The following is a 274383-nucleotide window of genomic DNA, read 5'->3' as shown; positions in this document are numbered from 1 at the left end:
CATGCTGGGATGCATATGACAGCTTTGCAATTTAAAATTGTGGGTCTTTTCCTCCTTCATCCCCACTGTCACCTCCTTGGGATCATAGAATCATAGATCATAGAATTGGGGAATGGTATGGTTTGGGAGGGACCTTAAAACCCATCTAATTCAACTCCCTTCCTCTGTCCCAGGCTGCTCCCAGCCCTGCCCAGCCTGGCCTTGGGCACTGCCAGGGATCCAGGGGCAGCCACAGCTGCTCTGGGCACCCTGTGCCAGGGCCTGCCCACCCTGCCAGGGAACAATTCCTGATTCCCAATCTCCCACCCAGCCCTGCCCTCTGGCAGTGGGAGCCATTCCCTGTGTCCTGTCCCTGCAGGCCTTGTCCCCAGTCCCTCTGCAGCTCTCCTGGAGCCCCTTCAGGCCCCAAAAGAGGCTCTGAGCTCTCCCTGGAGCCTTTTCTTCTCCCAGCCTGGCTGCAGAACAGAGGGACTCCAGCACTTGGAGCACATTTGTGGCCTCCTCTGGCCTGGCTCCAGCAGCTCCATGTCTTTCTTCTGCTGGGGTCTCAGAGCTGGAGGCAGCTCTGCAGCTGGGGTCGAATCAGAGCAGAGCAGAGGGGCAGCATCCCCCCCTTGCCCTGCTGCCCACACTGTGGGATGAGCTCCTTGGAGCAGAGATGACTTTGCTCTTTGGAAGGTGACTCACAATCACTGCTCTGCATCACTGCTGTAAACTCCTCTCTGTGGCAGTGTGGATCTAAGGACTGTCTGATCCTGCCAGCCCATATCCACAACAACAAAACAGGGACAATTGTAGCTGCTACGAGATTAGCATTGGAAGGCAGCAGTTCTGTCTCTGGCAGAAGCCATCCCCTCGCCTTGCAGCCCATCTATGGCACACGTGTTGTCTTGGTGAAGTTGGGGCTGCACAGGCAGCCACTGTGAGCTGGTCTCCAGCTGCACACCAGAGGCTGCTGTGAGTGGTGCAGCTCAGATCAATTCCAGGATGCCGAGGTCCTCATGAACACAGAGCTTCAGCACAGAGTCTGCTCCATTCCCCTGCCAAGGTCCATCCTGTCCAAGGAGGGCTGTGCTGGCTGAGCCAGGAGGGCTGATGGCAGTTCTGACAACTCTCCTTCATTTTCTGCTGCTCAAGGACAGAAATTCTGGGTGAAAAGCAGCAGCTGTTTGGTCAGTCCTGCCCCTGTGCGCAGACAGCAGTTGGTGCTGGGAAGGGACAGATCCTCTACTCGAATACCAAAGAGAAGAGCTTCTCCTCTGCCCAGCCGGCCCTGGGGCTCGGGGTGATGGACACACACCCCCAATGGACACCTGCTGCCAGCAGAGCCTGGACAGCAGCCAGTGCCTCGCCCAGGCACCAGCAGGGACAGCAGTGAATCACCTCCCTCCTGGTGACACTCACATGCCTGCTCCTAAAGCAGCTCTTTGTTCCTGGAGGTGTTTGATCCATGAGATTCCCATCACTGGAATGAATGCTCCCACAAGCAGAGTGTGCAGGCAGAAAGCCTGACAGGAGATATTTGCTCCCTTCTTTGTTTTGGGGCTGTTCTGTACTTTTATGAATTGGTAAACCTGAGTAATTGCAATGAGGTTGAGAAGCACAGAAAGGTAGTGGGGGTTGGTAAAGCTGTCCCAACCCTGGACTGGAGAGCTCAAGCTTATTCCCCGTGCACAGAGTTACCCCAGGCGAGGAGGTGCCAGAGCTGTGACAGGAGGGCCCCGGCTGCGATGGAGCCGCGCTGGGCTCTCCCTCCAGCAGCACTGGTGTCACTGGGACAGAGGGCAGCTGCAGCACCTCTGCTGGAAAACGGGGGACACCCGGGCATTCCCCCTTGCCCACCAGGCTCAGCACCGTGCCCATCCCTCCCTGTGCCCCAGGGGACAGCAGGACAGAACCCTCGGCTGCCCTCAGCACCCCTCGGGCCTGGCTCTTACCTCAGCGGTGCCCATGAGGGGCCGGGGACGGCGGGGCCAGGGAAGCTCACAGCTGAGCCTGGGCTGGGATCCCTGAGCTCCTGGGCAGTCTCTGTCCTACACAGAGCCGAGCACTACGTGCGAGAGCAGCTCCCCGGCAGAGCTGGGGCCGATTTCCTGATTTCTCTGCTGCCGAGGCTGTGATGCAGCGCCCGGGCGGTCCCTGCGCTGGCGCCGCCTGCGCCCTCAAACCTCCATCAGAAATGAGTCATTATTTGACAACACTGAGAGTAACTTCTGCCCTTTGAGGGTACAGTTACACACCCTCCCTAGCAGGGAACTGGAGCTCACCAGATCCTGTTCCCTGTGGCTCCGTGGGGGAATCAGTTTCCCCCTGCAAACAGGGACAGCTGCTGTCACCACTGCTGGCCTGGCCAGAGCAGTGACAATGGAGTGGCTGCCTCTGGTGGCAACAGCTCTCCAGGGGGACCGAGTCCCAGGAGAGGACGAGCTGGGACCAGGGATCCCCAGGCGTAATCTTGTCTCAACACCGACTCTGTGAGCCTCAGAGCAGGCTGATCCAGGCCACTCTTCGCTGTTCCTCTGGGGGTGACAATCCAGAGGCACCACGGGTTGGGACAGGCAATGATACAAAAAGCTTTAAATGAGTGCTGCTGTCAAACAGCAGCTTATCTGTATCCTGCAGCATCCACGCGAGTGGGGAGGGAAAACCACCTCTGCAGCTCATCATCCCAGCCACAAAACCAGACACCAGTTCTGCACTAATGTTCAGCATTTCCAGTATTCTGAGTAAAATGGTGAAAAAGAAGAAAATGCAGTTATAGGCAAACACCAGATTCATTTCAGGGGTCTTGGGATCTTTTTGGTTGTACTTAAAAAAAAATTTAATGAATGGTGTTTAAGCCTTCAGAAAACATGGGCAATTCGAGGGCAAAGGCAGTGTAGAAGAAAACTAATCCAAGCTAGCAGGTACTTTCAGATCCTGGTTATTTTTTCCATACACAAACAACTTCCCCAAGCCATTCAAGCCAGACTGTTCATAGGATTCTTGGGGGGTGTTTCCTCAGGAGCACTCCTTGCATTATTCCCTGTATTTGTAGGGATGGATCCTTAGAAACCTGGTCTGTTCAGGCTGGAGAATTACACATGAGTTCATCCTTACAGCTCTGTGCTGAACTCCCAGGATCTGCACCAGGCTCCCTGTGACAAACAGAAATGTTTTGTGGTTTTGGGTTTTGCCACATCCGGCCGTTGTTACAGACACGACCATGGCCGAAGAACTCGGCGCCACGCACAGGGAGCCACTCCCTCAGATGTACTAAATGGGCTTTTCCCATCCTGCTGCACAGCCAGCAGAGATTCCCACGTGCTTCTGCCTGAGCTGGTGTCCCCTTTCCATCGTGGTGCATGCCACCCAGCCAGAGCCTGAGCCTTTAACTCAGCAAATCCTTCTCCCATCTCTGGGGCAGCAGAGGCACCGCCCGGCTCGGTGGGTGCAGCTGAGCCCAGGTGCCTCCCAAAGCTACAGAGCCAAAACCTTGAGACTGTGCAGCCCTTCCCAACTCACTGAGTAAATGGGAATGGGATGGGAATATTTGTCTCACATTCTAGGCTGAGGCTTTGCCTACTCACCCGTTTTCCTCCTGACATCTTGCATTTGGGCCAGGGAGAGCGAGGCTCAACATCCTACAGAGCAAATTACCGAGCAGTGCCATTCCTGACAAAATCCAGGTTATCCAAAGGAGCAGAGTTTGGAGGTGGAGAGATGGGCAACAATATTCATCAGGAACAGCACACATTTTGTACAAAAAGACCCATCTCCCGTCAGCTCAGCAGGATCTGGGCATTAGCAATCCCAAATCCACAGGCTCTCTTTTGGCAACTCAACCCCTTTCAGTCCTCTTGGACAATACCATTGGATTCAACAGAAATGTACCTTCCAGCCTGAGGAGTCTGCCCTGCATTTCATTTTCTGGTTCCCTTCAAAAAGGGAACCAGAAAATGGAAATAAGTCATAAAAGCAGACATGTCTTTGACATCCAATCTCCAGCATTTAAAGGAACATCACTGAGTTCAAACATGCTTTATCACAGCAAAGATTTATATTTCCACCCAGAAATACAGAATCACAGAATTGCAGAATGATTGGTGTTGGAACAGACTGTGAATAACATCCCTTTCTAAACCCCTGTCCTGGCTATCCATGGGAGCTCCAAGCCCTGCCCAGCCTGGCCTTGGGCACTGCCAGGATCCAGGGGCAGCCACAGCTGCTCTGGGCACCCTGTGCCAGGGCCTGCCCACCCTGCCAGGGAACAATTCCTGATTCCCAATCTCCCACCCAGCCCTGCCCTGTGGCAGTGGGAGCCATTCCCTGTGTCCTGTCCCTGCAGGCCTTGTCCCCAGTCCCTCTGCAGCTCTCCTGGAGCCCCTTCAGGCCCCAAAAGGGGCTCTGAGGTGTCCCTGGAGCCTTCTCCTGTCCAGGTGAGCAGGCCCAGCTGTGCCAGGCTGGCTCCAGAGCAGGGGGCTCCAGCCCTTGGAGCACATTTGTGGCCTCCTCTGGCCTGGCTCCAGCAGCTCCACATCCTCCTGCTGTTGGGGGCACAGAGTGAAGGCAGCTCTGCAGGTAATTGTTGGTTCATTTGCAGAGAGGATCATTTGAAAGCCTCTTTCACCCTGAATAAGCTTCAGGTGGTGCCTTAAGCTCCCCCTTCTGTGAGGGGCTGTGTCCAGCCCTGGTTCAGGTACTTTTGTACACCTCATCTCCCTCTCTGCATCACCAGGAGCCACTCTGCTGCCTCCAGGAGCGATTCCCTCTGTCCCCAGCAGCCCCATGGAACAGGGCTGACACAAGAGGTATTTTCCCTTATCCTGTGCAGAGCAAATAACAGTGCCCAAATCTCTGCCCCAGCATGAAAGCAGAGCCTGGGCATGCTCAAGGGACAAGTGGAAGATGCTCAGGTGCAGCTGAACACGTGAGTTGGTGACACCCAGCCCCCATGTCAGGGCAGCTGTTTCATGGGGCACACCAGGCCCTGGCTGCAGTGTCTGTGCTGGGGGGCTTTGTGCAGCACACAGAGGCTTGTCCAACATTTGGTTGGTTTTTCAGCCAGCTGTGCCACTTGCCCTGAGTGGGGACTGCTCCATCAGTTAAAATTTTCAGTATCTGGCATCATAACTTGGCTCCCATTACTAGCAGCACTTGTGGCAGTATCCAATGGCCTTACTTCCTAATTTCTAATGAGGAAATATTTTTGCAGCAGATTAACCTTTTCATCCTCTTTTGATCTGACTTAGGTCAGGATAGAAAGTGCTCAGGATATTTTAACACTTTCTGATCTTTCTGGTTTACCACTAACAGGGGATGATAACTGGATGGCAGAGCAAAGACCACAATCAAGGCATGAGGTTATGGCAGCACTGAGTGCACAGGGGACAGCCCCAGCTCCAGCAGAGCTCAGGACATGCTGCTCTGGGATAGTTCACACAGTGCTCATGTAGTGATGGGACAACGGGGAAAGGCTTTAAACTGAACGAGGGTGGGTTTTGATGGGATATAGGAAGAAATATTTTTGGTTATAAGGGTGTTGAGGCTCTGGCACAGAGTGCCCAGAGCAGCTGGGGCTGCCCCTGGATCCCAAGGCCAGGTTGGATGGGGCTTGGAGCACCCTGGGACAGTGGAAGGTGTCCCTGTCCAGGGGGTGGAACTGGATGAGCTTTAAGGTCCCTTCCAGCCCAGCCATTCTGGGATTCTGATTCTACAAAGCAATGCATCTATGTAAACATCCATGAAAGCTTTGAAATACACCCCTCTCCAATACATTTTTGTATGGCCTATGACCTTTATCCCAGAATGTCTAAACAGAATCTTCTTTACACCCCCCAGAAATGTACTTAAAGAAAAAACAGCCTCATTTCACAATAAACAATGCAGAAACAACATTTTTCAGTAAGTTCTAAAATGCCATGCAAATACTCCACATAGCCTGAAGGAAGTGAAGAGTGATTTGAAACAGAACTTTAAATGAAGAATCACTGAATTCCACAATGGTTTGGGTTGAGAGGGACCCTTAAAGATGATTCAGTGCCACCCCCTGCCATGGCAGGGACACCTTCCACTATCCCAGGTCACTGCAAGCCCCTGTCCAGCCTGGCCTTGGGCACTGCCAGGGATCCAGGGGCAGCCACAGCTGCTCTGGGCACCCTGTGCCAGGGCCTGCCCACCCTGCCAGGGAACAATTCCTGATTCTCAATCTCCCATCCAGCCCTGCCCTGTGGCAGTGGGAGCCATTCCCTGTGTCCTGTCCCTGCAGGCCTTGTCCTCAGTCCCTCTGCAGCTCTCCTGGAGCCCCTTCAGGCCCCAAAAGGGGCTCTGAGGTGTCCCTGGAGCCTTCTCCTGTCCAGGTGAGCAGGCCCAGCTCCCCCAGCCTTTAACAAATACATGAAGCTGAAGCCTGTGGCAATTTTCTTGCTGCCTGCTGGTGTCACACCCAAGAACCCAAGTGTCCAGCTCTGGTTCTCTCCATTGCACTCCTTTTTCAGGCACCACTATGACAGCACCAAAGCTGTGTTACAGCTCGGCCAGCTTTGTTCCAAACCACTGAGAAGGAAATGTCTCCATGTCTGCACCTTGCTGTACAAACAGCTCCCAACCAGCTCCTGGAGCCCAGGATTCCTGCTCCAGAGGATGGGGGGAAAACCCCAAACCCACACAGCAAAACCTGGCAGCTTCAGGCACTTCAGGCCAGAGGGCAGAAATCTAAAGTGACAAAATGTTTGAAGGATACACATGATACCAGAGTGTGTGGGGGATTCATTTCTTCTTTTTTCTTTATTATATCTCTCTATATGTTTTGCTGTGGGAAGAGTTTCTTCTAGAGCAAAGAGTGGGAGGGAAGGAAACATAACAGAAGGAAAGGAACTGTTGCTACAGGCAACTCAACTCTTACACAACGCTGCAATTTCTGTGATGGTTATGGAATCACAGAATCATTAAGGTGGGAAAAGACCTCCAGGATCATCAGGCACAACCACCAGCCCAGCACCACCTCCATGTTTGCCACTAACCCATGTCTGTCCCCAGGTGCCCCAGCCACACTTCCAGGCGTGGTGACTCCAGCTCTGCCCAGGGCAGCCTGTGCCACTGCCTGACCACATTTCCATCAAGCTTTCCCCTAGATCCAACCCAGACCTCCCCTGCTGCCATTTGAGGCTCTTTCCTCTTGTCCTGTTGTTTGTTGTACAATTTTGGAGAATTATAGTACAACAAAAATACCTGCAATGGACTATTTAAAATGCAAGATATCAGACTAACCGAGGACTTATTACAGGTAAAAATTGCAATCATATCAGCATTATTTCATACATGCAATATGATTACTATGCAGCATTTCTTGTTTGTAATTTTTTCCACCACCTTCACCCTCTGCTCTTCTACCTCTCTTCTTTTTACTGTGTGCATCAAATGTATTCTTTTAAGATTTCAGGTGCCCTGATTATGGTTTTTTTCCCCTCAAAACCATCAGTTTTAAACCATGCCAGGAGAAGAAGGAGATAAAATGGTAACAACTCAACTGAAATGAAGGCAGTTATATGGAGGAAATACACAGAAATCTGCAGTTCTTCCCACACACCATAGAAGATGGAATTCTAAGTTATTTAGAAGTTCATCACCATCACTACACCATACACAGAAATTAAGCTTATATTGCAAAACCTCACCTAAAGCTACAGTAGCCAGTGCTGCTGAAAATATGAAACCAAGAATCTGGTGTCCAAGCTGAAGCCTTCTACATCAGCCTTCTGCCCTGAGTCACAGAGGTTTCAGGCAAGACTGGCCACTGCAATTTTAATTTAATCTCAAACTGGGTTCCCTTTCATCATATTTAACATGAGCAACTGCAGGGTTTTAATGTTTGCTTATTTGATATTGATCAAGAAAGCCAATGGTCTCATTGCACAGTCAAGAAAATTGCAACTGTTAATGAAAAATAAGTAATTACATGTAAATGACCTTTCCTGCTGCATCAAACCAAGAACAACTGAGCAAACAGGATGGGAGAGGGCTTGAGTCATGCACTGTACAATTTTATGTGCTACAATAAATTCTTTTGTTTTCCACATAGGCAATAAAGAATGGGACAGAGGAGTCAATGGCACACAGAATCACTGAGCACATGTAGCACTTCACTCACAGACAGGAGGACTCTCCTTTGGTGGGACATTCCAACCTCCCACTGTCAGTGTGGAGAAGCAAATGAACCAGGACTGTCCTGCAGGGACTGCCTGGAGCTCAGGGCAAGGTTCTGCCCCCTGAGGCTGCTGGGCACTGCCCAGGCTGCCCAGGGAATGGTGCCAAGGCTGCCAGAGCTGCAGGAGCTCCCAGGGGTGCTCAGGGTGGGGTTCTTGGGGTGGCTGTGCAGGGACAGGGCCTGGATCAACGATCCCTGAGGGTCCCTTCCAGCTCAGGATTTTCTATGGTTCTGTGCTCCTCTCACTTTGATGAATCCCTTCACTTGAATCTGAGAAACATCAACAGAATTTCTGGAGTTATTAATCATAGAAGTATAATAAGGTAGTCCACATCTCTCAGTAGTTTAAAAGTATTAATTGCAGTGAGAATCTTCAGTATCCCACTGTCAGGGACATTCAGCAAACTGCTATTAACTGCACTTCTCTACCTGTGCATCATTTCATTACAGAGTCACTGAATCCCAGAATGGTTTGGGTTGGGGGGGACCTTAAAACCCATCCCATGCCACCCCTGCCATGGCAGGGACACCTTCTACCATCCCAGGGTGCTCCCAGCCCTGCCCAGCCTGGCCTTGGGCACTGCCAGGGATCCAGGGCAGCCACAGCTGCTCTGGGCACCCTGTGCCAGGGCCTGCCACCCTCACAGAGAAGAATTTCTTCTTCTACAGGAAAGAGTTCCTGGCAGCTTACAGTCTCTAAAGCATCCAACTTACCTTCCTAACAGGGATCTTGCAGTCCAGATTCATCTGTCAATGCAAGAGATGAGAAAGGAAACCCATCACAAAAATGAATATATTGCAGTCAGGTTTTTAACAGCAAACATCAGCGGCAAAGAATTAAAAACATTAAAAACTATTTAAAAACTATTTAAATAATTCTGAAATCTTGCTTTACCTGAAGTAAGAAAATGTGAGAGGCTGATCAACTGAGCTTTAGATTCTCTGGAATGAGCCCACAGTTACAGCATCTGAGACTTCCCTTAAAAGCTTTTCTATAAATAACAACTGTGAGTGTTCCGAAAAGCAACATGAGCTTTGTAGAAGTCAAGTGGGAGTGCCTGGGGCTGGAAATACAGTTCTGAAAAATCCATAGAATCACAGAATCCCAGAATGGTTTGTGTTGGAAGGGATCTTAAAGCTCATCTTATTCCACACCTGTGGGCAGGAACACTTTCCACTGTCCCAGGTCACTCCAAGCTCTGTCCAGCCTGGCCTTGGGCACTGCCAGGGATCCAGGGGCAGCCCCAGCTGCTCTGGGCACCCTGTGCCAGGGCCTGCCCACCCTGCCAGGGAACAATTCCTGATTCCCAGTCTCCCATCCAGCCCTGCCCTGTGGCAGTGGGAGCCATTCCCTGTGTCCTGTCCCTGCAGGCCTTGTCCCCAGTCCCTCTGCAGCTCTCCTGGAGCCCCTTCAGGCCCTGACAGGGGCTCTGAGCTCTCCCTGAATCCTTCTTTTACATCCTTGTTTACAAAAAGTCCCATTGTCTCTGGAGAGAATTAAAGTGACACATTAGAAGTAAAAAATCAGACAAACATGTTTTCCCTTTAGCCAAACCTTGCTGCTTCTCTGGGCATTTGCCCATTCTTGGGACTCTGCCTTGGGGTTTGCAGCATTTTGAAATTAATTACTAGGCTGCTTTGTCACAGGTCATCAAACTACCAGGAATGTATCCACTTCTGTGGGAATTTAGTTTACATAAATAGCCAAACAATAAATTATATTTTCTCTTTTGTCACCAAAATGCACACAGCCCCAACAAATCAACTCTTCTACCTGACCTTCGTGGCAGAGCTTCCTTGGGATGAACGTCAGGAGAATGAAGAGCTGATTTCAGAGCTCTTTTCTGAAAATGTTACTGTTCTCAGACAACTGAGTGCATGCAGGATTTTACAGCTGCCAGTAATCTTCTTAACTGCAGTAATCATACAAGAAATTCTACCTCAAAGGCACACCAAGAGCTGAATCTATCACCTCTGTCACTGAGATGGAATTTTTGGGGGTCTCCATGGATATTTCTGCTCTTTCCTGGCATTTTCCCATCACTCACCTGCTGCAGTTTGATGGCAAGTGCAAGAGGAGAAGTTTTTTTCCCCACCTCCTGTCACATCTTTTATCTGAGTGTAGGATTCTGGCATTGCTGTCTGAATACTAAACACAAACCCATTGCAGCTGCACTCAGGGCTTACAGCGAAGTTGGATATTTTAACCTTCACCATCTCCAATCTGAGACACAAAGCACATCCCTCAGAATAACTAACAATGACAGTGACAGCAGGAATTTCTCACCAGGATGTATTTTCTCGAGGTGTACATATTATTCCTTAATAAAATGTTGCCACCCTATTGAGCAACAGTGACTTTAAAAACTCCCAGGCACCTTACACAGCAATTCAAGACAGGAAGGAAATGCAGCATCCATTGAATCTGCACAGGGCTCTAGAAAGAGCCAACTGAAAATCCCACAGAGAAATTTAACTGGAGCACAATTCTGTCACATACATTAACAGGGTTTGTCACCACGATGCAAATGTCTTAATTTTAAAGCTTATGGGATGCAGCAATCATTTAATATAGCATTCTTACAGCAGATTTTTTTTTTTTAGTCCACTGTGCACTCAGGTATGTTTTATTGAAGATTATCACCCCTTCCTGGTGCCAGTGAATCACCTGCCTGTGTTATCATGGGCATTTTCCAGGCATAAATAATACTTACATTTGGGTTTTTTTCTTTTATCTGCCCATGCTTGTAGTAAGAATGGGAAGAACAAAACCTGATCTCACCAGAAATGAAGACTTGATTTAGATTTTGAATCTTAATGTATGATTTCATAAGTAAAAGCAAAATAACATTTTCAAGAATTCACAAAATGCAAATAATCTAAATGTGTCATCATCTGTCCCAGCATTGATAACAGTATTTGCATGCAGGAAAAAAAAAAAAAAAAAGCCTGACTAATACAAAACCCTACATGAAAGCCCATAAATGTGTATTTGAAAAATCAGAGTAAGGTGATTATGCACAAAGGAAACCAGCATGGCATAAGTTCAACATCTTGATCAAGCATTGTTGAAAAATAATGTTGCAAAAAAGTTTAAAATCATGATGAATATATGTGAAATCAAAAGCCTCACACAGCACCTTGTCCCACAGGGAAAGTGTCAACCTCTCCTACTCAGTGATGTCAAACAGGATGTACACCCAGCAGGCCTCAAGGTACACTTTCAGACACAGTTGTAGTCTGCTTCAGTTTTGTCACCTTCTTTTCACAAGTTTGCTGCTTCTTTCCTCTATTTTTAGCAGTTTGTGAATGAAGAAAACTGGCTCAGTAGCTCAATTCTTAGCTGTTTAGGAAGACTTCCCTAATAGCATTTAGGTTAAAAATCCTGCATACTATTGGCAGTTCTTTGTTCCTATGAAATCTTCCCCAATTTGTTCTATTCCTTCTCATTAGCGCAATTATTAGAGCAGCTGGCAGTGGTGGATTAAATTTATGACTGACATTTACACCTCTAACCCAACACTGAAGCAATGCCTCTGCTAAAAGCTTTGCTTTGTGAAGCAAAAGCTTCTGCTTGAGCACCTGGCTGGCACTCAGGCTCCCCGGAGTGCAACAGGGGATGCTCAGAAGGCAAAGTGAGAACCTCTGCACAGATGGGCTGGAGAGGTGGCTCCGAGCCAATCTCATGAAGTTCACCAAGGCCAAGCACAACTCCTGCTCCTGGGTCAGGGCAACCCCGAGCACAACCCCAGGCTGGGCTGGGAACGGAGCAGGAGCAGCCCTGGGGGAAGGACTTGGGCTGTTGGTGGGTGAGGGCTCAGGCTGCCCCAGAAACCCCCCCTGTGCTGGGCTGAGCCCCAGCGTGGGCAGCAGGGCAGGGGGGGATTCTGCCCCTCTGCCCCTGGGCTCAGCTCAGACCCCACCTGCAGAGCTGCCCCAGCCCTGGGCAACAGCAGCAGGAGGACGTGGGGCTGCTGCAGCCAGGCCAGAGGAGCCACGGAGATGCTGCCAGGGCTGGAGCCCCTCTGCTCTGAGCCAGCCTGGCACAGCTGGGCCTGCTCACCTGGACAGGAGAAGGCTCCAGGGACACCTCAGAGCCCCTTTTGGGGCCTGAAGGGGCTCCAGGAGAGCTGCAGAGGGACTGGGGACAAGGCCTGCAGGGACAGGACACAGGGAATGGCTCCCACTGCCACAGGGCAGGGCTGGGTGGGAGATTGGGAATCAGGAATTGTGGAATCCATCCCTGGAATGGATTTCCCAGAGCAGCTGGGGCTGCCCCTGGATCCCTGGCAGTGCCCAAGGCCAGGCTGGGCAGGGCTGGGAGCAGCCTGGGACAGTGGGAGGTGTCCCTGCCCAGGGGTGTGGAATAAGATGAGCTTTAAGATCCCTTCCAACCCAAACCATTCCACGATTCCACATTTTTCCAGTGGTAAGAAATCTTTAAAAACAAAAGGCACTCTAGAATCTTCGTGCGCTGCAAATACAAATTTAATTGTAATTATTTCTTTGCTGATGGTTTTATCAACTGCAAAGGTGTAGTTAGGCCTGAGAGATTTAAAGCTTTTTATCATAAGTGGACATGAATGTGTTCATGATGCTACACATGAGATGCTTTCAGTTTTGCAGAATATTTCTGAATGGGTTATAGCTCACACCACTTTCTCCACCCTTAGCATCCCTTCCTCTGTGCAGTTCTTGGGAGCAGCTGCTGCTGCACTTCTGTTGATGCCACTTTTCCAGCCTCAGCAAAGAACAGTAACTGCTGAGTGACTTCAGATGCTCAGCTGGTCCCACAGCCCTGTCACAACCTCTCTAAGAGTGAGGAGTAAGTACTGGCACCCTGCTGTAAGTACTCGACTCCAGAAGTAGACATTGGGAAAAACTCCAGTAAAGACAACTCTGAAAGACCACACTGTGATCATGAGCATGACCTTCTTCTCAGGCCACATGAAAAATTTGACAATTCTTGTGCTCATTTTCAAATCCATAACTCAGAGAAGACATGAAGTACAATGTCCAAGATGAAGGAACACTTGGAGCAAAAGGTTTTTAGAGACATCACTTTGAACAGCCAAAACCAATTGTGAAATAATTTTCAAGAATATTTTAAGAAATAACACTTGAGGTTTGATTGTGGTCTGCTTTAGTTGTTGGGTTTTTCTGAAGTGTTAACTTTATTTCCCTTTAACTGTGACACCAGTCTAACTTTTGAGGAAAATGTGATAGAAAACCTCTGTGAAATGGTTTTGTTTCATAGCATAGATGACAACTTTAAGCTAGGAACTTTTGGCAAAGCTAAACAACACAGATCACGCCAGGTTGTCCCAAGAGCTTCTTTACTGCTGTGAACTGACTTAAAGCATATACTTCTATCACAGCTTTTATCAGAAATGTTTCCGAAAGAGCTTTTCCTTGATGTACACCCTTCTGAAGCATGAAGAGGCTCTGTGGGACTCGTGTCCCACCTCCCGAGGCTCCCGGATCCGCTCGCACCTGCTCCTGCAGCACCGAGCCCCACCACAGAGCCCACATTGACGTGCTTTGCATCCTGCAGGGCTCGTGTTTCCCCGGCTTCCTGCCTGCTCAACAACGCCTTGCTTGTTGCACTTTTGTCATTCTAAATGCCCCTGGTATGGCAGGGCAACAGATTCATTTCCCTTTCAATGAAAGTACTGTTTTTCTATTAAACATTGTGTCCTCTGAATATAAATTGAAAATTTTCTTAAATGCCACCCTTTGGATTCACATTAAAACCTGCAATGTATAAAAAGCTCACAAGCACAGGCGGTTGGATGAGTTTCTCCCTCACTGCCTCACACTGCTGGTGTCCCTAAAGCTGTGTTCTGTCACCCCATGTGCAAGAGCCAACCCACACACTGTGTCAGGGTACTGGGTTTTATCTCCATCCTGTAGAACAAGGTGCCAGGGCCCTCAATGCTGGCACACCTGGGAAACAAGCACAGGCTTGTATACTAAAAGGTAACACAGAAAAATGACACAGAAACAGGTGATTGTTCACTCACACTTTCATCATGTAATTCTTAATGTGCATCTGATGTCTTAATCCAGCTCATTACACCCTCATTCACACAGACAAATTTCCCTGAGGGGCTGTTTTTTAGCATTATAATAATCTAAGGTAACTTTGGGCTGTATTTTTATCCTATCAGCTACCACCAAGTTAATATTTAACCTTAGACTTGATTACAGTTTCTGCACGAATCTGTTTGAACAATTGTCAACAAAATAGGGATTTCTGGTGTTCTGTTCCTAGGGGCTCCATTGCCCTGCACTCTGTTCTCATGGTGTCAACTTGCTGTGAACTTTCTGTGAATTTTGTAAACTTCATCTGACATCACTACTGCAAGAATTCACCCAGAACTCGTTCATTTTATACAACCAGTGCAGTCTTGGCTGCCAGACTTGCACGTGGCATGCACTGAGGGGGTCCTTTCCTGCTCAGGATATCTCAGGAATCTGTGATTCCCCATGTGGAAACCTGCTGTGTCATCAGCTCTTTGCTGCCCTGCAGAGCACACCTGGGGCAGCTGGTTCAGATCCAGGTGACAACACTGCTGGCACATGTGCTTGGTTGGATGCACTGACCTTACTAAGTATGAAGACCTAAAGACCCTTCTGCCCCAGCCTGTTTGTCATTTAAGTCGTCAGTAAGGGACAGAGTGAGCACTGCAACAAGCTGAGAGCAAAGTTCAAAGAGGCCAAGCAGTTCCTGGTACATCACCCACTTGCTCTGAAGCATGTGCAGTTTTAGATGTGGTAACTCTGGGTTAAACACTTGTGAGGTGCTGTAGCTCTTTGCACACTGCCCTTTTGTCCCACCAGCTGTCACCGAGGTGGCAAACAGGGACAGCCACGCAGCTCAGGGGGAACTCCCCGCTCGAGGTTGGTGTCTCAGCTGGCTGAGCTCCACACACCCCTCCAAGGGGATGCTGGCCCCGGCTCCAGGCATCAGGGGACACATCAATAACCAACTGCCAGACTGAAGGCATCCCAAAAGATGTATTCCCATACTGTCATACAAATTAAGTTAGCAAAGACATGTTTAGCACACCAAGATACTTTGCTTCTTAAAACATAAGGAGGTTATTTAAGAAAATCGTAAGGATTCAGGTGAAAAAAGAGAAAAAACATCTAATTTTAAGTTCTAAACCAGCACATAATTATGCCACAAAACTACACTTATCATAGAAATATTTGCATTTTATCTGGAGAAGAAAGTTTTTCTCATTACTAAAAATAAATCTCAGAGGAAAAGAGAAATATGAGCTAGTTTTTAGCACTTCTTGTTTTCTCAACAGGAACAATACAGCAATTTAATTACAAATATACTGCTCACTATCTTTTTTCAAGTTTTTTTCAATAAATTCATGTTGAGGAAGGTATTTTTAGAGTCCCTCAAAGACTGTACCTGTTGAAACCTTCCTTTCCCTCCTCACCCCACATAAAAAAAAATCAGTGATGGAGTCAGATAAAATTCATCACACCTTAAAAAGGAGAAATGCTAATTCTGTTACAGTTTCATTTCTCAAATTCAGTGTTACAGAAATATCACCTGTTCTAGCATAATTTCAAGAAATTAAGGAAGAATACTTACAGTTCACAGTTCATCTCATCATATTCTCTCAATAAATAGAAATGGAATTATATTGCTTATGCACTCAAGGTACTTCAAATCCTGTTTGGAGACATGATTATCACAGAATCATAGAACCATTGGGATGGTTTGGGTTGGAAGGGACCATAAAATCCATCCAGTTCCCCATGGGCTGGGTCACCTTCCACTAGACCAGGTGGCTCCAAATCCATCCAGCAGATTTACTGCAGAACATGCATTAAACACAACATATTAATGAGAACTGAATTTCTGACAAGGAGGAGAGGTTTGGGCAAGAAGGTGGTAATTTCACACTGAATAAATGATTTTTCTCTTTACATAGAGAGAGGCTTCTCCAGAAAGAGCCTCTGGGCAGGAAGCGCAGCCCCTTCCGCGACTGAAGGAAATTCTTTGAAGTGTCTAAATTGAGAACCCACTACCTGTACTGCAAGAACTTTCAGATAAAACACAGACATACAGAAGTCATGGGTGCTGGATTCCAGCAGCAGTGGTCCTGCTTGCTATTCACTATTGCTCACAAATGTTTGTTGTTCATAACTAATTATCCTGTATATAGAATTCCAACAGAAAAACAGAAAAAAAAGAGGAATTAAGCCAACTGTAGTAAAAATAGTTGTTTTTATTTGATTGCCATGGCAGAGAGTAGACAATTCATAAATTCAATTTCTTATTCTGCCTCAAATAGAGCATAATTGTTTCTACAAAAACACCAGAGGCCATCTTTGTGGTGTTAGAAGGGAATGGGTGGGGAGCAGAAACAGGATAATTGTGCTCACTCCAGGGAAGCAGGGAAACAGGAAGAATTACTGACAACAACTCTGAGCAAGAAGGTAGTTTTAATTCATTCCTATAAAAGGTCCATTCCATTTCCAAATGATTTCCAGCTTGAATCAACCCAAAATTAGATTATGTTCCAAACTTCTAAAGCAAGATATACCACCTCATTAAAACTTACACAATCCAATGTTCTTGCCAGCATGACAGGTACCAATTCAAAAAAGGTAATTTTGCAGCTGGGGGGGAGGGGTGTGGAAGTAAGATTTGTTAATTTTGACTCTCTAGAAATAACGAGGTCAGGAACACTGGTAAAAATGAAACACATCATCTCAGCATTCAAAGGATGCAGGTGAGGTGCTGAAGTCTAGAAGAACTTCTGACATTTATTAGAGAGTCAAAGCTGATTCATTAACTCAGTATAAGTCATTAACTCTGGCAAAGCCTAGAGATATTGTATTACCGAAAAAAGCTCATCCCTGAAAAACGGAGGTCTGGGATCAATCCCACACACAGCAACTCCTTCAGTCACTTCAGTCAGGGACAGGGATTGTCCCACTCTGCTCTGCCCTGGGGCAGCCTCAGCTCCAGTGCTGGGGGCACTTTGGGCACCACGGGATCAGAAGGACCCAGAGCTGTTGGAGAGTGCCCAGAGGAGGGACACGGAGCTGGGGAAGGGCTGAGGAGCAGCTGAGGGCACTTGGCTGGTTCAGCTGCAGCCCAGGAGACTGAGGGGAGGCTCCTCGGGGGCTGCAGCTCCTCCCCAGGGCAGGCACAGGGGCAGGGGCTGAGCTCTGCTCTGGCACAGGGACAGGAGCCCAGCAAGGGCTGCAGCTGTGCCAGGCCTTGGCATGGAGCTCAGGGCAAGGTTCTGCCCCCCGAGGCTGCTGGGCACTGCCCAGGCTGCCCAGGGAATGGTGCCAAGGCTGCCAGAGCTGCAGGAGCTCCCAGGGGTGCTCAGGGTGGGGGTGTTGGGGTGGCTGGGCAGGGACAGGGCTGCACTGATCATCCCAGAGGGTCCCTCCCAGCTCAGGCAATGCTGTGGTTCTGTGGCTCAGGTACCCTGATCGCTCTCATGGAGCGAGAGGTTTCACACAGGCGGCAGTGCCAAGGCAAAGCAAACGCTGGCACCCTGAGTGAGTGTTGGCCACCAGCCTGAAAACATCAGTGTCACCACTGGCATCGGTGTATCCGCACAGCCCCGGGAGCCGCAGGGCCCTGAGCGGCCTGGCCGAGGCCGCTGCGTTCCGCGGCCTCCAGAGGGAGTCAAGGCCGGCCCGGGAGCCCGGGAACCGCAGCAGCGCCCACACGGAGGAGAAAATCATGCGGTGCTGATAAAGCGACTGTGTGAAGTCAGACACAGAAATACTGCTTGGCAATAGGCACATTGTTGGAGGTTAGGAATTTTCCTTTTTCTTTCTGTCAGGGAATTTTCTCCCATTTGTTGCCTGATGGTTAGTGGCGATACTTCAGAGACAAAAAATGTGCTGGGAGGAGGAGGAGGACGGGCAAGGGTGCAGTTTGCTGCCACCCCTCAGCTGGGGGGTTTCGCTCGGAAGGGCAGAGACACGGCGGGATTGTGGCTGGGCCTGAGGGGCTGGGCTCAGTTCCTGCCCGCTCTCGGGCTGTGGCTGTGGGGAGAATTCGCTGCCACCGCGGAGTTGTGTCCTGCCCGGCTTTCCCCTTGTGGGGGAGCGGCTGCTCTCAAGAGCAGCTGTTGAACGGGGACCTTTCCAGCACCACATTCTTCCTCGCTGGGAAGGGGATCCCGAGCCCGCCCCCTCAGGAGGGAACGTCTCTGGCCGCTCGCGGCAGCTGCTCGTGTGTGTCCTTGGCAGACACCTGTCCTTCAAACCAAGGCACGTTCAGGTCTGGCCAGCAGGATATCCTGTCCCCAATGGTGCTTGCGAGCAAATGCTGAGGGAAGAGGCAGCACAGAATCCTCCCTCGCAAGTCCCTCTGCTTCAACTGTCAGCCCCCAGAATAACCCAAGCCTGTCATAATTTGTCCTTTGGTAAAGCTCAGAACATCTCTGAGCCCTTGCTCAGCCTGCTTTTTTCCCGTTTAGCTTTCTGTAGGCGCAACATCCTCGAGCATCCCACAGATACAGTGCCTATTCCCAGATCCTCGCCCCCTCCATCTGCGTGGAAGCCATCTCCTCGCAGCCTCAAGCTCGTGCAGCACAGCAAAAGACAGCAAACAATCAGTTCCTATTCAGTGGTTTTGTGCCACTTCAGATCCAGTATTTGGTTTAAATCATCTCTCCAGGTTGAAGAGTTCCAGCCTGCTCAGCCATTCTTGCAATGGCAGCTCTGCTCTGCTTTTGATTACCAAAAATGTTTTTTGTTGTTGTTGCCAGCCCCAGGCCCTCCCCACTTCCTACATCTCTTCTCCAAGAATCACAGAATTGTTAAGGTTGGAAAAGACACCTGAGACCATTCAGTCCAACCATCTACCCAGCACCAGCACCATGCTAACCACTAACCTGTGTCCTCAGGTGCCATATCCAAAAGGTTTTTGACCATTTCCAGGGATGGAGACCCCACCTCTGCCCTGGACAGCCTGTGCCAGGGCCTGACAACACCTTCTGTGAAGCAATGTCTTAAAGACAAGAGGAACAGAACTGTGTGCCATCTGTTTCCTGAGCGCAGGTGAATCACTATAATTAAGTGAAATAGTAGCACAATGTTCTCTGTCCTCTATTTTTGTTCTTAATGTCTGACATTTTATAAGCTAATGCTCTGCAACATCATAAACTCCAATATTTTGATGGCCAGCATAGTTTCTCATCTTGTGGAAAAGCCAGGAGAGTTTTCCCCAGGCTTTACTTCTGTATATTAACTATTCAGTCATGTATCATGGCTTCCTGTAACTGCTCACATCTGCCCTACAGAACCGTGGATTATGTCACCTCCCTGCTCATCCATTTCTCAGATAATGAATATACTGACCCAGACCTCACTGTGAAGTTGAAAACACGCTGTGTGACACACGCCACACCATGTCACCAGCATTACTTCCTACAATCTGGCCGAAATAGCTCCTCACACAAGAGGGAGAATTCAACATAAAACCCACCAGATACAACTCAAATATCTTAATGTCCAACCAATTAATTCCAAATTTCACTGTGGTTCTAACAGACATTAATGCATAGAGGCAATTGTGTGCTGGATCCCAGCACCTCTTACAGCCAAGAAATTAAGATTCAATCAATATCATACTATTACAGAGCTGTAAGTGATACATGTATTCTGAGAACAAAATATGTGCAATTTTGTTTTCCTAGTGGTCCATGAAAACGATGGGAATTGAAGTCTTCAGTCCTAGAAGGGATTTCCCCCTGGATGAACCAAACAGTTTATTCCAAGAGGTAATCTGGTGGCCCCATGGTTCTCACCCTTCTCTACACTACAGGCACAGACAGCATTTCAAACACCTTTTCCTAGCTTAAAACCCTTACTGACAAACTTGAATTGGAGCAAGAATAACAAAAGGTGGCACATCAGGTCTACAGACTTGCTATTAGTGGCATTAAACATGGACCAGGGAAAGAATTGCTGCGGTGGGCAGAGAGGGAAGTGTTTATTATGGGGGCTGGATAATGGTCCCATTCTTCCCCGTCCTCTGCAGAACTACTCCTGTGACCATGGAGCATCCAACAAAGGTTATGAGCATCTTCTGTTACAGCACAAGTATCTCTGCCTTTGACTGGAGCTCCTTGACAGCTCACAGGACTCCTTCCTCCTCCAAACATCGCATCCTACGCTTGGCAGTAATTTAGTACTTGCCCTTAGAAGTAAATCCTTTGGCTTAAGACAAGTATCTAACCTGTATTTTCCTTTTATTTTATTTCTTGCTATAACTCCACTTTGTAATCTTCATGGCAAAAGATGAAGTAGGTCAATTAGTAGATACATCAAATTAGCCTGGGGAAAAGGAGGCTCAGGGAGGACCTTGTGGCTCTCCACAATCCCTGACAGGAGGGTGCAGCCAGGTGGGGTCAGGCTGTGCTGCCAGGGAACAAGGGACAGGAGGAGAGAAACAGCTTCAGCTTGTTCCAGGGGAGGTTCATGTTGGATATGGGGGGGAAATTCTGCCTGGAAACGGTTGTCAAGCCCTGACACAGGCTGCCCAATGCATTGGTGGAGTCACCATCCCTGGAAATGTCTGAAAAACACATGAATGTGGTACTTAGGGACACAGACTTGATGATCTTAAAAGTGTTTCTTAACCTAAACAATTCTGTGATTCTAGGAAATGCTAATGGCAGAGTGGGTTGGAGATGTTACAGCGCCATGTGTACTGATGGTCAGTCTAGGCAGTATTCTGCTCTCCCAAAGCTTCACAAACTGACATTGTTTTCTTCAAGATGTCAAATCTTGAAGAAAACATCTACTCTTTTATCAGAGCTCCCGACCTGTACCCAGAGCGGGCAAACCTCATGCTTTCAGAAAGAGAACAAAACATTGATGTATCCTTATAGACTAAAAGCTGCTGATGAATTTATTCATCCTTGATGCCAAAGCAGAGATATTCCTATGAAACTGATCAAAAACTTTCTATGAGCTCCATTGTCTGCTGAAGTGCTCTCAGTACATTGATTAAAAGAGCAAATCAAAGCAACTCCCTAGTTAAGCAAACTCCCAACCAGCCCACTAGTTCAAAGCCACAAGTCTGAACAAAAGGTCTGTTTTCTCCCTTGGAAAGCATTAGCAATGTATGTCTGTAATAAATCACATGAGATGTAAAGACAATGACTCACTTCATTATCTTCAAAGTATGAGAACAAAATATTCTGCTGAGACAAAAGTCCCTCAGAAATGCTGATACCCACTGCACTTTGCTCTCTGGTGGCAGCAAGGAACAATAAAACAATTCCAATAAACCTCCACAAAAACAGAACTGCAAAGATTACAGGAGTTTAGTCTGGATTTCTGTGTTGTACACACTCATCTTACAGCTCCAAAAAGGCTCCCTTTGAGGAACAGGCCTGCAAATTAAACCTAACATCTCTAAACTAAATATGTGCAGAGCTGAGGAGCAAACATGGCAGCAGTAAAAGTTCTGGTGGCCAGAGGGAAGGAACCCTGTGGGACATGGCAATCATTTCTGTGGATAATCACAAGGTTAGTTCAAGACATTCCAAAACTGACACCTCTACTACAAGCAATAAAACCCTGCAAAATCTTCATAATTTGACACTGTGCCATACCAGGAAATTTTTAATTTAATTCACCCAGAGCCCTTACTGCCCACAAGCCACATCCCTTCCTTCTTGAAGCTGCCTGAGTACTTACATTGGACAGGTCTGCTTTATCTGCTCTATCAGGCAGGTGACAGGAACCAATTTCTCCTAAAATCATCAAAAATCCTGACCCTAATCCAGGAAATAAATGTAGTTGATGAAAGCTCAGAAACACAACCATGATGTCCATGGGCAGGGACACTGTGCTGCTGGTGAGGCATTCCTGTCAGGAGTCCCAGGGAATTACTTGGAATAACCTAAACCAAAAGCTGAAATTTATTAATCCTGATGCACTATTATTTCCAGAGTTACACAAGGAGAAATATGCAGCAGTAAAATTCAAACTGCATTGAACTGTGGTGGAGCAAAGGAAGTTCCAAAACGGGGTTTTATTTTTACTATCCCATCACTGGAATGCCAGGATGAACTGTAAAGGCATGGAGAACATTGAAGTTAGTGACAACTAAGTCTTTTCAATTAAACATTTGTCACACAAATCATAGAGGGTCTTAATCTTTAGTGCCTTGACTGTGTAATTGGCATACAAGAAACACTGAGGGGCTGGAGCACGTCCAGACATGAGAATGGAGCTGGAGAAGGCTCTGGAGCCCCAGGATGGGCTGAGGGAGCTGGGGAGGCTCAGCCTGGAGCAAAGGAGGCTCAGGGGGGCCCTTGTGGCTCTGCACAGCTCCTGACAGGAGGGGACAGCCCAGGGGTCAGGATCTGCCCCAGGGACAAATGACAGGACAAGAGCAAACAGCCTCAAGCTGTGCCAGGGAAGGGTTAGGCTGGACATCAGGAAGAATTTCTTCCCTGGAAGAGTGGTGAAGGTTAGAGCAGGCTGCCAAGGGCAGTGGTGGAGACACCAACTCTGGAAGTGTTCAAAAAATGAGTTGCCATGGCCCTTAGGGATATGGTTTAGTGGGCATGGGGGGATTAGCTTCATGGTTCTGAAGGTATTTCACAGGGCTAATGATTCTGTGGTAAGCAAATACATCAATACTGGTTGCCAGCTAAAACTGCCCCAGGTTTTAATCCATGTTTCCTTCCTGAATGTTTGCTGTTAGGACAGGCTGGGGAAGAATTTCCTCTGCTGCCAGGCAGGACCACAGCCAGCCCAGTGACCTGGACTGGACAGGGCCAGAAGGGACAGCTCACCTGGGCCAGCAACAACAGATACTCACAGGGGAGTTTGGTAGAGCTCCCTCCACAGATGAATTAAACTGTACATGGCTGAGTGCTTAAAAAAACCTAAAAAAGCCAACAAATCAAAAAAGTTGTATTTAACAGACCCAGCTTCCAGGCAGGGAATGTAGCAGTGTACCAGTTTAGCATCACCCTGCAGCCAGGCAATTTGTAAAGACAGACTGACTAATGCAGGTCAATCCATGATATAACACTGAGGCCACAACTGATTAGACATGGAGCTGAGATAAAGTCACACAAATCAGACAGAAAATTCCAAGCAAATAAGTAAATAGCTCTTGAATTCCTGGCAATTAAGGATTTTAAATTGCAAAAATACTTCTTGCCCAGCATGACCAGCCCAACTCTGTAATCTTAGTATGCTACAAAATAACAAGTAAACGCTGGATTTTTGTAGGTATTATTTCAGTTATTGTCTCAGTTTGGAGACAAATTGAGGAGAAAAAGCTCTGAAATGAGTGTTTCCTCTAAAGAGAAGGGCGGCAGTAATCCTTTTTGCTAATGAGAAATGGAAACCAGTGGGTGAAAGTGAAAAAACCCCAAACTGTTTATTAACGAAGAAAAAACCCCAAGAGGTGTCCGCAAGGCACAGAAAGGGATTGTACAAACACCAGATGTGGGAGTTTCAAGCCTTAACCCCATCCCCCAGCAGGGCTGCCCCCTTTGCCTCAGGGAATGGGAGGAACAGGAGCCAACGCAGCCACTCGGGAGGGACAGACAGGAACCTTTCTGGCACTGCACTCTTCCTCACAACAAGAATCACTCGTGGTTTTTAGGGTCCTCTCTTGTGTTGGTTCAGCTTCTCCGAGATTGGTTTGGGGCAGCCCAGCTCCCTGGACGGGCCGAAAAAACCCCAAAATCGAAACAGTTCAAGGAAAACAAACAAACAAACAAAAGCTGCTGTTATAGATGGATAATGAGATTATTGGTTCTCACAATTAAAAGATAACTACTGTGTGAATATTAAGAAAAGCTTTAGTGATGTATAGTTATGTTATTGTAGTTTAGATGTCCTCTGTTCTCCCATAGTTCCCTTTCCCCCCTGTGTTGTGACCATCAGACAGCCTGGGATGTCTAGGGCAGGTAAAAAAGAAGGTGTGCACATGTGTCCTTGCATGGGGCAGCTGGGAATGGAAAAGCTTGGGGGTGCTTAGGGGGTGAGGCATGGCAACACCTGCCCTCCAATCCAGTTACAAAGCACTCTCCATTGATAAATGGCAAAGAAGAGCTGACTGACAGACTTTGGGAAGGGCCAGGGCTGGCTGATGCAACCCCAGGGGTATAAAAGACTGAGCATCCACCTTGAAGATGAACTGGCAATGTGGTGTGCACGAGGGGCAGTTCCCAGCTCTGCAGCTTTTTCCTTATGTAGTCCTTTGCTGTATTTTTGTCAAGGTTTAACAAACCTCTTTAACTTTTCAAAGTCTGCAGTTGTCTCTCACAGCTGCCAAGAGGATTCCTGGTACAACCTCCAGACTAGGGGAATGGGGAAAAACCCCCTCTTGTTTTGAGCTGGCACAAAAGGAATCCATCAAAAGGAACAATGAGGTGTCCTGGTCATGCTGCAGCCCAAGCACCCGGGCAGAGAGGTTTGAATGGACCTGTGCCCCTCCTGGCTCTGTTTCAGAGCTACAGCAGCCCTTTGGGGGCACAAAGCAGATGATTAGGGAATAAAGTATCACCATAAAATCATCCCATTGCAATTGCAAAAAAAAGCTGCTCCTTTGTCTATGTGGACAAACTGGCGTCAGCTCAGACCCCAGGAGTTCCCACAGCTATGCTGAAAGAAAATATAACCCTGCTGTTGCTACCTTGGAAATTTTATGGCAGAGGTGATTTAGAAAGTGAATAAATGATATTTTCATGTGTCCCTAAGTCATTAACTTAGAACCCTACTTCTGCATTCAGCACTCTAGTTTGCTGCTAGATTTAAATTAAAGCCATACCATGCAGATCAGCCGGGTCATGGCAGTGGGGAAGCTCATGTAGAAACCCAAAACTGAAGGAAGGAAAAGCATTAAGGTCCATTCGTTGTAATAGACAACAGAACAAGGTCCCTAAAATGATGCTGTTAAGTTGCATGAGGAAAACTGATTTAAGAACCTGCTCTAAAAGCCTTTATCACATCATATGCCCTCTCCTTACTGAGGAAGACAGAAAACTATCAGAGCATTCTTCCTCTTGCTGTACCTCCATCTCTCATGCATATTCTATTCTGAAGCCATGGTTCACATCAACATTCAAATAATAGAGCTTTTATTTTTAAAAAGTTAACATTTGCAAAGATTTTACAAATATTTTTTAGAGCCATTTGTTTCCATGCTTAGTTATTTAACTGCAAAGGTGAACTGATGGCAAAAGTTACTTCTTCCAGTTTCAGAAATTATTGACATTCGGTCCCTAGCAAAAAGTTACATTTAAAACAAATAATTTTAAAATTTGATACTAGTATTACTGTAATAATTGCAAGCATTAGTTTCCATTAAAGAGAAGAACCTTGAAGACAGAAACAAGAATCATCATGCCTTCTAGAGGGACTTCAAAACAGAAGAATTTGTACACCCAAAAATCCATAAACTCAAAAAGCACTGTGTTGTAAGTCTTTAAACACTGACAGCTTTTCATCCTTCCGAGATACAGGATTCTGTCATTTGAAAAGAAATCTTGGTCTACACTGTGGCCTTGGCTTCAGTTTATTATCAAATTTAGCTCTTCAAATAAACCAAACCTTGAAGCCCAGTTAACCTCTAATGAGCAGGGTAACACCTTAAAAAAAATAAAGCAATACAGAGGTGAAGATCTTGTCACATTTATAAAGAGAAATTATTTAGTCACATTGGCTTTTTTCCCCCACCTTTTACACAGCTCTGCTATTAAAAGCTGTTTTAGAGTTTTATCTAATAGCTAGGTAAGTAGCAATGATACAAACATCAAATGCATGACCTTAACCTATAAAGTAGGGAAATGTTATTCTTTATTGCTCTCAGGCAGATCCTGAGGCATTGTGGTGTCACAGGAAAGTCTGACTTTGTTCAGCAGCCCTGTGCTCACCTGGTTCAAACTCCATTGCACCTTTTCCCACAGCAATCCTGCAGGCAGCAGCAGCAACACACACATCCACTGCTGAGCCCTGACTGGAACCAGAGCTCACGTTGGGACACAGCAGACCAACAGTACAGGACAATTAATTATCACAGAATTGTCATATAGGACAGGTGACAGTTACCCACATCACAGCCAGCTCAGCAAGCTGCAGAGGAAGGATGGGAAGGGCCTGTCAGCTTCAGATGTGACACCATCTGAAGGCCATGCTGGAGGAGCCCGGGGCCATTTGGAATCAGTCTGGGCCACAGCTGAGTCCTCACACATGACCATGGTGGCTGATATGCCTCAGCTTCAACTGGGGATGAATTTTCCCCAGGAGCTCCAGTGCTTTGCAGCATCTCCAGGCTGTTCTTGTGAGGGATTTTTGAGAGATTGTGCTTGGTTTCTGTCATGGAATCTTAGAAAACTTTGCCAGAGGAGGTTTAGATGGGATATTAGGGAAAGGTTCTTCCCCCAGTGGGTAGTCAGGCACTGAACAGGCTCCCCAGGGAATGGCAACAGGCCCTAGGCTGCCAGAGCTCCAGGAGTATTTGGACAGCAATCCCCAGGTGGGGATTGTTGAGGTGTCCTGTGCAGGGCCAGGAGCTGATGATCCATTTGCTCCCTTCCTACTCAGGAGGTTCTATGAATCTACAATGCTATGAAATAATATATTCAAATGATATTTATTTTGTAAGCCATTTAAAGCAGATACATCAATTAAGGCTTAGCCAGCCTTTGAATACAAATTCATGATGTTAAACAGAGCTGGTGCTGCCCAACTGACTTGAGAACTCTGAATATTTTAGAACACTTATTCCAGATACAGAATCCCTCACACACTGAGGCAAGGGCTCAGCCTCCAGGAGTTCCCTTGGGCATCCCAACCCACAGGAAGAGTCTCAGCTGCAGACCTGCTGCTGCAAGGAGGGCTGACCCCACTGACAGCTGGCAGGGCTCCACCAGAGCCTGGTCAGGTCTGACTGATGCTCAGGGATGGTCATGCTCACCCTCCCTGCTGGGCTCTGACAGCCACTGTGGTGGGCTCCAGCCTGCACAGAGAGCTCAGTGCTCCATCCCTGAAGCCACGGCACAGCTCAGGCCAGTCCAGCTCCCTGCTGGGGGAGCACCTGCACAGGTGCTGAGGACATGGTCTCCTGACTGCTCTAACACCTAGCAAGCTCCTGACTGGATGGCTGGAATTTCTGAAGTTAACCCCTTTGAGGGCCACAGCTAATGTGGGTCGTGTGAGCAGACATCCTTAAGACACCCCAGCTATTCAGAAAAGTGTTCAGCATGTACAAACCATATTGCTGGAAGCAGGAGCAAAACATCCCAGCCATCAGCAGTAGCACTGACAGCCACAGCACAGCCACACACTGAGCAGCCCCACGTCCTCCTGCTGGGGCAGCTCTGCAGGTGGGGTCTGAGCTGAGCCCAGGGGCAGAGGGGCAGAATCCCCCCCTGCCCTGCTGCCCACGCTGGGGCTCAGCCCAGCACAGGGGGGGTTTCTGGGGCAGCCTGAGCCCTCACCCACCAACAGCCCAAATCCTTCCCCAGGGCTGCTCCTGATCCATTCTCTGGTTTTGTGCTTGGAATGCTTGACCTCAAGACTAATAAACCACTCTCCAATAACATTATTAAAGCACACATCAGGCTCTTCAAAACTCCCCACTGCTAGTTCATACTACCACACATAGTGCCATAGTGAGTGGTAGGTTTTGTCAAACATTCAAAAGTACAAAAAAACCAGGTGCTTTCCCTAAGCTGTTGGAGAAACAAAAAAAAGTAAATTAATCAGTGTGTTTACTATGCATTTTACTACTGCTTAATATCTTCCTGGAAAATTATCATAAATGTAATTAATATTGTCTGACAGTCTGACAAAGCGTTTTCACACCAACAGCTCACTGGACAGATACAACTCTGCTACAAATTCATTCACAACCAGAATAAAACCACACACAACCACAGCCTTCATAAATTGAGCTTGAAATAAAGATGACTCCTGGCAACCAGGAAAGCTTCTGGCTTGCTTCCTCACATTTTGTTGTTTTCCTGTTAAATCTTTTACCTACTGATAAATTTTAAAGGAGATTATTTCAGAATCTAGGCTAATAGATGGTGGCTGCTGCACAACAAACATCTGGGGGTGATATTTGCAGAGGTCATTAATACATAAAGGAAAAGAGAAACCAAAGAGTGAGGGAAAAATCAGCTTCAATAACAACTTATAATAACTGCACATTTAAATTGAATTAAAACTTTTCCACGTCTATCTGTAAATTATTGTGTGGCTCATTTAATTAGAGCAGCTCAGTGCAGAGAAGCCTGAACCAACACGTTCCTCAGCCATTGTGCTGCTGGTGGCAGTGCTGCTTCAGGGCTCACACAGCCATGCCTGGCGTTCTCTTCAGTCACCTCAGGAAATCCAGAAAGAGTTCCACAAGTCACTGGGAATGTAAATGGGGGTGATCTTTCTGCAGCACAACTAGAGACAAACCAGAGACAAATGATGCTCCAGGTGACATAATTCACCTCACAAGTGAAATGACAGCAGAGGCAGAACAAGAACAGCAGTCAGAGGTAACCTCAGGGAAGGTGACTCCTATGGGAGTGAAGCAGCAAGGGTGAGTCCATCCTTCTGCAAATGGCCAGAAGGGAATTCCAAAGAGGGCAAACTGCTCCAGACAGAGGGTATTATTCCTCCTCAGGGGAGGAAATGACACTTGGAACAAAGACAAAAGCATCATGGAACAGGACACCAGGAAGACCAAGGAGAGCACAAGGAAACACCACAGAAAGAAAAGAGTTATCTAGAAGGATGCTGTCAGTGGAGCAATACAGGAGCCCTCAAGTCTGGGTGATGGAGTCACAAACCAAAAGATGAAGAATCAGAAAGGGTCGATAAGCAAAGCCTGGGAACAGAGCTGGGGCATGTGTTGAGAAAGATGGGGTGAACCAGAGAATAATGGAGAACAGGGGCTGAAAGCCTGTGGAGAGGAAGACACAGGAGAGTGAAGGTGATCTCATAGAGGTGAGGAATCAGAGAACAACATGCGAAACCCTGGAGAACAGAAAGAAATCCAGACACAGAGGAGCTAAGGAGGGATGGCTGGAAGAGGCCAGGGCACCTTTCCAGGGGAATCACAGAATCAGGAAATGGTTTGGGCTGGAAGGGACCCTAGAGCCCATCCCATTCCACCCCTGCCATGGGCAGGGACACCTTTCACCATCCCAGGCTGCTCCCAGCCCTGCCCAGCCTGGCCTTGGGCACTGCCAGGGATCCAGGGCAGCCCCAGCTGCTCTGGGCACCTGTGCCAGGGCCTGCCCACCCTCACAGGGAACAATTCCTGCCCAATATCCCGTCCAGCCCTGCCCTCTGACAGTGGGAATCCATTCTCTCTTGTCCTGGCACACCAGGCACTTGTCCAAAAGACTTCTCCAGCTCTCCTGGAGTCCCTTTAGGCACTGGAAGGGACTCTGAGGTCCTTCCCCTTTTCCAGGCTGAATATCCCCAGCTGTCTCATGCTGAATAAAGGCGGGAGATGAGGGCAATGGCAGCTGCCCAGGACGCTCCAGCGCTCGCAGTACCCCTGTGCCCTGGAGTCAGCAGCCGGTGAGGGGCCAGACGAAAAGTGCCCAAAAAATTCCACGGCCGGACCACCCGATGCCGCCATTTCACTCCTGAGGGCTCGGGGGGGAAGCGCAGCGGGCGTGGGCGGGGCCATAACAGACCCCGCCCCCTCCGCCGTCCGCCATTTCAGAGCCGGGCCAGGGCAGCGGGCCGTGGCGTCCGGCGGCGGCCGAGCGGTACCGCTGGGAGTGACGGCGCTGTGCTCCGAGGCTAAGCAGCGCTCACAGCCGCCCGAGCCTGGGGCCTCAGTGGCTACGGAGCCGGCACTGCCCACTGCGAGCGTGTGCGGGGCGCGGCCGCTCACGGCTGTAGCCGAGAGAGTGCACTCGTGATAAGGCGGCTTCTGGAGCCTCCCTGCTGTTCTCTTTGTGGCATCTGCGCCTTTAGGCATCCATCCATCCATCATCTCGCCTTCTATAACCCAGACTGTGCAGCTGAGGGCACTTGGCTGGTTCAGCTGCAGCCCAGGAGACTGAGGGGAGGCTCCTCGGGGGCTGCAGCTCCTCCCCAGGGCAGGCACAGGGGCAGGGGCTGAGCTCTGCTCTGGCACAGGGACAGGAGCCCAGCAAGGGCTGCAGCTGTGCCAGGCCTTGGCATGGAGCTCAGGGCAAGGTTCTGCCCCCCGAGGCTGCTGGGCACTGCCCAGGCTGCCCAGGGAATGGTGCCAAGGCTGCCAGAGCTGCAGGAGCTCCCAGGGGTGCTCAGGGTGGGGGTGTTGGGGTGGCTGTGCAGGGACAGGGGCTGGATCAATGATCCCTGAGGGTCCCTTCCAATCCAGGACATTGTGATTTTATGATTCTGAGTTTATTCACAGCCAGGTACGACCATTTGTCTTTATGGTGCTGCTTCCACCCATCAATTCCCACTGCACATTTCCCTCCTGTGTCAGAACCACGTTCACCAAGAGCTTCCTGGGTCACCCTGTTTTCATTGAGCTTTTTTCATGTTTCAAGATATCCCAAGAAATGGCAGGACCAAAAATACCTGTGGCATTCATGTTGCACTATCTTGAGATGATTTCAGACATGACACTTGGCTTTACCTTGCTAAAGTTCCACATTATCATGAAACCTTCAGGCTGATGTTTTCATATTGAACTGAAACACTATAACAGACCATTAATATATATAGCAAAAAGCATAATAACAAAAAGAGATAATTCTTTTTAAAACTGACACACTGTTTCAAAGGACACCTTTTAATTGCCAGCACATGTTAAATAAGTATTTATGGTGATAGATGAAATTATGAGTTTGCAAATACCCTGTCAAAAGATAAAGGCATCAACACTTTTTGCAGTGTTGTGCTCATGGCCTCAATTTTTTAAGATTTGAGATCCACCTCATGTCCAAGAATGAGATTGTTAATTAAAACCTGGATGATACAAGGAAAACATCAAATTTACAGTAAAAGAAAGCTGCCACTGATGTGAATGACAATATTGTGATTTTGGGGCTGGCAGGATGAGCAAATAACAGATGCACAAACATCTTTAATGTTTTATGAGGCCTTGAAGGATATTTCCAAACCTGTCAGGCTTGGAATTTTCATGTGAGGATTCCCCATCTGGCACTAAGAGCTACTGTAGAGAGGAAAAGCAAATGGCAATGTTTTTAACATTGCTCTTAATCTAACATCCTCAGTAGGCTCTTGGTGGAGCTGAACATTGGGATCTCTGTCACGCTGTGCCCGTTGCCTGTGGCAGAGGCTGGGCTGTCCCTGGCTGTCACATGTGAAAGATTGGAACATGGCCCAATGGAACAGGGCCATTTCAAGGGGTTTCTGTGTAGTTAAACCAGAAAAGATCAGTGCAACCATGTTGGGAATTTACCAGACAAGGTCTTGATAGAAGCCACATCAGGATAGGCAGAGAAAGATAATTGTATTTTCATTGAGTAATGTGCCACGTATTCCAGTAGACAGAGTACTTCCACATGTGTGCACGGAAATACCAAAGAACACAAACTCCTGTCTTGCTGAAATTCCCATCCTTCAGGTGAGAGAGATCTCACTCTTCTAGACTCAAGAAAGGAGCTAGAGGAGGAGAAATTTGATTTTCTGATATGTCACTCAACTAAGTAAAACTCAAATGATGAGTTTTCTGTGAATGAAAAGGAACATCACGTATTGTAATGCAGAAGTATTCTGATTTTTCGTCCCCAAAGTTGAGCACCTTAACGCAGGATTTACAGACCTGAAGCTTACATGTCACACAGTAAGCATGCTTCGTACTGGAGTATTATTATTGCAGAGTACTGTTGGCAATGACAAAAGTACTTCTTTTTCTGTAGAATAGTGGAATTTTGCTCTCACAGATGTCTCCTGTGCAGGGAAAATAGTGCAGATACAAAGGGATGCCCTTGGTTACGAAAAGTGAAAACGGAAGAGGGAAAACTCTTGGGCAGCTGGTCCCTTCGGGGCGCTGCAGAATTTCTCAGAGCACAGCGAAGCACTGGCCACCAGTTTCTCTGACAGATCATCATTTGCATCTCATTTACACAGGAAGCATTTCATCTCCTAGCCGGCATTCCCGCGGGTTGTGCCCGTGGAGATTCCCCGTGCCCGGGCTCCGGCTGCCGCTGCCCCTCGGCCGAGGAGAGCCTCGGTTACCGGGAGCGCTGCCCGCGGCCGCCGGGCCCAGGGCTGCCGTGCTGCATCTTCCACGCGAGCCTGGCTCCCCGCACAGGGCACCACTCCCGTTTCTCCTGCTCCAAGAGCCCGGCCGGCCACAGGAGGCACGTTCCCCTCCGGGCTCCTCTCCACAGAGCCAGCCGGACGCGCGGCCGGGGCGCACCGGCCCTTTCCGAAGCTCCGGGCCGCCCCGGGAGATCACTCTGTTTGCGCGGCGGGGCCCCTCCACCCCGGGCGCTGCCCGCTCCGCGGTGCGGCGGCAGCCACGCTCCCCGGCCCCGCTCCCGGCCCCGCTCCCCGGCCTTGCTCTCGCTCCCCGCACCCGGCCCCGCTCCCCTCCCCCCGGCGCGCGGTAGGCTCCGCCCCCGGCCGGCACTTGACGGACGGGCGGAGGAGCCAATGGCGCGCGGGGCACGTGCGCGCAGCAGCCAATGGGTGTCGGCGGTCGGCAGGTTGGGCGGGGCCGGGGCGCTGGAGCGGCTCGTTGTGCGCTGCGGACCGATCGCCTCCCGCTGCCCGGGCCCGGCCGCCGCCGCCGCAGGTGAGGCCGCGCGCGGGGCCGCAGCGTTTCGCCTGAACGGCCCCGGCGGCACCCGCGGGGCCGGCGCGGAAAGGAACGGGCGACGAGGACCGGGCGGGCGGGCCGAGGCCTGGGCCTGGCAGGGTAGTCCGGCCTGTGGGGGGAGGGGCCGCAGGGCAGCGCGGGCCCGGGGCGGCGGGGTCGCGGCCTGCCGGGCCCGCGGGGGCCGGATGGGGCACGGGCAGGGAGCGGATCCTGAGGCCGCCGCGCTTGCGGCGGGAAGGCCGCGGGTCGCGGTGCCGCGATGCGTCTCAGGGCCTTTCTCCGTCCGGTTAATGGCCTCATCTTTCATGTTTATTTTTCCCGTGTCTGTGCGGACGCAGCTTTTAAATCTCCCACGTTGGTTAGGGCTGGCACGCCGTTGTTGATGGCGGTACCCGAGGGTCCGTGCCAGCGCGGCCAGCGCCGGTTGGCATCGGTGCTGCTGTGGCGAGTGCTCGGGGCCGCAGGAATCGGGGCTAAAGCTGCAGCCGCTGCTGTTTGTGCTCCTGGAGCAATTCCGTGCAGAGCGTTTGCTCGGCTTTAGCGGCTGGAGGAGGCAGGGCTGTCCTGGGGCGCTTTCTCTCAGTGGGACAGCCGTGGGGAGCCGTGCTCCTGCCGGGCTCTGCCCTGCTGCGAGTGCGGGAGCGTTTGTTGGGCACGGAGTTGTATCCGAGACTTGCTGGGAAAGGAAGCGCCGTTTGTTTCTTGAGGACTTGCGCCGGGATCCTGTGATCACTTCATGAGGCATCTGTGGAAAACAAAAGAGGAAAGAGTTGGGACGGGTAGGGATTAATTCCTTTTGTTAACGCCTGTTGTTGTTATATTTGATCACTTTTTGAGGTGTTTGTAGTTTTGTTCATTTTACTCCCTGATGGTGGGTGTTGACTGCTCGCCTTGCTCGGCTCTCATGTCTTTACGAGTTGTTGTTTCCCTGTACTCCTGTTTTTACCACTTTTTTTTCCTGGAGCCGTGTGAACCGTTCTGTGACTTGTTACATTACAACTAGGGTGATGCACATGTTCCATAGTCTTTATCAAACCTGTAGAGTTGATGGGATTTCTTAGATTCCTGTTGACTCCTGGGTTATGTCTGTGCGTGTGATGAATAATAAAATCAAGAGTCCTGAGCCTGTAAGTCTGTGCTGCATGAGATGTTCCTGTGAGTGTCCTGTTTTGTTCTGAAGCAGAGTAACTGGGTATATAATGATCCCGGTGCTCCTGTGGTTTCCATTATTCAAGGTGTTCAGCGGTCAGGAGTCACAGCTGTGGTTGCAGGAGGCTCTTTCCAGGCCTGACTGGAATATGAACAGGAACACCTTAAGCTGGTGTGATTGTTAAGTGTGTTGTGCAGTGAGTTTGTAGCCCTGCTGTGGGTGGTTCTGCGGGACCCGATGAACTCCTCAGGGATTGTCTTGTGTGGTACCAAGTTTGTGAAAACAGCCGCAGCAGTAAGCACAGGCTGAATGGAAATGTGAATGTTGTGTGTAGCAGCTTACTTATCTGTGTTTGGTGCTGACATGAACCTACTGGGAAATGTGCTCTGATTTTAAGCACTATTTTCTTGCTGTTTCTTGAATGTTCTATCACTTTTTTTTTCTTCTGGAAAAAGCCCTCCTTGTCTTCACCTGAGACATGCCATTTTACTTTCAGAGTCCATCTCTTTCAGCTGTTGTACCAGCCTACTTTCTCTCTTGAAGCTTTGGTCTCTGTCTTGTTTCTTGCTTATTTGTTGTGAGCTCTCTGAATTGATTCCCAGGGTTACTGCCTGTCACTGACCACATGTGGATAAGCTGCCTGTGAAGTTGGTAGCCTTTAGTCACCAAGTTTAGAAAGCTCAAACCTGCTACGTATTTAGACTTCAAGAAGAAGTTCAGAGAAGCTGTTCTTTCTGCATTCCAGGTATTTTGGAAGTGGCTTGGAAGGCATTTAGGGAGAATGACAGGAGAGGTGATAAATTTTGACTTGTGCTGAAAATGATCAGGGCACTTCTGTCTGATGAGCAGTTCTGTATTCAGGCACCTGCAAGCTTCAAACTGCTGGCCTAAATGATCCATTTGAGTATACAACCTCCTTATATGTAGGTGATGTATGCAAAAATAGATTCTAATTTATTTTTTTTTCTGAGGAGATAGGGTGGAAATAAGCTGTACTGAGAAGGCAGAGGTGTTTTTCATGTGTGTGGGTTTGCTGCCTTCAGGGTTTTTTTTGTTTGTTTTTAAAATTAGTAGCAGTAGTATAATACTACAAAGGTATAATTTTCCTATCCTGCTGCTTCCATAGCTTCCATGTAGGAACACAGCAGCAAACTACAGTGCCTCACCAGGCCCTCAGAGATGGATTTCCAGCTAGTTGTTTTGTGCTGCTGAACAAGTTAGATGCTGTCTTTTCCTCCTGCTATTACTTGTCTTCCTGCCCCATCAAGGTGAAAGTATCTGAAGATGGGTCAGTGTTATCCAAGGTTGGATCAATGTGTGGAGCTGCTGTTGTCAGAAAGTGTCTGGAATCTACAGTTCTTATGTCCACTTCTCATCTCCTGCCCTCTCCCTCAGAAAGGAATCATTCCCTCACAGCACAGTTGTCTCCAGATGTCTTTTGTGTGGGTGAAAAATTGCCAAAGGCAGTTTGTGGACAATCTGACACTGTCTAGAAAAAGGAAGATAATAAATGATTTCCTTTTTTTAGAGGTCTGTTTATCATAAATCTGTGGGTTTTTTGATACCAGTGCAGAAGATGAGATAGTCCAGGCTGTGCAGAGTTTTTCCCTGTCTCTTCCCTGTGTAGGAGTTTGCTGGTGGTAACTGGCAGCATCTTTGAGCCAGGGGCAGCAGCTGTGGAATCCCAGAATGGCTGGAGCTGGGAGGGACCTTAGAGACCATTTCATTGCACCCTGTGTCACAGGCAGGGACACCTCCCACTGTCCCAGATGCTCGCAGCCCTATCCAGCCTGGCCTTGGGCACTGCCAGGGATCCAGGGGCAGCCCCAGCTGCTCTGGGAAATCCATTCCAGGCATGGATTCCACAATTCCTGATTCCCAATCTCCCACCCAGCCCTGCCCTGTGGCAGTGGGAGCCATTCCCTGTGTCCTGTCCCTGCAGGCCTTGTCCCCAGTCCCTCTGCAGCTCTCCTGGAGCCCCTTCAGGCCCCAAAAGGGGCTCTGAGGTGTCCCTGGAGCCTTCTCCTGTCCAGGTGAGCAGGCCCAGCAGTGCCAGGCTGGCTCAGAGCAGAGGGGCTCCAGCCCTGGCAGCATCTCCGTGGCTCCTCTGGTCTCACTCCAGCAGCTCCATGTCTTTCCTGTGCTGGGAAGTGTGTTGTGATGTGAAACTCTGAGCAGAGCCCGGCATCCTCTCCCTGTCAGGGCTGGCTGTTGACCTGGGGAGATGGGAAATGTGCGTCGGGCAGCAGATGTTCGGTGTCTCAGCCACACGTTCCTGATTGCCCTCGTTGCTCCTGCTCAGGCTGAGGGGCCCCAGTCCCTGCTGGGTGTTGGACCAGCAGTGCATGGTGATTACAGCCAGCCTGTATCTGATTTCTGACAGCATCCCAATGATGATTAATTTTGTTCCTAGCAATTGAGTGCAGTTCATCAGACTGGTAAAGTAAGGTCATTGCTCTGAAGAATGCAGCTTATCTTTCAAATGCTTTTGTCTCTGAATGACAATATAAGCATTGACAAAAACACCTTGATAATGTTATTATATGAACATGAATAAAAACAACTAAAGGAGGTATTTAAAACCCTTCTAGACAAATTTGATTGCTAAAACTGCTTTGCTGAAATATTAAAATTATGACAGTTGAGATTTGTTAGACCAAAAATATGCTCAAAACTAAGTTTATGCCCAGTGTTTTTAAAACAACATTAAAAAAAAAAGCCTAAAATATGTTGTACTGAAATGAGTGATTCAGCATATGGAAATAGAATTTGTGGAAATGCAGCAGCAGATTTTAGTAATGGCTGCTTCTGGTGCTGAGCTATTTTTACTGGCAAAAGTGTTGGAATCTTAGGTGCAGTCAAGCTGAGGAGAACAAGGGTAGTGTCCTCGTTTCAGGTGTGCAAAGGGGAAAAGAATCAAAGAGATGAGATCTGTTACCTCTGGAAAACCCAAAGGATAGGCAAGTAGAAAGGGTTTGCTTTTTTCCCCTCATACACTGTATAAATGCTGTTCTTGAATTTAAGAGACAATCTGGATTTTGTGATTTCTCCTCCCCCCAGATGGCTTTTGATGTTTGGTCAAGATTTGAGGGGAATTTGAAGGAATAGTGCATGGATGTGTGGTGAATCAAATACAGCAGGGCTTGCACTGCACTGTCCTTGTCCTGTGGTCTGTGTGCTTGTGGGGTGCAATATGCAGAGCTGTTGGGGCCATGAAAAGAGCTTGTATAAAGAATAAAAGGTGTTTTCCTGTAGATTATGAGGAAAGGCTCTATGTAGAGAGGTCTGGATTAAGTAATGGAGAGAGATGTGTTCTGACTGTGGAGTGCTAGGAAGCTTTTTTTTCCTTGGGAGGCAGGTGGGCCTAGGGGAAGGTTTTCTGCTGGTGTGTCTCTTCAGGTGAAACCTATTCTGTTCCTTACACCAATTTCAGAGAAGACAGTATGTTGCTTTTTCTTCCCCCAGTTATGTTGTGATTAAACTCTTCCTTCTCTGGACTGCTTCACTTCTCAATCCTGGTATAAATCTGCCTGCAGAGCAAGTTTTTGCATGACAATACTGTGTTGGATAGTTCTTGAAAACTGTTTTCCTGAAGCAGTTTAAATTAATTCAGGCTCTTCAGGCCCTTTTACTGTGTGGCATTGGTTTTGACATGTGTTCCAGCCTGCACATCTCAGCACCTCTGCACCTGCATTGGTTTGGCACTTGCCTGGATGTAGTAGTGTTCTTTTTGTTCTGTTTCAGGTGTGGTCTCCAAGGAACAGCTCAGCAGCTTAAGACAAGATTGTTGCCTTGTAGTCAGCCCTGACTCTGGGGGGGAGGCATGTCAGCAAAAATCCGTGTGCTCCAGTAGCCTTGAGTTCTGCTGGAGAAGCAGAAGGGCTCCAGTAGCCGTGGGGTTCTGCTTCAAGCACCCCATTTAGATTCCTAAGTCCACAGGCAGAGCTCAAGAATGAGCCTATGGGACTGAAGTGCAAGTTGATGAAAGAGCTCATGGGCAGAGCTCTGCAGCATCACTGGTCTCAGGGCTCCTGTTCATTTACCACTGACACAACCAAATAGGAGATTTCACCAGTTCAGGGGCTCTGTCAGGCCCTGTCCACTGGAGCCCTTCCTGTACAGAGTGTCCTGGGTGATCCTGACTTGCACTTCATGGCAAAGAAAGATTGAGGTTTTGGGTGAGTAGCTGGGTCAGCAGCTCCAGGTTTGCATGGTGTAAGGACCATGCTGTGCTCACTGTGGCCCATTCCCAGTGCTCCAGTCAAGGTGCCATGAGCTCTGTGCCACAGAAGTCATTGATCCAGGAAGAATTTCCCATCTTAAATTCTGCACTAGCTGATCCATCATCCATCCCACCTGAAGAGCTGCCTCCATCTCTGGGGACCCCAGCAGAAGAAAGACATGGACCTGTTGAGCCAGCCTGGCACAGCTGGGCCTGCTCACCTGGACAGGAGAAGGCTCCAGGGACACCTCAGAGCCCCTTTTGGGGCCTGAAGGGGCTCCAGGAGAGCTGCAGAGGGACTGGGGACAAGGCCTGCAGGGACAGGACACAGGGAATGGCTCCCACTGCCACAGGGCAGGGCTGGGTGGGAGATTGGGAATCAGGAATTGTGGAATCCATGCCTGGAATGGATTTCCCAGAGCAGCTGGGGCTGCCCCTGGATCCCTGGCAGTGCCCAAGGCCAGGCTGGACAGGGCTGGGAGGGACCTGGGACAGTGGGAGGTGTCCCTGCCATGGCAGGGGGTGGAATGAACTGATCTCTAAGGTTCCTTCCAACCCAGCTATCCTGGGATTCTGTAAGCATCTGTTTAGGTGTCTGCATATGAATTTGTGACCTCAGTAGTGGTCTGGTGCCTTTTTAGTCCTGTGAACAAGATGAAGGTGGACAAAGCCGCTTGCCTGATGTTGAAGGCAGACAGTTCTTGCCAGTGTTCTCATTTCACATGATCTCCACAGTTCCATACAGATCTCCCTTCTTAGCAAACATCTTGCAGTGAAACAATTAATAGCAGTGATTGCTAGAATTCTGGATGGAGGTACAGTGTCATTGGGAAAAAACTTTTATTGGTCTGTTGCCAGAACCATTAAACCTGGTGTGCTGTTGTGAGAAGGTGATTGTCATGGTCAGTGCAACATTTCTGCAAATTATGCTCATGAGAGCTTTTCAATCCAGTCCTGGGAATGCTGGCCTGGCTGAGGATGCCTGAGCAGTCATTGGCACAGGTGGTGAAGTGTTATCTGTGTGGATTCAAGCACCTCCAGAATTAGTGGAAGATTCAGGTGCAGCACATGTGGTTCCCTTTATTGCTTTGTGCATTTTAATTTTGGGGCATCTTTCCCAAGGAAGAAGGTGGCTGCTGCCTTTCCAAACAAGCTTCTGTAGCATTTGGTTATTTTAAAAAATTGTCATTTTGGGAAGTGCAGTGCAGTGGAACCTAGTCTTAAAGTTTTAGTTTTTTGGGACGTAGAAATGAAGGCTTGTTTTGGAAAGGTTGAAAACTACCAGTCTCTTTTCAGTCAGCCTTCCCAAATGGAGCTGTTGGGCTTTCTTGCCATCATTGACCTGTGCACTGGGCATATAAATGCATTCAGTCTTTTGATTTATGGCATTGTGGATTGACAAACATCGGTTAATCAAGTTCTCACTTGCAAATAAGTGTATAGGCCTGGTTCTCAAATCTGGAATATTTACTGATAGAAGTGGATTGTTATCTCTTTGGTAGACAAAGATCAGGACATTCCCTCAGCGTATTTCAGTGAGAGCAGAATAAAAATTTGTTTTCCAGTGTAGCATTGCTTGTTTCATCCATCCTATCTTATAGCTCCTTTTCTTTTTGGAAATCTTTTCAGTATGCAGAGGTTACAATTCTTCAGGGGCTCTTTTTAACTTGGCTGGCATGAGAACTGTTCACCTGTTGAGGAATACACCTGGTGCAGGTTGGCAGCAGCAGTGTGAGCTGCAGCTTCTTCACCTCTGACAGACTTGGGGCCATGACCATTTTCCTGGGGAGCCCCTTCCAGAACCTTTGCCTAATATGCAACCTAAACCTCTCCTGACACATTCAGAAGACCCTGGACTAAACATCAGCATCAGGATGGGCACAGCCTGGAGGGGCTTTGTCTGGGGTCCCCCCCAGGGCACCAGCTCGAGCTGTTCTGTGTCCCTGCACCACAAAGGAACTGGGACTGTGCTGTGGGAAACCTGGGGCTGAGCTGGTGAGAGGAGCTGGGCTGACTGGGGGCCTGTGGGGTGTGCAGGGACTCACATGGGGCCTGTGGGGTCACTGCAGCCTCTGCTGCAAAGGGGCTGTGACCCCAGCAGTGCCAGTCTGCTGACAGTGGGACCCCAGAGTGGCATCAGACCGGTGGAGTGCTGCAGTTTCCTTAACACCTCACCAGCAGAAGTGGTGCCCACTGACTTCCAGGCTGGCTGGACAGTGTTAGTCCTGCAGCCAATTGTGGAAGTGCTCAGCAAGAGCTTTGGAAGAAAGAAGCATCTTCTCTCTCAGCACTCTGATCCTCCAGCTCTTCATTGTGCCTTTACTGCTCCTGCATGCTTGGTGTCCCATGGAAACCTTTGCCAGGCCTGTATGCAAGGGCTTCCTGTGTTTGCTTTCTAAAAGCCTGAAGAAAAGCAGGTGGAAGCTTCCTTCCCATCTTCTGATGGCTCTGAATCAGCACTGCCCCAGGCACTGCTTGAATATCCTGGGAGGTGCAGACTGTGAGCGTTGCAGAGGGTTAGAGGATGTGGGACAATGATGGAAAGTTAGCAGCCACTTGCCAAACTCTTGGCAATTCTGCTTTATGCCAGATATAAGTGTGGTAACTTGCCATCCTGGTGTGCTGGGAAGTTTTCTCTGCTTGATGGTTTTCTCTGCACTGTGGTGTCTCCTTTTCAGGCAGCAGATACACCTTGGAGAATTAAAAAAAACCCAAAACCCCAATCTTTTAAATATCTGTTCTTGAAATCAGTTGAATATAGCAATTTCTTAATCTCAGCAGCAGGAAGGATTTATATCATAAATAAATGGCAATAAAGGGCAAAGTTGGTTAAAATGAAGGAAGTGTTAACTTTTTCCTCTTACAGGTGGAAAAATCTCAACATTTCTTCCTTTGCTTGCTAAATATTCTAGTTGTGCCATATAACTTTCACTCATCAACATATTGGTGTGTTCTGCTTGTAGGGCTTGAGTTTTGCAAGCAAAGCTGCCTTCTATTCAAATAATTCTGAAAATGTGTGTTGCCTGGTGGTTATAACTTAGACATGGTGACCACAGATGGTTCAGCTGTTTGAGTGTTGTTTATCAGAACAGGAAACTTCTCTGAGATTGTGCTCACAAGTGCTGACACAGCCAGGAGGGAATGTGTGTTTAATGACAGAATTTGCAGTACAACTGAGATGACTTGGCAGCTTAAAAATTGTCTGCTGAGGGAGTCTCTTCCCCTGCTTCCAGCTTTGCAGTGCCTCCTCCTGCTCTCCTATCCTGTGGCATTAGCTGGTGCTTATCTTGCTGCAAGGAAAGCAGATTAAAACTGCTGACACAACAGAAAGGGCTTCCCTCCTGTGTGGTTTTCCATTGCTTTCACAGTACAGATCGGTTATCCCATGGGCAGAGGGTGCTGGAATTGACTCGTGTTGACACTTGAAACACAAAAGTGAGGGTAGGAGCTGATCTGTGGGTGAAGGGGAGCAGGAGCTGCCAGCTCTTAATGCTTCAACACATATTGAAAAGATAAAGATTCAGTTCAAATCCATACTGTGTTAAATCTCAAATTAGCATTAAGTCTTCTCATGGTTTATTCTATAATCATGTGCTCAGGTATTTGTTTAAAAATTTGACCTTCACTGTCAGACATGAGTTAACAGCAGCTGCTGGTGGGGGGCCTGGAAGTCCCTTCATGCAGGGAGCATTCCCTTTCTGGACTGAGGATTTCTGGTTGCTGTTTCTGACTTCTTCCATTATTCAGCTTCTGGCTGTCAGTCATGATGCAGTCTCTGGGAAGGCTTATCCTTTAGCAGATCCTAGATCCTGTTGCAGAAACAGGATTTCGATATCTTTATTTTGACTATTTCAAAGCAGTTGAAGTGCTTTAAAACTAGGATTTTGGCAAGCCACGAGCAGCTTGAGTCTGGTGTGAGTTCTAGTTGTAGGTCAACTAAAACATCAGGATTCACTTCCTGATGGTGAACTGAGGCAGAGGGTATCTTCCTGTGATGGGAATTCTGCATGTTTTCTCAAGGTTTCCCTTAAAAAGCTGCAAAAAGAGAAACTGTCAAATACTCAATATGCTCCCAAGTCAGTGTGCAGCACAGGCTCACCAGTTTCATACACACAGTAAAGCAGCTCCAAAGGCAGCATTAAACAGCAAAAGGCCTTGAGGTGCAGGATGGCCAACGTTTACAGGGGAAAACATTCAGAAAATTAATAGTCTCCAGCTGAAACACTGAACTGGATCAGATCTTGCTACTTCTTATCTTCCTGTCTGAAAAAGTTCTGGGCATAAGGTTGGGATTCAGATTGAGGTGGCAGTTTGGTTGTGGCTGATCAAGTACCTGGACATGGACATAAGGGACCTGATTTTTGCTTTGGCTGTTGGGAATACTTTGGTGTTTACAGGAATGTCTTCAAAATCTATCTTGATGCTTTTTATTAATGTAACAAAAATATAAATCCTAAAGAGCTCTTTAATGGTACTTAGTTCTGTAAAATGTCATGTTTGTGCTTTTGAAAGAATGAATTGTTCTGGAATTTTCAACAAATAGTGTTTTGTTTTCTGAGTTGAAAAAATGCATTGCTGAGGCAGTGGTTTGTTCTTAGTTGTTAAAATAAACATTCAAACTTATTTCAGGTGGAGGAAGTTTGGTTTATGGAAATGTGAAGATCTAAACCTCACTGAGGATTTTTTTTCGCTTTGCAGATTTATTGTAAAATGTCCAATGGTTATGAAGATCACATGGCTGAAGATTGCAGGGATGATATTGGTAGGACAAATTTAATTGTGAACTACCTTCCTCAGAACATGACACAGGATGAATTACGGAGTCTGTTCAGCAGCATCGGCGAAGTGGAATCTGCAAAACTTATTCGGGACAAAGTTGCAGGTATGATTTAGTGCTTCAGAAATTGTCACCTTGTGCTAGACTGTGTGAGCAAATACTTGATTGAATACAACTTAATCTAGAATTACTAAATACTTGTGTGTGTAATCAAACTATTGACATGTGTGCCTGGAGCTCCAGTAATGCCAGGATTGGGTACTGGGAGGATGCAATGCTCAAGGCTAAGTTAATTACTATTGTGTGTATGGCTAAGAATTCTAAGAAATACAGTTCCCATATTTGAACATTAATAGACAGGTCTAAAACTAGTTTAGATTTAGTCCCTGGCTGATTTATTCTTCTTGCAGTCTGAGTGTTTTTGACTCCACCAGAGCTCTGAATATAAAAACAAACCTTTTGTTCTGATTTTGATCAGTAAAATAGAGGTGTGCTGGAGTTCTGAAGTGGCTGTAGGTCTTACCACTGTTGCAGAATTTAACTTGTAAGTTCCTTAAATAGGATTAGTAGTAGTAGCTTTAAAATATGAGAGGAATGAATTGTTCTGAGAACGTTTCCTTGAAGCAAAACAAATGCTGACAGAGCAACTGCTTCTGTATCTGTGTAGTTGCAGGAGGTTTTAGCTGCTCTCTGACGAGGTTTTAATCCTTGCACTGTTAAAATATTTCATTTACAAGTTTTGGTTATTCTTGTTCAGAATTTGCAGAATCTTGGATTCAGTGAGAGCACTTGGTTGTTTCTGGGGGGGAAAAAAGGCAGCCAGCTGTTAACTGGCTGTGCCCTGGTGTTTGCTGGTAACTGGCTGTGCTCTGGTGTGTGATAGTAACTAGCTCTGTGCTGTGGTGTTTGATGGTAACTGGCTGTGCTCTGGTGTTTTCAGTTAACTGGCTGTGCCCTGGTGTTTGTTCCCAGCCTGCAGCTCAGAGCAGTTCCGTGCTGCACATGCTCAGTGTTGTGTTTCAGAATCCAGCGATACTGATCGTTATCTAATCCCTAACGGAGACTCCCCAGTCTGTGAAAGCTGCATGGGAGCTGCTGGAATGCATGAGAGCTCTTTGTGCGTCATCTTCAGTGCTTTATTTGCTTGAGAGTACCCATGAGAACTGAATAATTAAAAACTTCAGAATTTCCCTTCCGAGTAGCCTCTCTGATTTCCATGCCTCTGCCTTTCCTGATATCTTACAGATGAGGTATCTTGTGATGTCTCTGTCTGTGTCGCTACTTAAGGGATGTATATGTTCAGTCATGGTAAAACAGTTACATAAATACTGATTTCTTTGAATGTTTTGGTAGGTGAGTGTTTGTCCCAGATGTTGTCATGTGCTTTGCAGCACTCAGAAGTTGAGGCTTGCTCTGAAGGCTGGTTTTGCAAGGAATAAGATCCCTTGCTTAATGATAGCAGGTCGTAGCTGACCCACACCTTAGACTGTAAAATAAGCACAGAATCACCTGTGTGTGGGGGGGAAGATATTTTCAGTGGGAATCAGGAGACCTAATCAGTCTCTGAAGTTGAGACCCTGCTTCACAGGTACCTGGAGCATCAAACACTCCGGTGAAGTCTGGTTAGCTTTAACTTGGAACAGACAGTGCTGGGTAGTTTAAAGTCCAGAACATACACTTGTGTGCTCAAGGTTGTTCTTAACCTCAAGAATGAAAAGTAAAATTGCTGTTATTGTTGCAGAGAGCCCTTGAATGCCTGTGGATAGAACATTGGCTCTCCTCTAAAGTGGTTGCAGGTGCTGGATTCTGTGTGGCTTCTGTGGTCACGCCACTGAATTTTGTTGCTACCTAATTTTTCTCTTGCTTGCAACACTATTAGGAGCAGTTACCAGTCATCTCCATGCTTACTGAGAGTTCTGGAATATCAGTGCCAAAGAACTGGCTCCTTCTGAGCATTTTTTCTTCTTGCTTTTGTTTCTACCTCTTAATGTTCACATTATATTCTTTATTCTCAAACTCTCTGTTAAACACATGGATGTGCAGCAGTTCCTGAACAGAAAAACCCTGTGGCACAGTTCTGCTTTTCTTGTGCCTCCACTTGAATTTCTCTGACCCTGTGGCAGACAGCAGGAAACTGGAGCTGCAGAAAAACCTGTTCAGCTCCCTGACCTTGGTTTCTGGTCAGATAAGTCATAATATTGGCATGTGAGGGAGAGTGGGTTGAGTGGCCTGGGCAGGAGGGAGGGAACCTTTTGCTTTTGTTTGAGTTAGACTTTTCAGATCAGTTTAGTTCTTTTCAATGAAATCATAGCTTTTTGTGCCCCCATAAAGTTTTAATAATCAGCGTATTTTGTCTTTGAAGTTCCCTTTGTTTGTGTTTGCAGAGTTAAAATCAACGTTTAGTTGATAATGCCTGCTTTTTGTAAAACATTGAGTGATACACACATTTCTTCTCAATTTATTGTTTGTTAATGAAACGTGGGGCAAAAAATACTTCTGCTTGGAATGCAGTTTTCATGACTTATTGAACTGGCATAAGCTGTCTGGAGACTGATTACTGGGATTCAACAACTGATTTGAAAGCCAAAGTTTGGGTTTGTTTGAGCAAAATATTTTATGATGATCATTGCATATGTTGTTGCGTTTTGCTTCAAATGCAGCAGAGTATTGAACAATCTGTCTTCCATGTGTTATGTTGTGGTTATAAAATGTAGAGAAGCTCCTTGAAGCCTCCAGACTGCCTACCCTTTATCTCACTACTGATGAGCATTACAGGAGGTGAAAGTAGCAGCAAACCAGAGTGTCAGTTCACATTCCTTACCAGGAACTATTGGATTTGTGTACATATGGGTTATAACCATTGATAAAGGTGTGATGTGTGTCTGGTTTGTTGTTTGACACGTGACAGTTCTTTTTCTGCTTTTTTTTTCCTTGTTTTCAGTAGCTGTACAGAGAAACTTGTGCACAGTAGATGAGCATTAGAAGGCTGCAGGGCTCCTCCTGATCATACTGGAGGAATAGAGTGCTGGGCTGTGCATTCCCCAGCTGGTGTAGTGCACTCCTCACTCCTCAGCACTTCCAGCTATGGCTTTGCTTGACTGTGATGAGAGAATCAGTACTGGGGGTCAGCAGGCAAATACTGGATCATTGCTGTGCTGCTCACTGTACTTGTGTTTATGGAGAGTATGTTGGGACATCCAGGATTTTCATAAGAGAATTCCAGCATTCATTGGACACTGTTCTTTCTGTCAGATCTTAACTGAGCCCCAGCCATGCCCTGGGGCTTTGAACCCTAGGGAAATGTTAGAAGGCTGATTCTCACTTCCCAATATAGAATGGCACAGTGTCCAGGCTGCAGTGTAACTTTTCACTGGTGCATCTTCTGGCCTGTCATGATGATTGCTGAGGTCTGTGAGCAGCCATTGACCTGATCCATCAATTAAATCCTCTCTTCCTGGGGCTCAGGAGGCTGAGAGCAAGAAGCCTGGGTTGGTCCAGTAGCCCTGCAGCACTGACTGCAGACACAGCAGGGCCAGACTTGTACTCAGCACTGATTCCCTGTGCAGGGATGTGTGTATGATGTTAAATCTCCACTTCCTTGGAGCAGCTGCCTCGTGCTGGAGATGATCCAACAGAAGAAATCTGTCTTGTGCTGTATTTTGCATGGTCAGTGTTTCACTTTGCTGCAGCATCCAGGTTCTGGGGTCTGGGTTTCCAGCCATTGTGCTGGGCTGGACTCCTCTAACAGGTGAGTTTTTTAAAAACACTCCTCCTTCAGTACCTGTTAATGTAGGAATGCAGAACTCTGGGCCTCTCTGGGGCTGCTGAGTTTCTTGCAGCACAGATGCTTCTGCTCAATAGCTCTAAATTTTCCAGGAGAACCTGGTCATCTCTAGCCTGCTGTCCATGCAGCTGTGCACAGACTGTTAGTCCTTCTGGACCAAACTCTGAAGCTGACAGTCATGTGTGTTTTAGCTTCTCTGTCTTCCCCCTTACTCTGCTGAAGTTTTTATAACTTTCAAACCTGACTGTCCTAAAGCTCTGAAAAGGTAGAATTAAACTGCTTTTTTTTGTGGAATTATTAAAAACAAAAAGCTGCCAAACTCATGTGCTATGGCAGCGCATGGTAATATTAAAAATAATATTCCTTATTGGAATAATTGTGTGAGCTGTGGGATGCTTCCACCTGTGACATTGTATGTAACTGTCCTAAGAGTGCATCAAAACAACCACAAAGCTGTGTTGGGGAGTTTAAACTGGGTATGAGAAAGAGTTTCTTCCCCAGAGGGTGCTGGGCACTGCCCAGGCTCCCCAGGGAATGGTGCCAGGGCTGCCAGAGCTCCCAGGGGTGCTCAGGGTGGGGTTGTTGGGGTGGCTGTGCAGGGACAGGGGTTGGAAGGGCCCCACAAAGACCATCAATCCAACTGAGAATATTCTAGGGTTCTATTCTAGGATTCTGTGAAGCTTTTTCCCCATGTGTTTATGGTCTCAGACTTCTTTGGGGTCTATTTATTGCTCCTGACACCATATCCCCACTCAGAGTCCCTGGTGCCAGGTTGCTGTGCACACCTCATTCTGTGAGGGCTCCTTCTGACAGTGATTGATTTTGGGAAGGAGGCATCCACCTTCCTGAGGGTTCCTGTTCCTTGCCTCACCCCTTCTGCACTGCCTGAGCAGGGAGTGTTTTCCCTCTGGTACTCACGACTGCCTGCTCTGATCTTGCCACTGTTCTAATCTGTCTGTACCTGTCGGCTCCCCAGACATGGCCCCTCTGTGCAGAGGCTGCCAGGGAGGCTTGGCTTTGCTCTGCCCTCTCTGCATGTGCAGTGTCACTGTGGGTTCTGGTGGAGGTCACTCAGGGGATCAGCAGCTGGCGAGTGAAGGGATCTCTCCACTGCTGCTGGCAGGTGTGGAGCAGAAGGGACATTTTGGGGTGACTTGTTAAGGTTTTATGCAGGAATTTGGGGTCCATCTCAAACATTGCTGTAGTGATGGCTCACTCTCTGCAGGTGTGCCTGGGACATGTTTCTTACAGGACCAAAAGCAATCACTTTCACATAGTTGCAATTCCTCAGGAATGGACATAAAGCTTTACCCTTTCCCTGCCTTTTTCTTCTCATGTCTTCTCTCAGACATGAAGACTCGTTCTCAGAAATTACACAACTAAAAGAGATGAGTGTCCTTGTCTCTGTGAGCTTTTCAAGCAGAAAGGGGAGGAGGATTTTACTGCCCAGCTGTCAGGTGCTGCAGGGTGGTGAGTGGCTCAAGTTCATGTGACAGGGCAACTACTCATTACACCAGTGCTGTGAACTCAGTCTAGAAATGGAATTCTGAAGTGTTCTTGTTTGTGGAAAATACTTAAGTATTCTCTTTGACTGAAATAGTTTCCTTTTGCATGCAAAACACCCATGAAATTGTTTATGCAGGTTTGCTGTTAACTGTGGAATTGGAATGCATCATTACCTCTGGATTTTTTTTTTCTAGCTCTTTAATCACATTTGGTGGTATGTGATTTCTCTAAATGTGCATTCAAGAATGCCTTGTGGCAATGGTTAACTTAATGAGAAGTGCAAATGGTTTGCAGACAAATTGCCCAAATACTGGAAATGTGAACACCAGCTTTGCCAGCTCCACTTAATTCCTTTTGTCATAAAGGTGGCCACATAAACTGCCTCAGAGGTAGTAACTGAGTTCTCTCAAGGGTATAGGAATACAATTAACCTAAATCAGAGAATTCTGGAATATCCTGGATTGGAAGGGACCCTCAGGGATCATTGATCCCAGCCCTGTCCCTGCCCAGCCACCCCAACAGCCCCACCCTGAGCACCCTGGGAGTGCTGGTCTGGGTTGGGAGAGACCTTAGGGACCATCTTGTTCCACCTTGCACCAGCCCAGGCTGCTCAGAGCCCTGTCCAGCTCTGGCACCCTGGGCAGCAGCAGCCACTGAGAGTTCAGGTGACACCAGGGGTGACAGACACGACCCCACTGCCTGCACTGCCAGCACAGCCAGCTCCACACAGGCTCAGAGACCGGACAGCCCATGGAACCTGGAATGTCCTCAGTGGGAAGGGACCCTCAGGGATCATTGATCCAGCCCTGTCCCTGCACAGCCACCCCAACACCCCCACCCTGAGCACCCCTGGGAGCTCCTGCAGCTCTGGCAGCCTTGGCACCATTCCCTGGGCAGCCTGGGCAGTGCCCAGCAGCCTCGGGGGGCAGAACCTTGCCCTGAGCTCCATGCCAAGGCCTGGCACAGCTGCAGCCCTTGCTGGGCTCCTGTCCCTGTGCCAGAGCAGAGCTCAGCCCCTGCCCCTGTGCCTGCCCTGGGGAGGAGCTGCAGCCCCAGAGGAGCCTCCCCTCAGTCTCCTGGGCTGCAGCTGAACCAGCCAAGTGCCCTCAGCTGCTCCTCAGCCCCCTTTCCTCCAGACCCTTCCCCATCTTTCTAGCCCTAAAGCTTGCCTGGGTTCTTCTTTCAGAAGGATCAGAGCACAGGCAGTAGAAGCAACAGCTCTGGCCGCAGTTCTTGGGCTCTGGGTCTCAATATTTGGGGCATATCTTGGGTTTTCAGTGGATTTCTGATGCCCTTGTTATGACCCAGAGTGCTGGCTGCTGTCAGGATGGGATTGCTGCAGGACACCTGGACTTGCAGCTGGTTGCTCTGAGCTTTGTCCGGTGTGCTTGACCTAAAGGAGGTTGAAGTTTTTGTTCTGGTTGACCCCTGCTTGGGAACAGTCAAGCACTTGTTTAGGTGTTTCTGAAGCCAGGTCTGTGTACCAGTCTGGCCTAGAGCAGAGCTTCCAGAGCACTGTGAGCAGGGACTGGGCACTCTGCTGTGCTTAGCCCATGTGCACTCGGGACTGCTGGTGGTGTGCTGTGGTCTCCAGCAGTTGTGGCAGCACCTGTTCCTGGAACAGCAGAGGCCTTGGCAAAAGAAAAGCTGCCTTTGCTGGAAAGGATGGTGGAGCTGTGCAGGGAGTGCCTGGGGCCTCTCACTCAGGCTGGGCAGATGTGTTCTCAGTGAGGAGGAGCTGTGTCACCAGGTGAAGGGCCTTTGAAAACCAGTCCTTGAGTTTGGGGTTCATCAGCAGCTGGAGGGGAGCCTCTGGTGAAGCTCCAAAGGTTTGCCATGCAGGGTTCTGTTATGTTGGTCAGTGAGCTGGCTGATGGCTCTGTGTGCCCTGGGGTGTGCAGTGATGCCACCCTGGGGGCAGTGCCTGGGCACTGCTGGTGGTGCTCCCGCTCACAGGGACCCTCAGTGTTCCCTGGGAGCTTTGAGGCAGGGCTGGCACAGCAGGCAGGGACTCCCTGCAGGTTTGGAGTGTCCTTCCACTGTCTGGACTCACTGGGAGGGTTAAATACAACCCTCCTTACCATGCAAGTCACAAAGGCCAAGAGAACTGTACAGACCATTCCATGGCTCTGCTTCCTTTGCTCTTTTTTTTTTTTTTTCCCTTATGAAGCCATTCAAACGAGCTATGTAGCAACATCTTTGGTTGTGTTCTAATAATTTTCAACATGCTTTTAGTGGGAATTATTTTTCTACATCTTAAAATACTGTCATTTTCTTCCAATGGAGCAGCTGCAGTGTAAAAGTTGGGTTCAGCTCAGCCTGTGACTGGGGTGACAGCACTTGCTGAAGCTTTTGTACTGTAATGTTTGCAGCTGAAGAAGTGTTGTTATTTGAAAGTTGAAGTCTCTTCCTCAAGAGAAGGACGAAGTGAATTTTTGAGCCCACAGCATTTTGAACAGTCAGATTTTTTTGTTCCAACAACAGGTGAACAAATTTGGTGCTGTTTAAAGAAATGAGATCTTCCTCCAAAAAAACAAGCCTGTGGTATTTCTGTACAGTTTTGGGCCTGGTGTTTTCTGTTTTCTTTTCACTTCACAGAATCTTGGATGGTGGCAGTTCATCTGGAAAAGGAACCCTGAAGCAACTGAAATTAAATCTCAATAGAGAAATGTTCTGAAACTGAGAGAAAGGAAAAAATAAAAAAAGAACATATAGAAATGATAATTATGCAGAGGGGCTTTGTGAAATAAAATTAATTACTAGAAAGCCCCCACCCTTTTGTTTTCAGGATTTAAAGCTGTTATGGTTGAATTTTTGCAGTATTGTGGAGATGGTGAGATCCCTGTGAGCTCTCTGAACCAGGGTTGACAACAAACTTTTCTCAAGTTAGCTTTGTAGCTGTTGACTTTTTCCCAAAGAGGTATCTGAGTTGTTTGTATTCATCTTTGTTTCAAGGCAAATATCACTGATTTTACGCAAGAAGGAGAGGAAGCTTTATTTGTAATTTGTAATGTTTTTCTGAATTGTTTTGAAGGTCAGACTTTCCAAACCAGCTAAATGTGCTTTTGCCCTTAAACTTTTATAAATGAGACTCTTCATTGTTGAGCTGTGAACCGAAACAGGGATTGTGTGCTAAAGCCAGGGGAGGCAGTGGGGACACATTTTGGATTGGAAAGTCATTATCAATATAAGTAGATATTTCTTTGTTTCCTTGCTAGGAAGGAAACAGTTCCTCTCTGTTGCCATCAAGTGTCTGTTCAGTAAGATGTGCTGCTGTGAAGCCTTGAGCACAAGTGGGAATTGGCTTAGTGTGCAGTGTGGGTCTCAGTCACAGGAGCTGCCACAAAGCTGGGTTCAGGTCCTGTAGAAGGAGGATCCTGAGCTGCTGCACAGGCTAACAGAAAAGGGTGAAACATTGTGGAAATGCTGAAATACAAGCCTAAACGTTCAGCTCTGTACTCTGTGTAGGTGGAGCAGGTGCAGTGATTGCCCTGAGGTGCTGGAGTGACTGACCCAGCCCTGCAGGAGCACAGGGCTCCCCAGGGCTCCCCAGGTTAGGCACAGCCCTGGGCTGTTTGCCCCCAGCCTGACACACACAGGACTCTGGGGGGTTTCAGGGACTGAATTGTGGGAATTGGAAAAACAGAAACTTCCACAGACACTGAAAGATTTGATCTGCAGCCTTGGGAGAAGCTGGGATTGATGTAAAAACACAATACACAGACATTAAGCAGAAAAATAATAAACTTATGTTTCTGTAGTTATGCCTTAAGTAAATGAGAAACTGTACTGGGTAAGATAGTGAAGGGTTTATAATGTAGGGGTGTGGTTGTATAGAGTAAGCTAAAAGTTTAGAAGTTATAATAGAAGCATATGTGTATATGTGTGATAATAGCCCATTGGATAAAAGTATGCACAGTGCAGCAGAGGTAAGTAAAGGTGATAGCTTAGAAAAGCAAAATAAACCCTGTGGCAACTGTCTATTGGTTTAAAAAGTTATATATTGTCTTGTAACAAAGAACTTGTGACTACTTTGAGCTGTGGTCGACTGCCTGCTCCTCTAAAATCTCAGCCTCTAAGACTGATGTTTATCTGAGCAATAAATTGTTCTTAGCCTGACAATGGTCCCATCCCTTCATTAAAAGTAGCAAAAATGATACCAAATGATAGTTTTGGGCAGCATTTATGACTTAACTGGAGATGAGGCAGATGAAAGTGTTTCAGAATGATTAACTGTTGCTTCAACAAATTCTTTGGGTAAACAAAAAATATTTGCTTCCATTTGACGGAATATTTTTGTTAGGCAAAGTAAAAGTGAAATTTACTTTTAACTGCTTCAATACCTGCACTGAAGCTTCTGTACTCAGTTCTGTCTCCAGCAGTGTGTTTGTGTGTTTTTTGGAACCACTGTGTTCACCACAGCACAAATGGTTGTGTCAGAGACAGCAGCTGCTCAGTGATGGGGCAGGTGAGAGGACATCCCTGAACTGTGGGCGACTGGATAAGAGAAATTTTGGTTCAAACTATGGGTCTTAGGTACAGCTTCATATGTTTCCAGAGTAGCTGAGATGCATAATCTATACCATTAATGAAGGATTGAGTGCAAGGCTGGAGCCCCTCTGCTCTGAGCCAGCCTGGCACAGCTGGGCCTGCTCACCTGGACAGGAGAAGGCTCCAGGGACACCTCAGAGCCCCTTGTGGGGCCTGCAGGGGCTCCAGGAGAGCTGCAGAGGGACTGGGGACAAGGCCTGCAGGGACAGGACACAGGGAATGGCTCCCACTGCCACAGGGCAGGGCTGGATGGGAGATTGGGAATCAGGAATTGTGGAATCCATCCCTGGAATGGATTTCCCAGAGCAGCTGGGGCTGCCCCTGGATCCCTGGCAGTGCCCAAGGCCAGGCTGGACAGGGCTGGGAGTAACCTGCAATACTTCAAGGTGTCCCTGCCCATGGCAGGAGTTGGAATGAAATTGTCTCTAAGGTCCCTCCCAACCCAAACGACTCAATAATTCCATAATTTCCTGTATTTAAAAAAACATATTATGAGTTATATGCTTGAAGTTATTCTGCTTATTACTATCTAGTTTGTGATGATGGAATTTGATCAACATAGACATGGAATGGAAAATCATGCCCTTAATTGTTAGTTTTGAAAATTGGTCATTAAATACTTCAGATGTTTGCATACAAATGCAGAAATATGTTTTGACATAAATCCTTCATGAGGCTGCTTTCTTTTTGATTTAAGGACACCTTGCAGTATGAAAACAAAAGCTGCTGAGGATGTACCAAATAGCAGGTCCTTGGCTCCAGAGCCAGGTGTTCTGCCTCGTGGCTGCCCAGGATGATGCCCTGTCGCTGTGGGCACTGCTGGCTCATGCTCCATACCCTGACCCCAGCTCCTTTTCCCTAGAACAGTCTCCAGCCAGTGAGTGTCCAGTCTGTTGTGGCCAGGGTGTTTCTCCCCGTGGTCAGGGCTCTGCATCTGTCCTTGCTCATTCCATTTGGTGTTCTTGGCCTGTCCTCCTGTCAGCCTGACCCTGCAGTCTGGGACAGGTCCCTCCTGGCCTGGTGGCATCTCCAGTCTGGGTGAGTGCACGTTCCCATCACCTCCTCCACACTGTGCATCACGAGGGGAGCTGCAGGTCCCAGCAGAGACCCTGCAAACTCCGCCAGCTCCAGGCACACAATTGAGGGGGAGGGGGAGTGTTTTGTCTCTTTTGAAGATGGATGTGGTGCTTTCCTTCCTTCTTCCAATTTCCTGATCATTGAAAGGTGAAGCAGTTTTGGCAGGGACATGAGCCTGGTGCCTCATCACCATGAAATGGAGCCCATTTCATCCCCCCATGGATTTGACTGGGACCAGTTCACTCAACCAGTCAGTCCCTGGAGTGAAGAGCCTGTCAGACTCTGCAGGTGAGGTGAGGCACAGAAAGCATCAGATCACATATTAAATCTGCTGTCATACTTGCAGCCTTGTGCTGCTGGAACGGCAACAGAATATTTTCTTGTTACCCTTGATATAATTCTTTTGTTTCTTTCCATTCTTTCCAAGTCTGAACTGCATTTGAGCTCTGCCATTCCTCAGACACAGTGGGCAGTGTTTCCAAATTCCTCCTGTTGTAGCTGTTACTCCTTCTATCTCCTGTGCTCTCAGTTTCCCTTGGAGCTCTGCCATGGCTCCCTGCTCAGCCAGGCTGCTCTGCTCCCCCATCTGTGTGTGTTCCTGGCTGCTGGAAGCAGAGGATGCTGTGTGTGTGCTGGGGCTCACTCTGCAGTCAGGGTGCAGTCTCTGCCAGTCCTGCCTTGCTGCACTTCCCTGTCAGAGCCCTCATGGGGAAGTTTGTGCAGGATGGTTGTGGACTGATGTGATTGTGGAGCCCTGGTTGTACAACAGTGTAACTGTGCTAAAGATGCCCACGCAAGGCACATCTGAGCACTTTAAACTGTTCTAGTCCTCAAACAGCTGCTGCTTTGAATTCTGCTGATGCCTGGTATTTTTGTGGTGCTTCTCGATGCATTCACACCTATTTAAGCTCTCTGGGTATCACTCCTGGCAAGGTTTGTAAAGCCAAACAAAAAACTCAAACCCAGCTCACGTCCTCCAAAAACTGATTCCCAGTTCAGAAAACAAGTTCTAAACTAAGTTGCCATCATGCTGAGGTGCACTGACATAACAGGAGCCAGGTTTGATTTTTGGGGTTTCTGTGGAGGACAGGAGGGGAGGATCTGAGTTAGCTGCTCTCAGTGAAGTGTCCGGTGTGTATCAGACTCCTCAGTGAAGCTGGAGGTGTCAGCACTGGGCTGGGAATGAGGAAGGAGCTGGTGACTGAAGCTGTGTGTCTCAGGAGCTGGGAAAGGAAGCAGGGACATGGACAGAAACCCAAGTGATGCTTGGAAAGAAAAGCAGTGCCCTCTCTCCTGAAAGGGCCTTTTATCATGGAAACAAAACTTGATTCTTTCTGCTGAAGGAGTGTAGTATTTGCTTAAAACTAGGTTTGTAGTTACTTTGTTAATTATTTGTGCAGATAAGGACCTACTTGTTGCTCTTTTTTAGCTTTCTCTCTTGAGTGAATTTATATTTATGTATATGCAAACTTTTAAATTGTCCACTAAAATATTTTGAAAACTGTTACATCACCAATTTCTTTTGTGCTGCAGGTTTCTATAGCAGGCAGGGAACATCAGGAGAAAGCAAAACTTCCCTCCTTGCCTGGGGTAAACACTTGACAGCAGTCATAATATTGTGTAAATGCCAATTCCTTATATATTTCCTGTCATCCTCAGCACAGAGGTAGATTGTTCTGTTTTGGAGTAAAATGAGGAAGCAAAGAGCATTCCTGCACGGGCATCTGTGAGGTGGACATGTCCCCTGCAGTGACAGGGCTGCTGTGTGTTGGCCCAGCCTGTGCAGAGATGAACACCAGGCACTGAGAGGGAGGAGATGGCTGAGGCTGGTGCTATTGGGTGTTTTAGAGCAATGTAAGTTAACATATGTTCTCAGTCCTGAATGGATTGGGTTTTTCTAGCACTTAGGGACTGTAAGGGCATGTTATACTACTGTAGTTTAAAGGGGGTAAGTACAGATGAAAAGGGATGGTCTACATTCTAGATTATTGTAGAGAAATACAGGTAAGTGATAGTCTTACCTATTGTCAGGTAAAAGCTATAGACTGTAATATTGGGGTTCAGTACAAACTTACAGTCAAATGCCTGGAGGGAATGTGAGAATGAACCTCTGTGATCCTGCCACTTTCAGAGCCGCCTTCTTTTAGTCAGTGTTTGTTTGGGTAAACTGTTACATCCCTGCCCCCTCACTTCCCAGGATATTTAAATTGTTGGATAAGGAATAGTCACTGAAGAACCTGTATAAAACTGGAAGTGAAAAAGATGCAGAGTTTTGCTCTGACAGAAACAGAAAAGAAGGCCAGACAAAAATGCTACAGTTGCTGTGTTATGGCACTTTGGGGACAGACACTTGGAAGGATGTGTGTGAGGTCCGGGATAGGACTTGTACAGGAACAAGTGGACACAGAATATGTACACCTGAGTTTGTAAAAGGGAAGCCTTGGCAGGATGCTGTAGAATGTGCTTCCAGAGTGCCTGGCAGGCTGCTTTTAGTGTGGGCGTGTGCATGTGTGTGTTAGGGCACAGTTTCTGATTCCAGGACTGGGCCCAGGTCATGAGGTGCCTTTTTACTCCTGGGTGTCCGTGGGTGTTGCAACTCAGGTCTGGTTTATCCTGTGTATAAGTAACTTAAAATTCCTTGTCACTGATCTCAAACCGTGCATGACCACATAACTTGTGTGATGCTTTGGAAGGAAACAAAGGAGTGTGGGCAGCAGGGGAGAGGGGGGATTCTGTCTCTCTGTTCCACTCTGGTGAGACCCCACCTGCAGAGCTGTCTCCAGCCTTGGAGACACCAGCACAGGAAGGACATGGACCTGCTGGGAGTGAGACCAGAGGAGCCACGGAGATGCTGCAAGGGCTGGAGCCCCTCTGGAGCCAGCCTGGCACAGCTGGGCCTGCTCACCTGGACAGGAGAAGGCTCCAGGGACACCTCAGAGCCCCTTTTGGGGCCTGAAGGGGCTCCAGGAGAGCTGCAGAGGGACTGGGGACAAGGCCTGCAGGGACAGGACACAGGGAATGGCTCCCACTGCCACAGGGCAGGGCTGGGTGGGAGATTGGGAATCAGGAATTGTGGAATCCATCCCTGGAATGGATTTCCCAGAGCAGCTGTGGGTGCCCCTGGATCCCTGGCAGTGCCCAAGGCCAGGCTGGACAGGGCTGGGAGTGACCCGGGACAATGGGAGGTGTCCTTGCCTGGGGCAGAGAGTGGGATGAACTTGTCTCTGAGATGCTTTCAAGCCCAGACCATGCCATGATCTACAATTCTGTGCCTGCTGTGTTCTCTGGGAACTTGTTGCAAGGGAAGAACTCTCAGTGTACTGAAGACAACATAATAGATTCATGAGTGGAATCATTTTCTTCTTCACCTGTCAGGAAAACAGTCCCCCAGTCCTCCCCAGTGCAGCATCCATGCAGGCAGTGAGTCCTCCAGGGCTCACTCTGGGTCACACTTAGAGGGATTAGTCTTGTTTGGGGTATGTTTCCCTGGTCTTAAAGGGCCCATTTCCATAATTTTTATTAGGACCTGGTTCTCTTCAGTAATTTGCTGGAATATTCATGTTTATGTGACTTTTGAGACAGACTGAAAATATCCATAAAGCAGCTGTTGCTCTGAGCCTTCAGAGCAGGGCTGGACCTGTGAGAGATGTTGGATCCTTCTCATCATTGCAAAAGTCATTGCCAACTCTCCACCTAGTATCTTTTCCCTCTTAAGCTTACTTTTGTTTTCTTAGTCTGGAGAAATAAGGTGCACAACGTTTTTCTAATTGTTCAATTAGTCATTTTCTGGATCAGAGGTAAATAATCTCAGCAGGTAAGTGGGTGGGAACCAACTGTATTTGATGTCAGTGACTGACCACAATAAAACAAAAGGAATGTTATAAAGGAATCACAGCAATCATGCTGTGGGTACATGTTGGACACATTGATCAGAATTTTGCAGCTGTTGTCTGTAGGTCTCCAGAGGATGGAGTTAAATCCTGCTTGGCTGGCACAGAGCAGTTTGCCATTAGTTGTGTTCTGTGTCTGGTGTCACAGAGGCTGATTTGGAGCTGCTTTAACACCAGGTCTCTAAGGGAACAGGATGTTGTTTCTGTGTGAGGTTGAACACAGGGGATCTGGCTTCTCGAAGAGTTTTAGCAGAAGGCAGAAATTACCTGTGAGTGTTTATACAAAGGGTGTATTAGACAGCAGGCTCTGGCATTGTGTGGGTTCAGCTGAGTTACTGCTGGATTGGCTTTCACAGGGAAGCAGCCAAAGGCAGAGGCTGTGCCAGGAGCTGTGCAGCTCTGCAGCCAGTCTGTTGGCATGAGAACACTGAGGGTTATTTGGGCCTTCCTTCCATTCCCTTGTGGATTTTACACTTGCAATCTCGATGTCTCAGCAGACTGGGCATCCTTTTTTCTGTATCTGAAGTTAATCTACAGTTCTCTTGCAGCCTTTTTCTTCATTTCCTCTGACATTTGTGCCACGATATCATCACTGGACACCCATGTCTGTATTTGGTGTTCTGGAATGTCAGAAAAGCATAAGGAAACTTCCTTGTCAGCTAAGACCATTGCAGAGCCATGCAGTGTGATTAAAAAGGGCTATTTCACCTCAAAATCCTTTACCATAACAATTAGCTTTGTCTTCTAGTGTCCTTAAGCCTCACAATAGAACTTAATAACTTAAAAGCAGCATATTGTTAGAGGAAAATAACACATTTTCCTATGCATGCTTGCAATTTTCTTTAGAAAATCCCACAGATCTGACAGAGACAAGGAGAAGCTGGCTAAAAGAGGTGTGTCTTGGGTTGAATTGCAGCTTTTTTATTGTTCTAAGACAGTCTTGAAAGTATTTTAGTTATTTTTAGGCCTACACTGATAAGAACCTGTAATTCTTGGGAAATTGCAACCCAAAATTATCTTAGTATGTAATGTTATAATTGATAGTAGCAATTGTGGAGATTGGAGGTAAAAGCAAAACATGTAAGTATCCAAAGAAATATCCTTTTCTTTAAATATTTTAAGGATTTTTATTATTAATATAAAATTATTTCTTTAAGAGTAAATTTAATTAAGATAACAGTACATGGATTGTCTGCTTTAATGAGAATTTTTCACTCTTCACTGTGATGCTGTGTTTGGGAAACTGGCTGCTTGTTAGCTGTATTAATGAAGGATTGGAAACTTCTTGTCCCCGGGGTGGAGGTTGGAATAGCCAAAGAAATCACGAGGGTCTCATTTGACACCTGACAGTTCATCCATTGACATTTTCTCACTTTGTGCTCTCTATCCACAAGACTTTGTACTGATGGACTTGGTCAAGTCACTGCCTTTGTTCCACACCCATGAAGTTTGCAAGACTGGTCAGAGTTGGTGTTTTAGCCCTAAATTTCTTCCTGTTAAAGGGTGCTCTGTCCAGTGCCTGCTGTCTGTGAAGGCAGAGAGACGTCCAGAGTGGAAATAAAAGACTCTGAATTACTCATGATGTGTGCCAGCCTTGGGAAACCTCCTTGGCTCACTGTAATATTTGCTGTGTGGATTGTGTATGTTAAATTCACTTCTTGTTTGCATTTCCTTTCAATTTAGTAGTGATAACATAATTTTGTTAGGATTAATTTTAAAAAATGTTCTTCCCTTTAGGACACAGCTTAGGCTACGGCTTCGTGAACTACGTAACTGCAAAAGATGCTGAAAGAGCAATAAACACACTGAATGGCCTCAGACTTCAGTCAAAAACTATCAAGGTAGGAGCTCTTCAGTTGTCTGTGAAAACAGCATTGTAATAAACTTTATTCTGATGGTAAAGTTTGTGTGCTCCCAGCTGCAGCAAGCATGGATCTGGGAGGAGAATAGTGAAGTGTTTTGAAACAGCTTAGTATTTGAAGGTTTCCTTTCTTTATATTCCCACCATTTTTACAGCAGTAGAGGGACCATTATAGATGGTTGCCAGGTGTTTAACTCATGCACATCTTAGATGCTTCATAATATTTATTGTACATCTTGTTAGTACACGTGCAAACAACAACCTGTGGTAGGGCTCACTCCTGCTTAGGTGAGTTATGCAGCTTTCTCCAGTAGTAGAAATTAGAAAACTGCGCCCTACTCATGCCATATTTTCATGAAGTTTGGAGAATATACTGACAGTTCCTGATGTGAGCTGTGGCAGGGCCAGTGGCTGAGTCAGAACTCAGGATTCTTGGCGTGGCAGAAGTGTTTGCTGGGAGCATTGGTGTTGGTGTGTTGCTGTCTCCTTCCAGCAATGCTAATATAGTTGTTGTCCCTTGGGTTAGCCCAAAATGAGTGGCATTATGTAGGGACATGCCCTTTTTCCTGTTGTTTGATTGATTTTCCCCTACTCCCTCGGTTCCATTCTTTTTAACTCCAGTAAAAACGCATGTGTTGGTGTGAAAAATGCATGTATTTTATGATTGGCTTTTCGCAAATATTAAAATGAATATTATATGTGTTGTGTTAGAAAGCAATGCTGTATTAATTTTCTTTACTGTGTTAAATATAGTTTTAGGTTATAAAAATTGTTAAAATAGAAACTATGCTATGTAAGATGCTTTGTTTAAAAGAAAGGACTTGCAGCGAGATAGCAGCCACAGGACACCTAAATCTTTTAGAGAAAGGAAATTTATTGCTCTCTTATCAGAAGAAACCAACTTCTTCCCACCTTGAAGGCGCTATTAGGATTAGAGGGAAGAAGTTGACACTGACCAGACAGAATCCTGTGTTTGAATAGAATTTATGCATCATGTATGAAGTGTATGAATATGCAACAGGCTGTTGTTCTTAAGGGTTAGTCCTTTGTTAATGTGGGTCCTTTTTCGGGCTCGTGATGCCCAGAAAAAGGTACCCGGACGTCCGTAACTTTGTATTTATTGTCTCATATTGTCCTAATTCAGTTTGTCCAAATTGTTATTACTCTAATTGTGTTACTATTATTTTTAACCATTTTATTGCTATTAAACTTTTAAAAATTTTAAAAACAAGTGATTGGCGTTTTTCACAGTTGGTAATGGGGAAATTAATTAAATTGGCTCATGACAATAAATTGATCTTCCCTGTTAATAGGCTGAACATGTGTTTTTATTTCTTTCCAAGGTTTCCTATGCCCGCCCAAGCTCTGAAGTTATCAAGGATGCTAATCTGTACATCAGTGGCCTGCCCCGCTCCATGACACAGAAGGATGTAGAAGATATGTTCTCCCGCTTTGGGCGCATCATCAACTCACGCGTGCTCGTGGATCAAACCACAGGTGAGCTCTGGGGCCTTGGCTGTGGGAAACTGGAGTGGACAGCATGTGTTTGGTGTTTTCTGAGACTGGCAGTACCTAAACTTCAGTAAATTAGACTTCCACAAGTTAATCATGACATCTGCTGTCAACTGGTGATAGAATTTTGACAGGATATCCATGTTCAGTGATTTTTTTTTAAACACAGAATGACTCAACATTGCCTTTTCCAGTTTACAGCCCAAACCTCAGACCTTGTTAAAATAGGATTATTGTAATTTTAGCAGCTACTGATTTGCCAAATTACTTTCTTGCTCTGATGCTGGCACTGCAATGCACTGTGTTTCTGGGCCATGTGTGTAACCTGGAGTGCTGACCTTACTTTGACTTTACACACGTGCAGCTCTTATCCACTGGTCAATTCCAGGCCATAGTTAGAGATTTAAAGCAAAACAAAAATGTGTTTTGTCTTTTGTACCAGCCTGGAACTCACTCAATTTTCTTATATTTTAAACCATGTGAGATGTCTTACAGGCTTCTGTGGTTACTGCTAAGCAAGGGAATTAATCTCCTACACTTAGTACTGCCCTGAAAGTTCTAAATGTATTTTGTGTATTAAAAAAAGAAAACAAAAGAAAGAAAAAAAAAAAAAAGGAGAGAAGCCACTTACTTAGGGACTTGGCTCAGGGGAGACCAAAGTTAAGGTTTTCTTTGTGATGACAGTTGTGACTCTGTTACAGTGTTTTCAGTTTTCAGAGTTTTAAGTTCTTACCCTATTATTTCAGACAGTATAACTGTCTGGCTTATCCTGTCACCCAGCTGTTCTGTGGTTTTACTGGTAGCCCATATGTCATGTATTAATCTGGAGAGCGCTTTTACAGATACACTTTTTTATTGATTATGCATCTGGTGTATTGGAATAGAAGACAATCCAGTTCTAGCAATTCCACATTTAACATTTATAACTGAGATGTGCATTTATACACTTCAGTTCAGAAGCAGCTTTCCTGCTCTGTGAGGACTCTGCTGTAGTTTGGAGTGGGCCTCCAGCAGCTCCTGGTGGGCTCAGTCTGAGTGCAGGTGAGATCTGCAGGGCTGTGTCCCCATCAGAGCCACCTCCTGGTCCAGGCACCACTTGCAGGTGTTTGGTCAGATGGTGCTGCAAATGTGACTGTGCATCAGAGAAACCTGAGGTGGCTTGGTGAGATCAGGGGACTGACATGACATGGTTGAGTAAGGAAAATCCCATCCTGCCTGGAGAATATTATTTGTTTTGACCAGCTCTGATACCTGCATGGCCCTGTCCCTAGAGCTGGTTATCTAGGATGCAGCTGTAGTGAGAAGCAAGAGACTTGGGGAGCACAGCAAACTTAGTAATGCAAGTCTCAAAACTAGTCATCCCTCTCTGGCAATCTCTGGGATCTGGAGAGTGTCTGGATTTGACAGAGCTGTAAAATGAGATGACAGAAGTTATACAAATAAAATCTCCCCAAGAATAATACAGTTTTCATGAGTGTGCTGAGGCCTGATGCTGTGTAATTGAGCTCAGAACACACCAGCTGCTTTCCCATAGCCTTAATAAGGCATTGACTGAGGAGTGGGTTCTGTTGCATCTCACAGTTAATGCCTGCAGAGCCTGGCTTGCCATCCCACCAGGAATGTGGCTATGCCTTGGCTTTAAGCCTGCCTCTCATATCTCGATCTGCTCCCACTTCAGACAGGTTTTAATTTGTACTTAGCTGTACCTTCTCACAGAGATGGTACTCCAGCTCTTGAAAATTACTCTGTTTGAAAATACACTTTCTAAAATATTTATATTTTAAACGAATGCTTTGAGAAGCACTAGGATGAGCAGCCTGAAAGTGGAAGAGTCACAGTAAGCTGAGCTCTGAGATAGCCTTGCTGAGTTCTGAGTGGTGCTGCTGCCCTGGGCCTTCCCCTGGCACGGGGGCTGATCTCAGTGTACCTGAGCACACAGGGCTGGCAGCTGTACTCTGTGAGCCCGTGTGTTGTTATTTGTCAAAAGGCAATCACACCTTGTTTGCTTCAGGCCCAGATCTTGACATGTTGCATTTCCTTCTGTGAAACAGACAAAATGATCTTCAACTGTTACCAACAACAGTTTATGATTTTGTGGTTTATGATAAGATTAACTTCTGTATCTGGCTTTGAAGATGTTCCTGGGTGGATGTGAAGAAAACAAAGTATCTGATATGTCCCATTCTGAAACAGAGTTATTGAAGTCCTACATTTACAGTCCTGGCCACAATACCTCCTTTGGAATGGCATTTAAACAAAATGTGCCCTTTTAGCTTCACTGTGATAAACCGTGTTTTCAGCCTATGGTCAAGTCACAGATAAGAAGCAAGGGGAGGAGAGGAGAGCTCACAAGGCAGAACTTGTACCTCAGTCAGAAGGAAACAGCATCCAGGGACTGGGACTAGGAAAAAAAAATACACAAATTTTTAACAGCTGTGATATTGGTTCAGTCCAGCTACCAAGAGGTAATTCTTCATTGATTTTAATGAATAAAAATAATCTATGTGCCAGCTGGAAATAGTGTATGGTGAAATTCTGATCTCTCCATTAAAAAAGGTGGACGTCCTTTATTATAGTCAGACATTTGTTCCCTCAACTCTGAACCTGAATGTGTTTCTAGCATGGAAAAATGAAAACATTTGCAAAAATGTTTAAATTCTGTGTTTGCAGATGCTCTTTAGTGATAAAGTAATTGAAACTAAGGGGTTTGGGTTTGTTTTTAACCATCTGGAGTTAATTCCTTTTTTTTTTACTTAATTTAAAATGTTGAGTTTTTTGTAAATGGAAATGTTTGTTGATGATGAATATAATGGAATTCTACCACAAATTTTTAAGTGTTTAGTCACTGTGGTTGTTATAGCTGAAATGAGTGTGCTAATTTGTCTTTGGTTTCTTAATTTTGTACTTTATCCTCCAGCTGCTGAAGAAATATAAATGTAGAGAACTTGAAAGCTGTGACCATAGAAATACTAAACTTTTTTGGGTTTTGTTTTCAAAGTTATTTTGAGTTTATCCTGAACTTCAATTTTTTGTTTGTTTGTTTGTTTGTTTGTTTTTTTATTGGTTTGGTTACAAGGTTTGTCCAGAGGGGTCGCATTTATCCGGTTTGACAAAAGGTCAGAAGCAGAAGAGGCAATTACAAATTTCAATGGTCACAAACCCCCAGGTTCCTCCGAGCCCATTACAGTGAAGTTTGCAGCCAACCCTAACCAGAACAAAAATGTGGCACTGTTGTCGCAGCTGTGTCATTCACCAGCTAGACGGTTTGGAGGGCCAGTGCATCACCAGGCACAGAGATTCAGGTAGGTTAGGAGGAATAAATGCATTTAAGGCTTGCTCCTGTTCCCGTGGTGGTGTGGGGAGCTGTGCCCCCACAGCTGGGCAGTGGTACCTTCACTGCAGCATGTGTGAATGAATACATAGTGCACTATGTGTCCTCAGTGTTATGTAAAGAAACTGTTGCATTAAAATATGGTTAAAGAAAAATCTTATTTGTAAAATTTATATTGAAGTTAGTGTTTAAAGGTACCTGCACTCTGGTGTCTGTTTCCACTACTGGATTTCAGTGAGGGGACAGCAGCAGCAGGTTCCAGGTGGGTGTTGGTAGGTGCTGTCTCAACAGATCCCCGTTCTGTGGTTTATATATCTGAACACAAATAGAATTTGGCAACTTAATTAAAGCTCTGAATGGTTGGTTCCAGCAGGGAGGTGTTACAATAAGAGAGGGAAATTTCATTTCTGATGAGGAGGTTCTGTGGGATTCCTTCCTGCATTGCAACCTGTGCAGGATTCTGCCTTCCCTCGAGGCCTCAAGAGTTTACTGATGGGAATATTGAGCAGTTGCAGCTTCCTGTCTGCTTCCAGGGCTATGGAAGACACTGTGCTTTGCCACAGAAAATTGCTTTGGTTGCTTTGAGTATGATTTGCTTGAATTGGAAGTGCCTTGGGTGTTCATGGAGGAAGCTGATGGTTGGAGGGTGGTCTGGAAAATGCAGTGTATTGACTGTCTTGCAGAGAAGCAATAGGCTTTGAGATATATATGTTTCTGAAAGTAGTGCTTCCCTGTTGAGAATTTTCTCCTTTTTTTTTTGTTTTATGTTCTACTGTAAGGGATCCAATCAGCTCAGTAAAGTTGGACTAAAATCTCAGCCACCTTTTAGCTGTGCTGCTGTTCCAGTGTTGCTGTCTCCTGTCCACAGTGCTGTAGCTCAGCATTTTGAGCACAGCTCTGTGTCATGGGTCTCCAGAGAAAATTTGTACTTTGTAGTCAGTTGTGGTTTTATACTGAGAGTGGTTGAACAGTTTGTCCAAGGAGACAGTGAAGTTTCTGTCCTTGGAGATGCTGAAACCTGGCTAGAGTTGATACCAGAAGGGTTCATCTGATTTCTACTGTGCCTGTGGAGTTTTAGCAGGAAACAGAGTATGCAGGATCTGCTTTCTCAGCAAGGGTGGTTGGAAGATAAGGGGAAGACATCTGGCTTAGGGATGCAGCCACAGCCAAAACAGGGACTGAACCTGGGAAACTGGGGAGAGCTTTATGGCAATGAGCAAAATGTGCACGTGGTGACTGTATGTAAGCAACACACTTGTAGGAGATCACGTGCACACAGGGTGGAGTTATCCCCGGTGCAGCCAGGCCTGTAATGAGTGATGAATGCCCTTCTGAACACTACATTGGCATTAAGGAGTTTTACTTGACTGATTTCTGGTGAGTTTTGGTGACAGGATGAGCAGCCTGCTCCAGGTGCCTTGCTTTGAGCAGGGGGTTTATTAGAGGATTTCCAAAGGTTCCTGCCAGCCTCAGTTGTTCCCCAGTTCTCTTCAGCTGCAGCCCAGGGAAGTCAGCTGAGGCAGCTCCTCGTTTCCCTGAAGCAGTCACCCAGATCTGCACACCAAACCTCCTGAGCCACGCTGAGGAATGAAATTCTGCCTTGTTTGCATTTAGGTGAATTATTAAAAAATCAACACACCTGCCCTTTGTCTCGGCCAGGGTTTCAGTGTGTCCAGATCCTACTCAAATCTTTTTCATTCTTAACGTTCTTAATTTACTTGGACATTTTCATCATCGTTCTTCCCCCTAAAATCAAAATGCCAGGATCGAAATGCATCAGAATAAGGAGTGCAAATAATATTCACACCCATAATTAATACTTTTAATTCAGTCCTGTAATGATCACTCAGAAACAATAAAAACTATTAATGTATTTATATTAAGAGTTGGTGGTGAAACTAAATTTTAATAACCAGTTTGTTCATTATTCTCTTAATTTACCATTTAGAGCAGCATTAATGTCAGTTGTGTGCATTTCATAGAATCACAGACTAGTTTTGGTTGGAAGGGACCTTAAAGCTCATCTCATCCCACTCCTGCCATGGGCAGGGACATCTTCCACTATCCCAGGGTGTTCCAAGCCCTGTTGAACCTGGCCTGGAACACTCTCAGGGATGGGGCAGACACACAGAGTATTTCTCTAGGCTTGGGGTGTCGCAGTGGGGGTTAAGAGGAAGAAAATGTGGTGTCTCTGTTCCATTCCTGCTGCCCTGGGAGCTGTGTCCTGTGCCCAGTGCTTGTTTGTCAGCACACCTTGGCTGGCTGCTGCTCCCAGTGGGGAAAGAACTAAAGATTTGGGGTCCCAGAGCCTGGCAGAGGTGGGAGTAGAGCTGGGATAAGGCTGTGCTTTCAGAAAGATGTTGTGGACACAAGAGCCCCCAGCTGACCTGCAGCACAAGCTCTTTATCTCTGCCTTGTCACAGATTGTGAGAGCTGCAGCAGTTTCTGCAAAGCTTCCTTCCCTCAGTCACTCCTGCAGGCACCTCTGAACACATGTGCACAACGCTTACACCATGGGGTCATGGAATTATTAAGGTTGGAAAAGACTTCCAACATCATCAAGTCTGTCCCACAACGCTTTGTATTTTTCTTTAGTGTTAGCTGCAAGTTCTCCTAGTGAGTCTGTCTGCCTTGAAGGATGCTGAACTGAAGGAGTTGTGATTACTCATGCTGTGGTTAAGCTCAGGAACCTGAGTTTGGGCTGAGTCTTGTTTGTTTTGGTAGTGAACAAGACAGGATGAATGGATAAGCAGCTTCCACAGAGCCCACAGTCTGTATAAATTAAAGTTGTGATCTCTGCTCCACAGAGATTGAATACGTAACCTGATATTTTGATTACATTTCATCTCATTTCATCATAATCCCTATAAATCCAGGATTAAACCTTTAGTATCTAATTTGTAATTATTAATTTCCTACAGATATTTCTCCAACCCTTTGTTTAATGTTCTTTTAATCCTTTTGAGTTCCTGTGGTGTTTGTGGCTCACATCAGGAGCTGGTCTTAGTGCTGTGTCCCACTGGATTCTGGACTAATTCAAAGACCAGGCTCTCTGCTTCCATCCAGAGGGAATGATGCCACAGCATGAGCTTGTCTGGAGGACAGATAACACATCTGGGGTGGGGGTTTCCTTAGAGTGTAAGATTTGTTTACTTAAAGAAAATAGCAGATCTCCAGGTGCTGAACTGTGATGAAATGGAGGGGTTTAGCTCCTGTAGCATGAGGAGGCTGCTCAGGGCCCCTGGAAGTGCTGTGCTTTTGCAGCTCACCAGAGCTTTATAGTAGAACAACAAACCTCAGTTATTGCCAGTTCAGCTGATAGTGCTTTCACACTTGTTCAGGGTTGGAGCCAGTTCCCAGTTCCTGAAATGGGCATAACTCTGCCAGTATCAGCCCATGAGTTCTGCCCTGAATCTGCCCTGAGTGCCTGAAGGGGAGCCATTTCTGATAGTTCTTAGATTCACAGGGACATGGAAAGAGGACTGTTTAACCCTGCCAGTGATAAGATTGCTCAGACCGCTCCTCTACACCTGCTTGGTATCATTCCAGTGAAATTGTTTAAATTTTCAGTTTTAAACCAATGTATAATTTGGATGCAAGCTGTGTGTACTGAGTACAAGCCATTTCATCCAGAGTAGCATTTCATCAAAGTTCTGGAAGAATATGGGAGTGAAATCCCAGTTGTTTTTGTTCTTCCTTACGTGGTTGTTTGACCCAACACCATGATTTTTTTTCAGGCTTAGAGCTTGTGTCCCTGAGTTCTCAACAAGATTTGTGTTGGCCACAGCAGATCTTTTCTGTCTGTAACAAAGACAGCAGGAAAAGTTGCTTGTCAGAAGGACATTGTCAGTGTAGCTGAGCTGCTCTTTGTGGAACAATTAAAAAATAAAAAGCTGCCAAGCTCAAGTGCAATGGCAACACAGACTGGGATTAAAACTAATGTTCCTGCTTATTGGCATCCCACCTGTGGTGCTGTATGGAACTGTCCTCAGAGTGCAGGCAAAAGAGTTCAGCAAAACCAGCACAAAGCTATGTTAGGGGAGGTTTAGGTTGGATATTAGGGCAAGGTTCTGCCCCCTGAGGCTGCTGGGCACTGCCCAGGCTGCCCAGGGAATGGTGCCAAGGCTGCCAGAGCTGCAGGAGCTCCCAGGGGTGCTCAGGGTGGGGGTGTTGGGGTGGCTGTGCAGGGACAGGGGCTGGGCTGATCATCCCTGAGGGTCCCTCCCAGCTCAGGAGTTTCTGTGGTTCTATGAAAAGAATTTATAGGACTTGCATAGACCTAAAAAGAAACTGCTTTCATTTAGGACTGTCATTTCTGAGATTACATCCTCCAGTGAGTTAATCTAATCTCAAAATCTGTTAAACAAAGCAGGCTGTCTGTCTAATGACAGAGGGAGCAAAAGGTCATTGATAGAAACAAGAAGCTTATAAAGTGAAAAAGAGTTACGATGGAAAATGCACTCTTGTTGATACCTAATGCCCCGAGATGTGGCTTATTAGGTTAGCATGGCTGGAAAGAACCATCCACAAATAACACTGGCTACAGACTCTTTGGGAGGGTTGAAAAAGCAGTGTGGAGGAGACAGTATAAAAATAATTTCAACAGAAATGAGAACACCAGCTATAAGTGTGCTAATGCTGAGGTTGTTCAAATTACAGTATTAAAGGAATTGTAAAACCCCTTTCTCTGAAACATCCTGGATCTCTGTTGGTCTTTGTGTTTGCCATAGTGTAGGGCATTCTTTTAAACATCCTTAATAAGTGTAACTTCCTAAAGGTCATCTTCAATTGGCGTGGCCACAAAAATGTGTCCTGGTGGGACAGGGAGCTGTGTGTCAGCTGCTCCAGCCCTGCTCATGCACGCTGTTACCCTGGGCTGAGTGAGAGATCTGGGGTCCCTCTTGTGCAGAGTGAGAGCAGGCATTCATCAGATTAGCTGAATAGTATTTCCTACAGGTTGGTTGTTTGGTTTTTTTAGTTACTTTTCTAATCTTTCAAGGGACTTCTTTGGTTTTACCCTGTTTTGTTTGGTTTGGGTATTTTAATAAACCTGTAACATTTTTGTGAAACAAAGCAGGAAGAGAGGACAATCTGTTTGAAGATAAATGTATCCAAAAGCAGAGGTACTTGGTATTTTAAATTATTTTGTCTGTAACAAGCATTTAGATTTGTTTTCTTGCATTTAACACCATTGCTCTTCTACAAGTGATTGCTTGGGATATGCAGTATCATGATTTGGTGTTACCTGGGCTCCTGGGCAGAGCCTGAGCCTTTGGAGCAGGCAGGGGCAGAGCTATAGTGACTGCTGGAACCAACGTCAGGCAATTCTGAGCTCAGTGGTTTGAGAAGGGATTCAGGACTGGTGATCTGTTGAGATGGAAACTTGACAGATATTAAGATAAATTCATCCTACCAGATTATTACTCACTTGGAAAGAAGCTACACAACTGAAGGTGTCTGTCAGAACAAGTAAGTGTATCAAGCATGCACGCACAGGAACGTTTTTATACAAAGCCAAAAGAAATACCAGATGTGTCACCTCTTCATCAGATCATACGGGTTGGTATGTCTCATTCACCTTGTGGTACTTCTAACTGCTTTTTCAGTTTGGCTGTAGTACAAGGCTTCCCAAACTTGTTTTTTCGTGGGGCTGGCTGTCAGTGAGGTGCTGCAGCTCAGCAGTCCCATTGTGCTCCGGGAGCCCCAGGGCTGCAGAGCAGCAGCGAGGGAGGGATGGAGTGACACTTGCTCTGGGGACAGGAGAGTCCAGCAGCTCAGGTGTCCAAGGCAGGGAGCTCTGGGCACCAGAGAGCCTGGGGGAGATGGGCACTGAGTGGTTCTGGTGTGTGAGTGCACTGTGTGTGTGTGTGTGTGTGTGAGTGTGCACTGCCATCCCTCTGCTCCCCTCCCTCCCCGTACTCCTCGAGCCCTCCCTCCTCAAGAAAGGCAGCAGCAGCTCCTTGATGCAGGGCAAGAAAGAGTCAGAGGGGAAGCATTTGGCACTTTCTGCAGCATTCACTGCCCAGACATCCCTTCCCTGTTTCCTCCAGGTCAGCAGAGAATCAGGATCTGCCACCGCCCTGCTCTTGGCAGAGAGCAGCTCGTGTACCGCTTTTAAGGGGTTTGCAAATCACCAGTGGTACACCTCAATTTGGGAACCCCTGGTATAGTATCATTATATTTCTATGATCACATGACCTCATATTTTTAAATAATAAATAAGCACAAGGGTTCAAAGTGCGTTTTTGACATTAACTTTCACATTTCCTGGCCTTTGAGTGCTTAGCTGTGCAACCCTAATATTGCACTAAAATATTCAGAAGCTTTGATTTTCTGGAGTTTAGGCCAGAAATAGAATAAAGGGGAATTAGAAATGTGGGTTTTAGGGAAAATAAATTAATACAAAACGAGACATAAAAAGGAGAAGATTTTTGCTTTTTGTTATGCATGAATCCTGCTGAGGTATTGTGAAGGAGGCAGGATTCAGGAAGAATGGGTAGGTGATTTTAAAAATCGAGTTCAGTAAAGTCAGATCTGAGTTTTCCTGGAAAAATTATTAAAACCATCCATACACACTGGAATAATAAAACTGCACTGAGCCTGCTCATGTTGTGAGTGTTTGCCTGCACCTGCTGCCTTTGGGTGGAAAGGGAGTAGGTTTTGTTCTGCTTCACAAAAGAGGAAATTAATACATACAATCTCTACTCCCAAGAACCCAGAACACTCATCCCCTGCCCCAACAAATCCAAAGAAACTCTTTAACTTAAAGAGTTTCCCAGCATGTTCTTTTAGAGGCAAGAAAAGGAGCATGGGGTGAAAGAAAATCTCCTTCTGTGCAATAAGTGGGAGGTGCCTGGGGCCTCTGGGAGGTGCTGCCTGTGCCCCTGAACTCAAGCAGTTCTGCAGCAATGCCCTGGACACTCAGAGCGGCCTGGCTGAGCTCAGGCATCCATCCAGCTCCCCTGGGAAGGTGATTATGTAATCTTGCCTTGCCTGTTCCTTGCCTATTTCTAAGGATAGTTCCCTGTTGATAAAGCAGTTGGAATACTTAACTTTTTTTTTTCTGGCAGCTGTCAATTTGATTGTCAATTTGAATGGGGAAACATTTATGTGGCGGTTTTGATGTGCCATGTATAAAATATTCATTCTCAGTTGCTTCCCATTCAAGTTAATTTGCTTAATTGAACATGAAATATTGTGCTTTTTATTTGCTAGGTTCTCTCCTATGGGTGTAGATCACATGAGTGGGCTTTCTGGTGTAAATGTTCCAGGAAACGCATCTTCTGGCTGGTGTATCTTCATCTACAACCTTGGTCAAGATGCTGATGAGGGAATCCTCTGGCAGATGTTTGGCCCCTTTGGTGCGGTTACCAATGTGAAAGTTATTCGAGATTTCAACACCAACAAGTGCAAAGGTTTTGGTTTTGTGACCATGACAAACTATGAAGAAGCTGCAATGGCCATAGCAAGTCTTAATGGCTACCGCCTGGGGGACAAAATCTTACAGGTTTCCTTCAAAACCAACAAGTCCCACAAATAACTTGCTCGTGCTTTTTGTATGGAATAGATAATGGAGTGACAGAAGTTGAAACATTTTTGTTAGTGTAAAACTCATTTTGCGCCAATTTTCACAAGTGTTTGTCTTAGTCTAAATGAGAAGTGAAAAGGTTTTATATTCTGGGATGCAACTGACATGTTCAAATGTTTGAAATCCCACAATGTTAGACCAATTTTAAGTTCCTTTAAGTTATTTCATTTAAAACATGTTAAAAATCCCCTGAAATCTTAAGTAGATTGCATTAACTAGACCCTCTGGATGGTGGTAAAATTGAAGCATGCTTTCACTTATGAGACTAACATTTGTTTCATTGAATGTTGTTTGCAAAAACTGGAATTTTCTGAAAAATATCAGGCTGAATTCATTGATTTTCTTTGGGTTTATGTTGTTCTTCCTACCCATCCCCCTGTCCTTTTGTTCTCCCTCAGTTTCAGTAGTATGGAAGAAAAGTTGAGAAATACTAATGTTTTAGTTGACAGTAAATTGTTTGATAAATTAATATTCATTACTCTGTGTCTAGTTGAGGATCAGGCTTTTTAAAGTCAAGGTCTTGTAAGTAGTAGCATGCCAGCCTAACTTTTAACACCATTGAGGAGGTAAGTTGCACACTGAGCAGTGGCCAAGCTGTCCAATTCACAGGTTTTAGAAATGTGACTTTTAAAACCCACTTTGAGAGGAATGGACCAAAGAGTTTCAGAGAAACTCCAGGAAGATTTCAGAGTCAAAATGAAACTCCAAAAAAGCAAGTGTGAATATATGTTGCTACTTTATCAGACTGAATCTCTTCTGTCCAAATATTTAATGCATGGTGCACTACTTACTGGTACATTATAATGCAGCAAGATACTTACTCATTTTCCAAGATCATTGTAGTTGGAATTCCTTTGGCAGTTCTATTTTGTAAAGAAAAACCAGTTATAAACATTTGAGCATTGTATTTCTCGCATCCCTTCTAATGAGTGCTAGTTTTTCTATTTTAATAGGATTTTGTTTTGACAACTAGCTTTACTTACTGAACACTCAGCAGAAAAGTACTTACAACTTGCAAGTTAGATATTAACCAAAAAACCCCTTTGATTTGTAGATTTAAAGATTAATCCCCCAGGTTTTCTGCAGACTGCCTTGAAACTTTGAGTTGTTCTGTTTCTGTTAATTTTCTTTTGCTTTTTTGTGTTTTTTGTTTGTTTTTACTTTTGCATTTAAGAACATTAAATTTGATTTTGTTTTGCTCAAATTTTGTTTTGTTTTTTATTTTCTGTTCTTTTTTTTGCTAAGTATTGCACAAAGTGTCCAGCTTTCAGAGTGCTGTTTAAGGAACTGTAGCTCGGCTTTGAGAGAATTTTAATTTACTGCTTTGACAGATGAGTAGAAGAAAAGAGTTTTGAAACAAGCACCACAATAAATCTGTCACATAGAAATGAGTGTCACAGACTGGTGTAACCCTCAGGTGTGCTTGGGTAGGAAACTGGGGAAGCTGACCATGCCTGTACAGGTGTGTGAGCTGCTGTGCACAGCTAGAGACTTGGCTCTGGTGTTAATGTAGGCAGGGCAGGTGTGGAAATGAGGTCTGTGGCAGATTAATGCAGTGTCTCCTTGTTTTGCCTGGATCTCTACCAGCCCCAGAGTTCATTTCCAAACTCGAGAGGCCAGTCCATGCTGCCTGCTCGTCTCACTCCATCCCCAGCTGACCTTGCCTTCTGCTTGCCGCCGTTTGTCCTCTCCTTGTCCTCTCCCTGCCATGGGGTCTGCACAGCCTGAGGGCTCCCTCAGCCTCCACATGTGGCTGAGCTGGTGCCCAGCTCCAGGGAGGACCTGTGGCAGCTGCTGATGTTCCTGGACCTGCCCAGGACATATCTAAACCCTACAGATAGGCCTTGGCCCAGCGAGCAGCCTTCCACTGAGTTTGAGCATGTGTGCAGTGAATGCAGGTGGGATTTTTCCTGTTAAAGCATCCAACCTTGCCTCTCCTGCCAGCCTGTTCCCTCCCCATCTCTTGAGATGCTCGGTGGAACAGTGACTGTGACACAGCAGCCAGGCCATTCCCAGCCCCCAGAGCTGCTCTTGGCTGTCAGAGGTTTCCTTCCACCAGTTCATCACCATCCATTTACCATGTCTATGATTATTTCCTTTCTGCGTACAAGGAGAGCTTGGGAAGCTCTCTGGGCATCCTCCCAAGTTAAAGCTGTGTAGTACAGAGAAGTTCTCTTACATGTCCCATCATTGTTGAACCTGCACTGTCCTGTTCCACAGGAGTGGGCTGTAGTCATTCCCAGTTCCTGTCATTCTCTCTTGTTTTATTCCATTTAAGATAAATTTGCTGCTGAACTAAAATGGGAGCTGCTATTTATCACAATATTTAGTGGGGGTTCAGACTTGCAGGAGTGACCCCTAAACATGACTCTGTCAGTACTGGTTCCAAGCACACTGGCCATGGCAGCAGCACATTGCTGTGCTGCCACTTTTGAAGAACCCCCTTCTCTTGAATGCTCTCTGGCATCACTGTTCCTTTCTTTTTCCACTGCTTCCCTATTTTTCCATCTCTCATTCTTTGCTAGGTAAGTGCAGGATATGGTTTTGTACTGCTACTACAACAATCTCTTTTAGGAAAGGTCTGATTCCAGCTTTCTTTGATAGTTGCTTTGATAATTTTCAGGCAATTGCTATGAGCAAAGCACTGCTCCTCGAGTCAGGAAAAGAGGAAAAACTCCTGCTATTATCCAGAGCTGATACCAGAAGTAGTGTATAATTTGTGCTATTCTAACAGTCAGTAAAATCTTGGCATAAATAGCTGAAGTCCAGAAAAAATTGTGTATGTATACTGGATGCTTTTGGTCCTAAACCAAAATGCTTGTGCATCCTACTAGTAAAGACCAAAAGGAAGCTTCTGGGGTTGGAAACTAAAGTCTAACAAGACATCTACCAGGAGTTTTTCTGCCCAAAAGGCTGGAGCAACTGATTTCCTCCTCACCCTGCTTTGAAGCTCTCACTTGAACAGACCTGTTTCAAGAGAGTTTTTGGCCTCTTAATTCTCAGAGTGCTCAGCTTTTTCATCCATCCATTTGGTGGAAGCCAGGTGTTTCTATCAGGTGATGCCTCTATCAGTAAGCACTTACAGGATCTTAGAACCAAAGGCTGTGTCAAAGCAGGGGTCTCACATTGCTCGTTGTGAGCAATTCTCACTGAGGTAGAGAGTTCTGGAAAGTCTTTATTGCTGGACTGGGATGTGCTAATCAGATTCTGGAGACCTGAATTTTTTGGTCTGTGCTGTGAGATGTGCTAGAGGAGCAGCTGAGGTGGGAGTGTTTTGGGGTCCTTTAGAGTAGGTTAAGAGTCTCTTGGGACAGCCCCTGGTGTAGGTTCTGAAGGAGCAGGTGTAATTTCTGCTGAAAACACAGTTGTTCATGCTGCTGTCTCAGGGTCTCATGTGTAGATGCTGAGGGGAGTCACTGCATTTGCTTCTCAGATGTCCACATGAATGGAATTCACCCCAGTGCAGAACCCTGGCCATGAGCCTCAGCACCTGTAAACCTCCTGTTAACCATCAGCAAATAGGGAAATCCCACAGAAATGTGGAAGAGGAATCTCTGTATGTGCTTGGTGTGAGCAGGCAAAGGCACATGCAGATCCTTCAGGTGAGGGGATGGCAACACCAGAAATCCAGACATGAGCAGAATCAGAACAGCTCAGTGTGTTCAGTTCTCAGTGATTGCCTGTTAGATGGTGTCTGTGCACTGAAGTGTTGGATTTATTTTATTTTATTCTATTCTTCAAGCTGCATTATCATAAAATTTGGTTTACTTGAGCTGCTCCACTCTCCTGTCAGAGACTGGCCAGTGCAGTTACTGCTGCCTCCTGAGCCTTCCTCTGCCAGTCCCTGCATCTGTTCTAGCTCTAGGACTGGGGAAGGCTTCAGGATCCAGCTCTAAGGTGAGGGGAGATGTCACATCACCACAGTGGTGTGTGTGGCCACACAGCTCTTCCTTCCATTTGCTTGGATATGTTTTTTGTACATCTGTATCATGTGAGTATGAAAACCATGGAAAATCCAGAGACAAGTCACTGGAGCAGGATAAATTGTCACCACAGTGAACACTGGTTGGTCAGTGTTTGGTCACTTGCCCTTGTCCAGATGACCAAAGGCTGTTTGCATGGAAAGGACACCTATTTTTATAGGGGGATTGAACATTGCAGTAATGTTATTTATAAAAAGCAGTTAAAAATCTTTTTTAAAAAAGTTTTTAAAAAACTTGGTATCATTTATAGAAAGAATATCCAGCAGTCAAAACCAAATGATGAATTAACAGTAAAAGTGATCCATTCTTTTAAGGCTGAGTTTGGAAAATGAATAGTCCTTGAGGTCCTTCAACATTAGTTACAATTCTGTGTTGCTTTAATGTTCTGGGTCAGGTCAATAAAGTAGAAATTCTTCAAATATTTCAGGAGATATTTTTTTTCAGTGCATTTTAAATGGCAATAACTCAAGTTCCTTTTGGATAGTTTTATCATTACATATGTACTTTAAAAGAACAAACTCGGAGAAAGTCCCCATGTTTACTTTTCTAACACAATATACAGGTCATGTGATAAACTGTTTATTTAAAGTAGCTCCTCTGATAGCTCTGCCTGCAGAAGGTTAGAGTTTGTGGGAGATTTTTAACACACAGCTCTTGTGAGCTGCTGGTAGCCTGGTTCAATCACATAAACATGGAGCAGTTTGTCTGGAGGCTGCCTCTGTCAGAAGGTCACCATATTTTTTAGTTCCATATTGAAGAAATGTGTTCTTTTTAACTCTGTCAATGAAGCACCTTATTGTTCCATTTCTATATTTAGGCATCTACAAATAGCTTTAGAGGGAAGGGACCAAATTCACCTTTAGCATAAAGAAACACCAACCCCTTGAGCTCTCTGAGTGGAGCTGCACTTGTGTTTTGGCTTTTTCTCATTTGTTTTTATTTTCCAAGAGCTGAATTTGTCACCTGAGGTATTTTAATCTCTATTTGGAAGCAGGAGAGTCTTTTTGTGCCTTCGGCAAGTTCCTCTAACGTAGCTCTGCACTTCTCAAGGTTGGCTGCTCAGCACAGTAGGATGGATAAATCCAGAGCTCAAGAGGCCAGTGGCTATTTTCTCTGATTATTGTATTTATTATTACTGGGTTTCTCCTTACTAATATAAAAAATGAAACATGTGGAGTTCATAAAAAGGGTCTCAGTTCCTCCCTGTCGCTCAGAAGAGGCCGTGCCTCCCTGACAAGCGGTGGATTGAAAATCGCCGGTCATTCCTGAGCGGCCGCTCGTAGCTTGAGCAGGTACGGCACCATTTCAGTGCTTGCTGTTTGCAGTAATCTCATGTAGTGAAACCAAACCAAGCTCAAAGTGTTGCTTTCTCATCCTACGTGAGTTAAAAGCAGTCCAAGTCTTTATGATCTCTAAAGCAGAACTCGCCACCCCATGGGTGGGTTTGACATTCAACTCTGGAGATTCCTTCTAGATCACACTCGATCCAACAGCAACAAAGGTTTAGAAATATTTTTCTGTTGAGTGGAGTTTTCAGCACTGAAATTCTCTTTTGTTGCTAATGATGGGAAAACAGTAATGGTAGAACTGCCACCTGAAACCTTGGAAAATTGCTTCTGTGTTCACATTTTAGAATCTCAATATTCTCCTACTGTTGTTCCTTATTTCTAAACATTTTTGAGCAAGTTTTTAGTGGTATGGCTGAACTTTTTCACTTGGTCATTGAGAAGAAAATGACTTGAGACATTTGAAACATAAGTTGGGATAAACCTTTATTTGATGAGTAATTTGAATAATACTGTACTTCTAGTCTTTTTATTGATTTCCTTTCCTTTAACTTATGTAATCTTTTGTTTATAAATTAATCTGTTTGTGGGACAGAAGGTTTTATCAATTGCTTTCCATACTGTACAGTATATGGTTACACATTTTGTATATTTAGTGTGTTTTTAAGTTATTGATTTGTTTTATATCAAATAATTTATTTTTCAGGTACCATTTTCATTTAAACTTTGTTTTTACATGGGTTTACTTTAAATAAAGTATGACACTGCTTTCCAAATGTCGAAAATGAAGTTGAATCCCATTGTGTTATTTTGAGATGATTTATGTAAATTAACTTATTTTAGAAATAACTGCAAAAATGTACCAAGTTCATACTTTGGTTGTGCTTCAATTCAAGTGCTTGGAAATTCTCTGCAATGATTTTTGAGCAGTTTGAAAAAAATGAGTTTTCATATTGAAACAGTTCAAAGATTTGTTGATGAAGCAGCAGTTTTGTAGAATCCTGTGGATGGAGTTATGAACATTGTTTTCTATATGGATTTTCAAAATTAAATGGAACAACTCATAGATATTTTACACTGGTGTTAAGACTTAAATGACATTATCTATGTTAATAGTGCAAAGGAGTTTTTGTACTTTTGCCACATGTTCATGGCTGGTTTTGTTGAGCACTTGTTTGGAATATACTTGGGATGCTTTTACTTGAGCCCTGTTGAAGGGTGATGTGCATCAAAATAGAATTAGGCTTTTACTTAATTGTTCATATTTTGTCTTTTTTTCCCTGCAGGAATTGGATTATTATTGTGCAGTTTGGAATTTGACATGTTTTCAGAAGAATCTGAACTGTGTTCAGGAATAGGCCAATCAAGGTTCCTCCACTAAAGATTTTGTAACTTGTGGCCTTGTTAGAAAGATGGAATTAAAAGAAGGGGCTTAGTTTCCTTTTTATTTTTCAGGGGAAAAATTGTTGTCTTTATCTTACATTTTCCTTTCTGATTAAACAAAACCCAAAGCCCAGCTGTACTGTTACTCAGAAATGTGTGTGAAACTTCTTCAGGGAGCTCCTGGGGAGACACCTCGTGTTGGCCCATTGGAGGTTTAGACTGGATGAAGGTTTTCTGTGGGTTGTGCCAGGGTTGTCACCATCCCTGAAGGGTTCCAAAGCTCGTGGCTGTGGCACAGGGCTCCTGGGCCATGGTGAGCACGGTGCTGCTGCCAGCTTGGTGCTTGGCCTTCATTGCCTTAGAGGGGTTTCCAGCCTGACAGCTGTGATTCCATGGGAGGGACCATCGGTGCAGGTCAGGCTCCTTGGGTGAGGCTGGGGCAGGTTCTGTAAGGGGTGTTCTCCAGAAATCCTTTTGGTTGAAGGATCACATATAACCCTGCTGGCTCTGCACAGACTGGGTTCCAGTCTCAGTCCTTTCTTCACCAAAACAAACTTTTAGTTTTGGTAAGCTGAAATCTGTCCTGCTGCATTTCAGCAGGTGCCTCCTGTCCTTTAGTCGCAGAAATAATCCCTCTGAGAGCTGGGCTAATTGTTGTACCTTTGACACATTGCCTCCGATTTTTCTCTTAAAGACTTACTGAGAAAAATGATGTAAAGTAAGAGATAGATGGTGTTTTATGTATGATGTCATGGAACGTGTGGCAGTGCTGCCTCAGCTCAGGATCTCTTCCAACTCAGGAGTTTTTAGATTTGCAGTTATTTTTTCTGTGATGGGAATTTCTCAGTTCAGCGCTGTTCACCATATGGAATTATTTGTTGAGCTAAATTGGTAAAGAGCAGAATTGAGAATTTCTGTTCCTACATTACATCAGTGGATTGTTGAATGTGCAGCATCTGGTGTATTCAGGAATGCTTCATCAGGACTTAGACCTTTCCTGGGTTTTTCTTTGCATGGAGCTGGAGCACCATCTCCATTTTTGCTCCCACCAGAGTTCATCCCATGTGGTTCACTTTGCTCATGTTCATTTTGACCACTATGGTATTTTCCATGCTTTTCTTCTATGAAAAATCATGAGGAAAAAATATATTAAATTCCGAAAAGCTTCATAACAGACATGGCCGTGAGAAGTTCTAGCCCCTCAGAAATGTCTCTTTTTTTAAAAGCAAACAAAAAAAGTTTGTGTAGACCCATTAACACCCAGACAGGGACTCTGGTTCTTGCAGAATTCCTGGCAGACTCCCTGGCTTTTGACTGTTCCCCCTCCTTGCTCTGCTCTTGTGTATCCTGCTTCCAAATTTCACCCCTTTCATTTCCAGAACAGCAAAAGAGGGAGGGAGGGAGAAAAAAGGTGTTAAACTGATATGTCCAAGAAAGATGTCTGAACCCTTTTCTCTCTGTTTCCTATCCTTAAAAAAAAAGGGAAGACTATGGCTGTAAGAAGTGTCCTGGGTCATGCTGACAGAACACTTGCTCCGGATTCTGTCCCAGCAGTGGCAGTGAGCAGCTATTTCAGGAAAGCTTGGCTGCCTTCCCCCCTCCCTTCATTCCCCTTGTGCTTCCCCAGCTCAGTGTCAGGGGGGCCCTAAATACCTCCTCTTCTTTAGAATCCTGATTTTTGAAACTGCCTTTCTTTTCCTTAAACTGTCCTCTGCCTCTTCCTGTACTCACAGCAGGAAGTGGAGCATTTGGGAGTGGTTTAACACATCTGTGTTATCTGAGCAGCTGAATGAAGGTGAATAAATCACAATGTTTTGCTCTTTGCATTGTGACACAGTTCCTTTTTTTGTCCTTTTTTTTTTAAGTGTTTATGTATAGAAACAGTGATGAGCAAAGTGGGACTCTGAACCTAGTTTGTCAGAACATAACTTGTGCTAACATCTCATTAGCAAATAATGTTTCGTTGCATCAAAATTAATTTAAACCACATTTGGCACAGTTAAAATACAGATTTTCTTTATTTGAATTTTAAGTGTGCTTTATAACGTTCTGAAGGTTGACCTTTCCAGAATGAATTGATTTCTCCCTACAGGGCTGGAGCTCCATGCTTACAAAGGAGCATGCTCAAACTAGAGCTTACAAAGAACTCAGTTTAATAAAAATAAATTTGAGGCTTCCTGTGTTCTCGGCGTAGGGATCAGAGGAGCTGTTAGACCTACTTTAACAAACCTGTTAAACCTACTGTTTGAATGTGTTGGAACAGATTCTGCCCCAAGAGAAGGCTCCTAGAGGAGAGCAGAGCAGGAGTGGTTTGGCTTGGGAGCAGAGCTGGGGCAGTGTGAGTGAGCAGTGCTGAGCTGCTTCCTGCCCTGGGCTCCAGCTCTGCTGCCATGGGAGGAGGAGGCACTGGCAGGACTCCAAGGCTGTCTTGCAGCCCGTGAGCAGCTGTGGTAAGTAGCTTGTGCTTCTCAGTCTTGGCACAGAGGGGCTTGGTCTAACCGGACTTGCAGAATTTGTGATTAAACACTTTTGTGACCATGTATCCTGCCTTACCTTTCTGTCCCAGCTTGTTCCTTCTGCTTTTCATCTTTCAAGAGACACAGAGTGCATATATGTTTGTATGTATGTGTACACACACATCTAATACCTGTGTGTAATACAACGTGTAGACTGGAATTGCACATTTAGAGTAGGTACATTGCTGTCAGTTGTGTGTCACTGTCTCTGCTATATATAGCACATGTGGAATGGCACATCTGCACTGTCCCACATCCTGCACAGTGCAGAAATGTATGTCCTTGAAAAAACAAGATTATGTAAAGCTTTCTGAGGCATTGGTCACAACTCTACAGTGATGTGAGGAGCAAGCTGTGGAAGTTTAAGAAAATTAATGCCCATCTTAGAAAGAATTTAGCTTTCATATTTTTCCAACTCTGGAAAACTGCCCTATCTGTATGTTGTGTCTCTGTTTTTCAGCAGTGGTCCTGTACTGTACCATATCACTGCTGCTCAGGGAGCACCTCCCATTCCCTTCTCCCTGTGAGATACAGTGCTGGCACTGGGGGAGTCAGTGACTTCAGAAATCAGTGATTTTGTTTTAAGCCACCTCTACTCTGTATTTTCCCCCTTTCTTTTTTTACTGTTTTCCATGGGTCTTAATGTTTTAATCTTTTCTTACTGCAGGACTGGAGGAAGGAAGACAGTTCAGCTGCAAGAAGGACTGTGCTCTAGAGGGATGGCAGTGGCTGAGCTGCTCCTGCCACAGCACACAGCACGACAGCCTGGGCTGCATGGCCAGGCCCCCTGCCCCCTGCACTGCAATCCCGAGGGACAGCAGGGCTGCTCATGCTTCTTTAGATAAAACATGGCAAAGCTTTGGTCCAGTGTTCAGGGCTGCTTTTCTGAGCAACACAAAGTTCAGGTTTGAGGTTTGACTCACTGTGATATCTGTGCCTTGTTTAGTCACTCAGGTAGCTCATAAAGACTTGCACCAGGTGTTTTATTCCAGGGCACTGGTGCCTCTAACACTGTAATAGTTTCTGGAAACATTCTGGCTGCCCTGATGTGCGTCTGATCTTACTTCAACACAGTGATGCTCAAAGGCAGAGCAAGAGCTGTATGATGGAAACTGGTTGAGGAGTTTTGTGCTTCTGTTCCCATCTTGGTGCTCTGTGCTCAGCTGTGAGAGCCTCATGTCCTGTTAGACTGATGGGGGCCTTGAAGAATAAATGTTTGCAATGCAATATTTGCCCTTATTTTAGGCTTTCCACGTTCATATGACAAATCTTGATGTTACAGAAGAATGTCTCTAACGTCCACTCCTGGCATTGGATGTCCAGCTTCTTTGTCATTGTCCATTCTGGGTTTGGGTGAGGGAAAAATGAGAGCTGCTTGTATCCAAGAAGGAATAAAACAAGAAAAGGACAGACTTGTTGAATTGGTGAGATTAAGACAGCCTGGTGTAATTTGTGAAACATGACAGGAAGGATCCCTGTTGGGAGTGTTGGGGTCAGCAATTGATTGATAGGAACTGTGTCAGCCCTTTGCTCAGTGAGGATGGTGAACAGCATCTAGTCCTAACAGAAGGTTTGCTTAATTTGGTGCACAAATTAAACAAGGGAAAGAGGTGTGATGTCGTAACGTGGGCAAGGATGAAGTGATTTTACTCAGAAATGCTTTGGCATTTGGTGCTACAGCTGGGAGGCAGTGGGGCCTGTGGGCCAGTGCTGCTGACTGAGGTGTTAGCTGGGCACTGTCCATCTGCTGTTCCTTATTGGAGATGGAGGAGGAGTTCCTTGCAGTGGGTGCATTTTCATCCTGTGTGAAAGCTTAACAGGTTATTAGAATAATGTTACATGGTACAGCTTCATAAATGTTTTTGTATTAGAAGATTTTAGATATTGAGGTCCTAAAAAAACCCTCATAATCATCAAATGTCTTTGAAGATGTAAATAAGGCTCCAAAGGTGAGCTCTGGATATGTTTTAGGTGCTGGTGTTGCTCCAGTGTCCAGAATCTTATGCCAACCCTCCACTGTCATCTTACTTGTGCTGATAAAATTGTTGGTAGGCATTTCTTTAGTTAAAAGAAAGATAAGTGTTGCCAGTGGTTCCTTTAAACCTGGATCAGTTCTTGGATCTGGTTCTCCTGTAGTCCCCATTCCAGCCATGCTAAAGGGGCAGTTAAAGGGTTGGGATCAGGCTGTGCAATATGGCATTTTTATCAAAAGGTGCACTGACTTGTGCTTGGGGTCAGCTGGGGGCTCAAGAAAACAGTAGGAATTAAAACTGAAAAGCCAACTAGACTAGAGTGTGGACTGTGCATGTGAAGGACAGTCCTTGGAGTCCCTTCTTAGTCAGAACTATTGGTGTACCTGGTAAAAGCCAAAAAACTGCACAGGCAAAAATCCAATCCAAGATATTAAAATCACAGTAAATGCAGTTGTGGAGGACTGGTGAGAAACCAAAGGTACTTTTCAAAGGTCAGGACGGAGATGAGCTGTTTGTAAGCTGTGAAGTGGGGAAGGAAGCAGCTCCATGTTCAGCTGAAGGGAGAATGTGGCGTGTTGGTTACAGAAGGTTGGGCAGCGGAGCTGCAAGGACCTGCAAGCTGCAAGGTAATGGCCACACTAAACCCAGGAGAGATGTATTCTTGAACAGAAGAATTCTGGTAGGAAGTACATCAGATTGTCCCTCCTGGCAGTGTCTCATGTGTGGGAAATCTCCCATCACAGACAAAAGTGCAGTGTATGGCATGGGCTGGCACACCCCTGTTAAACTGATCCCTGTGCACCATGTGTTTCCATAGACAGGACACTTGCCCTGCAAAGTGCTGAGCTAGGGAATGAAGGCTGTGGCAGCTTCTTCCAAGGGGCTCTGAACTGAGGAGGCTCCATCCCACCAAGGCATGGTCAAAAAACTTCTCTAAAGCCATATGCTTCAAATTCTGAATAACAGAATTTAAAGATACAGAGCTAAATGAAAATGTTCAAATACATTTTGTCACAGAATAATTAATTTGGTAAGTTACTTTGAGAATAGTAAGTAAGTAGATGTTTAAAATTCAATAACTCCCATTTACATGAACTTTTGTAAAGCATTTCACATGGTGTTGCATACCACTAAATAAACTTTGGTAGTTACAAATACAGGAAATTTAGGGTGGGAGTTGCTTTAAAGAAGGAAGGCAGCATGGAAGGGTTAGCAGGATGTTTTCAGCTGGTGGGATAGTACTAATTTCCCAGATCTTTGGGATGCATTTTCAGCATTTACCTATGTTGAAGCATCATATATGTGCTATGGCATCCTCTGCTGGAACATGTGGAGAGATGCTGTAGCTCTTCCCTGACTTTTCCGTTCCCACTCTCCTGTACGAGGAGAGGTTTTGGGGAGGCAGAAGGAGTGTAAATGCCCTGGCCCAGAGTGTGGGTTGGGCTGATGCAGAGTGCACTGACAGGTTCAGGAGCCAGGAGCTACCACAGGGGTGACAGGGATGTGAGACACAGCTGTGAGAGGGAGCTTTGTTGCAAATTGTTCAGGGCCTGTGGGAGTAGGAGAGTCCATGTGAGCCCTGTAGGCTCAGTCATGTGCTTTGTAGCAGCCTGTGACACAGGACTGAGGCTCTCCAGAAGAGCTTCTTCCTGGGATAGTTCATTTACATCTGTGTGTGCTACCAGTCTGTATCCTTTGGCTGGGAGATGCTGGGAATGGGGAAATCCTGCCAGGACAGGATCTGACAGTCCACTGGCAATATTGTCACTTGTTTATTTATGAAAATGCAGTGCAAGACTGATCATGAGAAGTTCAAAATCTCGAGGCATCTGTTGTTTCAGGGTTTGGTCACACAGGTAACATTGGAGGCTCAGAATGGCAGATAGTGAATTCTTTCTCTCAAAGAAGCTGGAGCAGAGAAATTTTTTGGATGTCCTGTTCCCAGGTGCAACATGTGGCACTGCTGTTGAGCTCTCGTTGCTTATGAGGAAATAGATGGAGAGGCCCAAACCTTGTGCTATGTGTTTGTGCTGAACTGAGCCATCCTGCCTTGCTTATTGTGTGGTGGTGTTTGCAGGGGTCTGAGGATGAGGGAAGAGATGAGAAAGTTGACTCTGTGTTTCAAAAGGTTTGATTTATTATTTTATTATATATATTATATTAAAACTCTACTAAAAGAATAGAAGAAAAGATTTCATCAGAAGGTTTGCTAAGAATAGAAAAGAAATTATAACAAAGGCTTGTGACTGACCGAGACAGTCTGGACAGCTGGACTGTGATTGGCCATTAATTAGAAACAACCACATGAGACCAATCACAATCACCAATCTGTTGCATTCCACAGCAGCAGATAATCATTGTTTACATTTTGTTCTTGAGGCTTCTCGGCTTCTCAGGAGAAAAAATCCTAAGGAAAGGATTTTTCACAAAACATGTCTGTGACACTTATTGTGACAGGGAACCAGCTGAGCAATTTGGGGGTTTTCCTCATGGGGGTGGGAGATGAGGGAAGTGTGTTGTGTAGGGTAATGATGCAGTGATGAGAATGAATTTTGACCAGCTCAGGACGTTTCTCAGGTGAAGCCAGTGCTGGCTCTGTGGTGATGATGGATGTGGCTCTTTGCTGTCCTGAGCCAGCCAAGGACTTGGGCTTGTCACTGAATCGAATCCTCCTGAGAGCAGCTTTGCAATCGTGGTTAAAGCAGTGTGTTGCTGCTGGTTGCAGGTGGAATCCAGCTGAGGGGGGGTTTGGTGAGGAGGGCAGAGCTTACCTGCTGTGTGTGGCTGCCAGGAGCATCAGGGCTGTACAGCCAGGGTGGCCCCATGAGCTGCACACACAGGAGGGGATTGGCTCTGCCCTGGGCTCAGCCACGGCTCTCTTGGTACTCAGCCCTGGCTTCTTCCTTCTGAAACAGGGTGTGCTTACCTGGCCATCTTTGGGCACCAGGATGTGGTGCTCCTTGTCCCCAGCCCGACTCAGAGCAGGTGAAGTCACGTGGCTGTTGGTGCTGGCAGCAGTGGATGTTCCTGGTGGGTGCTTTTTCTTTTCAGCTGTGTTTGAGTGCTTGAGGGTGTGATGACAAGGGAAGAGGAGTCCTGATTGTTCATATCTGCCCATTTGCAGGGTTCTTGTTCTCTGGTTGTTCTATACCTGCCAATTTTGGGGGGTTTAATGCCCCATTAGATCTGTTGGGGGGACATGTGGTGTTCACCTTGAGCAGTGGGACTCACCAGGTTGTTTCTGTTCTCTGCTGCTTGGCTGTGTCACTGCTGAGACTTAGCTTGGCTCCTGCCTTTGCTGGATCATGAGGGGAAAGGCAGGTTTTATGATTGTGGCTTCAAAAGGTGAAATAATTCAGGTCTGTAGGTGAACCCAGAGCCTGAGCACTTCCCTGTGTGGTTTGCACCTAGAAAGGTGAGAGGGTGAATTAGAACAGAGTTCTGCTTTGGTAACTGGTTATGAGCAAGTGCGTAATTGCTGCTCTGGAAGGATTCATATGAATGTTTTATTTTCTACTTAAGGCTTCATGTTTAGGAAATGCAGATTGGTGCTCAGGTTAGAGGGAAGCATGGTTGGGAAGAGCAGCTCATAACTCTGAATAGCAACTGGGTGGATGCTGCATCCTGTGGGGAAGAATCACTTGATTCATGAGCAGTAAAACACAACAATTAAAGGTCAGGATTCGCATTTAGTTGGCATTAGGAGGAGAATTGTGAGGAACTTAGCCTGGCTTGAGCTATGACACCACCAGCAGATGTCTGCCAGGCTGTAAGTGCAAAGAGCATGTGCTTTGTCTGTCTCTAGTGATTGCAGCCTGTCAGAGTAACTGCTGGGGATAGAGAAAGCAAGACAGAAATGGAGTGAGATGTTGGGAGACAACACAGTGAAGTTGGGGTCACGATGCTGCTCCTTCTCAATGTTTTAGCACTAGAATCTGGTTTAAAGTCCTGCTTTGCAGGGCATTGAAGACTCCAGGAATATTGAAAGGGAAAGAAGGAGGAGAATGGCCAAATACCCATTTTGTTGTGTTTCCAGGAAGGACAGTGTGTAGAAGATCTGAGGTGCAATGGCCAGGTAAGTGGAGCAGCAAGTTTTGGGTTGGGTGTAATGTTTCAGCCATACTGTTCTTTCCTGTCTGTGTTGAGCTGTGGTTTTGCTTAAGTCCATGGCTCAGAGTGAAAACTAAAATATGGCCTTTTAGAATTTGAAGGCTCAGTATTCTAAAAATAGGTCTCTTGCTCAGACATGTAATTTAGGGTGGGATTCACCTACTGACTCAAACTATTAAAGTCTTAGCACCCAGTCTAAACCCATCAGGAAGAGCCTTCTGAAGACATGTACTCCCAAAGCCTGAGATGTGCTGCTCAGGAAGGTGCCTAGCTCTCACTGTTGGCTACAGGGCACTTCATCTGTGTAGTTAAAATGAGAAACGAAGCTTCCAGAAAACAAAGGTGAGTGCACATTGCACACGTGGGTGCCAGGACCTCTGCACCTGCAAAAGTGGCTACTCTTGACATGGATTTTGGAGCATCTTACAGAGGGATGTTACAGCTTCCTCCCCACACTGAATCCTGTGGAGTTTGCACCTGGACAGCGTCCAGCACGGTGAGGTGGAACACACTGCAGAATTGCCCAGGCTGGTGGAGGCCCAAGGTAAAGAGTCCATGGGGCAGCTCTGCACCCTGAGCATGGCTGGGGGCTGATGGGGTCTGCAGGGCACTGGGGGGAGTCTGAACACCAGCCCTAAGGGCCCAGCAAAGGTGCAGCTGCAACTTACAGGGAACTGCAAGAGAGCCAGAGAGGGACTGGAGACAAGGCCTGCAGTGCCAGGAGGAGGAACAGTGGCTTACACTGCCAGAGGGCAGGGTTAGATGGGATAGTGGGAAGAAATGCCTCCCTATGAGGGTGGGCAGGCCCTGGCACAGGGTGCCCAGAGCAGCTGGGGCTGCCCCTGGATCCCTGGCAGTGCCCAAGGCCAGGCTGGGCAGGGCTTGGAGCAGCCTGGGACAGTGGGAGGTGTCCCTGCCATGGCAGGGGTGGGATGAGATTCTCTGGATCTGAACAGTGAATGGCAGTTTAGAGCTGGATCTGAACTGTTAACTCTTGTTCAGTTTGCAAATGATCCCATGAACACAGGCCCTGCTGTGCCTCACTGTGCTCTCGTGGCACCACGTTCTGCCCTGGCCTGGCTGGGGTGTGGGGAGCCCTGGGTGATGGACTCAGCTGCACTGCCTGCAGGAGGGACTGAAATCATTCATTCAGGTCTTCTAGAAAGTTTTATCATCATGTCAGACAAAATTAGGAGTTCCTCAAGGAAACAAATGCATACAGTGCATTGGAAAAGGAGAGGCAGAAAACATCCCCAGGGAGGCACTCACTCTTCAGAGGAGCATTGAGCATTTAGTGGAGGTTATATGCTGTGATTGTAAAAAAAAAAACTTACTTGAGCCATATCTGTCATTCAGAGATGCTTTGGAAATCTGGTTTTACAGAGAAACCTGGGGTTTTAATAGATTCAAATAATTAGTTTTAAAAAATTTTGTGAAAGGGTCTTTTCAAAATTACTCTAGAAAGCTGACAGACTAATTTTGAAGTGGATAGTACTTTAAATTAAAAGAGAGCTTTGGGCTGGTTTTCACATCTGTTGCTTGGATTGTATTTTGCCACATGCTACAGCATTGAGTTATTTTGTTATTTTTTTCAGATTTACTAAAACAAGCTGAGGCAAATTGTGATCCAAAGGAAGGATGTCAGCAGTGCTCTGCTGATAGTGTCCTTCCAACTCCATTTATGCATCCTAAAAAGGTGTGAAAATAACATAAAAGTGAAAGTCTCTGATCAAAACTCATAATTTTATAAATTCAGATATGTAAAAATAATTTGTTCTATGGAAGACAGCTGATGCACAGAAAAGCACCAATCTGTAGGACTGAGGTAACTTATCCATGGGCTTGTAGGAGCAAGCCAGTGTCTTCTGAATAAAGTATACACTCAAGTCATTCTGTTCAGTGAAAATTCACTTAGGCTCAATGTTTATGGCCAGTCACATCCTCAGATTCCCAAATACCATTGCAGAAATGCCATTCCCCAGTCAAGGCTCATGTGGCCAGCAGGTGGATTTTCTGTCCTGCTGTCTGGGAAGTGCCCCAAAGCCAAGGGCTGCTTCAACTTTTCCTTTTGCTTAAAAACCACAGACCCCATAAATATCTTCCACATGGATTTTAGTTCACCAAAGTAGCTTTCCTTCAGTGTTTTTTTCCTTCATTTTTTTTTCAGTAAACAACACTTGTATAACAGCCAAATTCCTTCACCCAGTTGCTCTCCAACTTTATTACAATATTACACACAGCAGCCATAACCCAGGGATCACCTATATTACCATAGCAGCTGAGATTTTTGTTTGTAAGGCAAACAAGGATTTCCAAAGAAGAAATACAGGTTTGAGTTTTGTGCTTTCTGTACACAGGATTTCTGTGCTGTAGGGCGTATGCCTTGCACTGCTTGTACTTCTCTAATTGCATGGAAATAACACAGAGTTAGATTTTCAGTGCTAGAACAGAGAAGTAACCTCTTCTTACAGGTGCCTGGGAAAATAGTTTATACAACTTTGAAGGTGCAGTGTGCCAGCCAGTAGAATTTATTACAGAACCACAGAATATCCTGAGCTGGGAGGGACCCTCAGGGATGATCAGTGCAGCCCTGTCCCTGCACAGCCACCCCAAGAACCCCACCCTGAGCACCCCTGGGAGCTCCTGCAGCTCTGGCAGCCTTGGCACCATTCCCTGGGCAGCCTGGGCAGTGCCCAGCTCCCCTGTTTTTACCTTTTTTGAGGCTGTGTAGATGGGCTTCAGTTTGCCAAGCAAGACACCTCAGGTTTCCTGATGTGGGACACGTGGAACTTCACCTCCCCCCATCCTGGTCTCCTGAGTACAGTTGGTACAGAATAAAACTCCTCCTGGTGGTGCCCAGTGACTTTGTCCAGTCTGCTACTTTCTCGTCTTCTAGAAATCTCCTGTTCCTCGCCCCTGGTGAGTTTGTGTTGCTCTCTGCAAAAGCCCTGCTGGCATTCTGGGGTTCCATGGGTGCCACCAGCTCTCAGGGCTGGCACAGGTGGGCTGCTGTTCCCCCCAAGCAGCAGATAAACACTGGTGTCAGCATTTCCCCAGCAGCAGATGATTGAAAACACAGGTGGGGTTGGGATGGTGCCATCCCATAAATCTGCTTCATTTACTTTTCTGCAATTTGCACCTGTTAAAAGGTGTTCAGGTGCCTCTCCTGTGCCTGTGTGCCGTGCTGAAGATGGATTGTCCTTGCTGCCTTTGGGTTTTCCCCCTCAATAACGATGCCTTCCCTCTATAGCAGACCACAAAGATTTTCAGAAGCACCTGAATTATTTGTCCCCCTTGTTTTATCCTGTTAGAAGGGCACAATGATGACAGCCCAGTTTTGAGGCTGCTGGACTCAGAGGTCTCCCTTGCTGTATTTTTCACAAGGACAAGGCTGTGTGGACTCCAGCATGGCACTTTACCTTACTAGCACCAAAATAATTCCTGCTGATTTCCAAAACCAAAACATCTCACCAGATAGTTAGAGACGTTACCAACACTTTCAAGGCCAGGTTGATCAGGTCTAGTGGATGGTGTCCCTGCCCATGGGAGATGAGCTTTCAGTTCCTTTCCAATGCAGCTATTCTGGGATTGATGAAGCACAGGACTTGCAGCTCCTGGGGTGAGTTGTACAGGGTGGCATTGGCTTCACCAGCTCCAGATTTATTACTGAGACGTGATATTCAGTTTTTTCAGTAATAATTTTTTCTTTGTTGCAGTGAGCTCAAGGATGTGCTGTTTAAGTTGTTTTAGTATGACTTGCAGTTTCTGGGGCAGGGGATAAGGTGATCTGGTCTGCAGCAGCCAGAGCCCAGTGATGGCAGTGACTGCCCAGAGGCTCATCCTGCAGCCCCAGCACTCACTCAGGGACCTTTGCTGTGGATGTTGCATTCTGCCTTTTGTTGCAGGGTTAATTGTGTGCTGTAATATCCAGAGCTCACTAATGAGAGGAGAATGGATGTGAAAGTGGGGCTTGTCTCTGCTGCCTGTGCTGGTGTCTGTGCTGCTTGGCCTGGACTCATCCAGTGAGGGATGTAGGCGCTCCCTTGCACCAGTGACTGACCAGACTGGTCTCATCAGTCTTGCCTGGTTTAATTCCTGTGTTGGAGCAGTCTGGAGCACTGGAGGTGTCAGCCCAGCTGTGTCTGTGGGGTGTGGGTGTCTTGCACAGGGCAGGGTGCTCGGTCCTTGTCCAGGCTGGGGCTGCCTGGAGCCTCCCCAGGGCTCACCAGCATCTGCCAGGGGCTCTGGGTGCCTGAGCTCACTCCTGCTATAGAGGAACTGCTGCAAAGCCCTTCAGAGCCTGCGATGCTGAACCAGAGTGTGGTGTACCAAGGTGATCATAAATGATATGGGGAGGAGGGAGGGATGTCTGGGGAAGCTGCAGGGATTCATTTGAAATGTGATTATTTTGGGTTTGCCAATGATGCAAGTGCTCCTTGAAGAGCAGCTGGGCTGTAATGTTTAAGAAGGTATTAATGAACATCACCAAGGAGAAAGGGTGAAAAAAGCCAAAGTTAGCAGCAGTGTCTCAAGCTTATGTTGCCCAGGATTCTAATTATGTGAAGGCTTTCTTAAGTTAAAAGAAGACAATTTATTGCAAAAGCTGGTTTATGATATTTAATAGTTTCTGCTTTTCATTTGGCAAAACTGGAATGAATATTTCTTCTAAATTAGAAAATTTTTTACAACCTCTGACTTCAGCTGGAAAGAATTCTGCACAGAAAATGTTTTCTTTATGTGCAGTTGGAGAACATTCAGTGATGTGAGTGGGGGTCTGAGCTGTGTTACGGTTCCCAATTCTATGTCAGGAAAGATCAAGAAGGAGAAAAGGGATGAGCTGACACTTTGAGAGACAAATTAATTCACTGACATGAATTGTTGATATAAAAGGCTTTTGTGTAGAAGGCTGTCCTGGGAAGCCTGGATTTTAAGGCTGTAATTGGAATTTGAGCTTGGGGACAGATCCTTAGCTGGGAAAATCAACACAGTTGCAATTGGGCCTGGTTAATTAGTTCTCTGTACTAAAACAGCTGTAGAAGCAGGTGGGCCTTCCTTCCCTGCAGCCAGTGGATCCCACTGCCCCTGAGAGTGCGACAGCTCAGCCGTCCTGTCTGTAACCCGACAGCTGCGAAATCCAGTTATGTCCCACTTGGATTTTGAGCTCTAGACAAAACATCACTTAATCTCAGTTTTTATATCAGAACCCAGCAGTAAAATAAAAAGCATTGATTAAAAAAATAATCTCTATAATAAGGAAAACAAAAGCTTCTGGAGCACAGCCTGGCCTCCAGGGAAGAGCTGCTGGCCAGAGGGTTCAGTGTTACGTCCCATCCCTACTGCATTCCCAGCAAATCCCGTCTGCTGACACCTGCTAACCTCCCTCGCTTTCAGAAATAGGTGAGCTTGGAAAAATGGGAGTTATAAATCCTTCAAACCCAGCCATTTAGGACAGGGCGGCGAGCTCCCAGCTGTGTCCTGAGGCGCAGGGAGGAGCTGGCTCCCTGCCCCAGTGGCAGAGCCATGCTCTTTGGGTGCCCGCTGGGAATCCCATGGCCTTCAAAGGGTAGGAGAAGGTTTTCCCACTTTTTGTGCCAAGTAAGGCCTTTATCTTGCAGAGCATCCGCATGCGAAGCTCCCAATGTCAGTGTTTAGCACCAAGATGCCGTTTCTGGGAGCAAGAGTGCTGTTATCTACACCTGGCAGATGTTATAGTGAACTCCCGTCTGATCCAACAGCGTTTCCTCGGTTATTTCAATCCCTTTGTCCTTGGGATGCAGGTGTGAGGTCTCTGCAGAAAGAAACTTGTCTGTGTTGCTCACTGGGTTTTGCTGCTAAAATCAGAGCAGAGTTTTAATTTCTGGAGTGAGCAGGTGCCTCGTGCCCGCCCTGCCCTCCCCCATGTCCCACGTACCGGGGGGGGCTTTGGGGCGAAGTCCTTGTGGCACACGTGCGCGATGATGCCGGCGGCCAGCGCGTCCCCCAGCACGTTGGTCATGGTGCGCAGCCGGTCCCTGCGGGAGACAGCGCCAGGATGCAGGGCTGGCCTCAGCCCGCGTGCCCGGGGTGCTGGTGGCTCTGGGACACGCCAGCCCCCGTCCCGAGTGTCCCTCCCACTGGTGTGGCCAGTGCTGGGTTGGTTTTGGAGATGTGAGCCCCGTGCTGGGGCAGCAGCTGTGTGACCCTGCCTGTGTGAGCAGTGCAGGGACCTGCCAGTGCCTCCTCCCAAACTGGGACAGGCACTGTTGGGCTAAGTGCAGGGAGAGCTGCCTCAGCAAGTCATCAGCTCCTTGAGATGCCTCTCGAGGAGGAATGCTGTAGATCCAGCTACTGATCCTCTCTTGTCTACCCAGGCACCTCTCACATTAGTAGAAGGTGCCAGCAGTGCTGGGTACCCTGTGGTGCTGAAAGGTTGAACTGGTGGTGTGTTAACATTCCTTTGTTGGGGGAAAGAGAAAATGGGGAGGGAAAGAGAAAAGCAGCCTTGATACTTGGCACTGTTCCCTCTTTTCCCTGGGGATATGGAAAGTACAAACCAGCCACCCACATGTCACTTCCCTAACTCAGCATCTGCTCTGTGGTTTCTCACCTAATGATTCACTGTGTTTTTATCTGAGTGCTTTAGAATGGCACATTTCACAAGCTGTGAGTTTATTTGTCTGTGAAAAGTGTAATCCAGCTTGTGTTTGTGTCTTGAGAGCAGTCTGGTTTCATCCATCAAGATGAAGATACAGCACCATGAATTGACACGGGCACTGCGCACAGCAGTGGCCTGGAGAGCACTTACAGAGCCCAGTCGACGGCGATGATGAGGGTGATGTCCTCGGTGGGCAGCCCCACGGAGGTGAGCACGATGACCATGGTGACCAGCCCGGACTGTGGGATCCCAGCGGCCCCAATGCTGGCTGCTGAGGCCGTGATGCTGCAAAGAGAAGGTGGCTGAGCAGCTCACACTGCCGTGTTTGCATGGCAGAGTAAGGTCTTGCTGTGGGGAAGGACTGGATTGGATCTGACTTCCTCCACTTTCCTGCTCCCCAGTGCTATCACTAATTCCTGGGGCTGGCAGCCGGTGCCCTGGCTCTGTGCTCCCCCCTGCCTTCAGGGTAGGGACTTCCTCATTAAAATTGCTAAATATTTGCAAACATACTTAATTATTATTTAGTTACATGCTTTATTTCCCTGACTATAAAATGAGAATATCCTGCTCCTGAAAGGGAGTATATGGCACCTGCAGAAATACTTCTATGCTCAGCCCTGCAGTGCTGACCTGCTCCAGCCACATGTCTGTGCAGCTTGGCTTTTCCCTACAGGCAAAGTCCCTGACTTGCAGCACTTTGGGGGCGCAGAGCCAGCCCAGCTTTCCCTGGCACACAGCACAGGGACTGGGATCTGCTGCTCCCCCCCTGCTGCTCAGCTCCCCAGCAAAGGTCACTCTGCATTAACCAGATCTCTGCAAACAGCAAAAATGCAAGAGGTTCTCCTAATGTCTAGGAATAGAGAGAAATAATGTGGCTGCTGCAGAGAAACTTGTACCTGATGGTTATGATTTGTCCCAGGTCCAGCTCATACTCGTTGACCTGGGCGATGAAGATGGCAGCGACGGCCTCGTAGAGCGCGGTGCCGTCCATGTTGATGGTGGCGCCCACGGGGAGCACGAAGCGCGCCACGCGCCTGTCGATGCCGTTGTTCTCCAGGAGACACTTGAGGGTGATGGGCAGGGTGGCTGAGCTGCAGGACAAGAAATGAGCAGGAATTGCTGTTTGCATTGAGCTCCAGAAGTTGGAGTCAGTGTGATGGGACAGAAATACCAGCCCTCCTGGGGGTGGGTGCTGCAATGTCACACAAATTGCTGCAGCAATGAAAATCTCTTCAGCTCTCACCACCCGGGGAGTAGACATTATCAGCAAAGTGAGCTGCAGGCTGAGAGAGAAAATGTCAGAATGTCATTTCAGTGGCTGAAGGCACCACTGTAACCACCTGTGTGCCATGGCTGCAGCTCTCTTGACCATCCCTGGTGCCCACGTTAATCCTGCAGCACCTCCTGCAGCGTGAGACAGTGTGTGCCAGCACTGGCTGGGTTGGGGTCCAGCCAGACCCCTGTAATCCTCACCTGCCTGCTCCATGAGGGGTGCCTGCCTCAGCTTCTGCAACCCTGACCTCTCTCTCTCTCTCTCTCCTTTCTGTCTAGCATGAAGATGACAACTGTCCCACAGGAACTGGGATGAGGAGTGGAGGAAGAACAGGTTGAAGAAAGGAAACCACAGAAAAGAAGTCCATGGGATTGCAACAGACTCTGGGAGGGGGGGCTGCATTTGGGAAAGGCTCTGGGTGCAGAGCAATGGTCCCAGCCCACGGACCATGGGGCTGGGACACAGCAGGGTGTTCTCTCTGTGACAGTTCTCCCTCCCTTAGCTGGCTGCAGAGCAGAGGGAGGAGAAGCCAGATGGAGACAGAGCTGGAGATCCAGGTTCAGGACGAGACCAGGTATTAAGAGTTGCAGAAACAACAGTTGCAGCAGTGGGCGTTGGGGAAGGGAGGCACAGTCCAGGTGGTTTTATTGGGATTCTGTGGAGAAGCAACAGAGAGGCCAGAAAAACCATTTGCCTGGTCAAATATGCTCCAGGAAAATGTTTGAATTTGTGTCTCTTGGAAAGGATGCTAATTTATAGTGTGAAGTTTTTTTCATTGTTCTAAGGAATGTATTTCAATGAAAATAGAATAGGTAAATATAATCTAAAATGATTAAAATCTTTTCAAAGTAGGCAAGATTTTTCTGTGGATGAACTTGGGATATACTGTAGTTGATTTTAGATTGTCAGTAAAGTGTTCAGAAGAGCTTTTGGTGTTTTCAATTAAACTCCAGGATCACAACCCCATGCAGTTTCTAAAGCACCTATGACAGCCCTAGTTTGAATTAATTGAAAGAAAACTGCAGCAATGGAATGAAGTGTGCACACCCACACAAAAACATTGCTGGTTTGCCCTGGGAAAACCCTGGGAGAGGGTGAGTGGAAGAGCCCCAGGAGCTGCCCAGGCTGGCTGACCAGGGCAGGGCTGAGCATCTGCTTCCTCCTAAAAGCAGGAGCATTCCCATTTCAGACAGTGCTGGAGCATCATTTTCCCTTGAGTTACACCTGTGCCCCCAGAGCTCCCCTGGCCAGACACAGCCATGTCTCCCTGGCTAACCACATCCCTGCTCTGCAGTATCCACAGGTTCCAGCCACGTTTTCCTACCTGGAGGATGTAGCTAAGGCGATCAGCAAGGCTTGCAGTATCCCCTGAATGAAAGCAAAGGGGTTTTTCTTGGTGATGAGCACAAAAAGCAGAGGTAAGAGGATGATTCCATGCACGGCAAGCCCTGACACTACTGTGATGACATACAGTCCCAGCTTCTGTCCAATAACTGAGGGATCTTCCATCTCCAAGATCTTTCCAGCTATGAGAAATACAATGCCAAAGGGGAAGTACCTGCAAAGAAGAAACATAAAAAATTATGAGGATGCAGCAATCACTGTAGCACTGCAGATAGACATGGCAGTGTTTGGTACTGTGCAGTACAGTTGTACAAAAACAAATTCAGTGCTCACAACAGACACTTGCAGACATGTGACTGGCACTGCCATTAGATAGAAGGAAAGAAAATCAATCAGTCAATGATCAATCAAAACCAGATTTACCAAACAGCCATCGAGACAATTTTCATAACTGCTTCGTTCAGACACTGGCACACGTTGACCAGGGGGGCTCCTCGCTCGCCCATTTTCCCCAGGAGAAGTCCTGCAAGCAAGCACAGCACGCTACTTTACTTGGGAGCAGCACCTGACAGGCCAAGTGTCTGGAGGGTCTGGTGGCCACAGAATGGGGTCACCATTTAAACCTGATTTAGTCCTGTTGCTGTGTGCTCCTGCAAGCCAGAGCCATTCTCTGTCCCAAGCAAACACAAGCATCTGGCCTTTTTTCACAAACCCCCACCAGACCCAAATCCAGGATTTGGACTCTTCCTTGCACAGAAAACAGATAAACTTCACTGCTGCTCAATGCTGGAAGAGTCATTTCCTGAGGTGGATAAACTGTGGATTAGCTGGATTAGTGGCTATCTGGATTGCTATTTGGTAATACAAGAATAATGACCCGTGGAAATAAAAAGGGATTTCTTTTAAGGATAAGGTGTGCCAGGGCTCACTGTAGCCGAGGATGTGATGCTGTGCTGCATCCCTGCCCTGTTGTGGAGTGAAAGGGGCCCCAGCAGTGCTCAGGCCCCTCCTGGCTCCCTCCTGGGCTGGGCTGGTCCCTGTTGGTGGCTCACAGGCTGTGCCATGGTAGTGACAACACACGTGCTGTACAGTGTGATGTCAGGAAGGATCTGAGTGAGTTGCTTAGATACAGCCATTAAGCCTTCTCTCCTAAATCTGTTTTTTTCCTTTGATGTTGCATTAACCTAATCCAGTCTAATTTTTTGTTGAAGGAATACTAGAGCAGAAATACAGGCTATGGTTTGAATGGTTGGAGAGGATATGGTGCTGTCCTGTCTGCCAGTGCTAAACCCCATTGCTTTCACTACCTGGGAGGCTTTCCAGGAAACCAGCAAGCAAAGGGAAAAGGAACCTTTGAGCATTTGCCCATCTTGTTTCCAGCTTGGTGCAAGTCCTTCTTCCTGTTTTGGCTAAAATTAATTTTGAAGCACTGTGCAGGTGTCTGTTTTATCTTGAAAAAGAAGAATATAGACAGGGTCTTGTCCTGCTTATCCCTCCTCAGTGTTCAGGGTTGGGGACTCCAAGAAGCCCTTGGTTGGTGGTTGGATCTCTTGCCTTGCTCAAAAGAAAGATGAGGTGGGGTTGCATTTGCAACCCATAAATGAGACAAGGCTTGGCATGTTTAAATCTTAGCTCTGTGGACAAATCCAGTATTTGGTAGCCACAACAGCCGCTTTGGAAGAAAGTAATTTCTCTTCAGGTCCTGTTGTATTCATATTTCTAGAGTCCCATACTGTCGCAACCATATTTCTAAAGTCTCATACCTTCTCGGTGATATTTCTTGGGGGCAGTTCTTCACAGCACAGACTTCTTCTTCTGCTTGTTACTGCTCCTTAGTCAGGGCTCCTTCCAGCTCTCCTTGACTGGCCAAGCCCACTCCCTTTTATCTCAGTTATCTTCACTAGCTACAGCTGCAGCCCATCAAGAACAACCAGGACTTATCAGGGCAAGGCCTATATACAGATATTCAAATACAATACAGATATTTTACTAGGAGTCCTACTATAAGATCCTACTGTAAGGTCCTACAGAGCTGATTTGGGAGACATGGCCCGAGTAAACAGACAGATAAGGATTTTGAAAGCTCTGCCCCCTCCTGGATTTCAAAAGCAGCAGAGAGGCCCTCAGTGCCACTGAAGAACTGTCAGAGCTGGGGTCACCCTCACAGCAAAGTCACTCTGGGTACCTGGTGGGTGCTGCATGGATGCCTTGGTCTGAGCCCCACCAGCTCCCTAGCTTTGGTGTTGGACACAAACACACTTTGCTGAGAGCTCAGCCAGCTTCCAGCTGCCCCACCGTGCTGTGTGCAGGTGATCCCTGTTTCCCAAGGCATGGGGCTGTGCCTGTGCCTCTCTGTTTTCTGCCAGGCAAACTCAGTTCAGCCTCTCCTCATAAGGAAAGCCCCCTGTGGGTGTATGAATGCCCTTTATCAGGCTGCCTGTGCCTGGTGCAGGTGATGCTGTGCCAGCCTGTGGAGCTCTAATCCTGGGCAAAACATGGCAAGTGCAGGTGGTGGCTGAGGCTGGCTCAGGTGATCCCCCACTGCCTCCCAGCTCTGGCTGATCCCACTCCCACGCTGGAGGGGTTGTGGAGTGTCAACTTAGAAGAGAAAAGCAGCTTCTCCTTGCAGGTTTGGCTGGGCTGGAGGGGGCACGTGTCCTGTGGGCAGGAGCTCAGTGGCTTTGCTGGGTGTCCAAGGTGTGCAAAGGCTGTTGTTTGCTGGGACAGGAGGTTCCAGAGACACCTTCTGGCTGTGGGGGTCTGTCAGTGGCTCTGGCTCTGCCCAGTTTCACTGTGGCCACATCTGAGCTCTCACATTTGGAGCTGGCTGCTCCCCAGGCTCTGACTGCACTCCGGGGCTGTGCTGGCTGTGCTGCCTCCACACCTCAAATCCCCTAATTGGCTTTTTGGTTCCTTATACACAAAGTTCAAGCTCCTTGCCCTCACTTCTTAATCTACACATAATCCTACCACCATGCTCATCTCACTGCCTCCTACTCTCTTTCCTTTCTGATCCCTCCTTCCTCCCTTTCTCCCTCAGCCTTGCACCTGTGTCCTCTTATGCTTTGAGGCAGCTTCAAGTTCCTCCTTTCAATGACTTTCTCCCCTTTAAACCTCCCTTGCACGTGTCTCTCCACAACCCCTGCTCCTTCTTCCTTCCCAAAATTGCTGCCAAGCAACTTTTCCAGACAGGACTGCAAGCTGTTCAATGCAGGATGCTGCCCCACCTCCTTCAGAAAGTCCTATTGGGAATCCTCATAACAGCCCCAAATCTGACCCTGCTGTCACATCCTGCCTGCTCAGGGGCTGCACACTCAGCATGAAGACTTTGGGGCTTTGTGGTGAGCTGTGGCCCAGGCAGCCTCTGCAAAATTACACCTCGCTTCAGACTTCATTCAAAGGAATCCCCAGCTGATGTAATGGTTTGAAAACCCTCAGGACTGACATGGGGGCTGTGAGGGATAAACCAGCCTTGCCTATGCCTCCAGTTTCTGTGAGGGCCTTGGCACGAGCTCTGTGCTGAGCCCATTCCCCTTTTAGTTGAAGCTAAAAGAACCTTGTCCCACATCTTTTGCTCTGCAAACCCTGATGCTGCAGCAGTGGCACCCTGGGCTGCCCTGGCCATGGAGGAGCAGATACCTATGGTTGCTGAGAAGATGACAATGCCCAGGACATTCATCTCATTGCTGGTCCCAGCCAGGGTCCTGTAGGTCATCTCGGGTGATGGTGTCAGCTCAAGGAACACAGGCCGGTGGATTTCAGGGTTTTTGTCATCAGGTGCAAAGTAAATAAAATTGAGAGGTTTTCCCGGGATCTTTGGAAAACCAGGAGATTTCACCACCGGGACAAGAACAGTTCGGTACTGGAAGAGAAGCAAAGGAGGGAGGTCAGCGTGTGCTGGCATGAGCTCTGTCCTGCTCTCAGCACGGAGGCCAAGCCAGCCCTGGGCTGGTGCTCCTGGAGGTCAAGGTTTGGTTTCCAGGCAGTGAAAGGCTGGTGGGGACAAGGGGGAGAGTCAGGCAGGCGGGGCTGTGGCTGTTGGCTGCAGACCGTGCTCAGCCAAGGCTGCAGAGCAGACTCGTGGTGTTGGTGATGCCAGCCCAGCGCTGGGGTCCCTCTGTCCCTCCATTCCCCCTCCCGGGAGCTTTACCGATGCTTTCCCAATGCCAGCAGTTTGTTTTCCCTGTCCCTACAGCCTAGCTGGCCACTCCAGCCGTCCCCTTTGACCACTGAACCTTCCCTCAGGTGTCCCTTCTCTGTGTCCCTTCTCTGTGTCCGCTTCCCTGCCCACGCCGCCCCTGCCCTGCCCAGGAGCAGGGTCTGAGGGGTTTGAGCAGGATCTGAGGTGTTTGTGCTGCTCCCTTGGGGAGCCTGGCAGGCAGAGCGCAGGCACGGGGTCCCTGGGAGCGCCCTCCCACCTTCAGGGCCCGCCCTGGGTGAGTGTGGGGGATGCAGAGGAAGGGAAGGGGAAGCTCAGGGAGGGGAAGGGGCTCCTGTCCAGGCTGTGGGCGGGCAGAGAGGCAGCCCCGTGTGGAGCTGAGCACACAGAGGGGTCAGAGGGACTCACCTGCTGGAACGAAGCTTCAACCAGGTTAGAAGGAAACATGTTTCTGTAAGAGACCAATAACACAGGGCTAGAGTGTTATGAGAGCACAGGGAGCATCCTGGGCAGCACTTCTGGTGGGCACAATGTCCAGAGGAGGACATGAAAGCCAACAACAGCTTATGACAGCTGTGCAGGCTGAGAGCAAAGAAAGGCTGGAAGGTGAATGCAAAGCAGGACTGAGAACCATGAGTAAATGGGTTTGGTGGGGAGCCTGAGCCTGGGATGGACATCTGCCATCTGCAGCCCCCGCTCAGAGCCTGGTCCAGTCAATCCAGTAGCTCCAGAGATGGAGATTCTCCCCCAGCCCCTGGGTGTTTGCTGCAACCCCTCCCCAGGTAACCCCATCCATGCCTAACCCAGCTCTGGGCTCGGCCTGTCCCAGCTGGGGCTGCAGAGGAGAATCCAGACCTTGCTGGGAACTGTGCCTGATCTCTGCTGCAGGGCATCTCCTTGCTGATGGCCTTGGGAGAGCAGGGGCAGTGCCAGAGGGGCAGAGGGGATGGCTGGGGGCAATGAACCCCATATTGATGGGCTTGGAGGGGATGGCTGGGAGAAATGAACCCCATATTGCTGGGCTTGGAGGGGATGGCTGGGAGAAATGAACCCCATATTGCTGGGCTTGGAGGGGATGGCTGGGGGGAAATGAGCCCCATATTGCTGGGCTTGCAGGTACCAGCACCTGGCCAGCGGTTCTCCTGTTCCCCTTGAGGACTCAGGGTCTTCTGGGAACTCAGAACCTTCTGGGGAGAGTTTGTTACCGCAGCCTTGGCTGTGCTGGGTTCCAGGACACACCTGATTAAATCCAGTAACGCGTCAGCGGAGCTGAGCACCACTTTCCCCACAGAGTAGTCGTCCTTCTGGGCAGCTGCCCCAGGATGGATGCTGACCACGAGGATGATCCCCACGGTCACTGCCATGAAGGTTGTCCAAAGGTAGTAGGTGATGGTGATCACCCCCATCTTCCCACAGGCCTTGGAGTCCATGGTGGCCAGCCCAGACATGAGGCTGCAGCACAGAACAGAGGGGTCACTGTCTGCTCCCCAGACTGCACAAGATGCACCTGATGGGCAAAATCTCCAAGGTGAGAGTGGTTCCTGTAGGTTTTTTAAACCAAAGCCTAAGGGCATCACTGAGCTCTTGCACATTCCTGTGCCAGCATCTACAGGATCTCACACCCAGGATGAGCTTGTGACACCCCAAGTTGAGCTGTGAAGGGCACGAGACACCTCCAAGCTTCTTCTCAAGGTCTGGCTGTGTTTTCTGTGAGGGTTAAGAAGTTTATTTTCTTAATTGTTCTAAGTTGTTCTGATGTTGCTCCTTTCTTGTGAGATGCTGTTATCTTGTATCTCCATTGCCTCCTGCGACTGCTGTGTGCCATTGTGAGGAGGAAAGGAAGGTACCAGCAAGGTTCATAAAATCCTGCTGGGGATGGACCCCATGCCCCCAGGAGGGACTTGCAGGTTCAGATTTCACGCACACATAAGCTTTCCTAAGAAGTAACCCATAAGCTACTTCTCAGCAAAACTAAAAATAGAGAGGGCATCACAGGCTGCCCCAGCAGGGAGAGCAGTGCTGGTGGTGGGGACAAGCTGGGTGCAGGACTGGGTTTGCTGAGGCTCGCTTGGGAGGAAGTGCTGACATTCTCAAGGGCAGAGAGGCCACACAGAGAGACCCTGACAAATGTGAGGAGTGGGCAACCCCCAGCCGTGTGGTGTTTCAAGTGTTGGATCCAGCCCTGGGATGGGGCAGCCCTGGGTGCAGGGACAGACCGGGGATGAGAGGCTGGAGAGCAGCGCCCTGGGAAGGGCCCTGGGGGTTCTGGTCAGTGCAAGTTGGATCTGAGTCCCTGCTGGGTCCTGGCAGCCCAAGGGCCACCCTGTGCTGGGGGCACCAGGACCAGGGAGGGATTGTCCCACTCTGCTCTGCCCTGGGGCAGCCTCAGCTCCAGTGCTGGGGGCACTTTGGGCACCACGGGATCAGAAGGACCCAGAGCTGTTGGAGAGTGCCCAGAGGAGGGACACGGAGCTGGGGAAGGGCTGAGGAGCAGCTGAGGGCACTTGGCTGGTTCAGCTGCAGCCCAGGAGACTGAGGGGAGGCTCCTCGGGGGCTGCAGCTCCTCCCCAGGGCAGGCACAGGGGCAGGGGCTGAGCTCTGCTCTGGCACAGGGACAGGAGCCCAGCAAGGGCTGCAGCTGTGCCAGGCCTTGGCATGGAGCTCAGGGCAAGGTTCTGCCCCCCGAGGCTGCTGGGCACTGCCCAGGCTGCCCAGGGAATGGTGCCAAGGCTGCCAGAGCTGCAGGAGCTCCCAGGGCTGCTCAGGGTGGGGGTGTTGGGGTGGCTGGGCAGGGACAGGGCTGGGATCAATGATCCCTGAGGGTCCCTTCCAGCTCAGGATATTCCAGGATTCTGTGAAATGTGAGTGTTTGGGGCTGCAGTGTGCCCCCCCATGCACAGACCCACACTGAGCCCCTGCAGAACCCAGCCAAGCCCCGACCCTGAGGCAGGACATGATCAAAGGCTGCAGGGGTCAGTGCCAACCCTGGGGACACACAGGGGGGCTGAGGTGGTGGTCAGCCCATGGATCCCATTCAGCAGCGACACAGCCAGGAGGAGAAGGGCCTTGGAAACTCAAGAGAGTCCAGAAAAGCAACCCTGGCATAGGTGGTGCTTTCCAACTCAGGGCTTGGGGATCTCCAGAGCTCCATCCCCAGAGCACACCCAGGCCCCTCTGGGATGCTGTGCAGAGGGAAGGCACCACTTTGTAGCAGGCACAGGGACTGCAAAGGCCCCGTGGACGGCAGAGGCCTCAAGATAGGAAATGCCAAGTCATGGTGAATAGCTGGAAGCCCCTCTCTTCTGCCTTTCAGACCCCAGCTTATCTCTCTGTAAGCCCACAGGCCACTCCCTTTTAACCCCTGCTATTGGACAATTTCTGATTCCCCTATACCCTGTACAATGGGCTGGTTTAGCCCGGTCCTGTAGAAGAGCTGTCGCTGGAACCCTGCACAGATCATCCAGTAAAGACATTGTCACAGACATCTTTTGTGAAAAATCTTTTCTTGAGATTTTTCTCCCTTCTGAGAAGCTGTGGCCTCAGCAACAAAGTGTAAGCAATGGTTATCTCCTGCTGTGGAATACAACAGGTGGATCCGTGATTGGTCTCCTGTGGATGTTTGGATTTACTGACCACTCAGGGCAGAGCTGTTCTCACTTCCTGCCAGGACACAGATCTTTGTTATTCATTCTTTTCTATTCTTAACTTAGCTAGCCTTCTGAGAACTTTCCTTCTATTTCTTTTTAGTATAGTCATAATGTAATATATATCATAAAATAATAAATCAAGCCTTCTGAACATGAAGTCAACATTCTCGTCTCTCCCTTCACCTGAAAACCCTTGTGACCACTGTCACAGACATCACTGTGGAACACCAGAACAGCCTTCTCCTCTCTCACCCTGAGTCTGCCTGCCTGCAGCACTGAGCAAGCAAAGAGCTGGAATCACAAAGAGCTGGAATCACTAAAGAGCTGATAATCACTAAAGAGCTGATATCCCTTAAGCTTGCTGTGGTTGCCAGTGGCTGAGAGCTGCATGGGAACCTGGGCAGTCTGTCCCTAAAGGACTGAGCTATCCAGACCTTGTGCAGCCTGCTGGGGCAAATCTGAACCCATCAGGAGCCGAATTGCGACTTCACCATCATTCAGTAATTATAGAAAAGTCCCTGGTTCAATCCAACATGAAAGAAAACTCGCAGGAGGCTCTGCAGAGCCTGCACCCACAGACAGCAGAGTGATCAGAGGAGAGCACCCAGCAACTGCTGCAGGGAGGGCTGAGAGCAAAGGGAACCCCCAGGCACCTCAGGGAGGGATGTGAGGTACAGACCTCACTGAACAGGTCAAGTGTGGGCAGGATAGAGACCACTCTGTCCTCAGAAATGAACCAGAGACAAATGGGACAACAAGCAAACTCTGACCAACAACAGAGAAAAGACACATCCTCGAGGGAACAAGGACTTGATCATTTGTGTGTGTCTGATGAGCACATGCCAACATTTGTTTGCAATATCTCAATCCATACAAGGTTTTCAAGACCTTGCTTAGACCCCAGTAGGACTGCTAGCTCTGTTCCTTATTTCTAGGTCTGTATGGACCAATAAAATGGGAATTTGCAAACACATACACAGCACTGAGGAATACCTATGATTTTTTACCCGAACTTTCTCAAATCCCTCTAAGAGAATCTGCTTTGATGTTAAGCAGCTCATTACAACTGCCCACAGATGGTCCTGGCATCACCAGCTGCCCAAAAGAAGGGAATCACCCCAGCCAGTGCAGGTATCTGAGGTGGGTGCAAGTGCCTACCAAATCCAGGTGAGGATTTGTCCCAGACTGCTGCTGGGGAATCGTGGGGTTTGATGGACACCAAGCCATCTGCTTGGCTGCCAGCTGCCTGGAGCCAGGATTATTCTCACCCCATGCAGTTTTCGGGTAATCTCCTCACCGGGGTGTTGCAGGGTGATCTTTTCAGCGTGATGGAAAGATGGTGCTTTAGAGCAGAAGACAATGTCTTACCTGGAGGTGATCAAGGGCAGGATCAGCATCTTCAGCATCCTCATGAGGAGCTCTCCAGGAAAGGAAAAATACTGCTTCTCCTGCACATAGAGCAGAGCATGTGTCAGGTAAGTGATTTCAGGCTCAAACTTGATCAATTTGCCTTTTTTTCCCAACCAGACCCAGCTCTGAGCTGGGTTCTGAACTGGCAGCCCCTCGTTGAGGGCATTTCTCTGCTGTCCCTTACTGGGAGCTGGCTCAGGGATGGGCAATATTGGCCACATGGCAAACCTGGCTACAAACAAGGGAGGAGCATGGGGGGGTTGGTCCCCTCCCAAAACCATTCTTGATTCTGTAGCCTTCTAGGAAATGGTCCACATGCTCCCACCACTGGCTCCTCCCAAAAGTCATTGCTCTCATTACCAGGGAGCAGAGGCTTGGCTGCATCTGATTTGGGGCAAAAGTGCCCCAAAGCTGTTGGCAGCAACAAAAGGTGGGATTTATCTCATGGCTGCAGGTGGAAAAGATGAGCACAGGGAAAGCCTAGGTGTCTGGCCCATCCATGGCACAATTTTGGTGCCATGGCATCTCTCCACCCCCTACACCCCTCACATGGACATGGGGAAGGGCTGCAGAGATATCCCCCAAAGTCTGAATCCCACAGCCATGACCAAGGGGAGAGTGAGGGGTCTGTGGGACCAGCAGCCTGGCCAGCATCCCTCCTTCCCTCTATCCCTATCTCTGCCCCCCACCCATCCCTCCATCCATGCATTCATCCATCCCCACATTCATCCATCCATCCATCCATCCATCCATCCATCCATCCATCCATCCATCCCCCCATCCATGCATCCATCCATCATCCATCCATCCCTGATCCCCCTATTTTGCTGTGCCACTGTAGAGGTGTCAGGGAGGGATCTGAGTTGGCCCCAAGACAAGAAGGTGCTTTTGGTTTCTACAAAGTAGCCACCACCTCAGGCTGAGGCTTTGAGGGGTGCCAAGGCAGCTGCTCAATTGTTCCCCTGTGCTGCCCCTGCACTGTCCCAGTGTGTGACCTGGAGGTGGCTGATGTCCCCAGGGAGCTCAGGCAGAGCAGAGCTGCCATGGGCCCAGCTGAGTGCAAGGGGTAATGCCAGAAATGAACAGGATCTCTTTGCCAGGGGTCTCTCAGCTTTGTGACACTTTCCCATTGCAGGGAGGAAAGCAGGGACTGGCCACGTCTCCAGCTCTCCTCCAGATTTTGTAACAAAAGTCCTTACTGGGGACAGTCTCTAGTGGCTGCCAGGCCCACAGCAGAGCTGTGGCAACAGGGCAGGATGGGCTGGAGCAGAGGAAGGATAAACTTGATGCATGGCAGGACGAGGGGCTGGAGCCCCAAGACTCTGCCAGCCTCAAGCCCAGCACGGGTGTGTGCACTGGGAAGCAGGGAGATTACACCCAGCTTCAATTAAGTAACGAGATCATCCCTGCTGCGCTGATGCTGAAGGGCCTAATTTAAATGACAAGACTTTGCTAAATCCTAGCGGGCAACACAGGGATGTTCCACCATCAGCTGAGCTCTCCCGAGCGGCATTCCTGCTCTGGGCTCAGCAGCCTGGCCCGGGATCAGGGCTGAGCCGTGGCCCAGCTGCCCCAGGGCAGAGCTCTCAGCTCGGAGCCTTTCACAGTGCAATGCTCCTGGAAGGGGCTGAGCCAATTGTGCCTTCCTCTCTTGTGTGTTTTCTCCAATGCATTTGTCTCCAGGGCTCCTCAAAGGAAGGTGACTCCTCAAAGCTCCCCAGGCTCCCCACCAGCCCTCTATTTATTTGCTGGGTCCTCTCCAGAGCATGGAAATGTGCTTTGATTGCACACGGCTGGGGAGAGTAATGGGAGGACCCCATCCCCTGGGCCCCATCCCTCAAACCCCATCCCCTGGACCCCATTCCTCAGATCCCAGTGCTGCTGATGGTGTTGGAGCTGCTGTGGACATGTTTACTGAGCATTTAGCCCCTGAGTAAACATTCCCCGCTTTCCCATCCTCATCCCACCTCAAGCTCCTGCAGCCCCATGAGGTCCAGCCCAGAGCTCCCCACTCTCATTGGAGGGAGGCAGGATTTGTCCCATAGCTTGGGCATTTGTTGGCACCTTCTTGGAAAAAAAGGAAAGAAAAAAGAGAAAAAAGCCCTGGGCAGAAACCTGCCTCGAGGTGGTTTTCTTGGGCAGGTGCCCTTGCTTTGGGGCTGTGCCCATCTGGGACCCTCACTGGCACCAGGACTTGCCCCTGCCCCACTCCATCCCCTCACTCCCATCACCATTCCAGCCAGGCTCACCAGGTCTGTCAGCTCCAGCGCCCGCAGCAGGAACCCCAGGAGGCATCCGGTGACCACCGAGAGCATGGAGAGAGTCAGGAGGCCATTTTTGTACCAGAACGCCCGCAGCCACTTCCAGAGGCGCAGGAGGGCCGTGGCCAGCGAGTGCAGCACAGCTCTCCTGACCCACTCCCACATGGTCCCCTCAGCTGCCCAGGTGCTGCCCCTGGGAGCAGCTCCCAGCCCCGCTCATGGCCACGGCCCCGCAGCGCCAACGGAGCCAGCTCTGTGCCCAGAGCTGAGTGTGCTGCTGCTTAATCCCCACAACCAAAAGCTTCAGGGATATTTGGGAGCCTTTCCCATAATGGAAAGTGACGTCTTCAACGGGTTAATCTGGGCTTGGCATCCCGCCGTGAGGTGCTGAACCCTCCCAGTTTAACCCTCCAGCCCCGGGGATGGGGGCCAGTGTGCAGACTGAGAGCAGGGACTCAGCCCCAGAACTTCTCGCTGTTCCTGATCCACCAAAAGTGGATCCTGCCACAGATCTGGGTCCTGCACTAGATTTGTGCTCCCCACTGGCTGTGAGTGCACCCCAGTCGTGCCCCTATCTGTGAGGGCTTCATGAGGGCAGGGTCAGCAAAGGGAAACTTTCAGTGAATGAGGGAACCTCACACAGCATCTGCAGGCACAGCCCAAGGCACCAACAGGTGATGCTGAACATTCCCACACAAATACCTGCCCCAACGGATCCAACCTCCTGCCAGCTCCCCAGGGAAGCTGCCCCATGGCCATGAGATGCTGCTGGAGCACCTGGTCCATAATTCATGATATTTTAGAGTATTTCTGTGTTCAGTTTGCCTCTGGTTCAGGCCACGAGTGCCACTGGGGCCAGAGTGTGATGCAGAATGAAAGGGCAGGTGGGTCCCAGGCTGAAGATGCTCTGGGAATGGGATAATATTAAAACCTTTATGGGCCTGATTTTACCCCTCTCTCCTCACCTCATCCCCCCCCCCCCCAAAAAAAGGGCCATAAAACCCACAACCATCCATAAAACCCTGTTGAACCATGGCTATATTTTACACAGACCAAACAGAGCTACAGTGATGGTGTGACTTGAGGATCTGGGGCCCCCTGCCCCATGGGACAGGATCTGTGCATCCCCAGGGGCTGAGCAGCCATGCTACTGTTCTGTTCTGGCAGGGACACGGTGGTTTTGCAGTCTCAGAGGAAGCAGAACTCCTTCCCAAAAGGAGCCTGGTGTCTGGTGCTCTTCGTGTTTCAGCCCTTGGGGTCTCTGTGGTGCTGTCCTGTGCCTTTGGCCTCAGCGTGGTTGGCTCAGCCTGCCAGAATTAGGGAAAGTGTGTTCTTGTGAGCACAGCTGAAATCCAGTTGTCTCTATTCAGCTCCATCTTCAGAGCTAACTGCCAGCCAGGGATGGAGTTTGCATGTCAGGAGAGAGTAACTGCTCAGGAAAGGGAAGTCTGAGTTCTCTGGGGGATCAGGGACACCTCAAAGGACACTGAAGGGGCCCTGGGGCTCGCAGCAAGTGGAGGGAGCAAGCTGAGAACAGGGTGCAGAGGAGTCCAAATAATTGGGAACAGAGAAACATGAAGACTTTTAGGGAACTGTGAGTAAGTAAAGGATACCTCAGGGAGAGGAAGAGGAATTACACAGAGGGAAGAGAGAGAGGGAAGGCAGCAAAACAGCAAAGGGTCAGGAGGAGGGGAATCCTGGTGCTTGGTGTGGTGCTAACTGTGGCCAGTGAAGGGGTATGGCAGCAGTTCTGTGCACCTACCATAAATCTCAACGTCATCATAGATGTCAGTGTCCCTGCAAGCACAAAGACAGGGTGCTGTGGGCAGTGTGGTGTCCCATGTTCCACCATCTCCCAACCCTGAGGCAAGGGTCAGCTCCTGCAGCCTGGTCTGTCTCAGCTCCTCCTGACCTGTCTGTGGACTCTGGTGTCCCCCTGCAGCCCCGTTTCCCCCTCCCATGCTGTGCTCTCCCTGCATGGCTGGGACCATCTGGAGTGGGGTTAAGGTGACTCTGGCCCCTCTCAGGATGGTGGCTTCATCCCAGGCTGCCAGGAGCTGCAGACCCAGCTCTGCAGAGGGGCTGCACCCTCATCCTGCCCCAGCAGCAGCCCCTGAGCAGTGTCTGGGCAGGTCCCACACGAGGGACCACAGCCTGGGGAGTGCCTCCAGTGTTCCAGTGACAGAATGTCTCCTGACACCAGAAATGGCAGATTCCAGCCCAGGGGCACCTGCTGGTGTTAGGCTTATGGTCCCAGCCTGAGCTGGGTAGTTTTGAGTTGTCAGCCAGGACTAGTTTGGTACTGGCCACTCATGGAGCAGCTGATGTAGCTGATGGAGTGGAGATGAAGGGGCTGGGAAAGGGTACTCACAGAGGCAGCATCACGGCCCGGGGCACGTAGCCATCTGCAACAGAGTGAAGAAAAACATGTCAGGTTGTGCTGGGAACCAGGGCATGAGCAGGAATCACCCCAGCACCTGCCCGGGGTTTAGCAACACCTCACATTCCCAGAAAGAGCTGGGACAAGAAGGAATCCAGCTCTGGGCAGCCCAGCTGGACCCTCAGCAGGAACCTGCTCTGGGCAGAGTCAGGAAGGAGCTGCCAGGCTGAATGGCAGCCTGAACCCTTCCCCTCTGCCTGAGCAATCTCCAGCCCATTCCACCTGGAGGCTTCGAGGACTGCAAAGGCCTCTAGCAGAGGGAAAGGACAAGCCCAGCTCACAGCAGAAATGCTGCTGCTGAGTGGAAGGAAGAGCAGGATATTTGTGCAGAGAAAAGTGGGAACCTTCTCAGGATAGCAGGGTACCTGTCAGATCTGTCTAACAGGTGGAGGAGATCTGTCAGCAGGTCTGTCAGGGGATGTTTGCACGAAGCAGCTTCTTCCCAAAACTGTGCTGTGCTCCCTGCTGTGGGCCAGCCCCATCCCCCTGCAGACTTACACCTCCTCTGGCTGTTCCGGCAGAGGATTTGCTCCTGATTTGTGAACTGAATGACATCAAGGATTTCTCCCGGTCTCAGTGGCAGGTTCTTCGCTCCGCCCCTCTTCTCTGTCGCTGCAGGGTCGACCATCATCTGAGTCAGGACTTTGATGCTGCCTTCGAACTGAAACACAAACAGCAGAGCCCATGGGGAGCTGAGTCAGGCAGGTCTGACCGCTCTCCCTCCTTGAAAAAGAACAGATTCCTCTCTGGCCAAATGGTCTGTGGGACTGCTCTGATCTGGGGGAACGGGGCAGGTGTGACCTGGGGGAACAAGGCAGGGTGTGATCCAGGTATCACTGGTCCCTGAGGAGCACAGCTCCTTTCTGCCATTGCACTGCACCCTTCCCAGAAGGGGAGAAGAAGCTCAAAGGGAAAAGTGATCACTCACTGCTGCTCACCTTGAATTTCTTCTGAAACCCCCTGTCCATCTTCTCTTCCTTCTTGCATGCCTTGAGTGTCATGGTCTTCATCTTTTGGGAGACCTGGGATTCTCTGCAGCCATTGAAAGCCAAGGAAAGGTTCAGATGACCCCATCCCATGCTCTGCTCCCCTCCCATCCCCTTCTCCTTGCTGGCTGCCCCCCACTGCATTTCCCTGCACCAGCCCTGGGGCTGTGGAGGCTCTCAGGCCAAGGTGTGCAGCCTGCAGCTTGTGCTCTTCACCACAGACTTTCCTATTGCAAGCCCAGCAGAGAACACTGAAGCAGCAGCTTTGTCAGAGCAGCAAGGAGCCCTGGCCATTTTGGGACCCTTAGAAAGAGTAAAAAAGTCCCTTTACCTCTGCGTAGCTGCCAGCAAGGTAACCCTGTTAGAGGCTCGGCCAGCATTTCCACCTGTAAAACCAAACCCGGGGAGAGTGCTGCCATGAGGCTGCTGTGAGTTGGAAACACTTCCCAAAGCAGGACACAAAGAGCAGCAAGAGCTCTCTCCTCCTGGGACCAAATCCTGAGTTTGCCCCCAGGTGTGGGGGGATCAGGGCTTCCTGTGCCCATTTACAAGAGGAGCCCACTGCCCTGCTGTGGGGAGCAGCAGGCTCAGCACAGACCCTGCTGCTGCCCATGGCTCACTGGGGCCTCACAGCTCTTGCAGCTGCAGGTCTCACCCCAAACAGCATCCAAGCTGTACTCACCTCCTCTGGGGCAGGGACACACAGACAGCTGGGACACAGAAGGCAGCAGGAGGCCTGGGCTTCTCCTGGCCAGCTCAACAGACTCAACATCATCGTATATCTCATCTTCATCCCTGCGGGGAGGCAGAGCACGGTCAGGAGGTGCTGCTGCAGTGGGGGCTGAGGGCAGAATCAGGAGGAGGATTGGGCTGGCCATGGACTGGCCCTGGCTCTGGGCCAGAGCTGGACAGCAGCCCCATGCCCTGTGCCAGCAGCTCCTCACATAGCTGGATGTGGACAGGCAGCAGCGTGCAATGGCCACAGTGAGGTAACATAGCCCCAAGGCATGGCCATACTTCACACTGTGGGAGCTGCTTCCACACCCTGGGCTCTAGCAGCAGGCAGGAAAACCCAAACATCCTCTTGCTGTCACATCTTGTGCCCTTCCCAGGGGCTTGGCACAGCCTGGAGCAGCAGGGCTGCCTCAGTCCTTACCCCGTGGCACTCGGAGCATCCTGCAGTGGGACCCGTGCAGGCACTGGTGCAGCACAGCCTGGTTGCAGGTGACCTGTGACAAACAACAGAGCAGGAGGGAGCAGGGAGGGATTATTTCATATTTTCTCCTCAGCTCTATCAGCCACCCTGAGGTGAGAGCCACTCTGGGCTGGATTCAGTGCAGGAGGAGGTGGGGAGATAAAACTGACTACACATCTTGATAGAGCAAGGAGTTTTTTACTCCATAGCTCATCCAGGGATTTTCTTCCAGCACACCAGTGCACAGCTCATCAGGTTCCTCACTGAGGACCCTGATTATGTATTTTCCTGTTTGCATATTTCTAATGTTACTTTTTTCTGGACAAATGATGGAATGAGAGGGGAAGAGGCCAGAACAGGTATCATGAATGTGGAAAACCCCTAAATTTCAGATAGGTACCAGAGTCAGGGCAAGTCCTGGATATGTCCATATGCTCAGGAGCATCATCAGTCAGAAGATACTGCTGCTCCTTTTAGGATTGCCAGCATGGCCACACCCCTGCTAACAAGCCCTTATTTGTATCACAAGCCCTGTCTCCAGCCTGGTCAACCAGACCAACCAAAAATGGGCACAAAGTCCTGAGTACAACATCAAATCTCTGCTGCTTTACAGTACCAAGTAATACACAATCAAATACTTGGCCCTAAAAATCATAAGAGTGCCCTAAAAATTAACAAAAAGTATCAAATCAAGGCAACGTGTGATTCTAGATGTTGCAGCTTGCCTCAGGACCCATGAGACAAATAAATACCTGTAGCCAGTCATGTGAGAATCTCCCAGCACAACAGCATGGCCAGCCCTGATAACACCTTTTAATTATAACATAGACCAGCTCAATTTTTCAGTTGTCTTAAGGAAAGGAAGGGAAGTCTACTCTCATGGTTAGAGAAACCAAGCAAGAAATGGCGTTTGAAACAGCTCTCATCACTGTAGTGTGGATGAGCAGAAGAGCAGCTGTGAGAAAGCACCACAGCAGCCTGGCTCTGGCAGTGTCTGACTGGCACTCCCCTGCTGCTCCTGCCCATCACCCCAGGCCTGCCCGGGCACCTCTGGGAAGAGGCTGGCCCCATTTTCTCCCCATTAGGTTGCTGTGGGCAGTGACATCTCCCCTTCTTCCCTCTCCTCCCAGCTGAACAAGCCTGAGTCTCAGCCCTTCTTTCTCCATGTGCTCCAGTCCACAGCCATCTTGGGCTCACTCCAATTTGGCAATATCTCTTAAGTTACATACTCCAACCTTACTTCCTACAAAGATTCCAGAGATGGACACTTGTGCCCAGCCAGGGACAGGGCACTTTGTTTCTTCACCTGCCCTCCTTCTCTCTCATTCTCATCCTCATGCTATTGCTTATAAAAGCCCCTTTGGTAATACAAGTCCCCACCTCCCCATAAGCCCTCCCAGTATTTCCATCTCCCAAGAGCTGCAGGCTCTAACTGGGGAGATTTTCCTTCCTGAATGAGCAGTGCCCTTTCCTGAGAGGCTTTTCTGTGCCTGGCCATACCCAGCTGAGCACTCCTTGGTGGTTCTGTGGCAGGACAGATGGACGTCCTAGGATGTGCAGCTGCTCTGAACTTTGCCAAATCCACATCAGGAGGGCGCTGGGGCTTGCCTGGCTTCACTCCCAGTGCCCTGACATGTGGCAGAGGCTTCCTTCGGGGCAGAGCTGGGTGCTCCATCCTCTGGGGGCTGTCCACAGCAAGCAGGGGCGCTGCAGCAGCTGCACCCTTGGCAAGAACCACTGGAGCCCCCTTGTCTTTGGCAGGCGGCCGTGTCTGCTGGGCTGCCTTCCTGTGGGGAGGATCAGAGCTGGCTTCCACCCTCTTGTTCAACACATCTCCTCCTGGCTTTGCAGGCACTGGGTGGGAGTTGGCACCTGCAGCCATCCCCTTCTTCCCACACACCGCTGGCGCCGGGGTCTCGCAGGCAGAGTGAGGTGAGTGCTGTCCCAAACTCTGACCTGCACTGTGAGCTGGGGGGGCCCTGCTGCAGTCCCTCCTGCTCCAGGGGGCCTCCTGAGGAGGAGGATCACCCTTGGAGGCCATGGCAGGGGTCTGTCCTGGCTCTGGCCCATGAGAGGCTGCAGGGTGACCCTCTGGCCAGCCACCCCCTTTGGGAGGTTCTTTCCTGTTCTGTTGGAACTTTGCCCGAAGGTGCCTCACCACGGCGTCTCTCCCCTCCAGAGGCATCTGCAACCATTAAGAAAAACAGTTCCAGTTGAAACACCATGGAGGAAAATGAGTCAAAATTCCCCGTGGGGAATGTGGTACTCCTTCAACATGGTCTCACACTAAGTCTTCTCCAAAAAACAAGGTCTTTGCTCAAAAAGGTCCTGAATATATCTGAGTAAACAACATGGGGCTGCATCAAACTGGGACCAGGTTACCCCACAAGGGCATCCAGGAGACCTTTCATGGAGTCTTTTGGTCTGATCTGCCCTCTGTCCACAACCAAGGACCTTCAAATCAGAGGGACTGTGTGGCATTCACATTCTCTGAACAGAGAGAGAGAGATCACTCTCTCTCACAGGGTTTTTTCCTGGAGAAGCACTGAGAGAAGAAGAGAAAACAATTCTTATCTCTACTTGCTGCTCCTGTTGTTTTTACACATGTGGAATGTGTTAGGAAGATTGTTTACATGAAGGGATTTGTCAATTGATTCTGCTGAGGATTGTTATGTTTCCTTGGCCAATCACTCAAAGCTGTGTCCTGACTGTCTACAGACAGTCATGGGTTTTTCTTTAGTATTCTTTATAGTATATTATCTTTATTATAGTATAGTATAATGTAATATAATATAGTTTTAATAAAGCAATTATTCAGCATTCTGAATCACTGGAGTCAGGTGCCAATCATTCCTCACCACAGGGGCACCGTACAATACTACACGTGGTGACCTCTGATGTTGGCTGAAGAACAAGGGCCTGGATGGATCCCAGGGATTCGCAGCCGAGGCTGAACACAAAAGGTTTGCTGCACACTCACAGGAATGTGTCCGATGGTCCTCTGGTGAGTCACAGATAGGAGACACCCCTCAAACCTCGGCTTAGACCCCGCGGGACCCTGCACAACCCACCTGCAATCCGATACTGGCTCCACCGAGAAGGGACTGTTAACCCTTCCCCTCCCGATGATAACACCACCACAGGACTGGGTGGCAGTAGCAAAGCTCCTGAGGGCAGAATCTGAGATCCAGGGATCAGATGGGAGCAACCTGCCTTGCCCTGGTCCTGTTTTCCGGGATGAGTTGGTGGGGGAGGCTGCACAGGGCCATTGGATCCCTCCTGGAGGAAAAGCAGGGACGGCCCTGCTGGGCCTCGCCCAGCACAGGCTGCGGGCAGACACAGCAAGGCCAAGGGGCGGCAGAGTGCCCTACTTTCCTGACATGTGTCTTTCCTGTGTGGTTCACACTGAGCACACAGCCAGGACAGAGCTGCCTTTAGCTTCGCTTCCTCAGTTACCAAATTCACCCTTCCCTAGAGCCTCCAGAGAAACGCTGCCAGGAGGAGGCTGTGAATGGCTCCTGCAAAAAGACTGCCAGGTTGGAGGCACGGCACAAAGCTACGGGATGGGGCTACATCCTTCCTAATCTTCTCAGATGGACCTTGTGAGAGGGGAGGGACCACTTTACCCTCCCCATGTTGCTCCCATGCCCCTGTCCCTGGACCACAGTGTCCCTTTGCACCGGAGCTGGTTGCCTTGCTGGAGCTATATGCTTTGGTTTTGGAGTTTTTATCCTTCTGGGATTTCAGTTTGGGTTTGTGATTGCATAATTTTTTTTTCAGAGAAAAAATAAAAAGAAAGGGAACGGCTGATATGGAGAGAAGCTGATGCAATATTTTTAGGCATAATAGATCAAGTGTATATATACAGACTTACAAAAGTGCAAGTTCCCCAGGTAAACACCCCAGTTTTCCTGGTAAACCCTCAAATGCAGCACTCAGTATAGCAGTGCTGAAGCAGCATGAATTTGTCATTTCCTGTATATCAGCACTGGGGCTTTCACTCAAATTAGTGAAAAATCAATGTTTTCCAGGTTCCCAAACATGCTGTTGGGATTTTTGACACCTGAATGATTTGGTGGTTTGCAATGATCATTTTTGGGCCTGTTCCATGAGCTGGGACTTGCACAGAGTCCTTGGATGTACAGCACTGCCATCACTGTGATCAGTTTCAGGTTTTCCAATCCATTTTGTGCTGGTGGGGGCTCCCCTGGACTCGGTGGGAGTGTGGCCTCCTCCTTTCACAGATGTTTATATTCAGCCTAAGTTCACCCAGAAAACCTTCCTCCGAGCCCAGAAACTGGTCAGACACCTTTGAAGCTCCATCCAGCTCAGATGTACAGAAGGACTTTGCCTTTCAGGAGGAGTGAGGTTGTTGGCCAGATCCAGCCCCTCACAAGGACATCCCCAAAACCCTTCCAACCAGGACACATGGCCAGTGTCCCATCCCCATGTCCACTCTAGCCCAGGTCTGGTTGTTACTCACCATCTTCCATCAGTGGATGCTTTCCTGCGTGCTCACCTCCTTGCTGAAGACCACCTGAAGCATTCTGGACAAGGCTCTCTGAGGTGCCCTGCCTTGAAACCAGCAGCTCTTTCCTAACAGCTGGTGAGGAGCTGTGTGCAATGCCAGGAAGTTGCTTTTGCCTGATGAGACTTGGTGAGACCGCACAAGGAGGAGGAGAAAGAGGAGGAGGAGCAGCTCTTGGTACACTGCTGGTTTGGCTCTGCTGCTGTTTGACACTTGCAGCCCACCAACTCCTGCTGGCCATAAGAGGAGAGCCCCAGTTTTGGGAACTGCAGGATGCGAGGGGATGGGAGCAGGAGGGTGGGCAATGTCCTTGTCCATGGTGGCCCAGGATTCCTCTGCAGGTCAGGTCTCAAAGCTGCACAGGACTTGCGGGGTGGGGAGGTGCAGAGGGTGCACAGTGAGCTCTGTGGGAGCACAGAAAAGCTGCGTGAGGGCCTGTGGCTCCCTGGAATCAGGCTCTTCACTGCGGACATGAGCTCGGCTAGAAAGCCTAATTCCTCTGGGAAACAAGGGGAAGCTGTGCACACAGGGTGCTATGTCGGGCCAGCACAGTGTCCAACTGTCCTGGTGTCACTGTTTACTGCCTCTGAGGCAGGAACAGTCTGACACACTAGCAGGGGTGCTCTGGCCTGCAGGTTGGTGCTGGTGTCCCTGCTCCAGGATCTGTGTGTCCCTGCAGCCTTTTGGGACAGCGTCCCACCAGCAGTGCCCGAGGCGGCTCCTGCCTGCAGATGGTTTAAGGATAAAACACAGTTTGAGGACATGGGGAAGGCTGGGGCGGGCACCTGTTGGCCAAGGGAGGTGGTCCTGGGGGTCCTGTGGAGGGTGGTGGGTGCCCTGGGGAGCACTGGGGGACTTGATCCCACCAGCTGGAGATGGGATGGAGAGGGGGTGCTGGGAGGTCCCACAGGGGACCCACGGGGAGCCGACCCTGGGGCACAGCACGGACAGACAGCAGTGAGGGCCACCCCACCTGCCCCACTGCTCCTGCCGCTGCAACGGGGCGGGCACTGTGTCCCTGTCTGTGCTGGGGCACGGGGGTGCCAGGGAGGCACCGAGGGCCGTCTGTGGGGAACACCGGGATGGGAGTGCCAGGGAGGCACCGAGGACCGCCTGCGGGTAGGATCGGGATGGGGCTGTGCGGGCTGTGTTACGGGACATGGTGAAGCGGAGGATGAGGGGCCGTTTGGGGACGGGATGAAGTGGAACATGAGCCGCTGTTTGGCGCCGGCCCGAAGCGGAGGAGGAGGGGCCGTGCTCGGGGCCGGCAGCGCCGCGGGGCCCGGCCGAGGATGCAGCGAGGCCCCGCCGAGCCCGGCCCGGCCCCGCGGCCCCGCGCAGGCGCAGCGCTCGGGCGGGATGGCAGCGGCGGCGGCCGTGCCGGGGCCGGGGCCGGGGCCCGCGGAGGCGGCGGCGCCCGGGGAGGAGGCGGCGGCCGCGGGGCAGCAGGGCCCGGGTCCGGCCCGCCTGGCCCGGCTGCCGCTGGCGCGGGTGAAGGCGCTGGTGAAGGCGGACCCGGACGTGACCCTGGCCAGCCAGGAGGCCGTGTTCGTGCTGGCGCGGGCCACGGTGAGGGGCGGCCCCGCGGCTCCTGGGCCCGGATCGCTGCGGGGATGCTGCTCCGTCTTGCCCAGGAGGATTTTCCTTCTCCCAGGGACCCGCGGGGCGGCTGCGGCCGGCCCGAGCTGGGAAAGGAGCTGGAGCTCCAGGAGCAGCTGAGGGGCTGGGAAGGGGCTCAGCCTGGAGCAGAGGAGGCTCGGGGGGCCCTTGTGACTCTGTACAGCCAGGAGGGCACAGCCGGGGGACGTCGGTCGCTTCCCCCACGCAGGAAGGCACAGGACAAGAGGAAATGGCTTCAGGCTGCGCCAGGGGAGGTTTAGGATATTGGGAAAATTCCTTCATGGAGAGAGTTGTCAAGTTCTGGCACAGGCTCCCCGGGGCAGCTACCGTCCCTGGAACTGTTCAAACAATGTGGCACTTGGGGACAGGGGATGGGGGTGAACGTGGAGTTGGTGCTGGGCCGATGGTGGTCATTTTACACAATGATCTTAAAGGTATTTCTCCTCCTGAATGATTCCATGATTAATCCGCTGAGCACAGGACACCTTTCCCCCTTCAGAAGGTGCCCTGGGAGCCCCGGGTGTGGAGTGGGTCTCCCAGAGAATGTGGGAGCTTCCCAGCTCTCTCCCTCACTGCTTGTCCTGAGCATCACTGTCCAGCCATATCCTTGGGAATTTTCAGACCTGCTTACTAGGAATGGGTAATGTTAGGATGAAGATTCTGATCTAATCCTGAAGCCTTGTAGGACCTTTCTTTTTCCTCAGGATATTCTCTCTCTCCTCTCCCGTGTGAACCTGTCCTGTTTTGCCTTGCAGGAGCTGTTTGTTGAAACCATAGCCAAAGATGCTTACATGTATGCCCAGCAAGGAAAAAGGAAAACCCTGCAAAGAAAAGACCTGGGTATGGGACCATGTTCTGTGCTGTTCTTAGCAAAGGCTTGCTCCAATGGGGGATTTGCCCACCTGTCTGCAGGTGCTGAAGTAATTATGGATTTATTCTTTCTTTCCCTGAAGATGGGAGAGAAAAACTTCTACCAAAGACTACACTAATAATTTCACACACCATCTCCAGAACAAATGAATCTCTTTGAAGTTGGTAACTGTGTTATGATGTAATTTCAAATGCTGCAGTTTGAAACATATGCAAATATGGAGTTAGTTTATCTATTTTGATTGTTCTCAATTTGCTTTTCAGATAATGCCATTGAAGCTATTGATGAATTTGCTTTTTTGGAAGGTGAGTTTCTACTTGATTTCAGTATTTTATGTAATAACCTACTTAGGAGAGAAAGAACTGAATCATTTGCAAAGCTCTCTGTTTCCCCATCCTCAGTAATTCCTAGTGTGGCTTCGAATGGCTCAGCTGGACCCTGAGGCACGTGCAGTAGTTGGGGTTTTTTTGCTAGACTTGGTTTTACTCATGTGTGATTTGCTTAAACTTTAAAGTTTTCTTTTGCCAGTTTGTAAACAAGATTTATTTGTTCAGAGAATTGCATTTCTAATTCTTGAGACTATAATGTGTTTTTCCATTTTCAGGTACTTTGGACTGAGCAGGACAGGAACAGAGCTCTCTGGAGAGATTGCAGAGGTGGTGTGAGATGGAAAACAGGATGCTGAGAATTCAAAAATAATTCCTAGAATTGAGACATGACAACCATGATATTTTTTATAAAGTTGTTGTAAGTTCTTTATTTAAAATGGATATTTTTTCATAACTATTTTGTATGTCCCTTCCCATGTGGCTGCCGTGCAGCTCTCTGCTCTGGCCAGGTTACACAGCAGTTACTCCCAGTAGCAGTCCCAGCCTCTCTGGATACTCTGCAGCACCACAGAGCTGTGAACAGAGAGTGGCTTGGCTCAGGTGCCCAGGCACAAGGAATTTTTTTTATTTAAATGTGGATTTTGTTAATATGTTTGTCTCTTAACACAATTAAATTGTTGATGTTGCTGTTGAGCAGCTGTGCTGATTCCTGCTCTGGGCTGGGGTTCCTGTAGCCTGGTGGGAAATGGTTTAGTTTTGATAGGATGCCTTCTCTAGCATTTTGGTTTTGCTAACTGTTTTCTCAAGGCATCCATCCCAGAGAAACCCAGCTGTTCTCCAGGAGCTGGGGCTGAGCAGGGGAGCTTGGCTTGGCCCAAGGGCTGTGCAGCTTCTCTAAGTGTCTGTGATTGTTGCATTTGCAAGTAATTGTAGGAAAAAAAAACCAACCCAAGCCCCCAAGCCCTCATTTTGAATGCCAGGGAAGTTCTGTGCTGCCATCACTGTTCTTGTGTGTGCTCCCACTCCTGAATCTGGCAAAACATTTTCCCTGGGACCTGGATCTGTTCCCTGCCCTGAGCCTGGAGGAGTTGGTGCAGAGACCCTGAGTTCTTGGTGAGGAGCTGTGTCCATCCTTGTTCAGGGGCGCTGCTGCCCAGCCCTGTCATGGGCACCAGCACTGCCAGGACTCTGCTCACTGGAGCTTTTCCACTTCACCTAGAGCTTTCCTCCCTGGAGTTAACAGCAGAACTGTGTGGCTGTGGGGGACATGCTGCCATCCCTGCTGGGACCTCTGCTGCTGTGTTCCCAGCTCTGACTGCACTTGGTGTGGGTTGTCCCCAGATAAAACCATTGCATGGAGTGAAGGAGGATGAAGGATGCATGCTCTTTCAAATGAGGGTATTTGAGAGTGGCTCCCAGTCACCACAAACTTAAATTAGTTTGGAAGTGGTGATAAGAACAAGGACCCCTCAGGGGAGCCTCCCCAGGCTGTCAGCAAATCCAGTGGCTCTCAAGAAACACTTGGAAGTTTGCTAAGAGCCTGATCCGAGCTGGGAGCACAATCCTGATCATGGGGGAGAGATGCTCATTTCCCAGGGCCAAGGTGTTTGTTCAGATCACAGTCAGGACATTTGCCAGGATGTGTGAGCCTGTGTGGCTCAGAGCTGTTCCCCTTCTCAGCTGCCAGGGAGGGCAGGGGTGTGTGTCAGAGGTACTGGAGACTTCCCTGTGCTTCCCAGGCTGCAGCATGGCAGGACCCGCGAGCTGTGGTCTTCCTCACAGGGCTCTTGCAGGCTCCCAGCTTTGCCTGTGAGTTCCTTTTCCCTTCTTGGCCTCTGGCAGGGAGGGCAGGGCTGTGCTGTGGGGCTGTGGGGGCTCTGCTCACACACGGTGCTGCTGTGGTTGGTGTGAGTGTCCCACAGGGAGCAGCGCGGAGGGGTGGCTGCCCTTGGCAGGCAGTGTGGGGTTGTGTCAGGAGAAGCTGTGCAGGAGTCTGCGGGTTTAGTGCCCATGAGCTCCTTTGTGCTGTGGAAAGGGGCTCCTTTCACCCAGGTCTGCAGAAAGGTAGAAGTAAAGAGAGCAGATGAACAGTGAGAGAAACAGGGCCAGTGTTTTCCTGGAGTAACTAAACAGGGTGTTCAGCCCGCCCAGCCAGGGTCAGATGTGTCCTGTCCATCTGTAACAAAATTTCTTCTTTGTGCTGGAGCCATTTTGTTCAGGATAGGGAGCAGCTGGAGCTGTGTCTCATCCCAGCTCAGGCAGAAATGGGGGGAATTGTACCTGGGGTGATGCTGGGCTCAGTGGTTTGTGACTGCAGGTGCAGGAGCTGTCAGCAGAGTGCAGCAGCATGGGATCTGTTTGCAGAGAGGGGCTGTTGCAGGAGGCAGAGCCATTTCCTCCGTGTTGGGCACGGTGAGTTCACAGAACCATGGAGTTGTTTGGATTGGAAGGGACCTTAATGCTCATCCTGTTCACCCCTCTCACAGGCAGGGATTCCTTCCACTATCCCAGGTTGCTCCAAGCCCTGTCCAGCCTGGTCTTAAACACTGCCAGGGATGGGACAGCCACAGCTCCTCTGAGTTCCCCTTCACCCTCCAGAAACCAAGATTCTTGATGCTTCCACACTCACATCCTGCCCATCCCTTGGCGCTTTTTTTATGTTGAAGTTTTCCAAGTGGCTTTTCCCTTTGGGAATTAAGGACAGAAATGTGCTGGGGACCTGCTGTCCAGATAATCCAACACTTAAACATCTTTTGTAGCACAGGAATTGATGAGTAGCCTGATCCCTGGCTGTTCTTTGCACAAAGGAACTCAGTTCCCTGGACCTGAGCTGCACCATGGTTGATCCTGTGTTTGAATTCCCTGTTTATTGCTGCATAAATTCAGGGCAACTGCAGGCTTTTGCTTCCCAGGACTGATGTTGTAAGTGCTATCAGTAGGTAAACAACAAGCTGCCCTGTAAAAGTAGAGAAAGCAGATGAAGTAGAAAGGAGCTCTATTTGTTCATCTGTGGCCTTCAGCAGCAGTCAGGGGGCCCTGTTCCCCTTTGCAGTGGCTGTAAGGACACAGCAGCTTTACTCTCCGAGGTTTCTTAGGATTTTTCAGTGCACGAGAGCAGCATTGTACAAATTTAACCTTTAGTGTTTGCTAAATACCAGCTTCTCGTGTACAATAGGAATGATAAAATTATCCAAATTCAGAGCTGTTACAAGCAGTGACAGCTTGTCAGCTCCAGAGACATCAACTTTAGAAGAATAAATAATGATGAAAATGTAATCACAGAGTCACAGAATATGCTGAGTTGGAAGGGACCTGCAAAGATCATCAAGTGCAACTCCCTGCCCAGCACAGAGCCATCCCCAGGAGTCACCTCATGTGCCCCAGAGCAATGTCCAAGCACTCCTGGAGCTCTGTCAGGTTTGGTGCTGTGACCATTCCCTGTTGCAGTGCCTGACCACTGTCTGGAGATAGAACCTTTTTCTAACACCCAGCCCCAACCTCCTCAGCATGACTTCAGCCCATTTCCTGGGGGCTGTCACTGTCACCAGAGGAGAGATCAGTGTCTGCCCCTCCCGTTCCCCTCACAAGGAAGGTGTAATTGCCATGAGGTCTCTCTTCAGTCTCCTGCAGGCTGAACAGCTGCTCCTCAAATGGCTCCTCCTCAAGCCCTTCCCCAGCTCCGTGTCCCTCCTCTGGGCACTCTCCAACAGCTCTGGGTCCTTCTGATCCCGTGGTGCCCAAAGTGCCCCCAGCACTGGAGCTGAGGCTGCCCCAGGGCAGAGCAGAGTGGGACAATCCCTCCCTGGGCCTGGTGCCCCCAGCACAGGGTGGCCCTTGGGGCTGCCAGGACCCAGCAGGGACTCAGATCCAACTTGCACTGACCAGGACCCCCAGGGCCCTTCCCAGGGTGCTGCTCTCCAGCCTCTCATCCCCGGTCTGTCCCTGCACCCAGGGCTGCCCCATCCCACTTGCAGGGTCTGGCACTTTCCCTTGTTGAGCTGCATATGCTTGGTGATGATCCTCTGATTTCCTGAGGTCTGTCTGTGGTGTCTCCCTGCCTTTGAGGGAGTCAGCAGCTCCTCTCAGTTTTGCATCGTCTGTGAAAATACTCAGTGTCCCTTCCAGTCCTGCATCCAAGACATTTACGAAGCTGTTGAAGAGCGCAGGACCAAGGATGGAGCCCTGCAGAACCTCACTGGTGACTTGTGCCAGCTGATGTCACCCCAGCCACTGACACCCTTTGTGCCTGACCCATGAGCCCGTTGCTCACCCATCCCATGATGTGTTTATCCAGTTCTGGGATGGACAGTTTGTCCAGAAGGATCCTGGGAGAGACAGTATCAAAAACTTTACTGAAATTCAAAAAGATTACATCAACTGGCTTTTCTGGGTCAACCGTGGGGGTCATTAAAGGTATGCAGGCAGTGTTTTGATGTTGGTGTGTCCCCTGGCCGTGTCCTGTGCTGCAGGTGAGAGGAGGGCCCTGTGTTCCTGCCCCGGGGGTGCTGAGAGCTGCCCCTGGGCTGGCTCCTGCTCCTCGAGGCCTGAGGGAGCTGGGGGTGGTGGAGATCTGCCTCTGCAGCCCCTGCCCTGGGGGATGCCTTCGGCTCCTGGCCCTGAAAACCTTTCCAGACTCTCCTTGGGAGGTTACAATTACCGGGGGAAATGCTCTGACCCAGCCTACAGCGCAGGGAGAGCTCCTCTTCCTCCCTGCTCCCTCCCTCCCTCTAGGAATACGGGAGCGAGCCCTCTTGTGTGACCAGCACCAGTGTCCAAGCTCAGGGCACCAAGGCTGCTGAGCAGAGCCTCTGCCTTGGGGAGTACTGGGGTTGTGTTTTGGGGTTGAGTTTCCTGTTGCTGGGCCTTTACCACACAGGTCTGCAAGCACACTGATAATTCTCTGCTGTGTGCATGGGTGAGGATGGGGATACAGGCACCTCATATGCAGGGAAATGTCCTCTAGCCAGAGATGGAATCAGAGTAACCCAGGCTGGGAGGGACCTCGAGGGTCTCTGCTCCAACCCTCCCAATCAAAGCAAGGAAACCAACTTGATAATAAAAGCTCTGCTGGAAACAGAGCACTGGAAAATTCAAATTTCCTTACTGACACTCTAAAATGCCCCTTTAGTACCAGAGAACTACACTGCTGGTTCAAAAATCACTTGGAAATGGAGACTCCAAACGAAATCATTCCAGATGGGTCAAAACCTCCCACTGGGACAAAGCTGAACTCATTCATTGTCAACTGGTGAGCTGTCTCGTGAGTTCACTCATAAAACATCCCAGACACATCAGTGGAGATGAACTGATTTTATCAGAATTGAAAGTGGTGTTGAAATGATTTACCACAACTGTCTGACAAATTCCATTGCGCTGGAATTTGCTGATGTCATTTTTTTGGCATTTCTGGAAGCCAGTTCGTTCAGAGCTGCTGCGGCAGCGCCGCTAGGGAGGGACAGAGACCGCGGCAGGGCCGGGTGAGCCCCGGGAGCAGCGCAGGGCCCGGGGATTCACCCACGATCCCGGGGATTCACCCACGGTCCCGGGCCCGGGGATTCACCCACGGTCCCGGGGATTCACCCACGGTCCCGGGGATTCATCCACGATCTGGGAGCTGCAGGGGCCGGGAGCGGCTCTGCCTGAGGCCGGGTTCCCTCCTGTGTTACTGAGCTTGCAAGGGTCTTCAGGGTGAACAGAGAGGTGAGAATGTTGACAACATGTTCAGAAGGCTTGATTTATTATTTTATGATGTATATTACATTATAACTATACAAAAAGGAATAGAGAGAAAAGTTCTAAGAAGCTAGCTAAGCTAAGAATAGAAAAGGAATGAATAACAAAGTTCTGTGTCTCAGCACAGTGAGACTCCGCTCTGCCGTGAGTGGTCAGTAAATCCAAACATTCACCTAAGACCAATCACCAATCCACCTGTTGCATCCCACAGCAGCAGATAACCATTGTTTACATTTTGTTGCTGAGGCCACAGCTTCTCAGAAGGGGGAAAAATCCTAAAGAAAGGATTTTTATGAAAAGATGTCGGTGACAGTCCTGGGCCGGGAGCGGCTCTGCCCGAGGCCGGGTCCCCTCCGGGCAGCGCAGGAGGGCGGCAAAGCTGCAGCCGCTGCTGCTGATCCAGCTGCAAATGGAAAAGGCAATTAGGCAGTGTGAAGTGCTTTCTTCCACAGCTGGGAGAATCAGCATTTACTTCCCAGACGTGTTAGTGGAAGGTGCTGGACAATTCTGTTGCCCCGGGGAGGGAAAATCTCAGTCACAGCAATAGCCCAGGGCTGGCAAATGTGGACTCGCCGCCAGCTTCGCCTCTGCCCTAGGGCAGTCTCTGCACTTTCCTTCTGCATTTCCCTGCATAAAGTCGGGCTGATACTTTCAGTGTCATGGTAAAAATTTGGAATCATCAGAGGAACGGGGCGGTGACGGGGTTGCGGGGCTGGAGGAGTATGTTAAAATCTCATCCAGAATCACTGACGTCCAGAAATCCATCGTCATTTTGTGTCCCACCCTTAAGGCATCTCAGAGATACTTGCTTTCAGAAATCACTTTTCTTTCCCCTGGAAACAGCTCCATCGTGGAACAAAGAAATCCCCTCCAGCAGCTGCTGAAGTAGTTGTGAGGGGACAGAAAACTCTCAAAACCCGTTCAAAGCCAGGAGCCAAACAAACCCCGAAGGATGCACACCCAAGGGCTGGGGCAGGGCAGGACCAGGTCCCAGACAGAGCCTGAAAGCACTTGGCCATCAGCTCAGCCATCCTTCTCCCTCTCCTCTTGCTCATGCATTGCAGATTTTTAACCCTAATTTGCTTGGTGAAGGGAGCAAAGCCAGGAGATTTAGCACAGAAACAATATTGTTTCTTTCTGCACAGAACATCAGCTCAAGGCTGAGCCACGCAGGACAGTCAGTGCCTCTGCCCTGCCAAGGAGATGTCGTTGCAGCTGGAGGACCCTTGTCCCTTCTCTCCAGCTGCTGGGCTCCTGCCTGGGCCGCCCTGCCACGGGGGCATGTCCTGGTGTGGTGGTGACACGGCAGCAGGGATGTGGCTGTTGGTGTGTCCAAACAGCCCCCAACCAAACCGGGAATGTCAAATCCAGACAGAACTGCTTTGTGCCCTGGGAAATTTTCATTGAGTTAAAGCTGCAATAGAGAAAGAAAAGGCAAAGCAGGATTTTGTTCTGCACCCCCAGAGCTGGGGTCATTGTCCACCTCCCCCTTCCAACCCTCTGGTACCAGCCTTCCTTTATCCCACACCCCAGAACTGGGGTATTCCCTTCCCTTCCCTTCCCTTCCCTTCCCTTCCCTTCCCATGCCACACCTGCAGCCCATTCAGAGCAAACCTGTGCAGGTGCCTGGGGAATGCATCTCCAGGAGAGCCCCTGACCCTGGCTCCAGCACCTCAGAAGCCCATTCTGGGCACAGTCCCTGGCAAATCCAGAGGGAGATGCTGAAAGAGTTAATGCCAAATCACATTCCTCCATCCCTGGTGTGAGAGTGTGGCTCTGAAAAAGTGCTGACATCAATATTTTGTGTTCAAATACAGCTTTTCTCAGAGATAACGTGCTCACTCCCCACAGCTGGGGCTTTCACAGGGTCAGGGACAGCAGTCACAACTTGCACCCTCAATAACCTCCCTTTCCTCATGGTCTGAAACTGGCATGGAGGAACAAAACCTACCTAAGGCTCTGAGCTGGTGAAGGAATGAGCCCCAAGCTCCCAGCTGGGACCCTGACACAGAGAACAAGAACAGCCTTTGGCACCCAGTGGGTGCTGGATGCCTAAACCTGGGTGCTCTGAGCTGCTGCCACAGGAAACTCGGTGCAGCCCCAGGTTCATTTTCCATCTTGTTTCCTTGCAGATGGACTTTTCTGGGTGCCCACAAAATTCAGCACTGCTCTGGTCAAAACCCCACGTGGTGGGGAGATGGTTTAGACCCTGGAAAACTGCGAAATGAAGGAAAAATGTTATTGTGTCTCCCAGGTGGAATACTATGAAGTTGTCTGGAGCTCTGCAGGACACAGGAACGGCTCAACGTGGCTTTCCAGGGGTTTGGCTCCTCTCTGGTGGGCCCAGCTGGGCCCTCATGTGGGGTTTGAGCTCCTAGGTGGATGCTCTAATATTGGCAGCTTCACACAAGCATCAAACTAGAGTGGTAAAACCCTCACATTTGTATTTTCTTGTGTATAAAATGTAATGTACTGCCACTAATTCATGCATATATAAGGGCCATAAAGGAACAAATGGCTTTTTCTTTGGAGTGAGGATTTATTTTAAAACGTAATTAAGGAACAATGATATTTATTTTTAAAAATATTTAGTTGTTAGGTGTGTCTTCAGTTTAACAGAGACCCGACTGTCTAGTTGAGTGTACCTTTGTGCACAGGGGTTTCTGACTCAAAAACCACTGCTATGCCCCCAAAATACTTCTTGCCAGCTGTGCCTTGCTGCTGCCCTTCTTTGGGGATGAATGAAGAGCCTGAGGCTGGAGGGAGGGTGGAGGGTCCTGAGGTGTCCCTGCTGAGGTGCTGCAGGGGATTTTTGTGCCTTTGTTTTGCAAATCTTTGCAGGAAATCGATGTGGGAAGGTGCTTGGGCAGCTGCTCGTGGGGGGATCCCTGCTTGCTTAGGTAAGCACAGCTGCCGGGCTCCATCCGCTCTCCTCCCGCACATCCGCACCGGGCCAGGCGGGAGCTGCCCCCGCTCCTCTCACCCAGCGCACCTGCGGCTCCCGGGGGGGGACCCGGAGCAGGGTGTGGGGAGAATCTCCAGCTCTCCCCCTCCAGCAGAGTGTGGGGAGAACCTCCAGCTCTCCCAGCCCAGCAGGATTTGGGGAGCACCCCCAGATCACCCCCACGCTGTGCTGTGCTGGGGGCAGAGCCGGATCTGCTGCCATGGGGCTGAGCTGGGCAGGTGGCTGCAGAGCCTGTGGTGTCCCAGGGCAGCACACACAGACCCTGACAGTGGATTCTGCAGCCTGGAATGTGCCAGTCGTGTCCCTCAGCTGCTGGCAAAGCTGTGGGACAGGGAAAGCAGGGGGTTGCTGGGGCAGGGTGGGTGCAAGGCAGGTGTTTCAGGCTGAAGGGGCAGGACTGTGTGTTGATTGTAGATATAAAAATGTGTCCCCACCACAGGAAGGACATGGACCTGTTGGAGCCAGAGGAGCCATGGAGATGCTGCAAGGGAGGGGGCCCCTCTGCTCTGGAGCCAGCCTGGCACAGCTGGGCCTGCTCACCTGGACAGGAGGAGGTTCCAGGGACACCTCAGAGCCCCTTTTGGGGCCTGAAGGGGCTCCAGGAGAGCTGCAGCGGGACTGGGGACAAGGCCTGCAGGGACAGGACACAGGGAATGGCTCCCACTGCCACAGGGCAGGACTGGGTGGGATATTGGGAATGAGGAATTGTTCCCTGGCAGGTGGGCAGGCCCTGGCACAGGGTGCCCAGAGCAGCTGTGGCTGCCCCTGGATCCCTGGCAGTGCCCAAGGCCAGGCTGGACAGGGCTTGGAGCAGCCTGGGACAGTGGGAGGTGTCCCTGCCATGGCAGGGGTGGGATGAGATGGGCTTTAAGGGCTTAAAGGTCCCTCACAACCCAAACCATTCTGGGATTCTTTGCATGCAAAGGGAAGCAAATCAAACCATGCAGGAATAAAGAGCTGCTCTGCTCAGCCAGGGAGAGCTGACAGTGGAGTTACTCCAGGAGTAAGGAATAGATGCTGCAGGAAAAAAGCTGCCTCCCTTCTCCCCATCCCACTCCAGAGCATCTGCCCTTCCCCTGAGTGTGAACAGAAGGTCCAGGACATGGGGGGCCGGTGGTGTACTGGGACTGTATTGGGACTGTACTGGGGATGCCCTGGGACTGCACTGGGGCTGTACTGGGACTGTACTGGGACTGGGACTGTACTGGGGCTGCATTGGAGATGCACTGCGGATGCACTGGGGATGCACTGTTTTTTCTCTAACTGCAGGGAGTTACAGGACGGAGAGCAATGCCTGGTTTGGGCACAGGCTGCCCGGGACGCGCTGCCTCTCACGGCTCTGCCAGGCACAGGCTCCGGACCGAGTCCGCACGGGCGCTGCCATCCGGGAGCGCCGGGGTAGCGGGGCTGGAAGCTGCGGGTGGGGCTCCCGAGACCCCGCCAGACTGTCTGTGGGATATGTAAATGAGAAAAGGCAATTTTTTTTTTTTTTTAATAAAAGCTACTTTAACCAGCGGGTATAAATGAACTCTCTACAAAATGTTTCGCAGCTTGTAAAATAAACATCGTGGGCAATTTGCAGGTCCTTGGGGCTCCGCTGTGCAGCTCCACGGCCCCTCCGCATCCACCATCCCGGAGGATGCAGCCGTCTGGCACGGGCTGGGGGTGCACGGGTTGGCTGCTCCCGGCTGCAAACTGCGGAGCCGGAGACAGGAGAGGGAACCGGGAGCTGAGCGTGTCGGGGCAGAGCTGCCTCCGCTGCAGCACCCCCAGATATCCCGTGGGACATGCTGCTGGAGAGCTGGCAAGAGCAGGGAGAGGATCTCGGGGATGCCGATAGCTTCCTCTCGCCATTAACTCCAGCCAGTCGGTGCCGCCGTGCCTGTTCTGCATAATTAACAGCCCTCTGGGCTGGAATAAACTGTGGGCACCGCTGGACATCAGCCTTCACCTTGTCTCCCATCAGGTGGTCCTAGCAGGCCTTCAGCCGCTTGATGAATTAGTTAATTAATGCTAATTTTTTCCGTTAATTCCCATGGCAGCTGTACAGTGTGTCATGTCCACCTGCACCAGCTTAGTTTCTCTGTGTGATTATGGAATAAGACTTAAAGAATTTGCTTTTATCCCGCTACCGGGATATTTCGTAAAGTTCAAGTACTCAGGAATTAGCAGCAAATGCCTTTTAATTCCCCGGAAGCCAATAGCCTATTAAAAAAAAAAAAAAAAAAAAAAAAAAAAAAAAAAAAAAAAAAAAAAAAAACAAAGAAAGGAATAAAAAAAGAAGCAGCTGGCTTAGGGTGCTGCTGCTGCGGTGTGACCCCACGCACAGCCCGGGGCCGCAGCACGGCCGGGTCCCTGCTGGAGCCTGCTGTGCCCATGGCCTCGGCTCTGGCGGGACACACAGGCGGGGCCGCCCGCACCCTGCGCACTGACAGGGACATGGTGCGGGGACACCAGGGTGGCACCGAGCCCCGCCACGATCCTCGCTCGCAGCGCGGCTGAGAGGGGCAGGACCGGCCCGGGCAGGGGATGCTCATCTTGATGGGCTGCATTCCTCCACACAAAGGTGCTCCGATTTGTCCCATTAGTGCCGTCATTAAAATCCAGTTAGTCCCCTACGGAGAGCGAATGCAGCCCAGCCGAGGCCCTGGCGAGGGGCTGCTGGCCCCAGAGCCCCCTGTCCCTGCCAGCCTGGGAGAGCCTGGTGAGCCGTCCTGCCTCCCGCTTGTGTACTGGGGCTAATTGATGCAGGGGGCCCGGGAGCCGGGCTTCTCACCTTGTTAGCACGGCAATTAGCTCTCTTTACCCTCCTGATTGCTCCTGTGCATATTTCACTGCAGTCCAGTTATAAATGCAGCGCCGGGGAGGCCGCGGGAGTGGTGCAGGGACAGCGAGCACAGAGCCATGCTGCGGACCGTGCTGCTGCTGCTGGCCCTGGCCCACACGGCGAGCCCGGGCCCTGCCAGCGTGGCCATCCGGCGGGATGAGGCACTGAAAAAGCTCCTGGAAGTCTTTGGCATGGAAGACCCGCCAGCCCCTCCAACTCACTCCAAGCAGCCGCCCCAGTACATGGTGGATCTATTCAACAGTGTCGCCAACGCGGATGGTGTCACCAAGAACCCCGACATCCTGGAGGGCAACACCGTCCGCAGCTTCCTGGAGAAAAGTAAGGGCGGGGGTCGTCCCCGAGGGGCTGGGGAGCGTCTGTGGGGAGGGGCTGAACGCGGCCGGTGGCGGAGCCGCCCCTGGTTCTGCTCTCCTCAGCACATCCTCTCTCCAGCTCACAGCGAGGAGATGCGGTTCCTGTTCGTCCTCTCCAGCGTGGCCAAGAACGAGAAGATCCTCACGGCAGAGCTGCACCTCTTCCGCCTCTGGCCGAGGGTCACAGATGTCACAGATGGGCCCAAACGGCAGCACTTCTGCCAGGTGAGGACAGGGATGGGGACGGGGACAGGGATGGGGACAGGGACCTGGATGGGATGGGGACAGGGACCTGGATGGGGATGGGGATGGAGCTGTCCCCCAGCCTGTGCCCAGGGGTGCCACTGGCACACTGTGGTCATTCATTTGCCTGCAATGGGAACACAGCCTGGCTCTAGGATCACATGAACAAATGTTTCACAGAGAATCATGATGGTTTAACTGCGGCAGGTTCTTAAATATCCTTCTGGCTTATGCAAACATCAGCAAAGGCACACCAAGGTTGTTACAAATCCATGCTGACAACTCCCCATCTACCCCCACACCTCTGTCCAGGGTTAACCCCTTGGGCAGAGCACACCGGGGTGACCACCTTTGCCTTCCCCAGGTCAGTGTGTACCAGGTGCTGGAGAAAGACAATCCAGACACCCCTGGAGGGAAGAAGCTGCTGGCAGCCCGGATTGTCTCACTGCAAACCTCGGGCTGGGAGGTCTTTACCATCACACCAGCTGTGAGTCACTTTTCCTCTGTTTTCACCTTTCAGGCTCCAGTGTAGTTTCCTGTCTGTAGTCTCTGCAGTGACATGGGGGGAATACATCCTCTGGGAGGGGGAGGAAATAATCCTGCCAAGAGCCCCGGGGCTGCTTCATCCTTCCCTGAACTTGGCTCACTGCTCTGCAGGGTGTGCTGGTGCCGGCTCCTGCTGTAGTGTCCCCTGTGCTGCAGCCCGGAGCAATCCCTTCCCGCGGCACACAGAGTGTGGCCTCAAGGGGTCCCGGGTCACCATGTCCTGCTGCTGTCCCGGGACCTGCCTGTGGGGACACCACAGTGCCTGTCCCGGCCCATGGTGACACTGGTTTGGCTCCCCAGGTTCGTGACTGGACCGAAGATGAAAGCAGCAACCAGGGTTTGCTGGTGACAGTCCAGAGCCGGGGGGAGGGCCCACTGGACCCCCCACCACTGCAGTTTGCGTCTGGCCGGGGCCACCATGAGAGCAAGAAGCCCATGCTGGTGCTTTTCACGGACGATGGGCGCCGCGGAGCGTCGCTGCCCACAGCCGGCTTCCCAGGTGGGTCCCACACGCCTGGCACCACTCCCTCGGTGCCAACATCCCTTCTCAGGAGGTGCTCCCCACACGTGGGCTCCTCAAATCCAAACCTCCTTCCCTGCTGCTGGGAGAGGCTCTTTCCTTTCTGGTGTAGCCTGCTCAGGGGTGTCGCCTGCTTGCAGATGTGAAGCTGGCTTTGAGTTTGGCCGTGAGACTGAGGCTGTCACCTCCTGCTGGCTCTGTCTGGGCTGGTGACAGGCTGTGACCAGAGGGTTGCAGACAAAACCTGTGGGGAGGGGTGGCTGGGGGGGCTGCAGTATCTTCTCTCTCCACCCAAGCTCGCGCAGTGGCCAATGACATGGGATGCTCCTTTCTGACAGATTCAACGCCTCAGGCTCCTGATCTCCCGGCGCCCAAGCCGGGCAGGTCGCGCAGCACACGCTCGCTGGGCCGGCTCCAGCCCTGCCAGAGGCATCCCTTGTCCGTGGACTTTGAGGAGATTGGCTGGTCTGACTGGATCATCTCACCACGGGGGTACAACGCCTTCCACTGCAAAGGCTCCTGCCCCTTCCCTCTGGGCGAGAACATGCGGCCGACCAACCACGCCACAGTGCAGTCCATCATCAACGCCCTGAAGCTGAGCGAGGGCGTCAGCAGCCCCTGCTGCGTGCCCGACAAGCTCTTCTCCATCAACCTCCTCTACTTCGACGATGACGAGAACGTGGTGCTCAAGCAGTACGATGACATGGTGGCCGGGAGCTGTGGCTGCCACTGAGGCAGGAGGAGCAGGGGCTGGACACACCTGCAGGGGCTGCAGTGGGGCTGCACCTGCTCCCTCCGGAGCACCAGCGGGGTCTCTGTCCCACAAACCCTCTAAAAGAGATTGGGCCGAGCAAAGCAAGGGAGTGCTGGGCCTGCCCAGGATGGTGTCACCCCCTGACAGGGCCAGCCAGGGGAGGCTCAGGGCCAAGCTCTGATAAAGCCAACCTGAAGGAGCCCATGTGAAACAGCAGCACCAGGGCCGCAGCTCCATTTTGGGGTGCCCTGTGCAGGGCCATGAGTGTCTCTGCCCACACAGAGGCTCCTGCAGGCTGTACTATATGTATATAGCAAGAGCACTAATATATGAGAGAAACTGCCTGTACAATGTCCTGTAAATGTCTGTACATTCCTGCATTGCTGTGACTTGTAAAATTAATTCAGAGCAACTATTTAAAAGTGCTGTTCTCCAAAGGCTGCCTGTGGACTCTGAACTGCTGCCAGGAACAGAGCAAGGAGACATCTCTCAGGCACAGGGAAGGGCGTGCACATGGAGGGATGAAGATGCAGCTGCAGCGCAGTCTCCAGGGGCAAGGGGACGGGGTGGGTGTGCCCTGTTCCTTGAAAGCTGAACGGTCTCAGGACCATCAGCCTGCAGCTGGGGGTGCAGGGAGATGAGCAGGTGATGGAGGTGCTTGGGGGAATGTGGTGATGGGGTCTGGGCTGGGATGGGGGTGTCTGTAGAGGTGCCTGGAGATGATGCTGCAGGGGCAGGTGAGTGGTGGCTGTTGAAGTTTAACCCCAGGTAGCAACTAAGCACCATGCAGGCACTGGCCTCCCCCTCCACCCTGGTGGGATGGGGAGGAGAACCAGAAGAAAAGGTAAAACGTCTGGGTTGAGACACCCAATTGAAAATTCAATAGTGGAAATAAAATATAGTAATATTTAATAATATTTGTAATGAAAAGGGAGACACCATAAGGAGGGAGTCATAAATCCCAAGACAGACAAATGATGCCCAATACCCAGTTGCTCAGCAGCCACTGATCTGTGCCCAGCCTGTCTCCTAGCAGCAATTGGCTGCTGAGAGATCAGTGTGTGATCAAGAATATTCTCACCCTGAATCTAAAATACAGCATTGTACCAGCCCCTGCCAAGAAAATGAACAATATTGCAGCTGAAACCAGGACAGTGGGGCAGGAGAGCTCTGGGGGAAGATGGTCAGAGGAAACTGCTGTGACCAGAGAGAATGTTCCTCATGGAAGAGAAATGGGGTGGAACCAGAGCCGCCCAAGGCTGTGGGGTCAGGTCAGTGGTGGGGAGGTGCACAGAGGGTGGGTGTCAGTGTGGGTTACTGGGGAGTGGGTTTAGGTGCTGGTGTTCAGCACAGGGTCCCCTCACACCTGGTGGCACAGCCCCCTTGTCCCCTGCAGCCCAGCTCTCAGTAGGAGTGTGTCTGTCCCTGCCAGAGCACTCAGCTCCTCCAGGTCTCTTTCCAAGCTCCCAACATCAGCAGCTTAGCCACAGCCACAGGCTGATACCAGGAGTCTCCCTGGCATCTCCAGCTCACTAGTGAGTGAATTGTACCCTGGCCTGGCTGGCACCAGTTTCTTTCCCCTGCTCACCTGGAAGCAGCAGCAGCAGCTCTTGGCCCTTCCCCATGCCAACCCTCCGTGCAGCCCGAGGACCCTCTCTCCAACTCACCCAAGGGAAGGGTACATCCCTTCAGGAAGCCCTTTCACTGGACACGGTCACACAGTGGAGGGCAAATCCTCGCCCTGTGCCCCCCCAGATATGTTGCTCACTGCCTCCCATGACGTGAATACAGGGCAGAGCCAACTGGTGTGTCCTGATCATATGCACATCCCAGCTCCAACTCCAATGCACCCAGGCCCAGGTACCTCATTCCAAAACTAATGTATGGACAGAGCCCTGTCCTTGCACTGAGGGACTTGTGAGCCCTGGGGAGAGGTCCCCTCCTCACCCCAAATGATGAGCAGTTTACAGAATCACACACAGTGGCTGGACAAGAATCCATGACAATGAAGGTTTGGGCCTGGTTTATTAAATCCTGTTCCTGGGGGTGCTCTGGCTACAAGCTCTGTGTGCCTATAGTGCCTGTGAGTCCCATCACAGCAGCATCCCAAGTCAGGAATCAAACTCCAGGGCAGTGGGAAGAAGAGCAGATTTGGCTGGAAGGATGCATGGCTGCAAGCCTTTCCTCTGGGCCTTCACTCAAATCTCCACACTGGACCAGGCCTGGGCTGCTTGGCTGGGAGGGAGTCCCGGGGCCCTGGGCAGGGGGAGTCTGTGTGTGTCCCACTCAGCAGGGAATGGAGCAGCACCTGCACATGAGTCACACTGGGCTACCTGCCTCACACAGGTGACACTTTAGTCCCATCCTCACTCCCCGTGATGTCAGGGTGCCCTTGCCTCAGCCCAGGGCAGACAAACAGCCCTGACTGACCGCTCTGCAGGACAGCATTGTCCAGCAGCAGCAGTGAGAGAGGTCCCAGCTGGGAGCAGCCCCTGTGCAGCAACAGAGCCCCAGCTTGGGGCCTCCCTGGGGGACAGGAGCTACAGGGAGGATGGCCAGGACAGGGGATGTCTGGGGTGGGGGCCTGTGCTCAGCGGTAATAGCGGGGGTCGGCTCTCCAGCACTCTGAAAACTTGCGCAGGACTCGCTGCTTCAGTTGGATCCTCCTGGAAAGCTGAAGTGACTGGCTCATCTCATGGGCCTTCAGCTTGGCATAGTAGTCAGAAAATTTGTTGTAGAGGATGGAGATGGGCATTCCATTGAGGATGATGCCAAAGGAGATGCAGACAAATGCCACCATCCTGCCGAGAATTGTGTCAGGCACAGTGTCTCCGTAGCCCACAGTGGAGAGGCTGACCTGTGCAGGGACAGAAAAGGATAAAACTCCATGGGAACAAGCCCAGCAGACCCCAACAGCTAGTGCTGGAACTCACTCCCTCCTGCCCCTCTGTGGAGCCACCTGACCCTGTGACCAGTGCCAGACCCTGATCCTGATGCAGCCAGCTGAGCTGTCCCCTCTCCAGAACCTGCACGGCCAGGGCTCCACTGTCCAGGCTGTGCCCAGCAGGCCTGCAGAGATGAAGGAAAGGGCTGGCTGAACCCAAGAAACACAGATCAGAGGCCACACCCTGCTCCCTCACTGCTACTGTGTGTGTCTCTTCAAAGGCAGCTGGACACCCCTGAACTGAGCCTTCCCCAGCAGTCAGCATCTGCAGGAGCTTCCTTCCCCCTCAGAGCCGTGGCTCCAGAGCTTCCTGGCTGTGAGCTGCCTGGCCCCAGACAAACAAAGCTTCCTGGAACCTCCCTCCAGGAGAAACAGAAGCATTGCCTGGGAATAAATCATGTTTAGGAAATGGGGAGCAGGGCTAGGGTGAGATCTGAGGCCAGAGAGTTTTGGGCTTGGCAGGGAGCTGTGCTCCCAGGGAAAGGGATGTTCAAATGCTTGAACCTGGTGATGATGCTCTTCCTCAAGGAGGAATGAATTTGAACCAGATAGCCTTCAATGGCCAAAGGGAATTATAAGAGCAGAAGTGATCTGTGGGATCATTTAATCTGTAAATTAAAATGTCCTCATAACCTGTGGCTCTCAGGTGCTTTAGCTGTTCCCCATCTCGGAGGTAATGCCAGGTTTATTACAGTGCTCAGCTCTGCAGAGCTGCCAGCTCCTGGCACAAGCAGGGCAGTGAATGGGCAGCTGTGTCCAGTCTGTGTCCACTCTCATGACATGGGCTGAGGCACAGTGTGACTGTGGGTGCTGCCTGCAGCCATAGTCACACTCTGGCCATGGGTTCCCCATCTCAGACCCACAAGCTCTTGTGCCCCTTGAGCTCAGAGGGGCTGCAATGCTGCCCAGGCCTTAGGCTGTCTAGGGTGGCTGTCCCCATACCCACAGGCTGCATCCATTCAACACTTGGGTCCCATGACAGATAAAGCTGAGTCACATCCCACTTGTTCAACTCAGCCCTGGAGGTTCCCAAGGCACCACCTCTGTCCCACCATCCCACCCCAGCACCAGCTTTTGAGCCTCTGGGCTCAGTCCAAACCTCTGACTCCTTTTCTCAGAGCACCAGGGCACTCCCACCATTACTGAGCAGGTGGGAAGGCTGGGTCCTTCCTGCCTTGTGCCCAGCAGCAGCGGTGAATCCCCGAGCACTGGGGCAGCCCCTGCCTGCAGAGCCTCCCCCAGCCCCTCTCCCAGAAGCTGCTCCCACCTTACCGCTGCCCACCACCACGCGCAGGGGATGCTGGTAAAGTCAGTGCCAGGGACATCATGTTCCACCGAGTGGATGAGAGCAGAGAAGGTGAAGACCCCCATGGCAATGAAGAGGAGGAGGCAGCAGACCTGCTGGTAGCACTGGCGCATGGTGAAGCTGAAGGCCCGGAGGCCAGTGGAGTGACGTGCCAGCTTGAGGATGCGGAAGATCCTCATGAGCTTGATGAGCTTGAGGACTTTGCCCAGCTTGCTCACATTCTCCACCTTGTGCAGCTCCTCATGGTATTGCATTTCTCCATCATCCAGATTTTCAAAGAGGATCTGGATGTAGAAGGGCAGGATGGCCACCAGGTCTATAGCATTAAATGCTGCCCGCAGAAAGTTCTTGAAGCTGGAGGAGGATATGAGCCTCATGAGATATTCAGAGGTGAAGAAGATGGCACAGATCATCTCCATCTGCTCCATCCACATTTTCCCTGTCTTGTTTTTCATCTCCTCCACTGTGCTCAGTGTCATGCCCACAATGGAGATAAGCACAAAGAAGCTCGACATGACAGCAATGATCTTGGCTGGGACAGAAGAGTACGGGTTCTCAATGAGGTTCCAGACCATCTTCCGAAACCGACCCAGAAACTTGCCATCAAACTGCGTCCCTGACTCCATGGGCTCCAGTTCTGCCTCCAGTTCCTTCTCTATTTTCAGGTACTCACTGAGTTCATCTCGCTTTTCCTCTAACAGGATCCGGCAGCAGCGTTGGGAGTATTTCAAATGGATTCCCCAGTACTCGATTTCCTCCACAAAGTTACTGGGGCACATCTCATCCATCACCCACAGGACCCCACTGCGGTAGAAGTGGAAGATGTAGTGGAAAATTGAAGGATCTCTATCAAAGAAGTACTCGTTCTTCTGCACCAAGTAATCATCACAGAGCTGCAGCTTCTTCACGGGGTCTGTATAGAGCGCCAGCTTCCCAAGCCGGGTGATGGGGTATTGGGCAAGTACCTTGTAAGCTATCTGGAACAATTTGCCACCCACATTAATGTTGAGCAGATACTTGTTCCTTTGAATGGGAGTCTGGCTCTTCTCCTGACTACCATCTGCCACATTCTGCATGGAGTTCCATTGCCTTACCAGGCTATCCTGTGCAAATGGGATGTAGGATTCCTCTTCCTCCGGGCTCCGGCAGCGGCCCCGGTGGTCCCCGATCTTGAGGCTGGCCGCGAGACTCGCGCGCCGGGCGCGCTGCTGCCTCATGGTGCCCGGCCTCCCGCAGCGGTGACTCCTGCTCCCGGCCACTGGACAGCAGCTCTGCCTTCATGGGAACGCTCCCATGGCCACACGCTGACTGGGACGGTGCTGCAGGCTTGGGGCAGCGAGAGGGGCACAGCTGTGTCCCAGTGCCACGTGGCACCTGCCGGGGTCCCAAAGCCGATTGCTGATCTGGTTGGGGTTTGCATCGGAGCACTCGGAGGCGGCCAAGCGCCCGCTCCTTAAGACACTAATGAGATTGAGGCACTAGTCCTTTATGTAAGGAACTATTTCTAGCACTGCACTTCTCTTTTCCCTTATTCTGTTCTTATTAGCTGCTTGCATTTGCTGGATGTTGTGTCCTGGAAGGACATCCATGACAGCAAACTGGAAACAGCACAAACTTGCCTCAATTTACCCCCTGTTGATGGGACAGGAAGGTGCAGACATGCAGGATTTGTACTGGCTTTGTGTCCCCACACCAGATGCTGCTCTTGGCACCAGCCCTTCGTTAAAGGCTAATGCAGCTGCCCCGGCTGTCAGCTGTCACAGCCAGGGAAGGGAGATGGTCATGACCTCTCAGCTCATCCCTCAAGTCCCACAGTGCAGATTTAGTGGGGATGAGGTGAAGGCACCACCTCCACCTCCACAGTGTCCGAGAAGATTCCCTGAGGGACAAGCTGCTGCTGTGTCTCTGCCTTGTGCCATCACATCAGCCTTCAGCTCCATGACTCACCCAGGCAGGGACAGGAACAGGGAACAGGACACTGGAAATGCAAGTAGGCAGTAAAAGTTCCTCTGAAGTATTGGAACTGAAAGGGAGGAAATAATCCTTTGGATTTGCAAGTAAAAGGGGAACCAAAATTCAACAGGCTGATCTTTGAGGCCTTATCCTGAAACATGACCCTACTTCAACATGTAAAACATCACACTGATCTCCATGAACTGGTCTAATTAAATACAGAGACATGGAGCACAAAGATGCTCCTGGCCTGAAAAGCAGCTTGGGCTCCACTACAATTGAAGTCTCTGAGCCTGGGGATTAGAACAACAAAAACAATTCCAGCACCGGACAGAGGAAGGGAAATTGCTGTCAGAAACACAGCCCCGAGTTTTGGCACAAATCCATAAAATGTTTTTCTTTCACCCCTGAAGCACTCATCTCAGCGAGCAGAAAGTAAGACCTGCAATGTCTTGTGAGTTTGCCCCAGGGCCTCAGTCCCCATGGCAGGGAGGAACACTCTGCCTTGTACCACAGAGCAGCCGGGCTGGGCTCGGCACTGCAGCTCAGAGCACGATCTGGGACCGGCTGGTGACAGCTGACCTCGGCCACATGGCCCTGCCAGCACCAGCACTTCAACTGGCCCCAGCTCAGCCCAGTCCTGCCAGGACTCCTGGAGCCCTTCCTGCCCTGCAGTGCTCCCACTTCGTGTTCTGATCTGGCAAAGAAGGGACAAGTTCAGGCACTTTTTTCACCTTGTTTTTGGCTGAGCTCCCTGCTTGTCCACAGTTCAGCAGTAGCAGCAGAGGTGCCTCTGTGGCATCTGTTCTTTCTGTCCCCACCCTCTCTGTTTGCTTTGTTCCTGTATTTCATTTTCTCTGCTACAGCTGGTGTGTGCTGGAGTCACGTCTGTCCCAGGCAGGCACAGCAGCAATGGCCTCCTCACTGCACCCCATGCCAGCCCACCCACCCCAAGTCCTCTTTCCCAGGATGTGACAATCCAAAGGTCATACAGCCCCCGGCCTCCCAAATACAGAATCCATGCAAATGCCCATATCCAGGAAAAATAAAAACTCCAGAAACTGTTAATTTTACATTCTTTATTCTCCTCTGTCAGTCACCACAGCTATCTCTGTCTGTCCCTGGAAACAGAAGGTTGTGTGTGCCCTTGCAAATGACTCCTTGGTACTAAAAATAGCAGCCCTGGAATAACTCAGGACTCCACACCACATATAGAAGTTACTCCCCTGGGGTATGGCAGCACTCACACTATCCAGGAGCGGAAGACTCCTACTCCAAGGCTGGTGACTGGTGTCTGCTTGGCAAGCCAAGCTCCCACCTTCAAGGCACAGAGGTCAGCAGTCAAGGCAGCAGCTTGGCGCTCTCAGTGATCACTTGTGCAAGGTACACGTGGCCAATGCTGAACCAGAGGCACTGGGCACTAATCTGCCCCTGCACAGTCAGTTCTGAGATACACAGCATCAGTCCTTGGGTCAGACACTGTGTGAGTGGCACGTGGAGCCCTGGCCAAGGACATGGCTTACTTCCAGGTACACCTCCACTAGACCAAGATGCTCAGAGCCCTGTCCAGCTTGGTCCCAGGGATGAGGCAGTCGCAGCTGCTCTGGGCAACCTGAGCCAGGGCATCGCCATAAAACCCTCCTTTGTGTCCTACCTAGGCCTCTGTCAGTTTGTACCTGCTGCCCCTGGTCCTTACAGGCCTTGGTGAAAAGCCTCTCTCCATCTTTCTTACAATCCCCCCTTTAGACATGGACAAGACACAACAAAGCTCCCCGGAGCCATCTCTTGTCCAGGGTTTGCCCTAACAAAGGTGCAAACGCATCAAACTTCATGAGGTTCCTGTGGGCCTGAAGGTCCCTCCAGATGACATCCCCCTCCCCAGCTCACTCCTCAGCCTGGTCTCATCCTCACACTGGCTGAGGGTCCACCTGATCTCACTCTACGTGCTGATGAAAACCCGGAATGGCACTGGTCCCAGTACGGACCTTGAGGGACACCACTCATGTCAGAACACTTCTAAGGAGACGCCATTAAGAGTGTTAAGAGAAGCCCCATGCAGCACTCAGCACTGGCGTGGGCAGAGCGGGTCTGCCAAGCATGAAGATGTGGAAGAAGGGAGTGTGAAAGGAGCTGCCAGCCCAGGGCCCAGGAGCTCCTTGCCCGACACGGGCTCAGGTGAGAGCACAGCAAAGCCAGAGCAACTGTCACCCCCACGGTGGCACTGTCAGGAAAAGCCTCTTGTGCAGGGGACTGAGCAGCATCAAACAGTAGTGCAAACATGGAGTATTTGTCTGACCTGTGCAGCCAGTGAGTGCCTTTGGAAATAGGTGAGAAAGTTCCTGTTCCCTGACAAAATCCAGGGGGAAGAATGGGACGGATGACAAAAGGCTCTTGGCTGGAAGTGGAAGGAGACAGTTGAAGAGCATGTGGCATTTCAAGGAGAAAAACATCTTTGAGTCCAAGGCCACAGTGGTGGGCATCAGCAGTAACAACTGTCATGCAGAACAGTGAAGGCATTTCTGACACCTTTGGGGGGGCTGATGGACAGTGCCAGGGAAGGTCCTGTGCTATTTCTGGAGCCAAGGCAGTCCTACAGTCTAAGAACCACTCATAAAGGGAGTATCCTCTTGGTATTCCAGTGTAACAAGCCAGATTTGAGAGCTGATGTCCAATTCAGTCAGGCTCTGTGGTGAGCAGGGGACAGACCAGGCTAGTCTCACCTTATCACCTTGGGATAAGGATCCCTGTTACAAAGCCAGAAAAACACCTGGTTATTGACAGTCCTTTGGGAAGAAACCTAGTTTGAATTCAATTTATGCAAAGTGGAGGGAAAAAGTCCCACACTAGAAGATTAGTATCTCAGCAGGACTGCTCCATGTCCTAGGCAGCAGGGAGGAAAGGGGAGAGTTCTGCTGTTGCAGGGCAGACCAAAACCCCATGCCCCTGGTTGGCAAGCATCAGGGAAGCTGGGAAAACTTAACCCCCAAAACCTACCCCCCTTCCAAGGGGAAAGCTCTAGAAGCCAGAAACACAAGGCAAGAACAAATTTCTCCCTCTCCCTGGAGCACATGGGATGCAAAAAACACTTACCCTTCAGGGCAAGGAGCCTTTCTGGCCCTTGCCAGGCATCAGCTGCTCCCTGGAGGCTTTTTCTAGACTGCAGGTGTCAGATCTGCGTTTTGCTCTGGACAGACCCCACGCAGCAACAGAACTTGCCACTACCAGGATAATCAGGAGCCCTAGAGAGGAGAGTGCACAAGCAGAAACCCACTCACTGCTCTGCTCTTGCAACAGAGCACTGCTGCTCAACACCATGAGCCAGCAAGCAGAGATGAGCAGCGTCCCCAAGGGCAAGGGACAGACAGAGAGGAGGTAAGCTAGTGCCAGATTGCATGGAATGGCCTTTCCAAGGACACATCACACCCAAGGCACAGCAATACTTAAGCTGTGGTGTCAGGTCTCCCTTAGGCCTCTCAGTGCAGAAAAAGCAGCTCCTAATAGAGGTCTGGAATTGATCCCATCAGGATATTCAATTTATAGGCCAAGGTAGGTAGGTCCAAGACCATGTGCAGCACTCTTGAGTCTCACATACCTGCAACAATCAAGATCCATGTGTAACCTTGACTCCTCCATGGCACAGAGGCCTCAGGCGTAGCTGAAGGCTCTGTGAAGAAAGAGAAACAAATCCATGAGGTTTCCAACTCACCTTATGGGCAGCACTCAAAGCAGTCTGCAATCTACACCTGGCTGAGGTCCCAGCTCACCTCAAGTGCACCAAAACGCCTTTTTCAACTTAAGCAAAACCTTATCTACTGCTACTGGAGAAAAAGTTCTACTGGAAATGCATAGCAGGGAAAGGTGGGAAATTTTCCACCTGGAGCTGGAACTGCAGCATCCCAGCCTGTTCTCATGGCACTGAAAAGCCACAGGTACAACCAAAATGCAGCTCTTCACCTCACCTGCCAACAGAACATGTGCAGACACCAAACCCAAACCCAGTCTCTTGCACCTGCAGTAATCCCCCCCCTCTCCACATCCTCGGAAACCCCTGGGTGAGGGAAGCCAGAAGTGCCTTCCTAAGCACCCCAAACAGCCAACGGGTCTGACAGAGGATGCTCCAGGGCTCTGGTACCGACAGTACTGGGGTGCAGACACAGCTGGACACAAGCCCAGACACTGTGTCTGCAGCTCCTGGCCAGCCTTGATGGGCCAGACTTCCTCCTCATCCTCTTCCCTTCAGCCTGCCCATTCCCCAGAGGTCAGAGGAGCTCGGGAGGTTCCAGTGTCCTCTCGAAGGAGCTGCTGGGAATTGCATGTTCTGGAAGAAGGAAGGATGTACTTCAAAGGCCCTTCCCGAGGGAGCCCTGAGGGGCGTCATTGCCGTTCCAAAGGAAGCTGAAGGTTCGCGTCCCCCACAGCGCTTCCTCCACTCACAGTGACCCGCGGGGACCGCAGCTGCCCGCACCGGCCAGAGACGGCGGGGAACAAAGGCTTCGGTCCGGCTTGCCGCCCCCCGGGGCCCCGTACCTGCGCTGCCGGTGGGCGGCACCGCCGAGCTCCTCGGCAGGGTCACCGCGGCGCCGCCGGGACTCGGCTCCGCCGCGGTCGCGGTCCCGCAGCTCCACTCGTCCTCGCCGCCGTCACAGTCGGGGTGACCGTCGCAGCGCCAGCCCAGGGGGAAGCAGGAGTCGCCGGGCGTGCACTGGAACTTGTCCGGGGGGCAGCGGAGCGGGGCGGCTGCGGGAACAGGAGCGTGAGGGGAGCGGGGGGGGGCCCGGCAGGGAGAGCCCCCCGCAACCAGGGGAGCCCGCGCGCGCGGCGCACGAGGGCTCCGACCAATGAGAGTGAAGGGCGTGCGCGGGGAGCCAATGGGCACCGCCAGCCCGGCCGCTCCCCCAGCTCACCCGTGCCTGCAGGGAGAGGCAGCACCGGCCGCGCCAGCAGCAGCAGCAGCACCGGGAGCCCTGGCGGCAGCAGTCGCGGCCCAGCCATGCCGCGGGCCGGCACCGGAGGGACTCGCTGGGGTCGCCGCGCCGCTACAAACGCAATGTGCAGGAAAAGCGCGTGCGCTCCACCCCGACTTCCACCAATGGCGTGCTCGTGGGGGCGGGGCGCGAGCGCGCGCCCTTGAGGAAGCCCCGCCCACCTCGGGTGCCCTTCGGGGCGGGGCCACGTGACGGGGGCGGGGCCTGCCCATGCCGAGCGGCGCTGCCGCAGCACCGGGAACAGCACCGGGAACGAGCCCGCAGCACCAGAACGGCCCCGCGGCACCGGGAACGAGCCCGCAACACCGGGAACGGCACCGGGAACGATCCCACAGCACCGGAACGGCCCCGGCCCTGCAGCATCGGCACCGCCGCACCGGAACGGGCCCGGGCCAGCCCAGCCCCTTCCCAGCTCCCCGGAAGTCCCTCAGCACCGCGGCGGGCAGTGCCCCGCTGTCCCGGGGAGGGCCGGACAGCGCTCCGCCGGACCGAGCAGGGGGCGGTCACGGCAGGACACCGGCACTGGCGGTGGGGGCCACTGCCCCACGGCGCTGAACTTCTCTCGCAGAACCTGAGCCCGGAGGGAGCCCTGTGAGCGAGGCTGTGCTTTATCACCTCTGCTCTTCATTGACTGACTACAGCTTACAAATGCCCCTGTCCTGTGTTACTATTCCAACCAACAAATACACTGGTATTAAACAGCAGTAACTTGAATAAATCAAATAAAACACACAGAATGGGGGGTAATAATCACAGCTTTATATACATTTCTTAATCAGACATCAGCACCCTCCAGCAGCTTGGAGCCACATCCAGCACAGCCTCCCCATCAGAGCTGCTCTGGAACCACCTGTGCCCATCATGCAGCCACAGCTCGCTCCCTGCTCACAAGTAGGGCTCATCCCTGGAAATTTCCCACTTCCTCAGTGGTGGTCCTGGTGTCACTGGTTTCTTCTCTGTTGTTGTCTCTGCATCACCTGAACTGTGGTAGCGAAAGAAGGAGAGAGAAGAGGCTTTAGCAACACTCTTCTGATGAAATCACACTTGAATTTCATAAGAAGTTCAAGCCGCAAAGTAGTGCTGGAGGTGTTTGTTAATCAGAGTCCCAGCATGGTTTGGATTGAGTGGGACCTTAAAGCCCACCTCGTTCCAGCCCCTGCCCTGGGAAGGGACACTTCCACCATCCTCTCTGGCTTCTAGTTCCATCCAACCTTGAACATTTCCAGGGATGGGGCCAGCCCCAGCTGCTCTGGGCACCCTGTGCCAGGGCCTGCCCACCCTCACAGGGAACAATTCCTGATTCCCAATCTCCCATCCAGCCCTGCCCTGTGGCAGTGGGAGCCATTCCCTGTGTCCTGTCCCTGCAGGCCTTGTCCCCAGTCCCTCTGCAGCTCTCCTGGAGCCCCTTCAGGCCCTGCAAGGGGTTCTGAGCTCTCCCTGGACCCTTCACCAGGTGAGCACTCTCAGATCTGCCAGGCTGGCTCCAGAGCAGAGGGGCTCCAGCCCTCGGAGGATCTTTGTGGCTTCCTTTGGACTCATTGCAATGGGTCCCTTCTTGGAGACCCCAGAGCTGGACAGAGATGATGCAGGTGAAGTATTGCCAAAGCAGAGTGAACTTCCTCCCGCCTCACTTATTTGCAAGGAAATATAAACTCAAACAATCAGTTCCACAGTCCTCTGCCAATCTGAGTAACTTCCCACTGCCGCTGGGCGCGTTCTGTGTTCCTGGTACAGATCAGGACCAAGGCTGACCCCGCTCCGCCCGCATCAGACCCACCTGCGGGCCTGTGCCCCCGCGGGCAGCGTTTTCAGCGCCGTCGCCACCACCATGGGCGGCAGCGACTCGCGGCGCCCGTCACGGCTACAGTAATAGTTATCGGCGAGCTTGTGGCTGGGGCCCACCGGGAGCCGCGGCGGCGGCTGGGTCCTAGGCAGAGAACGAGCCGAGCGTCAGCGGCGGGCCCGGGGTGGGGGCGGCCCAGCGCCCCGCCCGCCGCCCGGCCCGGCCCGGCCCCGGCACCTCTTAGCGATCTCCTCGTAGCGCAGTTGCAGCTTCGCCTGGAGATCCCGCTGCAAGGCAAAGCCAGAGTCAGGCGGAGCTGCCGCTCTGCGCCAGAGGCTCCGCGGAGCCGGGGGCGCAGCGTCCCGCGGGGCAGAGGCGCCCCGAGCCCGGGGCCGTTCTTACCCCCGCCAGGAAGTTGCGGAGCCGCTGGATCAGACGAGTCGCCGTCGCCATCTTGGCCGCGGTGAAGGGCAGGGCCGCGGGGGGCGCCGGGAGCGCGCGCGCGGAACGCTGGGTCTCGCGAGACTCGGGACTATATAAGGGGACGCGGGGTTTGGCCGCCCCTTTCCGCGCCCCGGAGCCGCCATGGACACGAGCCGCGTGCAGCCCATCAAGCTGGCCAGGGTGGGTACGGGGCTGGGGCCCGCGGGAGCCGCGCCGGGCCGCGACACGGCGCTCACTCTCCGCTCTGTCCCCGCAGGTCACCAAGGTGCTGGGCCGGACCGGCTCTCAGGGGCAGTGCACTCAGGTGAGCGGGCGGGGCCGGGCGGGCGCGGCGCCGCGGGCCGGGCCTGGCCAGGCTGACGCGGGCCCGCCCCGCAGGTGCGTGTGGAGTTCATGGACGACACGAGCCGCTCCATCATCCGCAACGTGAAGGGGCCGGTGCGCGAGGGCGACGTTCTTACCCTGCTGGAGTCGGAGCGCGAGGCCCGGCGGCTGCGCTGAGCTGGAGCCGCCCCCGCTGCCCATCGCCCGTCGGGGATGGAGCCTGGCGCCGCTCGTCCCGCCGTGGGCGCGTGGGGAGCAGCGTGGCGGCCGGGTCACTGCAATAAAGCGTTTTTCCAGTAGCCCCTTGCCCGGGTTTCACTCATCAAGCGCCACCCGACAGTTGTGGTTTGTCTCACACCTGAGCACCTGCCGCTTTCCTCAGGTTCAGTAGCAACATGCCCTGCTTGTTACTGGGGTTACACATAGTGCCTGCGTTGTAATATCACTGTTATTGCACCTTTATTGACCTGTCACAACAAAAATAATTCTGTTTTGATTACAGTAGCCTTAATCCTGACTTTCCTGGTAAACAGTTTTCTGTATGTGATGGTGAAGTGGCACTGGAAACTTACTGGACCTCAGTGGAATTAAATCACAAGTTGAAAGTCGAGCTTGGTACCAGCTTTCAAAGCAACAGCCTGCTGCTTCTGTCTGTCTGTTCTCAGTACACTGCTCAGTGAATGCTGCCATAAATAACACTTGTTTTCCTTCCTGGCAGTCATCCACAGCATGTGCTTGGCACCCCTGTTGACTACTGCATCTCCTTTTCTGCGGCTGTCTCTTCCACCACAAAATCAGCTAGCAAGATGTGTTTTAGGATATTACATTAATAAAAAGTAGGGCTGAGAAGTTTAGAATGAGCCTTGAAGCTGCTGGTGCAAGGGCATGTTTTTAAGGATTGGCATTTTTTATCTGCTTATAGCATGGTCCATGTTTGTGGTGTGTTTGGGCAGTCAGATCTGCAGCCTCTGATGTATGGTCTCTGATGGGAGTTTTGTCTACAGAGTCCTGAGCTTGACTGAGGCAGTTCAGTGGCAGCTGTGACAAGATTTGGGTGTCCTGAAGCTGAGCAGAGCACTGCTGGGACAGATGTGCATTGTGGTGAACTGGAGCAGGCACTGGGGATTGTTATAGGGCTGATGTTAAAGAGTGTTTGTGGGATTTGTCCCTGCTGCCAGTCTTAGTTGTGCCCTGGGCAGCTCATGGGCAACATGAGGTGAGGAGTTTGTGCCATGGAGAAAACCCTTGTGTTTGTGCTGTTGCTTGATGTAGTTTGTGATTCTTTGAGGGTTTCAGAGTTAGCACAAGGCTCTGCTCCCTGGCTTGTGTGATGCAGCAGAGCTCAGAACTGGGGGTGCCAGAAGTCCTCTCAGAGTTCAGTTTTGTGGCTGCTGTTCATTCCCCCACTTCAGCTTCACCAGTGACCCAAGAGTATTTGCTCTGGCCCCTGCCAGCCCTCAGAGCTGGGTGACTGGGATACAGTGCCTTAGAGAGCTTCTGGAATGTCCCTGTGGGGTCAGCCTGGTCCCTGTCCCCTGACAAGGGAGGCAATTGGCATCTTCACACTTGGTCTGGTGATTGCCCTTTAGGGATGCAGTGTAATATCAGCACCACAGAGAACCAGGGCTGCAGAAAAATGGGCAATGACACTGCTGCAGCTGCCTGGGACACTCCAGCAGGGAGAAAACCAGACAGGGATGTAGCCAGAGCAGAAAGTTGCAGTGAATGACTTGGAATGTGGGGTCACCTGCTCAGCTCAGGGGCTGTGCCTCTGCTGCAGCTCTTGCAGGGTTTGTTGTGAGCCAGACAAGGCGGCAGGAGACTGCAGATGTCACTGTAATATTTCAAAATAACTTTAAATTTTATTTATATCTTAAAAATAAACATTAGTATTAAAATACCAGTAAACAGAGTAGTGTATTAGGGAGTGCAGCAAGCGCTGTATATGAACTCCAGTGCAAAGCTGAGCAAGTTTCTGGGCAGGGCTGTGGGGCTCCCCAGCTCAGAGCAGGCCAGGCAGGGGCAGCAATTAGGAGGCTGGGCCAAGGAGCAGGGATGGGGGCCACAACACCCTACCTTAGTGAAGGGCTCAGAGCAGAGCTGCATTGCCATGCTAAACCCTTCTTCTGGTCCTTGTCCTTACCCTGTTCCCACCCCACACAGTGCTCACACACTTGCACAGGCACGTTCTGTGACATGCATGTTCCCTTTGCAGCCCCCACGTGTGTGCTCTGAGCTCTTCTGGCCTGATGTGTTTTTCCTGGTGTTGTCTTCAGCTGTTCTCCCTTTTGGGATGGAAGGTGGGCAGAGGGACTTTGCTGTAGGCTCTGGCTGCAGTCTGTGGGACCCTAATTCCCTGGCTAATCAGGGAAATGTTTAGGAAGTAATTGGTCTCTCTTCCTTGGGAGAAGGACCTGCTCCCCTTGTGGGTTGTAGGATAGGCAGATTTAGTCCCCAAATGCATCCTCAGCCCCTTTTGTCACTTGGCTGCAACCCTAACTGCTCAGAGGTTTTGCTCCCATTGAGCAAATCAAATCCCAAGTGATTTCATGTTGAACTTCATCCCTTGGCCAAGCAATATAATTTTTTTGCTTTGTATGCACGTGCTTGAAAAGAGGAAAAAAATCAGATTTCAGCCAGGAAAGGAAATGTCAGAAAAGAAGGGCAAGTATATGAGTCTGGAAATACTCCCAGCCCCTATCCAAGGCAGTATTCCCTCTCCCATTGCTGAACAGATGTGCCTGCAGAGCAGTGTCCCTGCTGGGGCCAGGACCTGTCACTTGCCCTCCTGGCTCTGTGTCACTGGCACTGCTGCCTTCTCAGAGCTGCCAGAGCACAAACCAGGTGCTGTTTCTGCTGGGTTGGGTCTCTGCCGTTCCTCCTTGCAGAGGTGGCACAGCTCCAGTGGTCATGGCAGGGAGCACAGGGGATGGAGTGGCTTCTGCTCCCTGCATGTCCTGCCCCGAGGTCACTTGGCTCTGGTGACTTGGTGGTGAGGTGGCCACGTGTGGGTGCGTCCAGCGGAGGAGACGGGTGAGGGAGGCGCAGGGATGGTGCTTGTGGCAGGAGTGAAGCTGCAGAGCGGTTTGGCACAGAGAAGTGGCAGGTGGGGGATGTGAATCACAGCCCAGTGCTGGTGGTGGCCCCTGGCTGGATCCCAAGGTCACTCTAATTTGGTTTCTTCAGACTCCCAGGGCTCTTTGTGGTTGTTGGTGAAGTCTCCTGCTGCAAAGAGAGCAGTCGCCTGAGACCCCTCCAGTGCCTCCTGGTCAGGGCCAGCAGGGCTGTTCTGAGCATGTGGCACCTGCAACACTCTGCTCTTGCTCCTGCAGCCTCTTGCTGGAGACACCTGTGTGTGTCTCAGCCCTGTCCCCTCCCATGGGGAGCGCTGAGGTACTCACGGGTACCTTGGTGCTGGTGAGGTGGGCGTGGAGGAGCGCAGCGATGTCACTGTGACCGGCCTCCAGCGCGATGGCAACAGCATTGTTACCGTCCTAGAAAGAAAGGAGAGCGTGCAGGAAGGGCTTTGGGGACAGGGGCTGCCCAGGCCCAGTGGCAGAGCCTTACACTGTCCACGATGGAGACGTTGCAGGTGGGCTGGGCCAGCAGCAGCCTCACTGTCTCCAGGCGGCCGTGCTCGCAGGCACACATGAGCGCCGTGGAGCCCTCCTCGTCCTGCAGGTTCACATCGGCCCCGCAGGCCAGCAGGGCTTCCACCATCTCCTGCCGCCCGTGGCTCACAGCCAGCATCAGCGCCGTCTGGCCAGCCTGCAAGGGAGGGACACTGCCAGGCCACCCCTGCCCCCCTGTGCTGCCCAATTGTCCCCACACCACAGCCCTGCTGCCAGGCAGGAGGAGGAGGAGGGCATCCTAAGGTGATGCCCTCCCCATGCACTGACACCTCCAGGTTTTGGAGCCATTGTCCTGCCCTCAGAAGAGCTGAGCGTGGCTCTGGCATGTGCCTGGGGGTGGGAGGATCAAGATGTGGTGGCCCTCAGACTGCACCAACCTGGCTGGCCTTGGCGTTGACGTTGCCCATGCTGAAAAGCCTCCTGACCACATTCATGTCCTCCTCCTGCTCAACAGCTGCCAGTGCTGCCAGCATCAGGGCGGTGTACCCAGCTTTGTTCTGGTGGTCCACGTTACAGATCCCTGTGGGAGTGGGCAGAGGGGGCTCAGGATGCTGCAGGGCTGGTGGGAGACATGGACCAAGCCACGTGCCTGGCTCCCCCTCACAGTCCTGCCCACGGTGCTGTGAACCTTCCCACAGGCACAGAACTGCTGATGGATCTGCCCCATGAAATCTGGACTCCCAAACAGGCTGGGGTGCCTTCTGACCCCCACAGCTATGAACAGACACAGCCCAGGGTAGCTCTCCTCGCCCTCTGCTGCCAATGCCTTTTCCCTGTGCTGACAGGGCCAGGACATGACCTGGGTACACGGGATGGTGGCCAGGGGATGTTTCTGGGGCTGGGGGGCACTGACCTGTATCCAGCAGCAGCGACACGATGTGGAAGTTGGAGTGGGAGACACTGTAGTGCAAGGCTGTGTTGCCATTCCCGTCTGCCAGGTTCACCACGTGGGCCAGGAGAGCCGGTGAGAGCTCGGCAAAGGCCAGGAGGTGGTTGGCAACCGTGTCAGGGATGGACGACTTTTGGCTGGACAGACGGAACCACTCCTGAAGGACCAGGCTGCTGCTGGCAAGCTGTGGGCAGAGAGCTCCCCCTAAGCCTCTGCATGCCCTGGCACCCACCCCCTGCTGGCAGCCCAGGTGGCAGGGAGCAGAATCCCTGCTCCAGAGGCAGTGGGTGAAGGCAGGACCCTGAACTGCCCAAACCCATGCTGGGCATAGCCTCAGCTGAGTCCACATGGGGGGTTTGGGGTTTCTGGACAAAACCTGGAGCCAAGGGCTGTATTTTGGGGGAAGGTGCTGAGCCAGGCTTTGCTGGCCCCTCTCTGACTAGGGCCAGCTCTGGGGGATGTTGGCAGGGACTGGGCAAGCCATCCCTCCCCAGCACTCCACTCACCACCTCTTTGCTCTTGGCAGCACCCGGGTGGCCCAGGTGGGTCTTGACAATGAGGCAGGCCTCCCTCATCCTGGGGCTCAGCTCGAACCTGTGGAGAGCATGAGGATGTGCCTGGTGTGGGGCTGCATCACCCACCAAGCCTGTGAGCTCTGCAGTGCCTGGAACTCCCCACAAGGTCCCCAGAGTGCAACCTCCAGCCCTGTGGCTGCACCCTGGCTGCTCCAGCCTCTGCAAACCACCATAGAACAGAGCCTTATATGGATGTGCTCAGGCACCATTCACCCATTCTTGGGCCACATTTTTTCCTTTTGTTGAAAAATGCTATTGAAAGCTGTTGTTTTTTTTGTCCCCCTCTAAATTATTTTCTGCAGCAAAGAAGCATTTGGGGCCTCTCATCCTTTCCTTAGCAGACCCAAGAAACTGGAAGGATTGTTCCTGATGAATGGTCTCTGCAGCTGAATGGGTTTTTCCCACTGGCAGCACTGAAACTGGGGCAGATGCCCCGACCTGGCAGGGCCAGTACCATGGCTCCCAGCTGACCAGGGAGCAGGGAGCCTTCTCCACTGGCACTTACTTTTCCTTCACCTCAGGGGGCTCCAGAAGGGTCACATCAGTCCCCTTGCACTCCAGTCTGGGCTCGCAGGTGCCTTCTCCTGCCTCCTCTTCTGAGGTTTCGGTGTCTCCCTGCTCTGAACTGTTGGAGCTATCGGCCGAAGCCTTCTCAGAGGAGCTGTTGCCTTCTTCATCCTCCTCACTGGATGTGCTCTCATACCTGCACAGAGGGAGGATGCTCAGGGGCAACACAGCACCACTCTCCGGCCCCCTTCAGGCCCTGCCACTGGCCCTAGCCCAGGACAGGGATGCAGGGGACCAGGATGGGCTCGCGGGGGTGGCGGAGCCCCTGAACACGTACTCCCCGTTCAGCACGCCCACAAACTGCAGGCTCTTCTTGCTGCCCTCTGCCTCGCTCCGGGGAGGACCATCCCGCTTCTTCATGATGGACTTCAGGGCTCCTACAGGGAAACAGATGGATGCCAAGAGCCAGTGAGCAAGAATCATAGAATTTTAGAATTCTATGGATTCGTCTGGGTTAGAAGGGACCTTAAAGATCATCTCATTTCAACTCCACTGCCCTGGTCAGGGACACCTTCCATTAGACCAGGTTGCTCAGAGTTCCATCCAACCTGGTCTTAAACACTTCAGGGACATCCACAACTTCTCTTAAGTAATCTGTGCCAGGGCATCACCACTTCATAGTAAGGAGTTTTTCCTAATATCTAATCTAAACCTACGGTCATTTTGATACCGCTCCCCCTTGTCCTGTCACTACATGCTTATGTAAACAGTCTCTCCTGGAGCTAGCCAAGCACCCCAAACCCATTAGACTGCCAGACAGGCATGGAAGGGACATGGGCAACTGCTGGAGCATGGGTAGCATTGGCCCTGCAGGCATTGTCCCCAACAAGGCCATCCTCTCCGTTCCTGCAGGAACATTCCAACCCAGACCCTGGCATCATCCTGGTGACACTCACCGGCTGCAGGGCTTGGGGCAGCTCCACTGTCCTGTGCTGGGGCTGGGTCCCGGTTGCTGTCTGTTGTCTCCAGCACAGCTGGCCCAGGGCCTTGGCTCTCTGGGCACGTCCCTGCCGTTGCTCCTGCACCCGGCACCAAGGGGCTGCTCAGGCCATCACCCCGGCCAGGCTCCATCACCTCACCTGCACCGGGCTCCTTCTCCTCTCCTGCCAGGGCAACGCTGCCCACATCTGTCTGGCTGCCCTTGTCATCGCAGCTGGCAGCTGAATCGGGTCCGACTGCCACGTCGCGCCCGTCAGGGCGGCAGCCCACGGCAACACAGGAGGTTGGGGGGCAGCACTCCACACCTGCCTCTGCTGTCTTTGGGGGGTCACCAGCTGCCCGGCTCTGTGTCACTACCACAGCCTCCACCAGTGCCTCGGCCACCTGCGGCACGGCCATCACCTCCTTGTCCACCTGTCCGCGGGGCCGGCGGGCGCACACCTCCAGCCGCAGCTCCTCCAGCTCCCGCGTGGCCTCCTGCAGGTGCCCCTCCATCAGGGTGATCACCTCCTTCTGGTGCCCTACCGTCTGCTGCAGCAGCTCCAGCTCCCGCTCTGCCTCAGTGGCCAGCCCCAGCGAGGACTCTGTCACCCAGACAGCCACATCCCTGCGTCCCCGTGTGCCGCCGTCTGGCGCGTCCCCACTCTCCTGCTGCGAGCGGTAGTAGAAGACGGCATCTGTCATGGCCCGATCCTCCCCCACTGCCACGGAGCGGCACGGCCGCTCTGCCACCCTGGGGCTCTTGCCTGGCCAAGCCCTGGCGTTCCGCTCCGGCACTGCCAGCTTCTCTGTCAGCTTCCTCAGCTCTGCAATTTTGCTCGTTCGCCCCTTCACTGGCTCTGCTTCACTCTCTGGCCCTGTACGGGGCCCCTCCTCACCCCCTGCCTCAGAGCCACAGGGGTGATACAATGCCTCGCCGGGCTCTGCCGACAGCTTCTCCAGCAACTTTGCCTTCTCCCTCTTCAGCTCGCAGATCTGCATCTCCAGGAGGGGGATGGTTTTCACCTGCTCCTCCAGGTCCCGGAGCTGCCGCAGGGCTGCAGCCATCTGCTCCCGCACGTGCTGCAGCGGGGCCGTGCCGAGCCCTGCAGCGGGAGTGCTGCGCCCCGAGCTGCCGGGGCTCACCCGGCCCCAGCCCACCTGGCCCTCGGCGCCCACTGGCACCCAGTGGGGTGGCTGGCCCAGGGCACCCGGCAGGCCAACGTGGGAGAGACCACCAATATCCTGCAAACGGCCCTGCTCCTGCTCCAGCCTCCTGCTTGTCTCCAGCAAGGTCTTCTCCACCCGTGGGTTTGGCACGAGGCACTTGCGGGTGGGAGGTGGGAGCAGCCGCACTGGCGGTGGCGAGATGGGGTGGGAGGTTGGCTTGCTCGCAGGCTCCGGGGCTGCTCGGCCGTGCGGGGACAGCAGCAGCGCAGTCCTGCCCTCCTCGCTGGCCGTGGAGGTGAGCGACTCGGTGGAGGTCCAGGCGCTGGCGTGGCTGCTGGGGCTGCGCAGCGTGCTGGGCGGTGCACGGGACCCTTTCACCCTGCGAGGCAGCGGCACTTTCTTGAGTGTTTGGCCACTTTCAATATCATCAACATATTTCAGGAAATCAAGGTCCAGCAGGAAGCCATAAGGTGTTTCCACAGAATATGAGCTCTTCTCTCCATTGTCCTGGTCCCGATACAAGAATGGGCCCCCAAGATCTGCAAGAGGAGAAGGGACAGTGGAGTTAGTGGAGACAGGATGGCTTTTCTAACTGGGTTGTACTGGAATTTACAGCCTGCAGGCCCATCTCCTCCATGATGTGCCATGGGTCTGTCTCCAGCACCCTCAGTAGGGTGCTGTAGGATATCACAGGGCACACAGTCCATGTCAGGTTTGGTGCTGAAGTGAGGAACTCCACTGGGATGGGACGGGACAGGTCAGCCCTGCCACCCCCCTTGCACCCCTTCCACTGTCACTACCTGGTGACAACCCTGGTCACTTTACCTGGGAGGTTCTGGTTCAGGGGTGCCGGCTGAGCCATCTTCTTCCCGGAATGCTGCTGACCAGAAGACCATCAACCTGCAACGAGACCAAGTCCAGCCAAACCCTGTAACCGCAGGGCTGGTGAGCCCCAGGCAGCCACACTTCCCTGACCCCCTGGGAGAGCCCTGTGGCTGCCCCCTGCCATTTGCCAGGTCCCCAGGCTCCCCCAGCCCAGGGCTGACACTGGAGCTGGTGGCTGGGCGAGTGCGGTGCTGCCTGTGGTGCCAGGATTGTTTGTACATTTAAGGAATGCTCCACAGCTCAGCTGGCAAGGCCGTGCTGCCAGCTCCGAGGGTCACGAGTTGGAGCTTGGCCATACAGTGGGAGCAGGCCAGGAAAGAAAAGAGGCTGAAACCTGTATAGGTGCAAAGCCCTGAGCAAAACCTCACTCAGTCTGAGGTTTGCTTTGGATAAAGGGAAACAATGCTTTGACAAAGGCTCGAGACTGCAGGGAGCAGCCAGCACCTGTCAGTGCTGGGTGTGATGCCCATTCATGCCACCCAGGGTGCCCCACAAGGCCTCAGGAGTGTCCTGAGGGGCCAATGACCCCCAGGAGGGACCTGACTGCTTTCCCCTGCCCCTAATGTGGGATAAGGCAGAGGGGAATGAAATGGGAGCCTGGTTTTCCCAGGAGCCAGGCACAGACACTGGAGGAGGACCAAGAGGATACGGCTGTGGTCCAGAAGGGAGATCATGGCTGGGGGTGCGACCAGCTGTGAGCACTGAGCTAGGACCTGCTGCAACATCTGGCAGCATCTGGATGCTGGGGCCCAGGTGTGACGTGCTCCTGGCAGGAGCAGGACAGGACGACAGCAGCTTGGGAGCACCCATTGCTGCTGTGCATGGCACCAGAGTTCTGATGGCTGTGCCCATGGGGCACAGGTGGCCATGGGGCTGAGCAGCTGTTGGTGGGCAAAGCATTTGGCACTGGGCTATTTTCAGAAGAAAGCAGGGGAGGAGAGATGCCACAGAGGAATGGTGGCTTGGGCACAGCCCTCAGGGAAGCTGAGGCTCAGAGCCGCCCAGGGAACAGCACAGGATGTGGCCTTGGCTACACAGAAACACCCACGTGTGCCCCTCACGCCAATGCTGCAGCCACGCCCCAGCCCTCAGCCCCCTGACCCCATGGAGCAGCTGAGGCAGCACCAGGCCAGGCTCGGGCTGGGCACTGAGTTCAACGGGGCAGGGATAAAACACTTCCCACTAGGACAGATTCTGGGGCTCTCCCACTCCTCTGCCAACCCACCCACAGCCAATGCACATCCCAAATTCCACCTTCCTTGGAATCATCCCACCTTCGAGCAGGCATCCATTCCACCTCCCTGGTAATATCCCTGCTGGCATCCACCATTCCCAAGCTGCTGGCATCATGCCCAAGAGGGTCCACACATCCCCCACTTCCTCTCATCCCTCCCACCCTGGGAAGAGTCTGGCTTCCTCCTCTGCATGGTCCTCGCTGCAGGTAATTAAACAGTGCTGGGGCCAGGACAAACTTCCCCTGGGCTCCACACACGTTGTAAATCAAAGAGGAAGAGAGAGCAGCAGGGGCCAGAGGCAGCGGGAGCGTTTCCTCAGGGGGAAGTGGCCGGCAGCTCCCTTCCGCCGCCCAGCCTGGCCATTGTCCTGCCTGGGGACAGGAAAAGCCTCCTCTGCCAAGGCCTGGACACCTCCCACACCACTCCAGCTGCAAAGGGGCCCTTTGCACCAGCACTGCACTGGTGTCCCCTCCACTGAGCTGGGGACAGGCTGCTTGTCACCTGTCACCTACCACCTCCTGTGGCCCCTTCAGCCAATGTCTGCAGCTGCATCCCAACTGTGGGGGACATCCTCCCACTGCTTCCAGACCCCATTTCTTTTGGTCTGATAGGATGGGCTGGACCAGGGCACGAGTTTCTGTCTTCACCCAGCTCCAAAAATGGTGATGGGACCTGCCAGCTACCAACCATGGCCAAGTGGCCCCAGGGACTCCATTGATGTTCAAACCCTCCTGCAAGGAGCAAAAACCCCCCAGGTTCCTTGGGCTGTGCAAACTGTCCCTGGGCTGGGGAAGATGTGTGGGGCTGGACTGGACAAGTGGGGGCAGATGTCCCAGTGTGCAGCAGGTTGAGCCCCCACACCTGTGGCCCAGCCACTGTCAGCACCAGCTGGACCTGGCTGCCACACCCATGGCACCACACAGGCAGCCACCCTTGACCCGGGCTGAAGTCTTGCTGGGGCCAATTCTATCAGCCACTTTGGTGCCAAAGGCTGATTTTCAGCAGCTTCAGCTGCTCCCTTGGGCACTGGTACAGGTTGCTGAAGGGCCTGGGCACATGCACCCCTGTGGGAGCCCTTCCACCATCCCAGCTCTCTTTGGAAGCAATGAGTGTTGTTTCTAGTGCTGGTGTTTCAACAGAAAAGCGGGATGGTGCAAGCAAAGGACTGGTAGAGAGGTTTGGCAGCGAGGGGGAGAGGAGGAGGATGCACAGGCACCTAACCAGCCCCATGGAGGCAGGGCTGTGTTTTGCCCTGGGCTCACACCTGTATTTTCCCCCATGCTGTTGTACCGATGGGAAACATGGGGCCAAAACTGGAGCTGCTCTGCTCAATTGCAATCAGAAGTCATATCAGGGATGAGGGAGGCTGGGCACCCTGGCACAGCCCAGGCACCACCCGGGCCTCGTGCCCCAGCCCCAGCTGCAAGGCAGCACCGTGTGAGCCCTGGCCTCATGGGGCAATTTCCCCTTGGGCTTCCCAAGCTCCTGGACTGGCAGAGGAGAGGTCAGGGAGAGCTGTTCCTAAAGCTGGAGACCTTTGTGCCCTTTTCCTGGGGGGCCACAGCTGTAGCAGCCCTCAGCCCGGTTCAACCACCTGCTGCAGCACAGCCTGAGCTGCTCCACCGGCGGGGCCAGGCCTGGACACAGAGAGGGCTCTCCCTGGCTCTCCTCCTGAGCCAAAATACTGAGGTCATGAGGAATGTGAGAAGAACAGAGTCCAGAGCAGCCCTGGCCAGCACAACTTGATTTATCTCAGCCAGGCATGCTTCCCTCGTAGCTGAGCAGGCGATAAGCCCTGAAGCTTGGAACTGAGGCTGTTCCAAAGTTAAGGGGAAACCACTGAGCAAGCACACGGCTTCTTCCCCTGCCAGCAGCCTGCCAGGATTCAGGCTCCTCACACAGCCAGCTGTCACACGTGCTTGTCACCTGCAGTGTTACCTGCCAGCACTGTGGCTGGGTGCAGCAGTAGTTATCCAGGGCTTAGGCCACCTTCGTGTCCCTGTCCCTGCTGCAGGGGCTCTGTGGGACAACCTGTGCCTATTTGCCCAGGCAGCTGTGGCCAGCTGTCTGTGCTGGAGCTGCTCCTGGAGGAGCTGGATCCAGGTGGGTGGGTGCACAATGCTGACCCAGGGAGAGAAAGGGAAATGATCATCTCAACAGCCTGATTTCAGGGTTGGACTGTTATTTCTGGAGTTGTCGTCATCGATGGCCCGGTTGGCTGGGAGGCCAAAGGGGCCGCCCAGGCTCTGCACCCACTCCAGCCCCTCAGGGACCTCCCTGAACTCACTCACAACAGGTGTAGAGTGCACACACAAACTTACCCACGTGGGGATCAGCTCTACCAGCCCTCTCACACCTACAGCACTATAGGCTCCCTACAGCTTCACTAGAGAACATCAGCCCCTCTCCTTGCTGCCCAGCAGCACCTTCCACCAACACCTCCCGATTCCCTCGGGGCTGCATCAGCAGCGATGGCCTGGGCTTGTCCTGCTGTGAGGAGGGGCTCGGAGATCAAACTAAATTTACACGCGGGAAGCCGAGGAACAGCCGGAGTACACCCAGAGCTCCGTGCACAACGCCGGGGTGGGATCTCCATGTGCTCCAGGAGCACCCCGAGCACTCCTGTGCCCTTCGGCACACAGCCCGGGGTGCCGTGTCCCACCTGCGGGGAACCCACAGCACACCAGCCTGACGAGGAGCCCAGGGTGTCCCCAGAGCCCCCAGCCCTGCAGTTCCCACCAGCATCCCCAGCCTGAGGGGTTCCCGGCACCCCCGGGGGATCCCCGGGGCGCCAGCAGCACATTCCAGGCACCCGCACGTCGGGGCGGCAGCCCGTGCCCAGCCCCGGGACCCGGGCTCTTCCGCCGCCGCCACTCGAGGGGAGCAGTTCCAGCCGGGCCCCGGCCCCGCTCCCCTCCCGCTCCCGCCGCCGGGGCCGCTGAGGCGGAGCCCCCGGGGCGCGGATGCCGGGGCCGCCCCATCCCGCCGCGCTCCCGCCGCGCTCCCGGGGCTCCAGCGCGGCCCGTCCGCGGCCACGGGCGGCGGCGGCTGCGGGGCCCTGCGGGGGCCGCACCGGGACGAGCCCCGGCCCCGCCGCCGCCGGGCCCGCCCGGCCAGTCCCGTCCCGCCCGGTCCCCGCCGTCCCTCACCGTGCCGCCGGGCTCCTGGGCTGCAGCCTGGACACAGCCCCGGGCCCGGGACTCTCGGGCAGCTCCGCGGCGCCCGGCAGCGCTGCCCGCCGCAGCCCCGGGCCGAGGGCGGGCAGGAGCGGGAGCGGCCGGGGCGGGGCGGGGGCGGGCGGGGACCGGCCCCGGGCCCGACGGGACGGGAACCGCCCCCGGCTGCTCACCCCCGGCATCCCCCCAGCTCCCTCTCCGCCCGGGGAGGGGACATCGCTGTCCCCAGGGTGCGATGTGCCCCGTTCCTGTCACCTGGGGGAGGGGTGTCCCCTACCCTGTCACCCCCAGGGTAATCCCGGATTACCCTGGGGATGGGGGTGCTCCCACTGCATTCCCTGGGGACGGGGCTCTCCCTAACCTGTCCACATCGGGGTGGTCCCCCTGCAGAAAGGGGGATCCCCTGCTCACATCGCCCCGATGCAGGGGTACCCTCTGCCCGGAGCTCAGCCCCGCTGCTGGCCCCGGCCCGCCGGGTGACTGGGTCCAGCTCCTGCCCCACCGTGCTGCCCCAGCACAGCCACCCTCGCACACCTCGCCCTCGTCCCAGCCGCGGCCGGGAGCAATGTGCCTCTGGGCCTGGCTGGGCTCCCCGGGCCTGGCCCCGCTGGGTTCCTGGCAGCCCTCCCTGTCCCAGCAGCGGCTGTCTGTCTCCTTTTCTTGCCAGCTTTCTTCCCCGCCTGCTTCCCGTGCTGCTCGCTGAGCCTCGAGCTCTGGGCTCTCCCCCATCCTGTAGGGACCATTCCCCACCTTGGAGCTTGCCCTCACTAACTGCTGCAGGCCTTTTCAGCGCTGAAACCCTCAGCAAAGATTTTTGCTACTTTTTCTTTCCTTTTCAGTTCTGAACTTCACGGGTATTTTTCCATATCTGGCACTTCTGTAACACTACTCACGGGAAGAGCAGGAGAAACAAGATGTGCTTCCCGACGTCCCTCCCAGCTGCTGGCAGGCACTTTGGGGACTTCCTGGGAAAGGGTTTGCATCCGGACGGAAGTACCTTAATAGCTCTAATGAATCTACCTCCACTGACAGACCTCGTCCCTCTCCAATTCATTTGCATACTTGGCCTCCCCAGCATCCTGTGGTAATGAACTTGGTGATTTCACGCCCTCAGTTGGTCTCCAAAGCAGGTCGGGAATAGCTCGGCTCTTGCCGATTCACTGACTGCTTGGAGGAGAAATCGCTTAGGTGCCCTGCACAGGGTGGCTTTACCTTCTCTGTCCAGGTCAGGAAAGGCGAAGTCTGGGGCGATGAGCCAGGTGCCAGCAGTGCCCAGCTGAGCTGTGGGGCTCATGCCCTGCATCCGGCTCAGAGTTCCATGATGGGCCCACATCCAGGTCCTTCACTTCTGCTCTTGGACCTCTGACAAAAATGTCACCCACCTCCAGGCAGCAATTCTAGTTTCCTCCCTGCACAGGGAAAAAAACAGCAAAGGAGTAGTTGAGGAAACATGAGCTTGGGAAAGTGATGTCACTGCAGCTCTGTGGGTGCCAGACCCCCATGTGACTGCTGCCACCCCAGCATGAGGGCTGAGCTGTGGAAGAGTGAGGAGACTGCAAACAACCCAGCATCACCAAAGGAACACAGCCCTGGCGCTGCTGAATGTGGTGCTGGATCATAAAACTGTGTGAGCTCAGAGATATTTCCAGGCTGAGACTCACCAGCAGCCTTTGAACAAGAGGGATGGCATTGTTCCCTGCAGGGATCAGACTCCTCTGGCTTTAAGTTCTGGTCACCGAGAAGAATCAAACCCAAGGGACAGCCCTTGTTTCTGATATTCATTGTTTTCTGCAGAAACTACATGGGACTCAAATATGAGGCCATGGCCAGAGAACTCACCTAGGCTGGGTGATGTTCACACCCCATGTAAATCCCATCTGCGTCCAAGAGCAGATCACTTGGAGCAAAGTGCTCCTGCAGCCTCGGCTGGCCACCCGTGTGGTGCCTTCACCCCAGAGCAGGGGCACTGAGCCAGGAGCTGCCCAGGCTGTGGCACCAGGCTGGCTCTGCCCAGGCTGGCTCTGCCCAGGCTGGGGCTGAACCCAGGCTTGGAGGCGAATGGCAGCAGCTGCAGCCACACCTGTGCCAAGGCCTGGGTTAACCAAAGTGTAGCTGAGAGGTTGTGGGTGTTAGGACTGGTGCCTGTGTGGGTGAAAGGTGCACTGTGCTCGCTCTGGGAAAGGCTACAAGTAAGGACCAGGGGCTTCCACAATATGGGACCAAGCTCTTGTATTCAGCATCTCTCCCATAACCCTGCATGGAGGGGTGGGGAGGGCTAGCCAGGCTTCTGTTCCTCTTGTAGGGGCAGTTCTGCCAAAAAACCCTTGGTGGTTTCCTGGTGGTAGAGTGTTGTCATTCAGCGGTCTGGGCTCTGCTGACTTTCATGGCATCATTTGTGGGTCTGGCACAGCTGTTTCTTCACAATGGCCATTGATATCAGCCCTGACCCTCGTAAGAGAGTCCATCTGAACAAAAAGCTCCAGAAGCTGATGAGTTTTCATAGATTCAGATCTACTGAAAAGCTTTTTTGGTTCAGAAGAAGGTCTCAAAAAATTACTTTTCTTGTGAATCCCAATCCTTTTCTCTCTGTCTGGGACTGAGAATGTGATCGTGCCTCTTTTCCCATCAGAGCAGTAGGAAATGTGTGTGCACCTGTGTGCATGTGTTGTGACTCACACCAGCACAGCTGGTGCTTCTCCACGGTGTGCTGGGAACAGAGCCCCAGGAGCTGCAGACTGACAGAACAGGCTGCATCTCTGTCCCTCTGCACACAGCACAGGAATTGGGTGACGCTGGCACATTAGAAAACACACAAAGCTTGCCCAGGCTTTTGGCAGGCTACAAGCAGGCATTTGCTGTCATTCTGTGTCATTCAGATGGCTCCTGGGTGGAGAGACCCTGAGGAATGCTGGTGGGAAAGGGCTGCAGCCCCGTGTGCTGCAGCATGAGCCATTCCACGTGCTGCAGCTCTGGATGGCTCCCTTTGTTCCCTGGGTAGTGGGATCCTGACCCCTGGGCATCCCGCTCTCCCCCATGGGCAGCAGGAGCATTCTGGTCCTTTCTGAGGCAGTGGGCTCCAAAGTCCTGGGTGTCCAGACTGGCCAGTGGTGGCCCATGGCAGGGAGGAGCAGAGTGTGCTCTGGGCACCCCTGGGAAACAGATGATCAGATGTGTCCCAGCCATCTCCTGGCTGCCTGAGTTCATCTCTGCTTGGCCCAGCTGCACCAAGCCTGCCTGAGCTTGGCCCCTGATTCCACCATCCCTTCCATGGTCCCCTGAACGAGCTAGCCAGGCTGGGCAGGGTGTGAGACCAGAGGCAAAAGCTGTGAGGCTCTGTCTGGCCCAGTCCCTGTAGGAAAGGGTGTCAATGCCAGCAATGTCCCAGCCCAGCACGCTGCCCTCCCCACAGGCACAGCGTCCCTGCCCAGCCACCCCAGCAGGATGTCCTTGTTTTCTGCCTGCAGGTTTGGGAGTGAACAGAAAGCTTGTTTCCTCCCATCACCTCTCTGCTCAGATCCTTCCTCCCTGAGATGCTGCAGCAGAACAAACAGCCCAAGAGTGGAGCTGGAGCAGTGTGGGATCTGGGGAAGGGTCCCTGAGGAGCTGTGGGTGCACACGTGGTGCTCAGACCGGCTGTGCTGGCAGGGAAGGGGCTGAACGTGGGTGAAGCCACTGGGGGAAGCCAAGCCCCGACAGCAGGACAGCCACCACAGACTCTTGCCAAAGCCTCCTGCCTGGCCATTTCCCAGCACCCACCCCCTCCTGGAGACCCCCTCGAACCCAGGGCAGGGCTGTGCTGAGGCACCTGCACCAAACACAGCCCAGCCTCAGTGACACCCTCTCCCTGGGGCCCTCCTGCTCCATGCCACCTCTGCTGCTTCCACTCAGGTACGTGACCCTCTTGTCCCTAGCACAGGCCCAGCCCTGTCCAGGTGCAGGGTGTCCTCGTCTCCTGTGCCCAGCCCATGTCCCCTCTGATGTAGCCGGCCGCAGGTGACATTGTTTGCCTGTGGGCACAGCAGGCCTGGCTTTTATCTCGGGCAATCCTTGATGTGCTTGGCACGGCACTTGGCCAGCCCGGGGAAGGCGGGGACAGCTTTTTTGTGGCTGCGATTGCAGCTCAGCCTTATCAGCGCTGAGGGAAATGCCGTGCGGGTTTCCGCAGCTCGGGTTTGCCCTGGCCCCGGGCCAGCCCGGGACGCTGCCCCAGCCCTGCTGCCCCAACACACCCCAAGGGCCGGGGACACCCGGCAGGGGATGCTCCCGCCGCGGGGACATTCCAGCACCGGGATCGCGCTGTGCATCGAGGATTTGCAGCCTGGGTTGCCTTGAAGATCTGTAATCTTGGCTGAAACACTACACTCCTTCAAAACGGCCATTTTCCTATAGGGCCTCTGGGCCCCCATGTCCTCCTGTAGCCAGCAGGCTGTAAAATGGGGTTTGAAAATAGCTGCCCAAGCTGATTGTCTCCAAAAGGGGTGACTCCTGGAAAGGGGGGCCCCTGCCCCTGTGAATTCCTGTAACTCCGGTCCCGCAGCAGGGTGAGGTCCCAGCTGCAGCCCTGTCCTCTGTGGAGAATGCTCAGGGGCAGCAGCCCTGACATCCCCAGCCCCTGGCGATGGTCAGGGACACCGGCCCGCCTGGGCACAGGGATGTCGCCATCACCTGGTGGGTGATGTGGTCTCAGCTCCACCCACGGATTTCCAGCTCGACCCTTCACCCTGCAGAGCAGGATGGGGCTGACCGTGAGCACCAACCAGCCCCCAAATCCCTTCCGCTGCTGTGCTCTCTGCCCTCCAGCACGCAGCAAAGCTGCCAGCGGAGTTCTCAGGACAAAGAGGGAATTTCCTACCCAGCAGATGCCTCTCTGCCCTGCACAGCCAAACTCAGTTTTTCTCCGGGGAGTTATTTCCAGCTGCTTTCGGGTGTCCACTCCTCCCGCCGCAGAGCCCCGGGGCTGACGGGTCCGGCTCCCGTTTGACATTTCCAGCGGAGCCGGGCAAGGCCGCCGGTGCCCGCACACAGAGCGGGTTCCCGGCTGCCGGGGCTCTGACCAGGGCCGGGGGGCGCAGCGGGACCGTCCCGACGGGAATGGCACAGATCTGCCATTGAGAAGAGCAGAAAAGCCCCTCTGTGCCGTGCCCGGAGCCGCACATCTGGCGCCGGCGGACAATCAGCCCTTTGAGCGGGCCCTGGAGCGGGGCCAGGCAGAGCCGCTGTGCCCTGCCCGCCTCCGGGGCGGGTCCGAGCCGGGATCCTCCTCCGGGCAGCCCTTCTGCCACCGCTTTCTGCTCTCGGATCTCCGCAGGGAACTTTCCATTCCATCGGCAGGACAGGAACGCACTCCCCCAGTGCGGATCCGCCGCCACCCCTTCCAGGAGCTCCTCCTGCCACACTCTGTCCGGGAGCCCCAGCGTGTCCAGGCTGGCCCCGTGCCAGCACCCAGCCTGTTCCTTTGCCGGTGAGCAAAGAGAAGCTGGAAAGTGCCCGATTCACGGGAGTTTTTCTTGCAGATGCTGCACACTGTGGGTGGTACCTCTGAACTTGCTGTTCTGAGCCCACCTACGCTGCGGGGCAGGGGAACAGCCAGGCCTGTGGCACCTGCACCTTCTCCCTCGAGGATGAAAAGAGGAGCAGCGCGGTTCGGTCCGCCCGGCGCTGGGCATGCGGCAGGGAGCACCTGCAGCGCTCCTGGGGACACCTGGGGACATCTGGGGCACTGCGGGTGGCAGAAGAGCTGCTCCGGGCCCCAGCACTGCTCCAGACACGTCTCCTCTGTGAGAAGGACAGACACATGAACTGAGGGGCAATTGTTTATGATTCAGTGTGTGTTTGAGGGATGCAGCACAGGCCCTGCGTGTCGAGGTCCAGCAGGGTGTGGGGGGAGTGCAGAAGGAAGTGTCCCTGCAGACAGATGAAGATTCCGGAGGTGCTGAGCCAAAACGCGAGCAGCTGGGCGGGGGCTGGTGCAGCTCTGAACAGGAGGGTGGTGCCGCAGGGAGGCCAAAGGAGCCCAAGACCCTCCGGGCAGAGGGGAGTGGAGGCAGTGGTGGCTGGGGTGGGGAGCAGGGCACTACGGCACAGCTTGGGCTGGGGGACAGCAGGAAGAGGTGCGGGGCTCGCTGCTGAGGCGAGCAGCACGTTGGAGTCTGCCCAGCGCGAACCTCAGGCTGGGCCTGGAGGAACTTTGGGAGCAAGTCACATCTACCCGCGGGAGCAGCTGTGATGGGGTGACGGGCTGACAACAGCCGTGGTGGGGCGGCAAGGTGAGGCACTGTCAGGGTGATGGGACTGCAGAGTGATGGGATGAGAGGTGACAGGGTGGCCGTGACCCCGAGCTGCAGTCCCGAAGCTCCATCCCAGCCCCGTCCCCAGCCCAGTCCCAGCCCCATCCCAGCTCCGTCCCCAGCCCCAGCCCAGTCCCGTCCCAGTCCCGCGTCCCCTCCTGCCTTACCCTGCTCTGACCGGCAGGGGGCGCGCCCGCCCTGGGAACCGGGGAGAGCCCGAGATGGGTTTGGGATGGCTTTAGGATGGATTTGGGATGGGTTTAGAGATGGGTTTAGAGATGGGTTTGGGATGGGTTTGGGATGGGTTTGGGATGGGTTTAGAGATCGGTTTGGGATGGGTTTGGGATGGGTTTGGGATGGGTTTAGGATGGGTTTGGGATGGGTTTGGGATGGGTTTAGGGATGGGTTTGGGATGGGTTTGGGATGGGTTTAGGAGATGGGTTTGGGATGGGTTTGGGATGGGTTTAGGGGATGGGTTTAAGGGATGGGTGCTGGGGGTGCTTGCTGGAGGGTGTCAGGGCAGGTGCCCCTGAGGTGTGGGCATCAGCTGGAGGTAGGGAGCAGCAAGGCTCTGGGAAGTGGGGGAAGAGCTTGTTAGTGCTGGGGACAGTGACAGAACAGACAGGAGCTCACTTGGCCCAGGTCAGCACAAAAGGTTTTTCTTCTTTTTCCCCGCTGACCCATGCAGCCCCTCAATGGCTGCTCCCCATCACTGCCATGTCTTGGGATGGAGTGATGGGAGGACAGAACAGGAGAGCTGCTCCATTGCAGCTCTCACTCAAGCCTGCAGCCCTCCCCTGTGCTGCTCAGGCTGGCACACATCTCCCCTGAGACCCTCCCAAGACACCACTCGAGAGTAGATCATCCTGTTCCCACTGGTGTTGGCCACAACAGGCACATCCCAGGGCCCTGGAGAGGCTCCAGCACCTGAAACACCTTCAACACACCCCCAGCAGCTCTAGAGAGCTAATGGTGCCTTTTTGGGAGTCACTGCCGTGCTGGTTTTTCCCCCAGGAGATGCCCAGTGCAGCACTGGGGGTGGCTGGGACAAGGACATGCTGGTGGAAAGTGAAGCTGGAGCAGCCTGAGCTCTTCCTCATGGTGCAGGGGGCCTCAGCCATCAATCATTTAGTGCTGTGAATTTTTAATGTGTAAAAATCTCTTTAAGGGAGGAGTGGAGCACAGAGTGAGGCTGATGATTAATTCAGGAAGTGGTGCAGGGAGGGGAGCGCTGGCCTGGCCACAACGGGTGAGGGTCCCACTGCTGGGTGGTCAGGGTGGGTGGAAGGGATGGGGCTCTCAAGGGCTGCTGGCACAGGGCCCTCAGCCAGCGATGCCACAGCCACACTTCCCACCAGGACATTGCTGACACAGCCCCAGAGGAGTTGCATGCACCTCTGTTGGAGTGTTTTGGAGGGTTATCAAGCTGGGAGCTGCTCACAGTGGGGTCCCCCTGCTCAGCTGATGCTGCTGGGGTCTGGCAGCCCCTCACCCCATTTCCAGTCTGCAGCTGGGTACCAATGGATGCATAAACAAATAACAGCAACAGGAAGAGTGCAGGGCTGGGGGAGGTGACCAGCTGTCCACGAGGGCCACACTGCACCTCCTCACCCCTCTTGTCCCCTCCAGTGGGGTGAGAAAACCCCAATTCTCCCACAGAGCCTCAGGGAAGATGAGCCAAACCAAGAGAGCCTTAGGGTATGAGACAAGGGTTAGGATGGAGCACCAACAGCAGGATGGGGAGAAAGAGCAGTGGCCAGGGGTCCCTTGCTCCTGCAAATGTCCTGCTCACAGTGCTCCTAGCGAAGAACAGCACGGCGTGGGCAGGGCTGCTGCAGGCACACAGGCCTGGCTGTGGAGCACCCAGCAGGTTCAGGCATGGCAGGAGATGCAGATGTGTCACAGCTGTGTGAGTCACCCCCTTCCCCAGCTCCTGTGTCCTGCCAGCACCCCCAGAGCTCCACCAGAGCCTCCCTCTTCAGCTGTGGCAGGATCCCAGCAGCATGGGGAGCTGGGAGCTGGGTGGTGGCTCACTCGCGGAGGTGCTCAAATGCAGCTGCCACCTTTCAAAAGTAGACAGAGAAGGTGTAAATGTGCATCTATTTTATTGAAAACTGCATTTCTCCAACAGGGTTTGAGCCACCAGGTTTTACCTTTAGGTATTTGGGGAGCTGGCCTTGGTTCCTATGTTCAAAGGCAATTAACTGAGCATGTCTCATTAGAGGGCAGGGAGGGGCTCTGCCCTGCAGGGAGGTCTTGCAGGTGCTCTCAGCTTTGCTGAGCCTGGGCATGGAGCAGCAAGAGAGTTTTCCAGCATGAGCCATGTCAGCACAGCTGCAGTGCAGGGACATCTGGCCCTGCCTGCAGGTCTGGGGGAGAACCACCAAGTAGAGCCATGGAAATGATGAAAGGCACGTGGGGAAGATCCTCAGTGTCCGGGACCCCAGTGAAAAGCTGCTTTGCTCTGCCTTGGCTCTGAGGCTTCCATGGCTGAGGCCTCTGTGAATGTGGCCTGGGGCCAGGCTGGAAGGGAGCAGGGGGGGCAGCCTGAGGAAACCTTCTGCTCTGCACGAATGTGGAGAAGTTGAGTGGATTTGCAAGTCCCCGAATTCCACACGCATTTCAGAGAAAGGAGTGATAATGGAAAGACTCCACTTTTGGGAGGGCGAGTTTAAATAATTAAGAGGAATAGTGAGGTGGAAATGAATTTGCAGAAGGTTTGGAGCTCCCTGGAAAGAAGCAGAGATGAAAGGAACGGCCTTGCTACAATATTCATAAAGCTCTGAAGGCAGCAGCACGAGTGCCTGGAAGAAGGGCTGTGCGTGAGCTCGGCTCCTCCGGAGACCCCAAGCAGCTGGTGCAGGCGTGGGAGGAGGATGTGCTTGGCCTGTGTGTGTGTGCTCATCCTGTGTGTGTGTGCTCATCCTGTGTGTGTGTGCTCATCCCATGTGTGTGTGTGCTCATCCTGTGTGTGTGTGCTCATCCTGTGTGTGTGTGTGCTCATCCCATGTGTGTGTGCTCATCCTGTGTGCTCATCCTGTGTGTGTGTGCTCATCCTCTGTGTGTGTTCATCCAGTGTGCTCAGCCTGTATATGTGCCCATCCTGTGTGCCCAGCCTGGGTGCTCAGCCTGCTGGGGGGAGCAGCTCTTGTGCCTCCTTGTGCCACATGCAGGAGATACCTTAGCCCTGCCCAGCCCCAGGCAATTGAGGGGCTCCTGCCCACCCCCAGCACCTTTCCCTTCCTTATGGATTTAATGAATTCCTTCTCCTTTGTCAGGGATGAGAAACTTGGAGTCTGTGCATGAATGGGTTAAACCCTAAACTGCTTTAATTGGACCAAAATTTGGGACACCAGTGCCTCATGCACTGGTGCTGGTGCAGGGTCTTTGTTCTGTGGATGGTGTTGAATATCAGCACTTTGTGCTGGGAGTCAGCACTGGGTGTGGGGGCTTGTCCTGAGGGCTGGCACTGGGTATTAATCCTCAATCCTGGCACCAGGGACGAGCAGTGGGTGCTGGTCCTGGCTGTGGGGTGCTGCTCCTGGGTGTTGGTGCTTGCTCTGATGCCTTGTGCTTTCCAAGCCCTCAGCAGCATCCTGCTCTCCTGTTGGCCAGAGCTGCCTGCACTGTGTGGGGAGAACTGTTCCTCCATGCAGCCCCAAAACCCAGGTCCTCCATAGGCAGCACTGAGTCCTGGGCAGTCAGGAATGTTCCATGGGAAATGACACTTCACTTGAGCATTGTCCACCTTGGACTTTCCAGTAAGGTATTGCCAGAACCAGGTGTGTCACACACCTCTGGTGCAGCCCTAGTGTCCCAGTGTGAGCTGCTTGTCCCATCCCAAGTGGGAAGAGGGGTCTTCAGCCCTGCCCCAGTGGTACCCCCTTTCTGACAGCCCCCAGGGAAGAGTCTCTCCCAGGACCAGAGGAACTGACCCCAACATGATCCTTTTGATGTAGAAAGAGCAGAAACATCCCCATTTAGCAGTGGGGAGGTGCTGCAGAAACTCCAGCCCTCCGTCTGGGACTCATGAAGTGTCCTAAGGATCCAGGAGCCATTCAGCAGCAAACAGCAGAAGGAAGAAGGGTGCAGGATGCTGACTCTTTGCTGGGAGCTGGGGCAGGAGCTGGGGATGCTCCTGGAGGGTTGTGGGAAGCTCACAGAGGCCTCCTTGAGCACAGCCCCTTGCTGCCACCCCAGCTGAGGACAGCTTTGTGGATTTTCACTGCCCCTAACCAAACTCAGAATTTCCCTGGGCACCATTGACCTCACTCCCAAAATTCACTGATTTCCTGTCCAGACAGAGGGGTAGAAGCTTATGCAAACCACAAAGAGCTGCTCTTTCCTGCATTTCTCCTCCCTATGCATTCCTCAGGGAGGGAGGTTTGGCAGAGCACAGCACAAAGCAGGGAGATATAAACATCTGGAACATTTCTTAGCTGGAAGAGCCTGATGTGCCTGGCTTGCTTGGTTGCTAACTCACCGGTGAGCCCCAGCTTTGGCTTCTGAGGGATTTCCATTCCCAGCACTGCCATGGGATGCTGCACCCACAAATGGATGCTGGGATTGCTGCTTTTCTCTATGCTGACCATCTCCTCCTCATGGCCGTGGGTCGGACTGGAGCACCACAGCTGTTCCCACCTCGCAGTGCATTGACATACACTGGGTGGGACAGAAGTGAGAGCTGTTCATCTGATGGCTGGTGCCTCGGCATGGCTTTAACTGTGCTGTCTTTGGCCCTAAATCTCAGTGTGGCATTTGGGGACATGGTTTAGTGGTGAACCTTGCAGGCCTGAGTTAATGGTTGGGCTCAAAGATCTTAGAGGTCTTTTCCAACCATAATGATTCCTTGGGTTTTTGATAAAAGCCCTTGGGAACTGCTTGTTTTTCAAATGTGTCCCTGTCTGGAGTTGCATTATTTCAGAGGAAATCCAAATCAACTGCTGCCTTTGCTTCCCAGTGGGCCAAGGAGGGGCTTTGTTGGTTTAATGTGCCTGCAGACATCTATCACTGTGTTAATGTGAAGTTTGGCACATTTCACAGTGGCCACTGGCCCAGAAAATCTCCCCAGTGGATGCACATTCACTGCCCACTCACAGGCTCTGCTCCACACCAGCCTGCTGGCCACTGGCCACCCCAGCTCATGTGAAACACTCATAGATTATTCAGATTATTCAGATTATTGAGTGGCTGCTGCCCTCCCAGAGCCCCAGGGAGGCTCAGCTGGCTGGCAGGGCATGGGGATGCAGCAGCCTGGGGCAGTCAGAGCTCTCCTCTCCCTTCCCAGGCCAAGCTTTGCTGCCTGGGGGCTCTGGGTGGCTCAGGGCAGCAGGGACCTCCTTCAGGGAGAGGATGGAATGCTGTCAGAGGTGGAGAGCCTGGGGCAGGGGGAGCTGCTGGCCCAGGATGACACAAGGACATGTGAGAAGCACCAGGCTGCCAACGTCTTGCAGTGTTTTTCAGGGACCAGCAGCAAACTCTGGGCTAAAGGGGGATCCCTGCTGGGAGTGACTGGAAATGTGGAGAGGAGGAGGAGGGGAGAGCAAAGCAACCACAGCCCTGGGAGTGGGCAGTGAGATTAGTGATACCAGAGAGGAGAAGGGCTGTGGAATGAGGACAGCCCTGGTTTCCCCCACCCCTGTGACTGCCCAGGGTGTGACAGCAGCATCCCCGCGGAGATGGGCATGAATGGGGCTCGGATGTTGGTGGGGTGCCCAGGCACCTGTGAGCCAGTGCAGAGGCCATGCTGGGCCAGGCAGCAGCCCCAGGGCTGCCCCTGCCTCACCCCCTGTCCCACAGCCCTTGGAAGGAGAGGCCCCAGAGCCCAAGGGTGCCCTGAGGACAGACAGGGACCCTCCCCACCTCTGTGCCCTCAGCGAGGGAGGGGGGGATGCCAGGGGCTCCAGGATTCACACCAGGGGACAGAGGGCACTGTGCCACATTACCAGGGCACAGCCAAGCTGGACACCCTAAATTCACACTCTCCTCCCCGAGATCTCCCAGCTGGGGACAGGACCTTGTGGAGGCGTGCAGGAAGGAGTTCACACATGTCTGTGGTGTGGAGCCCTTTTCCCAGGCAGGGGTGAAGATCCCAGGGATCCAGCACCCCACACTGGGGCTGTGCTCTCCCTGAACCCCCAGCTGAGGCCAAGCCCTGGGGCTGAGGGTCCTGCTGGACAGGGAGCCCTGGCAGCTGCCTCCTGCAGGTTTCTGTCCCTGCCATAGCATGCCTCATGCTGCCAGCAGCCTTGGCCTGGAAACAGCACACCCACAGTCTTTCCCTCCATCACACCAGGAGGACAATCCTTCTCCTTGGGTTTACTGCCCTGGATGCTGGGCTCTTGAAGCTGTCCCTTGCCTTCCATCTGCCCACAGCCACAGGAAGGGGCTGCACAGCTCTGGGGACAGGAGCACCCCCAGCAGGCTCGGAGCACTGGGGCACACAGGCTGCACTCTGCTCATGCCTCAGCTTTCCCTCCTTCCAGCTCCAGTGGGAATCCCTGACACAGGGCACAGGGACTGCCACTGGCACCCCCACGCTGCTTAAAGAGCTCTGCTCTTTAAACCATGACAGATATTCCCAGGGGCACGTCATAGTGAAATCAACTTGCAAAACTGAAATATAGTGGAAATAGCCTTAAAGTCCATGGTAATTAAGCAGAGAAATGGTGTCAGTCTATTTATGGAACAGTCTTGCAGTGGAATCATGGCACTTTCTCCTCAGCCCTGAGCAGGGTCTGGTGCTGGGGGGTCCAGCCTTACACCCCAGCTCCCAGCAGGACTCCTGCCCTGGGGCACAGGCTGAGCTCTGTGTCTTTGGGAAGGGAGACTCCAGGGGCACAACTCAACTGGAGATGTTTAAGGGGTGTCAGAGCCTTTACCACAGCCCATGCCACTCTTGGATGGTAGAAGCCTTTCGTGCTGCCCTGCCCAGCCCCAGCAGAGGCTCTGTGTGCAGGGCTGGGATGGAGCCAGCAGTGAAACCTCCAGCCAGGCTTTGGGGCCTCCCCTCCAGGGGCTGGGTGTCCTTGTCCCTGCTTCCTGCAGGCAAGGGGGTACGTGGTGATGCGATGCCAATGTCCCTGTGCCCAGGGCCCTGCTGACCCTGTGGGGGTTTCACAGACACTGCCCATGCCTGAGCGGGGCTGCCCGGGGGTCTCGGCCATGAGGGGAGTGAGGGATGGGGCTGCAAAAGCTGCTTAAGGGATTTGAACTCTTAATCCCCATTACAAATTAATGTCCAAATCCCTGGAGTGGGGGCAAATCCCACCCCAGAAATTCATTTTTCTTCAAAACAAAAAGAAACCAAATCTGTAGTGTGTAGGGTCAGCAGCCCAGGAATGGGGCTGGCCAAAGCCACCCCAGCCCAGTCCAGGCACTGTTTGGGCACAGCTGCCCTCAGCTCCCTCTGGCTGCTGGACATTTTCTTCCTGGCTGGCTGTTTCAAAGCCTGGGAGCACAGATCAGGCTCATCATGGTGACTGCTCTTCCCTCTGCCACCTGGCCATTACTGAATCCCCAGAACCCTCCTCCTACATTTTGGGATAATATTTCCCCCCTTCTGCAAAGCAATAGCTGGTTTGAAAATGGTCCAGCTCCTGGGAGCCCAGGCAGGTTCCATTGCTTTGGAGTCAATTCCCATCTGAGGCCTAAGCTAATTTTACACATGACTTAGTTTCACACCTTTAGCAAGAAGCAGTTTCTTTCTCAATGAACAGTGCATATGGCAGTTAAATTGATTATTCATCGGGCAAGTGGGAACATACAGCACAGAAACTGCATTGGATGCCCAAGGTATTGGAAAGGGGCTACAGAGAGGCGTGGAAAAGTGCAAAGATGAACATATCAAAACCCACTGAGTCTCACTGAGAGGGATCACATTTTGTGCTAAAGCTGGTAAAAAATCAAGGTGTAATTTAGATTTAACATCTGGCTCAGGTGGCCTTTCCCTGGCCTTTCCTGCCCTTCAGCAGCAGTGTTCCATCTGCCCACAGCCACGGGAAGGGGCTGCACGGCTGTGGGGACAGGAGCACCCACAGCAGGCTCGGAGCACAGGCTGCACTCTGCTCATGCTTCAGCTTTCCCTCCTTCCAGCTCCAGTGGGAATCCCTGACACAGGGCACAGGGACTGCCACTGGCACCCCCACGCTGCTCCTGGTGTGGGAGCCCTCAGGGGCTCTTGCTTGGAGGGGGATGGAGCTGCAGGACCTCTGCAAAATGCAGGACCCTCCACCATCTGGTCACTCACAGGGGCAATGCTCCTTGACCTGGCCATGCTCCTCTCTCCCACCAAAAGGATTTCTCTATATTTCCACTCACCCTTAAGAAAAACCACATCTTGGGCAGGAGACAGTGGGAGCAGAGAGAGGGAAGGGTCCATCACAGCCCCATGAGCCCAGTGGCCATGGGAGGTCCTTGCTGGTCAGAGAGGGCCAGCCCCAGCACCAGGTCAGGATGGCCATAGCATTGTGCACACAGATTTGGAAACCCCAGGCAGGGATGCAGATAACCTGTGGCTCTGCAGCCAATCCCAGGGCTGTATCTCTTCCAGGGAAGGGGATTTTTGGTGGGTCCCACCCAAACCCCATGAGCAGCAGCTACTGCATCACAGACAATTTTTCCCCATCATCCCTAGGCTGGATGGGGGTTAAAGCCCCCTGGCACAGCCCCTCGCTCCCAGAGGCTCAAGGGATTTTGCATCTGCTCCTGTTTCCAGCAAGCTGCATGGGAATAAGCTCTTTGCCATTATCCCAGCCCCATCCCAGGTTTGTGGGTCCTGCTGGTGGATCATTCCCAGACCTTGGCAGCGCAGGAATTTTCCTGTAATTTCCTTGCCCAGGTGGTAATCGCAATGAACATCCTTGCCGCAAGGAAGCCCAGCACTGTCAGCTCAAATGATGCTTTAATTCAGGTTAATTAATGGGCTCAGGCAAGAACAAACAAGCAGACAGGCTCCTGAGAGCAGGTGATGGCAGAGCTGAGCCCGAGCTGACAGCCGCCCACGGGAGATGGCCACTCTAGGTGCTGGGGGGCTCCTGCTGGGAGCTGCGTGGGGCACAAACCCAGCTAGTCAATGCAGGCACCCAGGTCACCATGCCAGCACCCCAAACCACCCCAGCCAGCAGACAAAGGTGCCAGGCCAGTCACCTGGCAGGTGCCCAAAGCACTGAGCCAAGGAGGTGTTTCTGCAGGACAGGTCTTTGCAGGGTGCCCCCCAGTGCTGGGGCTGTGGGGGTTCACCCGCCTCCACTGCATTTGTCTGGGGTGGGTGCCTGGACTGAGCCCCAGATTTTTAATGAGCTGTGATGTGAATTTGCTCTGATGGGCCAGCAGCTGGGGCTCAGGACCAGACAAGCCTTCCAGGCTGAGACAACCTCCATGGAGCTGAGCTTTCTGTGTGCTCCCAGCACCCACCTCAACAGGGATGGCTTGTGCCAGCCTGCCTGTGGCACACCTGCCTCCAAAGCACAGGACAAGCCCTAACGGTTTGTCCCAAATTTTCTGAGAAAGCAGGATTCAGTGCCTGGGAGGGTTTTCCTGTGCAGCAGCACAGGGCTCTGGCTGGGATGGAGGAGGCTCTGTGCAGAGCATGCTTTGCTCCTTCCTTTCACTGTAAAACTGCTGCTGAGGGACACACTCATGAAATATAAATGTGAGACCTGCTTTAAACGGGCAGAGCCCAGAGATGAGCAGCAGCTCTGAGCAGGCAGCAGCTCACAGCCTTTCTCTTCTTAGCTGCAATTAATAATTTATGCTTTTCATAACACGAGCTGTGATCTGAGAGCCCAAGAAGCCCTGGGGGCTGGCAGAGCTGACCCCAGAGCTCACTGCCACCAGTGCTTCACCTTCACAGACAAGCACTGTCCCCACAGCCCCCCATGAGGGTCAGACCACACCTTACCATCACCACAGGGGCTGTGTCTGCTGCCCATGGAGGGTGGGTGGCACTTACTGGGAATGAGTGGGCAAGGGCCAGTGATGGTTTGGTGGATGGTGCTGGCTGGTGCTGGGTTAGTGATGGGGGTGACTCCTTGGTGAGGGGTGGCAGTGGGTCAGTGGTGGGTGGTGATGTGTTGGGGGGAATGGGGATGGATATGGAATGGATATGGGATGGGTGGCAGCAGATGGTGAGGGGTTGGTCATGGGTGGCAAAAAGCTGGTGATGGGTGATGACAGTACCATAAAACTTTACAGTTTGGGGACCATAGGGGTGAGAAGAGTACTAGCCTGCTGAGGGGCTGGGTAAATCTGAATGCAAACCTGCCTTCACAATCATCCCTGGGTGAGACCCTAATTTTAGGAATGTTATTGTCTTCTGTGAGGAAGATGACCCAGAATAGTTAATTTTGAATGAGCTGACACTGTCCATGCCCAGGAAATACCGAGTGCTGGGCCAAGGTTCAGAGCATTGGGGATCAGCTCCTGCCCATGTGAGGACAGTGCTGGGCCAAGCCAGGGTGAGGTCAGTGCCTTACAGAATGGACTGTGACACAAGTGTGGCTCCTGCAGCAATGGCACTGCCCCGCTGGAGGATCAGCACAGGGAGGGACTGTGAAGGGTCCAGGAGAGGACACAGCTGCAGGCAGGGTGCCCAAAGGCAGGGCACAGGTACAGGCTGTGTGTTGTCACACAGACCATGCTGGAGCCCTGAGCCTGGCTGAGCATCCTTTGCCACCCTTGGGGGAGCAGTGCTGCCACCATCACCCCCTGTGCCCAGGGACAGTGGCCTGAGGCTGTTCCCAGGCTCTGGGCCAGGGTGGGGGTGGCACTGGGGCCAGCTGAGTTTTCCCAGCTCCCCCATGCCCCTGTTTGGGCTGAACTTCCCCCTCCCGGCTTCTGCTCTATTTTCAGCTCAGCTAGCAAAAAGCCCTTTGGAGTTGTTGTTTCTTCCTTTGTTTCCTAATTTAGATGGTCCCAAGGCTCCACAGGCAGATAAAGACAAGTTTATTGCTTCTCTGTGTTTATGGCACTGCTGGAACACACTGCTCCCACAAATATTACATCAAGGGAGCGTGGGGAAGGCTCAGTGTCCCCAGCACGGCTCAACCCTCACCTCCATCTGCCCATCACCGCTCACCCTGCCGTGCCGCTGCCCCTCTGGGCTCCAGGGAGGTGCCTCCAGCCGTGGCAGTCCCTGTGTCACCCTCGGGGACAGCCGGTGCCCTCAGCTCCTGCTCTGAGCCGTGCTGGTGCCTCAGCTCATCCCTTGATTTGTGAGGGTCCCAGAGCCGGGGCCCACACGGACCTCATGGACGAGACCTCAGGCCCTTCTGCCGTGCCTGCTGTGCCCACAGGGAGCTCAGGGGCAGCTCCAAAAGGCCCCCAGGGGATCAGCTGAGGGCTCCATGTCCCCAACAGCCCTGCTCAGCCCTGGGGGCAGAGGGGAGACAGGGCAGAGCAGGGGCAGAGACAGGCAAGGGGCAGGGACAGCACAGAGCTGAGCTCATCCCGCTGTCGGGAATGGAGACTGCTCAGGACGCAGGTCACTTGTGTCCTGCCTTGGTCTGGGCAGCCACAGCCCAGTCAGAGATCATCCCTGAGGGTGCAGGGACGGTGTTTGCAGCAGAGCAGCTCTCCCTGCAAGACCCGGGCTGTAGCAGACACCGCGGGGCTGTCCCTGGCACTGGGGCTGCTGCAATGACACCGGGGCTGTCCCTGGCACCGGGGCTGCTGCAATGACACCGGGGCTGTCCCTGCTGTGGGGCTGCTGCAATGGCACCGGGGCTGTCCCTGGCACTGGGGCTGCTGCAATGACACCGGGGCTGTCCCTGCTGTCGGGCTGCTGCAATGGCACCGGGGCTGTCCCTGGCACCGGGGCTGCTGCAATGACACCGGGGCTGTCCCTGCTGTGGGGCTGCTGCAATGGCACCGGGGCTGTCCCTGGCACCGGGGCTGCTGCAATGGCACCGGGGCTGTCCCTGGCACTGCTGCAATGGCACCGGGGCCGGGCTGTATTTGTTTGCTGGGACAGTGTGTCACCGCCACCAGCACAGCTTGCATCATGCCACTGCAGAGGGGAGAGCTATGCCCAGCCTCCATCTACTCCATGGCCACGGGCAGGTGCCATCCTGGGGGCTGCAAGGGGAGGGCACAGGTAAGGAAGGGCCGAGGATGGCAGTGGAAAGGCAGGGGAGACAGCAGTGAAGTTGAAGGGTTTCTTACCTGTATGAAAGGAGCTGGGAGTTAGGGGAACCCTGGAGGGAAGGCCTCAGGGCTGGGGCTGGAGGTTTTAGGGGCTGTGCTTTAATGCAGCCAGACTTCCTCACACAATGCTGGCAAGAGAGGGACACCTGTGAGACCTCTCCTGTCAACAAAAGTCCAGAGACAATGGCACTGGGGATGTCAGTGTTTTTCAGGGACGAGGTGTGATGAGCCCCAAAGCTGCTGTCACAAACACTGCCCTGGCATGCTGCCAGTGCCTTGCCTCTTTCCAGGGTCTGGCAGAAGAATGAGCTCAAGATCCCTGTTTGTGGGATGGCCAGATAGGCAGAGATCTGTACAGGCTGCAGTTGATGGGGCCCATTCTCCCTGTCTCCAGCCCTGAGACACGTTGGCTGTGGTGTAAAGCCAGTGGGGTCAGATCCCTTGGCTAGTTGGCACCTGGCACAGCGTCCTGACCACCAGGGTTTGACTGCAATGCAAGCCCTGCCCTGCTTGGCCTGGCTCTCCAGAGAGGTCCAAACCCCCAGGCCAGGCTCAGCACTTCCTCCCAGGCAAGGATGAGACACCAGACTGGCACTGCCTTAGCCAAGCTGTGATGGTCATGCTGGGCACAGCGCTGACCACACAGGGCTGTGGATGTGTCCCAGGCAGGTTGCAAGGGGGAAAATTCAGGCTGTCTGTCACCATGGGAAGAGAGAGGGAACTCTATCCCCTCCATGCTGTGACTCCATGGAAAGGGACATTATTACAGCCTGAAATCAGCCTGGAGGCTGGGGAACATGTCAGCAGAGAGGTCAGGGGTACCTGGAGAGGAGCTGGACCTTGGGGAATGGTAGTGTGAGGACAGCAAAGGAAATCAGAGATAGGGACAGGAAATAACAAAAGTGAGTCAGCTGAGAAGCACACGGGCAAGGACAGCTCTGGGGAGCTAATCTGCAGGAGATAACGCTCCAGGATGGAGGAGCCTTGGAGACAAGCTCATGGAAAGGATGAGTCAAGGCACAGAGGTGTCTGAGGCTCCAGGGGCCAACACAGCCCTGTGCTTTCACTCATCCACTTCCCCTGGGAGCTGGGGGAAGTGTGGGATCCAGCACCCAGCCTTGGGCACTCAGGACAGCATGTATCCTTTGGGATGTGTTCCAGCCTCCAAAGGTTTCCCTGAAATCCTGCACTGGGTGTTTATCCCCTGGCAGACAGGACTGGCTGTGGGTGCAGCCTGTCTGCTTTTAGTCTCGTGGAGATTAAGCTCTCCGGGGCCTAATGGCGATTCTTTTGGCAACCGTTCAGCAGGCCTTAATCCATCTTATCTCTGCTCTGAAAGGATGAATTAGGCACCTCTCCAAGCACTCCATGGGGAGCAGGAGCAGCAGGAGCCCTGGCAGTGCACAAGCTGCTGCAGGCACCCCGGGGCTGCCCTACATACGGCACAGAGCGCCAGAGCCACCAGGCTGGGGCAGTCTGGGGTCTGGGGAGGAGGCAGCCCTGCAGGATGGGCAGCACTTCCCTGCACCCAGCAGAACCCTCTCAGCTTGCTCCCCCTCCACACCCAGCTGCTGGCAGCACCAAGAGTCTTGGCCTGAGTAATGAAGGTCCCAATTCCCTTAGGATTTGCCTGGGTATGAGCCAAGAGCAGTTTCTGGCAACAACACGACCCCCCTCATCCTGTGCAGAGCTCCCATGCCTGGCCCAGTGCCTGGGCAGCCCATCCAGCCCATCTGGCACCGGGGATGTCCTTGCTCCCCCTGCTCAGATGCAGTCCCAAGTGACAGAGAGGACGCTACTGTCATCTGGGATTTGCTCTCAGGCACAGGGACTCTGAACTTGCCTTTTTCAAACCTGTCCTGACATTGCTAATAATAACTGTGTTAATTAGGGAGCTCTTACAGCCCTGCATGATTTGTTCAGTCAGTTATGGGGAATATTGTCAGGGAAACACAAATGAGGGCTGGCAGCTGCCTCCCCAGCAGCCGTCTGAGGTGCTGTGACCATGTCTGGGACCCCAGGCACTCAGAGCACAGCAGGGTGACCCCGTTGGTGCCATGGGCAAGGACACGGCTCAGTCCCACGTGGCTGCTCGTGCCCATCTCCACACAGGGCACCCAAAGGTGTGGGTTGGGGTGAGCAGCTGTGCCCCAGCTGTGCCCCATCTGCCCCAAGCCCAGCAGCTGTCCCTGGCTCTTAGATCACTGCCCATCACAATGGCATCTTGCCTTCTCCAAGTCCCTTCCAAGTGAAATCAGAGAGGACAGAGTCACTGGTCATGGGCCTTGCAGAACCTGAAATCTCCCACTTCTCTGCATTAAAGTGCTGCTGTGGTGGGTAACTGGGGGCTTAATTTCTCTTTTGGCTGTGGCATGCCTCAGGTGACAGATGGCCTGGTGGCTCACTTGGTCGCTTGCTGTCCACCCAGCAGGGTTTAGTGCCACAGCATGGCACTGGGACAGGGTCTCTCTGAGCCTGCCAGGACTGTGTTACTCTGAGATCAGCTGGGGACGGTTTGCAGGACAGTGAGAGACCCCTGTGACATCACCTGGTCTCATCCTGCCTGCACCCCCCAGATGGGAAATGCCTTTACAGCGGGGGTTTCCTTCTTTTCCAGGCACAGTAAAGGTGGTGATGGGTTTGCTGCAGGGCTGCTGCCAGCTGGCACCCGCTGGTGCTGCCAAGGGCCCATGGCCCCTGGATCACCCTGTCAGGGGCGGCTGGGGGGTGGTGCCACCGCCATCCGCTGTCCTTGCTCCTGACCCCACCCTTGTTTGCTTTGGCCAAGCTGTGCTGCCATCAGTCCGTGCTTGGGGTGGCCAAGGTGGCTGTGGGAGCTCTGCAGGGTGACAGCCTGGCCATCAAACCCAGCCCACCCCACACGGCATCAGAGGCTGTGTGGGGACCTTGGGCACCCCTCCTTCATGGGAGGGTGAGGAGGGCCCTTGCTGGAAGATTTAATCAATGTCTTGTTTCTCTTCTTGGTTCCAAAGCTCCTTTTGCCTCTGGAAGGGGATAAGAATTAATTAAGCAAGAATGAATCTAAGAGCAGAAAGATGCAAATTTTCAAATGATACATCAGGTGCTGAGGGTCCTGCCCTCTCTGTGCTTTGGTTCCAACCCCAGCTTGCTCTGCTGCAGCCACTGGCAGCCCTGGTGTCCATTGCTGGCCCCGAGCCCCACGCCGGCAGAAATCCCCTCTGCGTTGCGTCACTTGAACTCCAGCGCATGCTGTGTCCAGAGCAACAAGCAGCTAAAATTGGTAGAAAGTTTGATTTGAGCCTGAGCCAAGCTTAATGTTTAATTGGTTCTAATTTCACTCTCTGGGCTGGGTTTCCAAGGCAGGCGGAAAGGCCACGGGGGCAGGTGTGGGCCCGGTCACTCGCGGGCAACTCTCGGCTCTGCACCCTCACCCGCAGCACTCTGAGGGTGCTCAGGGCCTCCCACCCAGGGATCCAGCTCAGCTGCCTTGGCCTTGGCTCTCTGTGCCCCCAGACGGGCTCCCAGCTCCCCAGGAGACTCACTGGGTGCCCCCCTGGCAGAGGAGATTGAGCCCTTGGACTGAACCAAGAAGGCAGTGAGACAGGTCTTCAGCTTTTGGGTTTGTGTGTTCAAAAGACTTTCATGGAGTGAGGATTTGGTACTAAATCCCAAACACCCTGTGGCATTCCTGAGCCCATTCCCATTCCTGCAGCCTTTCCCATTCCATGCCTTCAGCCTTAGTTATCCCGTCCCCCCCTGAAGCTTGCCCCTTCCATTCCTTCCATCCCATTCTATCCTCTCCCATCCCATGGTGGGTCAACAAGTCAGGGGAGCGTTTTTGGCATGGAGACACACAGGGAATCCTACAGTCAGCACTCACATTCCCTGGAAGGCACCTCCTCTCCCAGGTGTCTCCCTGAGCAGGGATTATGAGGCCGCATTCCCGGTGTTATTCACGGCTGCCAAACAGAGAGGCAAAAACGTCCTGGCCCTGGCTCAGAGCTGCTGGAACTTTGCACAAACCCCCCAAACACTCTGTGCCTGTGCTGACACAGCAAACAGTTATTCAAATGGCAAAGGTCACTTTCCCCTTTCTGACAGCTATTTTTGCTAAATGTCCTGAAGTCCAAGGATAAAGAAGATGCAGAGCCAGGAAGAGTCCCATCCCTCGCACCACCTCAGGGTGTTAGAAAGGTTTGGGAGAGAGGAAGAAACCATCCTGGGGAAGAAGCCAGGAGGACAGTGTCCCTCCTACCTGGTCCTGCTGATGTCCCACAGAATCATCCCCAGGAGCTCTGAGTGGGAGATGCAAACATTTACAGGATGTGGTTGTGCAAAGGAGCACTGCCTGCACCGGCTGCACAGCTGGGCTTCACCAAAGCCCTGAGGCTGTGCTGAGGCTCTTCCCCAGAAAGTCCCTGTGAGATCCATGGAACGGAGAGCAGCGAGTGCCAGCAGCTCCCAGCCCTGCCAGGCTGTCCTGTGTGCCTGGGAGCCCCTGGATCTGCAGCCGGGTGAGGCTGGGACAGCCCAGCCCAGCTCCAGCTCTGAGGGCTGAGCCTGCTGCTGGTGATGCCATGGCTGCTGGAACACCCCACAAACTGCCCCAGCCCCAGGGTGCTGAGGGCAGCCCTGAGGCACAGGAAGCTCCAGCCTTGCTGCCGTAGCACACTCCTGTTGATATCCACATTTCCTGCAGGGTCCGGGGGGAGGCTGGGGACAGGATGTTCCTGGGGAGCCTCACACCAGGAGAAGGAGCCTGTACCAGAAACTGCTGGTGGGCTTTCTCTGGTTGGTCCAGGGGGACTCTTGGTGAAAGAAACGCATGGAAAGGCATCCAGGAGGACTTGCCTGGGGCCACTCACACCTCATGGGCAAGGGCCCTGGGGAAGCTCTCTGGGGCACTGGGGACCAGCCCTCTGCACCCTGACCTTCCTCTCCCCAGAGAGTTTCTCCCAAGAGAGTTTCTGCCGAGTCGAGGACACTGATCTGGTGGCTTTGGAAATGTCCATTTAGCAAGAGGGTACCACAAAACCACCATTAAAAGTGACACTCCACAACACAAATCCCAATTTCCAGCTGGAATGAAGGAGCCAGGATGCTCCATGCTCTCAGGTGATCACTGCCAGCTCATCATCATGGCAACCTCAGCCACTCTGACTGACAGGAAACTCCACATTTTGGACTCCTTTTTTATGATTTGAGGTTTTTCTTGGACTCAGAATTTGCCTTTTCTCTGCACTTTGCAATGGGGAAACAGTTTCCAGGCTCCCTGAGTGTGTAGCTGCATTCTTGTCAACCAGGACCTTTTTCTCCAGGTGTTTGAATTTCCTTGCATGGAGGATCACCAGATGTCAAACCTGAGCACCTCCCAAGGGCACGTGCTCAGCTCTGGCTGAGTGAGGTGGTTCCACAGCAGCATCCAAGCTCAAAGCTCAGGCACAGACTTGGACCTGCATCAGGTTTCTTACAGCGCCGAGCAAAGTCCTGGCAATGGAAATACCTGTGTGCCAGTTAGAAACCACGCAGCTTTTCTTTTTCTAAGAAGCTCAAACTAAACAGATGCTGCCCTGTCCCTGCCCTGTCCCAGCAGAACCACTGCATGGCACACGCTCCTCTCTGACCTGAGGGTGAGGAAAGCTGGGGGTAGGATGCCCCTGCAGAGGTACTGGTGAATGCTGGGTTCCAAGTGTGGGATGCCCCAGGCAGTGTCTGTGGGTGCTGTGTGCTGGGGTGGTTGGTTCTGGGTGTAGGATGCCTCAGGGATGTATCTCAGTGCTGGGGATGGATTCTGGCTGTGGGGTGGTTGGTTCTGGGTGTAGGATGCCCCAGGGATGTATCTCAGTGCTGGGTGCTGGGCCACCCCTCTTGGGAGGCCAAGCCCTGCAGCAGGGACAGTGCTGCTGTTCTGGGGAGAGCTCAGATCCACCCCATGGGCAGCAAAAAATCAGTTTAGGAATCCAAGAATCAGCCAAAGTCCCTGTCAGAGCAGGAAAGAGCCAGGGCTGGAATGGGGCCGGCTCTTCTCTCCCAGCCCTGCTGGGGATCTGGATCTTCCCCAGCCACTGTCAGTGTTTCACCAGTGAGGGGGTGGGAAAGGGGCTGCTGGGGTTCTTGATGCTCTGGGGCATTTTTATCTGTTTCTTTTCAGGTTTTCACAGGTTTTTTCTCCTCCTAATGCCTGTATGTGCTGTGAGGTAGGGTGTAAATATCTAGAAAAATCCAGAATCTGAGCATGAAAATGCAGGAAAATCATGACTAAAGGTTAAGATATATTTCTGTTTGGAAAATGCATGCAGAAGACAAGACTTGTTTTCATCACTTTTTTTGCTCCCCACGCTGCAGACTCTTCCCTTTACTTTTACAGCAGGAAATATCCCAATTCCCAGCTGCAGCCCGAGGCTGCTGCTCCCGGACAGGCTGACAGGGAGCTGAGCATGCAGCTGGACGCAGCTGGAGAGGTGGGGAGACATCCCCAGTCCCTGCAGGCATGGCCCTGCCTCTCCCGGCCAGCAGAGCCAGAGCAGGAACCCGAGCTGCACCTTGCCACAGCCACAAACCGAGCAGGGACACGAGCAGGAAGAGGTTTGATGCCCAGCTGGGGTTTTCAGGACGGTACCTCAAAATTTGTGTACTTCCCTGTCATCCTCCCGCATAAAGCTCTGCTGCGCTTTCCTGCAAGTCTCTTCCCAGGAGGAAAAGCAGCTGTGGCCATGGGGACAGGCAGAGATCCAGCAGAGCCCTTGTGGATGTGGCTGCTGCTGGCTGTGGGTGAGGAGGCCACAGAGCTCTTACCCATCCCAGCACAGTGCGGGACAGGAGGGAACATCCCCAGGGCTCCCATCGTGGCTGTGCTGGGACAGCCCAAGCCTTTCCTGGGCAGCAGAGGTGACCTGGCGGGTGTTTACCAGCGCAGCCAAAAAAAGCCGCGTGGTTGCGTCAGGAGCAGCCCGAGAGGGGCTGTGCCAGAGCACACAGCGGTCACGGCCACCAGCAGACACTGCCTGATAAAGGCCGAGCAGTGCCAGAGCTGCCTCTGTCCCCCTCACAGAGCAGGAGATGGGTGCCCAGGAGTGACAACAGGGCTGGGGATAAACTCTGTGGGCTTTGCTTGTGCTTGACACAGCAGCTCTCTCCTTCCAGTGGCTCTGGGCTTCTTTCAGAAACCACAAATGAAATGAAAGGATATTCAGAAAATACTGGAGAAATCCCCTGTCATCCTCAGGCCCACCAAAGGCTCTGCCCAACCCATTGTCTGTCATTGGCCAAAGGCTGCTGATAAAATAGAAGCCACCATTGTCACACAAGGAGAGCAGAGCCTGGTCCCTGTGGTCCAGACCTTCCCACATGGGCCTGTGAGCAGATTGAGTATGCCAAGGAGCAGCTTCATGCCCACGAACCTGGGCAGCCTCATCCCCAGGAACCTGGAGCTCCCCGAGCCCGCAGCTGCAAGATCAGCCAGCCAGAGCCCCTAATGTGAAACGCGTGTTTGTTAAACCAAGAGATGACTGTAAAAAATAAGGGTCAGATTTCTCTGGCTGCAAAGCCTCCCACGTTACCCCAAGCCCTCTGGTTTCCTGCCTTCTGGCATGTGTGACCTTCTGCACAGTAACCCCAGTGCTCCCCACAGAGCCCAGGATGGCAGGAAGAATAAAGGGGAGTGAAGCTTTGCATAACATTCATCCAGGCTCGCCAGGAAAATAAGGAGACTGCTTGGAATGAGAGCACTGCCGGCCTTTCATGTCAGCTTTTCAAACATGAAAATGGGTCTCCCTGCTCTGGGCTAACAGGCCCCAGGACCAGGTGAGAGGAGCCCCAGTGTGGCTGCAGCCCTCACCCATCCTCTGTAACCTCTGAAGATATAGCAACCTGGGTAACAACATCTTGCCTCCCTTGGGCTGCCAGGGCTTACCCAGGGCTGCCCTGTTCTGGCAGGGAAAGCCAGGGGAGGCAGGGTAGGGCTGGAGCCCAGGGCATGGCTGAGCTCCCATGGAGATGCTTCTCACTGGCGTGGATGGCTGTGGCCAATTTTCCCTCTTTCTGACTGACCCTGCTTGGAAATTCACCTCTGCTCAAGAAGCAGCCGAGAGCAGAAGTTTTGGGTGTCCTCTGACAGGGTGAGGGGCTGCTCCCAGCCTGGGAAAGGATGAGGCTGTGCTCTGGCAGGCTGTGCCACCCTGCTGTCCCCTGGGGCAGTGAGGGTTGGGGTACAACCAGCCTGGGCAGGTGGCAGGAGCCACCTGGCCCTTCTCCACAGTGGGGAGTGACAAAGCTCCAGGGTGGGGATTCAGCAAGCTGGGCCAGACCAGGGTGGCCATGGATGAACCCTGGCAGGACCAGGTGTGAGCAGAGACTGAGGGAGATGGGGTAACCCCCGTGCCCTGGAGTGCTGCCAGTGCCTGTCTGGGTGGGACGTGCTGCTGTGCCCAGGGGGGAGGCACTGGGAAATCCGTGCTGGATTCTTCCCGGCCTCTGCTGAATCAGAATTAGGTTCCTCTGGAAAGCCTAAATTTATCCTTGAAGCTGTGATGATGTATTTCACACATCCTACTCCCTCTCTCTGGAGTCTCCCTTACGTCTGCAATTTCCAACAACAAAGCAGCGCTGTGAGCAACCTTCCTGTAAATCATCCAGCCCTCCCTCCTGGTGATGAGATTTGGGGCTGAGCAGCTGCAGGAATTCGTGTGAGCTCAGACCAGGCTGAACTTTCACACAGTGACCTGCCAGGTCAGCCTGGGAAGGAGCGGGGTGGGGAAAGGCAGGGAACAAAGACACTGCCCACAGCCCAGGGCTCCCAGCCTGACAGGCACAGGATGGGGATGGGGGGTTCACCACGTATGTGGGGGCTGTTTGAAGGAGCTGCTGTGAAGTGTGCTGGTGATGCTGCCTTTCCTGGCTGTCTGAGCTGGTGGGACTGCATGGAAGAAGGGCTAGGGATGGATATAGTGACAGGAATAAGGATAGGGATTGGAGGATGGGGTTGGGAGCATCCCTTGGTTCCTGAGAGAATCTCCACAGAAAACAACCTCCTCTGGATTCTGCTGTTCCCTGCCCAAGGGCTGACCCCAGACACCCACAGGGAGCCCTGAGAGCCATTGCTATGCCCTGCTGGTCCCTGTGCTGCTCTGGGTCCCAAGGCCCTGGGCTGAGGCAGTGTCCTCTTGGGGTCCCTCCTGAGGACCTGCGCAGGGGACAGAGTCCTTCATCCCCTGGGACCAAACCTCAATCCTTCCCTGGCCCCAAGCCAAGCTGGGCAGTTGGGACCCTGCAGAGATTTTGACCACAGCTCTTTCCCACAGAGGACAGAGCAGGGCATGGAGAAATGCCCCAGGAGCTCACACTCTGCTGGCCAGGCCCTTGTAAGCTCCATTTAAACTTGAGACCACCTGGCTCTGTGGAGAGCACCTTCCCATCAGCTCTGTGGTCATTCCTAGCCTGAGGCAGCTCATGGCCTCTGGGGGCTTTGCACTGTGTACCTTAAAAATGTGTATTTCTCAGGGCAAATTTGAGAAGTTGCAATAGGAAAACAAAGCCAAAGGAAAACACATAAATCATGTGGCTTCTCAACAGGCCTTGGCTTCTCACGTTCCCTCTCTGCTGCCACTGCAGAAAAGAACCAGTGGAAACATGTCTGCTGCAGCACTCGGAGTAACCCCGTGGTTTCCCAGGACAAGCTGCAGCGTTGGGTAATGGTGGGAGGGAGCAGAGCTCACACAGGATTCATTCTGCCTGACGTCTTAACCCACAGCAACAGCCAACACATGAAACTGTGCTTCCCTGTTTGTCCCAGTGACTCAAGGGTTGGTGTTTTCCAGTCCAGAGGGCTCTTGGGGTGCCAAGTGCTCCAACCCCAGGCATCACTCCTGCCAGCTTGCTCCCTCCTGGGATGCCAAAACCAGCAATACAAGCTGAAAAGGAGAATTTTCATTTTTCAGATTCCATCTGGGAATTTTTGGCAGCCCCAACAGCACTCAGGGGTGGTGGGTATGGTGGCAGATCTGTCCTTGGCAGGGGGGCCATGGCCTGAGGGCAAGGGGGCACAGGCCAGCAGAGAAGGCTGTTGGAGGGGGGCAATGGATCCCCCTCCCCACCACCACCTCTATGTCCCCAGCTCCTCTCTAGCAACAGTGCTAGGGAGAGCACAAAGGGAGACCCCAAAAGCACAAAGATTTTGAAAGAAGTTGTTCACATTTTTATTTTCTTTTTCTCCTGCAGTGTTTCATACCTGGGGTTTTTTTCCTCTTCCCTCACTTGAAAAATTCCTTCTGACCATGAAATAAATGTGAAAACAGTGGCTGGGGAGGGGGCTTGGGACTCTCTGGAGTGTGTGCCTGCTGGAATTTCTGAAATTCCTCTTTAACCTCTGCGACTCCACCCTGAGCTGTTGCTGCTGAGTGTGTTTTCTGAAGCCTCTCGCTCACCCTTCGGACAGCATCAGCCTGAGAAATACTTGGAGATGTCGGAAAGAGAAATTCTCCTGCCAGGCCTTTTGGGGCAAGCTGAAAAGCCTTTCCCCGGGGCCTGAGCTCAGGCTCTGAGCAGCAGCGCTGGGATGGAGGCAGAAGTGCTGAGGGCTGGAGTGGAACTCGGCCCGGGAACCGGGGGCTGCAGCCCCGGGCCCAGGGGGCTCACATCGGCCAGAGCCGGGAGCGGGGGAAGCTCGCTCGGATTTGGCTCCGAGATGCAGAGCGGGAGGAGAGGCAGCTCCTGCCCGAGGCTGCGCGCAGGGCAGGGATGGAGCGCTGGGGCAGCGGGAGGCAGCGCCCCGTGGGGAGGGAGCAGAAGGGCTCCATCTGCTCCGATCCGAGCACAGCCGACAGCCGCTCATCGCGGTGCGGGAATTCCTTCACGGAAAGAAAACACAGAGAATGGAAAATCCCTTTAAGCCAGCAGAAAAAAGGCAGAACAAGAAGGAAGTACCAGAAACCAAGACGTTGTCAAGACATTGACAAATACAATAAGATGCGCATTTTTCACAGGGGGTGATTGAAACCTGTGGGGGGAGGGTAGCGAGAGATGGATCTATTCATCCTCGTTGCTCTTGGAGACCAGGAACGTTAAGAGGAGTGAACATTCTGCTTCCCTCAGGTGTACAGAGGAGCTGACTCTAAGCATGTCCCCTCCCCAGGGCTGGCAGCACCCACCTGTGCCACAGGATCCCCAGCAGAGCTCTGTGCCACCGGGTCCCTGTGTGCCACAGGGTCCCCAGCAGAGCCCTGTGCCAACGGGTCCCTCTGTGCCACAGGGTGCTCCCGCCCGGGGTCAGCGCGTCCCGGAGGGGCGCGGCCTCGGAGGGTGACGCGGGCGCATCCACGGGACTGGGGGAACCATCGGGGCTTGGTCAGATCTGGGGGCCCAGGGCAGGATGAGGGGCAGGACAGTCAGGAGGGATGGGATAGGGATGGGCATGGGGAAAGGGATGGGAACGGGGATAGGAAAGGGGACAGGCATAAGGTAGGGATTGGAACGGGGACCCCTAGGGATAGGAAAGCAGAGGGGAAGGGGGACAGAAGTGGGATTGGGGATGGCATGAGGAGGGGAATGGGGACAGGGATGGAGACGAGGACAAGGACAGGAATGGAGACGGAGATAAGGATGGGAGCAGAGATGAGGACTGGTGCAGGCAGGGCTCAGCGACAGGGACCGAGGGCGGACAAGACCGGGAACGGGCGGCGGATACGGGGCCTTAGGCACGGCGGACGGGGAGGGCGAACAAAGCGGCGGGGCCGGGTGGGCTGGGAGGGGCCGGTGCGGGGCCCTCCCCGCCACCGGGGCATAAAAGCAGGGCGGCGGCGGCGGCACGGGGAGCGGAGCAGGCACGATGCAGCTCGGCGGCGCGGCGCTGCTGCTGCTGTGCGCGGCGGGGCTGGCCGCGGCCCCCGCGCCCGCACCGGGAGCCGGGCCCGAGCGGCGGGCGGCGGCGGCGGGGGCCGGCCGGGAGCGGCGGGCACAGTTCGCCTCCTGGGACGAGGTGAACGTGCTGGCCCACGGGCTGCTGCAGCTGGGGCACGGCCTGAAGGAGCACGTGGAGCGCACCAAGGGCCAGCTGCGGGAGCTGGGCGGGCGACTGAGCGCCCACAACAGCTCCCTGGGGCGGCTGCTGCGGCAGGCGCGGGAGGCGCAGGAGCGCGGCGAGCGGCTGCGGGGCAGCGTGCGGGAGCTGGAGGGCCGCGGCCGGCAGCTGCTCAACCTCTCCGAGGCGCTGCGGCAGCGGCTGGAGGAGGTGGCGGCTGACAAGGACGCGATCCAGGGCCGGCTGGAGCGGCTGGAGGGCCGGGTCCGGCTGGCGCTGCAGGCGCGGCCGGCCGGGAACCAGAGCGCTCGGGACCTGGGGGCGCTGCAGGTGAGCACGGGGGGCGCCAGGGGCCCTGCACCGGCACCAGCGGGGAGCCCTGGTGCGGGGACACAGCCCAGAGCCGCTAGGGGACACGGGAACCTCTGCGGGAAACACCCGAGTGTCCCGGGACATCGGGAGCGGCGGGCGGGGATCAGAGGCAGGACAGCGGAGGGGTCTGGGGGCACCGGGAGCGCCGTCCCTGGAGCGATGGGGCTCACCTGGCTCTTCCCCCGCAGTCCCTGATGGATGCTCAGAACCTGCGGATCGAGGAGCTTCTGCAGAAAATCAAGCAGCAGCAGTACAAGCTGGACAAGCAGAACCTGCAGATTAAAAGCCTGCAGAGCAAGGTGAGCCCCTGTGCTGGGCTGCAGCCCCCAGCCTGGCCCTGCATGCCCCGGTGGGTGCCCCGGTGTGACACCGCTGCCGTGCCAGCTCCGGTGGCTGTGCGGGTGCTCCCCGGCCTCGGGGACTCCAAAGGGGCCCCGGCTCCGGTCCCTGTGGTGCAGGGGATCCTCAGTGCGGGAGGGTGGCAGCCTGCACCCTTCCAGAGAGTTTGCACAGAGCAATAGCAGGGACTGGTGGGTGGGAACAGCCTCCCTGGGCTCTGCCTTTGCATTCTTCTGCAGAATGAACTAGCTAGCATGGGTGTGAAAAACCACAATTGCTTCTGGCTTGGCCAGGACTGGGTATCTCCTGTTCCTCGAGGTTTCTAGGCCAGTTCAGCCACAGCTCTGGCTGCAGGGAGTGGCTGGTGTGTGGCTGACCTACTCCCCTGAGTAATGGAATAGAAACCAAGCTGAGATAAAACCGTTCTGACTTGTGCATCTTTTTTAGGTCAATCTGCTAATTCCCCTACACCACAACAAAACACAGCCTCCAAAGTGGAAGATAAACCTGAAGAAAAGCCTCAACCTCACCAACCAGAGTCAGAATGGCAGTGGGGAGCCCGTGCAGACACAGAGTGAGTATCTGCTTGTGCTGCTCTGCTCATCCATACCACAGCAAACCTGTAGCAGGTGCAACCTTTTGGAAACAAAAGGCTCATTTGTCCTGAGCCAGGATGTGAGATTTGCTTGAAAAGCTGGAGCTTGGGAGTATGGCAGAGTGAGGGGAGTTGGAGCACAGGCAGAATCCTTGTCTTCTGGGCCAGTGTTAGTCCAGCAGGAATTTAAGGATTAAAGAGGCTTTTTGCTGCCCGTTGTTAGGCATGCAGTGGGAAGCAGACAAAGCCTGAGACCAGGTATTTGTCAAAAAGGACTGGCAGGTGTGGGCTGGGGATAGGAGGGTCTCAGCTCTTTCGAGTTAACTCTTGTTCACACCAGGCAGTGAAGTGTCTCTGCTGTCTGTGGGAGGAGAGTAGGGTTTAGGGAGGCCTGGCCTGAGAGCAGAGCTGTGTGCTTGTGTATCTCTCTCTCGGCTCATATTCAGAGCTCATGCATGAAGCACAAGTGTCTCAGCTCATACTGTCCATGGCTGGAGGTGCTGAGTTGCAGTGGATGCTCACAGCCCTGGGAAATGTGCATTGGAGCAGGAGAGTTCCCTGCAGAGCCAGGAGCATCCTCTGCCCTGGCAGCGGGACTGGAGGGGCTCCTGCAGAGCAGAGGGCAGCAGAGCAGGTGTCCCCAGCTGTGCCACGTCCTGCAGACAGGAACTGATGTCCCTGTAGGGGTTGCTGGCCAGGAGCAGCTGCTGCCATGCTGTGTCAGCCAGATCACAGTGCTGCCTCTGCCTGTGCTGCTTCAGGGATCTTCAGCAGGAGCGAAACAGAAACCAGGCAGGATGGGGAATTCCTGCTCAGGGCCTGGCCCAGCAGGGATGGTTATGGGAAAACACATGATAACTTGTCTGTGGAGCCTGGAGCTGTCACTGGTGTGTCTGAAAGCTGGTTGGGCAGAGCAAAAGGCTTGTCCACATGGACTAGAAGAGAAGTGGAATGTGGGGCTTCAGACTCTTCCAGGGTGCAGTTCAGTGGGGCTGTGCAGGGCCAACCTTACTCAGAGCAGCACTTCTGAGCCAGAAAACTCTCTCAGAACTTCTCTCTCCTGTTATTTTTGCAAGCTCTTCTTTGTGACTTGCCGGCAGTACTGTGTGTCATAGTTTGGGTGGGAAGGGACCTTTATAGGTTATCAAGTATAACCCTTGATTCCACTCTTGGGTCATGCTGGGAGAAGGGCTGGGACCTTTGCTACTTGCTGATGCAGATGTAGGACTGGCTGACACTGGCTACAGAAATGTCTGTGATACATAGTGGAAGGCAGCAAGAGCTACAGCCCCCACGGATGCTGTGTGAGCTCAGCACCTTCCAGAGCTGCTCTGTCCCTGATGGAAAGACCCTGGACACGCCAATTCTGTCCCACCAGCTGTGAGCTTCCCCTTTCCTTGCCCAATCCCTGATGTTGGTATCACTGGCAGGAAACAAATTGGCTTCCTTTCGTTATCAAGTCAAGAGAGTTTTCTGGCAAATCTTAAAGCACACAGGCTGGCCCTGTGCCCAAGGGGACCTGTGGCTGCTGTCAGAGCTGGGCAGAGCTGGCAAGGCTGTGCCTTTTCTGGCAAATGTTAAAGCACACAGGCTGGCCCTGTGCCCTCAGAGCTGGGCAGAGCTGGCGGCTCTGGCCATGGTAGGGCAGAGCCCGGGGCCAGCACAGCCCTGAGGAGCGGCGCTGAACTCCCCCAGCAGCCCTTGCAGAAAGACCCTTTTATTTGCATCCAGTGAACACAAGTTTTTTCAGAGCAGAACTGGCGTGGGGCCAAGCATGTGAAAGTTGAAGGCTCAAAGCTGCCTGGAGAGTGAGAGGTTTAATAGCTTGCAGAAAGAGGATCACGTCTTTGGGCAGAGCCTGTGCTTGCTGGCAGCCAGCCGAGTAGGGGAAAGGTAGAGCCCTGCTCAGGCTCTCCCCATGGCGCTGAGACTCCAAAATAATGGGGCTGGCTTGGGGCGGGAGAGGGGGAGGCAATGCAGGCAGCTCTGGGCATGCCCTGCCGTCCCTGAGGATGGTGTTTATTCCAGGTTAGTGACCTCCCCTGTGTCATGGCTGGAAATCCTGTTGGGTGAACACAGAGCCTAAGGCAGATCCAGCCTTGTGGTGTTGCTTGGCTAAATAAAGGGGGAGGGAAAAGGAAACACAGGAGCAGCCAGGAAGGCTTGTTCTGCTGGTGCCGTTTGGATGTGCAATGTGAACTGGAACTAACAAGCATGTTCCTCAAACTAAAAGATTGGGCAGAGGCTGTTCAAGCAGCTGCATTTCATTCAGCTGCTGGAGAGTCCCTGTGGCACCAGGGGAACAGGGGTTGAGTGCAGCCAGAGCCCAGAAATGAGAAACAGGCAGGGATGGAATTGACTTGTGCATGCTGGGACCACTAAACATCTACCTGGTGCCATCCCACCAATGCTGGGAGATGCAGTGGAGAGAGGAGAAGAGGAGCTTGGCAAGCCCAGCGCCTTCCTGCTGTGGCACTGTGAGCAGGGGCCTCTGGCTGTGGTGTTCCTTCCTCTGAGCCTGGTTTGCTTCCCTGCCTTTGCCCTTCCCCACCCAGAAGGTGGGGATATCCAGGGTGCACTCAGCCTCTGCACTGCTGGGGGGGCTCTGTGTAGTTTTGATCCTTGATGCACAATGCCCACAGTCCCTGTGTCATGGGTTTAGGGTAGGGCTGGGGCACAGCTTGTCCTGTGGTGTGCTGGTGGTGGCACCAGTCCTGCCCTGGGGGTGTGCTGGCTGTGGGAGAGGGGCTGCCCCTGCCAAGGAGGGGAAATTTTGTGGGGAGAGAGGAAGGGAAAGAGAGGAATATGTTGGAAATGGGTGAAAGGTGATGGCAGGTGTCATTTTTCTGTCCCCTGGGTCCCCCCGACCTTTCCTCCAGCTTGGGCTCTGCTCTTCACCCCAATGCAGCATAAATTCTCCCCAGCAGCCAGTGAGGATGGGATGGGGTGATGCTCTGCAAGGGCTGCTTTTGCTCTTGGCAGTTCAAAGGCCCTTTATCCCCCCTTCTATCTGCCCCAGGGAGCCCCCAGCTGTTGGAGGAAGCCCTTCTCCTTGCTGTGCTCTGGATCGTGGTGTCAGCCCTGACCCTGGGGCAGCTACTGCGAGGAGACCCCCGGAGCCAGCACCCCAGCACAGCCCAGGGCTTGTCTTGAGGTTTCTTGTGTGTGTCAGGGTCACGCTGGCAGCAGCTGTGAGCCAGGGTAGCCAAAGCTACAGCCCATCCGCCCTGGCCCGGGGAGAACAGGGCCCCTTTGTCTGGGGGTGACTGGGGCACCTGTCCCTGCTGACAAAGAGCCCCTTGACTGTGCAGCAGCCTGGGGCTGAAGTCCTGCACATCCTTCTGTGGCCTTTTGACTCGGGTGTTGTAATGGATTCCCCCTGCCTCATCTCTCCCAAGTGCTGGGGGTGGTGGTTCCTGGATGGACTTTTATCAGAGCTGTTGAAATGGTGCTTTGCTGGCAGCTCTGGGCAAAGTCCCTGGGAGGCAGAAGGAGCGGTGGGAGCCCCTGGGGATGGAGGGGGATGAAGCAGGGTGTGGCTCCACCCTGGGCAATCCGTTCCTGCAATGAGCTGAGGCTCCCAGAGTCCACCGCCCTCCCTGGCTCAGTCAGTGTATCTTGGAAAAAGGGTCACCCCAGCCTGGCGCTGTGCCTGCTGGTGGCAGGCTGCCCAGCAGGAGGTCTGTCTGGGCCACCACAGCTGCTGGGAGAAAGAGGTCATGTGCTGGATGCTCAGCCACCTTCCTGATGTCAGGACTTCGTCTTTACCTGCTTCAGCCTCGTGTGGGATGGGGATACTTGGGCATTGCCCCACCCCAAATGGGCCACTCCTGTCTGTGAGTGTAGAGGGACCTGGGAACTCCTCTGTCCCTCCTTGATGGGGAGCCCTGTTCTCCAGCTGAGGTCACTCTAGCCTGGCCCAAAGCCTGGCTTCTGCCTTGGATGAGAGCCCAAGGAGCTCTGTTTGAATAAAAGGGAAGATGTGGGGTCACAGTGTTTAAAGATGCTGAGGTCAGGGGCCGTTGTCCCCAGCACGTGTCCGGAGCTGAGCACAGCTGGCCAGGCTCGTGGCCAGGGCTGCAAGTGCCGGGGCTGTGCTGGAGCAACCTGCTGAGGAACTGGGGCTCGTGGCCATCTCCTCAGTCACTGTTTCCTTCCCCTGCAGAGCTCCCAGAGGGTTGCCACCAGCTCTTCCTGGCTGGGCAGCGAAGCAGTGGCGTTTTCCAGGTACAGCCCACAGGATCTCAGCCCTTCAAAGTCTACTGTGACATGACTGCAGGTAAAGCCGTGCAGCGTCCCGGGCCCTTGGCAGGGTGGCCTGGTCAATGGCAACCCCTGTGACTGTGTTTCCCTTCTCACAGAGGGTGGCTGGACAGTGATCCAGAGGCGCCTGGATGGCTCTGTGGACTTTGACCAGCTGTGGGATGCCTACAAGAATGGCTTTGGAGACCTTCGTGGTAGGTGGATGGTGGTGTCTGTGTTCTCACTGTGGGATGAGGGAGGCTTAGCCAAAGGTATTCCCCTTGCTGGCCTCTGGAGCACAGATGTGGGCTGAAGGGTGGGACAGTGCTTGCAGAGCAGGGGTCCTTGATCTTCCTGATTGTGTCCTGCAGGTGCCAGACAATGATTCAAACACTGCAGTATCCTAGGTTTTCCCTGTTGGTCTCTGGAGCTTGCTCATATCTCTGCTTTTCATGGCATGTTTGTGTCCCTGCAGCCAAAGTCATGAGTCTTATTTCAGGTGACTTCTGGCTGGGCCTGGAGAAGATACATCACCTTGTCCAAGAGGGAAAGTACAATCTCCTTATTGAGCTGGAAGACTGGGAGGGGAATTCCCAGGTGGTTCAATTTGTCTTCAGTCTGGGTGGTGAGAGCACAGCCTACACACTCAACCTGCTGGGGCCTCTGTCTGGAGAGCTGGAAAACGCCATTGGGGAATTCAGGCAGCTGCCCTTCTCCACTCGGGACCGTGACCATGACCTTAAAGCTGACACAAACTGTGCCAAACACCTCTCAGGTCAGTCTGAGGATTTCTATCCCAGTATGTGCACTTCCCTTTCAGCCCTCCACTGTCTGGTGGTGGTCTGGTGGGACCCAGACCCTGTGGCACTAGAAACCCTTTGCTGTTGAGCTGGTCTTGTCCCCTGGGACAACTGCTTCTTTGGGAAGAACTGTGCAGGGAACCAAGAGGGAAGCTGAAGCCGAGGGAGGGTTCATGATTCAGGTCTTGGCCCAAGCATCTGTGCTCATAACAGCTTTGCTGTCTGCCACTTAGCATGGAACCTTTTCAAGCAGAGCAGAGGCCCCCCATGCCCTGGCTGCTGAAGGCTTGGAGAGGGTTTTGCACACAAAGAGCAGCAGCCTGGATTTGCAGACGCAGCCTGAAGTCGTGTCAGATCTGTGAGAGATTCCCTGTGCATGGGACTCCTTGGCTGTACATGAGGCGGTCTTTTAAGATCCTGAAGTTCTAGAAAAATGGGGGAAATAGGGGCATCAGCTGCATTGAACCTAGTTTTTTCTGTCTGGAATTTCTATGAGTTAAAATTGTCCCTTCATTGCCCGTATAGGTGGCTGGTGGTTCAGCACCTGTGGCCATGCCAACCTCAATGGGAAGTATTTCCGCTCCATCCCACGGCAGAGGCACGAGCGCAAGCAGGGCATCTTCTGGAAGACATGGAAGGGCAGGTACTACCCCCTGAAGTCAACCATCATGAAAATCCAACCTGCAGCACTGGAAACAGAGCCCTAAAGTTCCTACTTGAGACTTTCTCTGTGGAGCATGGACCTGAGCTCCATCACTCAGTGTTTACAGAAAACAACCTCCCCTTCCTTGGTTAGAAGCCCTTTAGAGGCACAACACTGCTCCTCACTAAAAGTAAAACAGCTCCACATTGCCAGAACCTCTGGATGGGAGTTCCCAAACCCGAAGAGGAGCCCCAGGAGGGAGATCCACCTCCAGAGCATGCACAAGGGTTTTCTGACCTGCCATGTGCTGCTGCAGCAAGTTCAAATTGTCCGGTGCTTTGTATCCTGTCTTAACATTTCTGTACTGTGTTGATGAGCTGGGCCTGGGGCAGGAGGGGCACAGGAAGTGTCTCACTGCTCTGGACCACAGCACTGGGTATGGAGTCTTGCTATGTCCTGTCTTTCACTGTTGTTCCCCAATGATGTCCCAGGTACCCCCTGTGAGAGCCCCTGGAGCTCCTTCCTGTGCAGGGGCTGGGGGCAGTGAGCTCAGGCAGCTCCATCTGTGCAGCCCCTGCCCCCTGAGGTGCAGGGCTCGGTGGGAAAGCTGACAGTGACCTGTGCAGAAGGGGAGACCTCCGGCTCACTTGCCTTCCCTTTGAAGACCTGTATTTCTGGCTGTGCTGGAATTTGCTGGGAGCTGGGAAAACTGCTTCCAGCTCTGAGCCTGTTGGGTGAGATCCTGCAGCTGGTTGCCTGAGGGGCCAGGTCCTGGGCAGCTCTGCCTGCCAGTGCTGCTGGGGGTGGGTAGGACAGCAGTGGGACAGCACAGACCCAGAGCAGTGGCTGTCCCTGGGGGCACCAGCCTTGCTGGCACTGTCAGCGCCCCAGAAGGAGGGGCTGCCCTCTTCCACCGGACACCTCACAGACTGGACCTGTCCTGCATGTGTATCCCAGTACTACAAAGCCAGGGGACAGCAGGGTTTCTCTGCAAGAGCCACACTTCATTAGCTGTGTACTATGGTGTATGGCATCACCTCTGCCTTTGGGGTGGGTGTCTGGGGAGAGGTGGCCAAAACAGGTCCCTGAAAACTTACAGGCTAAGCTACAGTCTTGGGGCTTCCCAAGCATCCTGCCCTATTGAAGTCATATTGACTACTGTGCTAGAGCTCCTAGCTGCTAAATACTGTACATAGTTGTTTGTAGGATGTTGGACTCGTTGATGAATTCTCTGTTTCAATTTGTTTTGATATTTAAATGCAGTGTTAATAACAATGTGGTGTAATTTATAAATGTTGATGCTGGAAAGGAAAGCAAGTGTAGTTTGTGTATTTTAAACATTTTTTGTACTAAAATATCTTTTCTGAAGATGTCTTTTAATAAAAACAAGCCTTTAAGTGTCCTGCCTGGATTATTTTCCTGATGGTTTACCTGTGGCAGGTGTGTGGGAGCATTGTGATGAGTCTGCATTTGAAAACTTTATTGGAATTGTGACCTAAGCACTTGACTCCCTTCTGGCCTCCGTGTTCAGCTGTAGCCTTATGAAGCTCTGATAAATTGCTGGTATAGGGCCCAGCAGCAGGTTTTAATCTGCTTGAAGTTTAATTTCTTTTCTTCCTGGAAATTAGACTGTGCGGCAGCAGCTTCTTAAGAAGTGCTGATGTGTTGGGTTTTCTTATTCCCTGATGGCAGACCTTTGAAGGAAGGGGACATTCCTTGGAGGTGGCTGGAAAAGCCTGTGCCAACTCTTTGAAAATGAGCAGAGGTTGAAGTCTGGATAATCCAGGCCCAACAAAGAAAATCCAGGCCGTCAGCTGATCAGGGCAAGTCCCATTAAATAGCAGCCTTTTAGCTGCTCATAACACATCTGTGTAGTCATCTCCAAAAGCATTTATTGTCACTTCTATGGGGGTGATTGTAGATGTGGGGATGAGATGAGCTGGGGCTGGAGCAGGGATCTTTAAGGTGATGGGGTAAATTCCAGCAGTGCTCCTAATCCCCTCTATATTTTTTCCTCCAGCTCAAATATACTAGAGCTGGAGAAAATCCTAGGTGCTTGCTTGCTATACAAGGAAGGAAGAGGAGATGAGACTGGTCTAGTCCCCTGAGCAGCTCTATAAATACCTCATGTACCTAAATGTGGCCCCAGCTCCCACATCTGTCCTGCTTCCCTGGGGGAAATCCCAGGGTTGATGATCGCTCCAAGCACAATTGTGCAAACAGCCCATTATGCCCAGCTCTGTGCCCACTCCTGCATTCAGAAATGCATTTTTAATATTCTCTTTGCTTAATTCAAAACCTGCTTAGTCCTTGAGTGCAGCAGCAGATACTGGAGTGCATGTTTTAGTCTGGATGTTAAAGTGATGAGACTGAGGTGGGATTTATGCATCAAATAGAAGCTGCTGAAGGAGCTCTTCTGCAATGCCAGTTTTTTTGCATACTTGGGGTTTGCTCCCCAAGTCTTTGTGATGTATTTGATCTGCAGGAGGTGCCTGGTGGGTGGTACCAGCCAGTACCAGACACCGTCCAGGGTTTAGTAAATGACAAATGGGCAAATGCTAAATGCTCTAAATCTTGCCTATGCTAGGGGGATCACAGCTTCTCCTTTTCTGTGTGTCTCAGTCTTGCATGTTCTGCTGCACATTCCATCAGTGTCTGTGCCACCCATGCCCCAGGGCCATCGGTGCCTCACCGGAGCATGTGGCATCCTCGGGCCCCTTCAAGCTCCCTCTGCAGAAGCCAAGTCAGGATCTGTTTTCATCTAAAATCCCCCACCTCTTTGCTTTTTAACAACCACTTCAACTGTAGCTCGTGGCAGCGTCTCGGAGCTGCCTCAGGGCTCCCTCCAGCGCCAGCCCTGCACAGCGCGGCCCGAGCACAGCTCCGGCAGGAACGACTCCGAGCCACAGCTCCGAGCACGGCTCCTGCAGGAACAGCTCCGAGCACAGCTCCGGCAGGAACGGCTCCGAGCCACAGCTCCGAGCACGGCTCCTGCAGGAACGGCTCCGAGCACAGCCCAGACCACAGCTCCGTCAGGAACGGCTCCGAGCACAGCCCCGAGCACAGCTCCGGCAGGAACGGCTCCGAGCACAGCTCCGAGCACAGCTCCTGCTGCTCCCAAAGCAGCCGTGCTCCTGCAGGGGCCGGGACCTGCTGTGCCACCCGGCACTTCAGGAGCCCCCAGCAAAACCCCAGTGAGGGCTGGTCTAAGGGCTGCTTCTGAAGGTGGGGATGGTGTGGACCAAAGGCTGCAGGGTCTGGACATGGTGGGATGGGGTTTTTGGGGCCAGCAGCACTGTGGGATAGTCTGGGGCTGTGCTCCAATGGGTGGCGCCGAGCTGGCGTGCCTGCCCCTCAGTGCCGAGCTTGGAGCCGTCAGGAGAAGTGGATTGTCCCGGGATTCTCACAAAGCATCATTTGATCAAGATGAAGTTTTGCATCAGGCACCAACATCTCGAGTCAGTTGTGTTTGTGGCTTCAAAAAGTGAGGATAGGCTCAGCCTGCTGCACAAAGCTCCCTCTGAACAGTAACAACAGCCATCAAGAGAGGTGACAGCAGAGCCTCAAGCTCTTTTTCATTCTTCAGTGGAAACCAAATCGTTATTTGGCAAAAAGGGAAGGTGTTTGTGTGCACACAGAGCTGCACCAGCTAGGAAGGGCAGGCTGAACCCCTGCATCCACGCCACCAAGGTGCTGGAGTGAGTAAGCCAGAGGCATCACCTGAGCCCCCCACCACCAGTGCAGCACCACAGCAGGGGTACAAACCCAAAAAAGGCAAAATGGCAAATCCCCAGTGAGACCAGAGACCTGCCACACAGCCAAGGAACAGCAAACTGAAAGCAAGAGAAAAGTTCTCCACCCACCAGACACCCCCAGCCCAGCACTCAGCCTCACTAGCACTAGCAAGGGTCGCACTTTCAAAGTCATCCCTGGCTCCCAATGCCTCAGGGTGTCTGGCAGATCAGGGGTGCCAGGAGCCTCCCAGTCCTCCCAGTAGCTTCAGCTCTTCTGCTGGAGCTCAGCAGCACTGAGCACAAATTGAGTTTCTTGTGGATGTGCCAGGCAGAGCTTTGCCCCTGCACCTTTACGAGGGACACCTCCCAAGCAGAGGGCTCTGGGGCAGCTCCTTGAGGGTGCTCGTGGACTCCTAGGGGTTCAGATCCCACTAAGAGGGTGGGAAGGGGAAATCCTGGCTCAAACATACCGAGCAGGTGTCTGTGTCTCTGGGACACTGCAGGGGTTGAGGCTCTCAGGACAAATTTCAGCATCTCATGCGATCATTTTGAGCAAGCTTCTATCATGTTCAAAAAAGAAGCAGATGGCATAGACAGCTCTTCAGGGTGTGGACCCCAGCAGAGTTTAACAAAATATTTGGGACTAGCAGGACCCCCGCTGGCTGTTGAGGAGCACAGGCAGAGCAGGTGGCTCAGTGGGGTGCCCAGAGGGGCATTAGACCGGTCAGAAAGGTTTCCTTTATAGTTTGTCGATCCAGGTGGGACCCACTACCTTTAGAGTCTTCCTTCTCCAAGCACCCAAACGGTGCTACCAGGTGAGTTCATCTACATCTTTGGAGCAGGGAGGAGCCTGAGCATGGCTGTTCAAATTCCCTGAGCACATTCAATATAAACGCTAAGGGTGGTCCTGGTCTGTTGAGGCATAATTTTGTTCAGATTTGGTGACGCTCCTGCAGGGATTGGAGCCCCACGGGAGGCACACACAGAAGGTGGTAAAGCATATTCTTTTTAGCGTGTAAAAAGGTGGTTCAAGCCCCTCTTAGTGCTTGAAAAGGCAGGACAAGAAGCACTGACAAGAAGCCGCCCTTGGCCGAGGCCGTGCAGAACAATCCCCGTTGTGCCGGGAGCGCATCCATGGCCCCGGGAGCGGCACCAGTGTGGTGGGGCCGGGGCCGTGTCCGCAGCCCTGCCTGTCACCGACATCTTTTCATAAAAATCTGTCGAAGGAAGGGGACCAGGACACCAGTTGGTTCATCACAGGCCCTTCGGGTCCGGTCCGGTCCCGGTCTCTCAGGTCCTTCTGGTCCAGTTTATTGAAGAAAGTATCAAACACTTATACAGCAAATAATAAGCTTATGAATATTCTGTAAGCCAAGCAATCTATTGGTTAAACTATAGCATTAACTCATCCTCATTCCTTAGGGGTTACATCTCTCTTTTCTCATGTCTCTTTCACTGTTTGTTATTATACTACAGCTAGTCCCAAGGACACACTATCTACACAGGTGCAGGACTTGGAATTAGCCACGGTTTTGTACTTTTCCAGTCCTTAACAGCTAAATTCCCAACAAAAATCCTTTCTTTAGGATTTTTCCCCCTTCTGAGAAGCTGTGGCCTCAGCAACAAAATGTAAACAATGGTTATCTGCTGCTGTAGAATGCAACAGGTAGATTTGTGATTGGTCTTGGGTGAATGTTTGGATTTACTGACCACTCACGGCAGAGCGGAGTCTCACTCTGTGCTGAGACACAGAACTTTGTTATTCATTCCTTTTCTATTCTTAAGTTAGCTAGCTTCTGAGAACTTTCTCTCTATTCTTTTTAGCATAGTAATAATGTAATATATATCATAAAATAATAAATCAAGCCTTCTGAACATGAAGTCAAGATTCTTGCCTTTCTCTTCACCCTGAAAACCCTTGCAAGCTCTCTAACACCTGCCTGGCCAGGGCCCTGCGGGGACTGAGGGCGCTCGGTGGGCTGGGCTGAGCTGGAGTCAGAGGAAAAAAGGCTGAGGGAGAGTGGTTGAAGCATTTTAAAAGACACAGTGAGAACCTAGTAAAAATCGTGTACTAGAAACAGTATTTAGGTTTGGTGATTCCTTCAAGACATTTTAATCTAAGAGTTGATTCAAAAAAAAAGAATTGTGGGCTTCTGGGAAGCTTTTGTTGCAGCTTCCAGGAGAGCCCTCTCTCTGGGGCACAAAAATCTGCAGAGGGAGCTGCTCCCTCGGGGTCACTGTGCACACAGAGCCTCCTCAAAATGGGAGATTCGGGTAGATCCACAAGCAGAGGTACCTCAGCTTCATAATGTGTACTGCTTGTGTCAGTTTTCCTGGAAAAGTTAAATTTTTTGTGAATTCAGATTTAGTTGTAACTATTTGAATGGACTGTTGGGGTGTAAACTAGAAATACCATGGAACATGTTCTCCAGGTATGTGTCAGCTCAAACACCACTTTATTTTTGTATGTATATGAGATTCCCTGTGGACATGCACTTGCTCATAATTTGCTATTTTTGTATATTTCTAAAAGAACATCTATAAAAGCACATTTTTCTCCATGTACATTTATATTAGGTGAAGGGATGATAAGCATACCATACAAGTAATATTTGAAGACTTCCCTCAGAATAAGGAGAGCTGTTGTAGCTGTTCTTGAAGATCTGCTGTGTTCTATTCACGAAGGGAGGACATCACCTATGGCTGTGACTAGTGGCATGTGCAAAGCAGCAGCAAACCTTCTTACACTAATATTATTTCTATTACCTTGGGAAAACTTTCATTTTCTTCCAGGAAAGTGGGCAAAAAGTCCTGCCTGAGCAGGAAACTGGTTCCACTCCAAATGCTTTGTATTTTCCCTTCAGTGAAAAGGAAAATATTTTTGTTACTGAAAAAAAGTTATATTTACCTATATGTGTGTGTGTGTGTGTGTCCACATGAGCATAAAGAAACGGCCACTGGAGTAGCAACATAGGAAATGGGACCCTACCAGACTGGTCACACATTCCTCAGTTCATCTGGATCCAGTTGCAGGGGGAGCACCAGCCTGCCATAAACAGGTGGTGGCAACAGCAGCAACGTTAGAGAAAAGTCACCCCCCCACATCCTGCAACAGTCCACGTCCCACAGGAGGTGGAGATACTGTTGAAACAGTATCCAACCCCAGCTCTGTCACAACAAATCCTCCTAACAGCAGATACTCTTAAAAAGATGCAACACCTTGAATGCAGCGAGCCGAATGCCTCTACCTGACAATGGAGAAGCACATCTCCAGTCTGAGCAAGGGATGAAGATTTCCATTAACTGATGTTCTCTCACATAACCAAGGTCTGGCTCTGGGCTCATCCTCCTACCTGCAAGGACAGTGATGGTCTGGGTGGGCCACCCATGGGGATGCCAGGAACAGGGAACAGAAGCTGAAGCACTCCTAGCAAGGAGCAGCACACAGGGAGCAGCCTTGGCTCCTGCTGCACATCTGGGAAGAGGGAACTGAGTTAACAGCTATACATTTGATATTTGCTAGGCTTTTGGTGTTTGTCATGCAGCAGGAATGTTATGGAAAGAGCAGGGATTTTTCACATCAGCAGAGTATCCAATGGAGAAGAAATATGCAGTTTGCTAGAAGCTGTAGAATTCCCTGCAGAAACTGCTGGAGTGCCTCCAGCCCACTCTGGAGGCATTACAATGCCCCAGCTGATGCAGCTGTGAAGGCACAGCTAGGCAGCCTCTGGCATGATGGGGTACTGTGACTCTGCCTAATGGTTGTTGAGAGTGAAAGGCCCAATTTGACAGAATTTCAAACTATCTAAGAGAAAGATGGCTCAACAGAAGAAAAGAGATGGGAAAAGTGGGAGGCAACTCAAAATGATTATGGAATATGGTCAGCTGGAGAAAAACTGGTCTGCCAAAGAAATGTTTAGTAACTGTGGTCAGATGGTTTCAGGGTAAAGCCCATGGAGGGACAAAAAGTGTAGGCAGCTCCAGAAATTTAGGCTGCTGCAAAATAAATTACTAGTAGCTGTGCAGCTTGCCCAAAGCTCTGATGTAACAGAGCAAGCTCAGAGGTGGAAGGGTCACCATGGGCCTGCTTCCCTTTCCAGAGGCTGCACAGATCCTATGCACAGGAGTGGCTGGTAAAGGTAGGTCAGCTGCCAGGCTGGGCAGGAGCCTCTCCAACATGAAGGGCTGACACGGGAGGAGTAGTAAATGCCTGGCTAAAGGAAGTTGTACCTGATACTCAGGGTTCCAGAGCTTAGTGAAACAGACTGAGGTGCTCATTTTACAGCAAATATAATCCATCAGCTGTACAAATCTTTAGGAAGAGAAAGGAAATTACATATACCACATCACTCACAGTCTTCAGGAGAGGTAGAGAGAATTAACAGAACATTAAAAGAAAAGATAGTGAAAATATGCATGTACACTAATCTGAAATGTCCAGAAGCCTTACATTTGGCTCTGTGGCATACTCAGAATACTCTGTGATAAGCTATAGGGCTGACATGAACACAAATTCTCTTTGGAAGGCACTTAGCTATGCCAAGATCTTATATCCCAGCTTATTGGATGGAGATTGACCCAGTGTGTCATATATATTCAGAAAGGGTTCAAAGAACAAAGTATGCTCAGTGTTATCAGCTCAATCCCCTGAAATACAGGTACATGATATACAGCCTGGAGATGGAATTTTAAATAAGGTATTCTCTAGAAAATCCAAATGAGTACCTAGATAGGAGGGGTCATGTGCTGTTTTACTGTGTTCCTATTTTGCTGTTAAAGTTATGGGTAAGAAAAATTGGATATACTCTTCTCACATCAAACAACCAGTAGATGATCTGTTCAATTAGTTTCACTAGCAGTGAGCAGTGATCAGTGTTGAGCCCAGTTCTGTTCAGTTTATTTATTGATGATCTGAATAAGGGGATTGAGCCCACCCTGAGTAAATTCGCAGGTGACACCAAGATGGGTGGCAGTGTTGATCTGCTGGAGGGTAGGAAGACCTTGCAGAGGGATCTGCACAGGCTGGATTGATGGGCCAAGACCAACAGCACAAGGCTTAAAAAGACCAATTCCCACCACTTTGGCCACAATAATCCCCTGCAGTGATGCAGGTTTGGGGTAGAGTGGCTGGAAAGCTCAAAGCAGAGAAGGGCCTGCGGATGCTGGTCAACAGCAGCTGAACACGAGGCCAGGAGTGTTCAGGCCAAGGAGGTCAACAGCACCTGGCCTGTACCAGCCAAGGTGGGGCCAGCAGGACCAGGGAGGTGATTCCTCTTCTGAACTTAGCACTGGTGAGGCAGCACTTTGAGTTCTGTGTGCAGTTCTGGGCCACTCATTTCAGGAAGGACACTTTGGTGCTGAGTCCAGAGAAGAGCAACAAAGCTGGTGAAGGATCTGGAGCAAGTGTCTTATAAGGAGCAGCTGAGGGGGCTCAGAGGGCTCAGCCTGGAGAAAAGGAGGCTCAGAGGGGACCTTCTTGCTCTTCACAACTTCCTGACAAGAGGGTAGAACCAGGTGGGAGTTGGGCTTTTCTACCTGGCTGCCAGCAACAGGACAAGAGGACAGTCTCAAGCTGTACTAGAAGTTTACATTGGACATTAGGAAGGACAATCACAGAAAAGGTGATTAGACACTGGAATGGGCTGTCCAGAGAGGTGTTGGAGTCACTGTTCCTGAAGGTGTTTAAGAAAAGACTGGATGTGGTGCACAGTGCTCTAGTCTAGTGGACAAGGTGGTGCTTGATCATAGGTTGGACTTGGTGGTCTCAGAGGTCTTTTTCAACCTTAATGATTCTGTGAATCTGTGATCAACAGGTTGATAAATAACTGCCTTCTGAGAATCCTTTGTGATTTTGTGAAGTATTTGTGCACAGGAGTCTATGTTGTACTTCACCCTGTTGGCCTTAATTCTGCTATGTTTTTTACTTGTGATAATATTGTATATAAGGGCAGTACTGAAATATCTTGAAAGTTTTTTTCTTTTTCCTTTCAATATATTAGCAGGGTGCTCCACTAAAACAAAGGGAGGGCTGTTGTGGGATACTCCAGTGCCCAGCACCACAAAGGAACTGGAGTCTGGGGCTGTGCTGTAGGAACCTGGGGCTGAGCTGGTGAGAGGAGCTGGTCTGACTGGGGGGCTGTGGGGTGTGCAGGGCCCCACACGGGGCCTGTGGGGTGTGCAGGGATCCACACGGGGCCTGTACAGGGACTCACACTGCAGCCTCTGCTGCAAAGGGGCTGTGACCCCAGCAGTGCCAGTCTGCTGACGGTGGCACCCTCAGAGCAGCATCTGAATGGTCTGACCAGGGGTGACAGGGGAGTTTCCTCACCAGTTTGCTGACCCAGGTGGGACCTCGGGCCACTGCCCTGGAAGCTTTACGGCCTGTGGCCAATTTGGGGACACGTGGAAGGTTCTGCAATTGCATTACCCCATCAGTGACACATATCTGGTTTTGGAGACATGACAGTGATTCTCCAATGCAAAACGTGCCACGAGCTGGGGGGACTCCAGGATGTGAAGAATGTGGGGACTATGGGCTCGTGCTTAACCCCACACAGCCCCAAGACAGCATCTCTCTTCTAACACCAAGCCATCATCTCCATTCCCTGCAGCGCATGTTAAAACCCAGTCCCAGGGGATTTTGGAGCTGAAAGACACTCACAATGGTACCACCATTATGTATTGCTGTTTAGAACTTATGGCAAGAACTCCCAGGCATTAGAAGAAAAGAAGAAAGTGATTTCCATCCAAACTAATAAAAAATAGCTTTAGTGGTTTTTTAGGCATTCCTCCATAAGTGTTCAGTTCAGAACTAAAAAAGTTGCTTGTAATAATGAAAATAAGATGTTTTACTTCTACTGTGCAGAGCAAATCAGGGAAGTAAAGGCCCCCTCTGCAGACCAGCAAGGAGTCACCCTCCTCTCCCTCCTGTCACATAGCTACTCACTGGTTGCAGCATTGTCAGCAGTGAGAAACTCAGCATGGGACAATAGCCCTTCCTAAGAGATTCTGCATCCAACATGTTCCAGCTTTGTTCCTCCTGATGCTATTTAAGTGTTGATCATTGGATGTTTAGCACCCCTGGATGTGCTCTAGTCATCACCCACCAAGGCATTTCACTGGGGTCCTGTAGAAACAGGAATAGCATCAACAGGAGAAAGTAGTAACACCTTCCTGTAGATCCTGGTGTTAAAACTCCCTCTGGCATCAGAAGGATTAAAAGTCTGATGCTCCATGCTGCATGTGAGCACCAGAACCCCTAAGAAAAGATTCCCTCCCCACTCCTTCAGCAATTGCTGCCTGTCACAGAGGAACAACCGGCCCAAGCCATTGGTAGGCTGGAGCTGCATCTTTCCTGGACTGCAGGTTCTGTGAAATTTTGGCTTTCCTTCCCTGCTGCTTCAATTGCCTGATATGCAACAGGGATACCTTGGCAGTGGGACTGTAGTGTGCTTGCAGCATGTTGGTTGTTACCCATTCTCAGAGCCTGGGTCATTGATAGCCTGGGTGTCACCCAGCCAAGCTGTGAGGCTGCTGCCTCTTTGTCTGCCCCCATTAATTTATTAGCACTTATTTTTGGAAATGGGATCCCTTGGATACCATGGTCCTGTCTGTCTAAGGTTTTCACAACTGGGGGAAGCTGAAAGCAGCTCAGAGCCACAGAGCCTGGAGGGTCTGAATCTGTCCCCACCCTGACATGGCTCCCACTTTGAGCATCACCCTAAGACAGCAAAAATAAGTCCAAAGCCAGAGCTTTCCCCTCACCATTGTCTCAGTCTTACTGCTGCTCCCTCTGTGATACTGCAGATGCACTAATCCTTTAGCTGGATAAACACTCCTCCAGGGAAGTAGGGCAGACCTGTCGTGAGGAGCACAGCACAGAGAGAAATGTGTGATGAGCACAGCCACCTCCCTGCACATCACTGAGGAGGGGAGGGAGTCGGCAGTTTCCCTGCCAGGGTTTGTCCAACAACAACCAAAGGTGTCAGTCCAGTGATGGGACACAAGTGTACATAAGTTGTATGGGGTCACGAGAAGGAGCCACCAGGGCAGCAGGACACCCGAGAGGCTGCCCCTGCAGCCCGGACAGCGTTCCCAGGGTGAGCTGCTGTAGCTCTGCCGTCGGAAGGTGAAGGATGAAGGATGTCCCACCTGGAGCCCGCAAAGCCGAGGCGAAGGGCGTCCTGCCGTCACTGCCCGAGCGGCCACAGCCTCTGCCTTTCTTCACTGCTCCTCTCAGGAAACTGCCTAGAGCCGTGCCAGGAAAAAGAAAGGGAAATGCTTTCCTCGAGCAATTGTGTCCCCGTGAGGGCATGTATGCGCCAGAACAGCCTTTCAGCTGCTGTTGAGCAGGAAGGTGGGGCCGGGAGCGCTAAGCGGGGCACGGAGCGGCCCGAGGGGGAAGCGAGGGGGCCGGCCGGGGGCTCTGGGCGGCAGCCGCGCGTCCTGGGGCGCTGCTGAAGGCCTCCCCCGCCGGGTTCCCCGGCTCCGCTGCTGCGCTGATCCCCGGGCCGGGCCGGTTCCCTCCCCGGCGCAGAGCCGGCGCCATGCCCAGCGATCGGGGGTCACTCTCAGACGGGGCGAAACCTCTCTCCCAGCGATCCCGCTCAAACCGGGAGGGTCCCCACGGCCCTGAGGGCCGCCCCCCACCCGGCGCAGCCCCCGCCGCGAGCAGACTGCCCCCGCTCGGCGCCCCGGAGCCCCGCCCCGGCCCTCACACAAACCCCGCCCCGTCTCTCAGGGTCCCAGCTCGGGCACCCAAGCACCGCCCCTCCCCAGCTGCCTCTCTTTGATTGGACATCGTTCCCCGCCAGTCAGTGGAATTCCCGTCATTTATTGGCTATCCTTGATAGGTCTGGCACAGCGCCCGCCTCCTGCGGTCTCTGGCGGGCGCTGATTGGGTGGTGCGGGAGCGCCCCTCCCCGGCTGGGCCGCGGTCGGTGCCGGGCAGGCAGAGGGTCGGCGCCGCCATCGCCATGGGCACCCGCGACGACGAGTACGACTATCTGTTCAAAGGTACGTGCTCAGCAGGGCCGCGGCCGCCGCACCGCGCCGGTCTCGGCCGGGACCAGCGGGCCGCGCGGGCTCGGGGCGTCCGCCGCGGCCTTGGTGCGCGGGACGGCCTTGTGGGCCGCCGGCCTGGTCTGAGCCGGGGCAGAGCCGGGGGAACGGCAGGAGAGCCGCAAGGGCCTGCCCGCTCCGCTCCGCCCCGGCCCGGCCCGGCCCGTGTGGGCTGTGCGCCAGCAGCTGGGCGGCTGCGATCCCCGGGGGCGACCGGAGCCGCGGCGGGGAGCGGGCGGGCCGCGGGCCGGGGCTCTGCCCAGCCGTGCCTGTGGCTGTGTGGAGATCGCCTGGTGTCGAGTCGGAGCTGCAAAACCGCCAATTTCGGTGGAGGCTCCTTCGCAGGTCCCCGCTGAGCGCCGGTACCGGGAGCCTGGGAGCGGAGCGGCGTTAACTGGCTGTGCTGATGGGTGTTTGCCGCCTGCCCTGCCCCTTCCTGTGGCATGTCGGGCTGGCCAGGGCTCTTGTGAAGGCTCGGTGCTGCTCCTCCTGCGCTGGCTCTGGAGGCAGCCGGAGGATGTCATCCCGTGGGATGGCTGCGGGGTCTCTGTCCCGTGGGTGTTTCCCCAGGCCGGCCTGTCCAGGGGCTCGAGCTGCCCAATTTCCCGGAGCAGCCCGCAGCTCTGCCTGTGAGGCCCGAGGAGCAGTGCAGGTGGGTGTAGCACCCTCGGCTTTGGTTTCCTAGCCTGTTTTGCACTAGATCTACTGTTGGTAGAGTGGCTGAAAGCTGATTTCCATCCCCAGAGTTCACTCTCGGGAAGGGCAGAGCCAGCGGTGCTGTGGTGTCTGTGAGGGCTCTGGGGGTCTCCTGCTGCTGTGACAATTTCCCCGGCGTTCGATGTCTTTGTACCTGGACGCTCACAAGGGCAGCAGTGATTCTGAAACTTGTGGAGCAAAGAAAAGGGCAGTTACTCATCTGTGGGAAATATTTTATAAATATATTTGCCCATTTGCTTTATTTGTTTTACAGTGGGTTGAATCTTGAAGACAATGGGGAAAAAAGCCCTTATTTCTTCTCTGCCTATAAAGCAGACAACCAGACTGTAAAAATATACTAAACTGTCTGAGTCTGAAGTAGTTTCCTTCTGAAGTCTGTTTCCCAGGTGGTTTAATAGCCAGGAACTTGAAAGCTTAAAAATTGTACTTATTTTTTTCCTTCTCTGAATAGTCAATTAGCTAGGGAGAATGCATTCATCTTAAAAATACTTGCTTTGAAATGCGTTTTTAATGTTATTTGGAATGAGACTGAACCTAAAGCCATTTGGTCAGGATCTGTGCTGTGGTGATGCTGGCAAACTTTGTAGCACTTAATAAAAAACGGGTGAGAGAATTGTCCTTTTCTGTGCATCTTTTGGGAGGGGTTGTTGTGTGGATTTCTAAAAAAAAAAAAAAGTAGATAGAGAAGGATTTCTTTGTGCGTTTGATTATTTATCTTTTCCTTCTTCTGAGGCTTTTTGGGACTAGACAAAAAATAATATAAATGGGACCAAGTGGGATGAGTGCTCTGCTGTGGTACCAACTCTCCTACTTTTCTTTTGCCTCCTTCAATAGTGGAATTAAACCTCAAGGACAGTTGCTGTAATGATGTCCAGGACTTTGTTTGGTTTGTGGTTTAGCCCCTTCTTAGCTACACAGATGACTTTTGAACTATGTTCTGCCAGTCTGTGTAGTAGTTGGAGGTAGAAATAATGATGTAGGAGGATCTTAAGTCTGGGAAGGTTTATTTTTATTAAATTTAAAGCTTGACTGTTTCCCCTACCACCTATTTGCAAAGGACAGCATGTGGCAGGCAGTGACTAACTTAAGGTTTGGGAGCAGTCTGGGATTGTGAGTGATTATAGTCAGATCTGCTCTGCTGACCTACTGCTTCTTTGTTCCCAATTTCCCTTTTTTTCTGTGTGCATCCCAACAGAACTGCTTATTTTATTGATCACAACAGAATACTACTCTTTACCAAAGTGCCTAAACCATCCTTTGGGGGAAGGAGCCAAGGTTTGTATGCAGGGCTGCGTGGGGCACTGAGGCTGCGAGGAGCTTGTGCCTGTGCTCAGGGATGTGACCCAAGTGGAGCCAGCAGTTCTGCCCTCTATTCTCAGTCAGTGTTGTAGCAGGAATGGTGAAAAAGCAGGGGCTTTTCAGGATGTGTTTTGAATGCGTTGATTTGGAATTTAATTCATGACCTTTGAAGAGCCGTTAAAAATGTTGGATGCCTTGTACCTATTAAATGTGAGCTGCACATTAATTTTGCTCCCAAGATTAGCTACTCTCAGTGTTTATTTTAAAAATTAAATCTGAGGTTGTGCAGATGTGTGCTGGCTCATGAAAAAGGCAGGAAAATCAGCCATAGGGCAAAAGAGCATTCTTTTACTTTTGTGGGAATTTAGACTGCTCTGATTAGTCTCTGTGTAGCTATGGCTGTGGTTTTTAACAACAAATGTGTATCCTATTAGTCACCAATATCTGGCAACCTTATGTACTTCAGATTTATCACAAACTCTCATTAGATGGTCTCTGCTAGAGGGAGTCTTAATCTTCTTATATTCTCAAAAGTATATATTCTTTTTCCCAGATGGATAAATGAGTGTTTTTAGAATTCTGTCATAAATTGATCTGTTTATTTCCCCTTTCTTACCAGTGATGTATGGCACCGGAATTTCCATTCTGACTTTGGCTTGTTGTGTACAAGGATGTCAGTGTCCAGGGCAGGTGTTTGGGGTGGGATTGTGCTGCAGACACAGGAGGCAGAGTGAGGTGGTGACTGAGCTGATGGATGGGTGATGTGGTGGTGATGCATAACCCACACAGTGGCAGGGGGTGCTGGAGGAGAGGGAAAATCAGGAAATACTGAAGGAGCAGGATTCAGGATATAAACAGGGCACTGTGCAAGGCCTGTCTGTGTGCTCTGGGCCATCTGAAGGTGGCTGGTGCTGTTTATTGGTTCCTGTCACTGCCAGGGTCTTTTCATCACCAGTGTGGCCCTTGGGGGCATTTTGAGAGCGAGTTCCTGGGTTCTGGTGAGATGTGTTTAGAGAGTATTCAGACTCTTAAGCTGTCATTTGGAACTCTTTCCTTCTCTGTCATGACTTCTGAATTTGAACAGGCAATACTGTGTGGTGGTCTTTTACCAAATTTAGAAACTTTCCCAAGATCTAATCACTTAGTCCAGAATGTTGAAGGTATCTTCTTGCTCAGCTCCTGTAGAAAATAAGTTTGTAGCTTCTCTCTGCATGTGGGGTCCCCAGTCTTGGCATCTTTCTCCTGAAAGTGAAAATGCCCTTTTAGTGCTCAAGATTGGGTATTAATAAGAAGCACATGGAAACTCTAGGAATGCTCTTTATTGAACTGGGATCTGGTTGCCTTCCTTTGACTTGTGAAAAATGCTCTCCTAGAAGCTGTGCTGGAGTGTGGGGCAGCACGGTGAAGGGAGCCTGTGAATAACCAGCCAGAGGAGCACAGGACCCCTGGAATTTTCTTCCAGTGACAGATGGAGTTAATGACCTGGGAGCCATTTGCATGGTTTATGCCCCAATTGATAGTTTTAAAATGCCAGAGCCTGAGAGATGGCTAGAATGTGGAAAGGCTGTGCTTTCTCCAGCTGCAAACTCATGGGAAGATAGCTCCCTTCAGAAACAGTTGGAAGCCTCAGGGGTCTTCCAGTCTGGTCTAGCTTGTGTGGTGGATATTGTTACTTTTGGTTCTGGCCAGGGCTTTGCTGTAGGATGGAGCCTACTCCAGCCCCAGCTCCCTGGGCAGGATGGGTGACCTCTGCCTGTTCTTGGAAGCTCCCATGGAATTAGTGATGGAAAACTGTCTGGAAAATAAAGCTGACAAAATCCTAGAGTTAGAACTTGGAATAATTTTTTTTTTTTAAATCTATCTGTTCTCATACCCTAAAAAGTGGTTTACGCTGTTTGTCAGGGCAGGCAGAGCCCTGTGAGGAGCTGCTTGAAGTTCTCCTGGGTGGGAGTTGTGGTGCCTTGCCACGCTGTGCTGGCTGCCCGTTCCTGCTGTGCTGTGTTTTGCCTGCTCAGCTGTGCCAGCACAATTGTCTGCCTGTGCTCTCAGGCAGATGAGCTGCACAGGGGCTCTCCAGCCTTTCAACAATGGCCCTGTGCAGCAGAGCCAGGGTCCAGCACCAGCCGAGGAATGCGCTCAGGGCTGGGGTGGCAGCGAGCTGGAGCAGGGCTCCATCCTCAAACAATGGCCTGAGCAGAGAAAAGCTGAGGCACCACTGAAAGACAAGCGTGATCCTTGGCCTGGGAAAACACTGGTGAGCTCATTCTGGGAGTGTGCAATGAGAAGGTTCTTCTGTAGTTGCTGGGGGGAAATTGGGACTGTTTTTTGTCCATGTCTGCTTTTCCTACAGAAAAGCAGACCAAATGAATGAGGAAGATCAGCAAATCTTTGCTTAGACCTGGAGTAGGAAATATTCCCAAGGTTAAAGAAGCTCACAGAGGCTGGCTGCCTTTCTTCCTTTTTTGCTTGAGCCAGGACACTTGAATTCCAAAGGGTATGTGATAAGAGTGTTTGTGAGAGGAAGGGAGCTTGGCTCAGCTGTTTCAGCTGTGTTTCTTGCTCTCATCTATAAGAAAAAAAAGTAGAGGGAACCTCCTGCCTCAAGATGTGCCTTTGTTTTCACAATTCCTTTCAGGAAAGCTGGGTTTTGCGTGCTGAAGATCTCTGCACTTACATTTTTCTGTTATCATGGCAACACCCTGTGCGGGGGCAGAGGTTTCTAGCTCATCTCTTACTTCTCATGCAGTCTACTACAACTTGTTTTGTTGGATGAAGTTCTGCTTTGCTTTGTATCTTTTTTGTAGTACCAAATATCTCCCGTTTTTCTCTTTTTGTGGTGAACAGATTTATTAATTAAATTATTGAATTAGAACACCCTATATGACTCCAACAGGGACTGCAAATGATTGTTTACTTACCATGTTTTTTTGTTTTTTTAATAAAAATAGAGTTCACTTACACTGTACAAAGGCTTTTGTTGGGCAGACAAGTGGCCTGTTGCCATGTTCTTGCCTGTAGTGTTTCTTAAAATGTGGGTTGCAGCCTTCCTGTGGCAAAGGTTGAGTGTGTGAGGGGCATGTCTTACCTCTGCTTGCTGCAGTGGTTGGGGCTTCCAAAGCACTGTTTGACTTTGAGAGTCACTGTAGCAATTTCTCATTTTCACCTCTGAGGACTGAGCAGCTGCTCACCACAAAACAGCTTGGGGCTCTCCTGGGCTTGGAGAAGCAAGGTGTGCATAGTAAAGGCTGTGGTGTTGTCTGTGTTGTCTCTCCTGTGTTATCTGAGTGCATTTCTGGTGGGTGCTGCCTGCCAGGCCACACTGCAGTCTGGAGTTGGTGCTGGTGTGAGAAATTAATTGTGAAAATTATGTCTCTGCTTTCAGTTGTGTTGATTGGAGACTCTGGAGTTGGGAAAAGTAATCTTCTGTCCCGTTTCACACGCAATGAGTTCAATCTGGAAAGCAAGAGCACCATTGGGGTGGAATTTGCCACCAGGAGCATCCAGGTGGACGGGAAGACGATAAAAGCCCAGATCTGGGACACTGCGGGCCAGGAGCGATACCGAGCCATCACCTCAGCGTGAGTACCCTGCCTGTGCTCAACGGGATTGCAGAGAGATGCTGCAGATAAATGGATGGGTAGAGAATGAAACACACTTGGCACACATGACAATGTCATTGTGACAGGCTTAAGTGTGGATCCAAGTCATAAGGTAGCAAATACTTTTGTGTTCCCTTGATTAATATAATAAAAGTACGTTTTAGATTCTCATGTTATGGTTATGGAAAGAAATGACAGCTTAAATCAAAACTGTGGGAAATTCTGTTGGAGTTTTGGGATTTAGTTTTTTGTCTATGCTGAATGTGATGCATTCATTATGTGGAGTGAGTGTCATTTCAGATGGAAGCTGGGTACTGTTGGTATCAAGTTTTGGTCTAGGTATGGTGGCTTTCTGTAACACCCATGGCTTCTGGTCTCAACTGCCTCCTCAGTCTTGAGATTGAGGGTATTTTTAGGAAAACCTGCAGCCACAAAGTCCTTTGAAATCTCAATGACTTAGAATTAGTCACAGCCCTGCAAATTAGATACATGAGCGCAGACACTGAGTAGCCAGGAATTGGAAGGCAACAATGGTAGTGCTGGCTGTGCAATATTGGGCACAATCCCTGGAGGTGAGAAGCTTTTTCACCTGTGGCACCTTGTTAGTCTGCAGAGTGCTTTGAGCTGTACCTATTTCTATGCTGGCAAAAGTATCCTGCAGAGGACACAAAGCAAATCCTTTGGTCAGACCTGGTTCTCCAGAGCATTTTTTGATCAGTGAGTTGATTTTTTGTTATGTTACAGATGTGTATAAGTTTTTAAAGGTAAAAACATGTTTCTGAGTCACAAACTGATTGAGCCATTAAACTCAAGGTAAAAGGAATTTTGTCAAGGTGGGAGAAAACCAGGAGACCCTGATGCCCAAAGGGAGCAGTCTATAGGGAAAGGGATGCAGAAGCAGATGTAAGTGACAATTTCAAATTGCATATTTTCTGGAATCGTTAGTGTGACTTAAAGAAATTTTTTTGTGACCCTTGGTTTGCTGTAAAAACTTCTAGTCTAGTCTGGGTCATCAACAACAGGTTTTACTGCTGGGAGTTAGTGCAGCTGCAGTCCTGTGATCCTGCCTCTTCTTTGTGCTGGCACTAACTGCTGCTTGACACATCACTCAGCCAGTTCAGCCTGCTCAGCCAGCAGAATGCCAAACATCAGGGAAAAGAGAATGATTTCTGCTGACTTGGTGCCCTGACTCAGTTCAACAACATGTCAGACAGGTGCTGGCAGAGCTGAGGAGAAATGGTAGGATTGTGTGGAAGAGAGATACGGATGTTACAGGATTGCTGATACAGATTGGCTTCTGCTGAGCTGAGCCCTTGGCTTGTGTTGAAATGGGCCCAAACCTGCGCTGAGGAGGCAAACCCTGTTCCTGGATTAGAGCTTGGTGGATAGTGACAATATAGTCCAGAGTCCCCTCTGTAATTTGTAGGAGGGACAGGAGGTAGTTGAAGGATCAGGAACAAATACTGACATTTTATTAAGGGCTGTTTTCCTGGAGAAAGTTAGGTTGTAACTTCACAAAAACCTCCCAGCTGCAGTGATTCTGCAATGGTGAGTTTTCCTATGCACAGCTGGAGCAGACAGGACATTTTCAGTCCTGGTTTCTGGAGGCTCTCCAGCATTTTGGTACGCACACTGGATTTTTTTAGAAATGCTATTAGAGAAAAGCCCTGTATTTGGAACTTGGTCTTAGGCTTCAAAACCACTCCAACAAGAGTGTCTGCATCAGCACAGCTTTTTCTGACGGGGAGCGCGTTACAGAGGGCGGGGTGGGCTGGGTGCTGGTGTGGCTGGGACAGAGCCCTGCTGAAGGGCTGTGCCTCTGTGCCTCCTGCTTTCAGGTACTACCGCGGTGCTGTTGGGGCTCTGCTCGTCTATGACATCGCCAAACACCTCACCTACGAGAACGTGGAGCGCTGGCTGAAGGAGCTGCGGGACCACGCCGACAACAACATCGTCATCATGCTGGTGGGCAACAAGAGCGACCTGCGCCACCTGCGGGCCGTGCCCACTGACGAGGCCCGGGCCTTCGCAGGTATGGCTGGGGCTGCTGGGATCTCACCGTTTGTCCAGGGCTCAGCTCCCACCTCCAGCTTTAGTTTGGACCCTAAAAAAGGCATTTAAGATGTTTTGTTCGTTTTTGGTTTTTTATATTGAAGTATCTTGACTTATTAACTGGCATGTGTGGTTGGTTTGTTTTTTTTGGAGAATTCTCTTTGCCATTTTTAGTTTGCAGTTTTCTGTTGTTTTTTAAATCTAGTGGTAGTACATGTTTTTGAAACGCTGTCCTTGAGCTGCCTGATAGCTGAAGAATAAACATTCTTCTAACAAGGCTAGAAACAGTAAGCAGTGTTTAGAAGAGAGACTGTCACAATAAAAAAAAAATCACAATATAAAATGTCCATCCTTCCTTCCTAGAGATCTGCTTCTGCTGAGTAGATATCAATGTGGACAGCTACAAATGAATGCTGAAGCTTCCCTTAGATGGGGTGGTTGCTGCTCTAGAGCACTGATGCATGTAGTGGTGTCATCTAGTCTCACCTAAATGCAGCGATCATCAGGTTTGAGAATTATCATTTGTTGGGAGAAGTCAAGTGAGTTATGTAAGATGCTTCCACTGCATTCCTTCTCTCTTCCTTACCTGGCAGAGCACTGGTCAGATATTCTTTTGTCCTGAAAGGCCTGGGGACATTCAGCTTTTGTGTGGCTGTCAAGCTTGGAGGTGGAATGTAAATGTACAGCTTCTAAAATACTTCTAGAAATATTACCAAGGCTTGCTTATACACACTTTCTGAAGTTTGCTGGTAAGCAAGTACCCTAAGGGTAATAAAGGCACTTTAAATTTTCAGATGGAGGAGAAGTGACATTTATGTAAAAGAAGCAAAACAAGTTGGTGGGTGCCCCAGATAGTCTCTTACTTCGGTCACTTGATTCGGCTTCTTACTTTTTAACCCTGGACTTCCTCCTGAGGCTGTTTTAAATTGCTAGTGATGCTCTAATTGTTGCTGTTTAAGTTCCATTACTGAAATTTGCCTGTTCCTGGGCAGGTGATACAGAACCATTCTAGGCATGATATTTGAGTGTTAATCACTTTCCTTTTTTAATAATAATTTTTAAAAATTGCATTGTAAGAGGAAAGAAGAAAATAGACTATTTCAGGGGGTCATTGTTATTTGGAAGTGGGGTCTGATTAGGAAAGTATAGGTCTTTTGATCTTGGGATTGCAGAGGAGAATTGTGTCTCTGTAGCAGCTGATGTGCTTTTGCTGGGGCTCTTGCTCAGGGTACCTCTGGGTGTGATCTGTAGCCAGAAGAGAATGGTATTTTGTGTTGTTTGACTGAGCAAGGGCTGCAGTGGGGAAAATGTTCTTGCACTTTGGGCAAAGGAAATGTTGCTGAACTCCAGCACCAAGGTGTTCCTTGTGCAACAAGGAAAAGAAAAAAATTACTGGGTCCTGGCTGGTTTGGCCTAAAATAAAAGTTAAAAGCCCTCAAATTAAATGTGAAATAAAGTGTCATTAATTTGTTTAACCGAACCACTTCTTGTTTATTACAGAAAAAAATAATTTATCTTTTATTGAAACATCTGCTCTGGACTCTACAAATGTAGAAGAAGCCTTCAAGAACATCCTTACAGGTATGGTTTGTTATGGATTCACAGGAGCTGCTGAGGTGGTGGATCTTCTTCATGGGCATAGTCTGTAGTTTTCTGGAATGTTTTGGAAATGAGTGGTGGGAGCAATGGTTGCTTTGCAAGTTTTCTAATCTCACCTTTGTGTTCTGCCTCCCACCCCATACACCCCTTTCTGTCCCAGGTGAGGGTTTCTGTCTCCTGGAGGTTTCTGTCTCCTGATGTTCCATAAGTTCGAGCTATTGCAATAGCACTGTTGTAAAGGGACTAGTAACTGTACTTCTGTGCCTGCACAAAATCTCAGCGGTGAAGCCCCAGCCATGCTGGAAGTTAAATGTTGCAGTGTCTTCTCTTGCACCAAAGCAGGCTGGTGCCATTTTCAGACTACTGAACTCTTATTCTCAGCTGATAGCAAAGGTGGTGACTGCACTGCACCAACAGCATCTTCTGCAGAGAAGGACCTGTGGGTTCTGGAGGATGTCAAGTTGACAGTGAGCCACAGGCAGGGACACCTCCCACTGTCCCAGGCTGCTCCTAGCCCTGTCCAGCCTGGCCTTGGGCACTGCCAGGGATCCAGGGGCAGCCCCAGCTGCTCTGGGCACCCTGTGCCAGGGCCTGCCCACCCTGCCAGGGAACAATTCCTGCCCAAGATCCCATCCAGCCCTGCCCTGTGGCAGTGGGAAGCTATTCCCCCTTGTTCTGTACCTCCAGGACCTTGTCCAAAGTCCCTCTCCAGCTTCTTGGGGGACTGTAGTTGTTGGTGGTCTGCATTAAGATTTTCCCAGAGCCTTTTCTTCTCCAGACTGAGCAACCCCAGCTCTGACTCCAAGGTGCCCAAGACGAGGCAGACAGGAAATAAAGGGTACCCAAGCTGCCCTTATAGGTAAATCTGCCTGACAGATGAGGAATGGGCTGTATTTGGTGCCCAGCAGATCTTTGTTATTCAAGAGCCACTAGTGAAGCATCTGGAGTGTGAGGCAGAGCCGACTGCCCAGAGCTGGAGCTGGGCTGGTCTTGCACTGTGTAGCAGATTTGTGGCTGACCTGGGACACTTGGCTGGATTTGAAGCAACTTCCCTGGCACTTTGAGAGAGTATTTTTTATTTTAGTGTTCTGAGTGTAGTTCAACAGTCACCATCCATCCTGTCTTCCCTTGCAGTGTTGTCCTGAGACCGACCCTGGTTAGAGATGCTGGCCTCAGGCCACTCTAGGAGAGCCACAGTGCTGTAACACCTCAGGCTGAGGTCAGGCCCAGGCAAACTGAACTCAAACCCTCTCTCTCAGCACCCTGGGCTCCCAAAAGTGTTGAGATTGTCTGGTCGGGTAGCATAGGCACATGGATAATAAGACTGAGAAGTCCTGAAAAGATTATTCCTAAAGTGATTACACCTGGGGGAGAATCATCCTTCTAAGAGAGAAGGAACCTTGGAAAATGTGCTGTGTGGAGTAGTGAGTTGGGAACCACCACAGGGGACTTGGTGGAGGGAAGAGAATGGGAACAGCAGGACAGGAGTTTCCTTACTGGCCACTTGTTTGAGGAATCACTAATAACTGGAAGGAAAAAAACCACACTGAACACCCCAAAGAGATGCTACCTGAAAGCAAAGGGGGCTTGGCAACCGCTCTAAACAGCTGAAATTCAAATACAGTACTGAGCAGGAAAGAAAAAGGTGTGACAGCCTCTGAACAACCCTCCTCCTCCCTTTAGCAAAGATCTGTTGGTAGCCAGTGACAAGATTGGCCTTGAGTTAAAGGTTTTCATTTTAAACAACATAAATATATGTTGTGCAGATTCTTAAAAAAAACCCCAAAAAACCACCAAAAATCCCCATAAAAAAACCCTGCAAAATCCTCTGTGAATTTTAATCCTTACTAAAGGCTTTGGGTGTTGCTGTTGTGGGGTTGTGGCTGTATGAATGTGACCATAATATTTACCACAGACTTCCAGGAAAGTACTTGCCCTTTTCCTGTTTCACAATGGAGGGAAGTTGGAACAAGGGCTTATAGTCAGTGAAATAATTTAACTTAAAAACCTTTCCACTTACAAGACTTCTGCTAAGTATGCAATTGAAACAGTTTGTTTGTGAAAGCTTTTAAGTTGGCGGTCTGTCTTCAGTGGTTACAGCTTTGTGGATCTGTATGCTTTCAAGCATTAAGTTAGTTTGAGTCAAATAAATTAATTTGGAGAAGACTGGGGCTTTATGGACCCATGCAGCTTTTACTGTCATAGGTAAGAAAGCTGATGTGTTGCAGGGAGGAGCATTGCTGTTACTTGGTGGGAACACTGATGTGTTGCAGAGGAGCATTGCTGTTACTTGGTGGCAGCAGTTGCTGGGAGTGGAGGTGGGCATTGGGTAACCTGTTGCTGCTGCGGAGGTTTCCCAGCACCCTGGTGATTGGTGTTTCTAAAGTATGCTGCTTGCTTTTTTTTAATCACAAAGATGATGATTCCCTGTTTTAGAATGAGCATTCTTGCTCCTTTCCCATTTGAAAACCTATTGGAATAAGATCCCAATATTACCAGGTAGATTGTGCCCGGGCTCGTCTGACCCTTGCTGCTGGGCCAAAGGCGGCAACTGTGGTGTTTCACCTCAGAGACACTTTTGGCTGGCTTTAGGTTGCAGCTGGGCATTGAAACAAACCCAGGCTTGTAGAAACTCAGTTTACCTCAGGTGGGAAGGGCTTCAGGCTAAGGTGAAGAGGAAAAGGAGACGGATTCTGTCGGAGGGTTTAATCCAGAGTTTATTGCATGGTCACAAACATCTGAATCTTGGTAACAGCTCCAACAGAATGCTGAGCACATGGTCCTGGCTCAATTGAAGCCCAGGGACAGGGGGAGGGGAAGGGACAGGTGAGCACCAACCAGGTGGGAGGAGGAGGGTCTCAGGGGACGAGGGACACCCAGACAGGCCAATGACCCCAGGCCTGAAGGGCATCCTTTGAACTTGACCAACCACACAATGGCCTTGCTGGAATGTTAAGCCTGATTGACAGAACTCACTCAGCAAGGGGGCGAGGGGGAAGGGAGAGAGGTATTGCCACACCTGGGAAGGGACTGGGAAGTAAAACAGGAAGTTGCAACACACTGCAACAAAAACCCTTTTAATAATCCCCATTTTCATGGAATCATTGAAAAAGAACAGGATAGGAAGTGCTATTGTGGAAGGCAATGAGGACTCTTGTCTTAGTAACTTTTCCAGACAGAGCTGGTGTATTCATTCCAGAGCTGGAATGCCAACCAGATGTTACACACCACATCTGATTAGCCTAGATTCCCTTTCAGAGCCCTCAAGTTAAAATCTCCTTCTCAGTTCTGGCATGTTCTCACCGTGTGCTGTCCTTGCAGAGATCTACCGCATCGTGTCGCAGAAGCAAATCGCCGACCGGTCTGCGCACGATGAGTCTCCAGGCAACAACGTGGTGGATATCAGCGTCCCGCCAACCACTGACGGACAGAAATCCAACAAACTCCAGTGCTGTCAGAACCTGTGACCTTCTCTAGATGACTCTTGTGCCCTCCACTTTGTCTGTGCTTCATTTAGAAACTTGTGTGCACTTCCTATCTCCTGTGATTCAGTGACTCCCTCCCCCCTCCCTCCTTTATTCCATTCCCAAATCTCCCCTCTCATATTAGAGCTTTAATTGTAGGGCTAACATCCTCCTGCCTCTGAAACCCCTTCCATGTGGTGACTTCTGGGCTTGAAATGTAGTCACTGATCTGATAGACATGTTTGTGTTGGAAAATCTGCTGCTGGATATTATCCCATGAAACACTCTTATCAAATAGGCTTTTTTTGGTTTTGCTAGGATTTTTTCAGTTTGGTTTTGTTGTTGTTGTTATTTTCTGGGAGGGGAACAATGGGACTTGACTCTACCAGTTGAAGAAATAACTCTATTTAGGTGACAAGGTTTTTTCCTCCCATAGTCAGATATCTCTTTTTCTTGTGTTTCTGTAAACATGGGGGAGAAATTAAACTAGCTATCCTGCCAAATGCTCTGTTTTCTGTCCTGATGAAGTCTCACAGTGAGGATTTTAGTGGCTGCACACACATAAGAAAGCTGTTGAAAATAACATTACTTATTCTGTAATTACCCCTAATACAGTTAGTCTGGCTGTGTAGTTTACTGTTTCCTGCTTGGGAAATCTTTCTCTCTTCTTGTTTATTTGGGAACAATGAAATATGTCTGCATTGCTTTCTCTGCCACCATGAATGCCTGTGCAGGCTTTATGAAGTGGCGTAATATTTATTCATGGCTTATGTTAATCAGTTAACATTATTGTACAGTAAGTGCCAGCACATTGATTTCAGAAACCTTTTGCAGCCTGTACAAGTAGGCTTCTTTTGTACTGTAGGTCAGTGTCTGAAAGCAGGATCTGCGCTAGTTCCAGGGGTTTTTTTTTGCATGCTGCTTTTTCTCTAGATCTCTCCTGCCCCTGTCTGAGTGAGTGAGGCAATATTTTCATGTCACATATATACCTGCACTTGTAAGGGTTTTGGTTGTTGTAGAGAAACACAATACTTTATACATTTTGTAAAACTTCTTCAGATTCATAGTATCTGGAACTTTCTCTTCATGATCTTTCACTATTGACCTCTACTAAAATGCATAATATTAGGATTTCACATAATAACTACTAATCTGTTGTTTTCCTCTTACCGTTTTACTGAACTGCAGACTGTAACTCTTAAATGATTGTACTTCACTGATGTAACAGATTTGTCATCGGCAGGGCTAACTACTATAATTCTTCGTTGTGCTGAATGGGAAGAATGTTACCACAACTTTGTGTAGTCAGTCTCTTGCTTGCTTGTGCAAATCTCTGATGGCTTTTCATCACTCACTAGCTCTTGCACACTTGTATCCCCTCCGGTATCCGCTGAATGTTCTGATGGCAAATACTGGGTGAAATGATCTAAAGGAGGAGCTGGAAAGCACCTGCTGCTCCCTGAAGGCTTGTGGCACCATTTGCAGTGAGTTTTTGCTCTGTATTCTGAGCCTGTACCTCACTGGATGAATCCCAGCTGCATATTAGTGAGTTGATTTTTCTTTACTGATACAAAGCAAATATGAAACTGTGAATTGTGCTTGAAGAGGAAATCTGACATTCCAGTCTCAACTGTTCTGTCTGGTTACGTAATAAAATTAAGGGCAGTTAACTCTGATGGTTTTTCTTTTATAAGATTTCCAGACCAATGCCTTTAATTTTGTACTGTATGCACTGAGAGGGCTCCAGCTCACAGCACAGGATGCACATGGTGCTGGCACTTTCACTCTTCAGCTTTGTTTAGAGGTTCCCTTCAAGGTTCAAGGGTGCATGCTTGCAGCCTGATCCCATTGAATGAGGGTATGAATTCCTTGGTAGGCATCACAGGGCTCTGTCCTAAGGGAGCTCCAGTTCAGGAAGCACTTTCAACACTTGGTATTTGCTTCACTAGCATTCTGTTGAGAGAAGGTGGGAACTGGGATATCTCCTTTTTGGAGGTCCAAGACCAGAACATGAAATGCAGTCAGTGTTCAGACAGCTGGCAATGAGAGAATGGAAAATTGTGAAATACTGAAAATATTTCATTTGAGAACAAGTGGACACTGGTGGAGCTGGGCTCCTTAATTTTTGAACAGACTTTATATAAAGAAATCAGCTGGACAGCATGAGGAGAAATTGTACTGTTAAGAAGACTCATTAGTTCAGCGTGATGTATTAACATGCTTACTCTGCAAGTCCTGCTCTTAACATGAAGTTTCTAGAATCCGTTTGGCCTGGTGTGAGAAGCCAATAAGCAGTTTAGTCACTTGCTTGTCTCTTCAAAGATTTTCTTTAGTCTTTGACTTTGTGGAAGCCTTTAAACTTTGCTGCAGAGTCCCAGTGAAAGGTCAGTGTCTAGGGCTTAAGTGCAGTTAAATTTATGGGTATTGAAGAGCTCTTGAACAACCCCATTGTCCAAAGCCCCTGAGCACTGGTGGACCTTGGACCATTCTGTTGTGTTGTGTGGCAGGGAGAGGCTCCTGCCCTTTGTGGGGCACGCAGGGCAGTGGGTGTGTGCCCACGGGCACCCATGCAGCTCCTGAGAGCCCTGGAATGGGCTGGGGGCTTTCACCTGCTGTGGTCCCTCCCTGTGAGACAAGGCTCTCCTCCAGGCTGCTGTGCTGCTCTCCAGGCAGAGCCACAGCCCCTCTGTGGGTCTGAGGTGCTCCTGCCCAGACTAAGCACAGGGCTGTGTGTGAGAATTGAAAAAGGACATTGGATCAGTTCTGCCAGGCTAGGCCATGTTCTGTGCACAGACTGGGGACAAGGCTTGTGATCTGGGGTTCCTGGGGTCCTGATGAAGCATTGTGTGCTCCTTAGAAACTGCATCCACACAACCCAGCCCACTACTGTGCTGGAATTACTGAGGGGAAGACTTGGAGGAATCCTGAGGAAGCTGGAAATGCTGGAAGAGCTGTCTGACATTCAGAGAAGCTCTGCAGTAGCCCAGACTCCTTAAGCATGCTTTCCTGATGTGGAAATTAGAGAACTACATGTAACCTCAACTTGACTGCTTCATCCCACAGCTTTGCTGGCTGTGTGTCTCTCAGTATTACTGTCAGGAAAAAAAAAGGTTACAGCTCTCTTCCATCTGCCCCAAGGGATTTGGGGGCCAAGTTTGGCTTTTGTAAAATTCCTGATAACAGGAAAGCTGCCTGTGAAAAGAAGGAATGTGTGCTTTGCTTGCTTTACTTGGATGTTGAGGCTGACTTTCCTTTAACTATTGAAAACACTACAAAGCCCTGAGTACTGCACCTGTGTCATAACACAACCACAGAGGCTCCTGCTGCTGTCTAGAACAGCTCCTTTAATGCAGAATTAGGCAGGAGTCTGTCATGTTGCCTCTCCTCTTAGTGATGGGGAGGGTGAAGGCTAAAATGCATACGTAAAAGAGTGACTTGGTCCTGAGCACACAAACAGTGAATTTGTAAAATGAATTCCTTGGGCAGATCAGATCAATCCAGCCTCTTTTCCTGCAAAGTCATTGCTTCCAGACAGGGGAGTTAGTCTGGGATCTTCACTGGAGCCTGCACAGAACAAGGAGGTTTGGTTCCTAGGAAAGTTTTAAAGCTCCATATTTGTATAAATATAAAAATCCAGTTGATGACTTATGGCTTGCTACTTAGTTACAAAGATTTCAGTGTGTGCTCTGGAGGTCAGCTCTGTGGGGCCAGGGATGCCCTGTTTGGGTGCTGTCCTGTGACTCCCTGCTGACCTCTTGTGTGAGCACAGAGCTCTTGGCTGGCCGTGGTGTGGCTTGGGCTGAGCCTTTATTTGAACCAGTTACTTAACAAAAGCTGTTGGAAAATTGTAGAGGAGGTATTTTTGCTCCTGGTGCTTTGGTCCCTGCGTGCTGTGCTGCTCCACAAGGTGGGGTGGGATCTGTTTCTAGTTGAGTCTTGCCGAGGCTTGGTGCTCATTTCCCTTCCAAGCAGAAGGAAGAACTTGCTTAGAGGTTCTGGACTCCGTAGAAGAAAAGAAGATCCCAGTGAAGTGGCTCAGTCACCTAGGGAAGATTTTTTTCCTCCATAAAAAACTAGAACAGTGTTAAAGGTAGGAGCTTGAATTTCAGCTAAGGAAAATCAGACAATTGGAGGTTAAGACTAACTGTCCTTCAAGTAAAGCACAGTAAGTGGGGGCTGAAGGGTAGATTCTCTTTACTTGCAGACTCTTAAATGAAGTTGGTGATTTATGGAATGTTTCCATGGAATGAGTATCTCCAGGGCTGCACTGTTTCAATAAATAACAGCAATTCCTATTTTACACTGATCAGATAATGCATGGTAGTGTTGACTGTCAGGCTTTGTAGGCTATAAATAGTAGTGGGCCTTTATGCAACCCAGAAGAGAGGTTCCTTTCATTTACTTTTATTCCTGGTTCCTGTGTTAAGTGCAATTCACTTTGTAAATAAACACACCACTCGATTTTTGTGCATGGTTATGATGTATTGTGGATATAAAGATTGCCAAATCATACCGTCTGTGTAAAGTTCTGTTCCAGACACAACTGGAGAATAAGCTGGGGGGGCTCCCGAGCCAGAGCCGGGATGGGGGGGGGATGCCCCTGCCAGGGCCCCCGGAGCGGCGGGACGGGGTTCCCGCTGTCCCCGGGGCTTTGCACTGCCGCAGGGCGCCGCGCTGGGCGGTGTCCCGGTGTCCCTCTGTGCCCGTGTCCCCCTGTCCCGGTGCCCTCTGTGCCCGTGTCCCTCTATCGCAGTGTCCCGCGGTGCCCGTGTCCGCCTGTCCCGGTGTCCCTCTGTCCCGGTGTCTCTCTGTCCCAGTGTCCCTCTGTCCCCGTGTCCCCCTGTTCCGCTCTCCCTCTCTCCCCGTGTTCCTCTGTCCCGCTGTCCCGCTCTGGGGCCGGCGCTGGCCGAGCCCTCCCGGTGCTGGGGGCGGGGGCAGTGCGGGGGCGGGCCCTGGGCTGGGGGCGGAGCAAGAGGGGAGGGCGTGGCCCGGGTGTCGGGGCGGAGGGAGGGCGGGGCGTGGCCGCAGGGCCGCTATTGGCCGCCGGCTGTTGCCAGCGGGGTCGCGTTGCTACGCTGGCGGGTTACCCGCAGTCCATTGGACGCTCGGGAGCTGCGTCAGCGCGGTACGGGCGGGGATTGGCGGGCGAGCGCTGGGGGGCGGGGCCCGGCGGCCGCCGCAGCCGGCGCTGGGGCGGCGCGCGCCGCGCTGAGGGGCCGCGGGCGCCGGGAGCGCAGGTACCGGACGGGGGGGGGCGGCCGGGCCGGCCCCACGCCCCGCGCCGCGCCCACCGGCCCGGGCAGCGCTCCGGCGCGGGGCTGCGGCCGCGGCAGCGGCGTCCCGGCCGGGCCGGGCCGAGGCGGGCGGGCCCGGGAGCCCTGACAGCCCTCCCGGTGGCCCCGGTGTGCGGCGCCGCTCGTGCTGGGGAGCCGGAGCCGCGCTGCAGATCTCGGGGCCTCGCCCCCGGAGCGGCTGCCGCCGGCCCCGCTGCCCGCACGGGCCCCGTACGAGACGCTGCCGCCGGTACGGACTGCGCCGTGTTCGCTGTGCGGGGCCCCTGCGCGTGAGCCGCGGCTCTGCCGGGCCGGGCCGGGCTGCGCTGGGCTGGGCGGACCCGAGCCGGGCCGGGCCGGGCTGCCACTGCCCCCCGGGAGCGCCGGGGCTGTCGCGTACAAATATGACCAGTGACAGAAGTGCCGGAGGTTTGAGAAGCGCTGTTTGTTCATTAGATTCTTCTTCCCTGGGTGTAAGCAGTGATTAGGAAAAGTTTTCTTTGCCTCTGGGCTCCCGTACCTTTTTTTTCACATGTTTGAGAGCGTTCTTGAGCCTGTTTTGCCTCCCGAGCACACAGCCACGCTGCCTCGTGTGCAGAGATTTCCCAAGAGAACGAGCTCGATGTCACAGCGCAGCTGAAGAAGTTGCTGCAGTCCTGTGCTGGAGCAGCAGCTGCTTTTCTCTGTGGTGTAAGCTTAGGGTTTGTGATGGACTTTTCATAAACTGGCAGTTTTTAACTTTCCGTCTCGCTTAAACTCAGGTTTCTTAGCTGATTGTGACAGGCCAGAACTGCTGGTTTGTGGGATTTATCCAAGGGACACGCCTGTGGCTCTTGTACAGGAAAGTGATTTTGCTGCAGTCTCAAACACTTGCTCTTGTTGTGTCTAGATCTGGTGGGGGGACCAAGATTACAAACCAGAACGCCGTGGTCTTGGAGGCTTCTGTAGTGTGAAGTTGCTTGCCTGTAGTGCCCTCAGAAATGGTGCCACCAAGGCATGGGGTGATACCTCTGCATGGTGCTGCTGGACCGAGGAGAGTTTAGGCTGTTGTCCTGTTGGAGGGAGCTGTGCAGAGCTCGAATCTTGCAGGCAGGCAGGTGAGGTGTTGCATGTTGGGGATGATGATGGTGAGCTGGAAGTGTCAGGGTTATCCAAGGCAGCTGTGGCTTTTTATTCTGCTTGTTTGTATTCAGTGTTCTGTCCTTGCCCTGATGTGTGTGATGAAGATCTGTCAGTGGGGATGTGATTCTCATCCAGCCCTGTGGCCTTTATTTGCTCATCCCTAAGGGACTGTTTCTCTTCCTCTCTTAACCCTCTCTATTACCAGCCCTTCATTTTCCTTGGCACTCTCATTCTGTTGCTCAACTCTCCTTCCAACAAGCATTTATCTGTGTCTTTCCCTTCTGATGCAGTTTCTAGCACTTTCTTGACCTTTTTCCAGGTTCTGGTTGAGAATGCCTGTGATGTCACTGTGGTTGGCAGCTGCTTTGGCTGTGGGGACATAAAGCCCTGCTTGGCTGCCACTCCCACATGCACAGTACAATCCTCTGAACAGCTGGACGTTAGTCTTGGCTTTCCAAAGCTAAAGTGTTTGAACACTTTTCTGCATCTCCAAAGGATTATGCAGGGGAGTGCTTGGAGGCTGGAAGTGCCCTGGTTTTTCAGGTGTGTTTGAAGCTGTGATGGTGTGTCACCCATCAGAAACAGAGGCTCAAAGGGAAGGGAGCTGGGACTCTAAAATCCCTTTGTTATATGCACTGTGACAGTGAATTTAATAGTTCTGGTTGAGGACAGAAGGTCTGATTCCCCCCAAGCACACACAGGGGAGCGTTGCAGGCAGCCTGCACCAGTAGGAAAGTCTAAACTGCCAAGAGCAGAGCAGGTGGCACAGGGAATGGCCAAGTGTGACCCTAATGTGTAGTTCATGGACACTCTATACCAGCTGTATAGCTGGGGTGCCTGTGTGTGGTTAGCTGATCAGCACCACTGCCTGACTGGAAACACAAAATGGTATCAGAACTAATGTTCCTCATTTTGGATGTGCTTGCTCTGTTTTGCTGTGGATTGCACAGGCTGCAGGGTGAGGTCACGCTGTGCTGGGCGCCAAGGGGCCATGCAGATGAGCAGAGCTAAATGTACTGACTGTGAGCAGCTTCCCACAGAGTTCTTGCCTTCGTGGATGCTGGGAGAGGCCCTTTCCTCTTCCAGCTGATTGATGCTGGCCTGCATCAAGCAAGTGTAGCACACCATGTTTCCCTGGGAGGAAGTAAGCACTGTTTCCTTGAAACAGCAAAGTCAAAATGCATCCATGGCAAGCTGAGCCTGGTGTGGGCTCTGAGACTCTGTGAGTCTGAGGGACGGTTGCAAGTCCTCAGGACAGGACTTTGTAGTACTTCTGCAGGTAGAGGCACAAAGTAAAATGAGCACTTGGGGACTTGTTTCACTATTGTTTAAAATATCTTGGTTTTTCACACTAAGACTACAGAAGTTTTTCTTAGAGAATGAAGGGAGGAATCCAGCATTGTGAACTATAAACTACATGATAAGTTTATTTTTTCTCCACTTGCCTTTGACTTAGCTTTGGATATTTGGAGATTTCAGAGTTTCTCTTTCCAAACTAGGTTTTTTTTCCCTTCTAGACTGAAGTTTGAGCTGGTGTGTCTCTTCTCCCTCCCAGTCTAATTTACTCAGGTTAACCTTATGCTTCTGCCTGCTCTGAGCTCCAGCCTTTCCCACAATAGAGAAATGGTCTCAGTTACTGACTCTTGTCCTCTTGGAAGCACACCTGGGCACACAAGCCATGAGGTAAACTGAACCCTGGGACTCCTTTCTGTGAAGGGAAAGGAGTGCAGCACCCAGCCAGGGTGGGCCAGTGGGCCTCCACCAATCTGTACATCAGCTTTGCTGGCTGCTGAAGTGACGCATTAATCTCTGCTGACGCTTATCAAGTGTGGCTTATCAAATTCATGGCTTATCAGCACAGTTCATGTCATGCACGTAAACAGCAGGATCTCCACCTCTCCAGTCCTGGTCTTGTTCTCTCTCCAGCTCCAGCTGTAGCAGCTGTTCCTTGGAACCTGTGCCTTTGTGATCTTTGTTGTAAGTAGACCAGCTCCGCTGTAGCTCATTGCAGCAGCAATGCAGCTCAGCTGGGAGATTGGGTTCCCCACTGCAGCTGGTTTGGGAGAGCTTTTGGTGGCTCATCTTACCGGGTGAAAGTAGGGAATTCACTACTGAGTGTCTCAAGGTCCTGTGTACCTTTCCTGGGGATGGAATGTGCCTCTCCAGCTGGGCAGTGACAGCCTGTGAGAGCCCTAAGCACTGAAGGCAAAGTGCAGAATGACAACATCCTGAAAGCAGGGACTGCTGGCATGTCCTGGGGCAGGGACTGAACCCTTGCATCCTCCAGTGAAGGGAGCAGCCCAACAGATGCTGCACTGACCTGCAGCTCTTCCTGCCCATCTGCCTTGCAAATACTTTTCCTGGCCCAGGCCTCTCTAGAACAGTGTTACAGTTTGGAATCTGTCATTTGCCCCCATTTCAAATAGATAGGCATCTGTAAGTTTTATTCCAGATTTTTTGTAGCAATTCTAACGAAACTTTTTAGAACCTGACATGATTTTGTGTGGTTAACCTCAAGGACAGAAGTGCTGTAAGTGCAGTTGCAATTATAATCAGTTGTCACAAAATTAGTGATCAAAACTGAAGGAAACATTCTCCCCCAGTTCCTAAAAAGAGAAAACAAGGGACAGGGAGCAGCACTGGCTCAGGAAATAAAAATACAAACAAATCAAACTTATCTTATAAAGCACTTTTCTGCAAAAAGGAGAACACATCCAGCTCACGTAGTCTTGGTTTGAACAGGGATTTCTTTGTTCAAAGCTTTGAGAGCTTTAGTTCTGTTTCAGCTGAAAGCTTTTTGGGGTTAGATTTGAGAGTGGTGGGAGGAGGAAGGTAAACTTCATTTCTGGATTGTTTTCAATTTATGTCCTCCCAGTTTTTCTTGTACTTCCCTGCAGACAAATCAGACAAGGCCCATGTCCAGAAAAACTAAGAATGCAGCCTAAGCAAAACACTGCAAACTGAACTGAGAGAGTTTTCAGCACAGATAGCAATTGTGAAGTTTCACTTGAGGATTGAGGAGGGAAGCAGTAAGGAGTGGGCAGAAGGGAGCAGGGGTGCTGCTGGCTGGGATCAGTGACTCCTCCTCTCTGGCTGGCCATGGCCATGCTCTCACTGGGTGTCTGTCTGCTCTGGAGCTCTGGTGAGTCACACGCTGCCTCTGCTGGTGCCTTTGCTGGAAAGCTCTTTGAAAGCTGAACGTTCTGAAGAGATTTGTGATACAGCTAGGTTGAAAAATAGAAATAGTGAAGTTAAATTGCAGATGAAATGTCTCCTGGGAGCTGAGTGTGTGCCTGGCTTCGTGCAGTGGCTCCCTGAGCATCGGGGCAGGCAGGGCTGCACCGGCCTTTGCTGTGGATTGTTCCAGCTCAGCTCACCTCCAAGCACAGTGCTGTTATCTGTACAGCAGTGTAAGTGGTGCTTTATAAACCAAGAAGGAAAATACTGGGGAGAATGCAGATTCTTTCTGACCTGGGCTTCCCAGTCCTGAAATAATGTGTTGCATCCTCCTGAGTCGTGCCCTTCGAGGGACTGACCAGTTCTGTGGTGTGTGGGCACTGCAGTCTTGATCTGGTGCATGTGTTACTGCTGCACCAAAATTCTGTTTCCTGAGGTATTACACACAGCTGGAAAATCCATTTGTTCTGAACAAACTGCAACTGCCTGGCAAGGGACTGTGCAGGACTGGGGAGCACTTGAGCTTTGACCTTGCTGCAGAGGCTGCCTCTGTTTAAAGAGGAGCTCGCTGGAGCAGTAGGGCGGGAACAGAAGTGTCTGCTGCTGCTGTTTTGTAAAGCACGTGGGTGCAGAGAGATGTGAGAGGGCACACAGCTATGGTCCCTTAGCAGGGCAGGGCTGTGCTTGTGTCTGCTGGGCTGGCTGTTGTCCCCAGTGATGGACAGCACTCTGCAAGAATTGTTTTGTAGGCATGATAATACATTTTTTTCCACCCTGGTTCATGGTTTCAGTTTCAAGTCTTTTTAATGCATCTTTCTTTCCCTGGAAAGAGTGATAAAATGCAGAGGGATGTGGGTGCAGAGACTCTGCAGTTGCATTTTGTAGTGAGTTGTGCTGCTGTTCATCTTTAAAAGCTGATGTCTTTTGAATCCTCAGAGGAGTCACAGGTGTTCCTCATGCCCCAGCTGGTTTTTGGTTGTTCCCTTATGAAACTTGTTATTAAAATGACTTGAATTTTGATTGGAGATACCCTCTGCAAAGAGTTTTCTTCTAATGTTGCAATTCGTTTTTCCAGATGTTGGTAATCAAAGTGCAGTAAACTTTCCTTTCATACAGCCTTGTGGCAGATAGCAAGTCTCAAAAGAGCTGAGATAACTTTGTTCATTTTGGCATTCCAGCTGTAGCATACAGCCTAATTGTTCTCAAGCACAGCAAGAAAAAAATCGTCCTTTAGGCTTCCTCTTTTTATACTGATTTTTTTTTCTCAGCATCTAAGCTTGAACCTTTTGCTTCCTTTTGAATATTGAGTAACTTTATTAGGCAATGAAGAAAACTTGTTTGAAAAACAGTGAATGAACAATATGACAGGTACCCTGAAATGAAGGGAGCTCTGCTGTATTGCAGCTCTGCTGTGTCCACATGAGACCCATCCCTTTGGCCTTGTTTAAAACTTGGGGTCATCACCTGCTGGGAGCCCCACCAAGACCCACAGGAGCTGTGCCTCAGGACCTTCCTCTTTGCCAGCCAACAGTTTTCCATTGCTTCAGGACATGGAGATGATGTGAAACTACTGCAGAAGTGAATCCAATATACTGATGTTTTGAAGAGGAGGGATGTGTGTGGATGTTGGCTTTGGAAAACAGCAATTACTGATCACCAAGGCTTGCTGCAGTATTTTGCTTGGGGAATAGAAATCAGATGCTGGCATCTCCTCAGAAAAAATGGAAGTGGAAGACTATCTCTTCATCTGTGTCTGCAAACTCATTTCCAATAATCTAAATAATCAAGACTTCAGAGAGCTTCTAGAATATGTCTAAATAGTTTCTGGATATAGAGAAGTTAGGATTGTTTGTCCCCAGCAGCAGCAGCCAGTGAGTGAAGCCTTGAGTTAGCAAGTGAGTGTTTGAAATAGTGGAGAAGCAGCCCAGCCAAGTGAGCTGTGGTCATGTACCAATGTGACAAACACAGGAGTCCAGAAAGGCGGTGTCCTCTGAGCTTCTGGCCTCCTCCTGAGTGTTACAGGGTTAGACTTGGAGCATCTGTTTTTAAACTCTGCCCCAGGGATGAGGCCGGTGAGCCTCTGGAGTCAGCCCGAAGCTTTTGCTGTTGGAGGTGTAGGAGGAGTTTCCTGGTGTGAAGTTTTATCAGAAGGTTCCCAAGCTCCCAGAACATTGTGCCTTGCTTATTTTTTTCCCCTTGCTTTTTGGGATTTGTTTTGAGCCCAGGGTCAGGGCTGTCCCCTGGCTCTGACTCACAGCATTGCTCCACTGGCATCCTCTGAAGAGCAAGTTGTGGCTGAAGTTTTTACAGCATCTCCTTCAGCTGAAACTTGACAGCTAAATGCTGCAGGCGGGGCAGAAATAGAGAAGCTCCTGGGGAGTGAAATGCTTTCCCCTCTGTTATTTACCAAATTTTAAGATGTTTTAGAAGCTGTTGCTTCAGATGGCATCAGATCTTTTATTGAATATTGAGGCATATGCCATAAATGCTGCGTCACTTTTCTCACTGGACAGGGCTCCTTGCACCCTGACCTTAGGGCTGTTGTATTCAGGTGACTTCTGAGCACAGGAATAATGAGATTTCCTCCGAGGCCCTGAGCGATGGGAAGAGTTGCTGATGGCTCAGCTGGGGGCAGATCCTGAGCTGGCTTTTTGAGTACTGTTAAGGTGTTACATGGGAGACCTGCAGGGTCACTTTGGGGAGTCACCTGACGTATAAAATAGTATTTTTAATAACAAACAAAATAATACTGTGGCTTTCAACCCTCAGCAGAAAGTATGTTTAAACAAACAAAACTGAGAACAAAGCCCAGTGTGGGTTTGGTTCTTGGGGGGTGGGGGGAGATGGTTTGGTGTTTTTTTGCTTTAGTTTTTGTTGTTGTTGTTTGGTTGGTTTTGTTTATTTTGTTTTGGTTTTCTTTAGATTAAACCACTTACACGACCTTTGAACAGTACCAGGGAGCACTTCAGGCCACTCATCCCATCTGTATCTCTGGTGGCAGCCCTAGGTGTGTGATCTTGGGTGTGAGGGTGTAGAGGCCAGATGTGGAGAAGGGGATGCCCTGCCACTAAGCCAGAGCACAGAGCCACAGGTACCCTGGTGAGGCTGGTGCCTCAGTAGGCAGAGCTGGTACTGGAGGATGTGCTGCACACCTGGGACTGAACCTGAGCTGTGGGGAGATGTGCATTAGCTGTGTGAGATGCAGTGTGTGAGAGCAGGTGCTTAGATGTGTGCAGCAAGCAATCTTTGTACGGTCTCCCTCGAGATGGAGAGAGATGTTCAGATGGTTGTAGGACCCAGGATTTGGGAAATCCAGTTTTAGTGATGAAAAGGAAAGCACTAATGTTAGGAAATGCCCTTTGGCAACTGAAAATCTTCAGTTCACTGGTGACATTTGCAGGATCATATGATTAGAAAACTCAGTGTCTGTGTGCCCAAAGTGGCTAAAAGGGCTTTGGAAAGCAGGCTGGGAAGCTTTGCACCCAGGCTTAAACATGAGCTCATGTGAGCAGGGGTCAGAGCTCTGATTTGCCATCAGTGAATGGGTTACCTGCTAAAAATAAAAGAAGTCCTTGTGTACAGATGGGTGGGTTTTGTTGGCTGCACGACTTGGTTATCTCTGTGGGACCATGGGTGAGGGGCCAGGGCTGGGTTCCAGCAGTCAGGGCAATGGGTTGCTCAGTGAGAAGAGCAGAGCTGGCTGCTGGCAGCCTCACGTGTTGGGTGTTCTTTGGTGGAGATGTCCCAGGGAAGCCAGTCTGCCCAGGAGCTGGTGTGTACACTCTGCACCCAGAGCAGGTTTGCTCTGGATCCTATCAAAGCCACAGGATTGCTCCAAGGCTTTACACTGGTTGGGATATTCATAGTGGACAGGCCACAACCTGCCCCTGACAGTCCCCATTACTGCCATTATTTGGCTGAAGCTTTTCCTGCTGTCATTCTCATCTTGATTGTGCTTTTCCCTTTGTGGCTTTGATCCAGATGTTCATCTGGTGTGCTGTGGTTTCCCTGTCTGGGAGAAATAACTGTTTCATCCATCTTCAAAGTCAAACATGGAGAGCAGAGCTGGGGGACCTTTTAGCTCCTTGACTCCTGCTTACTTCTGCTGGACACATCTCCTGCATGGAGAGCACTGGTCCAACCAGATCTCTGCAGTCTTTTGAGGGGGTTTTGCCCACCTCATTGCCCTTTGGATGATATAGACTGGATTACAAATCTCAATGCAGTGCATGGGGACTGGCAAGGGAGAGTATCCTGCAGGTGTGTTTCACTTAAGCCATGGAGCAGGATCCTGCACCAGCCTGGTCTCTGCCTTGGGGAGTGACAGAGCACAAGCTGCTCTTCAGGGACTGACTCATATTGCTGCACATGTTAGAGTTTTGGAATTCTAGTGCAGAATTCAGTCTTCTGAGACAGCTTTCCACAGACAGGGTTTGGGGTCTTTTCAGTTTGAGTAATTATCTATAAATTCAGCCCTTTATATTCTGGATCTGCTCAGAAGCTGAGGATGCAAAATGTTGCTGAGAAGAGCCTTCCCATTTATTTGCTAATGTCTAACTGTGGCAGCAGAAGGGATGTTGATAATAAATCTAGTGTCTCTGAGACTTTTTAAAAAAATGTGTGCAAGAAATGCATCCCCAAGGAATGGGCTCAGAAAACACAGGTGCTTAGAAAAAAACCAGTATGTGGTTCAAACCAGCTGTTTGGGTCTTGTTTCTCACACTGAGATTTGGATGTTTCTGCTGTAAACAGAGCTGGGGAAGGGGCTGGAGCACAGATCTGATGATGAGTGGCTGAGGGAGTTGACTGTTCAGAAAAGGAAGTTCGGGGGGACCTTCTTGCTCACTAAAACTCCCTGAAAGGAGAGTTCAGCCAGGTGGGGGTCATTCACTTCTCCCAGGAAATGAGTGACAGGAAGAGAGGAAACAACCTCAAATTGTACTGGGGAGGTTTGGGCTGAAAAAATTCCATCATGGAATGGGTGGTCAGGCAGTGGCACAGGCTGCCCAGGGCAGTGGTGGAATCACCATCCCTGTAGGGATTTAAAAATTGTGGATGTGGCACTTGGGGACATGGGTTTGTGTTGGGTTTGGTAGTGCTGGGGGAGCAGTTGGACGAGATGATTTCAAAGGCTGTTTCCAACCTGAATGATTCTGTGACACTGGGTTTGGGTTGGATGAGCTGTTGACAGTTGTGAGAGAAGGCTGTGTTGGTGTGCTGATCCTTCAGGGATCAGGAAAGGGACTGACTTGGCTGTACACAATGGTTCATGTTCCACTGGGTATGTGACTGGACCCGAGTGCACTGCAGATGTTGTCTTTGGATTCCAGTTGCTTCTTTACTAACCATGAAAATCTTGCTGCTTTTCCTTCATATTTGCTGAATGGCATGAGTCAGATATTAAAGCAGTGACTTCAGGTTCCACCCTGGGCTGGACCCTGACAAGGAAACACCAAAGAACTCGTAACAGAAACCTGTGCATTTCCTGAAGAACAGCAGGGTGGCCATTCCCTTCCAGCCCCAACAGAGCCCTGGGGCAAGGCCATGGGGCTGCCCCTGTGTCTGTCAGATGTGGAGCACAAAGAGCCTCAGTATAAATACTCCCAGGACACAGTCAGTGAGGGCAGTTTTATTCCAGTATGCAGAATGGACTTTTTCCTCTGAACTTTAAAATAAACAACATTTTGGCCAAACAAATGGAACTGACCTTTTTATTAAAAGCATATATCTTCTCATGCTTGTTTCAGTAAGAGGTTGTTAATTTTATAGAACTCCTTAATTTGCGGGACAGCTGACTTAAGTAATTCCAATAGCATTTATCATCTTACTTTTTGCTCTTGCAGCTGGAGAGTTTGTAGCCTTTTCTTTGAGGAGGAGAAATAAGAAAAGTAGCTCTAACTCTGTGTGTTCTTTGCACAGGTGGAGAGAGAGGCTGAGTCTATCAAGTTAATTTTTAAGTTGATGAAAAGATTCAAGTTCATGTTGAAGAGGATTCACCTGCCCACAAGCTCAAGCTTATTCCTGCTCAGATGCGAAGGAAGGATTACAGATAGTTATCAAGAGCAGCTTTGAAAAAGAGATTAGAAAGTCTTCTATTAGAAATTATTCTGTAAAGTGAGGGAATTCTTAGGATCTGGTTCTGAGACACCAGAGAAGGGCTCTCTCCCTCTTGAATGCATGTATGTGAAGGAAGCTGTCCTGAACATGAAGCCCTTGGTTGTGTGAGTTGCTCAATTTCCAAGACATGACAAAGCACTTGTGCTTACCCAAATGAGTGTTTTCAGGGCTTCAAGCATCATGTTCTTGTACCAGCTTTTTGGCTTTTTTCCTCTGTAGTGTGGCCAAGCCTCCAACCAGGAACAAGCCCTTATTTTCTTTAGTTATTTTTGTTAGATTTTGGCTTAGTTGAACCTGACAGAACTGCAGTTTCATGAGAATGTTTGACTCCTGTTGTTGAGCTCAGAGATCTCAAAACAAAAACCTTTCCTTGGATGGGATGGTGAAGGTTTGTTTGCCTGCTCCTACCCCCAGGAGGCAAGGATTGCTGATTCCCCCCCACTCCCCCGAAACGTAACAAACCTAATTGTTTCCATATATCTTATTTGGGGCTGTAGTTGTTTTATTTCCTTTTATTCCTCCCCCTTTTTCCTTTTTATTGCTTTCATTTGAACTTCTTTTATGGATTTATTTCATCTTGAAATCCAGCCACCAGGATGAGGCAGCATTCCAGCTCTGATCCCAGCAGTGCTGGTGCACAGGGATTACTGTGCGTGCCTTACATAAGGCAGTCCTGTTTACAGACACAGGGATTTTGGTTTTACCAGCAGTACAATGTTGTTGGATTGTGTTCAGTGTGACTCACTGTAACCTCAGCTCTTTATTTCTGCACAGCTGCCTCTCAGCGACCAGGTTAAAGGCGATTGGCAAAACCAGGATTTTTCTAAATCTGCAGAGCATACCCTATTTTGGGGATGAGATACCCTGGCCAGGCAGGAACATGGCTGTTTCTGGCAGCTTGGGTGAGCTGCTGCCTTTACCTCAAAGGCAAAGAGCTCTCATTTCCACATGTGGCTCATCAGAGCCAGCTCCTGGTTTGCCATATTGGGCTTTTCTCTGCACCTTCCCTCCATTTCTTGCATTTGCTGTTTGTTCCGTGTCTTCTCTTTGCTGGGTGAATGTTGAAAATGTGCTGGTGTGCTTTGCTGTTTGCAAGTGGCTCTTGTGAAAGTCGTGGTTGGTCTGAACAATTGAAAGGGAAAGGAGTCAGGCTGGCCTGGTGCCCTTCCCAAGGAGCATTTTTGATGGTTTTGGGATGTCCATGTCCACACATTCACTGTTGGGATGTACCACAGTGGATGTAAAAATGGGAGCATGTGTATTTCTTCAATGAAATAAGGAGAAAAAACATCAAAGATGGGATGGGAGAGCCTTTTGGGCTTGGACAGTCCTTCAAGTGCTCAGGAAGCTTCTGAAGGCAGCTGAGAAGAGCCTTCTGAACCCAGCCACCTAAACTGGTTTAGGTGCCCTGTTCAGGTGAAACTTTGCTGTATTTATGGAGAGTATGAATGTAAGTTTTCAGGATGGCTGTAGCCAGAGCAGCACAGGCCAGTGGGGCTTCTGGTTGCCTTCCCCATCTCTATCAGCACATTCAGTTTGAAAGGCTTCATCAGGTTAAAGGGTGGTTACCAGGAATTCTCTCTGGGAAAGGCAGATTTGCAATTCTGATGGTAAGTTATGTAAGTAGAACACTTGGAGCCTTAATGTTATGGTAAGGCAGCCTCACAAAGCCTGTTAAAGGGGACAGAAGACACAAAACGCGCGTGTGTTGGGGCCTGGGGCGCTCCTGGCGCGAGTGGGGCTGGAGGACCGTGAGGGGCTGGGGGTTCCGGGGTTCTGGATCTGACTGCGGTGCTGTTCCTGCAGGTCTCCCGGGTGCCGGGCCCGGGACAGCGGGGCCCAGAGCTGCCATGACGACAGGCGACTGCTGCCACCTCCCCGGCTCCCTGTGCGACTGCCCGGGCAGCGCTGCCCTGTCCAAGTCTGTGGAGGAGTCGGACATGGGCCGCCCTCAGTACATCACGCAGGTCACGGCCAAGGACGGCCGGCTCCTCTCCACCGTCATCAAGGCGCTGGGCGCCCAGAGGTGAGGCTGCTGCAGGGACGGGCTCGGAGCCGCGGCTGGGCCCTTCCCCTGGCTCGGGGCAGGGGCACAGCAGAGTCTCGTTGTGTGAAGGAGTTTGCGGGGCGCTGATGGCGGGCGGGGCTGCGCGGGGCCGGCCGCTCCCAGGGCCCTGAGCCGGCTCCTGCCGCCCTCAGGGCGCGGGCAGCGCCTCCGGCCGCGCTGCGCTCCCGGCCTCGGGGGCTGAGCCCGGGCCCTGCTCCCGGGCACTGTGTTGGGCATGGGGAGCGCAGCCCTCGTTCAGGAACGTCCATGGAGCGAAGGCGTGGTGTTGATCTTCAGCCGCAGGGAGGGGACGGTGTTTGTGTTGCAGGAACTACCGCATCCAGCTGTTGCTAGGGGGGGACACGTGGCAGCTTCACTAGTTCAGACTCCTCCTGATGCGACTTCTTGTCATTTATTTTGAGTCGCTTCCAGAGTAGAGGACATTTGGCAGCATTGTTCAGTCCATCTACTGAGAGCTGTCGCATTTTGTGTTCAGAAATCCTGTCTGAACAGCTGTTACTTGTTTCAATGAGTTTGGTCAAACATTTGTGTGATACAAAAGCAGTGATTGCAGACATGGGGGAGGGATGCAGGGAAGCTGGATGAGAATAGAGGCAAACATAATTGCAGCAAACCTGGAGCAGGTCAATAAAAATGTGAAAGTAACTGGACTTGCTCTCTGGCAGTAGATAGTCAGGGTGAGAAGTTGTTTAACCCTTTAGAACTTGTGGGGGTGTAATAATTGTGTGGGAAAACTGCCTGGAAACAGGTTTTAAAACCCTCATGTTTTTAGGGTTTAATGTTTAGGGTCAACCCATAATGATTCCTTATGTTTCTGCATGGACACCAGTTTGTTTCTTGTGGTAGTGGGTTTCAGTATCTTCCTTGTCAGCAGCACTTAGCACAGCAAAGCCAAGAGCAGCGTGACTGCACTGCAATGTTGAATTACCAATCCGAGGTGTCTTCAGCCTTCAGGAAAACTGTGTCTGAGTGTGCATCATGTGGGAGTGTGAGCGGGTCCCCACCCGGCAGGGGAAAGGAAGGAAGGAAAATGAAGTCTGATAAGAATTCTTTTCACACACTGTCAGCAAATTTTTTCATTTTGGGTTGTTTGTTGATAGCCAAGGTTATAGTAATGTTCTGGAAATATGAAACTTCGCAAACAGGAAGAGAACGGGTGAAATAACTTACAGATGCTTTTCTTAGGAAATGGCAGATGCATGAGGGCACTGGAGGCTGTAGGGGATTGTCTGTCTGTGTCACTAGGGCTCTGTGTGCACGCTGTTCTGGTACAGCATTTTATGGCAATGAATGTTGCACAATCATCAAATAATTCAAATTGGAAGGGAATTCCATAGGATGTCTGGTCCAGCTTCCTTTCAGAGCAAGCCTGCTCAGAGTCTTGTCGGATGTAGTTTCCAGGATCTTTGAGGATGAAGTTTCCACCACCTTCCCAGACTCCTGTTGCACCTTTTGCAGGGATTGTCTTGGCTGAAGAAATCCCCTCAATAAAAGGCATGTAAAAAGGAGGAGAGAACGTGGGTCAGTGGTTCACCAGTGATGTTGGGCAGAGAGAGAAGGGGATGGTGTACATTGGGTAATTTGCTTTGCAGCCCTAAATATGAATAGAAGTCCAATTGGGATGAAACCAGCTAAATACTGAATTGAAAGTGGTAGAGGTCTCCTGTGGTAGAGATCTGCTGAGGAATCTTGCTTCTCCTTTAGTGAGCTGACATGCACTTCCTTGCTGGCTCTTTCTTCTCTTTGCCTTATGTCCCACCAACCTTTTTCCCCAGTGTGCTCCTTTTCCTTGAACTGTGCTTCCATGTCCCACTCTTGCTTTCTATGCAAACTAAGGGAGGTGGTGCTGCTGGTTTTGAAGGTGGCTTTGGCTGTTGTGTTGCAATCCCACAAACTTCTGCAGTCAGGTGGGGTTTTTTAAAGCCAGAATAGCAGTTGAGTGTGAACTATGATATGGGTTCAGTGTGGCTTTTTTTGTTCTGTCAGCAGTATCTAGGAAAAGGTGATATTTGATACCACTCACCTGGATTTCAAGATAACTACAATAGGGACTTTGAAACAAAGATGTTCCTTTTTCACCCCCTCTCACACCCCCCAAATCTGAGCAGCTGTGGATGTAAGAGGAAAACTGTATGAAAGAAATAGCTGTTTGGAAGGTGGGAAATGAGATACTAGTGAGGGCCTGGTTTCCATGGTCCAGGGCAGGCAGTCCTGCCCTGGGCCTCTGCTGTCCAGCATTTTGTTCCTAAATGATCTCAGTGATTGGTGAATGCTGAAGAAATTAATGGAACTGCTGAGAACAGCAAACTGTGGTGTCTGCAGCCATCTGGGGCTTCCCAGGGAGCCCAGAATATCCTCATCATGGGGCTGGCATGTGTGGCACAGGGCTGCTAGCAAACCAGTGCCTTGGGGTGCCAGCTGGGATGCCCCATCTCTGTCAGTGTTCCAGGCCAGGTGGGCTGGGGCCTTGAGCAAGTTGGTTTAGTGAAAGGTGTAGCACTAATTGTTCAGTCAGTGGTGCCAGCTGAAGGTGTGAGGAATATTGTGGGAACAGATGGATGCTTTCAGTGTGATGAGCAGCTCTGGCCTCCTGTGGGGAAGGTTGCAAGTGTCTCTGAAAATATTTGTTAGTTGCTTTGGTAGATATCTGTGGTTCTGTGAGGTTCTGTGTGATTCTGTAGCTGGAACTTGTGGCCAAGGAAGTGTTCCTGAAGCACCAAAGCATTTCTGCAGGGCAGTTGCTGTCTGGGCAGGGTGTGCCCACAGGATGCTGGAGAGTTACTGTGCAGTGATGGGCAGAGGGTTTGTATGCTGGAGACCTTGCTCTGGGTGCATGCCTGCTGTGAAATATATTGTATTCTTGGGGAGGTGAGCTTCCAGGGTCAGTTCAGTTGTCTCTTGAAATATTGCTGTTCCTTTTGCAGTTCCTGCTCAGCCCAGGCTGCAGAGCTGAGGTGGGCTGAGAGTGGGTAGGTGATGTGGTAAATGTGACCTGACTGCCAGCCTCTTGAGTAGCTGCAGGTGGCTGGGGCATGCTGTGACTGCTGTGGGTCATTTGGCTTTGCTGTGAGTGTCTGGATCTGCATGAGTGCTTCAGGCTTGGTGTTGGGTCTGGTATCAGCCCCTGCCCACTGTGGGCAGAGCTGAAGGCTGTGGGATGTGCACTGCACTCACCTCTGGGGCCAGCTGAGCTGGCCAGGCTGATGTGCCATCTTCTCTTGTTGTTATGAGTCTTCCAGATTTTAAATTATCTGAAATGTCCTGAGCACCTCCATTGTCCCCTGAGAGTGGTTTCTTGCTGCAGCAGGCTCCTGGCATGCTGTGCCACACACTGCCTGCTGCTCATGTGCCTTTCTGGGGCTTGGTGGGACCAGACCCTATGGCAGTGTTGTTCTGCCTGCTCTGACTGTGATTTCATTCTGTTTGTCTCTCATTCTGCTTCTTTAGTGATGGTCCCATCTGTCGAATCTGTCATGAAGGTGGAAATGGGGAGGGACTGCTTTCCCCGTGTGACTGCACAGGAACACTGGGCACCGTGCACAAGAGCTGCCTGGAAAAATGGTTATCCTCCTCCAACACAAGTTACTGTGAGCTCTGCCACACAGAATTTGTTGTAGAAAGAAGACCAAGACCCTTGACAGAGGTACAATTTTCTTCCTGCTTCATTTTTATTTCCATATAATTTGAGAGAAAATGACTGACTGCCCTACTGTTCTTGTAGTTCTTGGTGTCTCCTCCTCCTTGCAGTACCTTTGTACTCACAAAGAAGAGTCTGTTTGAAGAGATCAAGTCCCTTGTCAGACCAAGTGAGGTAGTTGCAAACATGCAGTAGTGGTGTTTGGGGCAGCTCCTACCTGTGACCTGCCCACATGCCCACCTGCCAGTGGCAAGCACTGTGCTTTTTTGGCTGTGCTTTAATGCCTGAGCATCAAATTGCAGGTGTCACAACATGACTGACTGAATTATAAGTTCTCATAAATATTCTTTTTTTTTGCTCCTGGTTTTAATCTTACCTCATTCTTAGATTAGTGCAGCTCTCTTGCATGTGCCTTCCTTGTCATGTTCTGTTCTGAAAAGTGAGATGTGGTGATTGCTGATACTGTTTGTAAAAGACCTGTCTTCCCATGACTGATATTGATGTGTGCTCCTTCAGGCTTTGCTCCTTCCTGCTGCTCTGTGCTCCTCCCAGGTGAAGGAGGAAACAGGACAGGGCTCAGCTGCTCCTCATGTTCCTCTCTGTGTCGACCACAGGGGATCAGTCCCTCAGCTCCCAGAGCTGGAACACACAGTGCAGGCTCTGCCTGGTGTGTTGGGGTTTTTTGTTTTGGGAACAAAGCCAGCATGGACCAGGCCATTGTCTGACCTCAGGGTTCAAGTGTAATCCCCAAAAGAGGAATAAGTAAACAGGTGAGGTACAGTACAAAAGGCTTAAGGATTTGTTTTAGAGATGTCAGTATGTCTGCAGTTGAGTGAGCTCTGCTGTGTCAGTGTGCTGCTACCTTGGCTCGGGGGTTCCTTCAACACAGAGAAGTGTCACTCTGCAGCTGGGCATTTACACGGAACAGTTTTGGGAGTCCCAGTTTCCTGCAGCCATCAGCCAGTGGGAGCTCTGGGAGCTGGTTCTTAGCAACACACTCCTGTTACCTGGCAGCTGTCAGGGATTTGTCACTACCTGCTACCAGAGCGTGTGTGGAGGCAGGTTATTTCAGATTTGTAATGGTGGCTGCTTTTGTCCACTCTCTCCTGCCCCTTGCCCCATCAGTTAGGTCAAAACTGAGTCACAACTGGAATTCTAAGTTGCTTTCCACATTTCTGTTTCCATTCCCATTAATTCCAGAGGTTGCTTCTTTCCTCTTCCCACCTCCCTCTGGAAACTATTTTTCCCATCCTCCTTTCCAGAGTCCCCAGATCTATTTCTCATACTCCCATCTTCTCCTAGTGAACCTTCGAGTGGAAAAGAGTCCACCAACTGGGGAAGCATTCAAGCTTCAGTTTGCAAAGTAGATACTAAGTTTTAATGACTGTTTAACTTAGAACTGATTGCCATGGACTGGACAGCCCCAGACAGGAGCAGGCTTTAGCCTGCAGTGCTAACCCAAACCATGGATATCTAACACAGTAATTTGTGTGACCATTACCTCAGTGGTTACTGCTGTTGGGGTCTTACTGCTTCTCTCCCAGCTGCTCAGACATATAAATTGGTGCTTTGGCCAATATCTCTCAAACAGTGGTTTCAGAGGTTGCAAAACACTACTTTAAAATATCTAGGAAAGGCTGTTGGCTTTGAGAACTCAGTGCAGGCACAGGGGCAGTGATCTTGCTAGGGCTTATGCAGGCCAAGTTGTGAGTGCAGGTCTCAGATGTTTTAGCTTAAGAGCTGGTGTATAAATATTAAATATTCGTAGCCAGAAACAAACACGTGGGAGTGTGTTCAGCCATCTTTCATGATGCTGTGGCACCTCATAACAAGCATAGGCTTGGAAAACTGCACACTCAAATAAAAGCTCAAAGGCAAGTGTCTATTGGAGGAGTTTTTCCTGTGACACCAACTCTGTGCCTCCATCTGGCATGAGGAGCTTGCTGGGAGAGTGGGACAGAAAAGTCTTGTCTGTATTTCAGTGTGGGTAAATGAGCATTCCAGGACAATCAGTTTTAGTTCCTGTTGAAATTTGTGAAAAGCCCCTCTGGACTAGAGCCTATAAGGGTATGGTGATCAACAAACTGTGAGTGCTGAGAGGTGATAGGTGGGCAGCATTTAATGAACTCAAGCACAGGAGAACTGCCACTGTGTTTTCAGAGAGGAATGGACTTCTTGAGCCATTACTGCCAGCTGGCAAAGGCTTTGGGATTCCAGTGGCTTACTACTTCTGGTGTATTTGGACTGTCTGTGAGCACAGTGAAGGAGATGATGTACTCTGTTGAGGTGTCTGCTGGGGAGCAGCTTGCCTGAAGTGCCTTGTGAGCCTGCAGGCTGGTAAGCCTGTGATGGAAGTCACCAGGTGGCTGCTGAGAGTGATCCCCGCTGCAGAGCAGAGCCTGACATGCTACAGCCCCAGAGCAGTTCCCTTGCCACAGCTCAGGGGCAGAAATGTTTTCCCTGGCTTGGGAAGCAGCATTTAGCCTGGTTTGGCACAGCCCATGGTAGCAGGGGCTGCTCTTGCCCCTCTTCCAGGGCTGGCAGCATCCCCCAGTGATGGAGGGCAGTGGGGGGGTTACAGCAATGTGCTGTGGCTGCACTCAGGTGTGCTGGGGCCCTGCACAGCCCCGTGTGCTCATCAGCACCTGTGCTCTGGGCCTGGCACTCCATGGCTGGATGGCTCCTGCTGGAGCAGAATGGCTCACCTGGCTTGAAAGGCTGCCTGGTTTTGTTGTATTACTTCCACCACTATAAACCCTCTGATCCTTGCCTGGAGCCTGGGGAAAGCAACCTGGAGTTCAGTTTCTCATTTTCATTGGGAGCTCTTACAGCCACTCTGAGCTCCTGCACCGCTGCAGTCTGCTGGGCCGAGGCAATGACAGTGAGTGTGCTTCATCCCATGAGGTTTGCTGGGGTTAGAGGCCAACTGACCAAGTGTGACCACTTTGGAAAGCTCCTGCTGGTAGCAGAGGCTCTGCCCTTTGGGAGGAGCTGATAACCCCTTGGCCAGCTGGCTGACACTTGCCATTAATACTCTGCCTGCAGTCTGGTGCAATCCATCCCCATACCAAACCAAATACTTTTGGGAAGTGTCATCTCCAAGTTGTTCATCTGTTTCTGAGAAGAGGGCTTGGGAAAGAGGCTGCTTAGTCATTTAAAAATGTCACAGTTCCCCAGCCACCTTATCTGGGAAGTTCTGTGCCTCTTGGTTGTTTGAGAGGAGGGGTGGGGAGTTTTGAAACTTTGGGGGAAGTGATGTTTGTGGTGAGTGTGCTGTTGAGGAGCCCTGATAAAAATCCACTGCTCCTAAGTAAAGCTGTGAAATCAAAATAGAAATTAAGAGCAGAGGATAAATGGCTGGAGACTAGGACTAGGAATGGTGCAGAGGCATGCTGCATGGCAGAAGGGTCTGCCCCATGTGTGAAATGCTATCCCAAGCACTCTTGCTCTCTTTTGCTGTCACCTGGCCACAAGGGAATTTGGTAATGTGGTACCTGCTGCTGCTGGGCCTCTGAGGAGAAAGCAGCTCTTGCTGTTGGTTCTGCCATGTCCTGCCTTTCCAGCCTGGGGAAGCTTAGAGCTGGTCATAGTAGCTGCAGCAGTCACTGGTCAGCTCAGCTCTGGGAAGGGACCATCAGCTTCATTAAGAACTGGCTTTGTCATGTGCTTTTGAGATCCTTCAGAAGGAAAGGGTCTGAGGCTGATTTTGGGATCCAGGAGACATTTTGGTGAGTACTGAGGGGAAGCTACATGGCCAAGTTGAAATGCTTCTGTGTAAACTTCCTAATTTCTTAGAAGTCAGGAAATGCCATGACCAAAATACCCTTAGTTTTTACTTCATGCCACTTGTGTATCTGTGTTACAGTGTGGTCTTACAGGCTGTGTCTTCCAGAAGGAGTGCATGGATGGAAGATGCTCACTAGCTAACTGTGTTAATCCTGCTATGTCCTTGTTCACCAAGACCAAACTATTCACTTTCTCACAAGCTTCTCTGGGGTACTTATTGCTGTGACATCCAAGCACTTCACAAACAGTAATTGAATTTTGCAGCATTTTTTACAGAGGACAGGTGTCAACCTTGTCCAGTATGGATTAAAGATAATTTGTTAACAGAATTATATTTTTGTTTTCTTTAAGCAGCCATTGGTTTATATTGTGGTCTGTTCAATGTAAAAACAGTGACAGTGTTGACTGCCAGCATGCCTGATCTCTGAACCCAGAGTGAGGAACTCATCTGAGCCCAGAGCCAGCTCTGGCAACCACAGGCTGGCCCATGGGTGTGAGGGAAATATCTCCTGCAGTCCAGCCTAGCTGAGCCATTTTTTAACTAACAAGATGGTTGAAAGCTAAAAAAAATGAAAGGCTTTGGAAAACTGTCCAGCTGTGAGATCACTGGGCTGAGTGGGGGCATGTTTTGGGGGACATGTTTGGAACATGCAGGTGGAGATGTAGATGGAGAATTGACCTGCAGCCCTGAGTGGAGAGTTTTGTAGTCAGAGGTGCAGGACACTGCTGCCTGTGGTGTGAGAGGACAGAAAGGCCCTGCTTGGTTCTCAAGTGGTCTCCAGCACAAGACAGTTGTGGACCAGGGTTCTTGAGTGAGGAGCATGTCCCCAGCAGAGAACAAAATGGCCAAGCCTCAGAGAGGGATGGTTTTCCTGTATGATTGTTAATTTACCAGACCTCCATGTGTTTACAGAAAAGTGATCTGACTCCAGGACACTCTAGCCAACATGGCGCAGTCAAAAAAGGCAAAATAATTTCTGTCTTCCCTGAAAGATTTCATCATTTGATACTCAGATGAAGTATTTGAAGAAGTTACAGCAGACACAGTTTTCCTGGAGGAGCTACTTTCCTCTTTGTTCTAATAATATCATGCACAGGAAATGCCCAGTTGCTGCCCAGGATTCTTCTTAGGGAGTATCTGTACCTTTGGTGTCCAGAGCATGGCAGAAGGAGGAGTGCAGGCCTTTGGACCTGAGGGATTGCTGCAGCCTGGACTGCTCTTTCTCCCAGGCCACAGGTGATCATACAATTCTGTAGGCATAATTGAGTTTATTTGTCCTAACCTTTCATGCTTAAATGTGCCTCAGCCAAACCTTGTTCTTTAAAGTCCTATATAGTGTATGGAGAAGGGAATACCTCTTGTGATTAATTCATTCTTGCCTCCTTAGAAGGCTGAGTTAGGATGTGTCAGCTTGCCTGGAGGAGTCTGCCTCTTCATGTGGAGAACGAGGCAACTTGTGTATGAGTCAAAATATTGCCTCCCCTGCCTCTGTCCTTAATGCTTTCCCTTCCACATAAACTCCTCTCTTTGGTCTGGGGCAAAATCCATCACAAACCTGTTTTCTCTACAAAGTGATCTTCCTGCTGGAGATAGTTTGCCCTTTGGGATTTCAGGCAGAGCTGTGTGGATGGAGGTGTTTGGGACTGCATTGGATGTGTTGTGTATTTCCAGAAGGCAGTGCCAAGGGTGACAGTGTGGCTGTGTTTGTGCAGCCACAAGCCCTTCTGCACAGCTCTGCCCTTGCCCCCCCCACTGCCCACAGAGGGACAGGGCTGTGTGGGTTGGTCTGTACTGGTGCACCTGAGCCCACTCCTGCCCGTTTTTACTTTCCCAGATTACCAGCAAAGGTATTTCCTCTTGTTTTATGTGTTTTGCTGTGGCACCCATGCTCTCATTTCCCTCTTCTGTTCATTAACCGCTTGTAAAGTATCAAAGCTCCAAGCTGTTGTTAATTTTGTCCCCTCTGAGTGTTTCTGGTTGGGCTGAAGAGAAGCAGCACCCCAGCAGCCCAAAGACTCCTGTTTGGGGCCCTGTGCCTCTGCTGTGAGCCAGCTGTGGTTTCTGAGGCCAGTCCTGGCATGGGGAGGGGTCGGGCCAGGTCTGTGCTGCCAGCCCAGGTCTCTGCAGAAGTGTCCTGGGCTTGCAGGTCAGGCAGGTGTCAGAGCAGCAGCTGCTGGGGCCCAGCAAAAATCACTCCATACTCCACAGGAAGGGTGTGGTTTTGTTCACACATAATGTAAATACCAGGGAGAGGAGCCAGGAGTTTCAGGTCTCTGCTCTGAGAGAACACAAACTGCTGGTGCAGAGACCAAGGACTCTGGCTTTGCTAAAATTACTGGGAGGTTGAAAGTCAGCATAACCTCATGGTGAAAGCTAACAAGTACAATGCAGGACTTGGTCATAATGCTTCTGCAAGCATTTAATTCCTTTGCTAAGGCAAAAATCATTTAAGACATCTCACTAATTCCAAAAAAGATTTCTCTGGTGAACCAGTCACTGTTGGAGCAGTCCAGCCACATGTTTTGTTTCGCTATTTCTGTCCTTGCAAGCAAATCTTATCATGGAGTCCCAAGAAAATTCTGCTTTCGTATTTCAATTCTGCGGGTGTTTTCCAGCAGTGTGTGTTTTAATAACTTTATTTATAAATGGGCTGTTTTAGTGATTCTGGTGTGCTCCTTTGCCTCCTTAAAACAGCTCCTCCTTCCAAGAGTGCTGTGCTGTACAGGAGCTTTACAGTTTTTTGCTCCTGCTGTTCTTCTTGGAGTTTATGGTGCAATTTTGATTAAAGATGATTACTTTTCAATGACTACTAACACTTTTGGTTCATTTAAACTGGATATTTTATGTAGGTCAGTGGATTATTTTTTTGTCTCTTGAAAGTACAATTTGCAAACACAATGTCACACACAAGGAAATGTGTTTGAAATTCTCTGAGGAGTGGCTTGACTGCAGGTTATGCTAGAGTGGGGGATGCCTCGCGTGGGTCTGTCATGTGCAGTCCTTCTGCTTTGTCTCCTGAGTCTCCTGCACCTCTGTGGCTGTGGGAGGTGCTGCAGAGAAAAGGGAGGTTGGCAGGCAGGAATTGTGATGTTACTCCTGCTTGCGTTACTAGGGAAAGGAGTTTTGCCTCAGCACTCACTGTCCCCGCTCCATTCGGAGAATTGAGCTGTGATACAAGCTCTGCCCCACCCTTCCTCCAGCCTTATCTTCCCTGCAGACAGACTTTTCCCTTTGCTTTCCTCGAACTCTTCTGCTGAACTCACTGCACTGTTGTCTGGTCCGTGCTCCTCTGCCCTTCCCCAGCCCCCCTCTCTTCTTGCTCAGTGCACCCCTCTTTTACACTCATGATTCTAGTGAGAAACAAATCCTTCTTGGTTCCAGCTGAGTTCCCACCCCTCTAATCTTTTCCTTTCTCTCTTTACTTGAGTTTGCTGTCTGGACATGCTGGTCACAGGTCCATCATGAGATCCTCTTGGCACTGCTCTGTGCAGTCCTGGGCACTGCTCTGCATAAAGAAATGGCCTGTTTGTGGAAATACCCTTGCACTCTTGATACTCACCAGCACTAGTCTTCCTTACCTGTCCTTCTTCAGCACTTTGTCCAGCCCAGTCTGTGCTGTGCTGATCCAGAAGACCAGTGAGCTTTCTCTGAGGTGCTGTGATCCCATACTGGCACGTGTCATGGTGTGGCATTTGCCGTGGTGCCACCAACCATGGGAGCTTGTGCTGCTCTCTCTGGAGGAAAGTGTCCCAGTGACCTGCAGCACTGCTTGGGTGTGTTCCTCTCCTATGCACCCTTTCTAGTGCTCCTAAATCCCTTGGGTGAGCCCAGAGCCCTGTGCTTCCCAGCAGCTGAGGGTGTAGGGAAGGCTTCCATGCTGTTCAAGGAGAGATTTGGGTTGTGGAGGTCTGTGGAACATTGCAGAGGGGCAGCTTTGTGCAGCATTTAACTGCTCTGCTTGCAGGGCTAGGGGCATTTCTGGGTCTTGGCTTCCTGAATTCTGGGTACTCTGTCAGAAAACATCCCTTCCCACCTTGGTGAAGGAGACAGGACCATTCTGCTGGGGCTGCCCATGGAGCTCAGTGGCCTGCAGACAGGTTTTGGTGCAGGCCCAGAGAAGGGATATGAGAGTCCTTCATGTGAAGCTGTACTGTTTGATTCAACATGTTTCCCAGTACATGTACAGGACTAATAATGCTGATGTGATCGAGTTAATGTGATTTTTTTTCTGGCTTTTATAGCCAGGCACCAGGTCAGCAGTGAAAGGAAAATCAGCAGGCACCTGAGAAGCCAGAGGGTAACTGTTTGGTGGGCAGAAAGTGTGTGGGATGTTTTGTAATGCAGCCAAATGCTTGTGTGGTGCTGTGGTTGTGAAGCACGTGGGGAACCCTGGCAGGGCTGGTGGTGGGGCTGGCAGGTCACACTGGTCCTGACTCATGGCCACCAAATGAGGGGTCCAGTGCAGGGCAGGGAGAGATGTGAGCCCATGCTGGTCCCTCCAGTGTTGTGCTGCACTGAGTGCTGCATGGGGTGTGGTCATGAAACTGCTGACAGTTCACATTCAGCCCCTCAAGGTGAGTCAGCTCTAAGAATCCATGAAAGCTAATTTTTAAAGCACCCATTTTTAAGCCTCCAGACAGACTGCAAGGTGCTGAGTGCTGCTGGGAGAGTCTCTCTTCTGTCCACTCCCCTTGGCCCCAAGGGGCAGAATGCAGCCCAGCCCTGAGATACATGGAGCAGCAGGTGCTGGGAGGGGTGAGATACTGCTCTGATATGCTTTGAGTTCTGCTCTTGGCTTCTAGAGGAGCTGCTGATGTCCTGGTGCCTTTTACTGCCTGCTCTCCTCCTGCCTCCCATCCCCTTGGGCTCACCCAGGCTTCATGGGCACTGCAGCACCCAAAGGTCAGCTTCTCATCATCCCACGGCCCTGCTGTGGCTCTAAGAAATGAGCTCCTTTCCACAACCCTGCTGATCCCAGTATCTGGAAAAGCCTCAGGATCATGCTGGAGGACAAAGAAATATGGTTACACCCAGAATTCTGTCACACAAGCAGAGAGAAGTTGTTGCAAGGAGGATCTGGGACTCAGCTCATAGTCCAAATGGCAGCAAGAAGCCACCTCTGCCTCTTTCCTTTCAGTCTCAGACATGATTGGAGTGTGGAAGCTGCTAGAAGAAGACCAAGTTGTGCTTTTGTTGCTTTCCCATGCTCACTTGATAGTTTTCCCTACAAAAATTGTTTAATCTGCCTGACCATTTTATGTATTGTTGGCAAAGTTTATTTAAAGTCCTATATGCACCAAAGTGTTGCTGTGCCAGAAATGCTGCACCCTTAGAGTGACTTATTGTTTTCCATTTTGTTACTGTGTCAGTGCATATTGGCAAAGTAAATCAACTGCTTCAAAAGGAAATTAATTTGCTTCCTGCCTTTATATGTTTGTCTCCCATCTTGGGAAGGAGGAAGGAGTTTCAAAAGTCACAAGGAATATAAATAGAATTAAGATGCAGTGAAATACTTATCTGCCTGAGCTTCTTACTGTACAAGGGTCAGAAGTGCTCCAACATGTCCTGTTGCATAGAATGAGGTGCTCTGGGCTTGCTGCTGGAGGGAACTTGGTCCAGACAGGGTGATGTGGCACTCACCTGAGTGCTGTGTCCTGGCCCTGGACTGGGGGAGCCCAGCACAAGGCTGGGTTTGAGCCCTGTGTATGGGAGCAGCTTTCCTGTGCCAATGAGTTGCTGTCCACCCTCGCTTCCTCCCAGAACTGCTCAGACTGCATGTGTGGTGTTGATTGTCCCCATGCAGCTCCTCACACTGATTCCTCTGCAGAGCCATACAGGGGGGAGCTGCAGGTCTGCCTCCCTTCTCCCAGTGCTGTCCAAATGACAGTTCTGCCTGCTCTGAAAGCTCTGAAAGTGGAGAAGACCTGGTAGTGCTGGTCAGCAGTGGCTGAATGTGAGCCAGATGGCCAAGAAGGTCTGTATTGGAATAAGATCCCAATATTACCAGGTAGATTGTGCCCAGGCTCGTCTGACCCTTGCTGCTGGGCCAAAGGCGGCAACTGTGGTGTTTCACCTCAGAGACACTTTTGGCTGGCTGGGTGTTGCAGCTGGGCACTGAAACAAACCCAGGCTTGTAGAAACTCAGTTTATCTCAGGTGGAAGGGCTTCAGGCTAGGGTGAAGAGGAAAAGGAGATGGATTCTGTCAGAGGGTTTAATCCAGAGTTTTATTGCATGGTCACAGACATCTGAATCTTAGGTAACAGCTCCAGCAGAATCCCTAGCACATGGTCCTGGCTCAATTGAAGCCCAGGGACAGGGGGAGGGGAAGGGACAGGTGAGCACCAACCAGGTGGGAGGAGGAGGGTCTCAGGGGACGAGGGACACCCAGACAGGCCAATGACCCCAGGCCTAAATTGCATCCTTTGAACCTGACCAACCACACGAGGCCTTGCTGGAATGTTAAGACTGATTGACAGAACTCACTCAGCAAGGGGGCGAGGGGGAAGGGAGAGAGGTATTGCCACACCTGGGAAGGGACTGGGAAATCTAAAACAGGAAGTTGCAACACACTGCAACAAAGGCCAATGGCACCTGGCCTGTACCAGTTACAGTGTGGCTGCAGGAGCAGGGCTGTGGCCATCTGCCTGTGCTGGGCACTGCTGAGGCCCCCCCTCAAGTCCCAGGGTGGCTGCCTGGTCCAAGAAAGACACTGAGGCACTGGAGTGTGTCCAGAGAAGGGCAACAGAGCTGGGGAAGGGTCTGGAGTACCAGGAGCAGCTGGTGGGCTCAGCCTGGAGAAAAGGAGGCACAGGGGAGACCTTCTGTTATCTGTCCCTGACAGGAAAGTGCTGCCAGGTGGGGTCGAGCTCTGCTCCCAGGGAAGAAGCGACAGAATGAGAGTGAACAACCTTAAGGTGTGCCAGAAGAAGTTTAGGTTGGATACTAGGGACATTTCTTCATGGAAAGGGTTGTCAGGCATTGGAACTGGCTGCCAGGACAGTGGTGGAGCCACCATCCCTTGAAGTGTTCAAAAAGTATGTGGATGACTTGAGGACATGGTTTGGAGGTGGCTCTGGATTGATGGTTGGACTTGATGATCTTGAAGTCTTTTCCAACCTTAGTGATTCTGTGATTCTTTGAGGTTTTCTTCTGGCTGTCTGCCCATCAAGTCATGCTCCAAATGGCTTTAGAATCAATGAAAGTTCCTTGACTGTTACCACTGAAGTGTTCAGATGATTCAGGTCACGTCCCTAAAATACTGTGGTTATGAATCCTCTCAGTTGGAATTCCAGGCCAGGCTCATTCCTGTCACTGCAGCATCCTCCCCTCTGCTCATGGCCAGCTCAGTGTCCTGTCCCAGGTGCTGCAGAACCTGCTGTTCCTGTGGCTCTAACCAGCCTAGCCACCCCCTATTCCATGCCCAGGTTTGCCAGCTGCCCCTTCTCTTTCCCATTTCCACAAAAGTTGGCTCTGCTTCCAGTGCCATTCTTGCCCTTTTGCTCTCTCACTGAACATCCCTGCTGCAGTTAAATCTGCCCTCACCTCTGTGGCCCCTGCCTTGCTTCCCTCTTGGCCTGCATGCCTCTGGCCAGCCATGTCCTCAGGTCACCTCTGCTGAGGTCTCATCATTTCTTGCAGACCTGTCACCACCACGTCAGTATTGCTCCTTAAAGGGTGGATTCTGAGTAGGAAAGGAGCTTTGTGTGCAGAGTTCCCAGATGAGTCCCTGCCCGAGCTGTCTGTTCCAAAGCAGGTGCCATACAGGAGGATTGGCCTGACAGCCCAGACCCTGATAGTCTCTTCCCTGCTCTGCCTGTGCCTTATCAATAATATTCTCCAAGTCTTATCTAAAAATAAAATTCAAAAAATCCTGAAGGAGGCAGTCATGTTTGTGAGGAGAAGAAGGAAGAATCTGCAGGCCAGCACACACAGATCCCAGTAAAGATGTGCTGTAACAATTTGGTATCTGTAGGAACCACAGCTTCTTGCTATTCTAAAAAAGGAAAGGAAAGGCTGAAAATAGCATAATTCTAGGAACATAGAACAATTGCTGTTGCTGAAGTATCTAAAATGAACCCACACTGGAAGCAAGTCAGGACTCCCAAAAGAAAGAAACATTTGGAGATTGCCTGTGAAACTCTAAAATGCTGTGATTCTCCCACAGGAGCCCAAGGCTAGATCTGGGACAGATGCTGTCATAGCTTGGCCTTGCTGCTGCTGCAGACCCAGTACCCCTGTTTCCCACAGCCCCTTCACCAGTTAGAGTCCTGGGTCTGTTTCTGTTGAAGTGTAGTCCAAGACCTGTCAGATCCATATTAAGCCAGGCTCTACTGAACTGATGTCCTGCAGTGCCTGCTCCTCACTACTCCAGAGGAGAGTCCAGGAGCTTCTGTATTTATGACTGCCTTTCCCTGTACAAGTTCATTAACGGTTTCTTCCATTTCCCTTGTTAATTGTTGAACCTAGACTTGCCACTCTCTGGTTCCCTTTAGGAGAAGGTTGGTGTGAATCAGACTGCACAGTGCAGCCAGAGCTCCTGGCTCTCCTGCCTGGCCCAGGCTGATCCCTCTCCTCCTTCCCGCAGTGGCTGAAGGACCCTGGGCCCCGCAATGAGAAGAGGACGCTGTTCTGTGACATGGTGTGTTTCCTGTTCATCACTCCCCTGGCAGCCATCTCGGGCTGGCTGTGCCTGCGCGGCGCCCAGGACCACCTGCAGTTCAACAGCCGCCTGGAGGCCATCGGACTCATAGCACTCACTATAGCACTTTTCACCATCTACGTCCTCTGGACTCTGGTAAGTGCCAACTGCCAGCGTCCTGCTCCAGAGGAGCTGGGAGCACTGGCTCACACCTCTTCAGTGCTATTTCTGCCTCCCTGTGTGAGAACACCTTGGGCTCTTGCACTTGATGACCATTTAGTTATCTTCATGTGCAAGCTGAGAATGGAAAATCACCTGCTGGTCATTCATCTGCTTTCCAGACTGTGTTCCCTAAGTGTCAGAGCCCAACCAGCCACAGATGGGATGGGGCTGGGCTGGGGCTGGGGCTGGGGCTGGGTCAGGCAGTGGCCCATCTGTGGTTCAAGAAAAAACACAAACTTGGTACCTGGGCAGTGCGGGGGAAAAGTAAAATATGGAACACATTTGATGCCTAAATAATTTACCACCATGTCCCTCTGTGATTTGCTGCTCAGAGCAGACCAGCTGTGCCCAGCTGGGGTGCAGACTGGCCTTGGGGGTCTCTGGCCACAGCTAAACAAACTCCTACACAGTATTTTTAAGGTGTGTGGAAGGAACTCTCTGGCCTGGGGAAACCTGTGGCCTCTCTGATGCTGGGTTGTGTAGTCGGCCCCAAGTCAAGGCTTGGTAGCCAGTGTGGCCCTGGCACACTGCTGCATGGGGGGCACTGGGCATTGCTGGGAACCTGCATTTGAGCCAGTCTGGGGTTGAACTGGTCCCTGCTGGGAGAGAGCTTCATGCAGATGCCTTTTCTGGACGTGCTGAATTAGGGGGCGAGGAGCTTGCATCTTGCAGGGAGAAGAGAAGGGCAGGACAGTGAATGCAGGTTTGCCTGTGGCACAAGTGGAGGCTCAGTGGGGCTGCCTGGTCCCTCCCCAGGGCCCCAGGGTTGCCGGGCCAGGGACTTCCCTCTGTTTCCCATTCACTTCTTTTATCTTGTGATGCTGAGTGGATTTCTGGGTTTGGATCTTGATTTTGGCTCTCCTATTCCAAGCAAGCCCTTTGTGTGCTCATGCCCTGTCAATTCCCTTTTCCAGCTCCTTGCAGGGAAACATCATTTTGGGAAGGGAAAATGTGCACTTGATGCAGGAGAAATAGTGGGACCCCAAAAAGCTGGGAGTCCTGTGGGCAGTAGAAATTCCGCGGTCCATTTTCTTGTCATGTCATTTTCCAATTTCACAGAGTAACCCCTTCCCCTGGGGCTGGACACTCCTTACAATCTCCCTCACAGACCTGGGAACCAGGGCAGGATGAGCTGGTGCTGCAGCAGCCCCTGCTCTGAGGCTGAGAGTGCCTGGGGGCAAAGCTGGAGGCACTCCTTGCATGGGAGCATGGAGGAAAGTTTCCATGCTGCATGTTCCTGCATGAAGCTTGTTTCTGTAGGAAGCCAAGCTAAAATTGGAAACCTTAAGAGGAAATGTCTCCGTCTCCTCTATCTCAGGACTGGTGGGGAGGAGCTGGAAACCTGGAGGAAATGGAAAAATGTTTGTACAGTAACAAGTCCTGACTAAAATGGCTCTAATTCTGCTGTGTTTCACATTTCCTTGAGCAGAGGAGGACATTAGGTGAAGGCCTTTTATTTATATTCAGCTCGTTCAGCCCTGGGCTGTGCAGTCCAAGAGGACAATATGTGGGAGGGAGTTCATGGCTGTAACCACTGTGAGGGTTGTGAGAGAGACTGTAGCCAAGGCTGCAGCTCCTTTGTGAGGATCAGGAGCCTTCTTTGAGGTTCCCATCATTAACTCCCTATTCTCTGAAAACTGGAACATGAATTTGTCAGCAAAAAGTCTTATTGCCACAATCCCTCTGCAACAGGAAGGAGGAGTGTGCACATATCAGTAAGCTCAGTTACCTCAGTGGCACAGCTTCATTTCTCATAAGATGTCTCGTAGACCCATCCAGAAGTGACAGTTTTACTGAGTTTTCTGTGTCAGATGCACTTCCTGGTACTTCCCAGTTGCCAGCTAAATGCTTCCCGTAAGAAGGCCCGGTTTAGATCAGTGCCTGACTGCATTCAGTGTTTAAGCCAAGCTCAAAGCTCCCCTCGCAGGGCTGCTCTGAAACTGCAGGGCCATCTCGGGCCTCTGCGGGGCTGCTCTGGGTCCCTCCAGCCTTTGCATCCTCCCCTGTTTCCCTCCGGGTAGACAAGTGTCCCAGGCCACGGTGTTGTCAGGAAAAAATGAGTCCAGCTGCTGTGCTGTTGTTGCAGACAGAGGAGGGAAGGTTTTTGTGCAGGATGAAGAAGGTCCCCAGGGTCTGTGAGATGGGAGGAGGCTGGTTGGGTTCAGAGCTTGGTTTTGCTCACTGGGGGTGCTGCTGGAGCCCGAGGCTGGATGGAAGGGGTGAGGTGCAGCTCATCCCCACACGCTGCACCAGCCCGGACCCAAACCCAGCTGAGCAAACCCCAAACTCTGCTGGTGCTGCCCCGAGGGCCCCTTTGGCTGTGCCCCTCAGCCTGGTGTCCCCAGGCAGGGACTGATTGTCAGGCTTGGGACACGGAGCGCCCCACACCGTGCTGGGGTCACTGCTGTGTCCCTGCCTCAGGATAAAGGGTCCCCAGAGGCAAAGGGGTGTGGGCATCGAGTGTCCCTGCATGTGCTCCGGGGCAGGGCTGGGCTTGGTGACAGCACGGCTGGGGTTGGTGACAGCGTGACTGGGGTTGTGACAGTGTGGCTGGGGTTGTGACAGTGTGGCTGGGGTTGGTAACAGTGCAGGCAGGGTTGTGACAGTGCAGGCAGGGTTGGTGACAGCACGGCTGGGGTTGGTGACAGTGTGACTGGGATTGTGACAGTGTGGCTGGGGTTGGTGACAGTGCAGGCAGGGTTGTGACAGCATGGCTGGGGTTGGTGACAGCATGGCCGGGCTTGGTGACAACGCTGCCGGGGTTGTGACAGCGCAGGCAGGGTTGTGACAGTGCTGCGTTCTCGTCCGCCAGGTCTCGTTCCGCTACCACTGCCAGCTGTACTCGGAGTGGCGAAGGACCAACCAGAAAGTCCGGCTGATGCTCCCGGCCTCGCGGAGCCCCCACCCCGTGCCCCACTCCCTGCTCTCCGCCAAGCTCATGAAGAAGGCCGCGGATGAGACCACGGTCTGAGCCGTTCTGCGGGCGGCCATGGCGCAGGGTTGGGCGTCCCCACAGGCCCAGGGACCGTGGCAGCAGTGGGGGCACTGGAAAACAATCATCCCACCCAAAGGCACTCTGCCCTCAGCACGTGCTTTAGACCTTGGCAAAGAGACACATAATCAACATCTGTGGGGGAAATGGCCCAAAAGAGCCTGATGGCAGAAAATGCCTCTCTGCAGGGACGCTTTCCTATAATGAAATACCATACATGGAAAACATGGAAAATCTCCCTCTCTCTCTCTCCATATATATATATATATATATATATATCTATATATAATATTATTTTTTAATGGCCATGCATATTGTGTTACAGTCCTTTTGTGTTGATGTTCTAAGCTTCAGGATAGAAGCTGGCAATCTGATCTCATTCAGAGGTTAAATCAATGCCTTTTCTCCAAATGAGCGTATGAGGAACACTTTTCATCAACCATTCTTGAAAGTCCCCTTCTCCTTTGCACTAAATTGGTTTTGATATACTACAGCAGCCTTCCCGTTACTCTTTGGTCTCTTTTGTGGTGTTCTGTCCTTTCTAGAAAGTTGAGTGTTTTTAATAATTATTATAATCCCAGAAGGAGTAAAATGACATAATACTGAATGGAGACATTTTGTATTGTAAAGTACTGTAATTTTGAGAATTTCAAAATCAGTTTCAGAGTGAGAGAATCTTTTCCGGCGCAGACATGATCTCACAAAATGCTTTCCTTGAGATCCTGGCTTATCCCCAGGACTCGGATGCACTCAGCCCTTGGTCTGTCTGGCAAAGGTGGATGGAGGATCTGAGGGTGGGAAGAGATGGCTCTGTACTAGCTAAACCCACCATTGCCTTTTGCTTTGCAAAGATTGAGAAAGGAGCTTTCCCGACCCCAGAAGGTGGGAGTTGGAGTCTCTGTTTGCTGATGTCCCTTTGCCAGCTTGAGGCTGGACCTCCTGTAGCATCAGTTTCACACGTACCTTAGGGGACAGGCCGTGCCCTGGCAGGACGCAGGTGCTCTTGGCTGTCTCTGCGCTTTATTTGCACATTCCAGAGGAGCTGCTGGCATTGGGTTCATCCCTGGTAGCGCTGCCTGCCTGTTGTGTTCTCTAGTGAAACCCCCCAGTTTGCTGGCCCCAGAGAACACACTCTGGGTCCCTTGTCCAGTGGGGCCAGTGTTCCTCCTTCTCCTCCTCCTCCTTTCACCTGTATTTCCAGCACATGCAGTTCTCAAAGCTCTTTGTCTCAGAATGCCCCCTTTGCCAAGAGTCCCTCTGGTTTGGCTTTGGTCCTTGCCTCTGCCACCTCACCCTGCCAGACAGTGCCTGGTGCTGATCTCTCCTGAGCCTTGAGTGGCACAGGCTGTGAGGACACTGGCTGTGATGCTGCCCTGCCAGGTGCTCCAGGGGTGTGTGCAGCTGCTTTGCTGGAGCCTGGGCTCTGGCTCCGTGGTGGTGAGGGTAGAGAGCAGGCAAGAGGCAGGCTCTGAGGGCCTGTGTCCTTGCATTGGGTGGTGGTGCTCATGCACTATGTCCTTCTGCCCCTTTGCTGAAAGCAGGTGGATCAGTGCAATGCCCTGTGAGATGGACATCTGTAATTTCCTGAATTCAAAGCACCATGTGCACTTCCTCCTCCTCTCTAGCTGCAAAGCAGGATGTGTTTCCTTGTGTGTTCCCTCAGCCTGAGCTGGAAGTTTCTGCTGGCCTGAGCAGCAGGGACCAGTGCGCCAACTTCCCCAACAGGATTGCTCCAGCCCTTGGCCCTGGTGTCTGTCTGCTCTCCTCTGTCCCCTCTCCCAGGTGCAGCTCGGGGATACCCTGACACATCATGCAGCAGCCTCTTTGTGCCCTGAGGGCTGCTCTGAACTGGTCTCTCCTCCAAGCGTGAGGGGCTGGTGTGACTGTGGGTGAATGTCCTCTGCTCCAGCCAGGCTGCTCATCTCTGCTCCCCAACTGTCCCCTCCCTTCTTCCACATCCCTGGGCTGTCTGCCCTTTTCCCAGTCATGCACTCAAGCAGGGATTACTCTGCTTCTGGTACTCTTGGTGGAGAGGCTGCTGCAGCCCTCTCCAGTCACAGTCCCTGCTCCAGTCCCATCCCGTTCCCACGCAGGTGATCCCACCCTGCACACCCCTTCCATGGCAGCAGGCTCTGCACCACTGCTGTGTGCCTTGTCCTGGGTGTCCCTTCCTTCAGCCCCTTCCCAACAACCCCCTGGTCACCAGGACATCACCAGTGAAGAAAAATGGAAGGGGGGGTTTAACCTTCCCAGCCCTGGCTGCCTCCCGGGAGCTTGGCCCCACAAGGCACCGAGTTGTGGCAGGTGATGAGGGGTGCTCTCTCCCATAGCATGTCCCCAGGGTAAGGACTTCATGGAGCCAGTGTTCCCTTTAAGAAACCCACCATCAATCCAAATATGCAACTGTGGAAGCCAGAAGCCCTTGGCTGGGGCAGTGGGGGCCCGGTCCCGTGTGTGGCCGTGGCTGCACTCAGCATCCTTGGCTTTGTTGTCATTGCCAATAATTGGAGTTGTTGCATGTGCCCCCACAAGACTCAGTGACTCTTTGAGTCTTGTCCTCCTTCCCAGAGATGTTCAGCTCGTGGATGTGGGCAATGGTGTCTGACCCACCACGTTCCAGTGCATTCTGGGGAAATGGGCTGTGCAATGATGTAAATAAAAGTGAGACAAACTTTGGACTGTTGTGTTGTTATTGGAGGGGGCCAGGGCTGCAGAGCCCAGGCTGCGTCCCTGAGAGCCCCCCGTACCCCCTGCCTGCAGCAGCTGCCATGGCCAGCCCCAGGGCCCCAACAGGAGGTTTCAAAGTTGGACAAAACCCAGGGCTTTTTTCCTTTCTGGGCAGTTTCTCTGTCAGTGTACAGAAGCCTGCCTGGCGTGGGCCAAGTCAAGAGTCCTTTGGCCCCTGTTTTTGGGCCGGGGTGTGTATGGGGCTGCATGGAGCGACCCTGATGCTGCACGATGCTGCCCCACAGAGGCTCCCTGTGAGCTGCCTGACCCAGGCCTGCCCACGGCCCTGAGCCCAGCCCCTCACTGCAGGGCTGTGGGAGACGCTGGACATGTCTGTGAGCCCTGGTGGGGTCATGGTGGGCAGTGCCCAGCTGTGCCCCACTGTGTGTGAGCCGTGTCTGAGCTGTGCCCACGTGTGCAGGAGCTGTGTCTGAGCTGTGTCTGTGTCTGAGCTGTGCCCACGTGTGCAGGAGCTGTGTCTGAGCTGTGCCCAAGCTGTGCCCGAGCTGTGCCCACGTGTGCAGGAGCTGCAGGGCAGGAGCCTTGCTCTGTGTACTCGCTACCAGCCAGCTCTGAGAGCCACCCAGGGCCAGCACCGTGCCAGGGGCTGCAGGGCATGGAATGGAACCTCAGGGCAGAGACTTGTGCAGCCATCGTTCCCTGTTGTGTGGAGCAATGAGGGGACCCAACATCCCCTGCAGCCTTGGCCCCAGCCCTGGGACCTGTGCTGCAAATCTGGTCATGCCACACTTGCAGCAGGGGGTTGGAAATTGGGAAGCTGCCCATTTAAAGTGCCACTCAAAGCACTGAAACGCCAATGCTGGATGCATTTCTGAGGTCCTGGATAAGGCTTTAGCCTCGGGCAAGACCTTGGAGGAGTTACTTGGCCAAGCTCTCAAATCAAGGGTTTTCTGGGTTTGTTCATATTAAAAGAAAAAAAAAGTTTAAAAAAAGAAATGCCGAGGTTGGCTCAGGCAGACCTTTAAAATAAAACTGTGATGCCACACAGCAATCTGGCAGGGTGGGGAGAAGACAAAGTGGCATCTGCAACAGCAAGAACAGTGTAAAAGGAGCAGAAGTGCCAGAGAAAAGGCTCACCGGGAATAAGGAAAGTTTCATGGGAAGGGGAGTCAGTCACAGTTGTTTGGCTGATGTGCCAAATCCAGGCAGGCTTTGTTTGGAGCATGTCTGACAGACCAATGCTGAGAAGAGCATGTTTGTTGAGGTGCTTCCCCTCTCCACTGCTGCAGCCCTTTTCCCTGGCAGCAGGAGGGCCCCTGGGTCTGATCCCACCCTGCTGTGGCCCAAGGGCTTCAGGAGAGCCCTGTGGCCTCGCTGTGCAGGCAGGGTTGGAGGCAGCAGTCACTGCTGCCATGTGCTGGCTGTGGCACAAACCCCCAGCCCCAACTGCCTCCCCAGAACCACTCAGAGCCCACGTGGGTCCAGCCTTGCTCAAGGACCCCGGGGTTCCTTACCCTTCCTACCCGCTGTGGTTCCAACATGCTGAGACCTCTAACACATGAGAGCTGAATTTAAGCTCCCCTGAGTCTTTGTGGTGCAATTCTACATGAAACTGTGTATTTCTCACACAAATGCTGCAATTACGTAACTCAGCTCCCAGAGAGAAGATTTTTTAAAATTTAATTTTTGGGAGACACATCAAAAAGGAAACCAGTGCAAAATATTTACTCCCTCCAGACCACAAAATTCCAGTGAAGAAGTTCCCAGACACCAATCCGTTGAAAAACCCAACTTTTCTCCAGTCTTAGGGACTTAGATGGCTTTCAGAAAGGAATTTCTTCTTGAATGAGGTAGGTGGCCCTAAATGCACAGCACAGCTCTTTTGGGACGTTTTGCATGACAAAGGACAAAAACAGAACTGACAATCTGCATCTCCATACACCAATCTTCTGCTATGAACCTCTGTCACAGTGTAACCCCAGCTGACAACTAAACACCACACAGCCACTCAGTCACACACCACCCTCCAAGGGGGATGAGGGGAAAAAAACTTTTTTTTTGAGATAAAACCAGTTTAATAATTGAGATAAAAGTAATATATAATAATACTAATGATAATAATAATTGTAATGAAAAAAATATAAACCCCAAGTGGAACAAGTGATGCCCAGTGTAGGTGCTCAGCACCTGCTGCTCTGTGCCCAGCTTGTCTCCCAGCAGCCATCAGCCCCTGACCAGCAGCTCCTCCAGTTTACACACTGGGCAGGATGTTTTGTTGTGTGGAATATCTGAATGGCCAGTTTGGGTCACTGTCCTGGCTGTGCTCCCCCCCAGCTTCCCTCCTCGCTGGCAGAGCAAGAGGCACAGAGAAGGCCATGTAAACACCACATGCCTGATGGTTGGATTGTTGCTACCAATATTATCCTCACCCTAAATCCCAAAGCCAGCACTGGGCTGGCCACTGAGAGGAAAATTAACTCTATCCCAAGCAAAATAGGACAGTCTCAGAGGCTCCTGCCCATGTGCCTCTGTGGGAGCAGAGAACCCTGGGTTTCCCCAGACTTGATGCTACCACAGTGGAAGAGGCTTAGGGCAGAGCTCTGGGGGCAGATACCTGGCCTTGACCCAGTCCTGCAACTCTGCAGCCCCTGGAGTAGAGCAGGGAGGCCAATATTGTTGTCTGTGCCCAGATGCCACCACAACGATGACAACTGAAGTGGCAGTAAAGAATGTCCAACAAGAAATGATGAAATCTAGGCTGGACCCAGGCAATGTCCCTCTTCACCTTCTCCTCTCCTAAGGACAGGATTTAGCAGGATCCTGTGAGGTGGGGCCTTGAGAATGGCAGATCTGTGGCCGTTCTTGTGGATTGCTGCCTCTCCTGTGGGTTTCAGACCCAGCTCAGCATTCTGCTTTCCTTCCTGAGCTGCTCCTGCTGCTGCCCCTGCACTGCTCCCAGTGCTCTGCTGCAAGAAACGTGCTTGGTGCACATCAGGCAAGGACAGGCTCTGGATGTGTGGGGAAGATAAGTGTTATCATGGGTATCCAGCTATGTTTGGGGTTTTTTAACTTAATTGAAAAAAGCCAGAGGGCACTACACCAGCCTGGGAGGAGCTGGACCCTGCTATATTTTCCATGGCCTCGTACAGAGCAGCTCTGCAGTGCCCTGGCACTCAGTGATGGTCCCTGCCAGGGGACCAAGGGCACCAAGTTCCTCCCTGCTCCCAGTCTCTGTGCTCCCTGTTGTCCCCACAGTCCCAGCCGAGGGGTGGGGGGATAAAGGAGGCTCTGTTGTGGCATCCACCTCCATGAGCTGCCCGTCCTCTCCTTGGGGGCCAGAGGATACTCATGAGGAGAAGCCAGCAGGATGCAGGACCCTCTCAGTTCCCAGCACCAGGACCCAAGGTGATGGATGGCGTTTGCCTTTCCAGCTTCTCCCCTGCCCCCCACGTTCCCTCCCTGTCAGGGGCACAGCTTGAGCCACGAGTCCATCCCCACCCAGAGCCACGGGCGCAGCCTCTCCCCAGCACACGAGGCCAGGCAGAAAGCAAAGATTGGGGCTTCACTCTCAGCATCAGCAAAAGTCACCTGCTTGTCTGTGAAGTCCAGACAGACCTGGATGGCCCTGGGGAGGCAGGGAAGGTGCAGTGGGGTCCAGTCAGGATCACTGAAAGCGTGGTACTGTCCAAACCACTGCCCCACGGCCCAGATCCCCTCCTGGGGTGTAAAACCGAGGACCCCCTTTCTCCTGACAGACTCCTGGGCCACTCCCACTGCCCACCAGTCCCCTGCCTCGGCCACCTCCACCTGCCAGCAGTGTCTCCCTGCAGCGAAGGCCTGGCTGCCCAGCACGCACGGCTCCGTGTCAAAGCGCTCGGGGCTGTCGGGCAGCAGGGCCCACTCGTGCCCCCGCCCCACCCCTCGCTGGTCACTGGCCAGAATGAGGAAGGGGTTGGCGGTGTCTGGGTCCAGAGTCACGTCAGCTGCGGAGAGAGGAGGAGAAGCTGCTCAGAACAGGCAGCCCTGGGGCTGCATCCACCCCAGCAGGAGAAGGGACAGGGTGAGCTCCTTTTCCCTGCAGTGGGAAAACCCCCCTGGCTGGACTGTCCCTGCTGCCCCATCCCTGTCCCCACCCCGGGGGCCTGCACACATCCTGGACAAGGGGACCTCCATTTCCTGGAGGAAGAGGCAGCACCTGAGTGGGCGGGTGCACACCAGCAGTGCAGCCACCTGGACCTGAGCCTGGGTGTCTCTGGTGCTGTGAGAGGAGAACAGGCAGGTCAGGGCACAAACCAGTGCAGACCACAGTAGAGGTTACCCCAAGACCCACAACCCATGGCCCCAAATTCACATCTCTTTCTATGAACAGTGGAGGGGGCCAAGGATGTCAGCTCAGGAGCCTTTGGTGCTGGAGCTGGGCCTACAGGTGAGCACCAAGAGCTCAGCTGGGAGTGTTGCAGCCACCAAGTCCCAACCCATGAAAAGCCCAGTTTGGGGACAAGCCCCAGTGCTTTGACCTTCAATAGTTGTCCCACAGCAGAAGCAGATGCATTTGTCCTCAATAGAGGACAGTTCCCCCTCCTGTTCCCTTCTGAAAACTCACCTCTTCCACTCATCACCTCCACCTCATCAATCAGGGTCTCACTTTCTACTGCCTCCATCCTGGATGCCAGCATATCCACAGTCAATCAGCAGGGGGGGAGACAGGATTCAGTGCTGAAAGTGGGAATTCCAAGACTCGAGGACTGCCTGAAGATGATAAAGCAGAGAAGGAGTAATGGAAAGGTCACAGCATTCAGCACTTTTTACACAGCCAGTATTTACCTGCCCAGCCTGCAGGCTGACTCTAGGAAAGCAGGTTTGGATGGGCTGAAGGGTCTGCAGTCTGCTTCCCACTCCTCTGATCCCCTCATCTGCCCATGGCTGGACCCAGCTTGCCCAGCACTTCCAGCCTGTTTGAGTGAGCAGGGCACAGTCCAGAGGGGCTGGATGGCCTGGAGAGCAGACCTGGGAGTTTGTCTGGGTACTACCCCACCAAGCTTCTCCCTCCCATCCTCTGGGCAATGACCTCCCATGCCCTGAAGCTGCCAGCCCATGTGGGACCTCATCCAACACTTGAATTTGGCAATTCCTCCTGTTCCTGCAGTGCCCAGTCCTGTTTACATCACAGGGTCTGCTGCAGCCCAGCTGCAGGTGGCTGATAAGAGCCCCTGAGTGCTGGAGGAGTCTGTATCTCCCTGTGCAGGATGCTCAGAGCCCTCTTGGGCACCTCCAGCCCCTGGGGATGGCACCTGGGGACACCAGCTGCAGAGCAGTGGCCCTGCTTTGGGTGTCCAGGCTGCATTCTGGGAAAAGGAAGGGGAGGGATGGCTCTGCCCTGGCTGCCTGCCCAGTTCTGTCCTGCTGCGTGGGCTCATGGTGGAGATGTGTGCAGGGCATGTGCCACCTCTGCAGGCAGCTCCTCCTGTGTCCAGGGGTGATGGCCTTATTGCCAGGCACAGGGAACACAAGGCATTCTACTCTGCTGTGTCACATCACCCTGGAAGGCACCAGCTGAGCACAAATCAAGCAGGGTGCAAGGGCAGCTGCTGCCAGGGGGCTTTGCAGACATGGCCTGAACCCTCTGCCTGCCTGAACCCCGGCCTGGAGCACTGACCAGTTCCTCTTGCACTCTTCTGGCGTGTCTGACACCTTGTCCTCCCCAAATCCTTCCACTCCACACGGCTTTAGTGCTCACATCCTTCCCTTGGCACGTGGCGTTGGCTGGGACACGCAGCTTTGATCCCCAGCTTCGCACACCTATGCAGGCTGCGTGCTAGGAAAATTAATCCACAAACACCAGAGGTTTATGTCCAAAAAGGAGACAGAGGAGTCCTTTCTGGCTTCATTCAAATAAAGGGAGAGGCCATGGGGCATTCCCCTGTGATCTCTCGAATTTTTGGAGGACGCAGCCTCTTTTTTATCCCAATTTCCCGGCTGCATTTCCCTTCTCTCTTTCCCCACTGGCTGAGGTACTTGAGAGGTTCAGACTCCCCGATACGCCTGATACCAAAGATTTCCCGAAGATTTCCCTCTAATGTACAACCCTCGCTTTGAATTTTTAACTCTTATGGAATTTAGGGGTAATTCTTCCCCACTGTTTCATTCATCTTTCAATGTCTAGTTTCGTTTACAGGCAAACCTAAAGTTTATTTGGAAAAGCAAATATATTTTTCCATTCATCAATCAGTGGAATCCTTCCCATTGTTTCTTTTACCTCCCAGTGCTGGTTTTATGTACCAGGAGACCCACGGCTTGTTTGTAAAGACAAATCGGCTATTCCTCTCATGCGTTTCCCTGGAATTGTGATCCCATCGTTAAATAATGAGGTTCGATTATTACACTTTCTTTGCTATCATTTGCTGTTGATGGGGGTTAGGACTTTTCCTTTTGTTTCTTTCTCTCAGGGAATTTTCTCCCATTTGTTGCTCAGAGCCAATAGCTACCGATACTTGAGAGAGACAAGATACGGCCAAGAGAAGGAGGAGTGGAGCTGGCTGCACTGTGGCAGCTAGGGGCATTCTCCTGGGAAGGGCAGAGGTGCCGGGAGATGCGGGCTGGCAGGAGGGGATGCAGCTCTCTCTCGCTCTGGACATCGGAGGGGAGGCTCAGAGGCTGCGCCCCTGTGGGGAGAATTCGCCATCTCTGCGGGATGGGCTCCTCCTGCCTTCCACCGTGAGCGGAACTGCTCATGAGAGCGGCCGTGTCTCTGGGACCTTATTAACCCCTGCCTAACCTAACAAAGGACTCCCCCATCTACTCGGGTGCCTCAGGGGACACCCCGGGATCCCCGAGTCCCCTCCCGCTCCGAGGGAGCCTCTCCCGGCGGCGCTCGGGAGCCGAGCGGCCCCTGCCCAGCCCCGCCGCTTCTCTGCCACTGCTCCGGGCTTTTCACTGCGCTGTAACTCAGCAGCCCTGCCTGCCGGGCCCCCCCATGGCTCCTGCTACAGCTGCGGAGTTTCTGTTCCATTTCGTTTGCTACTCCGGAGTCCGCTCGTCCCTGCGGTTCCAGCCACCGCTCCGCGGCTCTGCTGCAGCCCCTTCCCGCCATGCAGCCCGCCCGCCACTGCCGTGTGGAGAGGCGGCCGCGCCGGCGCCACAGCGCCCCCTGCAGCCGCGGGGGAATCATCGCACCCGCCCCGCCCGGCCGGGAGCCACCGGCGCCCCTGCCGGCTGTGCCCGGAACTGCAGCAAAGGGGAAAGCGCCGAGAGAGGCGGGGCCAGGGCTGGGGCCGGGGCCGGGGCTGGGGCTGTGCTGGGGCTGGGGCTGTGCTGGGGCTGTGCTGGGGCTGTGCTGGGGCCGGGGCTGTGGCTGGGGCTGTGCTGGGGCTGTGGCTGGGGCTGGGGCCGGGGCTGTGCCTGGGGCTGTGCTGGGGCTGGGGCCGGGGCTGTGCCTGGGGCTGTGCTTGGGGCTGGGGCCGGGGCTGTGCCTGGGGCCGGGGCTGGGGCTGGGCTGGGCTGGGGCTGTGCTTGAGGGCTGGGGCTGGAACTGGGACTGGATTTGTGGTTCTGTTGTTGCTGCTGCTGTGGTTGTTTGTTTGCCTTGTTACACACACACATACACACACACACACACACACACACACACACACACACGTATATACACATACATACTGTTAAAGAACTCTTACTCCTTTTCCCATTGCTTTGCCTTTACCTGAAAGCCCCTTGATTCCAATATAATAATATTGGAATAATAATGCAAATTATAGTAATTTGGCCATTCCAAGGGAAGTTCCCAACTTCCTTGGCAGACACAGGTTTTTCAAACCAGGACAGTTGTCCAGGTCTGTCTCTGTAACCTTTATTTTTTGCTTCTCTCTTTTCCTTGTCAGCCCTTTTGGCCAGGTCGCTGATCAGGTCCCTTTGCCCCAGCAGGTGCCCCATGCCTGGCTGGGATCGTGCTGTACCTCACTGGGCTGAGCTCCCCTGGCACTGCCTTTGCCTCTCTCAGGGCAGCAGATTTCCCCATCCTTGATGTCCTTGCCTTTCAGCTGGACATTGCTTTCAAGCAATTTTTAAGCTACTGCTGGGCTTTGCTGCCGCCCTGGCACTGCCTCTGGGTGTGAATCGTGGCTCTATCACCTCCCTCCTTGCCACTGCCTCTGCGCCCATGCCAGGGATGTGCAAACTGCTGCCAGAACTGTGGGAGGAGGCTGCCACATGCAGCCCTGGAGAGTCCCTGCAGCAGGGCTGGCTCTGCCAGAAGGGCATGTCCAGAGCAAAAGCATTACCAAAATCCTCCACATCACTCAGCAACTTTAACTTTGGAGCGGAGGTAGTGCAGGAGGAAATGGGCAGCAAGCTGGGACAGGGTGACATTTTTGTTTCCTTTTCAGGCAAGGAAAGTCTTAGCTGGGACTTAGGGACCTCTCCGAGGTTCTGAGTGATGGCCAAGCAGCTCCTCCTCCAGCACAGAGTGCAGGAGAGAGTCAGAGGCTCCAGCTAGGTGGCATTTTTGGGAATCTGCGGATGGAAAGGACCCTCTGACATCTGTGAACTGCCCGTGGTTTTCACCTCTTGTTAGCAAAGTGGAACCAAGTGAGTCAACAAAAAGGGGGGTGATGTTGTGTTGTGTCTGTATAAGTTGGACAGTTCTGTTCCCCCCTATCATGTAATGGTTCTGCCCTGGTTCTCCCTTCCCTCCCCTGTGCTGCCACTTATCCCAGCTCCTCCCCAGTTGCCTTGGAGATTAATTAATTAATTAACTCCTCCCCGGTGCCCTGTCCATCACTTGGCGCTCCCACCCTTCTCTCTGGAACTCTCTAGAAACTTCTAACTAGAGCATTGAGTGATTGGCTCAGGGGCTGAGGCTCCATCCTCAATTATCCCCATTGGTGTTCTCCCTAAGTCAATCATTTGTGTCCCACTCCCCTCTGAAGCCCTATTCGTCCAAGGACTGACTCCTCCCCTGTGTCCCTCCCTCCTTATAACCTGTTGTAACTTCCCCCTCTTGCTTTTTGGCTGTTGGTTTCCGCTGGGATCAATAAACCTGGATTTACCACAGCTGGAGAGCGCTCTCTTATTTCTGCTGACTGCAGCCATAAGCCAAACCACATCCTACCACAAGGTACTGCTGCTGTCATAGCACAGAGCGTTTACCTTAGGTGCTGTCCTGAGCCACGGAGATCGGGATAGCACCCCCTGAACTGCTAGTGGTGCTGGACAGGTAGCCAGGACGTCCAAGAAGGACAATCCTTCCCCAGCCTGACCGCTTCAGGGTGGGAGAGCAGAGCAGGGTCAGGTCCTGTCCTGGCTGCGCCTTGGGATTAGTGTTTTGGGTATTTTTTCACTGGTCCAAGGCCACTTCCTGCTCTCTTTGAGGTGCATGGAATGAGTCCTGATTTGGCCAGGACTTCTCGTTCTGCACCTGTTTGTCTCTTAATACTGAACCAAAAAAGGCAGAGCAGGCTGTCTTTTGCTTTCTGTCTTGGTTTAGAAAGACAGGAGTCTGCTAAGGAAGGCAGGAGCCTCCCCTGAAATGGAGAATGTAAACCCTTCCCACTGCTCCGAATTGCTATAAATTTTAAATTAAAGGGCTCTCAGGCAAAAATATGGAGCAGGAAATAACAGTTCTTTAATAGGGAAAAGAAAAAACTATTAAAGGATTAAATAAAACAATGCAGTACACTAGAACAACACTGATAGAGTCAGAACCCAACCTGACACCCTGTGGGGTGTTGATGGCAGTCCAATTGGAAATGTGTCTGCAGCCCTCCTGAAGTGTCAGGGGCAGTTCTGTTGGATCAAGGGGGATCTGTAGAGAAAGATGTATTCTTCCTCTGAAGATCCAGTGGAAGAGACAGCTGCTGTTACTTTGGGGAATCCCGTGGAGAAAGCTGTGCTCGTGTTCTAGATTATATCTGGGTAGGAATGCTTGGCTCCTCCCTCTGAGCGGAGCATCTCACAATGAGATGTTATATTTCTTATCAGTCATGCAGTGGAGGTGCGAATGTGGTCACTCAGAGAGAGATAAAGCAAACTGCCCACTTGACAAAGGTAATCAGCCATGCAGATGGTAATTAAAAACATCTTGCATGCAATCTTCAACACTTTCCCCTGGGAAATCCCCACAACCTTTTATACCAGTCTCCTACTTTGTGTATAAAACACTAACCAATGTCAGGCTGAAGATGGAAAATCAATTTCAACCTTTGGTATCTGAGGTTTACAAAAAGGAGCTGGGTTCAGCAATGAATCCCTTTAAAAGGGAATTCTGCCATTCTTTTTTTTTGGTCTTCCCTTGGTTTTCCTCCCTTTTGCCCTTTCCCTCTCCTTCCTCGTCTCCAGGTGGTGCTCCTATTCCCAGCTCCTCTACTCTCTGCTGGCTTTTGTCATTTACAATTTTCCAAGTTCATGAGCAGCACTAGGTAAGAATCCCCTGGATCCTGCTGATCTCTGTGGCACAGTTTCCAGCCTGAGTATCTTCCTGGCTGCCAGTACAGCAGCTCCCTGTGAACAGCAGAGCTCAGAGCAGGGTCAGGCCCTTTCCATAAACCTTCTCCACTTCTGGGAACACCAGCATCCCTCTGATCTTGGTGCATCCCTCCAGCCATGGCAGCACAGGCGTTGGAATAATCTCACTGAACCTGGGTGAGGATTAGATGATGCTGAAGAATTGATTACAATTTGCTGCCATGTCCCTCCCTGGTTTTCTTGTTTCCCTCACGTTCCTGTTTATTGCACAGTGTCCAGAGTGTGTTGGACTCTTTGGAAAACCTGATCAATAAAGGAAAAAAGCCAGCAACAACAAATTTAGCTTGGGCTCTT

At 51.4% G+C, this 274383-nt stretch overlaps 15 protein-coding genes and 1 long non-coding RNA gene across 33 annotated transcripts in view; 7 read left to right on the top strand and 9 right to left on the bottom strand.

The window, feature by feature from the left end:
• MATK (megakaryocyte-associated tyrosine kinase) overlaps window positions 1–9232 on the bottom strand; it is a 14179-nt gene extending 4947 nt beyond the window's left edge. Inside the window, exons 1-2 of one of the 9 annotated variants that reach the window (XM_064734360.1) lie at window positions 9081–9232; window positions 8900–8932 (exon numbers count right to left, since the gene is read on the bottom strand). In XM_064734360.1, the coding sequence (XP_064590430.1) occupies window positions 8900–8932 (33 nt within the window). In that variant the 5' untranslated portion in view covers window positions 9081–9232. Of the gene's footprint in view, window positions 1–1937; window positions 2182–3569; window positions 3604–8899; window positions 8933–9080 lie in introns of those variants that run through there. The other 8 variants (XM_064734362.1, XM_064734367.1, XM_064734365.1 and 5 more) reach the window with 8 other exon arrangements.
• A 23601-nt stretch (window positions 9233–32833) lies between these two features.
• Window positions 32834–78764, top strand: ELAVL1 (ELAV like RNA binding protein 1). Of its 2 annotated transcripts, XM_064734020.1 has the most exons (7): window positions 32877–32942; window positions 43037–43220; window positions 59661–59764; window positions 61128–61281; window positions 64373–64598; window positions 70678–70791; window positions 71843–78764. In XM_064734020.1, the coding sequence occupies exons 2-7, from the start codon at window positions 43049–43051 to the stop codon at window positions 72165–72167; spliced, it is 1095 nt and encodes a 364-aa protein (XP_064590090.1). In that variant the 5' UTR covers window positions 32877–32942; window positions 43037–43048; the 3' UTR covers window positions 72168–78764. The 2 variants fall into 2 exon arrangements, with proteins under 2 accessions (XP_064590089.1, XP_064590090.1); XM_064734019.1 differs by lacking the exon at window positions 70678–70791 and having other exon boundaries at window positions 32834–32942.
• Window positions 78765–93156: 14392 nt separating this feature from the next.
• On the bottom strand, window positions 93157–108359 carry LOC135458739 (excitatory amino acid transporter 5-like). Its single transcript, XM_064734018.1, has 11 exons — window positions 108183–108359; window positions 105892–105971; window positions 102116–102328; window positions 101285–101327; window positions 100357–100579; window positions 97141–97240; window positions 96698–96931; window positions 94997–95191; window positions 94251–94385; window positions 93378–93477; window positions 93157–93297 (listed from the first exon to the last, which is right to left on the bottom strand). The coding sequence occupies exons 1-11, from the start codon at window positions 108357–108359 to the stop codon at window positions 93157–93159; spliced, it is 1641 nt and encodes a 546-aa protein (XP_064590088.1).
• Window positions 108360–109214: 855 nt separating this feature from the next.
• On the bottom strand, window positions 109215–117468 carry PRAM1 (PML-RARA regulated adaptor molecule 1). The gene is made up of 9 exons (XM_064734169.1): window positions 117299–117468; window positions 112777–112849; window positions 112303–112415; window positions 111952–112006; window positions 111573–111666; window positions 111133–111295; window positions 110566–110599; window positions 109957–109991; window positions 109215–109501 (listed from the first exon to the last, which is right to left on the bottom strand). Exons 1-9 carry the CDS (start codon window positions 117306–117308, stop codon window positions 109497–109499), a joined length of 582 nt encoding a protein of 193 aa, XP_064590239.1. The 5' UTR covers window positions 117309–117468; the 3' UTR covers window positions 109215–109496.
• A 1072-nt stretch (window positions 117469–118540) lies between these two features.
• On the top strand, window positions 118541–120856 carry POLE4 (DNA polymerase epsilon 4, accessory subunit). The gene is made up of 4 exons (XM_064733977.1): window positions 118541–118912; window positions 119719–119803; window positions 120098–120139; window positions 120439–120856. Exons 1-4 carry the CDS (start codon window positions 118541–118543, stop codon window positions 120450–120452), a joined length of 513 nt encoding a protein of 170 aa, XP_064590047.1. The 3' UTR covers window positions 120453–120856.
• Window positions 120857–131742: 10886 nt separating this feature from the next.
• LOC135458875 (bone morphogenetic protein 4-like) lies at window positions 131743–134562 on the top strand. Its single transcript, XM_064734313.1, has 5 exons — window positions 131743–132027; window positions 132142–132287; window positions 132670–132792; window positions 133152–133350; window positions 133710–134562. Exons 1-5 carry the CDS (start codon window positions 131766–131768, stop codon window positions 134102–134104), a joined length of 1125 nt encoding a protein of 374 aa, XP_064590383.1. The 5' UTR covers window positions 131743–131765; the 3' UTR covers window positions 134105–134562.
• A 1580-nt stretch (window positions 134563–136142) lies between these two features.
• On the bottom strand, window positions 136143–139997 carry LOC135458876 (potassium voltage-gated channel subfamily V member 2-like). Its single transcript, XM_064734314.1, has 2 exons — window positions 138342–139997; window positions 136143–136982 (listed from the first exon to the last, which is right to left on the bottom strand). Exons 1-2 carry the CDS (start codon window positions 139590–139592, stop codon window positions 136716–136718), a joined length of 1518 nt encoding a protein of 505 aa, XP_064590384.1. The 5' UTR covers window positions 139593–139997; the 3' UTR covers window positions 136143–136715.
• A 1395-nt stretch (window positions 139998–141392) lies between these two features.
• CD320 (CD320 molecule) lies at window positions 141393–145421 on the bottom strand. The gene is made up of 5 exons (XM_064734495.1): window positions 145233–145421; window positions 144856–145065; window positions 143921–143992; window positions 143419–143567; window positions 141393–143072 (listed from the first exon to the last, which is right to left on the bottom strand). Exons 1-4 carry the CDS (start codon window positions 145318–145320, stop codon window positions 143422–143424), a joined length of 516 nt encoding a protein of 171 aa, XP_064590565.1. The 5' UTR covers window positions 145321–145421; the 3' UTR covers window positions 141393–143072; window positions 143419–143421.
• A 629-nt stretch (window positions 145422–146050) lies between these two features.
• Window positions 146051–147623, bottom strand: NDUFA7 (NADH:ubiquinone oxidoreductase subunit A7). Its single transcript, XM_064734053.1, has 4 exons — window positions 147499–147623; window positions 147334–147383; window positions 147091–147240; window positions 146051–146295 (listed from the first exon to the last, which is right to left on the bottom strand). The coding sequence occupies exons 1-4, from the start codon at window positions 147547–147549 to the stop codon at window positions 146199–146201; spliced, it is 348 nt and encodes a 115-aa protein (XP_064590123.1). The 5' UTR covers window positions 147550–147623; the 3' UTR covers window positions 146051–146198.
• Window positions 147605–148163, top strand: RPS28 (ribosomal protein S28). Its single transcript, XM_064734054.1, has 3 exons — window positions 147605–147720; window positions 147797–147844; window positions 147919–148163. The coding sequence occupies exons 1-3, from the start codon at window positions 147682–147684 to the stop codon at window positions 148039–148041; spliced, it is 210 nt and encodes a 69-aa protein (XP_064590124.1). The 5' UTR covers window positions 147605–147681; the 3' UTR covers window positions 148042–148163.
• Window positions 148164–149703: 1540 nt separating this feature from the next.
• On the bottom strand, window positions 149704–165965 carry KANK3 (KN motif and ankyrin repeat domains 3). Of its 7 annotated transcripts, none has more exons than XM_064734049.1 (11): window positions 160885–161014; window positions 156441–156515; window positions 154424–156154; window positions 153805–153904; window positions 153466–153663; window positions 152892–152979; window positions 152350–152569; window positions 151874–152016; window positions 151432–151632; window positions 151266–151358; window positions 149704–151089 (listed from the first exon to the last, which is right to left on the bottom strand). In XM_064734049.1, the coding sequence occupies exons 2-11, from the start codon at window positions 156475–156477 to the stop codon at window positions 151033–151035; spliced, it is 2868 nt and encodes a 955-aa protein (XP_064590119.1). In that variant the 5' UTR covers window positions 156478–156515; window positions 160885–161014; the 3' UTR covers window positions 149704–151032. The 7 variants fall into 7 exon arrangements, with proteins under 7 accessions (XP_064590119.1, XP_064590120.1, XP_064590122.1 ...); XM_064734050.1 differs by having other exon boundaries at window positions 149704–151086; XM_064734052.1 differs by having other exon boundaries at window positions 149704–151086; window positions 151272–151358.
• Window positions 165966–191145: 25180 nt separating this feature from the next.
• ANGPTL4 (angiopoietin like 4) lies at window positions 191146–199739 on the top strand. Its single transcript, XM_064734400.1, has 7 exons — window positions 191146–191667; window positions 191898–192008; window positions 192496–192622; window positions 196809–196922; window positions 197005–197100; window positions 197385–197660; window positions 198211–199739. Exons 1-7 carry the CDS (start codon window positions 191146–191148, stop codon window positions 198390–198392), a joined length of 1428 nt encoding a protein of 475 aa, XP_064590470.1. The 3' UTR covers window positions 198393–199739.
• Window positions 199740–208769: 9030 nt separating this feature from the next.
• LOC135458897 (uncharacterized) lies at window positions 208770–210671 on the bottom strand. The gene is made up of 3 exons (XR_010442946.1): window positions 210214–210671; window positions 209827–209920; window positions 208770–209188 (listed from the first exon to the last, which is right to left on the bottom strand). It is a non-coding gene; the product is annotated as an uncharacterized LOC135458897 (long non-coding RNA).
• A 249-nt stretch (window positions 210672–210920) lies between these two features.
• On the top strand, window positions 210921–228364 carry RAB11B (RAB11B, member RAS oncogene family). Its single transcript, XM_064734595.1, has 5 exons — window positions 210921–211077; window positions 216521–216716; window positions 218576–218769; window positions 220290–220370; window positions 223710–228364. The coding sequence occupies exons 1-5, from the start codon at window positions 211038–211040 to the stop codon at window positions 223853–223855; spliced, it is 657 nt and encodes a 218-aa protein (XP_064590665.1). The 5' UTR covers window positions 210921–211037; the 3' UTR covers window positions 223856–228364.
• Window positions 228365–229018: 654 nt separating this feature from the next.
• Window positions 229019–263562, top strand: MARCHF2 (membrane associated ring-CH-type finger 2). 2 transcript variants are annotated; one of them, XM_064734093.1, is made up of 5 exons: window positions 229019–229089; window positions 241348–241567; window positions 245057–245252; window positions 257619–257828; window positions 260707–263562. In XM_064734093.1, exons 2-5 carry the CDS (start codon window positions 241392–241394, stop codon window positions 260863–260865), a joined length of 741 nt encoding a protein of 246 aa, XP_064590163.1. In that variant the 5' UTR covers window positions 229019–229089; window positions 241348–241391; the 3' UTR covers window positions 260866–263562. The 2 variants fall into 2 exon arrangements, with proteins under 2 accessions (XP_064590163.1, XP_064590164.1); XM_064734094.1 differs by lacking the exon at window positions 229019–229089 and adding an exon at window positions 229355–229375.
• A 2164-nt stretch (window positions 263563–265726) lies between these two features.
• LOC135458858 (thaicobrin-like) lies at window positions 265727–268573 on the bottom strand. Of its 2 annotated transcripts, XM_064734272.1 has the most exons (3): window positions 268399–268573; window positions 268178–268323; window positions 265727–267557 (listed from the first exon to the last, which is right to left on the bottom strand). In XM_064734272.1, the coding sequence occupies exons 2-3, from the start codon at window positions 268248–268250 to the stop codon at window positions 267037–267039; spliced, it is 594 nt and encodes a 197-aa protein (XP_064590342.1). In that variant the 5' UTR covers window positions 268251–268323; window positions 268399–268573; the 3' UTR covers window positions 265727–267036. The 2 variants fall into 2 exon arrangements, with proteins under 2 accessions (XP_064590342.1, XP_064590343.1); XM_064734273.1 differs by lacking the exon at window positions 268399–268573 and having other exon boundaries at window positions 268178–268335.
• Between the last annotated feature and the right edge of the window lie 5810 nt (window positions 268574–274383).

The sequence above is a fragment of the Zonotrichia leucophrys genome, chromosome 28 (assembly GCF_028769735.1).
Source record: "Zonotrichia leucophrys gambelii isolate GWCS_2022_RI chromosome 28, RI_Zleu_2.0, whole genome shotgun sequence".
Lineage (NCBI taxonomy): Eukaryota > Metazoa > Chordata > Aves > Passeriformes > Passerellidae > Zonotrichia > Zonotrichia leucophrys.
This window is presented reverse-complemented; position numbering and strand designations above follow the sequence as displayed.

Excerpts from the sequence above, each read along its gene's own strand:
- ELAVL1 (XM_064734020.1), top strand. The coding sequence starts at position 43,049 with ATGTCCAATGGTTATGAAGATCACATGGCTGAAGATTGCAGGGATGAT. Across the intron at positions 64,599-70,677 it reads CACCAGGCACAGAGATTCAG|GTCAGCAGAGAATCAGGATC; the intron begins GTAGGTTAGGAG and ends TGTTTCCTCCAG. Across the intron at positions 70,792-71,842 it reads CCTCAATTTGGGAACCCCTG|GTTCTCTCCTATGGGTGTAG; the intron begins GTATAGTATCAT and ends TTTATTTGCTAG.
- LOC135458739 (XM_064734018.1), bottom strand. The coding sequence starts at position 108,359 with ATGTGGGAGTGGGTCAGGAGAGCTGTGCTGCACTCGCTGGCCACGGCC. Across the intron at positions 96,932-97,140 it reads ATTGTCTCGATGGCTGTTTG|GTACTTCCCCTTTGGCATTG; the intron begins GTAAATCTGGTT and ends TCTTCTTTGCAG. Across the intron at positions 95,192-96,697 it reads GCCTTAGCTACATCCTCCAG|CTCAGCCACCCTGCCCATCA; the intron begins GTAGGAAAACGT and ends CTTGTCCTGCAG.
- PRAM1 (XM_064734169.1), bottom strand. Across the intron at positions 112,007-112,302 it reads GTGTCCCTGCCCCAGAGGAG|GTGGAAATGCTGGCCGAGCC; the intron begins GTGAGTACAGCT and ends TTGGTTTTACAG. Across the intron at positions 111,296-111,572 it reads GGTTTCAGAAGAAATTCAAG|TTCGAAGGCAGCATCAAAGT; the intron begins GTGAGCAGCAGT and ends TTTGTGTTTCAG.
- POLE4 (XM_064733977.1), top strand. The coding sequence starts at position 118,541 with ATGAAGTGGAACATGAGCCGCTGTTTGGCGCCGGCCCGAAGCGGAGGA. Across the intron at positions 118,913-119,718 it reads TCGTGCTGGCGCGGGCCACG|GAGCTGTTTGTTGAAACCAT; the intron begins GTGAGGGGCGGC and ends TTTGCCTTGCAG. Across the intron at positions 119,804-120,097 it reads CCTGCAAAGAAAAGACCTGG|ATAATGCCATTGAAGCTATT; the intron begins GTATGGGACCAT and ends TTTGCTTTTCAG.
- LOC135458875 (XM_064734313.1), top strand. The coding sequence starts at position 131,766 with ATGCTGCGGACCGTGCTGCTGCTGCTGGCCCTGGCCCACACGGCGAGC. Across the intron at positions 132,028-132,141 it reads CCGCAGCTTCCTGGAGAAAA|CTCACAGCGAGGAGATGCGG; the intron begins GTAAGGGCGGGG and ends TCCTCTCTCCAG. Across the intron at positions 132,288-132,669 it reads AACGGCAGCACTTCTGCCAG|GTCAGTGTGTACCAGGTGCT; the intron begins GTGAGGACAGGG and ends TGCCTTCCCCAG.
- LOC135458876 (XM_064734314.1), bottom strand. The coding sequence starts at position 139,592 with ATGAGGCAGCAGCGCGCCCGGCGCGCGAGTCTCGCGGCCAGCCTCAAG. Across the intron at positions 136,983-138,341 it reads GCGCGTGGTGGTGGGCAGCG|GTCAGCCTCTCCACTGTGGG; the intron begins GTAAGGTGGGAG and ends GTCCCTGCACAG.
- CD320 (XM_064734495.1), bottom strand. The coding sequence starts at position 145,320 with ATGGCTGGGCCGCGACTGCTGCCGCCAGGGCTCCCGGTGCTGCTGCTG. Across the intron at positions 145,066-145,232 it reads GCCTCTCCCTGCAGGCACGG|CCGCCCCGCTCCGCTGCCCC; the intron begins GTGAGCTGGGGG and ends CTGTTCCCGCAG. Across the intron at positions 143,993-144,855 it reads GCCGCCCACCGGCAGCGCAG|AGCCTTCAGCTACGCCTGAG; the intron begins GTACGGGGCCCC and ends CTTTCTTCACAG.
- NDUFA7 (XM_064734053.1), bottom strand. The coding sequence starts at position 147,549 with ATGGCGACGGCGACTCGTCTGATCCAGCGGCTCCGCAACTTCCTGGCG. Across the intron at positions 147,241-147,333 it reads TACGAGGAGATCGCTAAGAG|GACCCAGCCGCCGCCGCGGC; the intron begins GTGCCGGGGCCG and ends TTCTCTGCCTAG. Across the intron at positions 146,296-147,090 it reads GCGGGGGCACAGGCCCGCAG|TTCAGGTGATGCAGAGACAA; the intron begins GTGGGTCTGATG and ends TCGCTACCACAG.
- RPS28 (XM_064734054.1), top strand. The coding sequence starts at position 147,682 with ATGGACACGAGCCGCGTGCAGCCCATCAAGCTGGCCAGG. Across the intron at positions 147,721-147,796 it reads AGCCCATCAAGCTGGCCAGG|GTCACCAAGGTGCTGGGCCG; the intron begins GTGGGTACGGGG and ends CTGTCCCCGCAG. Across the intron at positions 147,845-147,918 it reads CTCAGGGGCAGTGCACTCAG|GTGCGTGTGGAGTTCATGGA; the intron begins GTGAGCGGGCGG and ends CCCGCCCCGCAG.
- KANK3 (XM_064734047.1), bottom strand. The coding sequence starts at position 156,477 with ATGGCTCAGCCGGCACCCCTGAACCAGAACCTCCCAG. Across the intron at positions 152,980-153,465 it reads CCCCCTGAGGTGAAGGAAAA|GTTCGAGCTGAGCCCCAGGA; the intron begins GTAAGTGCCAGT and ends TGCTCTCCACAG. Across the intron at positions 152,017-152,349 it reads GTCGCTGCTGCTGGATACAG|GGATCTGTAACGTGGACCAC; the intron begins GTCAGTGCCCCC and ends CCACTCCCACAG.
- ANGPTL4 (XM_064734400.1), top strand. The coding sequence starts at position 191,146 with ATGCAGCTCGGCGGCGCGGCGCTGCTGCTGCTGTGCGCGGCGGGGCTG. Across the intron at positions 192,009-192,495 it reads TTAAAAGCCTGCAGAGCAAG|GTCAATCTGCTAATTCCCCT; the intron begins GTGAGCCCCTGT and ends CATCTTTTTTAG. Across the intron at positions 192,623-196,808 it reads GGAGCCCGTGCAGACACAGA|AGCTCCCAGAGGGTTGCCAC; the intron begins GTGAGTATCTGC and ends CTTCCCCTGCAG.
- RAB11B (XM_064734595.1), top strand. The coding sequence starts at position 211,038 with ATGGGCACCCGCGACGACGAGTACGACTATCTGTTCAAAG. Across the intron at positions 211,078-216,520 it reads GTACGACTATCTGTTCAAAG|TTGTGTTGATTGGAGACTCT; the intron begins GTACGTGCTCAG and ends CTCTGCTTTCAG. Across the intron at positions 218,770-220,289 it reads CGAGGCCCGGGCCTTCGCAG|AAAAAAATAATTTATCTTTT; the intron begins GTATGGCTGGGG and ends TGTTTATTACAG.
- MARCHF2 (XM_064734093.1), top strand. The coding sequence starts at position 241,392 with ATGACGACAGGCGACTGCTGCCACCTCCCCGGCTCCCTGTGCGACTGC. Across the intron at positions 241,568-245,056 it reads AAGGCGCTGGGCGCCCAGAG|TGATGGTCCCATCTGTCGAA; the intron begins GTGAGGCTGCTG and ends CTGCTTCTTTAG. Across the intron at positions 245,253-257,618 it reads GACCAAGACCCTTGACAGAG|TGGCTGAAGGACCCTGGGCC; the intron begins GTACAATTTTCT and ends TCCTTCCCGCAG.
- LOC135458858 (XM_064734272.1), bottom strand. The coding sequence starts at position 268,250 with ATGCTGGCATCCAGGATGGAGGCAGTAGAAAGTGAGACCCTGATTGAT. Across the intron at positions 267,558-268,177 it reads GGAGGTGATGAGTGGAAGAG|CTGACGTGACTCTGGACCCA; the intron begins GTGAGTTTTCAG and ends CTCTCTCCGCAG.